This window comes from Rhinichthys klamathensis, unplaced genomic scaffold (genome assembly GCF_029890125.1).
Source record: "Rhinichthys klamathensis goyatoka isolate OS25496 unplaced genomic scaffold, OSU_Roscu_1.1 h1tg000396l_1, whole genome shotgun sequence".
In the NCBI taxonomy this organism is placed as follows: Eukaryota; Metazoa; Chordata; class Actinopteri; order Cypriniformes; family Leuciscidae; genus Rhinichthys; species Rhinichthys klamathensis.
This window is the reverse complement of record NW_026606898.1, coordinates 314,580-527,376: the sequence shown is the minus strand read 5'-3', so window position 1 is coordinate 527,376 and position 212,797 is coordinate 314,580. Positions and strand designations below refer to the sequence as shown.

At 39.4% G+C, this 212,797-nt stretch overlaps 6 protein-coding genes and 1 pseudogene across 6 annotated transcripts; 4 read left to right on the top strand and 3 right to left on the bottom strand.

Moving 5' to 3' along the window:
* The first annotated feature begins 2,952 nt into the window (after positions 1 to 2,952).
* Positions 2,953 to 51,492, top strand: htra1b (HtrA serine peptidase 1b). The gene is made up of 9 exons (XM_056234507.1): positions 2,953 to 3,554; positions 14,944 to 15,046; positions 16,741 to 16,945; positions 46,406 to 46,600; positions 48,200 to 48,232; positions 48,579 to 48,693; positions 48,814 to 48,871; positions 49,060 to 49,155; positions 50,890 to 51,492. Exons 1-9 carry the CDS (start codon positions 3,095 to 3,097, stop codon positions 51,056 to 51,058), a joined length of 1,434 nt encoding a protein of 477 aa, XP_056090482.1. The 5' UTR covers positions 2,953 to 3,094; the 3' UTR covers positions 51,059 to 51,492.
* Positions 28,472 to 28,588, top strand: LOC130070206 (5S ribosomal RNA; annotated as a pseudogene).
* Positions 51,493 to 64,216: 12,724 nt separating the features above from the next.
* Positions 64,217 to 75,401, bottom strand: cunh10orf88 (chromosome unknown C10orf88 homolog). Its single transcript, XM_056234508.1, has 6 exons — positions 75,230 to 75,401; positions 71,668 to 71,865; positions 69,816 to 69,888; positions 69,534 to 69,734; positions 67,475 to 67,782; positions 64,217 to 65,023 (listed from the first exon to the last, which is right to left on the bottom strand). The coding sequence occupies exons 1-6, from the start codon at positions 75,361 to 75,363 to the stop codon at positions 64,849 to 64,851; spliced, it is 1,089 nt and encodes a 362-aa protein (XP_056090483.1). The 5' UTR covers positions 75,364 to 75,401; the 3' UTR covers positions 64,217 to 64,848.
* A 1,222-nt stretch (positions 75,402 to 76,623) lies between these two features.
* On the top strand, positions 76,624 to 96,703 carry zgc:174164 (uncharacterized protein LOC570656 homolog). The gene is made up of 22 exons (XM_056234506.1): positions 76,624 to 76,767; positions 77,913 to 78,022; positions 78,107 to 78,183; positions 78,264 to 78,324; positions 78,549 to 78,625; positions 80,543 to 80,726; positions 80,814 to 80,876; positions 80,969 to 81,040; positions 81,192 to 81,361; positions 83,104 to 83,194; positions 84,076 to 84,203; positions 84,927 to 85,098; positions 88,996 to 89,085; positions 89,806 to 90,001; positions 90,168 to 90,264; positions 91,237 to 91,420; positions 91,694 to 91,780; positions 91,910 to 92,015; positions 92,116 to 92,257; positions 93,841 to 93,937; positions 94,246 to 94,292; positions 96,573 to 96,703. Exons 1-22 carry the CDS (start codon positions 76,713 to 76,715, stop codon positions 96,628 to 96,630), a joined length of 2,364 nt encoding a protein of 787 aa, XP_056090481.1. The 5' UTR covers positions 76,624 to 76,712; the 3' UTR covers positions 96,631 to 96,703.
* Positions 96,704 to 97,502: 799 nt separating this feature from the next.
* On the top strand, positions 97,503 to 112,020 carry get4 (guided entry of tail-anchored proteins factor 4). Its single transcript, XM_056234509.1, has 9 exons — positions 97,503 to 97,681; positions 101,493 to 101,571; positions 101,710 to 101,791; positions 102,675 to 102,824; positions 102,909 to 103,047; positions 107,652 to 107,792; positions 108,817 to 108,892; positions 109,201 to 109,273; positions 111,215 to 112,020. Exons 1-9 carry the CDS (start codon positions 97,542 to 97,544, stop codon positions 111,301 to 111,303), a joined length of 969 nt encoding a protein of 322 aa, XP_056090484.1. The 5' UTR covers positions 97,503 to 97,541; the 3' UTR covers positions 111,304 to 112,020.
* A 1,599-nt stretch (positions 112,021 to 113,619) lies between these two features.
* Positions 113,620 to 149,176, bottom strand: vps35l (VPS35 endosomal protein sorting factor like). Its single transcript, XM_056234497.1, has 30 exons — positions 149,094 to 149,176; positions 148,550 to 148,649; positions 147,949 to 148,125; positions 146,804 to 146,920; positions 146,704 to 146,728; positions 145,776 to 145,852; positions 145,562 to 145,690; positions 131,468 to 131,552; positions 130,224 to 130,280; positions 130,041 to 130,137; positions 129,038 to 129,085; positions 128,863 to 128,956; positions 127,460 to 127,660; positions 124,807 to 124,853; positions 124,175 to 124,286; positions 123,951 to 124,067; positions 123,751 to 123,804; positions 123,556 to 123,636; positions 123,411 to 123,473; positions 122,769 to 122,854; positions 122,552 to 122,632; positions 122,397 to 122,460; positions 121,145 to 121,243; positions 120,297 to 120,374; positions 119,451 to 119,565; positions 118,557 to 118,696; positions 118,306 to 118,471; positions 118,086 to 118,204; positions 114,001 to 114,147; positions 113,620 to 113,912 (listed from the first exon to the last, which is right to left on the bottom strand). The coding sequence occupies exons 1-30, from the start codon at positions 149,108 to 149,110 to the stop codon at positions 113,814 to 113,816; spliced, it is 2,892 nt and encodes a 963-aa protein (XP_056090472.1). The 5' UTR covers positions 149,111 to 149,176; the 3' UTR covers positions 113,620 to 113,813.
* A 4,761-nt stretch (positions 149,177 to 153,937) lies between these two features.
* On the bottom strand, positions 153,938 to 191,363 carry raraa (retinoic acid receptor, alpha a). Its single transcript, XM_056234494.1, has 8 exons — positions 190,648 to 191,363; positions 167,944 to 168,092; positions 165,851 to 165,992; positions 159,971 to 160,131; positions 158,721 to 158,897; positions 156,859 to 157,063; positions 155,019 to 155,177; positions 153,938 to 154,912 (listed from the first exon to the last, which is right to left on the bottom strand). Exons 1-8 carry the CDS (start codon positions 190,784 to 190,786, stop codon positions 154,710 to 154,712), a joined length of 1,335 nt encoding a protein of 444 aa, XP_056090469.1. The 5' UTR covers positions 190,787 to 191,363; the 3' UTR covers positions 153,938 to 154,709.
* Between the last annotated feature and the right edge of the window lie 21,434 nt (positions 191,364 to 212,797).

Below are 212,797 nucleotides of genomic sequence, written 5' to 3'. Positions count from 1 at the left end.
TTTTAAAATGTAATGGCATTCCTTTGTAAAGCATTATTGCTAATTAGATCTAGCCCTTAGTAGATGTAGCTGTGCTGTAATGTTCGGTGAAAAGAGTATTTCTGGAATCAATACAATCTGATGATATCATCATATCATTCCCACCCTTGATCTCCCCTTAAAATACACCCTTAGTGAGGTGACGCTGGTAACAGTAACTTCAACAAACACAGGCTTTCACAGGAAAGATGCCACCGAGGAGAATAATGGCCAAGAAAGATCATTAAAGTAAAGAGCCAAGATGTTTTTGCAAGTGGATTGTCTTGTATTACACTTCAGTATTAAAACTGCTGGGTTTCAAACCAAACGATCCACCTTATTTTTCAATGTGGAAGTAAGAAATTTCCTGTGAATGTGCAAGACTTTCGATGCATTAGCTGCTATAGGGAAATAACGAGAAGAATAACAAAGTACATAGTAAAATGTGACAAACCACCGTGCCTATATTGCAATCGTAAATAAAAATAATATGATAACAAATAATAATTGTCAAAACAGACAGCATAATTGTCTGTTTTTGTACAGCTATAATAACTGGAAGCGTCTGACATTGCATACCCTTACGTTAAAGTGGATATTTTGGCATTAGCATTTAGTTTGCGAAGAAAATGTGAGTGCTGCTTGTCCATGTAATCTCACCACCACAATTCTAGAATGTTGTAGTTATCCAGCAGTGTAAAAAATCCACAAAAATATAAAAAACATGCACCCAAAATTCAAGATGTGTGTGTAAGTTTATATTTATAACAAATTATATATATCAAAAAAAATTCCCCAAATATTAGCACAATTCCAAATGTGATATTGATTTTATACAACAGTTCAAAGAAGTTAATATTAAGTGACTTACATTCTAGAAACAATAATTGTCAAAAAAAAATTGCTCTGTTTTGCACACACACATCAGAACAATTGCAAGTCTCTGAACAACACACAGTGGTGTTTTGTTGAATGAAGAGGTTGAGTGAATAATTCAATGACCCATTCACAAAGATAGCCACTTGCTTAGTTCCTGAATGAATCCGCTGTTTTGAACAAGTCAGTTGAAAGAATGATTCAATGACTCAATCATTAAGACAGTGACTGGCAACTAACTACTGGTGGTTTTAGTTTCATGTTTAATATTATCATTTAATTGTTTCTATCATTTAATATTCCTATATTAAAAATAACCTGCAGAGTTCTATCAAAAACATGGTTTTTTGCGGGGGGGGGGGGGGGGGTTCTGGCGTAGTGAAAAATAGTGCAGCAAGAAGACATTTCTTCCTCATTCTTTTGTAGACACATAATTACAAATTGAGTTGACCTTGATCAAGAAAGTTACGGAGCTCAGTTCTAGAGAATATAGGCCTAATACAAAACTACAAATCACTAAGTATTAGCATAATAGCCATAGCAAATTCCTCTAACCAGACACATTTGATTTCTATTCATTTCGCATTTTGGCCCCATGAGGAAGTCATGGCTTCAAATTCCAGAATATTAAGGCACAAATATAACATGTTGCCCATAGGATCAGTAAGCAAAGCATATGAAGGATATCCACTCCTATAATGCTGGAGCAACTCCCTTCAGATAGCTGCATGCAGGACAGCTTGGACCTGCAACTCTGTGACAAACACATCTAAAAATTCATGCATCTGACCACAATGCCAAAAGTGCATGAGTTTGGATCAATGTTTAGCCTAGAATGAATATATTACGGTTTTATTAACCAGATCTGTGAAGTGAAGAGTATCCAGCAACTTGCACTAACTTTCATGAAAAGTACTCTGAGAATAAAGCTCAACCTTTCAGCTAAAATCCTTCATTATAAAACTCTAGGGATTCCAAACACTTTTGATCACGAGGACTCAAAAATCATGATGGCTTTGCAAAGGACCCCCTAACAGCAATTATTTTGCAATGATAAAGACACATACTGTGCAAGAAAAAAATATGTTAATAATGTTATATTAGGCTAAGTTATATTATGTTTACCATTCTTCCCTATTATTTACAAAAATGAGATGGGAGAGAAATTCTATTTTGATTGATATGTGTGTTCACTAGCAAAACCTTTGCATTCCCCCGAGAAGCATGCGTTCACTCAAAAACTATATTTCAAACTATATTCCTTTTAAAGGAACCTGGTGTTTTTATTTACTCTTTTATTAACAGTATAGCCTATTATTTACTGTTAAATATAATTGGCCTAGCCAAAGACTATTTTGGCCTATAGCCTATTTCTACAATATAGCCTTGTGTAATAATATATAGCCTATGAAATACAATACAATGTAATTTGCAAATATAAATAACATACACACGTTCCTGTTATTCTATTGAACTTTTTACTAAATGTAGACACTCTAACTGAAAAATTTCAATCCTTTGTAAGCCGGTTTCAGAATATAGATTTTGGGTGGGTTTTTATTCTTCTTCTTCTTGGTTAAATTAAAGGAATAGATCACTTCAAAATTAAAATTCTGTCATCATTTACTCACCCTCAAGTTGTTTTAAACCTTTCTTCTGCTGATCACAATGGAAGATGTTTTGAAGAATGTCGGTAACCAAACAGTTGATGGACCTCAAAGCCAATAGGGTCCATCAACTGTTTGGTTACCGACATTCTTCAAAATATCTTCCATTGTGTTCAGCAGAAAAAAGAAATTCATACAGGTTTAAAACAACTTGAGGGTGAGTAAATGATGACAGAATTTTCATTTTGAAGTGAACTGTTCCTTTAAGTTTCTTTGACATTGTATCTCTCAACAGGTGTGCATGGGATTTGTTACCACAATATTTAGACACATGCTTGAGGCGTGGCCTCTTTGTTTACCATTGCAGCTCGTCCCACCCACCTCGTTGACGTCATACACACCCAACCAATCGGCGTTGCTGTTTATACTCCTCAAGCTTTATAAAGTCTCTCATTTAAGCGCAAGATAACGGGCATTCGACAGCACAACAAACGCTGTCAAGTTTACGAGCATTATATTTGTATTCGTCCTGTGACGTATTCCATAACTTAGTCACTTGAAGAGATTTTACTTAGCCTAATATTAACATTAAAATGCGTCTGTTGGTTCTATGCGTGTCTGTTATTCTGGTGCCGTTGCTGTGCGATGCGCGTATCTCTAAGCGTTATGTGATCGGCTGTCCGGAGCGCTGCGATAAGAGTCTGTGTCCGCCCATACCGGCCGACTGTCTGGCCGGAGACATCCTGGACCAGTGCGACTGCTGCCCAGTGTGCGCGTCCGGCGAGGATGAGCTCTGCGGCGGGACAGGGAAACTGGGTGACCCGGAGTGTGGAGAGGGTTTGGAGTGCGCTGTGTCCGATGGGGTCGGAACAACGACCACAGTGAGGAGGAGAGGAAAGACCGGCGTGTGCGTGTGTAAGAGCCCTGATCCCGTATGCGGGAGTGATGGGGTGTCCTACAGGAACATCTGCGAACTCAAGAGAGTCAGTAACCGGGCGCAGAAACTCCAGCAGCCGCCCACCATCTTCATCCAGAGAGGAACCTGCGGGAAAGGTAAGACTGGCGTTCAAAACTACCTTGGAGTTTTAGGAGCCTTAAAATTGGAGAGAGTTTTGACGGCATTTCCATAACTAGAGCTACCTATACCTAAACAACATTTTTGAGTGTTACTATGTGAAAACATAGTGAGCTAAGCTTCCTAACTATTGTGAGTTCGCTAAGTGCACTATAAATCACATTGCATTGGTTTAATGATGCAGGGATTTAGTCTGCAGAAAAGTCAAAGCTATTGTATAGTGCACCAAATCCTATTTTTTTTCTAAATTTCATAATCATCTGTTAACAAACAAGTATTCATTACTTCAATGAGCTCATTGTTTCTGCATTAAATTATTACATTGTTTAAATTAATACCTTTTTCGCTAACTGTGATTTTGTATCTACATTTCTGAAATACATCATTTAGACAGTTACCTCTGATAACAGAACACTCTAAATTGTAATGTGGACTCATTCATTTTCTGTAAAGCTGCTTTGAAATGAAGTGTATTGTGAAAAGCGCTATACAAATAAATGTGAATTGAATAGTCAAAACACAAGAGCATTTCAGACAGAATATTAAATTCAATCCATTCCTTAAAGTCTAAGAAAAGTGTCTGACGTGCCCTAAAGCTTATATCTCGTTATCCTTACATACCCTCTCTTATAAAATGCTAATATTTTAATAATGTGACTTGTTGACATTTCGTCTACTAAATAATAATTTTTATTTTTTTTTAATTTATTTTCCGCTAATGAAAAAAATGTAAGTGCTGGCAGATTCTCAGGATCTGGTATTGCGTGATTTAAAATGGCTCCTTCTCAAGACGGTAAACACAGAAGCTTATTAGATCTCACCAGTTCGTTGGAAGACCCATTACCCGGGATTTATTCTTGGCACTGGAAACATACTGGAATAGAGTGCAAAAACACATCCACATAGTAGATAACCACACGAGGACGAGTTCTGGACCCTTCCCTGAAAGATGAGTCAGTTGTAGTTCATCCAGATTCTCCTGGAATTGCAGGAGGAAAAGTAAATTCAAAAAAAGAAGTTTCAGAACAGACAGTGTGGTCTCCATAAATAAATCCAGTGCTTCAAAGGGATCTGACCCATCATAACTCCACCAAACATTTCCCCCAAATTGTTATCCATAAATCAGAAATGCATTCAAAGCACATTTCTAAAGCTTTTACAGCGTTAAGAAACAGTCAAACGGTATTCAGTGACATTATGCTACCATCTAAGACCATTTTGGTGAGTTTCTAAGGATGACAGTACAGAAAGCTCTGATGGATAAGATCCAGTGAGAGTTTGAAATCAAGCAGGAATATGGAAAATTAGATCTCTGACAGCACACCTGGACCCTTTTATGTGGTCAAAGTTAGGCAACAGACAGCTCTAGGCTTTGCAATGGATCTGTAATGTACTAAACTTGTTTTGTTCTTCCGAACACACTGAACAAGCCTCTTCCAATGTGATTAATTAGGTGTTACCAGACCTTTTTGGACATAATGATTTCCAAATCAAGCCTGGCGCAGTCTGCTCAAATCCATGTAACCTGGCTTTCTGCGTCTTCCCTTTGGCTCTTTAAGTTATCACCTCACCTTTGTTCCGGTCAACGTTTGACTGGCCAAAGATAGCATTATACGTCAAGGGTGTTTGTGCACCCGAGTTCTGCTCAACAGTTCATCTAAGATCTACAGCCAAAACTCTGTTTCTACTCAGTCAAAAGCTATTACAGCAAGACATCTCCCATCACATGATGTAATCTACATCTGGAGTTCTTGAGGCTGGACATTATAGAAACCTATTCTCCGAAGATCCAGATCTAGGTCACATTTTACAGTCTTTGAGCTGTTTTTGCACATTTTCAGAAGACATGAATTTACAGGCTTATGCCGTCAGTGCTGAGTTGTTACTAGTTACATGTAATCTGGATTACGTGATCAGATTCCAAAGTAAGCACTTGAAATTATGTTTTATGATACTCGTAATCAGACTACAGATACTTTTTTATTGATTACATGATTAAATGTTATTCTCACAATGGCATTATTCATAATTCATTGATTCTCCTTACTACTTATTTTTTATCTTTTAAATGTTGCTTTCTAAAAAAGGCTACTGCTTACATACGCCAACACAGGAGAATACATCAATATGTTTCTAAATATGTGAAGTGATGTTCATCGCAATTTCAAAATTAAACCCTCGCTTTGAGTTTGCATGTGTTAATATCCACAGGTTCTTGTTCAAGAAATTACAGTGGCCTTGACATTGAAAATAAATGTTTTAATCCCCGCCCCATGCATTACATTCCTCATATTTCATCTAAAGCTCTTCACTGATACTATTGTGCACTATGGTAGAAAAGTACACTAACTTTTTTGGATAAGGATAACATGGATAACCACAATTAAAAATATACACAAAGGGCATTTGAAAAGTAGCCTGATAAATAAATGACGATTTGCCTGGTTAAAACCAGACCATTCTCAGTTGTAACTGAGTTATGGTCTGGCAAAGCGTCATAGACAAATCATTTCCAGAGGGGCGTCACCAACGGACGTCGCGGATAGACCTAAAACCAATCAGAGCGATGAAGGAGATGACGTATGCAGAGTGGCGGAAAAACATCTCCGAGTGTTGTTCTTTGCTCGGTTTTTAACAAAAAGGAAAAGTTAAAATCGCTTAAAACAGACGCGATAGCTGATTCGAACGAGTGATGTTCGACGGCGGCATCCATCTTTGTAATGTAGGCTACAAAATCTGCTTCAAAATCCCAGCGCTGTCGTCATTGTGTAAAGCCCGCCCCAACGTTTCTGATTGGTGCCGCGATTTCGGCGGATTGGAAATGGGCTTGAATGAGCTCTTTGCCAGACTAATTTTCAGAGCAAATCTAAATTTGCCGGAAGTTGTCTGGGTTTTCCATGGCATGGTAAGTTAAAAAACTTTATATAACAACAACTTATATAACCAACTCCTGGCACATAAAAGTGCCCATAGATGAAGAAACACCCTTAAATGATGTCAACGCCCCTGTGATGAGAGGACTAGGGGTCTTGCCCAAACACTTACATTGTTGTACGCCCAAATGATCCATGAAGGACATATGTGTGATATCATGTTTTTGAAATTCCCCGAACTGAAAAAATAAATAGTGCATTTGCCTTTAATTGCTGACAGACATCAAATTTTGAGTTAATGGCAAGATGATCAGTGGTGTGGATTTTCACTGACTAAATGGAGTTTTTACTGCAAAAAGAGTGTCTGTCTCAAACATAAGCCGAAGTAGAAGTAAGGGTGTTATGCTGCATTAAGCCAACTCTCTTTGGTTTGCCCCAAGTGCTGAGTTTGCATCAGAGGAGGAAATGCATTCCACAAGCCAATCTCAGATGGTGGCATGCAGAGTATAAGAACTGCAAGGAAAATCTTATACCTTCAGTGCAGTTCTGGGATCAGGCAAAATACCACTGATGTGGAAAAGGGCATATACGCTTTAGAAATGATGTACCCTCGGGATCATTTAACCAAGACTTTTAATCACTTTACAGTAAATGTAATGCTTCCAAGTATAAGACAAGCTAAGTCATGCATCACTATTACTATTGCTCATGTTTATGGTTAGTGATCGGAACAATAAGTACGTTTTAAACTCATCCCACAAGTCTATCATACAGACATTAATGATACCTCAAACCACTTGTTGGAGAGAGGTGTACCTTACTAATAGATTGGATGGTTTTAGCATAGTGGATGATAAAAGTGGTGAAAAAATATGCATAGACTTACACTGAATTTGCAACTAGTATTTGATTTTGACTGTAAATATCAAGTCTAAGTTTCTTATTCTTAAGAATAAAAAAAAACACATATATAATATATATTTAAAAAATCCTTTTGACTTTTGGTTTTTAATAAGAAAATAAAATGATTTACAGTATATTTGAGAGAAATTCGATTAATTGCTCTTATACAACAATAGGCTGCTTGATATTACATTAATGCATATACCATGCAATATAATTAATTGTCTTGAAAATGCCATAATCTTGCAAAACATTCCTTCAAGAATACATACATTTGCTCCTAAGCACTAACACAACTTAAAGCTGCAGAGCTGCAATTTGAAGCAGTCTTATGTACCCTTTATAGACAAACCTCATTCTTTACATGGCTGAGAGAACAAAAAGTAACATGGTCTTTATGTCCCCACTTAAATTTTTTCTTACATTTTTGCTTTTTGGCAAGTGCCTCTTTCCATTCATCATGTTCTTCTTTGCCTCATAGCGTTGTTAACGTCACTCACACTGTATTTCGAGTGAGTTCACTTTCACTTATCACTTTCTATAATTTACAGATTTAAATTTTATTCTACAACATTATTAGTGGTTCAATTTTTGTATACAGTATATGAGATAATTAATTTAAAGTGGTGATTTGGGGCTCCTCCTGGTTGGCCCATTTGCATGGCATCCACTGCACCAACCATAACATATAAGCTTCAAGAAATATTTCACTTATAATCATCATCTTTAACACTGTGCTCTTGAAAGATTAATGACATGTGGCTGCACGCATGCTACTGTTGGTAAGGAATCATCTCTCTGTTTAAGCCAATAGGATGTGATCTACTAATAGCACACAACAAACGACATTACATCACAACTGTCTCTAAGTCTATGTGCAATCCTTTATAGTTGGCAAAGGCAGCGACGATGACACAATTGAGTTTACATGAGGCTAATGACATCTGTTTGTTTGCATAGTGCATCTACGACAGTTCCCCCATTCATAAAAAGAACTGGCCCAAATTCCACCTGGAATTTCTGAATTCTGAATCTCCACATGATTTATAGCCTGCTAGCTGTAATCCGAATCATGTTCAAACACAGTAGTCTGGTGGCCATCAAAGATCTTTGATACTAGATCTTTGTTTCACAACAAAATAACACATGATAAGTTTGTGAGGGTTCTTATGTCATATCAGCACAATATAAACTGTCTGAAATGATTTTGCTTACACTGAAGAAGAAAAAAATTGGTGTAGAATATACGTACAATTTTCACTTAGAAAGTAAAGACTTGTTCACACCAAGAACGATAACTATAAATAGAACTGTAACTATATTAGCATCCGCAACAACGCACAATATTGTTCTGTTTATTCTAAGCACGCATGCTGCTGTTCAGCAGGATGGATTCTGATTGGCTGTCAATGTCTAATCATTCATCATCTGGAAAAAAATCGTATAATCATTATAGTTATCGTCCTTGTTGTGAACAGGCTTTAACACTGAATTAAACATGATTTTTTAAAGTAATAAAACTAAAATAGTATATTCTTTTTAAAAGTATTACAATAGTCTTATCGGCAGCTTCGAATAAATCATTTATGCATAACGCCCTTTGTCATTTTAATTGTTATAACACAGCTTTTGTGACCAGAGTTTTGATTAATCAATTATACTCTATCACTTTGCATATTGCTATCATCCAACATCAACATAAACAAAACAAAGCGTTTAATGGGTTAACCATTAAACATTCATTTTTGTACAAGCTATATTTGGAGTTTACAATGAAATAGTTGATGAGAGAATTTTGCCACTGGCAGGATTCTGTTTATGGCACTATTCTTTCATTTTCATGGTACAGTATTTGCAAAAAAATGATTGACTCGTAAAACTCATTAACCCAAGTGTACTCTCTTTACGTTCCCATGTTTTTTTTTTTATTTTTTTTTATTAGTATTATATTATCTGCAAGTACATTTAAAAAATATATACCTTTAAGATTTGAAATACACATTCAATACAATTAATTGCATTGCATTTCACAAGGGTTATGTATTATGTGCCCTTCATGTAGAGTCAGAAATATTATAATTACGAGTTCCAAGAATAAATGACAATTAGAAGTCATATTTACAAAGGGAAACTCCGAATTCTAGATAATACATGATTTGCAATGTTGGAATGGGCCTGTGGATTTGAAACATGGAACACTGATCTAATATAAATAATATAATTGGTAACACTTTATTTCGATAGTCCACTTTAGACATTCTACTAACCATAAGTAACTTTGCAGCTACATGTCAACTAACTGTCATTATTAGTAGACTGTCTGCTTAATATTTGGTAACACTAAGTAATAAATAAAGTCTTTATTTTGTTGGTCCCCCAACAGACATTCTACTGACTATAAGTAACTTCAGTCTGTCTACTAATACTCTAATGAGAGTTAGTTGACATTGAAAAGTTAGTAGAATGTCTAAAGTGAACTATCGAAATAAAGTGTAACCATATCATTTAATATTTCTACAATATTTATATATGAGATCAGTGAGTGGAAAGCAAATATGCAGTGAATGATGTAAAGTTAACATTTGAAACCTCCTCAGCCAGAGATAAATGCCTCCTGATCTCCCAATGTGATTTTTCCTTGAGGAAACCTCTCATCTTGCATAAGAAAGAATGCATATTTTCCGGACACAGAGCTGCTGAATTTCTGAAATGGAAATGACTGTGAGGATGTCTGAAGAGACTCCTCTCTCAGTACACTATTGATTTCGTTGAAAACATCTAGAAGTTTCAGTTACATCTGTGCGTCTAGATTTTCATATCATTTCAAAATGACACATAATTTAGCATAAAATGACACATAGCTTTAGTGTGAAGAAACGGTATCTGTTGCATGTATAAAGAGTAAAATTACTAGCAAAAAACAGAACAGAAATAAACCATATTATCAAGATATAAATGTATTTATCATACAATTCTTCATTCTTATAACTATTCTTAACACACTTAAAAAGTGCACTGTAATAATGTAAAATGTTTGAAAGTACATTTTAAGCGCTTTATGGAAGAGGGAATCTCCTCAACCACCACCAATGTGCAGCATCCACCATTTGCAATGCAATGCAAATGTTATCGAATATATGCTCATTACTTGGGCTTCTAGTATTATTGAGCATGCTGTACTAAGCGACATGCTGTGGTAATGAAAGCGTTGTTTTAGCCTTAGGTCTGTCATTCAACACTAACAACATCATAGCTTGATGATCCCATGAATGTGTGGAATCATGGGAGTCGTCATCTTCACCTCCACAACCAATGGAATTCAGTACGACGGGAGCAGAAATCATGTTCATGAATGAGGAAGCACACTGTACTTCATTGCTTAGCTGCGCACTGCCTCAAAGCTACAGGGTGTATGCTTTCCCGATCGAACTACACTAGTTTTAATACTAGTCCATGGTCAGGGGTGTAGTACCAAATTTTGGGGCCTGGGTACAAACCATCTTGCTGGGCCCCCCGCAACGGACTTTTGACTTGAGCTCGGCGACTTCTCCAACGGGGGGGGGGGGGGTTGTGTGAGACGGAGAGACGGAGACGGACTTCTGACTTGAGCGCGGCGACTTCTCCAACGGGGGGGGGGGTCGGTGGACGGACTTTTGACTTGAGCTCGGCGACTTCTCGGCGGCTCGGTACCCCTTTTCCCCCCGCTACCACACCCCTGTCCATGGTTATATAACATGCTTGTTGTATCAGTTTTGTTGCCACTAGTCTGAGCTACTGCTGTAGGGTTTATGCATCCCCTGCCAAACTTCACTAGTTTTAGCAGTAGTTCTGTCATTATACAACATGCTTGTTGTATCAGTTTTGTTGCCGCTAGTCTGAGCTACTTGCTGTAGGGTGAATTCATCCCCTGCCAAACTACACTAGTTTAGCAATAGTTCCGCGATTATACAACATGCTTGTTGTATTAGATTTTGCTGCTGCTAGGGGTGTAAGCTTCCTCCAATAGATCCTATACTCTGTTAAAGGTGCTCTATGTAGCTTTTCTTCTAAAATTAACTTATATACAGTCTATGCGACGGCACTTCAGCTAACGACATGGAGTCTGATAACACCCCAAAACGACCTGCCTCCAGCACAACACAGACTCCAACACAAACACCAGATAAATATAAAAAACAAAAAAAGTTTTATCTGCTGAAGCTCGTCAGGCCAAACGTGATTCTGATCGACTCAGGACGAAAACACGGATCAACATCGGCAGAGCTTTTGAATTATTAGTAAACTCTAATGAAATAGCAAGGTAAACTACATGAGACATGAAATTAATACAAAAGACTGTTCCAGGATAACAAAAAGTAGGTGCTTTAGGATGTAACTTATTTTATGTACTAGATCTACTGTCTGACGTTACTCATCCCACTACTATCATATTGTTTATAATAAACATTTCCAGACACATTCAGTACAGTAATGTTACTTCCTACTGTCTTACTGTTACACTGACATTGTTCAGTCTAGTTCACCGTTTTCGTTATGATATTATACATTCACCTATGTTGACATTGCTGATTGTGAAAGATACACGAATAGTTAGTGAAATGCCTTATGCTAACACCACATGCCGGCTAAATGCAGTCAATGTAACGTTATCATGGTACGAGCATGGAGCATTAGTTCAACGTCAAGCTGATAAAAGTAGCCTATTATTGTAACGTTGCAGTGGGCGTTTACATGAGTTTCCAGCATGTTGTGTGATGCTTTCGCCGTTGCATTGAAAGTCTCCGTGTGGCCGGTAGTGAATGCTCGCTCTTGAGATCGCACACGCACACGAGCCCTCTTGTTGCAATCTGAAACATCACCGCTAGAGGCCACTAAAAAATACATAGAGCACCTTTAAATTGGCTACAGCAACATGCTTGTTGCAATGTGTCCTCGCTTGCTCCAGCTTGGGGTGATTAGATTGATTAGATTCCCCCATTAGATTGGATCTATAGTGTCACTGACCTATGGATATAACACTAACATCAAGATGTATTAACCATTCTATCAGCATCAGTCGTGTTGGGGGTAGTGTGTAAAAGACATCCAGAATTTCGCTGTTCTGTTTACCCTAAGGGGAGTTATTGCTGCTCTTATCCATGCTAGACTGCATGGATGCACAGGGAGTTCTCGCCCAGAACAGAACCATACCGCCAATCCTAATTGTATGGTAATTGTCAATTGACGATAGTGGTCCTGACAAAAATACAGTGAACATAAACAGCATCACAAGGCAAATTGTTTTCACATTCTAAGATACATTGTTTTACTCTACCAGGTGCTCACTAGGTTTTTAGGAACAGCGCTAATTACGAATTTGTGAAATTAGTTAAAGAGTTGAAACTCACAATGTCTAACATCGGAGGGGTTTTTATGAAATGTTATGAAACCTGCGACATTTTCTTTTCAGTTTGTTAAAGTATCACTTGCAAAGAGCAGATGTCATGTGGCCATTTCCTGACCTTTCCCAGTGTCCCTGAAGCATATAGAATCATTATTTGTACTTTTCACATAAAACATGACTCGTATGTGGGTTGCATAAATGTGTTACATTTTGTGCCAGCTATGATATAACAAATGAAATGTTCTCTCGCTTTATACATGTTAACCCCTCTTCAAAATGGAGCCATATTATGAGGGAGGAAAAACAACTCCATTATCAAGATTCCAGAGTCATGATGGGATGTGCTGGAGGGAATGGCAATCAGTTATATAAGCCGACAAGTTTTTTTAGCAGCGTGTTTCTACAACAGTAAAATATAATTCCTATTTACAACCAATTTTCAACTTAGAAGACTTGGGTTTTCTCAGAGGTTGCCAAGTGTCATTAAGAAAAGACATGAGCTACCATCTGATATAATTCATAATAGCAGAAAGACAGCAGATATATGATTTTTTTAATTCCACACTAATGTTGTAGGCGGTGTTTGGTTTGACAAGCGTGCAATGTCGTTTTACCCATCTGTGTTGCATTATAGTTTTACTCTCTTTTATAACCCAAATAGTCAAGCATCTCCCATAAAAAAAAAAAAAAGGTCATAAACAATTTTTGTTTTGGGTCAAGGAGCAATTTATCACCGGGGATTTCAAACAGTGGATATATAAAGCTGTACACAGACCCTCAGGGAAGAAACCAATATCACACTACCTAACATGGGCAAGGGGGCAGTGCAGATGTGCGTGCCTGCAGATGTTGTGAAAGGAGGGTTATACAAGGTGAAAGATAGTGTTACATGTGCAAAGTTATAAAAGGGTTTGACTCAGACCCAAGTTTTATAAGCACTTTCTAACTTTATAACTTTATAACTTCCTGTGAATTTAAGGATGCATCATTGCCTAGACAAGTTGACCTTTCCCATAAAATCACAATTTTGCTTTTTTTATAAGCAGTATTAGGCCTGCTTGTGTTTTATGGAACAATTCTAGTTGAATAGCTCTCTCTGGTTCCTGTCTGAGAAATCATAGCATTCTGTCTGTGGTCAAATATTTTTGTATTTTTGTATTTTGTATTTTTGTAAGTGACTCTTTGTCTCCTGTGCTAGTTTTTCTAGCTATGTTTTTCGCAGCACACTAATCTCTCTTTCCTCTTATATAATGAAATAATTTAAATTCAAATCAATTATTTCGCTTCCATTTATTTCATTATTTTGTTAATACTATACACAGTAAAACATATCCCGTTAAATGTAAGGTGAAAAGATGGCAACTTTGGTTGCCAGAAATGCACTGTAAAAATACTGTGATGGTGTTTCTGGTATGATGGGATGCCTGTATGTTTTACAACGTATAACTGTATATTTCATTAAGTGAAAAATGTTAAAATACCTATCTACTTGAATTACTAAAATCAACTTTTTACCGTTGGCTGTCGCGCTGAAACGAAAAGTAAAAAGTAAAAATAAAATATTTTTATTCTGGTGTCACCATTGTCCACTCTGCATTGGATTACCAGCACCAAGCCTATTCATTTCCAATGAATTTCCATTCATTTCAATTTGTAATACCAAATTTAACATTTTAATAATTTTTTGTTAATCTTTTACCATATGCCGCAATAATATCGTATCGTGAGTTCAGTATTGTGATATGTATCGAATCATGGCATGAGGGAATCGTTACAACCCTACAAATTGGCCAAAAATGTAAGCGTGTGGTTTTGCTAGGCTGACATTATAGCTCTACAGTGTCGTCCTGGAGAAACTGGTGGTGCAACTAGTGCTTAAACCACGCTTAAAGATGCGGCGAACGGATAGAGGGGGACCCAATGCCCTACAGCCCCTCGAACGTGACGGCAATTGGAACGAGGGGAGGCCTGCTTCCCCTAACTCACACTGGGCCTTGCCCCAGGAACGGCCATTGAGCTGCATGCTCTGAGGACCTTGGTGTACAACTTCCTGACACCACTGGCGCAATCCATAATCAAGTCCTGGAATAAATAATGATTAGAATTAGAACTATCTTCAATTATGTTTAAAAATAATTGGGTTGAATTAAACACAATCTATTTGCTGTACCATATAATCTGACTCTTTGTTTGCCATGTGTTCTCCAGGCCAAGAGGACAATCCAGATAGTCTCCGGCACAGATATAACTTCATCGCTGATGTGGTGGAGAAGATCGCTCCAGCTGTGGTTCACATTGAGCTGTTCCGCAAGTATGTATCTTGAATCACACACTCCATCAATCAATGATCCCATGTCTCCAAGAAGACATCTTTATCAGGACTATTTTTGGGTGTGTTCACACTTGTAGTTCCATTATCTTGGTCTTTTTGGTCCAAACCGAAAAATAAAATGATACATTTAATCCTGGTTCGCTTAGCGTTCACACTGTCGTTTTTAACACTGAACCTAAAGATACAAAACAAACAAACAAAACGGCTTTTATTACGGATATTTTGTGACAGAACTTACTGAACATCCAACACAATGCTGTGTGCTGGGCTAAATGCGCTCGTTGTATGTGCGTACATATGATGTTTTTTTTACCAGCTGAGAACTCAGAAAGACATTCTAAAAATGTGTAAAACAGCGCCAGGAAAACCTCCATTGCACACAAACGAAGTTCTGCTTCAATTAGACGCTATATGTCCAACGCCTGTACTGAACTGTAATGGGCAACGTAGCTCCTATGTCAAGAAAAAACAGGTATGCTTGAGCATTCTATCATTTTTAGGGTCGCATCTTGTGACATCACGTCCTGTTTTTGCTTTGTTTATATGTCTTTGGTCTGTCTTGCATTTATATTTCAGTCAAACTACACCAGAGTTCATTTGGAAGCCCACGAAGGTTTGGATGGCAGCGTTCACACTTAGTCAAATGAACCACACTAACAGAGCAAAAGTACCAGAGTTCGTTTTAATCGAAACAAACCTGCCAAGTTTGAACACACCCTTTAACACAAAACTCTTAAAAATAAAGGTTCTTTATTGGCATCTATGGCTCCATGAAGATAATTTATTTATCCATGGAAAATGTATAGTGGAAAAAGATTCTGTAGATTATTAAAAGGTTCTTCATCCTAAGAAAAAAAATTCTTTTTATAACTTTCTTTGAAAGGTTCTTTGGGGGAAAATGGTTCCTGGAACCTTTATTTTTAACGCTGAACATGAGCAATTTCAATTTTGTGGATCATCTTAATTTTTCTCTGCCTTTATGAGTCAACACTGGGAAAAAATAGATACTGTACTTCCTCTTTATTTTTGTCTTTTTATAGCCCTCTATCATTAATATCAGATGACTTCTTCCAAGTGTGATTACATCCATATTGGTCCCAAAACAACATTCTTATCAACCAGTTATTTATCTCTTATTTTTTTTGTAGGTTGACCTAAGATTGATTGACAAGAATGTTGTTCCAGGAATATGTTACTCATGGCTAAATCATGTTGTGCGTGAAGTGTCAAGCCCTTCGATAAAATGTTTTATGGGTTGTCCCACATAGTTTTATCCTCAATATACAGAATAACATTATTATTCTATATATTATTGTAATAACAACTATCTGATTTGATTTTTTTTCCACTTCACTGTAGACATTAATTGATTGGATCTCTCTCTTAAACATCATGATATCTTCATCATTGCATAAGACTCAATTTGTGGAATGTAGAATACACCCGACCTCAATTTTAGGCTGTTGAAATCGTGCAGTGCGGTGAAAAATCTGGAGAACAACCATTATGTTTTAAATCATTTGTCAGAGGAAGTTCTTCCTTGCTCTCAAGTCTAGCTGGAAAATATAGTTAAATCAAAGATGTTGGGTGATGATAATTCTTTACTGTTGCTCAGTGGAAAGTAAGAGGGTTTCTCATCAATATATCTTTAATATATCAGTAATCTTTTTTAGAATGGTGTTCTCCAAGCGGGAAGTGGCGGTGGCCAGCGGCTCTGGTTTCGTGGTGTCTGAAGATGGTCTGATCGTAACCAATGCTCACGTGGTAGCCAACAAACATCGCGTGAAGGTCGAGCTAAAGACTGGTGCCACCTATGACGCCAAAATCATAGACGTGGATGAGAAAGCAGACATCGCCCTCATCAAGATAGACGTTCCAGTGAGTACCTGTCCTGCTCATATAGTATGTCACACTCAGGACTTTTGCATATCACATTTATATTAAGACTCTCAATCTGTTCCAAAAGCTACTGAGCTACCTTAGGTAGGATTTTAAGGCATTGCTTCCCATGCTAAGGAGGATCCTTAACGCAAGACAAGATACCTTTTTTTTGCCCAAATTCTAGGGCATTATTAGATGGAGAAACCAACTCCATAATGCATGGTAACAAGCTCAGTTGAAAAATCCACTGATGCATGACGCAAGAAAAATGTCAATTTAAATGAATTCAATACCGACAATATAGCTTAAAACAGTTCAATCTATTACAAACAATATATATTATATCGTAGTTGTGCAATACTACCGTATTTTGTACATGCAACTTAGTTATTATTGTAGTATTATTGCTAGTTTTATTGTAAATGAAAAAAACTAAATTTATTTCAACAAATTTACCGTCAATACAGATACGAATTACCGTCAATACAGATTACCGTCAATACAAATACGAACAATACAGGCATGGATAACATGCCTTGTCTTGTTTAATTAGCATCTGAGATTGTTTCCATGATGTCCTCAGCAATGAATTAAAAAATAACAAATAATGCCTGAAATAAGCTTTTCTTGGCATAGAGGATAATGACCCTGTCTTAAAGGAAGGCACTTCTGTATCAGGAAGAGACACAGACCCAGATAAGCTGTGTTGAATTGCTCCACTTAACAACCCTGACTCCACACCCAGGCAAGGTCAGGAAACGCATGAAGAGACCATTTTAACTTACAGCAATTACAACCGAGACACAAGGATTTGATTAGAGTTGCTTATATAACATTAAATGGGTAGGGGGCTGACATACTAAAGTGAAAAAAATGGGATTTTGCACATTTGTCATCAAAAGATAATAGGTTAAAATGTTACTAAAAGTTGTATAAGTAGACTGCAAAACAAGCCACATAAAGATGTACAGTATACATTTTTTTATACTTATAATCAGTTGTATGTTTTAGATTATAATATCTTATAATGCATTTTTATGGTTATGCCTTCAAAAAATATACTGCATTGCACCATGAACACCACCAATTTTGTGCTGTAATGCATTATACTATACTAGATATAAACTTGAATAGGTAAGTATGATAACAAATAAAAAATGTGTTGGAAATCCTTTATAAAAAATATAATTTATTTTACAGTTTATTTTACATCTCTTAAGATAATAGTGCAGTGGTAAAGTGTAGTTACATTTCAGATTTAACGTAAAATATACCAAGGACTGCAACACATTGAAAATGCCTAGGCAGCAGTGGCCCAGAAAGCTCATGACCGCAAGTGACACTTGACTTTCTTAACAATATGAGTGGTGATACTGTTTGATATGGTTTGGTAACAGTTACTGGCTGTTGTGCTGGCCGACAGCAGTGCCACGTCTCTATAATTCTTTCCTGGACTCTCATGCATAACTCCTTCCTCTCTGGCTCAGATTCTGCTTAGTCACTGCCGTACTGTGAATAATTTATATTGGGTAACTGTCTCATATTCTTTTCAGCTTGAGTTTCATGCCAGACTTTGGTCGATTGGTTCATGTCTCTGTCGCCATATGAGAATTCCATATCCAAATTTCTCTTCATATTTAAAATGATTTAATAGAACAGACATGAAAATCTTTCAAGCTGTTTTTAAATATGGTGCAGGGTTGTTACGGTGACCACCTTGTTTGTCTGGTTATTTTTGGACGGAAGTCATTTCCAAACTCATTACAGATTATTTGCAATTTCAAGAGGCTCTCAATGGATCCCTTCTCTGGAAAAACAAATCATGGCATAGTTTCTGCACTTGCACCTGTTCTTTCTTAGGGTTTCATTCTGTGTTTTCTCGATCTAATCTGATTCTTGTTTTTTTTTATTCCCAGCAAATAATTCCCACCCAACAATGTGTTCTTTTCTATGCGTTCATATCAACATGTTTCAGTATTCATTCAGGCTGCATCCATTAGTAGCATCACAGAAGCAGCATTATAGAGTTTAATTAGTTGAAATCAGCCGAAAATAAAGTGAAAATGCACCTAGAAATGTATGAACTCAGTCTTTGCTATACAGTATGTTTTTATGAAGCCACAAAAAATAATGGAGGGAATTACTCATCTTTTGTTTGAAAAAAAATCCTTCTGTTGAGCCAAATGCAAGTTTCAACTGCAGCGATAGGCATGCAAAACGCATTCTATTCAGCAAATCTGACTGAATCTTCTTCTTTTTTTTTGTTGCAGTTTATAGCTTCAACTTGAAGTTTGGGTTCATTTTAATGTAACTGTGATCCCACTGCTCAAGTACATATTGATCAAGTTTTTAATCGTTCTAAATGGTGCACACTTGATAGACATTTCATCATTATAAATCACAAAAATGTCTGGTAACCCAGAAATCGAATCGGTTACCTAACGTAACCTCGGTTCTCTCTAGAAGAGGGAACGAGTATTGCGTAAGCTAGCTTACGCTGCGGGAAAGATTCATCTTTGCTGAGATATTGAAGCCAAAAAATTATTTCATAATTTTGTATCCATACACAACGCAGTTCCTCTGCGGCAGACCTAGAGCGGGCTAGCTAGCAGCTCATTGGATCGCTCAGAGAGAACTGCTTAAGCCTATGGGAGAGCGGGGCTGAACCCGCTTCCAATGAGAGGCGCCCGCGCGCTCATTGCGTCATGACCCGCCAGAATGGGCGTGGCCATGGTGTATATAAGGAGCTCTCCCAGGCTTATATGTTGATTTATTTCAGCGTGAAGCGAAACGCTAGTAGCGCAAGCACGGCCGGGAACGCAATACTCGTTCCCTCTTCTAGAGAGAACCGAGGTTACGTTAGGTAACCGATTCGTTCTCTTACGAGAGGTTCTCTCGTATTGCGTAAGCTAGCTTACGCTGCGGGAACACCTGGCCAACGCCGTGCGCGCTACGAATCCACTCATGAAAAAACCCAGGGATATACCGGGGGAATTTTTTAACGTGGAGTGAATGTACAAAGAGGCCGCAGAGCGGGCTCATGAAGTGTACACATAAGCATGTATGGGGCCAGCAGAGCGGGCACATGAAGTGTATAAGCATTACAGGAGAGCACAAGGGGCGAACCGGTTGTGAGGGACCTCCAGAAATGCAGCTTCTTAGAGAGCTGTTCGTCAGACAGCTAGTAATTTTGCCTGCAAGGCGGGAACTTCCAAGTTATAAAACCTGACAAAAGTGGACGGGGAGGCCCATCCCGCGGCCACACAAATGTCATGAACGGAAATTCCACAGGACCATGCCCACGATGAGGCCATGCCTCTAGTGGAGTGCGCCCTGATGCCCAGAGGGCAGGGCAGGCATTTAGATGCGTAAGCAGAGGCGATAGCGTCCACTATCCATCTAGACAGTGTCTGTTTTGAGGCGGCCAGACCCTTGGTGCGCCCCCCAAACGACACGAAAAGCTGCTCAGCGCGTCTGAACGCGGCAGCGCGCGTAGTGTACAATCTCAGAGCCCGCACCGGACAAAGGAGATTGGCATCGCGCTCACTATCGGATGAAGGCAGAGCCGATAGGGAGATAATCTGAGCCCTGAACGGGGTACCAATCGCCTTCGGGACATAGCCATGCCTAGGTTTGAGAATGACAATCGAATCATTCGGTCCAAACTCAAGACACGCGGCGCTGGATGAGAGCGCGTGAAGATCCCCAACGCGTTTAACTGAGGACAGAGCCGTCAGGAAAACGGTTTTGAGCGAGAGGTATTTCAGATCCACAGACTCGAGCGGTTCGAACGGGGGTGCTTTCATAGCTTCAAGGACTATAGAAAGATCCCAAACCGGAACCGACGGGGGCCGCGGAGGGTTCATCCTCTTAGCTCCCCTGAGGAAGCGGATGACTAACTCGTCTTTGCCCAATGACTGAGCGCGTCGGGGTTCCGCGAACGCCGCGACGGCTGCCACATAAACCTTGAGAGTGGAGGGGGACCTGCCCTTGTCCAGCATCTCTTGAAGGAAAACAAGCAAAGACGGCACCTCGCACGACCGTGGGTCCAGCTGTTTGTCGGTGCACCATTTTGAGAACACAGACCATTTAGACGCATAGAGCCTTCTCGTGGAAGGTGCTCTAGCCTGTATGATAGTGTTTCTTACTCCCTCTGGCAAATCAACGAATAGTCGTTGATCACCCATGCATGTAGCGCCCAGCGCTGTGGATGGGGGTGCCAGATCGTGCCGCGAGCTTGAGAGAGGAGATCTGCTCTGACTGGGATGGGCCACGGGGCTGTCTGTGACAGCTGCGTGAGCTCCGGAACCCAATTCTGACTCTCCCAACGCGGGGCTATGAGGAGCACCGAGTGGCGTGTGTCCCTGATCCTCTGAATTACCTGTGGTAACAGAGCGATCGGAGGGAATGCATAGAGCGGGCGGCGAGGCCATTCCTGGGCTAGCGCGTCCTCGCTCTTCGAGAAATATATTGGGCAGTGAGCGTTCTCTTCTGACGCGAAGAGGTCTACTTCTGCTCTGCCGAATAGTCGCCACAGTAACTGGACCGTCTGTGAGTTCAGGGACCATTCTCCTGTGGAGATGAGGTTCCTGGACAGTATGTCTGGACCGTCGTTCAGATGGCCCGGCACGTGCGTCGCTCTGAGCGAGAGCAGGCGGCTCTGAGACCAAACTAGAATGCGGTGCGTCAGTAGACAGAGATTTCTGGATCTGACACCGCCCTGACGGTTGAGATAGGAGACCACGGCCATATTGTCCGAACGGATCAGGACGTGGTGTCCCTGGAAGCGCGGGAGAAAGTGCGAGAGCGCGTTCTCGACCGCCAGCATTTCCAGACAGTTTATGTGTAACGGGCTTTCCTGAATCGACCAGTGGCCGAAGGCCGGTGAGCCCTCGCAGACTGCACCCCAACCCGTGTTGGATGCATCTGTCGAGATGACTTTTCGGCAGGAAAAGGTCCCCATCGTGACGCCTAGACGAAACCATTCTGCTACTGTCCATGGCTGCAGCGCCGTGAGACACGTTTGCGTAACCCTGATCAGCTGGCGGCCCGTGTTCCACGCGCGGTGGGGTACACGGCTGTTCAACCAGAACTGAAGCGGGCGCATGTGCAGAAGGCCCAACTGAAGTACAGCGGAGGCTGAGGCCATGTAACCCAGCATCCTCTGAAAAGTTTTCAGAGGCCTGCGGGTGCCCATCTGGAACGAGGCGGCTAGACGCTGAACACTGCGCGCGCGCTGTGTAGACAGGCGAGCCGTCATCGTGACCGAGTCCAAATCTATTCCTAGGAAGGAAATCGATTGACTGGGATGAAGGGAGCTCTTTGTCCAGTTGACAGAGAGGCCCAGCGTTTCCAAATGGTCGAGGAGAACTGCGCGGTGCGACAGAAGCTCCGTCTGTGATTGGGCCAAAATCAGCCAGTCGTCCAGATAATTCAGAATGCGCAGCCCCTGGCTTCGCAGGGGGGCGAGCGCCGTATCCATGCACTTCGTGAATGTACGGGGCGCCAGAGATAAGCCGAACGGGAGAACGGCGTATTGATAAACAAGACCCTCGAAGGCGAAACGTAAGAATGGCCTGTGACGGGGATTTATCTGGATCTGAAAATAGGCGTCTTTCAGGTCTAGAGATATGAACCAGTCCCCCTGGCGCACCTGCGCGAGGAGTTTCCTGGTAGTGAGCATCTTGAACGGTCTCTTCATGAGCGCTTTGTTCAAAGACCTGAGATCTAAGATCGGTCTGAGGCCGCCGTCTTTCTTGGGAACCAGAAAATAACGGCCGTAAAACCCAGACTCGGTCATAGATGGCGGGACTCTCTCTATCGCGCCCTTTTGCAACAGCGTCGCAATTTCTGAGCGGAGCGTGCCGGCGGCCAGCGGGCTGACAGAAGATTCGAGCTGCGCGCGCGCACGAGGCGGGCGGCGGCGAAACTGTAGCAGGTAGCCGTTCTTTATAATGCTTAACACCCACGGGGAAATGCCTGGAATGGCTTCCCACGCTTTGGAGCATGCGGCTAGTGGCCGAATGGCTGTATTGCCCTGATTGCTGCACATAGCGGGCTGGACACAGTGTGTGGGCGCGCTTTGAATGTGTGTGGCAACGGGATTTGCACTCAGAGAGGAGTCTATGGGCCGTGACACAGAGCGAGCAGAGAGGGGACACGTGCACGAGCTCGTGGGCGTGTTTATGTTCTCTGATATTAGAGCGGGCTGTGCCCGTTTCATGTGATGGGGCTCTGATAGAGACACGGGATCTGTTATGCTTGTGTGTATGGGTGAACACATGATTGTGGGCACATTTTCTACACAACTGGCAAAATTTCTCTTTTTGAGATTTCTCTGGGTAGCCGTAAAAACGGCTTTTTGTCGCTCGCAAGCGGGCTGGGACACCGGCTTGTTTGTGGCGGTCAACACTACAGCAGTCGGCGAAATAACGGGGACTGGCAGAGGGCGAAGCTTTGACGGCCGTCCGGCCGCAGCGGGAGAGCACCGTCGTTTTCTTGACATTGTTAGGCAGACTTCTGATGATCAGGCTTCAGCGTGATCTTAGGTCGCGGGCCACGGGGGGGCGGCGGTCTGCGGCGGCTGTCAGAGCGAGAGCGAGGGCGAGGGCGGCCGCTCTGACTGCGCTGAGCTGTTTGAGTCTGCGGAGGGGGGCGCTGTGATGGGGCTCTGGCGGAGGGCTCGTGAGAGCGGCCCGCTGAAGAGCTAGCGCGGCGGGGTAGAAACAAGTTCATCGCCTGAGTAGCTTTCTGTACTTCAGAAAAGCGATCGACGATTCCCGTGACGGCAGATCCAAACAGGCCCGTCGGGGAGAGGGGCGCGTTGAGAAACGCGGCGCGCTCAGAATCTCCCATGTCGGCGAGCGTGAGCCATAAGTGTCTCTCAGCAACACAAAGGCTGGCCATGCATTTCCCCAGAGCTTGTGCGGCGGCTTTAGTGGCGCGAAGGGCGAGATCCGTAGCACTTCTCAAATCCGTGACGGCGGGGGGGGGTTTTCTACCGCCTTCGGCCCATTCACGGAGAATATCGCTCTGTAACACTTGGAGGACAGACATAGAGTGAAGCGCAGCGGCGGCCTGACCGGCGGCGGCGTAAGCGCGAGCATGAAAGCTCGAGGTCGCTCTGCAAGCTTTCGAAGGAAGCGTGGGTGAAGAACGCCATCTAGCGGAGGGCGGGCAGAGGTGCGTGGCGACCAAGTCCTCGACGGGCGGCATGGCTGCATAGCCTTTCTCGGCGGCTCCGTCCACCGAGCGCAGCGAGGCGGATATATCGGAGCGATTTCTAGCCGAGAGCGGTGCATTCCAGGATTTTGTCAGCTCTGCGTGAAGTTCAGGCAGGAATGGAGCGGCCCGGGTGCACGCGGGGGTCGAGCGCCGATGAAAAAAGCTACCGTCCATTCGGTTCGGGGCCTGCTCGGGTGGAGGAGACCACTCGAGACCGAGGCGTTCGACGGCCTGTGAGAGGAGGCGCATCAGCTCCTCTTCTATCCCGGCGCGGGTCCCCGTCGACTCTCTCGCGGATCCGAGAGATGACCAGTCTTCACTGTCAGAAGCGAGCAGTGAACAGGAGTCCTTCTCCTCCGCGGCGTCATCGGAAACAACAGAGCGGCCACTCGGCGGCAACTGAATGTCCGGCAGGGGCGGGGAGGGAGAGCGGGAAGCGGGAGGCGGCGGCGGCGGCCCGCATGTTTCCGCTGGGGGCTCCGGCGGCCTTTGAGAGCGGCGTTTCTTTTTACGCGGCGAGAGAATAGGCGGCGCGGGAGCGGTTTTCACTGCCAGAAGTCGTGCCCGCAGGGACGATAACGGCAGGCTTTCACAGAAGTCGCATCCTCCATCAGCGAGGGCGAGTTCTGCATGCTCGAGTCCCAAGCAGAGAGCGCAGATGACATGGCGGTCTCCGTCCTCGAGACGAGCGCGGCAAGAGCCGCAGGAAAAACGAGACATCTTTAAAAAGACGCTCGGCTCTTTTAGATATAGAGAAAAGGATACAATCGTCGGATGGCCTAGCTTGCAGGGCGGCTGAAGGTGGCGAAGACGGCCGGCTTCTTCAGGGTCCTTGAGCTCGCTAGAGGATGCCTTCTTCGACGGCGATGGCTTTTCTCAGGAACAGCAGAAGCGTGCAGCTTGCTGAAGATGAAATGAATCAACATATAAGCCTGGGAGAGCTCCTTATATACACCATGGCCACGCCCATTCTGGCGGGTCATGACGCAATGAGCGCGCGGGCGCCTCTCATTGGAAGCGGGTTCAGCCCCGCTCTCCCATAGGCTTAAGCAGTTCTCTCTGAGCGATCCAATGAGCTGCTAGCTAGCCCGCTCTAGGTCTGCCGCAGAGGAACTGCGTTGTGTATGGATACAAAATTATGAAATAATTTTTTGGCTTCAATATCTCAGCAAAGATGAATCTTTCCCGCAGCGTAAGCTAGCTTACGCAATACGAGAGAACCTCTCGTAAGAGAACCCTTTATTTTCTGTCCAGAACCACAGCTCTGTTACTCAGCAGAATCTGCTGTCCATCGTGTCTTCTGCTGAGAGATGCACAGTATCGGTATTCTTATTAGTATCAGCATTTTTTATCTGTCTGTATTAGTCTGAGAAGCACAATAATGCAAGTAGATATAAGTCCCAATTGTGGTAAACACGCACAAAGAAGAAGATTATAGTGGACAGTAGGACTGGGCGATATGTACATTTTAAACTAGACGGTCTTTATTATGACCCTTACAAAAATAAAGTTTATTCAAGTGTGCTACAATACTTTTAAAATAAGTACTTTCAGTCTGCCTTTTGCATTTCTCATAAATATACTTAAAATTACACTTAAGTACACTTGACATATACTGACAGAAAAGTCTAAGTATATTTGGCCTATACTTGTACTCAATCTTTTGATCGAGATTCATCGAGACTCGAGAGTATGATTAATTTTTCTAATGCCAGGATGGTATTCCCGACATAAAGGAACTAGGGACTTTTGGGTGGTACTCAGTGTGTTTCGATCCTGCTGGGAAGGTAGTTGTTTTTTAAAGTTCAGGAACTTTCGGGGTGGGATTTGGGCGCTGAACAAGCTGGGGTGCGTCTCCCAAAAGCATCGTTAGCCAACTTTGGTCGCAAGTTCCGTCGTTATCAGCATAGTTCAACGAGTCTGTGTTTCCTGAAAACATAGTTCTAACGAACATTCGCAAACAGCATCGCAAAGTTGTGTGGTTTGAACGGCAGCTCTTGACCTGTGGTTAGAAGCAGAGTTTCTTGTTTGCCTGACATGTACACTCAATAAATCCTTATCTTGAGCAAAATAAGCAAGCAGACATTCAGTACAATCTGTATCTTTTATTTAGAATACATATAAATGTCATTTACATCTTTTAGTTTGTCAAGAGATTTAAAGCTTCGTTTTTGAATTGTGCGCATGTGCGAACGTGCTCTAGTGCGTAAGAACGAGCCTATGATTGAATCTGGAAATAGAGCAAAATATCTGAGAAAAATTTGAAAAAGTCCTCAGATGACATGTCCGTAATATATAGCAAAACATCTAGCATTAATTCGATCTCAACAGATTAATTAAAAGTAGTAATTACTCCACCACCTGCGTGACATCATTAACCAACGTGGTTGAACGACCAATTTTTAGCGACAATATGGTTTCGTGAAACAGTTGTGACTAGCTAGTTGATTTCTTCAACGATGCATTGTACTATTAGTCTGGATGCCAGCCCGAACCCTGCCCACAACATTTTTTGGTCGGGAAGTTCGGTCTGGACTCGATCCATTGAGGAGTAATTATGATCGATTCAGAATTAGTCGGGCCAATCTGATTGCCAGGCCGGGCTTTATACGATGATGGACAGATGATCTGCAGTTACGTAATCATCACGTTATCAAAGAGCGCTTGGGTTGAACTGGTTTCCCTCAAAGATGACTGCAGCTGGAGAATTGAGATGTATAGATTCTGCTATCGCGTCTGTTGTAAAAGAAATCGACAGCGCATTCATTTTTAAAGACGAAGAGAGAACTGCAATCAAGGCATTTGTCGATCGGAAAGATGTGTTTGCCGTCCTTCCTACGGGATTCGGCAAAAGTTTATTTTATCAGCTGGCTCTGATGTTCGCTAAGAAGATGGGACGCAATGAAAGCCCTGTGGTCGTTGTGGTTACTCCTTTGGTCGCACTCATGGAGGACCAAGTAAAAGAAGCAACACTCGTTATTTTACTTTATCCAGCGTGCGTGTAGTTGAGTTCTGTTGACAACTTTGTAGCTCATAAAAAAAAAACACTTACTGCGTTGCTCTGATTAGTTGTAGGTCTATCCAATTGAGTGCAGAGGTTTTTCCCCCCCCTGGTTCGGTTAAGACACGCCTCATAACCAAAGCCCTATGGAGCAGTATCAGACTCACATTCTGACTAGAATATGAGAATGACGAAGTCAGGCTATCGTACTATGGTAGTTATGGTAGTTAAGCAGGGAGTTATGTCGTCGTACGGGAAACGCACCCCTGATCGGTTGGCCCCTGGTCATTTTGATTGTTTGACTCGACGCAGCATTTTTTTCAACCACTACTTTTAAAAGTCTGATGCGCTGTAGTAACCCCGGATTTCCACCAACTGCGGAATGGCTGCCAATCGGCTCCGCTGCGTGTCGGCTCCGTGCTCCGCCGTCCTTCAATACCTACCAGGCCCGGATTTGTTGCGGAACGGCTGCGGCCATGACTGACAGCTGAAGTCACGAGGACCCACGAGATCTCACGAATTCACGTGTGATCGCGCGATATAACAATCTGCCCTGTGCTGAATTGCTGTGGAGCTCTCCGGCATCCAGCAAAAATAGAAGCTCTGCGTATCTGCTCCGGAGGGCTGCGGATCGCCGGAGCTGGGACGCAGCCGTTCCGCAGCCAGTGAAAATACACACATTGACTTTAATGGACTGATCCGCAGCCGTTCCGCTCAAGACAACAGCAAAGGTGATCAGGCCTTTGCTGTTGCGAGCCCGACGCTTTGGAATAGTCTGCCTCTTGAACTAAGAAAGATCACTTCGTTAAATGTATTTAAAACCAGTGTTAACAATTATTTCTTGTCTTTAGCCTTTGAGAGGTTGGGCTAGTATCTGTATTTGTAAGTTGCATGTTGTTTTTATGTGTTGTTTGTTTTATGCTGCTGATTGTACAGCACTTTGGTCTGCAGGTGCAGTTGTAAAGTGCTTTATAAATAAAATTAAGTAAGTAAGTAGGCTAAGTAAGTAAGTTCCACAGTTGGTGGAAATTGCCAGTCAGAGTTGTTTGCTATTCGAATCAACACTGGAGTTAAAAAAAATACGACAGATGGACCGACGACGAGGTCAGGCTTTATTAAGCTTATATGCAGAGGACGAAATCCAGCGAGAACTGGAAAGTTGCGCGCAGTCCTACGTCACCCCTTTCCTAACTGATCATGCAACACAACTAGATCAGGCCTTTCCTAACTGATCATGCAACACAACTTCTCGTCCAGGCCCTGGTCATTTCTAGGCTTGATTACTGCAATGCTCAGCATTCAGCAGCCATATCACCCTGTAGCCCAAGACTGGTTGCCCACTGAAGCTAAGCAGGGCTGAGCCTGGTTAGTACCTGGATGGGAGACCTTCTGAGAAAACCAGGTTGCTGCTGGAAGAGGTGTTAGTGAGGCCAGCAGGGGGCGCTCACCCTGCGGTCTGTGTGGGTCCTAACGCCCCAGTATAGTGACGGGGACACTATACTGTCAAAGAGCACCGTCCTTCGGATGAGACGTTAAACCGAGGTCCTGACTCTCTGTGGTCATTAAAAATCCCAGGATGTCTTTCGAAAGAGTAGGGGTGTAACCCCGGCATCCTGGCCAAATTTGCCCAGTGGCCTCTGTCCATCATGGCCTCCTAATAATCCCCATATATACATATACTGATTGGCTTCATCACTCTGTCTCCTCTCCACCAGTAAGCTGGTGTGTGGTGAGCGTTCTGGCGCACTATGGCTGCCGTCGCATCATCCAAGTGGATGCTGCACATTGGTGGTGGTTGAGGAGATTCCCCCTTCCATGTGAAGCGCTTTGAGTGCCTAGAAAAGCGCTATATAAATGTAATGAATTATTATTATTATTATTAATGCTCTTCTGGCTGGACTTCCATCATGTGCAACTAAACCTCTACAAATGATCCTGAATGCTGCAGCTCGTCTTGTCTTCAACGAGCCCAAAAGGGCCCACGTCACTCCTCTGTTCATCTCTCTGCACTGGCTACCACTCGCTGCTCGCATCAAGTTCAAGGCTTTGACGCTTGCTTACAGATTGACCACAGGTTCAGCTCCCTCCTACTTCCACTCACTACTACAAGTCTACATCCCTACCAGAAGCCTACGATCGGTCAATGAGCGACGGCTCGTGGTACCATCACAGCGGGGCACAAAATCACTCTCCAGAACATTCTCATTCACGGTTCCATGCTGGTGAAATGATCTCCCCACCCTCATCCGGAATGCAGAATCCCTGACAGCATTCAAAAGACAACTGAAAACTCATCGCTTCCGGGAGCACTTAACATAATTTTTTTTTTTTTTTAAAAACAACCTTTCCTCTAAATCCTCGCTTGCCTGGCTTATGCTACTCTGAGCTATGTCTGAACTTTGTATTTTGAGCACTTCTTGCGTTGTTTTTGCCTCTTCACGATGACTCGTTTGGTTTAGTCCTCAGTTGTAAGTCGCTTTGGATAAAAGCGTCTGCTAAATGACTAAATGTAAATGTAAATGTAAATGTAAATGTCACCGGACTAATTGGCCTAATCTTCATGGTTCTTTAGATCACGCTGGAAACGCAGAAAGCAACAGGTCTGGGGAAAAAAAGTTGCTGGGACAAATTGTTCCGTATAATTTCTGTGGAAATGCAGCTTAAAGAGCATATTGCAGGTAAAAAAAAAATCTAAATTAATATATAACTTTGTATGAAAATACCATATGAAAAGTTAATGCAGGATTTAAAATGTTTTAAAACGACATAAGGGCACTAATTTAGTAGATAAAGTAAACGTTTCTTGGACTGCTCGTAAAAACGGCTTTTTTTTCAAAATCCCGTCATTTTACGTCACGCTAGGGAGCCGCCGCCCTCAGCTCAGTGCAGAGTAGACTGGCATTCAGTGAGAGCGGCCGTGAGTCAGTGTGTTTTCGGTAGTTTTTGTATTTTAATTTATCATCGTCATGGTAAATTATTGTTTGTGGAGGTTGCAAAAACTCCGGCCTGTCAGGAAATCGAGTCCACAGGTTTCCATAACAAGAAAAGGGACGGTGTTGTATATCTTTCGTGCCTCGTGCGGTTTGTGCAGGTGAAGAGACGGGATTTCTCTTCCGCATCGGCTTCGCGGTCGTGTGTAGCGTTCACTTCAGATCGGAGGATTATCATCCTGGCGATATGATGGAGTTCAACATGGGATGCCGAAGCAAGAATATTGATCGTCTAATACTGTACCAATGGCATGAAATAGTGTGAGATAGGTAGTCATGCACTAAATAGAGGCAACTTGTAATTGAAAAACAAAATTACTCAGGTTGTTTAAATATTCAAATCTTTAATTTTCTGTTTATGTTATAACCCAGGTGAAAAATATGTATTAAAAATGTACTTGGGTATGTTTTTAGTACAATAGAAATATACTCAAGTATAGTTTTTATACATTTAATAGTATATCCCTAAAAGTACTAATGTCTGCTGGCCTGATATACGATGGTAATCTGTACAATATTGTGAGCACAGTGTGTATAGTTAGCGAACGTGTATATCTATATAAGCACGTCTCTCACCAAGACACCTGTCCTGTTCTCCACTGGTTCTCACACCACAACTCATGGTGTCTCTGACCGTTCTGTCTGACATTAGTCCTGGCGTGTCCTGCTCTCTCGGCAGCATAGCAGGCTCATAGCAGGCTCATAATTGTATGGCTGTGGTCCGTCATACGAGTAAGTACTTCCTCAGCGTCCGAAATGTCATTGCGATCCATTGTTTTCCTGTTGTTTGAATCGACCGCTCTCCCGCCCGTTACGTCACGCCCGCCACGCCCATTTTCAGACGCGGAAGTAAAATTTTCTCACAGAAACGACTCCAGAAGCTTCTGTAGCGTATTTATAAGTATATTTTAAAGAAAATCTAGTTTCTACATTATTTTTCTATACATTGACTCGTTGGGTCCTTGTTTACTCTTTTCATTGAGTAGCCTATACTTTTTTCACATAGTTTTACATACTGTCTTATAAACTTACGTTTCCTAATTATATATGTATAATATGACAACAAAATGAAGCAAGATTTTTGAACCTGGTCTGACATCCAATGGTCAGATTTCTTAATTAGATAATACCTCATTTGCATATTTAAACATAAGATTTCAGAAAACTTTTATACAAAACAGTTATCTTAATGTACTGTGATTAATCTGGGGACAGTGTGATGATATCCATTAGTTCAATTTTTTACCTTTTACCCTGTAGTGTCTTGCCTTAAATACTGAAAATAAATTATGCCAAAAGTACTAGAAAAGTATAGTGTACATCGGTTATCAGCCATAGCATGAAAGTAATTATCGAATCAGCCACACATATAACATGTGCATCCCTAGTTATACTGTGGCACAGGGCCGTATAAGCGGGGCACAGAAAACCGCAGGTTCTGTGATGAAGGTTTTGTACCAGGCCGCAGAATTTCTACCCTGCTGCTGCTATAACCTGCTCCAGATTCTGTATGTTTGAAACAGGTCTAACCTTCTATGAGAAAAGCATACCCTGCAGAAATGCAGAGGAAAACAGATGCCAGTGGAGCATGTTAGAGCATGTTACTCTTTGAGTTCCAGTTTGTATCGCATAAAAACAGGACTCAACAGGCCACATCAGGGTGAGAGGGGTGAGGAGAAATTACTGGTAAGGATGACTAATACTGGATTGTCTACATTTAGATCTGGGTCATGGTACTTCTAAAAGATCAGTGTATGTCTGAATGTTGAATGGGTCACAACTCAAATATTGGCAGGAGGGTCGATGTGTCTGTACTGTATGTATTTCCACTCTAGGACTGAGTACACACGGCTGTCTTTATTCCACAGCTGTTCTTTTGTCTGCCAAACCCGTTGCTCGAAGATGAAATGGAGAGATCTGTAAGATGGTTGTTAGTGAAGTCATTCACATTCAGGAAGTTCTGGTTTATAGATTTCTATAATATCAGAGGTGCACAAGAATCATGACTATGTGCAAAACATGATACATTCTCATCCCATTTAACTATTTGTGCTGAGGACATGAATGCTACTTCATATCATGTGGCTTGTAAACCCTGTAAAGCCTGACATGAAATAAGTCATAAAAAAGATAATTTAAACTGGACAAAACAGCTACTTAACAACTTAAAATGCATATACATATTAGTGTCACGGTGTGGGTTTTGTGTCTTGTTCCTGTTCTTGTCTGTCATGTGATCCCCTGTTCTAGTCATGTGATCTTGCCTTGTGTTCCCTTGTCTGTTGTGTCATGTTGTCATTGGTTGATTGTTTAAATGTTTACAGGTGTCCCTTGTCTCGTCGTTAGTCCTGTATGTATTTAACTCTCATGTTTGCCCTGTGTCTTTGTCGAGTATTGTTTGTTCTATGTCCAGGCTCCAGTATCTTGTTCGCTAGTCTTGGTTTGTGTTCCTGTTTTAGTTTAGAGTTTTCCATGCCTTGTCATGCTTTTGTTGTGTTTATCTGGTTTTTGGAATAAATTGCGTTTGGGTTCTCACCTCAACTTGCTTCCAGTGGACTTGATCGTTACAGAATACTCGACCACAACATGGACCCAGCAATCCGTCTCTATCGCCTCAGCCAAGATGGTCGCCCGATCGAGAATTATGTGGAGGAGTTTTGCGGACTTTGTCATGGGGTTGATCTCCATGATGAGTTCTTGAAAGACATGTTTCACCATGGACTTGATGCATCCATTTATGATCTCATGCCTGCCAATACCCCTCAATGCACGCTGGTACAGTATATGGACTTTGCTCTTTTGTTAAGCGGCTCATCATTTACTGTGGGCTTTGCAGATGAGCCCCACAAACCCACCGTATCCGCTGAGCCTGGGAAGCTTCACGTCAGCCACGTCCAGCCAGAGCTTCACGTCAGCCACGTCCAGCCAGAGCTTCACGTCAGCCACGTCCAGCCAGAGCTTCACGTCAGCCACGTCCAGCCAGAGCTTCACGTCAGCCACGTCCAGCCAGAGCTTCACGTCAGCCACGTCCAGCCAGAGCTTCACGTCAGCCACGTCCAGCCAGAGCTTCACGTCAGCCACGTCCAGCCAGAGCTTCACGTCACTTCTGCCGATCCAGAGACTGAGCTTCACGTCACATCTGCCGATCCAGAGACTGAGCTTAACGTCACTTCTGCCCAGCCAGAGACTGTTCACGTCACGTCTGCCCAGCCAGAGACTGTTCACGTCACGTCTGCCCAGCCAGAGACTGTTCACGTCACATCTGCCCAGCCAGAGACTGTTCACGTCACGTCTGCCCAGCCAGAGACTGATCACGCCACGCATGCGCCGCCTGAGCCCTCAGTGACCGCAACACTGGCCATTATGGCCACAGCCATGTGGTGTGTGTGGGCTACGCACACCCTTGAGCCAGAGCCCGCTGATCCTGCGCCAGAGCCCGCTGATCCTGCGCCAGAGCCCGCTGATCCTGCGCCAGAGCCCGCTGATCCTGCGCCAGAGCCCGCTGATCCTGCGCCAGAGCCCGCTGATCCGGCGCCAGGGGCCGTTGATCCTGCACCAGAGCTCACTGATCCTGCGCCAGTCCTGTCCAGCGCAGAGTTTCCTTCGCCGCTGGTTCTGCTTAGCTCAGAGCCCTCTTCACGGCTGGTCCTGACCAGCCGAAAGCCCTCTTCACCGCCGTGGCCGCCCGAGGGGTCTTCACCGCCGTGGCCGCCCGAGGGGTCTTCACCGCCGTGGCCGCCCGAGGGGTCTTCACCGCCGTGGCCGCCCGAAGGGTCTTCACCGCCGTGGTCGCCCGAAGGGTCTTCACCGCCGTGGCCGCCCGAAGGGTCTTCACCGCCGTGGCCGCCCGAAGGGTCTTCACCGCCGTGGCCGCCCGAAGGGTCTTCACCGCCGTGGCCGCCCGAAGGGTCTTCACCGCCGTGGCCGCCCGAAGGGTCTTCACCGCCGTGGCCGCCCGAGGGGTCTTCACCGCCGTGGCCGCCCGAAGGGTCTTCACCGCCGTGGCCGCCCGAAGGGTCTTCACCGCCGTGGCCGCCCGAAGGGTCTTCACCGCCGTGGCCGCCCGAAGGGTCTTCACCGCCCTGGCCGCCCGAAGGGTCTTCACCGCCCTGGCCACCTGAACTGCCTGCTCCACCCTGGTCGCCTGCACAGCCTGGTCTGCCCACGCTCCATGGCCCAGGTCCACCATGTCCTGGTCCCGTTCCCCTGTGCGGGCCTGGCCCTCCATCCCTCCCCCAGACCGCCTCCGCTTCACCACCCTCCTGAACTATTGTTTTTTGTTTTTTATGGGCGTCGGGAGCCGCCCATAGGGGAGGGGCTATGTCACGGTGTGGGTTTTGTGTCTTGTTCCTGTTCTTGTCTGTCATGTGATCCCCTGTTCTAGTCATGTGATCTTGCCTTGTGTTCCCTTGTCTGTTGTGTCATGTTGTCATTGGTTGATTGTTTAAATGTTTACAGGTGTCCCTTGTCTCGTCGTTAGTCCTGTATGTATTTAACTCTCATGTTTGCCCTGTGTCTTTGTCGAGTATTGTTTGTTCTATGTCCAGGCTCCAGTATCTTGTTCGCTAGTCTTGGTTTGTGTTCCTGTTTTAGTTTAGAGTTTTCCATGCCTTGTCATGCTTTTGTTGTGTTTATCTGGTTTTTGGAATAAATTGCGTTTGGGTTCTCACCTCAACTTGCTTCCAGTGGACTTGATCGTTACAATTAGTTGTTACTCTATCTCCCAATAATATGTCTTAGTCAGATATTTAATTTTAGGATAAAAGCTTTGAAGTTTTTATTGTAGGGGCAAAAAATAAAGCAATGCAATATAATGATGATTGAGAGATATAAACGTTCCTCAAAAGCCTGATGTATTAATACTCAATTTTGAACATGATTTTTCAGAAAAAATTTCTGCAAGTTCAAATACCACTTACAGTTTTTTTCAGTAGAGTCAGAGATTGGTAAAAAGCCCACAATGTTTGAAATCCCAACATGGTGGGTCTGGTACAATAAGTTCTACCTCCAAATAAATTACCTAATGAAATGGACTTTGGTTGAGTGTAATTGGGATTCAAGGATGGATTATGGACAAAGCCAAAGAGGCCAATGCCACACATTCTCTGACTGCCAGGGAAACGGTATAAGGAAATGTAAAATCTAGATTGAAAAATTATTCAATTACAAAATTTTGTATGTATGTTTGAGTAAAACCCTGAGCTACAAGTCACTAAGTAATTTCTATGTATAGGTGACCACAGCAGAAGGCTATGTTCAATCTTGTCTCATCTGGGCCCTTTGTTTTTTCAGATTTTTGAGTTTGCGGGATATGTTCATTGATGTGGGATATGTTCGCTATTAGTAGTTTCATGTTATTAGAAGACTATAAACAGAAAAACAAGCCTGACAGTACTTTGTAATTTACTACCGTCTCAGCCCCTGTCATTAAGGAGTCCCAAAACGGCAGCTAAGATGTGTAGCCTTCTGCAGTTGTGTTTAACGCTGATGGGATGTTTGATGACAGCCTCAGCGTGCACATTTCTCTATTCATTTTATGCAACTTTCTTACATGTCTGCATTTATGTAATTTTCTATTTTAACTTTGTGTCATGGAGGCAAGCTAGTACAAGCTGTGCGAGTAAACCTCATTTCGCTGGCCTCAAGAGGCACACTAGCGACTGACACTAGTGACTGCGTCACTTTAGCGTCCTTTAGTGCCTTTAGCATCCTTGTTAGCATGCCCACCTCCCATGCCGCAGACGCCGATTCGAATCTCGCTAGGAGTGGGTTGAGTAGGACCGGTTACATTTGGTGCCGTGACCCGGATGTGAGTGAGGTTTAGGGGGGTGACTGTAATGGAAGCAAGCTAGTAATAGCTGTGCATGCAAACATCACTCCCCTTTCTTTAAGAGGCTCGCTAGGGACTGTGGTCTTTAGTGTCCTTGCTAGCGTGCCCGCCTTCCATGCTGGAGACGCCAGTTCGAATCCCACTCGGAGCGGGTTGAGGAGGACCGGTTACATCGGGTGTTGTGATCCGGACCGGATGGGAGTGAGGTTTAGGGGGGTGAATATAACGTAGCCAAGCTAAGAGCTGTGCAAGTAAACCTCACTCCACTCTCCTCAAGAGGCGTGCGAGACGCCGGTTCGAAACCCTTTTAGAGTGGGTCGAGTAGGACTGGTTACATTTGAGTTTGATGTGATTTTAATCATAATAACATACCTGCAGTGACACTTAAATATCTGAATATCATTGCACTAAGTACAAAATATATTTTTTGTAGATTTTAAACAAACATAACATAAGCTAATTTTTCAAGCAAAATATTTCATAAAACGTAGATTGAAGAACTGACTTCATACATCCAATAAAAATCACTGCCACAACTATTAAAAGTACTAATATAAATTGAAAAAAATTATGCAGAACACGGAAGTTAATTCGGAAGTTATAGCATTTGGTTTGCAGATGTCAGTCACTTGATATATTAGACAATGAAATGTGAGAATTTAATGTGTGGTACAAGTGTCCAAATACTTTTTTGAGGCCACTCATTTACATGCACAGACTAAAAAATGAGTCTGGGTTAGTTGGCTGGATCCAACTTAATTTGGGACCGATTGTTCTATCTGTCTGGAATTCCCCTTAAATGTAATTTGGGAAGCCCTGCTGGCAAAATTCCTGTCTCAATAACCAGGAATTCATGTGAATGCACTGAAACGATAATTTGAAGATGATCTTTGCTCAGTTGCAACGCCAACATGCTATCCTGGCACTGTCGTAACTTGCCTTGTGTTCTTCACAGTTTGCTCTAAACAGACCCCATTAGTGGAAATCTGACTTTGAGGTCACGTTTTCTAAAATCTGGGTCAGTTTTTAAGGTTGGTGTTGGTTAAGGCTCATGTAATGCAGAGGTCTTGCTCAGACACATCTTCCTGACTCATCAGAGCAAAGAAAGAGAGCCCTTCAATGTCTCACTGCTGACATTCAATTGCTCATACAAATGAGGGTAAACATTTCATGGGTAAACAGCAGCTGGATTTTTTCATTGAATTCTTTTTATGTACGTAGTTTTCCAGTGGTTAATGCATACCACAAAACTAGTCCGCAAACATTCACGTTGGCAGTTTTGTACTCAAAGCTGATCGATGCCAGTTCAAAGACATACAAGGAGTCTTGGCATCCCTCAGGGTATTAAGAGATGAAGTCTGGCAGTCATGCAGCCGTCACTCATCCTGGGTTATTTCAGCGCATATTTGAAAGGGTTTGGTCTTGTCTTCCAAGAAAGCACTCTTGCTGCCTTTTTCCATGATGGGGCAAGACACCAAAATTAGGTCAGACTCCTTGTTGCAAAGACAAATATTGTCATTCAAAAATTGTGATAAATGGATGATTTAGAGCCATGTTTTTGAAATGTCACAGTGAATTTATGTTTAAAGTAGAAATATATGGCAATATATTTTATTTGGAATCTTCAGGGAATTGTGTTCTGGCATTGACATCTACTGTATCAGAGTGATGGGAGCTGCCTGGCTTGAGATTTAAGTTGTAAAAAAGTGATGCTAAAAGCTAAGACTTGGCATAAACAGTCCCTGTCTGTCAATATACATGAAGCCAAAGTCAGAAACGTCTAACTGTCAGTTTGACCTATGGCAGGGTGACTGTGATTTTGGAAACACCAGCTCAATGGAATCTGATTTACGGTTGCTGCGGAACAGGAAGAACCAGTCGAAGATTCCTGCTCTTTCTGGCAGAACACAGGAGTTTTAGAGAGGATGTTTGGGGCTCAGCTGGGATTGATTTGCTCTAGATGGAGGTTTTGCGCACAATAAATATGTATTCATATCATGTGTCTTTTGACTCAACAGCCGTTTCAAAACAAGTGAATTATTTACAGAAGAGCTTTCTCATCCAATATGTCTATGGATGAAGTTTGGATTATCCATTGGGGTTTTTTTTTTTTTTTTTTTGCCATTTTAACCAATTAGCAATTGACGCCATGCTAAAATCTCATTGAGATGCTCAGATCACGCTAAGACAGGGAGAATGCCATTAGAATGTGAATGCTTTTCTCATCAACTTTATGGGTGGGCTGAGAGAACTTCTTTAGCATTACAAACAATTCCTGCAGTTTTACATGTTTTCAAATTTGTAGGCTATACATAACATCCCCAGGATGTGTCCAGACAGCATACACTGAAAGTTTAAGGTGAATAGCTTTAAGGACCACATGAAATCTAAAGTTTTGTGGCATTTAGTCTAGTGTAACCTCAAGGATTTGAACCGACGTAGAATGCATTTGCTGCTACTAAGGGGTTTGGTTAAGGTTAATCTTTTGAATTTCACAGAACGATGGTTAATAGCCATGACAGGTTTTGATGAGCTGTGAACATATTTACTTGTATCTAATGTTCAAATTTGTTTAGGTATATTAATTATCTTTGACCCACAATTTTTGACCCGCGAGTTGTCGGAAATACAGGTTAACCTAGGATGATTTGTGTGCATGCCTGCAAATTTAACAGATTAATTGCATGGTTAAAGGTAGGTGCACAGACCCAAAAGTAAAATATATTTAAATATATTTATATATAGTTATGTGAGTTTCTCAACTTCTCAACTGGGTCCAATTGACCCATAACATAATGACCGTACACAGAATTTTAACATAATACAAGAGTTCAAAGAAAACAGTCTTGGATTTAGCAATTCCCAGTAACCCCTTCCATGAAAGATGAGCATCTTGAGGCTATTGAACACTACAACAACAATCATAGGCTAAAATTTCAGCTACTCAAGAGACAAACAGTCAAAACATCAGTTCAGATTGGATCTACATCGAGTTTAAGCTGTCTGAAATCGGGCCAGTCGTTTTGCCCTGTGGAAGCAAAATCTGATTCATCAGTTGGGATAATTCATCTCTGTGGGTCTGGCAGTGGTAGTTTGTTTTCTCTTCTCAGAGAGCTTTCTAAATTCACATCAATGATCCACTTGTAAAGAGATTATAGGGATTTAATGAAACAGTCGTCAAATCCGCTTCCACTCTAACAGACGACACAAGCTGATTAAATCGCCCTGTAGAACGATCAATGAATATTATGTTTTGTTATCTGATTGATGGAAAATGAAGAACAGAAGAAACATCAAGATTAGATGGAAGTATGAGACAACCGTACATACTTGCCATACTTTGGCAACCTGCTCAAATCTGTTGATTCCAAAACATGCCCTGTTTATTTGTGTTCCCTTTGAGGTTCATCTAAAAGATAAAGGTTAGATAAACTATGGTTGTGTTTGGAATGGAAAGCTATGCTACAGTACTGCTTACTGCATACTGCACAGTAAAAAAAAATATATACGGCTATGTCTCAATAACATAGACAGGAATGTATGTCACATTGCTACTATCTTGACATAAAATGTAGTATTTGCATTTATAATATATATTTTGTATGTAAATGTAATGTGCTATCCCCATTGCTCGCAGCATGCTTTTTTAATTAAAAAATGAATACAGTACAATAAATGTATGAATAAATAAATAATAACAATAAACAACACTCCAAATCTTAGAATTTCACAAGGAGCTCTTGCTCATCATTTACTGTAACTTATTTAACTGTAACGCTCATGTTTGTACATAACCACCTGATCACCTTTCACCGGTTTGCACAGTTCAGCACTTCAGTTAGTACAATCAGCACTAAATGTCATTTCTCCAATGGTTTTTGCGTAATATTCAGCAAGAGTAAAGTATCAAATTTTAGGCAGATGCAGAAATTCAACATCTCTTTTTAGTCCTGACTGAGAGCAAAGAGCTGAAAAATCCTCATCATTAAAGACTTAGGGATGCCACCGATCAAGCTTTTTTGTGCCCCTGACCCGGTCCGAGTCATTGAATATTGTGTATCTGCTGATACTGAGTCCTAGCCTGGGGAAAACCCAGACAACTTCCGGCAAATTTAGATTTGCTCTGAAAGTTAGTCTGGCAAAGAGCTCATTCAAGCCCATTTCCAATCCGTTGAAATCGAGGCACCAATCAGAAACGTTGGGGCGGGCTTTACACGATGATGACTGCGCTGGGATTTTGAAGCAGATTGTGTAGCCTACATTACAAAGATGGATGCCGCCGTCGAACATCACTCGTTCGAATCAGCTATCGCGTCTGTTTTAAGCGATTTGAACGTTTCCTTTTTGTTAAAAACCGAGCAAAGAACAACACTCGGAGATGTTTCTCCACCGCTCTGCATACGTCATCTCCTTCATCGCTCTGATTGGTTTTAGGTCTATCCGCGACGTTCGTTGGTGACGCCCCTCTGGAAATGATTTGTCTATGACGCTTTGCCAGACCATAACTCAGTTACAACTGAGAATGGTCTGGTTTTAACCAGGCTAACCGAGTCCCAATCCGATACTTCAATCAACTAAAATCAATCCAATGTATATAGGGCTGTGTAGAGAGTTTCTCAGGGACAGGGGCTCAAATGTAAAAAGGGTCACTAGAGCAATTCCAATATAACAATTACTACAGTAATTATTTATAGGCCTATATTGGACTGCGTGATCACGATTATGAATATGGGACTGCTGATACGAACTTCTTGTATTTTATATGTACAACAAGAAGAATAATTGCAACAAAAAGAAAAAAAGTGGAGATAAGGTTAGAAAGCATGAAGCTTGCGACATCAAAACATAGATTATATACAGTATGCTAAACAAGGAGGTTTGAAAGTGCGGTGTGACGCACTGGAACAGATCTCTGCTGCGTCCCAATTCAGAGGCTGCATCCTTCGAAGGGCACATTCAAGGCCGATCGCGTCACCACTGAAAGGCTCCTTCAAATGCGGCCTCTAAATGCGTCCTTCGTTTTCTGTGAAATTAGGAGAAGGGGACAATTCCACTAATAGCCCACCGCCTATGTCTTTCTGTCTCTTGTGTTTAGCACCGGTGTCGGTACAAATAACGCATATTGTTTTAGCACAAAAGCACATATAATTTGAAGAGTAAATTTAGCAAAGCTAGATTTGCTGCAGGACGCAGCCTGCTGGCTTAAGAGCATGATTGTAGGTTGTCAGATGCAGTCAGAGGTTGTGGGAGTGAGTGAAGGAGTAGAACAGTAGCATGTTATCTTTAGCTAAGCATTGATTGTGCATCTGCAAACAAGACCGCCTGGAATGCTCAGCAGGCATTCTCCCATACTCCCTCCACTTCCAAAAATATGGGCTTGTTTTTTGTCCTCTTGTATCCTCTGTTAGAGTTTCAGTTAACCCTTTAGACCTTTTTTTGTGAAAGGTGAATGTATCCTTCCGGAGCTCCTTTGTGGTATTCGAGATTGGGATTCGAGATTGGCTATGTCACACAGGTGTCTCTCATTAGCTTTCGTTCCACCGGCCTCCCTCCGCACCCACGGCTTTCGGCCCCGAACCTGCTCCACCCCACAGTGAATTATAATTGGTCCGCACTTTCAGTCAGTTACCTGTACACTTCATTGGGGGTCGTCTTTACACAATTTGTTGTTAATTAAAATGTAATAAGAAATGTAACAAACCTCATGGTTTCTCATCCACCACACTAGGGGTTCCCAAACTTCTTTGTGAGCTGAACCCTTTAGGCGTAAAATATTTATTTTGAAATACCCCTGCGATTTAAAGTTAATATAGGGCCTATGATTGATGTCTTCAAATTTAAAATAAAATCCAAGACGTATTTTGGCTGGTACAACCATTTATGTTCTTTTTGTTAGGTGTTAGTGGACTTTAATTTCTTTATTTGGATAAAAATAAGTTAGTCATATTGTAGATGAGTGTATAACACAAACTATGAGACAGGTATATACTTTTAACCAACCTTGACAAAAAAATAGCAACATTTTTTCGATAGATTTTACACCTGTTGTTACATGAATGAAAAGACGTTTTTGGGGCTTAGCCCCTCATCCATGAATATCTAGTGACGTCCCTGATCAAACTTAAATCATGTCAATCTATTTCAGTTTTATTTTGATTACAGACATTTATTTATTTTAGTGTTACATTCGATTTAATTACTTATTCGTTTTTCATTGATTTACGAGCCCCTATTTGGGAAACCCTGCCGGGCCAAAATCATAAATTAGTCTTAGAAAGTACCTAGCACCTCATTTCTAAATAAGCCACATGGTTTGTGCTGTCATTCATGTCTGAATCATGGTGTGGGATGAGTTACATAAAGAGTTTTAGTACTTAAGGTTATGGCTTTGTTAAAAAACACTAAGCCTAAGTATAAGCAACAGTAACAGTGATGCTTGACTTAGCACACAGATAACATGTTTGCCAAATGTCATTCCAGCTTTTCTGAAATTCTCCCCTTAATAAGGATACCATCATTTCTATTCCAGCATCTGGAATTATCCTTAGGCTACAAGCTGACAGCTGTACATACCAAAACACATAAGTGCACACACAGACTCAGATATGGACATCCTGAAAAACAAAAAAAACAATCACATTTTATTTTAAATACAGGCAAACAATCATATTCTTCTTCTTTTTTCAGATTGCACAAAAACATGAGTTTGTAGTCGATTCTTTCAGCAGATATGTTTCCATCCAGGCACAGTTGATGATATGAGCAGCCTTTTCTCTTTCTCACCGAACTTTTATCTTCATTTCCTCCCTCTCTTCCTGTTGCCAGAAGGGGAATGGTGTTGGAATCTCAAGAGTGAAAAGGGAGGTTCTAATCTCTAATCAACCATACAGCTGTGGCCACCGCAGGCATTGATTGAACTTTCATTTATTTTGTATTTTTTCCTGACAACCAAAAGTCTAGTGCATATACACACAAGTCCACACATAAAACTAATAAGCTATTGTTCAGTTATTTGCTTATTTCTAATATTCATAAAAAAACTGATTTTGTTTTTGTCCGGTTCGTTTCAGCAGTAGTCGTGTGTTATTATAGTGCAGCTGTTATAATATAACAACATAACAGCTGAAAACTTAAGCTATAAAACTTTATCAAGGATGTGTCTGAAACTTAAAAATACAGACAGTATATATAGAAAAGCATTAATGCATCTGAATTACATGTTTTTGTACTATACAGTAAATGTATCCTTAGCTGCCTATATTGTCACATTCACGTTAGTTTGGACTCGTTATGTTTTGTCATCACCTGCCTACGTCACTCATTTGTTGTCATGGATACTAATCATGTTCAGCTGTGCACTTATCAGTCACCATCATTAACACCTATTATGTTCAGTTCTGTTTCAGTCCAGTGTCCGGTATGGGCTCTATGCACGGCAGTATTTCCGGTGAAGGTCTAAGGATGCTGGATTACTTCCGCCGATCTTAGAGTCCAATGCTATACCGAGAATTTATATTGGTTTTTATACTCTATTGCTATACTAAAGAAACGTTAGTCACAAAAACAGACAAAACAGACACCCCTCATTTTGTTTATGCTTCTTTGTTTATTATATTAAATAAACATAACTATATATAAAATTACATCTAAACGTATTAAAGTTTCGTTTCAAAGACGAGAGGACAGTAAATTTTGAAGACTCTGCCATAATCCCGTTTTCCTTGGTTTTCCTCCGCTTTAAATCTCCCCAACCGGAAACGCACGAGCATCCTTGCGTCAAACGCGGAAGTTATGCGTGCATATAGCCCATTGTCTATGTTCAGTGTGTGTTGCTATCCATTTGCCTTCCTGTTAGATCTTTAGAGAATAAACCTTTTGAATTGAATGGTATACGTCTTCCTCATCTGTCTGCCAGCAACCACCCGTGACACCTATGATATACTATCACAATCCTGTGCATGTTTTTTGGTGGATAGTGGAAAAATAAAAAATGGTATTTGATGGAATAGTTGAAGGAAGTAAATTCATTCATAAATGTCTGTTTTCTACCTACATTTCTGCAAAACTACTTACACATGTACTTACACACATATACAATTCACTGCAGTTTCCAGCTGAAATGAACACTAGATACAGTAAAACACCAACTTTTTTCCACACAAATTTTGATTACAAGGGCAGATTATCACACATATATTCATTTCATGTGGTTCCTTGCACACTTATATGCTATGACCTCAAGTAGGGTTTAGTGAAGGTGGTACATTATTTTCAAACGTGATGTATTAAAGTGTTGTCAACTCGATTCATTGCATATAACATAAAAGTTTGTAAAAAGTGTGTGTATGTGTTATATATATATATATATATATATATATATATATATATGGCTATATACTGTAAAAAATGCTGGGTTGTTTCAACCCAAATTTGGGACAAATATGGACAAACCCAGCCTGACTTTATTAATTACATTTTTTAACCCAATGGTTGGGTTTGTCCATATTTGACCCAAATTTGGGTTGAAAAAATCCAGACCTAAAACTGATTCAGGTGTATAAAAAGACATGCAAATAATTGGAACTTAAGTAGGGAGTAACATGGAGGACATCTTCATGTAAACATCAGAAAGCTGTGGTCCTCTTTAGTCTGAGCATCTGAGGTGTGTGGCTCTTTGAGGCCTTTCATTATCTGCAAGATCATCTGAACATTTCAAAGCACCACAGGGCAAGACATCCCATCAGATTCAGCACATGGAGATGAAGGTAGAGCTGTTTAGCCGCAATCTCAAGCTTTATGTTTGTTGTAAAACAACCACTGACCAGAAGAACCCCATACCAGCTGTGTATGGTGATGAAAGCATTATGGGTGTGTTTTACTGCCTTGCAGCTCAGCTGGCCATATCAGAGCACTCGAGGAAAATCAAGAGCATTCATCCACAAGCTGAACCATACAAAGAATGTGTTAACCCAAAACACACAAGCAATAAGTAGGTAAAACAAGAAGCAATGAAGAATCAAAGGAAATCCTATATATTAAAGTGCCGCTATTATGCTATTTTAAAGGTTCCTAATTTTGTTTTGGAGGTCTCCTAAAATAGATTTATATGCATTCAAGGTAAAAAAATTACTTTGCAGCATCAGGCTCAGCGTTTCTCAGTGTCTGAAACGGTTTGATAAAGGATTCGGGCTCTCCAAACCCCTTCTTTCCCAGAGCCTTCTCTGCTCTGATTGGTCAGATGGCCCAGACTGTTGTGATTGGTCTACCACTTATAGTGTGGGTCAGAAACGAAACGCCCATTACCATATCAGAATTTCAGCTCCGGAGTCTTCCTCAGCACTTGATGCAAACAGTAACAACGCTGTCGTTTTTACCTTACCAATTTGAGTCCTCATCCTTTGGAAGTGCATGTCGACATGCGAACCAAACTCTTCTAGGCCTCAGCTCCAGCTACAGTGTTTGAGGGCGGGTCAACGTAGACGTTGTTCGTGGGCAGCCAGTGAAGACCATGGGCTAGCATTATGCAAATTTGTTTCAAACCTACGCAGGTTTGTGCAGGAAGTAATTGATGGAATTATTGATGCCTTGTTTCAGGCAATTCAGAATTGGTTATTTCTTTTGGGAGACAATAACTCTGCAATAGTTTACAATAACTTTGCAGACATTATATATTTACAATCAGCTATATTACGCACTACATGAAAGGTAATATCTGGAAAAGCATTATAGTGACACAACAGAAATGTTGGCACTTGAAGTGGGTAGTACATTTCAGAAAGCCCCTGAATATCACACATTTATAGGAAGAATGGACTGAAACATTTGCATGACAATGCCAGAGAGTTACAAAATACAATTAAAAAAATGTTTCCTCCCAAAGGGAAATCACATTTAAATCTCCTTAATATCTCAGTTTCTCCTTCACAGCAATGAATTAAAAGGAGTATATTGCTTAGGTCTCCTGCTTCTCAGATGTTTCTCCTTAGAAAAAGACCTCAGTAATCTCACATGTGCCTTTTCTATAGTTCTCAACAATGAGCAGGTCTCAAACTGAGAATTAAATTAAGTCTCCTGAGCTGTAGAGAGCAAACTATGAGCAATAACATTTGCTTTTGTGAAGGAGGAAAAACAGCTTGAAGATTTAGGCCTACTTACTTCATTTCTGTTAATTAATGATTGCTAAAATATTTAATGATTATTTGATTTTTAATAATTGTATTTATTTGAGAGGAAATATAATTACCTTAATAATATATTCAAGAACTTATTTTAATGGGGCATACTTGCAATTTCAGAAAATATATATGCCTTATCATAATTCTGTCTTTAAAGTATAACTTGAATTCAATGATTGATTATGGCCCAGGACAATAGTGTCAAAGCCTCATGCTGTATTTTATTTCATATTGCAGATGAAACTTCCAGTGCTGTTGTTGGGCAGATCAGCTGATCTGAGACCAGGCGAGTTTGTGGTCGCTATCGGCAGTCCGTTCTCCCTTCAGAACACAGTGACCACAGGCATAGTCAGCACAACCCAGAGAGGCGGCAAAGAGCTGGGTCTGCGTAACTCTGACATGGACTACATTCAGACAGATGCCATCATCAATGTGAGCTCAAACACTACATTTGATCATATATTACATAAACAGTCTTTGTTTGCTAAGTAGATCAATGACATGATGCTCAGTTTTGTCTGTATCTGTTAATAAGAAAAATATTTTTTTATTAGACAATGGCTTGAGTGCTGCTGCATGCTGATAGCAGCGTGTCTTTGTATCTATTGGCAGTAGCAAGTCTATACTTGCTCTACAGCATGTGTAGCATGATCTAGTTGATCTAGTCCACCAAAACCAAATACATTAACATTGCCATAACCATTAGCATGCCAAAACTACTTTGTTATGATTGAAATATCTACTAGTTCAGCCAAGTAACTCTAGAGGGCGCAGATAATTCCTTTAAATGAAATCTGCAAGCAATCACTCCTTTGTGACATGGCACAAGATGATTGGCCTCTGCTTATTCTGCAGTCAATAAGATCGCTTGCTCAACATTTAAATGGTCTGGTTCAATGTACACTGTAGGCTAGTCCTGCAGCGAGCTATCAGAGTTCCTCTGAAACCCTCCACCTCCCCAGCTCCACCTGTCTAGATCTGCTATGCGATTTAGTATGTTGTCCTCTCCCCTTATTATCAGCGCCACCCCATCCGCGGTCACGACAGGAGTGGGTGTGAAAGAGAGGAGGGGCGCGGAAACAACCAGGACCGGTGGCTGTTAAATGCACAATGCGTCTCTTTCCCCGTGCATGCACACTGGTGTCCTCATGGGTCCAAAAGGGGAGCATGGAGGGTTTCCCGCACCGCCATATGGACTGAGTCACCGGACCCATAGTCTCGCGTAGCCAGACCTTCAGACTGACGGCAGAAGGTCTGGACTCCATAGCAGGGTTCATTGGCCAAGGACCTCCCAGAGGCTGTCTGACTGGCATGTAAAGCAAGTTCGTTTTGTTCCGCGTCATGTTTAGGGGCGTGGATGTCCCTAAAATAACAGGCGGTGTGTAAAACTCTTGGACACATTTTGAGTCTATGCCACAAACTATACATACTTCACATACATTTGAAAATCCAGTGTTTAGTTGTTCCTGATAAGCGCTTGTGAACACAATGGCGTTCTTCTTTATTGAGGGGGTTTGGCGCCACAGAAGTGTGCCATATGCATCAGAGGTTCAGCCAACGTTCTGTAGGCGCGACGTCTGAGGCTGAGACTACCAGACTCGTGGTCCATATGGAAAACACTTGTTTGCGCCGACTGGTTAGGATGCTGGTCCGCCATTCTCTCCATGTGCCGTGGCCTCAGGGAAGATGAGCTGTTGAGGAGAAGCACACACGCCAGACCCTTACCTGAATCCATCCTGACTGAACACTGCCCCTCCTTCTTGATTACCCGGCACGACAAAGACACCAGATCCTCTGTTCATTTGGACACTTTCCCCTTTTAAACGCTTTATTCCCTTTTTAGACATTTTTCTTATGTTTTATTTAAAGTAATACACAGTGTGTTTGTTTCTCTATTGGCAGTAGCAAGTACATACTTGTTGTTATGATTTAAATATATATACATGACCCATTAGTGGCAAAGAGGTTTTCACTAGAGAAAAAAAAAGAATCACACACATTTCATAAACCCAAACTCTTTCTGTGTTTCAGTATGGCAATTCAGGAGGGCCCCTGGTGAACCTGGTAAGATTTTTACTTTGTTATTATGTCCTCCCCATATGCAAATAATTAAAACAGCTTGAGTCTTACGTGATAGCGAATTAACTGGAGTGACAGAATGCAGCCAGGACCAAGTGTACACAGTCGATAATGTTTATGGCAAGTCTTTATGAGCCTGGAAACATATGTTGTTGGCAGAGAGACTGTGTGTTGAGTCAGCCGTGAACATAAACACATGCGTGCATTCATAATGATCAATGTCGGAAGCATCGCATTGTGACAGATAGACATCTGTGCATGCAGATGTGCGGTGCGTTTGTGTGAGTTCACATTTACATTTGTGTCTTCACTCTTGTGTCTGTTGCTGTAGGATGGTGAAGTGATAGGAATCAACACGCTGAAGGTGACAGCAGGAATATCCTTCGCCATTCCTTCTGACAAGATCCGGCAGTTCCTGGCTGAGTCTCATGACAGACAGGCTAAAGGTCAGGAGCAAAATGATGGACTGAAATGTGCTAAATCAAAAACATCTACTCTATTTAAACACACTAAAATGTGATTGAGATTTATAGTATCAATCAATGAATATCTCCTTATTTTTTCAGGAAAAACGGCCACAAAAAAGAAATATATTGGTGTGAGAATGATGACATTAACCCCAACGTGAGTCACAAATGCAGTGCATGCTTTCTGAATACTGATGTGTGTTTGTGATTGTGATTCTAGAGGAACATTTAAATAAAATGAATCAGCCATCTAAAATTAATCATTTCAAATTGTAGCAACACATAGAAAAAGCTGGATACCAGCAAACATGACATTTATATCTACTACCTATCTGTCACTCTTAGACTTGCTAGGGAGCTAAAGGAGAGACAGAATGATTTCCCAGATGTCACCTCTGGAGCATACGTCATTGAAGTTATCCCGAAAACACCAGCTGAAGTGTAAGTCCATCGCACCACATGAAACAATGAAAGTCAGGTGGTTGGAGGGATTTGATACATTTTACAATTGGTAAAAGTTAATGTGCACATTCAAACCTATGAAAGCTTATTTGAATAAAAAAGGTAATTGAGACATTTTATCTCACAATTCTGACTTTTCTTTTCTCAGAATTTTATATCTCAATTCTAAAGAAAAAAATGTCAGAATTGTGAGATTTAAACTCGCATTGTGATGAAAAATTCAGATATAGCCCAAACTCGCAATTCAGACTTTTTTTCTCAGAATGTGTTTATATCCCGCAATTCAGAATTTTATCTCAGAACTGTGAGTTTATATTCCGCAATTTTGACATTTTATCTCTGAATTTTTTATTCCATGGAGGAAACAAGCTTCCATACTAACTAGATCACAATAAGAAGTTAGTGGCCATAGTTTCATATTTGATGCTGTCTTTACCATAAAAATGCTCTATTTAAATACATATTTTACTGATTTAAATGAACAGTTTTTGGCTTTCTAAAACGTGTGCAAAATGTGTACCCAATTTCATAATCATGCTGAGGCAGCAGTTTTTTTCTTTTTTCTTTGCCTTAGGCAAAGGTTTTGTAACTAAAATGAACTTTTGGGATTTCATTGTGTGTGGGTGAACATTCACTAAAAAGTAGCCATATGATTCCACTCAATTTTAGCATAAATGAGATGATGTGAACAGTACATAAGTGGTCACTTCCTGTCATTGTGGGAAGCCCGTTTAGAGCTAAGTGAGTTGAATGCTGTAGTATTGGGGATTTTTCAATAAATGCACACAGTTACAATTTGTGGCTAGAGAATTTACAGAGAATTACTGTGAATTAGAGCATGATCAGTTAAATGTAACAGTATATCAAATATGACAGGAGCCATTTCAAACTGTGTAAATGGCCCATTCTCAGGAAATGGTGCATTTGGGGATAAAAAAAGGACTAAAACCTAAAAAAAATACAACTAAATTTGAGGTTGCTGCAGTACTTTCAAGATATATATAGCCTATATATACTTTCATATTTTCACAATGAGTACCAGGGCGATTACCACCACAGACATTTGCATACCCTTCAAAATTCAAATTAATACTCAATGTGCGTATAATACTGTAGATACAGTTGTTGAGTAAATCCAGGTAGAGTTATTGGTAATTAAATGAATTTATAACTCATGACATTTTCTCTTTTAAACATGTTAAGTCAAACCTGTTAACTTTAAAACATTTCAGTGTTGGATGTTACATGAATATAAATGTGAACATAAGGAAATACTGATATGAGAAACTTTTGTTTAATATCTTTCCATTAAATATGATGTCAGAAAGATCCAACTATCCATTTTTAGATGAGAAATGTCAAAACAGAAAATGTGGGGATGAAAGATTTTGAAAGCATGACGTATAAAAATAAAATTGAAAAAAAAGCATGATGTATTTTAGAAAAATAATCTACACAGTGAAAGCATGATATTTACGTAAAACCCTATCAGTAGTCAGCACAATTTCCTGAGAGTGAGCCAAATATATTCTGAAACAGAGGAAAAATGGGTTTCTCACTAAACAATCAAGCGAGTTAATGACATCACCTCCTTTAAACTATGTAGAAATCAAAAAACCTAATACTTTTTGGTAATGGGAATCCAATAATGTGAAGCCAAGCACAGTTAGAACAATTAAGAAAGTTTTAACTGCTTCCTGTTTGGTTTTCTAGTGGCGGTCTGAAGGAGAGTGATGTCATAATCAGCATCAACGGGCAGAGGATCACGTCAGCTAGTGACGTCAGCACATCCATCAAGAGAGACGAGAGTCTGAGAGCGGTGGTACGACGCGGCAATGAAGACGTCATCCTCACAATCATTCCAGAGGAGATTGACCCTTGACCTCCCTCATGCTCGCCCATGAGCTGGTTCTCAGACTTTTACTGAGTGTGTGTCCGGAGCCACACTCTTGCTAGAAATCTTAGTGAACACTTTCAAACCCAACCAATCATCCAATCTGAATATTGCTCTCAGCTTAGACCAGGAAATGTCCTTTCTCACTTTTTTCCCATATATGAAGTCATTTTCTGTTTGTTCATCGATATACCATGATAGAATGAGCCTTTTGTAAATAGAGAATTTAGCACTGGGTAGTTTAATGACAATCCGAAATGTATATAATTTCTCTGTTCCAAAACCTAGTAAGCTGACAGATTTTGTGATGAGCAGGATGATTCCATTCAAGTAAATGTCGATTATAAACAATCGTGTTTTATTCATTACTGAAAAGTATCTACTAAAATAATTCAGTGTAATTAAAAAGAACTGTTTTACCCTATATTTGCATGTGGAATGTATTTTTATGCTTACCCTGATGGCACACATATATTGTGGAGATGTGTTTTTGATGTGCGCATTTTCATCTGGTTTAATCTGCAATCCGTCGCTTCCTGTCAGATGTTAAAGGGATAGATCATCCAAAAATGAATATTCTGTCATCATTCACTCACCCTCGAAGAAGAAGATATTTTAAAGAATATGGGTAACCAAACAGTTGATGGGGCCCATTGACTTTCATAGTACAGAAAAAAATACATTCTTAAAAATATCTTCTTTTGTGTTCAGCAGAAGAGAGAAATCCATACAGGTTTGGAACAACTAGAGGGTGAGTGAATGATGACAGAATTTTTTAGTTTTTGGATGACCTATCCCTTAAAATTATAACGTAGGCCTACAGTATATCCAATTCAAATGGCTTCTCAAAAAGAAAAATGTAGGTTGGGAATCATAATCTCGTGGTTGCCCTGCACTCACGCCGTAAAACACGTCATCAGAGAACAGAAGAGATGTCCAAACTGATGGTGACTTTTAGATGTTTATGGTTTAGAATGTATGGAAACAGATGTTTTCCAGATGAAGCGCTCCATTAAAGACACCCTGGAGATGTGTGTGTGTGCTATCCGGGTAGAGTATTAATGCTGTTAGCTTAGCAATATGCTAACAGCTAACTACTGAAATCGGTTGTGTCTCCCTTGAGGTTACAGTTACTGGCTTAGTAAGCAGCTGCCTATAAGTAATGCCTTTATAGAAGCTCACTAGGTTTTGGAACAGACTGTGTATTTCGTACTTATGTATACATCAGCAAGGCATCATGAAATGTTGTTGTCTGTATTCAGCTTTCTTCATTTTTTTTATATTTACACTCAAATCTCAGACTTGACACTATTTGAAAAAGAATTGTGGGCATACCTTCTCTTCTTTAAATGTCTGTGTGTCTGTTTGTCTGCATTTTCAGAAACAAAATTAAAGAAGGTTAACTTTTTAAAATCGTTTTAGCATCGCAGTGTCACTTCACAACCATCATCAACTGATGTATTTTTAAGGTTGATGTGAGAGATGCTACTAGATTGAACTGGCCTCTTGGCAAGAAATAATCTAGCAGGGGATATGGAGGCAGTGAGTGCCCAGATTCGCTCTATTAAACATTCTCGATAGTTTAATAGAGATTTTAATAGAGGTCCGGGTCTGGTTCTCTTGAGGTCATATCCATTTTTTACCAATTTGTCATTCATGTACCAAAATAAATTTCAGTACGTATTATATTCTGTCATGATTGGACGTCATGCTTGATTACAAAGCCTTATAAGATAACATCTTTCCTTCAAAGCTAATAATCATGAATAAATTGCCCATTCTTCATAGTCTGCCTCTCCTGAAAAAGTGTGTGCAGTGAGGGACTCATAAAACTCTGTGAATTTTATTATTATTGCCCTTTAAGAACTTTTACTCAAAATCATGCCAAATCGCTGAGCTCATCGCCTAAATATGAGTCCCATGATCACAAATAACCTCAGAACTCACTTAACATGATTTTGCCCAGTAAGTCATCTTCCCAGATCAATTAATCAATCAGGTTTTGTGTTTATGGTTTAGGGCTGGAAATAGGAGCTTATTCAACATATTCACTGTCATTTTCTTTAGATTTTTGGGGTTATGGTATTGGGTTTGGCGCTATAAACTTCAGAGGGAGCTGAGCAAGTCTTTTGGAATATAAATAAATAAAAATGTCATGATACATTGCTGGCCATTTCTAACTTTTTATCCAATTTCTGGAACTTGTATAACCTAACCCATGCAGGGTTCTAACTTGTACCAACATACAGAACAACTACAGTAGTAACTTATTTGTCCTATAATGATTTGATTCATCCAAAAAATAAATAAATAAATGTATTTACAGATATATTTTAAAAACAGATATTCTAAAAATGGCAAAAAAATGTATTGGTTATTTAAAAATGTATTTAAACACATACAGTATATCTTTTTGATTTTTCACTATATTTCTTCTTAAAATATATCTATTTCAGTGTTTATTACCCTAAATGTTCCATATATATATATATATATACATATATATATATATATGCTCATCAATCCTGCATTTATTTGATAAAAAATACAGAAAAAAACAGTAATATTGTGAAAAATTATTACAAAATTATAGTTTTATTTTACTATATTTTAAAATATAATTTATTTCTGTGACGCAAAGCTGAATTTTCATCAGCCATTACTCCAGTCTTCAGTGTCACATGATCCTTCAGAAATCATTCTAAAATGCTGATTTATTGATGTTGGAAACAGATGTGCTGCTTAATTATTATTATTTTAATAACCTGTGATACTTTTCAAGGATTATTTGATGAATAAAAATAATAAAAAAGAAAAAACAGCATTTATTTCAAATATAAATCTTTTGTAAGAAAATTATATTTTTATTCAGCAAGGATGTGCTAAATTGATTAAAAAAAAGTGATAGTAAAGATTTATATTGTTAGAAAAGATTTAATGCTTGTACTTTCTAACTTTTTGTTCATCAATTAATCATGAAAAAAATTATCACAGGTTAAAAAAAAAGCAGCACAACTGTTACCAACATTGATAATAACGAAGTATCAAATCAGCATATTAGAATGATTTCTTAAGGATCATGTGACACTGAAGACTGTAATAGCTGATGAAAATTCAGTTTACATCACATAAATAAATTATAGTTAATAGCTATATTGTGTGTGTTTTTATTGTTCCATGACCTACAAAAGATGTAGATCCAAATACGTTCCACTTAACCATGCTTTGCCTTAAACTCTTTGAGTTTTACATGTTAAAAAAATATTGAATCTGGAAAACAACAACAAAAACAATCCATTAATATAATACATGGGATCAGTTGTGATATGCTGCCCTCATTAGTTGATTTACTGGAGGCACAATGTGATCTGTCCAGAGGCAGGAATACCATAGGCATTATGTAAAATGTACAAAAGTCTTACTCAATGTCATGATAATCAGCAAATTATAACATTGTACTCAATATGTCATTTGGCACACAAGTTACACAAGCACAAGCAGTGTCTAATTCACAGCATATGTGGTCAAATAAGGGATGTTTTTCCTTTGCACTTTGTAGGATGACTTCAGGCTCTGGACTCGAGTAACAGGGCGGGTTTGCATTCATTTCCTCTTTATCGTAGCTGTAGTTGATCTTGGTAGGACACTGACTGCTGGGGTCGATCTCAGGGCAGAGATGAAATAAAATGTCCAATATGAGATGCAGACAGAATTAGGTCATTTATTTAAAACTCCAAGTCATATTTTACTGGCATTCTGAAATGTCATTTACTGTGCATTTGTATGGGGGCTAATACTGCCAAATGTGTGACTGTTACATAATTCAAAAAAATATATATTACATCAATCATCCTCAAAACATTACAGTCTCTCTTTTAAAGACATGGAATGTCTGATTCATACTGTATTTCAAAGAAAGTTAAACACATTTTCTCTCTCAATTCTGTAATGTAAATAAAACACAAACAAATTAACAAACACACAAAAACCTAATACAACAATGAAAATCATTCTGTCCAAACAATCATACACAGAAACACATTTTTTTCACGTGTCCAACATCAAGATTGGTTCTCTTACGAGAGGTTCTCTCGTATTGCGTAAGCTAGCTTACGCTGCGGGAAAGATTCATATTTTCTGAGAAATTGAAGCCAAAAAATTATCCTATAATTTTGTATCCATTGTCAATGCAGTTCAGCTGCAGCAGACCATGAGCAGGCTAGCTAGCAGCTCATTGGTTCGCTCACAGGGAACTGCTTAAGCCTATGAGGAGACGCGAATGAACTCTCGGCCAATGAGAGTCTGACCTGCTCTCATTGCGTCAGAGCCCGCCGAAACGGGCGTGGCCAGAGAGTATAAATTCGCCTCTCAGGCTGCAAACTCTGATTTTCATCTCTTCAGCGAGGCTACACGCATCTGCTGATCCTGAGAGAAGCCGCCGTCGTTGAAAAGGCACCTTCTAGCGAGCATCTGGGAGACTGAGGAAGCCGGCCGTCTTCGCCACCTTCAGCCGTCCTGCAAGCTAGCGCCATCCGACGGATTTATATCCTTTTACCAAAAAGCTTCTTGTATTGTGTATTGTATCTAAAAGAGCCGAGCGTCTTTGTAAAGATGTCTCGTTTTTCCTCCTGCGGTTCTTGCCGCGCTCCCCTCGAGACTGGAGACCGCCACGTCATCTGCGCTCTCTGCCTCGGATTGGAGCACGCCGAGCTCGCCCTCGCCGATGGCGGCTGCGATCTCTGCGAGGAGATGCCGTTGTCGACCCTGCGGGCTCGACTTCAGGCCACTAAAGTTGCTTCCGCGCCGCCTCTGACTTCGCCGCGTAAGAAGAAACGCCGCTCTCAGAGGCCGCCGGAACCCCAGCCAGAAGCGTTCATCCCGCCGGAGCCTGTCGCCTCCCGCTCTCCTTCTCCGCCGCTTCCGGACATACAGTTGCCGCCGAGTGGCCGCTCTGTCGCCTCCGATGACGCCGCGGACATCAAGGAAACATGTTCGCTTCTTGCTTCAGACAGTGAGGAATGGTCCGGTTCTCACGCCTCTTCGGCCCGAGAATCCTCTGGGACCCGCGCTGGAATCGAGGAGGAATTAGTGCGCCTCCTCTCACAGGCCGTCGAACGCCTCGGGCTCGATTGGTCTCCTCCCCCCGAGCAGACCATCAACCGTATGGACGGCACCTACTTCCGCCAGCGCTCGACTCCCGTCACTAAACGGGCCGCGCCCTTCTTGCCCGAACTGCACGCGGAACTCACGAAGTCCTGGAATGCCCCGCTCTCTGCCAGAACTCGCTCCGACTCTTCCGCCCCGCTTCGCGTTGTGGACGGAGCCGCAGAAAAGGGCTATCTTTCCATTCCCCCTGTAGAGGACCTGGTCGCCGCACATTTATGCCCGCCCTCCACGAGATGGCGCTCATCACCTGTGCTTCCTTCTAAAGCCTGCAGAGCGACTTCGAGCTTCCACGCCCGCGCTTACTCAGCCGCCGGCCAAGCAGCCTCTGCACTTCACTCCATGACCGTCCTTCAGATTCTACAGGGTGATTTACTGCGTGAGTGGGACGAGAGCGGAAAAAATCCCCCCTCAGTCGCGGATTTGAGGAGCGCCACGGACATTGCCCTTCGCGCTACAAAATCTGCTGCTCAAGCCCTGGGGAAATGTATGGCCGCCATTTGCGTGTCTGAAAGACATTTGTGGCTCACACTCGCCGACATGGGAGATTCTGAGCGCGCCGCCTTTCTCAACGCCCCGCTCTCTCCATCCGGCCTCTTCGGATCTGCTGTCACGGGTATCGTTGACCGTTTCTCCGAAGTGCAGAAAGCCTCCCAGGCCATGAATCTTTTTCTGCCTCGTCGCGGTAGCTCCTCTGCAGGCCGCTCACGTGACCAGCCTCCTGCACGAGCCCCACCCCAGCGCCCAGCTCAGCACAGTCAGACTTCTCAGCGACGCCAGGGCGGCCGCCCTCGTTCTCGCTCTGACAGCCGCCACAGACCGCCGCCTCCCCGGGGGCCTCGGTCCAGGATCACGCTGAAACCTGATCACTCAAAGTCTGCCTAGCACAGCTGAGAAAAAGACGGCGCTCTCCCGCCGAGGCCGGACCGCCGTCAAAGTTTCGCCCGTTGTTAGTCCCCGCTCACGCGGCCTCTACAGCAGTGTACCCCGCCATTACCAAGCCGGTCCCCTTTCCCGCTTGCATGAGCACAAACGCCGTTTTCACGGCGACCCAGAGAAATCTCAAAAAGAGCATAAAAGCCTCACGTGTGGAAAATGTGCCCACAACACTGTGTTCACTCATACACAAAAGCATTTCAGTTCCCGTGTGTCTCACAGAGCCCACTCTCATAAAGCGGTTCCAACCCGCTCGAGTTTCAGAGTGCATAAGCGCGCCCACGAGCCCGTGTGCGCGTCCCACCTCTGCTCACTCTGTTACACGGCCCTTAAACTCCTCTCTGAGTGTAAGTCCCGCTGTCGTAAACACTATGAGCGCGCCCGCGCGGCCCGCTGTGTGCAGCAATGGGGACCATGTAGCCATTCACCCCTTAGCGTTACGCTTCAAAGCGTGGGAAGCTATTCCGGGAATTTCCCAGTGGGTGCTAAACACAATAAGGCTAGGCTATCGCTTACAGTTTCACCGCCGCCCTCCACGTTTCCGAGCGCGGCTAGAAACTATTGTGAACCCAGAAGCAGTGACTCTGCTCCGTTCAGAGATAGCAAAACTATTGTGCAAAAGGGCTATAGAGAGAGTTCCTCTATCTATGAGCGAGTCGGGGTTTTACGGCCGTTATTTTCTGGTTCCAAAGAAAGACGGCGGCCTCAGACCAATCTTAGACCTCAGATTTCTGAACAAAGTTCTCATGAAGAGACCGTTCAAAATGCTCACTATCAGAAAACTCCTCGCGCATGTGCGCCAGGGGGACTGGTTCATTTCACTAGATCTGAAAGATGCTTACTTTCAGATTCAGATAAATCCCCTTCACAGGCCATTCTTACGTTTCGCCTTCGAAGGCCAGGTTTATCAATACTCCGTCCTTCCGTTCGGCCTATCCCTAGCACCCCGCACGTTTACGAAGTGCATGGATGCGGCGCTCGCCCCCCTGCGGAGTCAGGGGCTGCGAATACTGAACTATTTAGACGACTGGCTGATTTTGGCACAATCACAGAGAGAGCTACTGTCTCATCGTACAGTTCTCCTCGACCATCTGAAAAGTTTGGGCCTCTCTGTCAACTGGACAAAGAGCGCACTTCAACCCAGTCAGACTATCTCCTTCTTGGGTATAGAGCTAGACTCGGTCTCGATGACGGCTCGTCTGTCTACACAGCGCGCGCGCCGTGTTCAGCGTCTCGCCGCATCTTTTCAGATGGACAGACTCACACCTCTGAAAACTTTTCAGAAGGCGCTGGGTTACATGGCCTCAGCCTCCGCAGTGCTCCAGCTGGGGTTACTGCGCATGCGCCCGCTTCAGTTCTGGTTGAAGAGCCGTGTGTCTCACCGCGCGTGGACCACGGGCCGCCAGCTGATAAAGGTAACCCAGACCTGTATCACAGCTCTGCAGCCATGGACCATGACAGAATGGTTTCAGCGGGGCGTTTCCATGGGGACCTTTTCTCGCCGAAAAGTCATTTCGACAGACGCATCCAACACGGGTTGGGGTGCGGTCTGCGAGGGCTCACCGGCCTTCGGCCCCTGGTCAGCTCTGGAGAGTCTCCTCCACATAAACTGTTTGGAGATGCTGGCGGTCGAGAACGCGCTCACGCGCTTTCTGCCGCGCATTCACGGTCACCACGTGCTGATCCGTTCGGACAATATGGCCGTGGTCTCCTATCTAAACCGTCAGGGCGGAGTCAGATCCAGAAATCTCTTCCGGCTGACAGAACGCATCCTAGTTTGGTCCCAGTGTCACCTACTCTCGCTCAGAGCGACGCACGTGCCGGGCCATCTGAACGACGGTCCAGACAGTCTGTCCAGGAACCCCATTCCCCCCGGGGAATGGTCCCTGCACACTCTTACAGTCCAAAAGCTGTGGCGAATATTCGGCAGAGCAGAGGTGGACCTCTTTGCCTCAGAAGAAAACACCCACTCAGGGCTATAGGCGAACTAGGCGGTTGCCTAGGGCGACAAATGTGTTGGGGGCGCGGGCGCCCTCTAGTGTCGCCCTTGGTCTACTTCTCCTTAATCACAGAATTAGAATGACAAGCGAAACAAAAACATGTTTATTAAACATCATCCTAAAAGGCGCCCCTCAGCCATACATTTATTTACTTGTCAACCTGATTATTAGATTGAATGGATGATTATTGTCGATCATTTCCTAAAGGGGCGGGGGTTAGTTGCGTTACGTTACGTTCTATGGTTACGTTAGGCAAGTGCTCGGCTGCTGCGCGCGCTGATCGAAAATGAAGCGGTCTAAACCCTCTGGTGCACAGGGACGAAAACGGAGAAAGCAACAAGATAAAAAGAAAGCCCAGTAGAGGTAAGTGTTCTCATCTCAGCCATTAAGGTGTCAAATGTTCTGGCCATCGGTACTACCGGGAGATTCCCGCGGGGCCGACGTGCTTTTTGGGGCGATACATCTCATACTTTTTTTTTTTTTTTATGTTTCTATTTTTGTCTTAACGGCCCATAAAACTCGTACATCGGTGGCCCATTCGTTTTGTTTTACTTAATTGACGGCGCTGGGTTACTTCCAAATATATAACTTACTTTCAAGTATAGAAATTTGTACAATAAGGCTACTTATGAAAGTGTCCTTTATTTTTCAGTGCATTTGTTTGACAATAAAGCCTATGGCTATTACTGTCATCATGGGATTAATATTATATATATTATTGTTGTAGTGTAATGTAGACAGACACTGTAATAAAAAGAGGTTTGAATTTTTCTTTGTTCAATTTGCACCTTGAATATGGGTTGGAGCTTTTAGTTTTGAACTCTCAAAGTGCACCAGATTGATGAATTTAACCCAAAATCCCCTTAACCTTGTAGCAGCCTAATAGATTAGTAATAATAGTATGCCTAGAGGTGCAGTTGTAATTTATCTACTACAAGTTATGGTCAGATAAAATATATTTGTACAATGCAACTATAAATACCCTTGAACGTTCTTTGTAGCATTTGTATGAACAATTTATTGTTGAAGTATTGTTGACTTTAAGAGCATTTTTGTTTAGTTTAAAAAATACTCTTTTTTTTGGGGGGGGGGGGGGGGGGGGTGCAAAACTCAATTTCGCCTAGGGCAACCAAAGGGTTAGAGCCGGCCCTGCACCCACTGCCCAATATTTTTCTCAAAAGGCGAGGACGCGCTAGCCCAGACCTGGCCCAGCCGCCCGCTTTATGCATTCCCTCCGGTTTCTCTGCTACCGCAGGTGCTTCAGAGAATCAGGGAAACACGCCACTCGGTGCTCCTCATAGCCCCGCGTTGGGAGGGTCAGACTTGGTTTCCGGAGCTCACTCAGCTGTCACAGACAGCCCCGTGGCCCATTCCAGTCAGAACAGATCTCCTCTCCCAAGCTCGCGGCACGATCTGGCATCACCACCCAGAGCGCTGGGCGCTTCATGCGTGGGTGATCAACGACTATCCGTTGCTTTGCCAGAAGGAGTTTTAAACACGATCATGCAGGCTAGAGCGGCTTCTACTAGAAGGCTCTATGCGTCTAAATGGTCTGTGTTCTCTAAGTGGTGCACCGACAGAAACTTGGACCCACGGTCATGCGAGGTTCCTTCCTTGCTAGTTTTTCTCCAAGAGATGCTGGACAAGGGCAGGTCCCCGCCCACTCTCAAGGTGTATGTGGCAGCCGTCGCGGCGTTCGCTGAACCCCGGCGCGGCCAGTCACTGGGCAAAGATGGCTTAGTCATCCGCTTCCTCAGGGGAGCTAGAAGGATGAACCACTCACGCCCCCCTTCGGTGCCGATTTGGGACCTTTCCATAGTTCTCGAAGCTTTGAAAGCCCCCCCATTCGAACCGCTAAACACCGTGGACCTCAAATACCTTTCGCTCAAAACCATTTTTCTGCTCGCGCTCGCGTCAGTGAAGCGTGTGGGAGACCTTCACGTGCTGTCCAGTAGCGCTTCCTGTCTGGAGTTTGGGCCCAATGACTCCTTAGTCGTTCTCAAACCTAGACATGGTTATGTCCCAAAAGCGATTGGTACCCCGTTCAGGGCTCAAGTTATTTCCCTATCGGCTCTGCCTGCATCCGATAGCGAATCTGACTCTAATCTCCTGTGTCCGGTCAGGGCCCTGAGATTATACTTTACTCGCACTGCTCCGGTCAGACGAGCTGAGCAGCTTTTTGTTTCGTTCGGTGGGCGCACCAAAGGGTTGGCCGCCTCGAATCAGACTCTGTCCAGATGGATAGTTGATGCCATTGCAGCCGCATACGCATCAAAAGACCTGCCATGCCCTCTGGGCATCAGGGCCCATTCCACTAGAGGCATGGCCTCATTGTGGGCGTGGTCCAGCGGAATTTCCATTCATGACATTTGTGTGGCAGCGGGATGGGCTTCCCCCTCCACCTTTGTCAGATTTTACAATCTGGAAGTTCCCGCCTTGCAGGCTAAACTACTAGCAGTCTAGTATGTTACAGCTCTTCTGGTTGAGCTGCACTATAGGGAGTTATTCACTCAGACCGTTTTCGCTCTGTCCCTCTCTATCATGTGCTTATGTACTTCACAATCCCCGGCCCGCTCTGCTGGCCTTTGTCACATGTACATATATTATTCCGGTGTGTGCTTTGCGCATATACCTGGACCGCACTCGGAGCTTCAGATGATCTGATCAGCTCTTCGGCTGTTTTAGAGGTCAGCAGAAGGGTCTCTAAAAAGAGATTGGCCCACTGGATTGTGGATGGCATTCTCCAGGTTTATCAGGCCCATGCCCACTGGAAGTGAGAGCTCACTCCGCCAGGGGTATTACTAGTTTCAACAGTCTACATTTCCTCCATCAGGGAACTTTAGGTTACACTAGTAACCGAGACAATTTTTACTTCTGCTTCAAACTTTATAAAAGTTTTAATTTGTGACTTTTACCGTAAAACTTCAAATAATAGCCGAGTCCCAAATAGACGCCTGTCTCTTTTACACGCCTGGTGTGGCTGCAGGTTTGGGTAAATAAAGGCCGGTCTCAAATAGAGGCCGGGTCTGTTTTTTAGTTTCGGGTTGAATTTAATCTTCTAAAACCGTCAGATCGTCCGCTTTTTGGCGGCCGCCAACGCAAATGTTTGTCCCGCCAAAGCCTTTTTTTTGATCGGTGAGTGATGTAGAATAGAATGACTGGTGCGCTTGACAGGGCGCATTACGAACAGAGAGAGCGCTCCGGACGCGCGCGCGCACTCTCACATCTTCAAACAACACGAGCGCTGTCTTGGTCTCTATCCCTCGCGCATATTAATCAAAATCAGTTGACGCGATAGTAAAAGGTCGGAAGTTTCACGTGGAGCATTTGGGGATTTTTAGAGATTAGAGACTCTAGGACACTCAATGAACAACATCTCAACACTAAATTATAAAGGCCTGTCTCATATAGACGCCTGTCTCAAATACAAGCCGGTGCAGTTCGACGATTTGGGAAAATAAAAGCCCGGGCTACTATTTTAACTTTTACGGTTACTTTTGTTGGTCAGAGCTTATTTTTTGCAATAATCCAAAAGCCAATGGAAATATCCAATTGGGTTTTTATTAACTTCAGGGTTGGCCTACAAAAATGTTATGGCTGCAGCATTCTATTTGATTGGAGAATGAAGAGAATAACCAATTCACCCTACTTTTGTTCTTTACTCCTTAAGATTCGAATGGTAAGGCTTAGATAGGTGTATATAGATGTAGATTTATGACATAGATTTAGAAAATAGATTGGGTGAATTTTCATTTCATGCCAGCTTTAAAGCTGTTTACTCGGTTTCAGTCCATGAGTGCTTGCATGAAGTGTGGCAGCAACACGACTTTGTTGGTTCAGTTGGGCCGGTTTAACTTTGGTCCTTAGGGATACTGGCGTGGGTGTTTGCACAAAAACAGCCGCTGTTCATCAGCGGTACCACCTCCACAGCTGACCCATTTCTCTGTGGTTACAAAAACCCCTTCTGAAGTGAATGTCTCACTCAGTCATAAGAAAACAACAGCTCACTGTTAGAACAATTCTGCCCATTGAACATCACTGTGGTTTAGAGAGGAGACACCCATGTCAATCTGGATAGAGTCTCACATGACAAGGCAAGGACCAACATGGTCACAGTGGAAAGTTACTCCAAGAGGTCAAAACTGCTAATTTGGAGTTCTTTTGGTTAATTTTCATTTCATGTGGCGTTTCCTTTAGTGTGGAGTTTGTTCGTTCAGCTGTGTTTTCTTTGCTGTTCCCAAGCACCACAGCTCTCCTTCACGGTAGATGGGTGACTGCCAAGAATAGCACAAGTTCATGTTCATAGGATGCATGAGAGGGTTGTGGAGAAGGTAGACATGGTTGTCCGCGATGCAGAATATGAGACAACTAAAAGTTCATGTACTACTGAGCAAAGACTAGGTGAATGAGAAATGCAAGATGAACATGAATAGGCGTTTTTGGGATTATAGGATTTTCCATTCAAGGAAAACTGGGTTCGTTTGTGTGACTTGCTTCCAATTACTACAACAAAGTTTGATTCATCACTCAATATGCAAAACTAGTTTCACGAGTTCACACTTACATACAATTAGAGGGAGTAAAGTTGAATGCGTATTTGGCGTGCTGTCAGGGGGGAGGGCTCCGACAACCCAGAGTACTGCAGTTAGTTAATGCAGAAATGTGAGAAGGGCTTTTTTGTCTTATTCAGTTTTGTATTATGTATTACCTTTTACACTTGTGCAAAGTAGCCTGTAAGTGCACAGAGTTTTGGTGCTATTTGTGTCTGAGTGAGAAATGAATACATGTAATTTGAAAGATGCAGTCATTGAATGCATTTTGTGCCAAAGCAATGATGAATACTCCACAGTTTAGCCCAGACCCTTCAAAAATGGGTCCTAGTTATTGTAAAAAAAAAAAAAAAAAAAAAAAAAAAAAAAACTGTAATAATGAACCCAGAATGTTCTTTTAAGCATTGCCATTATTATGGCATGAAAGTGTTATTTGATAAGAAAACAAGTTCACCAGTTCATCAGATATATAACAGTGCAACATTATTCTTTAGTATAAACAGCATTTTAATGTTGTTCTTTTTTGTCCTTAGTTCTCTAGTATGAACATTATAAACATATCAACATAATTTACACAAAGGCAATTTACAGTGAAAAATACTCTATACTTGACACTGTCAGTGCAACCGTTCTTCGTAAATAAACTGTTTGTTAACATTTGAACCAAATGAAAATATGCAGCTTATGGTGTAATAGTCAGAATATCAGAAAAAAGTTATTGTAGCAGCATGAGTATAGTATCTTTTGGATAAAATCATTTATACATAGTATCAACAGTGTTAAGAACAGTTCCTCAAGTATTTGTGATTTGAGAAAATCACCTGATACTGTTTGGGGACTCGAGTTAGTGAACCGACTCGACAAGTTGTTAATTACTGCACAAACCAATCAGTACAGTCTCTTCCGAGGGACTCTTGAAGACCAGCGATTGTTGTTTAAACTGTAAAAAATTTCCATGCAAAGCAGTAGAGACTGCTGGCAAAAGAAACATGTTAAACCATTTTTGTTATAAAGGGATAGTTGACATGAATTCTGCTTAAATATCCCTTTTTAGAATATTATGGGTGTCATTGAAGCAAAAGCTCAGGCTGAAGATCTTGCTATAAGTGTTCAGGTTATCTTGTGTTGTTTACTGGTGTTGTTTATGAGAGAGCGCCTGCTGAAGCGTGATCTCCAGTCTCTGCTGAAGAGCGTCTAGACGCAGGTCCAGATGTTCCTTTAATCTTCTCTCCATCTCATCCATTCTCTTCTCTACGACTGTCTCCAGAATCTTCTCAAAGCCTCCACAACACATATGACCCTCCCTGTAATTCAAGAAAAAGAAGAAGATATATACGGTGAGTGGACAAACTAAAGGAAACAATAAATACATCAGAATGAAGTGTCCCTATTATTCAGATATTACCTTTCATGCAGTGTGTTATGTAGCTGTTTGTGAATGTAAAATGTCTTAAAAGTTTAAAGATCAATATGCAAGATAAATAAAGTTATTGTTTCCCAAAAGAAAGAATCGATTCTGAACTGCCAAAAGAAGTCGTCAGTAATTCCAGTCTTACTTCTGAACAGCTGGGCCCAGGTTACACTTTTAAGTAATCTTGTGGATTTGCAAAGCAAGCATGTCATCCTTGACCTCATCACATAATTATGATGTAGCACACGCACGCACGCACACACAAAAACTGCCTTAATTCTTCATGGCATAAACACACAAGCACGAACGCACACATACACAACTGCCTTAATTCTTCATGGCATAAACACACACAAGCACGCACGCACACACACAACTGCCTTAATTCTTCATGGCATAGACTCAAAAAGGTGCTGGAAAAATTCCTCAGAGAGATTTTGGTCCATATTTATATGAGAGCATCATATAGTTGCTGCAGATTTGCAAATGCAAATCTCCCGTTCCACCACATCCCAAAGGTTCTCTAGTGGATTGAGATCTGGTGACTGTAGACAGGTAGATATTAGAGTAGTGAACTCATTATGTTCAAGAAACCAGTTTGAGATGATTTGAGCTTTGTGACATGGCGGATTATCCTGCCGGAAGTAGCCATCAGAATAGTAGTACAATGTGGTCATAAAGGGATGGACATGTTCGGCAAACAATACTCAGGTAGGCTGTGGCGATTAAACGACGCTCAATTGGTACTTAGGGCTCCAAAGTTTGCCAAGAAAATATCCTCCACATTATTACACCACCAGCAGCCTGACCCGTTGATACAAGGCAAATTCTGACCCTACCATCTGAATATCGCAGCAAAAATCGAGACTCATCAGACCGGGAAACGTTTTTCCAATCTTCTATTGTAGCCTCAGTTTCCTGTTCTTATCTGACAGGAGTGGCACCGGTGTGGTCTTCTGCTGCTGTAGTCCATCTGCTTCAAGGTTCAGCATGTTGTGCGTTCAGAGACGCTCTTCTGCATACCTCGGTTGTAACACCTTTCTATCAGCTCAAACCAGTCTACTATGACCTCTGGCATCAAAAAGGCATTTTCACCCACAGAACTACCACTATATATATATATATATATATATATTAGGGCTGTTTTCGACTAAGGATTTTCATAGTCGAATCTGATTCGTTAGATTTTGCCGTAGTCGACTGATAGTCGAACCTTTTTTTTTTTTTTTTTTTTAGATAACAGCTAGATTTTTTCCATTTTAAAAAAAAGAGCTAAAAAAAACTAAAAGAAAAACATGGTGTGTAACAAATACCTTTTATTAATTTAAAGCCAGATGAACAAACATATCACACATATGTCAAACATCAGAAAAGTTCACATAAAATAGGAACAAATTGGCTTCAAAAACAACAACGTGCTTTGTTTGAAATAAATCACACAGTAAACAAAACCTTAAAAGAAAAACTTTGCAATTTAGACGCGCAAACTGCGTGCCGGTGCGGTGAGACGTCACGTAGCCTACATGCTCGGGCAGATTCGGCTTGAAGTCGTTCATCCTCGGATGCGGGGTCGCGCGCGCTGTTACAAAAAAAAGCTGTGCACACAGGCAAGCGAAATGGGGTCTTGCCGGGCTTGCGCACCCAACGCGTCATTTTTTGCCGTGCGCACCTTCGCGCTCGTGCGGACGCGTCGAGTATAAACAAGGCTTTACTCCGTGTCAGCGCGCGCTCTGGTCGGTAAAGGGGCACAGACCTCTCCCGAATCATCTCCAGCACTCAGCCTCCGACCTCAGCCTCAGTTTCCCTCGTAAGATGAAATTAGTATTTAAACATTCTCTATGATAAAAAAGGTTTGTAAAAAATATTTTAATAGCACGGTTTTGGCGGTTATAGAGTTCTAATGACGGTGTTCAACTATAACCGTCGGTCTCACGGTTATATAATAACCGTCACACCCCTCATAACACCTGCCTACTATTCGACTATGAGGTTCATAGTCGAATCAGACCTCTCCGAATCGAATCCTCTACTATTAGAAGTCAGCCCTAATATATATATATATACTTCCTTTGTGTTAGAAATAAACTAATACATACAATAATACAATACAATAAACTAATTTCAAAAAGTCTTGAGGGACACATTCAATTTTCGGGTCACCTACAGCTTTATCCTAGTAATAAAAGTAATAAAAACCTCATGTGTTTATTGGTGCTATTATTCATATTAGTACTCACACTGTTATCACGATGAGCTGGTTACCACAACCAAACATTTGAGTGGCTTCAAAAACTGTGGTAGTTGAACCTCTGTTTATTGAAAACCACACATGACTCACACTTACCGTTCTCCATTCTTCTTCCTCTCTGGAGATGTGGCTTCCTCCAGACGGAGCTGCGTGACCTGACCGCATACGCTCTGCAGCATTGGAAGCAGGTCTGGGTTTATCGTGCCGGTTTCAGAGCTCAGGAGGGCAGACATGGCACCGGGCATCTGGTTGCTGGCAGACAGAAGCTGCTCGAGGCCAGACGGTGGATTTGGGCCTGACTCCGCCCCTGTGGCATCAGAAGCCCCACCTCCTCTTGACAAACAGCCCAAAGCTCCACCTCCCATGAGCAGAGGAATGAAACCATTCAGCATGTCTGACTTATTCTGGACAGACAAAGAGTGATTGTTCAGTTGTGATGAAGCTGTGTACTGGCTAGTTTTTTCTCTCAAATAAACTGTTCTCCAAAAAACTCATTTGTGACCCTGGACCACAAAACCAGTCACATGGGTAATTTTTTTTTAAAATTGAGATTTATACATAATCTGAAAGCTGAATAAATAAGCTTTCCATTGATGTATGGTTTGTTAGGATAGGACAATATTTGGTCAAGATACAACTATTTGAAGATCTGGAATCTGAGGGTGCAAAAGAAATCGAAACATTGAGAAAATCGCCTTTAAAATTGTTCATTTATGTTCGCGATTGTGCTGCATTCATTCACAAAAATAAATGTTTTATATATTTACGGTAGGAAATTTACAAAATATCTTCATGGAACATGATCTTTACTTAATAGCCTAATGATTTTCGACATAAAAGAAAAATCGATAATTTTGACCCATACAATGTATTGTTGGCTATTGCCACAAATATACCCGTGCTACTTATGACTGGTTTTGTGATCCAGGCAGGGTCACAAATTTGAGAATTAACATGTTTAAAAAAGGGAGGTCACAAAATATGCATTATGCTGATAAAATACCAAATATACAGAAGAGTATATGACAGGAAATATATATAAAAACAATACTTTATTTACTATTCTCTTATGCTCACCAAGGCTGCATTTATTTGATGAAAATACAGATATATAAAATATAAATAACAGTAATATTGTGAAATATTACTATTTAAAATAAATGTTTAGTATTTTAATAGGTTTTAACATTTTTGTGGAAACTGACTAGGTATCAGTAAGTAAGATAAAAAAATAGAAATTAACACTTTTATTCAGCAAGGACACATTCAATTGATCAAAAGCGACACTAAAGACATTTATAATTTTACAAAAGATTTCTATTTCGAATACATCTAGTTATTTATTTATCAACGAATCATGAATACAAAAATATTAAGCAGCAAAGACTATTGAGCACCAAATCAGCATATTAGAATGACTTCTGAAGGATCATGTGACACTGAAGACTGAGTAATGATGCTGAAAATTCAGCTTTGCATCACAGAAATAAATTCTATTTTACAATACATTTAAATAGAAAACAGTTATTTTAAATTGTAATATTTTACAGGAATATAGAAAGTAAACAAAATAAAGCCAAGATCATAACCACATACAAGACAGCCCTCTAAACACCAAATAGCTGAAGATTTTTTTATAAGAAGTGGGCAGAATGTCGATTTAATGATGTCAGACACTGACAGACTGTTACAAGAAACGCCTAGGATTTGTGCCAAAGGGGCCAAATTTGCTGAACAGCAGAATATACTGTACAAAAATGGGTGTGGGAACGGGACTTGCCCATGCAAACCTCATCACCACAATGCTTGGATACTGCTGATATGGTTTGCCAAGTTGTTATGGGTGATTTTTAGTGCATTTCTATGAGGTTTCTAAGTGCTAGGACTGGCTGCTTACAGACGCAAGATGTCTTATACAAACCACAATGTTTTATACAACCGAACCCATATAAAAACACTAACCATTTTAATCTATTAACTCATTTAAGAGGTAGTATAGGCTTGGTCCAGCTATCTTTATTATCGATCTATATTTCCAATTAACAGAAGTGAGATTCATTCCACAATGGATGTGTGCATAGTATGTAATATATCAAGCATGATAAAAAGAGCAGAGGTGTGGTGAATATGTTGTAATAAGAGGCTGGATCCAGACCTTTTGCTGGCACTGCACCAGCTCCATGAGGTTCTGTGCTCCTGGTGAAAGTGTGGTGCCCATCTCCTCCATCATAGTCTGCACACGCTGAAGGTCGATGCCTGGGTCTACACTCGGGCCACCTTGCCCGTCCTTGAGCGTCTCCAGTCCCACACCCACATGGGTGATAGCCACAGAAGAGCGGCCACCAAGAGAGAGCAGCTGTACGGAGACACCACACATGATGCTGAGACAACAGACATCAGTTAGTGTGTTTGTGATGTTATTTCCAGCTTTCCTTACCTTCACCTCACACGATGCAGCAGGGCTTTCCAGCACCAGATGATTCCTATAGAAATGCCCCTCATCTTCACAACTGACAGAGAACAGAATAATCAGCAACACTTTAGGTATAATATGGTATTCATAATGTGCATTTTAATGCATTATATGTTTTTTCATTAATAATTGTAGTCAAAGTTAAAATACATTATAATATTTTCAGATTCCTTGTGAATCCAATCTGAAATTGGTTGTTTGTCATGTGTTTTAATGAATTATACTTTCTAAACGTGTGTTCAATGAATAGATAAGTATTATAATGCATTATAACTGTGGTTATGATTCATGAGACCACAAAATGCATTATGTAAAGAATACTTTAATAATGCATTATACACAAAGGCTTTAAGTGTACCAAATATTCTATAATAAATATGACTAATTCACTAACTCCACAATATACTGAGCTGAATCTGTAAAGTTCAAAATGAGGTACAGCACAAAAATGGGTCAAAATCTGTATTTATTCAAAGATTTTCATTTTAAATTATTATTGCAATTATTATTAATAAGAAAAATAATAGTATTGACATTGGTATATTGCCTTTCCAACGCTAATTCATTCACAAACTAATTAAATATGCATATTACATAAAAAAGTAATATAGATCTCATACAGTATCAAAATGTTATTTTTTTGTTTGATTGGCATCAGCAAACATTAATTTTATTTCGAATAAGATTGAAAACATTTGTTTTTGTTTGAATATGTTCTACAACTCAGTTGTTATTTGTTATAAGTTATATTTGTTATGTCATTCAAGTTTGTCAAAGGTCATTCAACTATCTTTAATAATACATTTTATGCTTTTAACTGATCAAAAATGTCCATAAAAGACAAAAGGGGAAATAGAGTTGGTTATGGTTTATTTTAAGGTGAAGTTGTTACAATGTACTTACACAAACAAGTAATGAGTCATTAATTAACTACATGCACGATAGGGTTAGTTAGGCTTAGAGTGGGTTGCTTGTAATTATACATAATTTACTATTATTACTAAAGTAAGTACACCATAAAATAAAGTGTTAACGGGACTTTCAAATCCCTCAATAAAATCATATTGGCAGCAAATTGTTAATGAAATTAGGGATCTGTATATTATGACACATTAGATATTTATTACTATATACATTTAGTATATTAGCAAAAGGTCACAACAGCAGCATCGGAGAGACGTTAAACTGTGCCAATGTACAGTTGAAGATGAAATACAATTAAAAAAATATTTAATTTATTAAATATTATTTGGGTTTTTCTTTTAAAAAGTTAAAGTACTGTAAAGTAAATCATTGTAGAATTTAAAATTGTTAAATGCACACCATGTAACTTTATTTTTTTCAAAATTAAATTGTTTTTTTGTCTTACCCTGATTCACTACAGTAAGCCTACTAATACTCTAAGTGTTTATATTTTAGACCTAGCGGGATGGTTTTTGTGGGAAATTGCGTACATGACTGTCTCGTCATATCCAAATAAAGGAAAGCTGCTCCGGCTACTTTGATGCGTGTATGGTTTGGGAGTGCCATAGGTTAGTTGTCACAATGAGCGAGAAAGGTTGACATGGAGCAGCTACATCTCAAACCTCCGGGGAAACACCCGAACAGAGGAAAGTCTGCTCGCTTGTGATAAAACGAGAAGCAACATTGGCTTGGCTTTTCAGAGATAGCGAGAACCGAGGATCTGAAAGTGATACGGAGATGGGTTTAAAGATGGCACCTTTTTAATCCAACCAAGATATTTTTTCGCCTGTTGTACCTCTCTTAAAACGAGTATATATATTATTTAAAAAATAAAAATAAAAATAAAAAATACCCATCATTGTGTGATCTTTGAACTTCCTCCCCGCGGCAGGTGCCACAGTATTCTCCAGACAGTGAGTACACTTCAAAGGTGCGGGCTTCACTGACAAGCTGAAGACTGCTGATCACAGTTGAAGAGCTGTGTGAACACAGAAGTGTGACGACACATGGCGAGCCCTCCTCAGCTCTCTCCAGACAGACAGCTTTACACCTGGGAAAAATGCATGAGCAAATATATGAATATCAAGTCAGCTAATACTTTATAATCAGATTTTTGTAGCTTAAGATGACAAGACAATGCATTTATAACAATAAATAAAGATTATTTTATTGTCAAATCAATATCTTATTACTATTACAGTGAGGAAAATAAGTATTTGAACACCCTGCTATTTTGCAAGTTCTCCCACTTAGAAATCATGGAGGGGTCTGAAATTGTCATCGTAGGTGCATGTCCACTGTGAGAGACAATCTAAAAAATAAAATAAAATCCAGAAATCACAATATATGATTTATTTGTATGATACAGCTGCAAATAAGTATTTGAACACCTGTCTATCAGCTAGAATTCTGACCCTCAAAGACCTGTTAGTCTGCCTTTAAAATGTCCACCTCCACTCCATTTATTATCCGAAATTAGATCTAAGTAATATTAAGTATTATTAATCTAAACAGGTGGAGCTGGGGTAGGTGGAGGGTTTCTGAAAATACGCTGCAACTGCTACAGTAAATGCTGACCAAGTATTTTAAGAATGAGCAGTGAGCTCATTGGCTACTGATACAGCAGGAACCAATCAGCTGTGCCCTATAGAGCAGTGTTTCCCAACCCTGTTCCTGGAGGCACACCAACACTACACATTTTCCAACTCTTCCTAATCGATCACACCTGAATCAACTCATCAGCTCGTTAGTAGAGACTCCAAGACCAGAAATATATGGGTCAGAAAAGGGAGACATCCAAAATGTGCACTGTTGGTGTGCCTCAAGGAGCAGGGTTGGGAAACACTGCTATAGAGAATGATGTGATTGCAAGGAGATTGAGTTAAATGGGACATCAGATGCAAAATTCACTTTTATATGGTATTTGCATATAAATGTGTCTTTGCAGTATGTGAACACAACCACCATACAATGTAAAAAATCCATTTACTCCATTTTTTTTAATCCTCAAAAAGCCTAAACACTCTCAATAATCAAGCCGTTTGGATTTTCTGAGCAATGTGATGTCACATTGCTCATGCTCCTCCGACTACTGACGGACTGTCCCGTATTAGCATATTTCCCCCTCAGCCATTTGTATATTGTCTGCCAAGGCAGCACATGTTGGCCCTGTCCCAATATCCGCACTTGTGCCCCTCAATGCGCGTTCTCGCTAAGGGGTGCAAGACCGTAGGGTGTCCCGATCCTCTAATAGTGTTCTCCAGGGGTGATCATAAGGGCACTTAATGCACCCCTTTCGCAAGTGCGCATCAGACCTCACTTTGCTGTGGGATATTACCCAGAATCCTTGTAGTGTTGTGACGTTCCGAACAGCTAACCAATGGGGGAGAAACTCCGAAGATAAAGGAAGCCGGTATGGTGAAGTGTTTTTCAAGGCTGCGAAATTTAAAAATATTAGTGTTATTGTTTCACGAAATGTAGTTTTAAGAATTTTTCAGTCGAGAATATAGTTGTTTAAAGCTCAAATCTGTGGTTTGTTTATAAAGATAGCGCCTATTTAAAAATTTGATCGGACTTTTTCAGAGTTCCATGGATCAGCGGGCGCACAGCGCTCATATACCCCGCCTGGAACAGCCTTACCTCGGCTAGTCATTCTGACGTTTCCCGCGGGCTCTGTGTCTAGTGGTTAAACATGAGCTATAAATCGGCTTGTCTATATCTAACGGGCGATCTTTGGTCTCATTAATGTATGATTTGTTCCCTGGCAAATCATTTTGGCTGAGGGCAAAGTGAAGTTTCATAACTTTATATATTTATGCTATTTAACTGTAACGTTGTAACGTTAGCCTGGTGACTTATGTTTGACTGAATATTTTAACTTGCTTTATTTCTTGACTTATATAGATTCTTATACTTTTTAGGCTACTTATAATTTAATAATGGCTATTATTGATCAATAAAACTGAAATTTAACAAAAAGAGACAGTGTTGTGTCATTTTATTTCATTTAGCCTATGTAAAACGTTTAATATATAGCCTTAGCCTATATATAATATATCACCAACACGTCATGTATTTTTTCATGTATGGGATGGGAAGAATTTCATATAACAATTTCCATAATAACATAATTAAAATTGCATTTCGAATCGCTGTGAATACGGTAAGGCAGTATAAGCTCAGATAAAGCCCAATCACAATTTATCTTAGCCAAAAACTGTTTTAATATTAATAACATTAACAGAAAGGTTGGTAGCTGAGAGTAAAAAAAGATATTTTTTTCATTCAAAGGATTGTGTCATGTTACAGCTATTATAAGCAGCACACACATTAGCCAAATGAATGGTGTTTGCTCTCCTGATCACAAAAGAAGTGACGTGTGCAAAACTAAACTGTCCCAATTCTGCTCTTCACAGCTTCGGGCCCTTGCGCACTTACTCCGCTAAGTGCACTTTCAACAAGTGTCCACTTCCAGGAAGGCCTTAGGGCTCAAGTGAGAATTGGGACTGGGCCTATGTGTCTTGTGCCGACACGCCCCATGGAAGAGAGGGGTGGGGTGAGCAGTTGATCATTATCATTTAAAGAGACATGCACCGAAACGGTTGTTTTACAAAACCATAGAGGAATTGTAACCAAAGTATGTTACAAACTTTACATGAAGACCCTAAAGAATCATATCAACTTGTGGAAAATGGGCATCCGAAGACCCCTTTAAGGACCTGTGCCATTTGGAGTTTCATGACAGAACTTTGTATTTTTAGTTGGACCCTATAAAATCCATTCTATTTATTTCCAAATTCAATTTTATCATTTTAATATTTCGGGATTCCATTTTTTTCAGTTTTAATTTTCTGGACCTCGATTTAATGGTTAAATTAAATGTTAGCATTTATGAAACAAACAATTTAACAATAAACGTTTCAAAAAAATGTTTAGGGCCCTACGAAATGTTTTATGCTATCGCAAAATCCATTTTATTTTCCCAAAATTTTCCATTTGATGTTTTCTGAATTCCATTCCAATGGTTTAATATTTTTTTTAATAAGCAGAACATGTCACATGAAATCAGTTTGATTGGTAAAACTTTTACTTAATTTATTACTTTTAACAATAATAGGGCCCTTTAAAAAATTGTTATGTTGTTTTTGTTTTAATTTTTCTGATTTAACAATAATTTATCATCAAAAACAGTGGTAATCAAATGAAGGCATACAACATTAACAATTTATAAAATCTTTTAATCACACGAAAATTAAACCATTTATTTTTTGGCCAAAAAAAAAGAAAAGAAAAATTCTGCACAACAGAGGTTCACTGTTAAACTTAAAGAAGAAAATTGTAGTTTTAATACCTGTATTATAATCGCTTTGCGAGGTACAATCTACAAGCCACCACAGCCGATGAAAAGAACTCACCTGTCATGGTCAAACCTGCAGTCATCGTTGGGTCTGTTCTCTTGTGTTACGGTGAGAATATCCGACAGCTGGATCTGTGATGAGCACAGCCACGAGCTGCGTGCAGAGATCAGACTACCTGTACTCGAGCTCATCCTGATAAAATATCTTTATTTCCAGGTAAAACGCATCCACACACCGCTTAAACCGCTTGTTCCCACGCAAACAAGATCACTGTCATACTGTACACTAAAATCTTCATGTTTCAGTTACGTCGCTCCAAAGACTGGTGTGTGAGGGGTTAAAATACATATTTGCTAGTCAAGTTCGAAACAAAAACAGTCAATTATCGCAATACTTGTATTGTAAACCGTTTAATAAAATCAATAAAACAGTATATAGACAAACAACGTTGTCCATTCCATTCACATCAACAAATTCACATGCTCAACAAACAGCGACGGCTGCTGCTCCAGGACCCACAGAGACAACCATTCATACGCCTGAGTAAAATTCTGTCGCTCGTCTCATTTGACACTTTTAGAGAGAAACAAAAGTAGTCTTCAGGTAACATTAAATACTATGATCGTAGGAACACGTCTTATTGCCTCTGAAGCTATCACATAAATAGAATAAGTAGAACAACAGTTAAAATGATATTTATCTTATGGACAGGGCGATGCTTCTACTAAATTAATATAGAAGTGTACTATGACTAATATTGCATATTTACGTTTTTTTGTTGTTGTTGTTGTCCAGACCACCATAAAGGTGCCGAAAAAGATAATTGATGTAACAGATTTTTGTTAGTGAAGGTGAAAAACTGTCCGTGGATGTGGATCTATATTATGTTTTGGTTTTACCCTGTTGGAAATTCAATAATAAAGAAAGATCGGAAAGGTGGATTGAGATTTTACATTTGTACAGAACATTAAACAATATTTTTTTTTTTTTTTTTTTTTTTTAGGCATCTCTAAGAAAGTTTCGAAGTTTGGGCTTTATTAACATCACAGCGCCGCCTGGAGGAATAAACAGTGTCTACTCCTTTTTTACAGTCTACAGTTTGTTTGAAATTTGGGAGATGAATATTAGACCCACCCAACGTAAAAAAAACAATAGTACTCTTTCTCACTAGATTTAATTAGATCAAGGCCATTTTAATTCATTTGGTGTAAGGTCTTTGGGTATAATAATAGTTTTCAATCATAGATTGATTTACGCTTTTTGAGTAGCCGATCTACACCTTATTTATTTATTTATTTATTTATTTACTTACTTAGGCTGGCTACCTAATGAATTACATACAAGCTATGAAATAAATCAGTCAACACGTTTATCTATATCCCCATCTTTATATCTAAATCTAAAATCTATAAATAGCTGTGATACGGTCTGAAAGAGGTTGATAAGAGAATGTCGCTCCACCTGTCTGACTGCTCGTGCACGCCCCGGCTTCGGCTCGTTCGCGCTCACCTGAGACCAAGCGTCAGTCCAGAGAAACATCATGACGCGGCATATTTACTTCATTCTCATAATCACAAACTTCGCGATTTGCCCAGGTAAGACACAACCGATCATTTATGGGCTACTTGTTGTTTTCATACTGTTGACTACACACAATGGAGTAAAAAACTATATAAACAATCGTCGTGTTTCTCTGAAAACAAACTACACAACTAGTACAAAAGTCTGTACTGGAGTAGCCTATTAATCATAGGCCTATAGAGAAACATATTAATAGATAGTTTTTACTTTATTATTATTATTAATAGATAGTTTTTACTTAATTTATTACTAGGTTAAATTACATTAGTTGTGTTTGGTATTGTTTAAAAAATAGCTTTAGTAGCCTAGGCTATATATGGCGAGCACAATGTAGTATGTAGCCAATATGAAATCACTAAAACTGATTCTAAAAATAAACACTGCATATGGTGATGAGTTTGTAATATATTTTTTTTATGTTTTGAAAGAAGTATCTTATGCTCATAAAGGCTGCATTTAGGCAAAATAAATAGATTTCTAGTCAAATTGAATGTTTTCTATTCGAACTTAGTTTTAAATATAATGTATTCATGTGAAGCAAAGCTTATTTTTCAGCATAGTTACTCCAGTCTTCAGTGTCACATGATCCTTCAGAAATCATTCTAATATGCTGGTTTGGTGCTGAAACGTATTATTATGAATGTAGAATACATTTGTGCTGCTTAATATTTCTATGGTAACCATGCATAATAAACTACCATTTATAAGTTTAAGTATGATCTTTAATAAAAAAAGAAATGAACACTTAAGATTGATAACAATTAGAACCATTATTAATAATTGAGCACCAATAATAATTGAGCACCAAATCAGCATAATTTCGGAAATATCATGTGAAACTGAAAACTGAGGTAATGACTGCAGAAAATGCAGCTTTGCCATTATAGGAATAAATAACATTTATTAAAATAGAAAATGCTTATTTTAAAATGTCATAACATTTCACAATAGTACTGTTTGTAGCCTACTGTATTTTTCATCAAATAAATTCAGCATTGGTAAGTAGATGAGACTTTTTTTTAATAGACAATATAGTCTTAATTTGAAGAACTCACAAAACCCATTTCAGCACATGATCAAACTTGTTCCATATTTAGTTAGTTATTAAGATATTCTTCCTGTTGTGTTTATTTGCTTCTTTTATCATATGCCTTCATAGTCCAGACCACAGACCCAACATCATATGTGAAGAATTATGATGTGGTCAAACCTCAGCTGGTTCATGAGCGCTGGAGGAGAAACGCAGACCCCTCACACACACCTGCACAGGTATAAAGCACTATTGTCACATTAGCTGGAAGTAAGTTATGATGTTGTTCTCGACCTATTTTAAAATGATGTGTCTGATTTCAGGATAGACATGCTGATAGCATCACATACTCAGTCAGGATTGATGGCAGTGAACGTTTACTGCACCTGACAAAGAACACGTAAGAACTTTGAAAGTAGTTTGGCTGAAATGTCTTTATTTAATGATGAAAAATTGTAATTTGATCTCTTATTCCCACAGAGACTTTTTATCGAAGAACTTTGTCGTGTTTTCTCATGACTCACAGGAGAAAGGGAAAGTTGTGAGAATTGTTTTTCTGTTTTATTAGTTACACCACCTACTTTACATGTACATTAGCTTGGTTCAGAATGAGGAAATACATTATTGTCAATAGGCATTGGTCATCTGGCATTGGTCTTTTTATGTTAATAATCATTAACCAAAACATTAACAAACAAAGTAAATTGAGTTAAGTGACAAAGTATTTCAAAACAAGCTGTACTAATACTGGTGGTTGTGTTCTAGGAGCATTGTCACTATCAAGGGTATGTGGAGGGCTATGAAGACTCTCTCGTAGCTCTCAGCAACTGTGAAGGTCTCAGGTATGTATGCTACTTACTTTCACTTCATAAAAAAGCAGTCATACCAGTTTTTCTTCGCAAGGCAGCTCTGTATTAAAACTCCGCCTCTTCATATGCGTAATTTGCGGGAGAGAAGGGTGGGGCATGTTCCCAGTTCCCACCACTTTTTGCCAGCTTTGATATTGTTTCCAGCACTTTTTGAGTGCTCGTTGCCGCTGTAATGATCAGTGGCAGAAGGCAGCAGTGTTCTCAACACTGCGCAGTCTTCACACAGATGAGCTCTTCAATCTATCGCTCAAGGCTGTTGCAGCGAATCTCCATTCGTTCCGGTGAAATCACAAAATCAAACTGCACACAAACGGGCCCCTGCTCTTGATATACAATCACTGATCTTTAAATGAGAGGAAAAAAAATAGGATTAGAACCCAGAACATCTGGCACACTAATAACAAAAATTCTACCACCAGTCCATTAGGACACATAAATGTTTAATGTGGATCTATGTATTTACTCTCAAGTATTATATAAGATGTAAGGATGAAACTATCACATTAAACATAAGTTCTATGTCAATAAATTAAACTCAATGTACTAATGAAATTGATTTCTGGACACTGTAATTTTTTTGTGCATTTATTATTGTACATTTATACACACACACTCCTGTCCCACCCACTTTTTAAAACAGTTACACCACTGCTCTTCTTGTTTTTCTTCTACAAAATTTTCACAAAATAACTAAAAATGGCAAAACCATGCATTATTTTCAAACAGGTTTCCTGAACACAAGTCCCTCCTCAAACTCACACGATTGGTTATGATTCAAAAATTCAAAGCAATGTTATGAAAAGCAAATGCCTACATTTAGAAAGTATTTTTTAACATCCAAAAAATAATTCAGCTTTAACTTACAGGCTCCATTCAAACTTTATTTTGTAAATAATTGCAGTTTGTCTTCCTTATTTAATTTATTTGCATACTGAATGGTGATTGGTCTGATTTTTTTCTTATATACATCTAACAATCTAGCTACCTTTACAATGCAAAAATCATTGCATTTTGTGTTGATTTTTGAATCTAAAATGTAAACTTAAACATAGCACTAGTCACTGCTATTTATTTCTAGAAGTTAGACTAATGAAAGGTGTTTCATGTCTAAGTTAAGCTAAGATAGTGGCAGATGCTATTTGAACATCAGTTTATGTAGTACATTGTAAAACAGTATGCTATATTAACATCTTATTCAGTGTATATGGTTATATTTATTAAAATCCTAAATGAATCCTGTCTTATTGGACCTTGTCCCTGTACTTAAAGCACACCCCTACACCTACCCCCATTTTGAGCGTGGTAACAAATATGTGAGCTGCACGTGTTGCTGTGGTTGTTGTTCAGATATTACATTCATTTTAAATTATAGGCCTAATAAATATTTCCACTTTTTAAAAAATTTCTTAACTTAAAGTTTTATGGGCAAAAAACATTCATTGTGAAAAGCGTAGAGATTTATAAAGGACAACTCGCACAGAAGTCAGTTCCTAACCAAGCAGCTTTTGGTTGGTGAATGCAGTGAATTTACGTGACAAATTTGAACACTAACAAAAGCTGCATGGGGAACTTTTCCGCCCTCACACAAACACACGGATTCCTATTGAAAACACTGGCTTTCGGCCACAATTTCCCCGGGAAAATGGTAAATGTGATCGCATCATTATTCTGTACACCAGACTGGTTTCTTTTGTAATTTTGTCTGAATCAACCAGTCACTGGTGGGCGGAGCTAGTGTAAATAGCCTTATCCAACAAGCCTTATCCATATATCCGTTAAATATATGGTCACTTTTAATAAGAGTAAGAAAAGTCATATACAATTTTTTATGTTCAATGTTAGCTGTTCCTTTTCAAACATTAGGTTGTAACGTTATACGCTGTATTTCAGGGGGGTCATTCTCATCGGTAATGAAGGCTATGGGCTGGAACCCATCTTGCACTCCAAAGCCAATGAACACCTACTCTTCCTGTTGAAGGACAGTCAGTCAGAGCCATTTGTATGTGGACTGGCCAATGAAACGTCTCCCAGTGAGGACCACCCCCATTACGCTGACATGTCCATGTTTTTACGGGTTCGAAAATATGTCATATTGTCTTAAACATTTTGATGTTCTACAAACGCAACATTTGATATTTCATTGAATCTATTGAATCCACAGAAAAAGCGAAACTTACCTCAGACCAAATACGTGGAGTTGGTATTAGTGGTTGACAACCAAAGGGTGAGTTTTAGCCATTCAATGTGTTTTTGGAATAGTTTTTTTCATCATTATATAGTTGGCTGATTCTGAGAGGTGTGTTTATCTGTTCTCAGTATGCCTATAAGAAGCACAACAAAACTGCTGTGCGTGAAGAGATGGTCCAATTGGTTAACTTGCTAGATACGGTGAGAATTATAGCTACAGATAATGTTATTGTTAGGATAAGCCCAGCCCTAACCTCATTTAATAATGTGTTAAGACTGTTGTACTGTATTTCCGAGCCTTTCTCGTGATGATGTAATGAAATATTTGTGGCTCTTTCTGTGTGGACCCTAGTACTACAAACAGCTGAATATCCGGATATCATTGATTGGCTTGACGATCTTTGACAATGATAACCCCTTCATTGTGGATGGCAGTGCTGGGGATGTGTTGGGCAGGTTTGTGCAGTGGAGGAAATCAGATCTGTTACCTCAAATCAGGCATGACGTGGGGCAGCTCATTGTGTAAGTACTCCTATCACATCCTGTAGCAATAGTTTTTTCAATGAATTATTTCAATGAAATGTTTGTTCATTTTTGAGCTGCTAGAATGTGGCTTTGATTGTTTCCTGAAGACTCCCCCATCTAGCATTAGCAACCCAGGCTCATTGGAAAAATGTGCCTGTGGCGACAATTGTGCAAAATGATGTTATGTTGCTTCTTGCGTGTTTCGCAACACTTTTAAAGTGAAATGCCCACATTGTCCAGTGAGTCAGGGCTAGCGCAATTGCCAAGAGCAGAGGCTTTCTAGCATTACTACTACCAGCAAGTTCATTTTAGGTACTTTTGATAGATTTGATAGAATTTTTCCAACAAGTAGCGGTGTAGCGCTACAAAAACTACATTTCATTTTGCACTTTGACAAACTTGCAATGCATTGAAGCAGCGCAGCGTCGTCTTCTTATTAGATCGCAAACTAAAATTGCATTACCGTCATCTATTGCATCTTGCAGATTTAGAGTTTGTCTGATTATTATGTAAAGGGACTACAGGAGTGGGTTGATATTTCACAAGAATCGACTAGTAAAGGTTATACTTTTGTGTATAATTTATGCAAACCAAAGAATAAAACACTGTCTGCGTCGAAGACTTAAAGCACATACAGGTGATTACTAGCTTTTTAAAAAATTGATTATCCTGCTTTACTGCACTATATATATCAAGGGCCAGATTTATTAACAGCTTGCACCAGTGCAAACCCTTTTTTGGTATTAAAATTTTTTACTGAAGAATTTGCGCCATTGCGCTGTGATTTGTGCTATTGCTTTGGCAAAGCATATGTCAATCGAAGAGAAAACAAAATTGCGATATAGCTTAGTGCGCTTATCACATGGCAAAGGCTGTGACCATAGACCAGGGATGGGCAACATCGGTCCTGGAGGGCCACTGTCCTACAGAGTTTAGTTCCAACCCTGAAAAAATCACCTGCCTGTAACTTTCTAGAAATCCTGAAGACCTTGATTAGCTTGTTCAGGTGTGTTTGATTAGGGTTGAAGCTAAACTCTCTAGGACAATGGCCCTCCAAGACTGAAGTTGCCCATCCCTGCCATAGACTGTATAAAACAATGGACGTGACGTCACCCGTAGGTTTCTAAAGAGCATTTTTGAAGCCCAAAGTGGGCGGAGCCAGCCGTTGCCATTTTGCCATCTTATCACTCCCAGATAACTGAAAATGGTCAAAGAGGCGGGATTAGCTGAGGTGACGGCTAACAAACCGATAATAAACCAGCTCCATAGTGAATTCCATCAAGGACTTGTTCAATTTAAATCTTATTCCTGAGTTCCTCCAGTGGGTGTGCACTCGTAAGCAATGACGCACATCCGAGTGAACAAGACGGAGGGAAGTTTGCAAGTGAAGGGCATACAAATTTGGAGTGTAACGCAGCGAATGATCAGGGAATCACAAAGAGGAACAGGAACTAGACAGTACTACAAAGTAAAAGTCTAATTGACAAACAAAAGTGGAATCATTACAGCCAAAACAGATTCAAATTTAATTTAGTGCCACTATGGTGCAAGAAATGTTTTTGTAAATAATATAAAATGTATATCAACTTACTGCAATGTTCTAATTATTTACAGTTTGAGAATGTAGTCTTTACAATTTAATTGAATTTGTCTTGGTTCTCAGAAATGACACCAGATGTCATTGACATTAGACCTGTGTATGTTCTGAGTAACATGATCTCTGTCTCTGTTTCTTAAAGAGGCCGTTCAGGACCGTACACTGGAGGTGTGCTTGGCATGGCCTTTGTGGGGACTGTCTGCTCTGTGAATAGCGGCGGAGGAATCAATGTGGTTAGAGAATTTATACTGCATCAATCAATAGTTTTACTATAATAGTCAAAATGACTATTTTAGAATGCTTTTAAGTATTTTGAAGCCTTCAGGGGTGATAGTTTTCTGAAAGCAGTAATCTTAAACCTGCATGTTTTATTGATGGAAAGGTGTGTTTGCAGACTGGCTGCCAGAAGGAAGAGAAGCAATTAACCCTAAAAAGTCTATCACATTTGATAATTTGTACTTTTTATTTATTTTAGCAAGTAAAAGGCATTTTAGTATTTCACATCCTCCTTCAGGTCGTGGTACATGTGTTTTTTGCTTCGAAATCTTATAAAGTAAATGTCAGAATAACTTGTATAGTAATATTTCAAGATGAACACCTACTGGACTGAAGCAATATCGGTTTACTTGATTATTCATCCTTTTAGAAAAAAAAAAACATTTTTATCATGTTTACAATATATCAAATATGATACATCATGCTTTTGAGGAACTTTTATTCGTACATCTATGAATCAACTTTGTATTGCATTGCATAATATGTTTTGCCCCACAGCATAAAATCACAGAGCTCTGATAATAAAACTAATAATTTAAATATTGTCTAAAAGGGATACTCCACCCAAAAATGAAAATTCTGTCATCATTTACTCACCCTCAAGTTGTTGCAAACCTGTATGAGTTTCTTTCTTTTGCTGAACACAAAGGAAGATATTTTGAAGAACGATTTAAGATGTTAAAGATGTTAAAATGTGACCATATCAAGTCTATATTTATTTCATTTAATTGTTTTGATTGTCTATGCTGTCACATACCTGCCTCAGATACATTTAGATGTAAATAAATTGACTCTAATCTTATGTCTCCTTTTGTTTTTTACTGTTATATCATCACAGTTTAGTAACGATAATCTGCAGTCGTTCTCTACCGTTGTTGCTCATGAGCTGGGACATAACCTTGGCATGGGTCATGACATCGGTGGCTGTAACTGTGATGGGAGCTGCATCATGGCATCCGCTATCAGGTCAGGGAATATCAATCCTTCATTAGTGCAACTATTTGAGTGAATCTTCTTTTTTGTCTGTGGAACACAAAAAGAAAACATCATATAGGTTCGGAATGACATGATGACAGATTTTTACTTTACTTTATCTTCCCTTTTAAGTTTAAGTATGTTAAACAATACCGTTTAAGTCAAGTCATAAGAATTACTACAAAACCAACGGCCATCCTTTTTTTGATTAATAATAAGTAATAACAAACAATAAAAAAATGTAAAAGTAAAATAATAAAATAAAATTCTAACATGTAATCTAGATGTGTACATAAGATGCCCCCCCCCCCCCTTTTTTTGGTTGTTGAATATCCTGTTTGACTCAGAAATGCATCTGATTATGATAGTAAAATGGGTATTTCTTGTTGACTTTAATAAGAGAAAACAGGACATTTATTTGTAAAGCACTTTCACATTACACATCATTTCAAAGAAGCTTTACAGAAAATGCATGAGTCCACATTACATTTTAGAGTGATCTGTATTCAGAAATGTACATGTACAAAATCACAGTTGTGTATGAATGTATTAATTTAAACAATGTAATAATTTAATGCAGAAACAATGAGCTCATTGAAGTAATGAATACTTGTTTGTTAACAAATGATTATGACATTTAGAAAAATGTAGCAAACTTCTTGAATTTCCGGCTGTCCTTGATGTGTTTGACGTTGTGTTTGGGTGTGAATGCAGTGGATCGACTAAATTCAGTGACTGCAGTGCGAAAGATTTTGAGAGGTTGATTCTGCGTGGTGGTGGGGCGTGTTTGAGGAACCAGCCCTCTCAAGACAACATCATCACAGTGCCCAGCTGTGGGAACGGCATTATGGAGAGTGGAGAGGAGTGTGACTGTGGCACACCTAAGGTATTTTTTTAAAACTCAGAGGCTTAATGGAAAACATTGCTTGCTGTATCATACGGTATGCAATCAGGGCTTCAGTCTCAAGGTTTTTTTTATGTTTCCTTAGCAATATTCAGAGTTCATAATTAATTATATTTCCAATGTCTTCAGTTTCCAGGCACTATTATACCAAAAACTATAGACACAATTTATTAAGCTATCAGAAACCTGTCAGTTTCAGTTTTTTTCATTCTCATCCAAGTGTGCCGCACACATCCTGAAATGTGAAGCCAAAACATTTAGATCACCCCGTTGGTGGCTGGCTGCAGTTATAGGTCATAAACCCCGCCTTCTCAATGTAATCGAATGGGATGTGAGCCAAACAAAAAAAAATCGAATTACACTTCAAATACATTTTTCCCTAAGATGGTTTCTGTCATTTTAGGTAGTTGTTATCACTCTGATGTATCGGTGTATGTATGTTGTTCAAGTGTTCGTTTTTCGTTTGCAAGTTATTTGATCCCATAAAAATGGGGTGTAACGTCATTATTGACAGATGTGCTAGTGATTGCACATCTGCGGGACCTTGATACCTCCACCTCATGATCACTACTGCTCAGACTTTGGCTCCAAATGGCATCATCAATGTGAGATGTAAACAGATATTTAAATTTTTTTTTTTACATTGGAAGGAAGTGCAGACATGTCATCCATCTTTTTTTAAGTCTATGTTCTCATCACAACCATGCATACGACTATCACATGTATAATAAGCGTAGTCGTCACCAATGAATTGCTTTAGACAACAGTGTAACATGAAATCGAAATGTACTTTTTATTTAGTGCATTTTTATTTTTATTTTTTTTTTAACTTTTTTTTATAATATTTGATCAAAATGTAATAGTTTGCCACTTTGAACATGTTCCTTTTCTGCTGAAGTAACTATAGAAGTGTGAGCAGGAAAAATAATATTAAAGGTATTGTAGGTAGAAATTTTATAAAAAACTTTTTCCCAAATTTGTTTAAACTTTCTATATATATCAATGCATAATTAAAATGTAAGTACTCTGATGAAAAGAGTATAAAAATCGAGTGACTCTAGACCGTTTAATCTGCACTAAACACAGCTCATTATTTCCTTCCGGGACGAAACAAAGGATTGCCTTAGGCGACTGTCACTCTCTCGCAACCATGGCAACCACCCTTTTGCCACACAGGACCTGCCCACTTGCGCGTACCCGTTTGATTTGAGGAATTCAAGAGGCACGGAACCTAGGAATAGCAAAACAATGGCAGAGAAAGACCAATCAAAATTCACATATGCAGTTCGCGAAGGCAAACCAGACAAAAAAAGGAAGACAGTAACGTTACTAGAAAAGGTAATGAACAAAAAGTCTTTGGATAAACAACGATTTATCTGTCCTCGAGCTGACGATGCGGTACTTGTCTCTGGAGTGTAGTCCTCATCAGAGTCAACAATGCTTTCATCATGGAAACTCTTACATGCAGAACACCATATATGTTATGAATCTTACACGAAATTCATCTTCATCACAGTGTAAATGATGGCAATGGAAAAACGTGTATCATGCAACCTGTTTTTAGCTTTGCCTTATAGATAACTAGCTCGTTAGCGAATCAATAAATATATTGTAACGTGTTCAAAATGCTGTTCTGTTACAAATAAGGATGCATTTAATGTTAATGTTTTACTTTATTCGTTTTATGTGATTCGATTAATTCGTTGTCAAGTTGAATATGGAAAGAGGCTCCACCCCTTGTGAGAGTGATGGGGAAATCTGGGGAGGAGGAGGGGAGAAGAGCGCCTCGCTGGTTCAAGTGCGGTTCTCTTATAAGTCAGGTGTTTATGGCGTGGGCTGTGGCCGACAACAGCCTCTAATAAACACCCTTTGTTATCAAAACCGTCTCGTCCTTGCCTGAGAACGTTACAATATATTTAAAAACTTTACCGATATCAATATGCTAGTTTGATAGTGAGTACAAAAATACATCTTATTTGTTTATCTTCATAATGATAAAGTTAGATTTTTTTTATTACATGTGATTCTGACATGATGTCACTACATGCACTGCGCTCCTTCCTCTCCGCTGGTCTCAGGTAAATAATGCGTCTTCAGCTCAGCGGTCGGACTCGCGCGTTCATGTGTTTTTGGGGCGTGGCTTTGGAAGGAGCCCAGAAGGGAGGGGGTGGAGTGAATGGAAATAATGAGCTGTCTTTAAAACAGTCGTGAGAGGTCTACAGACATTTGATTTTTATACTCTTTTTATCAGAGTACTTACATTTTAATTATGCATTGATATATATAGAAAGTTTAAACAAATTTGGAAAAAAAGTTTTTTATAAAATTTCTACCTACAATACCTTTAACTAATACCATACTAGCTCGCAGGCCCGGCCCTAACCAATTTGGTGCCCTAGGCAAGATTTTAAGTGGCGCCCCCTTGCATCGCAGTACAGTACTTGCACTGTTAGTGTACATATACTCACAAGAAACTTAATAGCTTTGTTTTAGACATTCTTTTATTTAACTAAAACAATTGCACATTCAAAATACTAATTATAGTAATAATAATTATTGTAAAAAATACAATAAAATTAAATAATATAAATGAGAAACCTCATTTTAAATACATGATAAATAGACTATAGTGAAAGATAAATACATGATGTAGACTATAGTGTATAATATACCATGTATTTTTTCAGATACAAATTATATTAGTAATTCATATATTAGGAATAATTTAAATTTTATTGTCATTACAATGAAATTCTATCTAGCAGAATGCAAAAGAATCAGTAAACTGCAGTATAATATTGCATGTGGGAATGCTAAGTTATGCTCTAACATTAATGATGTGCACTTTAACACAGCCACAGGTGTAAATTTTAACATGATAAACACACTTTATAGACAATATGAGCTGTAACACAGTTAACAGCTGGCGTTACAACTATAATTATTATTATGATTATTAATGGTACTTTGATTGATTGTTACAAGCTGGGAAAACGTGAGATAATGATGTCAATGAAATTAACATTAATACACCTGCTGATTAGATCTAATATTTACACATTTGTCCGAGGAAGGTACTCATATTACTATTTTCCATAATAATAGCGCTAGGCTTATCTGTTAGAACCATTGACTGTTAATATTTTGGTTAGAACTAGCAGATAGAGCTGGTTATTTATAGATTAGCTAACCATGTATGCTAATGACTAATGGCATTATTGATCATCGTTCTGTAACATCAAAATAATATCATTATTTAACATAATCTTTACCTTTGTCTTTGTCACGTTTTTTCCTCCTCTTCTTTTCTTTTTTTCCTCCCCTGGGCACCTGATAATTTGGGACGCTTTGACAGATTAACTTTTTTTGACGCAATAAAAACGAAAACCGAATGGCGGGTAAAAGAAGTCTGATTGGTGGAGGTGGTTTCCCATCCTGATTTGTGGCGCCTCATGTTTTGTTCTGCACCGTGAACTAAGTGTATATGTGATCCCTTCAACTCCCCCATGGTCACGTTAAAGTAAGAATTTATTAGAAAAATTTGATCACAAAAAAACAACAACAAGAAAGTCAATGCCATGTAAATCCCATTATTGCTCCACTCGTTGCAGTGTTAATGAAGTACAATAAAAGCGGAAAGTTCCTTACGCGGCTCTGGCGCCCCCCCCCAATTATGATTGTCATTTAATGTTTTCTTTAGTGTGACCTAACTTTTTTCCCCATTTGTTCAACTGTTTAGTTTGTCCATTGATCATTTAAAACCTAAAGGAAAGACAAAGCCACTTTGTATCTTAAAAATGAAATTGATTTGCTGTATGACACACTACAGTCCTTTTCAGTCTGGCTGTACTGAATGCAGTCTTTACTGTTGTGTTGCAGGAGTGCAATAATAAGTGTTGTAATGCCGCTACATGCACCCTCACTAAGGGCTCGGCCTGTGCTGCAGGAAGTTGCTGTGAAAACTGTCAGGTCAGACCCCTCATCACACACAAACACCGTGATCTAGCTTCTTAAAAGTGAACATGCTAGATACTTCTACTAATTAATATAAAGCTAATTATAATGACTACAGACTATGCCAAACATTAAAGGTGAAGTGTGTACAATTTTTTTTTTATGTTAAAATATGTTCTCTTAACCCAGTTTATCGTTCATTGACTCCTATGCATTTATCTGTATTTGTGATGTTTAAATTGGTAAACTAAACTAAACTATACTGAAAACTAAACTAAAACAGAATACACACGTTACAGTGCCACTAGCGTCACAGAAACTATATACTTCACCTTTAACCCTGAAATAATCATTTATTCGGCTTGACTAAATGACTACAGACTATGCCAAACATTAAAGGTGAAGTGTGTACAATTTTTTTTTATGTTAAAATATGTTCTCTTAACCCAGTTTATCGTTCATTGACTCCTATGCATTTATCTGTATTTGTGATGTTTAAATTGGTAAACTAAACTATACTGAAAACTAAACTAAAACAGACTACACACGTTACAGTGCCACTAGCGTCACAGAAACTATATACTTCACCTTTAACCCTGAAATAATCATTTATTCGGCTTCTATTAATTTACTTGTACTGAAAAAAAAAAAGTAATTTATAAATATCTTGACAAGATAGAAATGAAATATTCTTAAAAGAAGTGAAATGAGAGAAAGACCTTTGAATGTGAGCAGATCAATGTAGGCGGCACGCCCTGCAGACCGTCCGTCAACACCTGCGATCTCCCGGAGTTCTGCGGTGGAGTGTCTCCATTCTGTCCATCCGATTTCTACACCATGGACGGCATCCCTTGTGCCAGTAACACAGCCTTCTGCTTTGAGGGCCGCTGCCAAACATTTGAATTCCAGTGCAAACAGCTTTTTGGCTCAGGTACTTCTCATTGTAGAGTTTTATTTCACACATACACATAGTGATCATGTGTCACTTTCTGTCTGACATTATGTGGCCAAGCATCAAATGACATGCTGCATTAGCAAAATGTTATACAAAGCTTGTTTGGTATGGTTGAATTCACGTGTGATGTTCTTCTCTGTAGCGGCAACTAAAGCAGATGATAAGTGCTTTAGTCATGCTAATACTAAAGGCAATGAGTTTGGAAACTGTGGATACTCTGGGAAACCTTGTTCCGTGGAGTGAGTACCTCATTTTATTTTCATCAGCCGAAACATGCCTGTTTTACATCATTAAAAAATGCCATCATGGTTGGTTGGTCATTAAAAATACCATCATGATTCTATGCTTATTGTTAGGGTTAGGGGTTAAACGGATCTGCAAGTATTGTCTTAAACACAGTCAGTTGTGTCTTAAGTGAACATAAACAGTTGAGAAAGAAATCGGATGTGTATTATATTGGATCCATGCATTCGGTCTTAGACAGCAGCAGGTATTTATAGGTTGCTGTCACTTTAAGTCTTAAGTTAATCAAACAACTAAATGCAGCTTTAACAAAGATTAATCTATATAATTTATACAGTGAACACTATAGTGTTATTTTACAATTAGTCCTAACTATTACATGTCTGTACCTGAATACACTACAGTTAGACATTAATTACAAACTTTGATAAATACAATATAACAAAGTTACAAATAATGTAGTGTATTTGATCTTATTTCTTTACTGACTGTTCACTTGCCTTTAATAATGTTTGAACTTTATTAGTTAGGCTAGTTGTAGTTTTTGCTGTGGTATCGAAGTACTTAAATTGTGCTATATATATATAGTATATACACACACAATATTTGAACCTTTTTAAATGTATGTAATCAGGGACAGAGTGCAAGCATATGTGTGTGTGTAACATAATTCAGTATTTTTAGTGTATTTTAATGAACAGTACTTTTTGTTAATTGTCAATACAAATAAAAGTAATCATTTAAAAAAAAAATCCATTTTAACTCTATTTTGGCGTTGTTCAAATTTTTGTGAGTATCGTATTGTGAGATCAATATTGTGTATGGAACCGAATTGTGACATGAGTGAGACATGATATTGTTAACCCTAAGTTACTATTGGTTCAACGGATCACAAAACTATGGTTTTTGATCCATGGATCAGAGAATTTTTTGGAAGAGCTGTGTGAATTTATTTTGTGTCTTTACAGAAACGCTATGTGTGGGAAAATCCAATGTGTATTCGACAGCAACAACCCACCGGGAGGAGCGACGGTCAGCGTAGAAAAAATAGAGGGGGGCACAATCTCCTGCATGAATGCTGACTTCGGCCTGGGCCCAGATGTGACTGATCCAGCCTATGTCAAAACTCGCTCGGTCTGCGCTCCTGGAAAGGTTAGAATGGAGAGGATTTAGAAGTCATTAGTTTTGTTGGCTTGGAACTGGAACATTTCAAACATAGTCTAATAATATAAAGAGACAATTAGCTTGAATGAAAGTAATACTAGCTCAGATTTATGATTATGAATGGACACTAGAACCAATTTTAAACTGTATCCTCCATAATATGTACTGTTGGAGTTGCTTTTAAATTTGATACTCTCATTTTATTATTATCTGCAACTTTTATACAAACAGTTGAGTCCTATATTTCTCTTTGACTCTCAGGTGTGTTTGGACTTTAAGTGTTTGAATTCTTCACTTCTGGATCAGAGTCAGAAATGTGACGCCCAGAGAAACTGCAGAAGTAATGGAGTAAGTTACGAACTACCAATTTTTTTTTTTTTTTTAAATATATCCATGTTCTTGGTGTTAATGTGAATCAGCGCAAGTTCCAATTCATCAAGTCTCACTTTTTTTTTATATTGTGTGGTTTTCGCACAGGTGTGTAATGATCAATTCCATTGTCATTGTAATAATGGCTGGGCTCCACCCAACTGTGACAAATCTGGCAGGGGAGGAAGTATCGACAGCGGCCCGGCACAGATCGGTAAGAACACACTCATACTGTCTCACTCTCTAAATAAACACAGCACACAGTGACACGGTTTAATGGTTACATCATCTCTTTAAAAACTCTTTCTTTTTAGATTACTCCCTGAGAGATGGACTCTTGATCTTCTTTCTTCTGGTGGTGCCAATTTTGGTGGTCTTAATAATCGCTTTGCTCTACGTGTTCAGAAGAGACAGTCTCAACTGCTGTATCAAGGGTTGTCCATCCAGACACAAAAGGTCCATCAATTACTTATGCCGGGAACACACTACACGATTTTCAATGTCATCGGATCTCTGTTCTTCTCACACTACACGACTGTCAGGGTCACCATTTAGTTGCTGTTGTGTGCACATTACACAATGGATCACCGTCAGGGGGTCACACATTACACAGAATTTCAATAGGAAGAATCGCCGACAACTGTCACATTTTTGCAAAAAGAGAGCAAAGAGTTTTTAAACATTTATGATACAAGCCCTCGTGTTTTGCTTGTATATAGAGCTGCCACTGTAATACTTATGAGCTCTGACACATCACTGTCCTTCACTGACTACCTTCCGCAACTGTCTAGATAATGTTGGGTATGTAAAATCTTTGAAGTGACTCCAATGAGCGCAGAGTTGTGACGAAGGTTGATCTATTCTACAGTGACGTAAAAGTCGCATTAATTCTGATATGACTGTTCAGGCTGAGGTCGTATTGCAAAATATCTGACCTGTACCAGATTTAGGACCACATATGGAAGTGGCACAAATCAATAAAGAAAAGATCAGATTCCATGTGGTTTGTGCTGTTCACACAGTCATGTGAAAAACAGATCTGAGTCACATATAAGCAAAAGGGACATAGTCCACAGACATGCACAGAGAGGTCCGGATATTTAGATATCTCACACGGTTTTCTCAGATCGCATCTTTGATAATACACATTATGCGATTGCCACTCAACTATTGAATGAGCAACGATTTACCTCCGTTTCGGGCATTTGTTGGCGTTTTCCTCAACTGTCGACGAGTGAACATCAGGGCTAAAATCGTGCAGTGTGTACCAGGCTTTATGCCGTTTATTTTTATGCCTCTTCAATCTTGAAACATATGTCTTTTGACTTGAATGTTGTAATATTCAATATTTTATTAGTAAACATTGACTACGAAGTTTAAAATGTTAAGACGGAGAGGGTAAATCACTAAGAATGAATTATGCATACTTGCTTTTTTCCCCCATCATTTTCATTGTTTTGGCTCACAAAAGAAATGAGAAAAATCTGGGAATGGCACAAACATGGCCACAAAATACTGCTGAAGCAATTGTAGCTTATGTACAGAAATGTGCCCACAATAGTTGAAAGACAAAATGTTCATACCAGCAACCCAAGGTTTAAAAGGTTTCCCCAAATAATCTGCTGCTGTGATGACTAGAAAACATACACATCCATTTTAAATAAAACCCACCGGTACTTTTACCATTGTTTTCTGTGGGAATGATAAATACGTAATGCTAATTGCGACAAATAACATTGATGTTTGTGAATTTGGCACATTCCATAATAAGCCTCATTTGAATAGAAAGGAGGCGTGTTTGAGCTGACTTCATTTGACTGACTGACTTAATTGAAATACACACATCATGTAGTTCCTGGTTGAGTTGAATTGTGAGTGGCTTTTAAAAAAAAAGATCCAGGTTTAAAATATTGCAATATAACTGATTAGTGAATTCACCCAGAGACAGAATATTCATGTCAACAAACACAAAATCAAAAATGTTTGCAAATTGTTGTGAAATCTTCTGACATTTGATATTTTGTTTATTTTTACAACAGGTCAACTAATGCAGCAAATGGTCCTTCGAATGCCCAGTCAAATGTGGGGGCAAACGGCAATAAAACACGAGTGTCTACTCCACAGTCAACGACAGAGGTTCAAACCGCAAACCACTCACACAGTTCTGCCATAATGATGAAAATGTGTTAACTCTAAACCTTAACAATAGAAACAGGGCTACAGATACACGGATACACATGAGCTCCTCTTAAAAACAGCCAGAAATTACTGATAAATTCATTATGCCATGCTTTCATTTCCACAATTCCACTATGACCTGAAAAAGCACAAAAGTTACATTAATGAACCCTCACTAAATAAAACTAAATTTGGCATTTTTTAAAAGGTTAATAGTAAGTCAACGTCTTTATAGTAACTTTGCTCTCTTCATTTGTTTCTTTCAGCCAACTAAACCAACAAATCTAGTGAATACCTCAGTATCTCAACCAAGGTAATGTCACTAGAAATATCTAACCCTTGTTAACTTGTCTAACTTGTTTTTTTTTTTGTACACTCCATTGATTTATTTGTGGTGTTTGCCAAGGCAAGTGACAGACCTGTAACATTAAAGTCCCCATGATATCAAAATGGAAGTTTTTGGGCTTTTAGTATGAATATTTTAACCTTAAAGGGTTAGTTCACCCAAAAATGAAAATTATGTCATTAATGACTCACCCTCATGTGGTTCCAAGCCCGTAAGACCTCCGTTCATCTTCGGAACACAGTTTAGGATATTTTAGATTTAGTTCCGAGAGCTTTCTGTCCCTCCATTGAAAATGTATGTACGGTATACTGTCCTTGTCCAGAAAGGAAATCATCAAAGTAGTCCATGTGACATCAGTGGGTTAGTTAGAATTTTTTGAAGCATCGAAAATACATTTTGGTCCAAAAATAACAAAAACTACGACTTTATTCAGCATTGTATTCTCTTCCGGTTCTGTTGTCAAGCCGCGTTCAGTGATGCTGATGACGTAAGACGCTGCTGACCTGTTATCTGGTGCGCCCGAGCTTCGTTTACAGTCTGAGGGAGACGCACGCTGTAAACAAAACAATCTTTGCTAACATGTCTAAGGATTTCGACACAGAGGAAGACTTGCATTTTTTTGCCCAGCCATATTTATTTGAACCTGAATACACGGACACACCAGATACACGTCAGCAGCGTCTTACGTCATCAGCGTCACTGCGGACTCGTGAACGCGGATTGACAACAGAACCGGAAGACAATACAATGCTGAATAAAGCGTAGTTTTTGTTATTTTTGGATCAAAATGTATTTTCGATGCTTCAAAAAATTCTAACTAACCCACTGATGTCACATGGACTACTTTGATGATGTCTTTATTTCCTTTCTGGACAAGGACAGTATACCGTACATACATTTTCAATGGAGGGACAGAAAGCTCTCGGACTAAATCTAAAATATCCTAAACTGTGTTCCGAAGATGAACGGAGGTCTTACGGGCTTGGGACGACATGAGGGTGAGTCATTAATGACATAATTTTCATTTTTGGGTGAACTAACCCTTTAAGGTTATCTATAGGCTAGTGTGCTCCAAAACAATGACAAAATTCGCATTTAGAAGATATAAGCATTTGGAACTTGCAGTGTCTTGGATCAATCATTTTGATGACATCATTCTGCAATTTAGCTTCTCATCAAATTTTTCTGTCCAATCAAATGCTCTCTAGAATTTGAAACATCCCGCCCCCTACACTAATAGATGCTGAAGCTGCGTCTGAAATCGGTCATTTGTTCACACAATTGCTATTTTCTATATGGTGAATGGCACATAGATTTACTTTTGGCATTAAAAAACTTTATTTTTGTGGCTGACCTTATTGCATATGCATTTGTAGGAGTTTCCCTTTCATACGCAAAATTTATGGGAAGAGAGTATTTAAATGAATCGCGCAAGGTTTGTGCTAGTCAATTTACTGATGTTTACGCCATTATTTACCAGCCAAAAAGCACATCTTAAACCAGACGCTACCTGGTAGTTTGCGTTGGTCCTTATGAAAATGATCTGTCTGTGTTCTTTTCTTTAATTTACGCGTCGTCAGTAGATCAAGAATTGTGCTCTCACGCCTATTTGCCCTGTTTAGTAAATCTGACCCATAGTGCACTAAATAGGGGATAGGGAATGATTCAGACAGTGTAAATATGCTTTCCATTGGGGCGAATGAAGTCTGGTTCCGCGTTAGTCACGCGAACCGCCGCAGCGCGTATAACGTCTAAATAAACGGTTCAATAAACTGTTACATTTCAAATGTCATGTTTTACAAGGTTAATACAACTGTGACTGTCACAAGCAGTCAAATGCAGATCTGTGAAAACAGTGTTTTCGAAGAAAAAAAAGTAGTGAAAGACTTAAGAGTGGGTCTAAAATTTTAAGGGCGAGACTGCATCTAGCTGTATCCAGAATATATCAAAGACTTGGGCCAGTAATCAACCAATCAAAATACCATAGAAACAAGCTTAAAAGCCTTCAGAATATCCAAGCAAATGCATAGCAACATACAACCAATTAGAAGACCTTAGCAACCACATAGTAACACCCTTGTTTTGCACTGACAATTTCTGTTCTGGCAAACACCATTTACTTGAAACAATGTGGAAAAAATCTACTGAAAACTTCCTTACTTTTTAATAAGCTGTCTCTCTTTTATTTAATTTGAGTACTACAATGTTTGAGATTATCATCACCTGACCTGATTCTCAACATTACAGACAAGGGCCAGGAGTCCCCAGACCAATCCCACCCAGACAGACCCAAGTACCAGTATGAAGGCATGATGTGTTAGACAGTTTTTGTAAGAAAGTTGTTTACTTGACCCACTTTTCCAATGAAGTTGTCAACAATTCAGAGCAATTGGAGGTTTACTGCTGTCACCTTTTCTATAATTTGAAACAGATGAAGGACCAAAACTGTCCTGAACGGGTCAGGAAAAAGTATATGCTGCTTATTGTAATTAAAAAAAATGTTTACAGAGATTTATCATTCTTTTCCTACATTGAGCGATGACAGTGTGAACTCTGAACACACCAGGCAGTTGTTAATACTGTATGTATTGTCTTTGGGCAGATTAAGCTGCACAGTTCAGGGATTTTGCCTATTTAGTAACATTCACTGCTTTTTTCCCCTTTTCTTTCTTGCATAAATAATGTAATGTTCTGTTAGCTATTTTAATACAATTATTTTGATAAAAATTGTCACATTTGTTATTTTAACCCCAATATATGTATTTTATATGTACCATAAATGTCAAAATGAGAATAAAGTATATTCTGTATTTAAACTGTTAACCTATGTGTTCTCAAGCTTTAATACATCAAGTATGTTATTATGGTGTTTTCTGAGAAGAAATTTCATTACAATTTCTTTGTATAGCTACCTGGTGGTACTTGTTTACTTTTTATTGATTGATTGACTGATTGATTGCAGTAGTAGTTCATGGATTTTTTTTAATAATGTACATTTCGGACATAATTGACCACCTTTTATCTTTTATTTTGTATGCGTGTCTCTCTATTGTGCCAAAAGTATGTTGTCTTTTCTTGTGATGATTCTAAAACGAGGAAAAAAAAAATATTAGAAATATCTATCCGTCAGTCTGTGGATGTCATATGCCATATTTGTCATTGTGAGTACGGCAAGTCTGAAGGCTCAGTGATCGCGTTTGGTTGTTCGGAGCAGTCATGTCGGAGCAGGAGTCTCTGAAGAGCTCCAGCGCGAGGAACCGCGGAGGAGTACAGCGAGTGGAGGGCAAACTGAGAGCCAGTGTGGAGAGAGGAGATTATTATGAGGCCCATCAGATGTACCGCACATTATTCTTCAGGTAAGCTTTATCGCTATTTGCAGGAGTAATAATGACTAGTCCGGGCCCAATCGCTTCCAGATCTTTCTTGTTGTCAACTGAGTACGTTCCTCGGTTACGCTGATTGGCCAGCTGCTCATCCTGTCTCGCCCTTTGGGTCATATCTAATTTCTGATTGGTTGTTTTCTACGTCATTCATGACAAAATATCAGCGTGAGCCTGTTTAGCTACATGCTAATCTAAAGAACAAGGTTGATTTACATTTGCACCAGCTGAATAATTTATCAATTAAACCATGATATAATAGTACTTCACCCAAATTAATGTTATCTAATACGCCAATCAGATTAATTCGGACATTTCTTTGAACTTAAGCGTTTTAACAATATAGCTTTTAAACCGGCAGAATTGTGTAATTTCAGTTTAAAGTCTCTGTCTAAAATAATCAGATTTATACCACAATGTAGACCAATGTGATAAAGACATTATTAAAAAGAAATGATTTATTAAAACATTATCTGTCATTCATTCTTCCTTCCTTTTTTGACCTGCTGTCCATAGATTGAGCTGCCTACCTTTTGGACATCATGGTCTCAACCTAGTGTGCTGCCTACAAAGATAGCCTGTTTATAGGCATTGAATTTGAAGCTCCCTCTATTTGGTGCCTAAATGTCGTCTACTCACTATTGAGAGACAATCAACATCAGTATGAAAGATTGCACAGATCAGATAATAAAGTAGAAATGTCAGGGTGATGCAACTGTACTGTACTGACATCATAATGAAGAAAAAAAAAAAGCCTCATAAAAAGTTTATTTAAGGCATTGAGTTTTATTACCATTTCTTAACTCATTAATATTTAATATAACGTTTCAACCTACAGGGGTTGGACAATGAAACACTGGCCAGTGGACAATGAAACACTGGCCAGTGGCCAATATAGGCTGCGTCCCAATTCAAAGGCTGCATCCTTCAAAGGCCACGAAGATCGGACCGTGAGTTGTTAAATGGGACGGTCTAACCTACAGAAGACTGTTCTTGTCGCTTAGCAACTGTGAAAGCTGCCATTGATGAGTGACAGTAACATTTGTACTAGACTTTTTTTTTGAAAGTTATATTAATGTCTGAAAACAAAAATGGGTTCACAAACTGTCTAAATATGTTCACCTTGGTCCATTTCTGTATATATAAAAACAACTAACTAGGTATAATCACATCTTAATACGATATGTCAACATTTGAACTGCTTTTACTTAATTTTTTTACATTTGTATCATTCGATATTTGATTAAGTTGAAACCCAATACGTGTGTTTAAAAGTGTAATTCGACAATTTTCCTCAAAAAAATCCTGTTGTCACTAATGCACAATGAATTCTGGGGTAGGATACATCTGTTGTATCCTTCATTTCACGGAAACGAAGGATGCATTTGGTGGTTGCATTTGAAGGAGCCTTCGAATTGGGACACCCTTCGTCGCAGCCGTGGTGATGCGATTGGCCTTCGAAGGATGCAGCCTCTGAATTGGACGCAGCAATCGTGTTGGAGGATTCATATATATAATCAGTAGTCAACATTTGAAGTGGATCAAAAACTTTTGAACTTTTTTGATCCACACATATAGGCTAGCCAATCTTTGCGTGGCCTAGTAGCCAATTTTTTTTATTTATTGTTCAACAGTCAGCTTCAGAGCACATCACCACATTATTCAGTAACCACCTTTGCAATTACACATTCAGCCACTAGTCACCATCAGTGGAATACAACCAAAACAAAAGCACATGGAAATTAAACAATTGTTAAGCAGTCCTATTCATTTACACAGCTTTTGTAATGCTTTTTTATATGCTGCCAAAATTTGATCCCATGTTTTTTCCCAAGTGTGAAGTTTGGTTTAGCAGAGCAATCGCAGAGCTGTACATAAAATATTGAAATCCACACAACATAATTGGAGACATATCAGAGTGAAAAAGAGAAAAAATGGTTGGTGTGCGTCTCGCTGGCTCATCGGTGACCAGGACAGCAAGTCTCTGTGGTGTATAGAAAGCTACGGTATCTAGGGTAATATTGGCATACCAGCATGTAGGACGAACCACATCCAACAGAAGTAACTGTCGACGCAAGAGGAAGCTGTCTGAAATGTATGTCCAGGTACTAACCCGCATTGTATTCAAAAAACATAAAACCACTACTGTGCTTGATGGACTGCCAAGGACTACTGAACCATTCTGGAGGACCATGTGCACCTAATGGTTCCAACATTGTACCCTGTTGGGGGTGCCGTGTATCAGAATGATAATGCAGCAAGACTTGTGACAGAATGGTTTGATGAAGATGAAAGTGAAGTTGAACGTCTCCCATGGCCTGCATAGTCACCAGATTTAAATATTTATATCTTCTGGCCACTGTGAAGGACTTGTATCAGTCATTCCCAAGACAGATTGATGCTGTATTGGCTGCAAAAGAAGGCCCTACACCATACTAATAAATGATTGTCTAAAACAAAGGGGGTATTCCAGAAAGCAAGATTATCTTACTGTCAAAGTTCAGCCAACCCGGAGTATGTTCACGGTTAACACACAAGACATTCTCAACAGAGCGATGAATTGACAAGGCTGTTTAAGTTTGTTTTATTTTTATAGCTATGTATAATCATTTGGCTTCCACATTGCTTGAAAGGAAAGGTAGCCTTTGATTTTTTTTTTAATTATAGAAATACATTATAGCATAGAAAACGTCCTTTTGCAAAAGTATAAAAAACAACAACTTGTTTTTATAATGCTTTATATGTCGATATAACATATATATATATATAATATTGTGCACAATCTGTCACGCCCACTGGAGTTTTATCAATTTTATCAATGCATGCGCCACTGAACACCTCTGAAGTGAACTAACCCTGGAACAGAACCTGTAGGTTATGTTCATGGAGGGAGTTGCTATGTCTTCTTACATACTCTGAAAATTACCTCCTTTTTTTGGAACCGGTATGTCACTTAACCTGCTTTCTGGAATACCCCCCAGGTGTTTCAGTTTCCTTGTCCAACCCCTGTAAATGGAGGACATTCAGAAAAAAATCAGGAAATGTAATTATAAAGAACTGTATGCGCTTTTATGATAAGACACGGTTAGTTCATGTTGTAAAATGTCTTATGGTGTGATTTGCCCCCAAAATGAATGGTATTAGTTATAAAAAACAAAAACACATGATCTTTATAAGGCCAAATGTAAATTTGAAAATGGGATAAATTGAAGCCAACATCAATACAAATAATATATTTCTAAGAACATGGCACATATATTTTGAAGTCAAAATGGGCAATTCTTATTTTTAATGGAATTTATGTATTATCTGTGCACATCATATACAGTATATATATATATATATATATATATATATATACATACAAACATATAGCCTATATATATATATACTGTATATATCAATTCATGTGCCCTCATAATCTTAATTCAAAATAACTTCCCCATCCCACTTGAAACACCATCTCCTCTCTGATGACGCATTTACTGGCGTGAGGGCGGGGCAACCTGTCACTCACATGAGATCGACCAATATCAAACAACAACGATCTCATGGACAAAATAAAGTCCAGCCCTACTTTTTTTTTTTTTTTATCTGAGGAGCCGTTTCACTTATACGTCACAATAGGGAAAAGACTATCGCAACTTCCATTTCATGCACACTTAAAAGTATTATTGTTAATTAATTATTGTTTAATTAATAATACAATTATGAATTATTGTTCTTTGTTCGATGACCCCTGTGTGACCACAGAAACATTAATAATAACATGTTGCTTTGGGTGCAGGTACATGTCACAAGCGAAGTATGCAGAAGCCAGAGAGTTGATGTACAATGGGGCTTTGCTCTTCTTTAGTTATAATCAGGTATGTGTTCCTCTGTCATCTGCTATGGCTCATTTAGAGGCTCTAATTTATCATGTCATTAAAGCTCTGAACAGGTCACTGGTTACTGAGACAGTTGGCTTTTAGTAGACTCTCCCCCCCTCTTTGTTTCCTGAGCAGCAAAACAGTGCTGCAGATCTGTCCATGCTGGTACTAGAGTCCCTGGAGAAATCTGGGGCCAAAATAGATGATGAGACACTAGGTGAGTTTATTGAAAATGTTGGTGATTGTTATTTTGGCAAACACTGTACAGTTCGAGGTGTGGTTATATTTTACTTTACATGTAGTTAGAGCTGAATTTTCTGAATATTTAGGATGTTTGTACATTTTTAGGCTAAAACAAATGTGTTAAATTATTGTCAACAATGAGTTAATTGTACTGCAGCACCACGCTGTTAAATGCAATCGTTTTGCATGATTCACTCTGTTATGTGTGGTACTCTTTGTAAACATATGACACTGGGAATATAGTTAAATAAGACATTACATATTATTTAAAAAAATATTCAGTATATATATATATTTGTCAGTATTTGGAACCATCATTTCAACCAACAGTCATTTTATTCAGATTCAAAATGTTTAGTGTAAGGTTTAAAATAATCAAGGCATGTTTTAATTTAAATGTTCTTTGTCATTAAATTAACCATAGAATATATTATTTTCATTTATATGCACCAATATATCAAAATTTTGATTTGAAATATTGAACTAATTCATTGAAATGCAGAAATATGAATTCAAATTGTTTTGTATAAATTAACTTAAACTTAACTGACAATTTGGCAAATGAAGACTACTTTGTCTTAATGCTCTTTCAGTCACGTGATGAGACAAGGCGCAGGTGCTAAACTCTTTTTATTAAAGTCTATGGCAATATTTGATAGCAAAATTTAAACCTGCAAAATATTGAGAATATTGGTTCATTTTATGTTGTAAACAAAGTAATACAGAATATGATAAATATCCAATATTGCTCAATCCTATGCAAAAGTATTGTTCAAATCTCCTTGGGTTCTTTTCATCTGCAGAAGTTACATGATGACTTTTTAATTGTGTAATTACATTCTTGGTGTGTGTTCTAGAGCATTTGACTAAACTCTTCAGCCGGATGGACCCAAATTCACCAGAGAGAGTAGCATTTGTCTCCAGAGCGATCAAGTGGTCATCAGGAGGGTCGGGGAAGTTGGGCCACCCCAAACTACACCAGCTGCTGGCACTCACATTGTGGAAAGGTAAAACAGACACATGACAATGATCATCCAATCAATGATCAACCAGCTGTTTTGAGAATGTGTAATTTATTTGTTTGCATCTAGAGCAAAACTACAGTGAATCCCGCTATCATTTCCTGCACTCGTCTGATGGAGAGGGCTGTGCACAGATGCTGGTGGAGTATTCATCAGCACGAGGATTTCATGGAGAGGTGGACATGTTTGTAGCACAAGCCGTCTTACAGTGAGTTCTGGAGTTTCAGTGTAAAATCAGCTCGTAAAAGGAATAGTTAATTCCTAAAACTGAATATTCTATTATCATTTATTCACCCCAATGCTTTTCCAGACCAGTTCCACTACAGAACGAGAAATGCAAGAAAAGAATGTGCAAGCCACTCTGCCATACAGTGTATGGAAGTTAATAGGGGCTGGGGCTCCAAAATATGCACCCATGCACAATATTCCGGGTCTTCTAAAGCTATACAATAGCTTTGAGTGAGGAATCCCAACTTTAAGTTTAAAAATCTTGGTTTCTGTTGTTCTCTTATGTTTCAGCTGTGTTGCCTTTTACATGTGATATTTCAAGTTTGATGTTGTGACATTAGTGCAATAAGGACCAATCATCATTAAGGTCAAACCTGATGCAGACCTGTCCAGCGCTATAATATTTGATTTGAGAGCTACTAAGCAGATATTGTGTCAGTAGTTAACGCATTTGGGAAACAACTTTCTCCAAAGATACTGAAGTCCTATTGAGTAATGGCGGTGTAAAACACTGGGCAATGGTGTCCAAGCACCAACTCCTCAGAATCTTTCGACTGAAGGCAATGAGGTGTAGCATGTCTCATATACTTGTATGGAATGACTTGTTCCCTCATCTCAAAGAACCGCGATTATGTAAGTAACAAGAGACGTTCCCTTTCGATTTTGGTTCACTCAACATTGTGTTAATAGCTGACTATTGAACCATGTTTAATTACACTGTGTTACAGTGAAGAACTTGCCCAGCTCAAGAGCGGAGCTGTTGAGAGGAAAGTCTCAACAAGTCACCTTGTTGCCTATTGTGTGAATGGCAACCCATCACATAATATCGTGGTGGTGACATAAATATCAACACCACCATCAGCAGTATCATACAGCCTCATTAAAAGCAGTGTCAAAGCCAGCAGTTCACCATTAAAGAGATGCTGATAACATTAATACTGGCATGTATCATTAATATTCAATGACTCTCTGCTGTCTTTCTAAGTTATGCTATGTGGCGAGTCCATCAGCACCTAAGCAAATACAATACAAGCAAAATAATGGTGCATACCATGAGCAAACATCTTAAAAATCCTTCTTGGTGGCCAATGCTGTTCAGCACCAAGCACAGAAGATACAGGTGAGGACATCCTGTCGCCATGCACATGCTTCGATGGACACAACATTTGCTAATGCCCAGGACGAAGAAGCCCTTCCTCTGGTAGAATGGGTTCTTACTCCAAAAGGGCAGTGCAGGCCCTGAGAGTTATAAGCCAAGTGTGATGAACTCGGTTTTGAAACTGGAAAGCTGTCAGTGCAATCCCATAACACAAAATGCTATTCAGAAAGCCTATACTGGCCAAAGCACTGAACAAAGATGTGCTGTTTTCCCAACTGAAAGGCCAGATACAGGGATATGTTTTGCTGCTATAGCTGCCACGTATTCTGCAGTGATATGGGCCACAGAGCTGCAGCAAGCAGTTCCACCATCACTGGGAACCACAGGCGACTGGGCCATTTCGGTGCTATCAGCATGACTCCCAGTGCCCCTTGATTTTTTTCAAATGACCAGATGCAAAATCTTCACCGGAAAGGTATTTTTGCGTGTCCTCTGGCATTTGCGCGGCAGTGCACCCACTCCCAGGCATGCAACACTGAACAGAAAATCGGTCAATGAATGTTCTCCACGGAGGCAAACAGATCCACCTCCACTCTCGCGAAAATGTTCCAAATCATCATTACGATCTCTGGACGTGGTCTCCTTACTCCTGGGACTTTTCCTTGTCACGACAGCTTGTCGACACCACAATTCAGTGTTGTCCATGCAAACAAAAACATGGTGGTTCTGTAACTCCAGATGAAACATTTTGAGCGGCAGATGCACTGGCTTCTAGGCAAATGATGTGTGACGCTTTCTTCGCATCTTTATAGATGCAGAAATCTGCCCTGCCACCACACAGTGGACCCGAACCAGTACTGGACGTGTCTGTCCTGATAGAAATCTGGCTCATCTCTATGCCTTTCAGATGAAAAATCCATGCTGCCACAGTACTGAGACAGCTGCGTATCAACATGATTAGCATTGGTTAGGAACTCCAGATCTGACAGGGAATGCAAGACGGACTCGTCCGCTGTACTTGACCATTCTTCCTCCTCAGAGGCAGCCATGCCGTCATTCCCATCGTCTGATTGGCCAAACATGATTAAACCGCAGGCTCCAGGGGAGGGGTGGAGGTCAGCTCTTGCAAACAGTATGGGCGAGGATGCAGGTTTAGGCGAGTTCAAAGGGGCTTTCGCACCGGAGGAACCTTTTCATAGAAAAGTAGAACTATTGGCAGAAGTACCCGTTTTTTGGCGTCTTCGCACCGCAGGAACTAGGAACTATTTTAGTTGTAGGAACTCCTTTTGGAGGAACTAATTTAGCTCCTACTTCAGAGTAGGGTCTAAACCAGTACAATAGGAACTATCAGTGACCTAAGTGTACGCTGATTGGCCGAACGCATGCGAAACACCAGCACCCGCCATTTAAAAAAAGCTGATTTTAGCCTATTTATTTACTTCAGAAACAAACTCTATGAACATGGAAAAACGTGATAGATGGGCCTCTTAACCTTTACGCTAAGGAGAAAATCCAACGCAACTTTGAGGGGACAAAGTCAAACATGATTGTGTTTCTGCTCAGCTAGCAACACTGGACATCAACCAAACGGCAAACGCTACTAACTTTTCATTCCTATCTACTTTCTATGAATAACAGTTCTATCTAATATATTGTGTTAGACAGGACTGTTAGACAGATCGTAAACTAATGAACATGGAGAATGCGAGCACTGTATGCTCGGGGTCTGGCTCAGCACTGTCAAAATAAAAGTCCGCCGCGCTGTCAAAATAAAAGTCACAACAACAGACGCGGCTTACGTCACTTCAGAATTCTTACTGGCGGTGCGAATGCAACCAGGAAAATTGGTTGTGAAGCAATCGTTACCTTGGCTTATTCACCATGGTAAAATTAATGATTTTAAGGTAACACTTTACAATAAGGTTCATTAGTTAACTACGTTAGTTAGCATGAACTAATAATGAATAGCTTTATTTTTTATTAACTAACATTAACAAAGATTAACAAATACAGTAGAAAATGTATTGCTCATGGTTAGTTCATGTTAGTTAATAATACTAACTAATGAACCTTATTGTAAAGTGTTACCAATTTTAATGAATGTTATGCATGTATGAATATATCCACACAAAACAAATGACCCTCAATAAATCTAAAATAAAACATAGTAGATTTTATAGAGTTAATCAACGTTAATATTGATTTAATAAATATAAAATAATTAATAATAATAATTAACATTTTACAGAAATAGTGTTTACAAAATAATGTTAAAGTGTTAAAATATTGGTAATTCTAACTTAATGCTCAGAGTTTTGATTAGAACACATCACATCCGGTCACATATGGTCTAGCCGCAGAAGTAAAAAAACATCAATGCATCAGAAGCTCAAATCAGAGCCGAAGTTACTGCATACGCATATGATCAGAGCTCCATGCAACTCCCTTACTGCTCTCCATTGGAAATGAATGACTTCCGGTCCAACGGCTGCAGTGGAAACTCGTGTTTTCGACGTGAGTGCAGTCTGTCTCACTGAGAGCTGCTTCAGTGTGGGTTCAGCCCAGTTTGAATACGCAACTCTTGTGCGGATGGCTGGATAAGTCCCTTAAAGGTTCTCTAAGCGATCCTGGGTGACGTCACTTCTTGTTGACGTTCGAACTATTGTCAAACAAAACGGAGGCTAGATAGACCCTCCCTCCTCCTCCTCTGCACACTAACCCCCCAAACCACACCCCCAAACCCTTCTTGTCGGTCATTGGCTGGAACAGTTTGTTATGTTTCGGGGAGCGGGTCGCTGCAGTTTGCTTTTGTTGCTGTTTGTGGAGCCTGGGCTGTCTGCAGAGACCGCGTTTCTTTACAGTGTGTTCAGGGGACAGGCAGCCAGCGGATAGTGAGGAGATGTTTGCTGTATGTGACAAAAAATGTTTTGGCCTAAAAAACGCGTGACATCGCTTAGAGCACCTTTAAACAAAAGGTCCATTTGAAGCAACAGATATTTGAGAGCAATCTTGGCATCCTCATCAGATGAAGCGCAGTCGATAGCTGAAGGAGAAAGATTCTGAAGAAATTGACATTCGGCACTGCTATGTATAGGCAAAAAGCCCACATCAATTAGGTGCCATTGGCCAATGTTTTATACTGGCGCTTCAGTTTTTTGGAGAAAGCTGTTTCCCATAGCGTCAGCTGCTTGCACAATGTTGAGTGAACCGAAAACAAAAGGGAACATCTTAAGTTTGGGTCTGTTTCTCACACAAAGCTATCATATGAATAGCATTTAGAATAATTGGAAAATATTTAGAATAATTGGAAAATAGTGCACGAGTATGATGTATGAACTACTTCTTGCCCGTCTAGTCAACTAAACGTGATGCGAACATTTTCGTGCTTGTCTCACAGTCAATATAATATTCAGTAAATATTTGTTGATTCCTGTTTAATTTTCATTATGATTGGTATACATCTCATCATCTTGTCTTGGTTGCAGGTTCCTTTGTCTAAAAAACAAGACTAGCGCGTTGGTGGTGTTCACCACATACACACAGAAGCACCCATCTATAGAGAAGGGTCCTCCGTTTGTCCAGCCTCTGCTCAATTTCCTGTGGTTCCTCCTGCTGGCTGTGGATGGGTGAGAGACTGTATTCATGCTTTTGATTTCAGCATCAGGCTCTTGTCATTATTTTTGAATGCTCTACATTGTAAAATTCTGTGGATGTCAGAGGGTGTTCTACAAACAATCACTTTGACTGTCTGGGTGGACGTTTTCTGTCATGCTCTATTTTTAAGTACCGGACGTTTGATATCAGTGTGACTGCTATACCAAGCTATTTTAGTCTTACCAAGAGCTGTGTAGCTGGTTCTTGGCTTTTTCTATTTATTCTTCTATCGTAATGTGTATTCTTATTATAAAAAAAAAAAAAAAAAAAAAAAAAACAGTGTGGTCTTGAGATCTGGTCACCCAATCTGGTTTCTCCTACCAACTTCTTACTTAAGCATCTTTTCCAGTCTATTTAAAACATGATGTTTCCTAACTTCTAATGCTTGTTAGCATCCTTTGCTGTGGGAATGAACAGTATGGGTAGTAGGGATACGCAATAGACCCAGGCTTTTCAACCCCAGTCCTGGAGGGCTAGTGTCCTGCTTTTAGAGGCCCTGTCCCACTTTTAGAGCCCCTTGTGTGCACTTGCGGTCTTGTGGACGTTCAATGGCTGCCTCGTGCATATGTCTGTTAAAGGGTTAGTTCACCCAAAAATAAAAATCCTGTCATTAATTATGCACACCATGTCGTTCCAAACCAGTAACACTTTCGTTCATCTTCGGAACAAAAATTAAGACATTTTTGATCCGAGAGCTTTCTGATCTCTCCATAGACTGCAATGTTATTGCAACTTTCAAGGCCCAGAAAGGTAGTAAAGACATTGTTAAAATAGTCCATGGGACTACAGTGGTTTAAATGTAATGTTATGAAGCGACGAGAATACCTTTTGTGTGCAAGTCTGAGGGACACTGGCCCTCCAAGGACTGGAGTTGAAGAGCCCTGCCACAGACCAAATAGCTTTAACTGATGGATCATTTAAAAAATAAGTGTTTTAACAAATAATGGATCAAAACGGTTAACACAACATCTGGATTATATGTGGTTTAATTTCCAGTGGGAAGTTGACCGTCTTTACAGTGTTATGTGAGCAGTATCAGCCATCACTGAAGAGAGACCCTATGTACAATGAGGTAAGTTACTGATAACGCTCTTTAACATCAAAAAACAAGCTTTTTTGGCAATTCTTTCTCAGTACTTAGAGATTCAATGGTAGACAGAATGACTGAAACGCTAGCTCTGGTCCTGACTAGTGAGCTGTCTACATCAGTGGTTCTCAGTCGGGGTCCTATGTAATTATATTGTTATTACAAAGTAAAATATGTTAGAAGTTGCAGGCATTATTCAGAGAGATTAAAATTTCATTTGGATTCTGTATGAGATAAGACTTCTGGACTTCTTAAATGTTTATTATAACACGTTGTTCTTCTCTTGACCCCAGTATCTGGATAGAATAGGACAGCTGTTCTTTGGAGTGCCACCTAAACAGTCGTCATCATATGGTGGTTTGCTAGGTAAGAAACATCCCTGCATCTGTTTGACTACAGAAACACCATTGCACCCAGATTATGAAGGAGTACACATGCATTCATTTTCCAAAAATAGTTCAAATATAGGCTATACTATGTTGAAATGGAATTTTTCTTAGAACTGTTGTACTTGTATGTTCGGTGTTTGCAGTCTTTTGGCCTGTTTTTAAATAAATATTTTGGGTTAAATACAGCTTGATGTCTATAGAGAGCATCTGTTGTATCCTGTTGATAAGAGGATAATTTTCACTTTTATCTCAGTTTGTAAAAATGAACAGAAAAACCCATATTTATTTAGTTATACATTTTTATTGGAGCCTGGCAGGCAATTGCTGTACGTTTAAAACATCCAACTATCACTATAATTAACTGTAATAATAACACTCACTGATGCTCTTATGTCTTGTTGAATGTTTAATTTCACAAGCATGCCAAATAGCATTAGTCCTTCCCTGTGGCACTCTCACTGTTTTGGGAAGACTTTCACCAGATTTTGGGACATTATTAATGCAGGGATTTGGTCGCAATTTCAGACCCAATTTATTCATTAAAAAATGATTACCCCGTCATTTACATGCATCACTTAACTGTGTCAATAATACACATCACCAAATTGTAATTAGGTTAGTCAGTCACTATACTACGGAAGCGTATTGCATTCACTTGAAGAAAAAAATCTACTCTGTTTTTCTGAATTAATGAGTTAATTATCTCAGAATTACAAGATCATTTTTCATGGAAAAAAGTTTTTTCTCTGTTTTTCTGAGTTTTTGAGATAATCAAGTCATTAATTCAGAAAAACAGAGCAAAAAAAAATTCCATGAAAAATGATCTTGTAATTCTGAGATAATTAACTCGTTAATTCAGAAAAACAGAGCAAAAACTTTTTTCCCATGAAAAATTATCTCGTAATTCTGAGATAATTAACTCATTAATTCAGAAAAACAGAGTAGACTTTTTTCTTCAAGTGAATGCAATACGCTTCCGTACTATACCAAATTGTTAAAAAACAAAACATTTCAAGTTTCATAATTCTCAATATAACCATAGCTCAAATTATACAGCTAAGATATTGGTATATCCAACAATACCTGGATGCATACAAATCTTAAAGGGATAGTTCACCCAAAAATGAAAATTCTGTCACTAAATACTCTCCCTCATGTTGTTCCAAACCCGTAAGACTTTCGTTCATCTTCGGAACACAAATTAAGATATTTTTGATTAAATCTGAGAGCTGGATCACTCCTCCATAGGCTTCTTAAGGGATTGAAACTGGCCGGCCCAAAAGTTATGAAAGACATTGTTAAAATAGTCCAAGTGACTACAGTGGCTCAACCATAAGTTTATCAAGCGACGAGAATACTTTTTGTGGGCAAAAAAACAAACAAAAATAACGACTTTATTCAACTATTCATTTCCTTCTCTGTTGGCCTCGAGATTTCACGTAGTGAAACTACGCAAAGCTTCTAGGTTGTACGTCACACGCATCACACACATGACCAGCGTCGGCCAATAGTGAGCCTACGTGTGACGTGCAGCACAGAAGCTTTGCGCAGTTTCACTACATGAAATCACACGGCCCACAGAGAAGGAAATGAATAGTTGAATAAAGTCGTTATTTTTGTTTGTTTTTTGCGTTATTTTATTTCATTGCAAAATGTAACTAGAGAGAGAGAGAGAGAGAGATAGATTGCTTGCTTGCTTGTACTGTTGTGAAATTTAAACAATTTTATTGCCTAGCTCCAATCTGCAACTATAAGGCGTGAGGATATTATCATATATAAAATATCAAAATTGTTTTCGGTAGTTGTATTTAACCTGCAGTATTTTTGTTCAGCATAATACACAGCACAGTTTAATCTAAGGGTATGTTGTGAAGACATTTAAAAATGACTATATTCTGGTTTGCTTTCTTTGTGTTAGGAAACCTATTGAATAGCCTAATGGGCTCAGGTGAGGAAGAGGAGGGTGAGGAAGCTCAGGAGGACAGCAGCCCCATTGAGCTGGACTGAAGCATCTGACAGGAGGCTCGCTTGTCCCCACATCATAAACCAGCCCCATACCAAACCATTCACTGAAGTGAACAATGACCAATCACGCATCCGTTTGGGCGCTCTTTTTCAATAACTAACTCTTTCCTGTTATTGTTGGACTTTGTTCTGTGTATAGTTTTTATAGAATGAAGGTGCAACAATATCAAACTTCCTGGACTGTTGAACAAAATTCATAAAAGAGCAGAAAGACGCACTTCAGATGTAATAATTGTGACGCCCTCCATTTGTAGTTCTACTGAGCTCTTGGTGTCAGGGACCCTCGTTTGTGAGAGGGACCCTGGTCCGATCCTGCCACAGAGGGTGGCGGCTGCTCAATGTATTAATAAAAGTCATTCAATTGCTCTTAACTTATAATCCATGCTAATACACTTTGATAAATTCTTCAGTATGATAGCTCAAATCCAAACAAGGCTTGGTTTCGTGTGTCCGCACAGCTAGATCTTACCGGGGATACTGCGGTATCCTTGATGGGACAATTCACCACTTCTGTTACATTGTATGCGCGAGGATGAGAAAAGCACACATCGTACACATTTGCGTGAGCGGGTAGGTGAATGCATGTTTGTGTTGATTGAAGTGTGAATGTGCTGTTATAAATGTATCGGTCGCCAGGAGGCCGCTCCATTCTCTGCTGAAGTGTGATTGAACGTAATAAAACGATAGAGGTGGATGTAACATTAATTGTGTCCTGTTTTTCTTCATTGCTGTAGATATTAAAGTAAATCTAAAGTTCAAATTGATGCTAATTAAATATTTCCTTTTTGAATGTCTGTTTCAAATATTTTTATTAGAGCACATCTACATCATACACAGGAGTATAATGTATAACCACATAGAAATGTGTGCAGTTTGGACATACAGTCCTCTTTTTGTTTTTAGAACATACAACAATGTCAAAAACAAATAAATTAAAAAAATTAAAAAAAAGAAGAAAAACCTAAATAATCCCTCTTTCCCACCCTACCCAGCCAAATCCTTCCGTCTAAATATTACTTTATTATAGTTAGAGGGAAACATTAATTTCCACTGCCAGGAGAGAGATCGTGAATGAGAGGTGACCACACTTTTTCAAAGTGTAGGAGTTTATCCATAAGAATATATTTTATTCTCTCTAAGTAGAGAGTGTTAGTAAGATCACTGAGCCATAACTTTGTGGTGGGTGTTTCTTTATTTTTCCAATGCATGAGAAGTAGCTTTTTTCGGTGATGAGACTATAGGACAGGAGGCATTGTTGATCGTTGTTTAACCTTTTAATATCCTCTGAAATTCCTAAAATAATGATGAGAGGATTAGGCTCCAATTGTATTTTAAGTATTCTAGAAATTAAACTGAAGATATTAAACCAAAAGATCTTAACCTTGGGACACAGAACGAAGCTGTGAAGCAACGTGTCTTCTGCAACAAGGCATCTGTCGCATAGAGGGGATATCTCAGGGTAAATTTTGTGTAATCTCTCTTTAGAAAAGTGAAGACGATGTAGAATCTTAAAGTGAGTTAGTGCCTAGCATTATTGGAACATCGATGAGTATGTTCCAAACTCTTTTCCCATAGAGGGTCTGGGATCACAATGCCCATTTCTTCCTCCCATTTTGTTTTTATTGAAGTGGAGATCACTGGACTGATAGACTGCAAAGTGTCATAAATATAAGATATCGATTTTTTTAAGCTTGACATGGGTCGGAGGCATCGATCAAGACAAGAGCCTGAGAAGATCTCAAAATTTTGCAAGTATTTTCTTACATAGTTTCTAATTTGCAAGTATCTAAAGAAACTACTACCCGGTATATTATATTTACTCTGTAATTGTGCAAAGGATGCAAAAATGCCATTAACCTTTTTGAATGTCAACTGGGTTGTGTAAACAATGTCAACCAATCCAGTAGCTACTTATTATTCCAACAAAAAAACCAAACACCTGTTATAGGTAATGGAGACTTTATAAAATCTTGCCATTAGTTAATACACCAATCCCAGACAGCAACATAATGTTGGCCCACATAAACGGCCCCGGTGAACGTTAACGCGTACCAGATGTGGGCCGACACTATGTTGCTGTCTGGGATGCAATGCCAGATGGGAGCAGATGGGGTGCTGCAGTGATGTATTTTTGTGGGCTAACTAGAAGTTGGTGTAACCCTTGAACCCAATTGGAGTTTTACATGATTTGGATTATTGCAGAAAACCAGTTCTGACAGAAACTCGTCCAGAGAAACAAAGAAGTTTTGAACCTGAAGTCTTCAAACCTGTCTGTTCTCGAACAAAATCAACAAGGCATTATGATTTAGACTCAGTATTTTATGACATAATTCCTATGTTGTGCACACAAACTGTACAAAAACAAGTGCAAACTGACATTATAGACAATAAGAAATATGAATAGGACATGACTAGATTTTTGATATAAGACATACTGTAGAAGATTGAACTACAGGTTCGTTTTAGTAATGGTTTCAGGGTTTCGTCACGCGTCAGGCTCGGGACTGCAGAGACAGACGTGCTGTGATGTCAGAGAGATGGCTCATGTCAGCCAGCTGTGCCTGATGTTTGATATACTCTAGAGTCCGAACCTGGAGAGGACGAGAGACAGAGGTCAACACATTATATTTGCTGCTGAACATCAACGGCTTTGCGTGTGTGTGTGTGCATACGGCTCACCGATGTGCGTGTCTCACAGAAGCCGTGTTTGTGACTGAGGTTCCACAGGTTGACAGCCAGCTGATTGAGTTTGTTGTTCCGTAGATCACCATGAGCCAACAGACAGCCGAACAGAGAGAAGGCCAGACCGCCCTGCCTGCGCACTCCCTTACACACACACACACATCAGTACAGATATAAGATATCAGACCTGCAGCCATGCAAAATCATACACATTAATAATATTACAGAGTTGGGGAAAGTTACTTTTAAAAGTAATTCATTACAACATTGTGTTACTCCCTAAATTTTTTTATAATTGTGTTACTTGGTAATGTAACAATCCTATCCATAAAAAGTAACTCTCCATTCTTTGCAGAAGAATAGGACACAGGAGAAGAATGTTTAATGACACAAATGTGAAGTCATTTTTGGGAAGCATTTTATTTTACAGTCATGTTCCACATGTACATACTATGTACTTACAGTTATTACAATATTTGTGTAATAACTAGGTACTAACCCTGAACCTACTCTTAAAGCTAATGTAACCCCTGTAGTTACCTTATATAACCCAGTACTTTCTTAGGTAAAAATACTGTAAATACACATAAGTGCATAAGTTTTTTAAACCTAAAAAAGGTTAACCCAATTTTGCTTATTAGTATGGTTAATAAAGTAAGATTAAATATTATATTTGTGTAATTTAACATATTTAATTATTGCAGGTTTGTGTGATATTCTGAGTTTAAAATAAAGATCTACTAAACATTGCTCATGTTTATAGCAATATCTCCTCTCAACCCCCAAAAATAAAAGCTCACTGGATCTTCACATATCAGAAGTGAATCTTTGGTGGTTTGTTTGTTTAAATCGGCGTATAAAGATGAAAGGTGAGATGTTACCATCACAGACCTTGATTTATTGTACCATCATGATAATGTGTACTGTACACATACTTTAGCATTTCGCTGTTTCCACCCACCTATTTTTATGTGCATTTTGGGATATTGCATAATTGCTAAAAATGTATGCGCTCAATTAAGGTGGATAATTATTGGTTACACTATTTCGATAGTCCACATTAGACATTCTACTAACTATAAGTAACTTAACTACATGTCAACTAACTCTCATTAGAGCAGTGGTTCTCAAACTTTTTCGGTCATTCCCCACTTTGAACAAGGGGGAATTTTCAAGCCCCACTGCCCCGACACAATGCTAATGAAATACGTAACAAGCTTAAAATGTTCCAATTTATTGAAGTAACAAGTAGTATCAGTATAGTAACAAGTTGTATCTAAATACAAACTAACTATCTACATCAAATAACAGCAAGTTCAAAAATAAAGAAAATGAAGTGCATCTGTGTCATAACTTGCATGAAATTCAAAAATAGAGAAAATAAAAGTGCCTCAAAAATAGAAAAGAAATAAAAGTGCCACTTTGCAATCTGTTAAAAAAAGAAAAGAAGAGAAATCAATTTGGCAAGACAGGTCTATTTATCCCTGCATTAGTGACTGCAATGAGCCTGTTTTGCATTGCACAATTTCTCAAAGCAGGGTTGCAGGCTTAATACTGCCACTCTCAAAACATGTTCAATGTTCAGCGAAATTTAATGTCTTGTCGTAAGCCACAACATAATGACGTCACTTATTTTCCAACCCAGCCCTCAGTCCCCACTTACGCATGAAACAGCTTCCAGCGCGCCTGGCTACCCATCGGCGCGAAACATAGGCTACATATCTATGGGCGCAAAAGTTTGTTCCGCTACAATTAATATCTCTACTCTAATATCTCTACTCTAATATCTCTACTCTAATATCTCTACTCTAATATCTCTACTCTAATATCTCTACTCTAATATCTCTACTCTAGTCACTCTCTACTCTAGTCACTCTCTACTCTAGTGCGCGGTCTTGCTCCAGATTCCGGGAGATAGGATCTCATTTGCGGGCGTCAAGGAGCCGCTATCAAAATGCGGGAGACTTCCGGAACTTCCGGGACATTTGGGATGTCTGGATAAAGATATAAAGGCATAAAAAGGAACATTTCCTCCCGTTTGGCGCGCCCCACCTGTCACGTCTCTATTCCCCACCAGTGGGGCGCGCCCCACACTTTGAGAACCGCTGCATTAGAGTAATAGTAGACTGTGAGTAGACTGTTAGGTTAGGGTTCGGGTTAGGAGAATAAGTTGACTTGTAGTTGCCAAGTTACTTATAGTCAGTAGAATGTCTGTTGGGGGAGCAACAAAATAAAGTGTTAGCAGATATTAAGCAGACTCTACTAATCCTCTAATGGCAGTTAGTTGACATGTAGTTGCAAAGTTACTTATAGTTAGTAGAATGTCTAAAGTGGACTATCGAAATAGAGTGTAACCAAATTATTTTTATCCAATAAGCCAAACATGCGCATGAACTATGATGGAAACACATTTACAGAATAAAACAAAGTCTTGACTTTGCCTCAACAGATCATGTGACCAGAAAAATGGCGAGAAGTAGGGCGAATTAAGGGTGATTGGGACTGTTTTTGAATTTCCGCCTTGTGCAAGGTTTCTTGCCAAAAATTAAAAACATCCACCTATCCGATGTTACCTATCCATTTGAACAGGAAAAAAGTTTATATTATAATGAAAGGATGTGTGACATACACTTTTATGTGAACTAAGCCAAAACCCCCTTTTTTGGTAATATTTGGGTGATTGGGACACACCGTTTGGATGATTGGGACAGCATGTCTTTTCAATCATTTAGGGTTGTGTAAGCATATTTACTGTATTGCACAAGTTAGTTCTTCATACTTTGATTTATTTTTATATGCGATATTTCTTTTTCTGTTAATTATTTAGAGTCATGTTTATTTGTGTTCAACTTTATTTCTCAATGTTTTATAAATCAATCCACAATTAATACAGTAAGACACATGTAATTGAGGTAAAGGCCAAAAGTCATTGAAAACATAAAAATCAGGACCAAAAACTCTTACAAACTGATTTAGAGCATACAGAGCATAAACAATGGTTCTCTATTGCAAGGTTAATCATTTTCTTAATTAGCAAAGCCTTTAAGCACTGTCCCAATCACCCAAAATCATGCTGTCCCATCCACACAAATTGTGTTTGGGTGGACGGGACAAAATAAAAACAACGCAATTCTGAAAATAGAAACACAATTTTTGTATCAGTAGTGCATCATATTCTTGTTTCCATCAAAAGTTTGTACAATATAATAGCTACGACAATTTTAGGACCTTATTATGAAAACTAGCAAAAGCTTATGTCATTTTCCTCAGTTCATGCATTTCAGGGTCCACTTCCTGTTTGATGCCTGCCCCGCCCACCTACAGGATGTCACACCAATAAGGGCATCTGAATTTGATTATGCGGTCTCACAGCTAGGGCTCAGCGAAAAAAAGTTTTTATTTTCACTCATTAGTTATAGTGTCCCATCCGACCTTATGTCCCAATCACCCTTAATTCACCCTGTGTTTGTATGGATGATGAGGTCTAAACATCATTTTTGAAAAAGAGCTGACTTCAATTCTTGATGGACAGATAAATACCGCAATAATAATAATACCGAATGCAAGATAACATGACAGTTTACTGCGTTTCATCTGCGCGCAAGCAATTTATGATGTACGAACAAAGAGCCACAGTGGCTTCCCCAATTGCATTAACTTCCATTTTTATTACAGATATTTTCCGTCAGCCTCCCAGGAAGTGACGATTTTGTTCTCTTGAACACATGGGACGGAAATGGTGCTTTATTCGCAAATGTTTCATGCAATATTCAAATTTTGCGAATAATTTAAATTCGCAACTTTGGATGGAAACAGCTATTTTTATCAGTTTTCTTCAGTGTCCGTCTCTGTGCAAAGCATCGTCCCGTTTCACAACAAACTGCATGTGGAGTCTGTGATTGGTGTTATTTCACCTCTAGGGGCGCTTTTATACTGTGAATGTGAAACCAAAGACTATAGAACCTCAAGCTCCAGATCACGGATAAATAAAACAACCCCACAAAACAAATGTTTGGCTACTATCAGCACTGATTTTTCCCGATTAGCGTTAGTTCCAAGAAGTAACTATCTATAATCCTCACCTCATCTCGGCCCAGAGTCTTTAAATGATCCAGAACCTGACCAATCAGAGTCTCACACAACTTGTTGATCTCTGCGATGAACTTGGGATCTCCTCCATAGAGGGTTTCATTGGAATCCACTGCAACAAGAGCACGAGTGATTCCGTTTCGAATTCGATGTCAGAAAGACTTTAAGATGATGTTTAATAGAGTAGCTTTCTGCATTGATTCAGTGCGGTACCTTTAGGAATGGTGTAGAGATAGTTTTCCTGGCTCATTGCTGCTAGCAACGGCAAAGCGCTGATGTAGACGCGGACCTTGGCATCACTGTTGTCCTCCCAGGTGTAGTCCTGCACCATATTCAAGAGCCCTCGCACCAGATACAGCACACCCTGCTCCGGATGGTCCTATGAGACATAGTGAACAGTGGCGCTCAGATATGGACTAGAGACATGCCTAGAACATTCCTGCAAATGTTTACGCATATATTACCGGCACTACGAGCAGTGTGGAGAGGAAGTTGTTAATGAATTCGAGAAAGAAGGGCTCTGATGATCGCTGTTTTCCCTCAATGCTGATGGTACGCGGGACTTCCGGCAAAATACTGACCGCTGCCTTTAGAAATGCGTCCGCTGAGAAATGGACACAGAAATTAATTTTTCTCAGTCCACATCAAATCCATAATATCACACCCAATCTTGGTCGATCAGGCTGCTCTCTGAAACCGATCTGAGGTCAGTTTTGTACACTTTTTTTGTACCATTCAAAAGTTGGGAATCTTCAAGATTTTATAATGTTTTTGAAAGAAGTCTCTTTTGCTCACCAAGGCTGCATTTATTTGATAAAAAAACGTACAGTACAAACAGTAATATGGAGAAGTTTTTTCTTTGAGTTTTCCGGCAGTTCTGTCGTCTGCCGCTTTAAATGCTCGAGCTCTTTAAAGCAGGATGGATTCTGATTGGCTGTCTTTTATCATTCATCATCTGAAAAAAAGAAATTGTTGTGAATGTGATTCCAATTGTATCGTTTCTCTGTGCCGTTACCGTTATAGTTGTGGTTTGGATTCTGCCATTCATTTACATTTAGATCAATTTTTAAAACTGCATCTTTATCGTTATCGTCTTTGGTGTGAAAGGGGCTTTATTAAGAGAATAAATGGCATTTTAAAATATGCTAAAATAGTAGTGTTATTTAAAATTCTAATAGTATTACACAATATTACCATTGTTACTGTATTTCCTTGGTGAGCAGAAGACAGTTCTTTCAAAAATCTTAAAGATTCCAAAGTTGTGAATGAAGGGTATTTTAAATCCTCACTCTCCATTAGAGGCAGGAACAAGGATGTACAAAAGGTATATGTTGTGTATGGGAGGCTCCAGCACTCACCCTGGGACAGACACTGGTTGGCCAGCGCTACCTGTCCAGAGAGCAGGTATAGGTTGAGACGACTAAAGATGCTCGTGAGAGATGGAATGGTGATGAAACTGTAGGCAGCACACGCCTGGAAATAGACAACACACAACAGGCAGCAAAAGCTCAGTCACTTATAGGATATTAAAAGGCAATACAGTAATATTTGACTGCACTGACAAGAACAAAACTTGAACGATGATGACACCACTGTTTTCTGCAGAGCTGCTTTATAGCTGATTCTACTTCGTGTCATAATTGATCAATTTAGCAACATCGACAGTTATTGAACTGAACTGAATGAACATTGAACCGAATTGATCTGAATAATGACACTATTGTCTTCTGTAAAGCTGCTGATAGCTGAATTGAACTCATTTCAGAATTGATGACCTTTACAGTTATTGAACTGAATTAACACTATTGTCTTCTGTAGAGCGGCTTTACAGCAGATTTTGAATCTTATATTTGATGAAGTTTGCATCATTAATCATTATTTTCTACTGTTTATTACTGTAAAGCTGCTTTGAAACAATCTGTATTGTATGAAGCGCTTTATAATTAAAGGTGACGACTTGGGTCCAACATTATTAGGTAGAATCTACCAAACCTGTCAAAAATATGTCCCCATTTCACTCCAATAAGAGGAAAAAATAGAATAATTTACATAAGGAAATTAAACCTACATTATATTGTTATTTTAAAAAGAATTAAGCACATTTACTCCAGTTGTCATTACTGTAATTGTTAAAAAATATATATATATTTTTTTTAATTCTCATGAGATTCACACATTAATATTTTGTAAAATAATAAACCAACCCTGACAAAAGCAGCCGTTTTACGCGAGTGATTGCCTTTCATCACACGTCTGGTCTCCATGGCTAACTGATTCACCGTCTGTAAGAGAGACATTCATTTCATCATAACATACAGTTCCTCAGCACTCCATTACACTAACAGATTAGACTTTACAGCATTTTCCAAATAGTTTTTAATTTGTTTACTAGTATAAAACACACAGGACATTAAAAATAAATGGTAAAAGATTTAATAACATTAATAATAAATAATGTTTTAATAAGCCCTGTATCATAAGCATCATAAGGCATGCTAATCAGTTAGCACCTGGGACTCTTTTATATTACTGATTACATTTTCGTTTAAAGTTCCTGTAAAATTATTATGGACAAAATTTGAAGGATTTGAACTGAATTGGTCCCAAAGGATGTTAAATTCGAATTTAAATTGGAATGACAATAAGAGGAATTTACTGAACTGCAATTCAAAGAAATGCAACAGACAAAAGAGGAATTCCATAAGACCAGCTCTAGTATTCTGAATATTCTGAATAATAACTATTATCATTAATTAGAATAATTTATTCCCTGGTATGTAGAATGCAAACCACAAGGATAATAATTAAATCGTAATAAAAACATACATTTAAAAAAAAAAAGTCTACATTTTATTTGTTTACCTGGATGTCATGTGACCAATATCAGATAAGTGTGAACATGCAGATGTGTTGTTAAATTATTAAAATATGAAATTAAAATCTCAGGAGGTGCTTCAAGTAAATATCTGACATTAAAGGGTTTTGACTGACAGAAAAGGTCGGGAACCCCTTATTTAATACATAACACTTGCTTAAGACAAAGGGTGCTCACATGTATCAGGTGAATGATGACGGGCTCTAGATTACAGAAGGTCGCTCGGGCTTCCACACAGAAACTCAACTGCTGTTCAAAGTCCCTCCCAAAAGACACCTAATGAAAAAAAGGACCAAAATACAAAAAAAAGTTAGTAAGACTATATAGGTCATATTGTAGATGCCGACTCTGACCATATCAGTTAAAGGGGTACTTTAGCACTGGCCAAATGAAGGTAGAAAAAAATTCAACACCCCATCCAAGGCCACTTCCAGTCTGCTCATATTGGATAGGCTTGATCAGAGTCAAATACCATCTTGCTTTAGTAGGAAATACTTCTTAGTAAACTTTCAGTCACAATGGTGTTGTTCTCTATTGTTACCGGGTGCAAGATTTCAAAGAGTAAACATTTAGCGGGAGTGAGTTTCTTTCGGTTTCCTGTGCAGACTCCAGCGCGTTGAGGGCAGTGGCTAAAGGATGCAAAGAATCCAACACATTCTCATCCTTTGGCGTCATATAGGTGACGCCATATGACATTTCGTCGGAATCTTACGCACATGGCATCCTTTAGCGTCAATATAACACGCACTGTTATGGGTAGGTTTAGGTCTGGGGTAGGGTACGGTTATGACGCCTTGGGATCTGCGTCTCATATTGACGCTAAACGATGCCATGTGCGTCGGATTTAGACGAGCGTCACCTGTATGACGCCTTGGGTTCTGCGTCTCATATTGACGCTAAAGGATGCCATGTGCGTAAGAGTTCGACGAAATGTCCAAAGCGTCACATGTATGACGCCTTGGGATGAGAACGGGCTGAAGAATCATACATTTGAAGAGAACGCCGATACAAAAATGCGGAAGTACAATCTAGCTTTCACGAAAGCCATAGAGCCCATTGTTCATTTACATATACTATCAACAGTGTAACAATACAAAGTGCGTTGAAAATCATTAAACTTACACTTTAACAATTTAATTATATATCACAATTTTTTTTTTTTTGCATTACAATAATAAGAATGAAAATATAATCTTTGTATATTTTTATTTTTTCTATTCTGAGATGAAATGGCACAGCTCTTGATGCATGTTTATAACCCAGATCATCTCATTGTTCAAGATGATGTATGTGGTTACTAGAAAATAACAGATTTAAACATTTTGGCTTGACATGACATTATGCCAGTTCATATTTTTGACAGCTCAAAATGAAGAACTAGCTTTTTTTTTTTAGAACTGATATAAAGCATTGTAGGACAGGGACTCACCATACGAATAAATCCGTTGATCAGAAGAGCCAGAGATCTTTTCTCATCATCTAGAGTTAGAGCACTACAACACAAAGACCACATGCAAACACGTCAATGTAACACTCTCTAATTCTGCATTAATAGTGAGACGCATTAATATATATCTCACTCACTTGACAGAGTCGTGCATGGTCTTACAGATGTGCAGCAGCGCATTGAGAATGACGGGGTCTCTCGTTGCTTCCTGCTGGTGTCTAAACAAAAGAGAGAAACCTTGTAACTAGAGCTAGAATAAACACTAACCATCCTCTTCCCAGTATTTGAACACTTGTTTGGCTACACAGAGGAAGTGTGAGAGTTTTAATACTGAATAGTGAGTGAAAAACATACTTGATGAAGACCTCCATGATTGATTTACACACCTCCACCCTCACACTGTCTTTCTGGAACATGTCCAGAAAGGGCAAAAACTTCTCCTGCAATCATTAAAACTCTATACATCAGCAAAAACAAATCATTTTTATGATCATATTAGTTCATTTTATATTACTCATGATATTTTCTTATAAAGTTCCTGTAAAATTGTTTATTTTGAGCAAAATTTGAAGAAATTTGACCTGAATTGGCCCAATAGGATGTTAAATTTGGATATGAATTGGAATGACAGTAAGAAGAATTTACTGAATTGCAATTCAAAGAAATGCGAAACACAACAAATTAATCAAATTAGTCCAATTCGTATTATGACACAACATAAAAAATGACTTTTCAAGTCTCAACTGAAACATAGTTCTGTAAACTAAGTTTAACATTGTCAAAATTAATTTTTTTACATTTTTTATTTTAATTTTAATTTAGCCATACAGCACCAAAAACTGTTTTCAAAGGTTAATTGTTCAAATGTAATTTCAGGTAACTTTATATAGCTTATTCTGCCATTTCACATACCATTTAAGGGGTAAACTAGAGCATTCTGTTCTTCCACCATGATCCATAAAATTAAAAATGTAAAAATGATTGCTGTGGTTATACCATAGAGAAGAGCACAGAGAAGTCATGGAAGTAGGGAAGGATCTTGTTTATCACTGACTGCAGCTGAGAACACAAAAGAAGGGCGATGAATCTTGCTGACATCGTCAACAACATATAACATCATGTGTATATGTTTTTTGCATACCTGTGGATATGCATCCTCGAAAGCTCTGTCTGGAGTCATGTGTTTGATAATGTCAGCAAGAACCGTGTTCACCTCCCGTTTCTATGAGGGAGAAATTTGAAAAGACATGTTAAAAAAAGGCAGATATTTAAAAATTCTGCTCAAATAATGATTTGCAACACCTGATGTTTCAGGCAAACAGAGCAGATAACTCACTGTGAAGTGGCGGCAGGTGAACTCCACCCAGATCTCAGCACAGTTGATGTAATCCTGAGTTATAGACATGATACAAGCAAAAAACAGTGAATGGATTAAGTCAAGTCATCATTTTATTCAAATCTGTATTTCATTTTTATTACAGATTCCCTTTTTTATACTGTGTGCTTCAAAACATTCACAGATTAACAGTTGTTTACCCTTGGGCCGCGCACTTTAGTGATGACCTTCCAGGCTTCATTGAGTATGGAGAGTCTTTCGCTCTCTGGAGGGTCAGCACAGGACAGACTGCGACCCAGAGACGCAAACAGCAAGTGCTGAAGAACAGAGAGGATCATGAGAATAAACTATGACATAGACACTGATATTCACCAAAGTGTTTTGGACCTGTGTGGAGTTTGGTATTCGTGTGTGTGTGTGTCACCTTGGGAAATCCAGCTTCATCACAGTCTTTGATCATGCCAATAAAGTCTGTTGCTCTTGTTGCAACAAATTCTGCCCGGAATGCCCACATGACAGAGTTCAGCAGGAGAGCACTGTAGGAAAAATGAATACTGCAATTTCAAACACCATCAATTCTGCAGTTGTAAAATCAAGATTTTTACATTGTCTAAAGATGCTTGCCCATGTAAAACTCATAACCACAATGCTAGGCTGTTCTGGGTGGCTGCTAGTTGGTCAAAAGAGCCCACCACCAAATATCTATGATATTCTGGTCTCTAGACCAGGTCTCGATGATTTTTTTTTTTTTTCATCCGTCTGCTAAGCAAAAACGTTAGTCACTCTCCTCAACAAGACAGATTTGAGGCATCATTTGTGCACATATCACAACCAATTCAGTAATTAATGACATGCCTAAGGAAACATCACTAATCAATCAAGAATGTCTGGCTCTATGGTCTATACTGCAGTAGTGCAAGATGAAGAAAACAAAATTCACACAAAGTCCAATGCAACTAAACAAGACATTATTCATAATGAGTCTCAAGCTTAATTTTCATCATTCTTGGTCATAGATATGAAGTTGTAAAATGTTCCTCAGTGAAGAGATCTTACTTGTTGCCCAACTTCTTGCATCTGTCCATCATCTCTGTTAGCAGAACCTTTAAAAGACAAACGGATCAAACACATGTGATCAAAATCACTTGGAAAGGGTCTCACAAATTTGTAAGATGTTTATTTGATCTAAAACCAACAACACACTTTAACCAACTTCAAAACTTTTTGACTAGAATGTTCACAGCAGAGTTATAAATTAATGTTTGCATTGAGGGGCAATATACAGTACTGTGCAAAAGTCTTAAGCCCCATTCACACCTCCAGGGACACGCAGTGACAAAGCGATATGATCCCATTCATTTTCAATGGGGAGCTGGCGACTACCAGCGACACGAGCGACAGTGACCGTTGGCGACAGAATGTAGGCGTGTCAAGCAACGGGAGTCATGCGACAAATGTTCAGAAATTTCAACTTTGTGCAAATGAGCAATTACTTTCGCGAGTGACAACCAATAGGAGTGAAGACTGAAGCTCACGTCACCGTCTCGAGTGCAGGCAAGACCAGTAGCACCTCATTGCAGTACACGAGATCCAGGGGGCGGAGTTGGATCTAGATCTAAGGGGTGGAGATGGGTAGGATTAGGGGTGGGGTTAGGGATCAGGGGGTGGAGATGGGTAGGATTAGGGGTGGGGTTAGGGATCAGGGGGTGGAGATGGGTAGGATTAGGGGTGGGATTAGGGATCAGGGGGCGGAGATGGGTAGGATTAGGGGTGGGATTAGGGATCAGGGGGTGGAGATGGGTAGGATTAGGGGTGGGGTTAGGGATCAGGGGGCGGGGATGGGTAGGTTTAGGTATATGTAAGATGGGAGGAGTTGGATCTGGATCCAACTCCTCCCCCTGGATTTCGTGTTCTGCAGTGAGGACCATCTCGGCAAGACAGGACAGAGTTCCGGAGCGATTTCACTGTTTTATATTATTTGACTGTAAACACATACATGGATATAATAAAATAATGCGTGGAAAAGAAACTGTCGGCAGTCTTGTGAGTTTGATTCATACATTGATAGTTCGTGTTGTTAATCATATGATGCAATGAACAGTTTAGCACTGCTGCGGTTCATTTTGCAGTTTCCCCTGCATTATGTTGATTATTATAGACAAGAAAATTGATTGCAATGACGTTTTAGTAATTTTGAACAGTATGAGTGAGTTTAATTTGTTGATTGATCGATCGTTAATTGAATGCACTGAGCACTGCTGTAGTTTATTTCACAGCAGAATGCTACTTTTAATTCTTTTATGTCTTATTCCTAGTCAAATTAGAATGAGATCTTAGTTTTATATATCACTTGTGATTGCATTTCCTAAAGGTATGGCCAGACGTGCAGTCTACCAATAGCATTAGAGCGACAGCACTAGGAACGCCCACAAGCGACTTCACAGTACAGACTACAGAGACTAGCGACATGCAGATGATCAACATCGACAAACGCAATCTACATTGCTGAGGTGGCACAACTAACCATTTGTCGACTAGAAGAGGCTTGGTCGACCAAGATTTTATTAGTTGCAGAAATTGTTTAAAATTGCTCGCTCTATAAAGATAAATGGCGCTATTATTAGGAAATTATTCAAGTGCTTGTGTGAAGAGCGCGCGCTTACTGCATGACATTCAGGTGCATTTAACTTAAAATACTCCTTCAATTTTGTTTATACAGATAAGAGTAATGCAAACTGTAAAGGGTCTACTTTTATTTTTGTAAACTCACAAAAACAAAACGTTGTGCTTTTGTAAAATAATGAAAACAAACATTTCTTCTTTCTGCGGTCTCAGTGAACTTGAGCACGTCATAAAAATTCACCAAAACGCAGCGTATAAGTTACTTGCCTCACAGACATGAGGAATATACTGTATCTATAAAAAGCTTGAAATGTCTACTTTTGAATGAATAAATTCAAATGGAAAAAAATCTTTTTCTCAGATTATGTAACCCTCATTCTCATTGTCAACAGCAGCCACTGTTTAAATATTTATACATTCACATCAAATTAGAGTAGAAACCTAATTATATTAATAAAAAGTTAATATAAAACTGACTTATATGCAATTGAAATGTTTATATACAAAACTTTTTTGTGTTGACTATTAAAAAAAAATATGATAAATGAATTGATTATTAAATAAACTATTTAAACTAACTATTTCTGCTAAATTAATACTTTGCTAAATTAATTTAGATTTTGGTAAAAAATTCATTTCTGTACATCACTAGTTAAAATTCATATTTTTGCTTTCTCATAAAATACTTTCTCATAAATATACCACTTTAAATGTTCTGAGATGCGGCAAATGAACATGGTGTCACATAAACATTGTTTCTACATTACATGATGATAAAATCATTAGCAAATGTTTGCAGAAACAGGTTGTCTTCTTTGTTTATTATTGTACACCTGCAAAACAAATGCGGGCACTGCACAATTTGCTAGAAGACATTTTTGTTGATAATCAATATCTGCAAAGCTAATGGTAGCGCTGTCATAAGGTTTTCTTATACATCATCTTCCAAGCATTTAAAGGAACTCTTTTATGGGTGGAAGTACGAGTTATCAGGTAGGAATATTCCACATCTGACTTTGAATGCAACGTAGGATTAATAAAAATTAAACAATCAGTCAGGGATTTCCTCAGTGGAGTGTGTATGTACCTCTGGTGCTCTGTATGCCACACACTGCAGGATCCAGTGAATGGCAGGAGAATAGAGGGTCAGATAGATGGGAATCTCCACCCGTTGCAGCCCTAGCTGATTCTGAACACTTTCACCATGAATTTGACGGAATGAGGCCAGAAGGTCAAAGAAATTCTTATTGAGACTGTCCTTCAGATGCGGCGCCACCTCCATCCCAACCTGAGAGAAAGATAGATAGCTAGAGTCTCTACAATATGGCTCGGGTCCCTACTTCAATTTCAATCTACAGGGTTTTTGCTTGTTTTATTATCATTATGTAAAAATTGAAAGTGCAGCCACTTTTCCACCATTGGCCCAAACCATTCTTATTGCTTAACCGTTCTATTCCGTGCCACGGTTTCATTTTCCACTGTGGGGCTGATAACGGAGCTCTATGGAATAACTCCAACACACATACCTGTAGTTTTCAAATAACCCTGAAGGACTTGGTTAGCTAGATCAGGCCTGTCTTATTAGGGTTGAAGCTAAAGTCTGCAGCTAAAGTCCGAAACTGCATTGTGAAGCTTCGAAATCTTTTGTTTCGAACCAGTGATTCGGAGTGCGTACCAAACTGTCACATAATTTCACGTGAAACAAAGCTTCATTACATCATAACTGTTTTGAAATTTCAATGGTTCGCCGCCAAAGTGTGATGATCTCTGTGAACCCATGACCTAGTGTCTATATGGTTTTTACCTTGGACATTTAATGACACATTTGTATCAATAAAAAATACGAGTTGTAGTTAATAGTCTATTATTGGCCTGATTAACCAAGCTCTCCAAAAATAAAACACACCCTACAACACTTTACAATAAGGTCCATTAACCTTCATTATAAATTTCAACATTTACTAATACATTAAACTAATATATTTACTAATATATATAATATATATTTACTAATAATATATTTACTAATATATTAAAATCAAAGGTTGTATTTGTTAACATTAGTTAATGCACTGTGAACTAATATGAACAGCTGTATTTTTATTAACTAACATTAACAAAGATTAATGAATGCTGTAACAAATGTATTACTCATTGTTAGTTAATAATACATCAACAAATGTTAACTAATGAACCTTATTGTAAAGTGTTACCAATAACATTATATAATGCATTTTAAAAACTTTACACATTCAGTACAACATTTCCAATTGGTCTGTAAAAGTAGTTTTTTATGCATGTTTGAATTATTGCTGCATTTACATCGTTCTGAGCAGCAGGCGTCACCAGCGTGTGGCGCTTCGAGTGCTTCTCGAGAAACAGTCAATCTTTTTGCACAGTAATTGGTTCAATTAGCTAAGAAAAGCTTCGTTTCTCCCATCGCTTGCAAAAATACAACAAAATACGATCCGAGAGCTTTATTCTTCTCACCCTGCATAGATACGCCCGTGCATATACAGCCACCAGCGGATCTCCTATTCCTCTGATCATCGCTGTCAGTCTCTGCAGCGTCTCCTGAATCCCACTGAAGGACAGAGAGAGGACATCAGACCTAGAAAGCTACCCGCCTGCATGAACAGAAGAGTAGCATTGCTCAGATACTTACGACTTTGTCAAGAAGAGGTTGCATTTCAGAAGAGCAGCTTCAACATATCTGCACTAAAGTCAAGGCTCACTATTACACTTTAAGGTTAAAATTCATATTTATGTTTTCTTTTTCAATCTTCCAAAACTTTCTCGCAAACCAGTTTAACCCAATAAAGCCTACTGTATCAAATTTGATGCGCAAAAGCTTTTAAATTAACAACATGATCAACTTTGGTGAAAAACCTGTTGCACACAACCTATTACATGTCTTCTGTCGTCTGATTGACAGTTTATCCTATTTTAGGAAGTGTAAAGGCTTTTTAATGTAATTGTAAAAATGTATCCACCTTCAGGTTGTGGTACACCTGTCTTTTTGCTAAATATAATAACTTTCATATTGTTAGTAATATTTCAATATGAACACTTACAGGACTAAAGCAACATAAGTTGGGGGGGGGGGGGGGGGTACATCAGGCTTTTGAGGAATGTTTATTTGTACATCTCTCAATCATTGCATTGGATTATATGTTTTGCCCCCAAAATAAAGACTAAAGCTTTGATCATAAAACTAAGCGTTTAAATATCATCTTACTAACATATATTATTCGCAGATATAGTGACAGCTGATATTTATATGCATTTAATTGAAGTAGTCATTAAGTATAAGCTTCATATTCTCCTTTAACATACAATATGAGCCATAAAAAGCCTGATGTATCAAATGTAACTCTCAACAAAAAATGTGCATGTGTTTAAAGATTTTGTCAAAAAGGTTCAATAAACTGTTCCATAAAAAAAAATAAAAAAAATCTATTATTTCACATGTCAGACTTTACAGGGTTAATAACTAAAACATGGTAAAAGGACTTTCTAAACAGTATAAATACTGGTGCTTTTAAAACATTGCTGTTTGTTTTAAGGCACTTATTTCATTTATCATTTTTAGCTTTAAAATGGATTTTTGGAATATTGACCAGGCTTAAATACTGGAATAAGAATCTGGAATCATGTTGAGAAGATACAATCGAGGGACAAGCTCTCTGATGGAGGCGATTTTAAAGAACCAGTTGAGACACGTCTCTTTGGCTGTGTCATTCACTTCATCAGCGGAGAACGATTCTGAGAACGACATTAATAGGAAAATCAATAGAAAATGTCATAGAGATGGTAAAAGAATATATGCTGAGCTGTGACGCATATTTTACCTGGTAAAGGATGAGGGTCAGCACACATGGCCAAGATCCTGTCATACACCAGACCACCTGCACACACATGACATCATCAGGGGACACGCACAGACATTTTCCTTCTTGTGGCTTTTAAACACATTTTGTATCTTGAACTAAAATCATTGCTGGGGTTGTTTATCAACACTGACAAATGTAAATGGTTAAGACTTTTGCTTATTTATGAAGAAACTGTTGCTGCAAAAAAAAGAGATATGTTTGTCAGTAAAATATGAAAAAACTAGTGTTGTCACGAATTTTTAACTTCGATAAATTAAAAAATATTGATATTCGATACCACGGGGAAAGCTTCCATACCGGCATACAGATAATTTGTTATTATCTCATACTTTTTTGTAATTTGGGTAATTTTGTTGTAATAGCTTACAAACAGCACAGGGAGGCTTCTTTTTTTTTTTTTTTATCGTTGAACCAGATTTACAAAAAAAGACTAGTAAACAGTCAATAAGAACAAAATAAGAACACAAACAAATTGCAAATGATAGCACAAATAAATTCAATTGAATAAAGAGACAAATGACATGAAAATGGCTTTAAGCTGGGTCTAACAGTACTATGTACTAGAAATACTACAGAAATGAAAGTAATCAAATGTAAAATAACACCGGATAGTTCTTATTGTAAAAAATAAATACATATTAATACGTACAATTAAAGTTACAAAAGTTATTCAGTCAAGAGCAACGAGTGATTTTCTCTTTGTCTTTTCTTTAATGAACATGATAGACAGCAGCAGGTTTATTAGGCTGCTGTCACTTTAAGAGCTAATGCACAGATCCAATATACTGTTACACAACATGGCAACTATTTTTACGTTCCAAAACTGACTGTATTTACCTGAAAACTCATCAAGACAGGCATTTTGACATAATTTTGTATGTATTTCGGCATTTAAGCGCAAAAAGCCAAGAAAAAGAAGTCAATTTGGTGTGAGCGTGAAACTGCGGGAATGAGTAAAATTATGCGCAATACAAGCACTATTCAACCGGAGCGAATGAGACGAGCGATTGAGAGGAGGAGGGTGTGTCACTTCGCCGTCTGATAGAAGAGAGAGCAAGAACACGCAGCTGGTATCGGTGTATCCATACTGCAGAAAAGCAGTATTAGAAACGTTTCAGATATTTCAGTATCGATACATATCGAAATATTGATATTTTTGACAACACTTGAACAAATAAATTATCATCACGAGCAACTCTTACCAAAGGTGTCCAGGATATCTGTGATGAGAACAAACTTGCTGGGGTAGAACTGAATTACTGATGTATCAGAGAGCAGCTTGGAGCACTGAAATAATACAAAAATTATGTGAGAAGGATAAGTTATTACATTTTGATGGAGATTATGATTTTTTTTTTCTTCTTTTGAATAACGTGCACTGATAATTTAATCCACAAGAAGACTAGAAATGTGTATATAATGAAAGTTAATAGACTCAATTTTAAATTCATGTTGACTTAAAAGGGCATGACATGGATTTTTTTATTATTATTTTAGTGTGTTCCTTGATGTTCACTTATAATGTTAAAAAAGGTTTCTTGCACAAAAAACAAAACAAAAACAAATATACACTACCGTTCAAAAGTTTGGGGTCAGTGAGAATTTTATTTTTATTTTTTGGAGGAAAGAAATCAATACTTTTATTTATCAAGGAATAATTAATTTGATCGAAAGTGACAGTAAAGACATTTATAATGTTACAAAAGTCTTTTGAACTTCCTATTCATCAAAGAATCCAAAAAAAAACAAAAAAAAAACTGTACAACTGACAGACCAACAACTGTTTCAACATTGATAATAATAATAAATGTTTCTTGAGCATCAAATCCTCATATTATACTGATTTGTGAAAGATCATTTGACACTGAAGACACTGACACTGGTGATGCTGAAAATTCAGCTTTGATCACAGGAATAAATTACACTTTACTATATATTCACACAGAAAACAGCTGATTTACACTGGAATAATATTTAATACTATAACTGATTTTTGTTGTATTTTTAATCAAATAAGCGCAGCCATGGTTAGCAGAAGAGAATTCTTTTAAAAGTATTTAACCCTCTGGGGACCAGAGTGTTTTTGGGGCCCTTTGGATGTTTTGACATGCTCTGACATTTGTGCTTTTTTCAGTTGCTTATAAACATATTAATGGCACAGGTGAAATTAAACTCTATTTAGCACAAACAGGTCTACCATAATGTGTGAGCAACATGTATGTACATGTTTGTATTTTTGAGAGAATATTGTTTATGCGTGGTTATTGAAAAAACTAAAAAATAAAGTTTTTGAAATAAGGACACAAAAAACATACTAAATATGAGTCCACAAGACTTTTGACTAATGTACGTTGTTGCCTAGAGTTTTTGCTTCAAAATGATCTGAAAATCATCCTTCCTAATCATTCACATAAAACAATAGATTGTTTTAAATTGTGAAAAACATTTTTTTGTTTGCCAAGGCAATATGCGGATGGGCGGAACGGCCCAACCCCTATCATGAATAATTAAGTGGTTCTCAGACAGTGACCCTGCATAATAATGAGCCTTTCATTCAGGGGTGTCACACAAGAAAGAATGTAAGGACAATATATATATATATATATATATATATATATATATATATATATATATATATATATATATATATATATTGTCATTGCATTCTTTCTTGTATATATATATATAGCCTACATGTATATATATATATATATATATATTTTGTCATTGCATTCTTTCTTGTATATATATATAACCTACATGTGTATATATATATATATATATATATATATATACACACACACACACACACACACAAACACACACATATATATATATATATATACAAACAATCAAAATATAAATGAAAGCCAAAAGCACATTTTTAGTCATACCTGGAAACAAATCCTGGTCAAATGCTATATGGGCCATTCTACAGAATTGGTTCAAAGTTACAGTTGGAAACATCTTGAAAAGAAAATAGTCTTTTCCCATAAATGTCTTATAAAGTATTATTTTTTAAAGTAGACCAATACAATAAAAATAAACCAGTCGCATTTCAAAGTCGCTCGCGAAATGACCGCCAGGTGGCGCAAAGGGACATTTATCAAAACGTAAGTGGGGCTAATGTCAATTAACAACAGTAAGGATGAAATTCTACAAGTTATGGTAATTTACAAATAAGCCTACAACAAACATTTATTTTTAAACAAATATTTTTAAATATGCAACATGCACGTTTAAACAACAAACAATACAATCTGAACCAGCGCTCCTGTATTGAGACATGCAGCGCGTTTCAGTTACGATCCTGGTTCCAGTGGCCTTAATACATTCACGGCTTTTTAAAATGTCACAAAGCGTTTTGAGATGGTTTTGAATGAAATATTGAAGTTTATAATTAGGGTATTTTGGCACACCACGCCGAGTGGCTATGCATTATTCTAAAATCTGGCTTTATTCTGGCATGTTGAATTAGAGTTTGACAAACGCGGCGGCGCGTTCATTTGGATTTATTTTTCTCATAACAGCTAAAAGAACTTACTGCGTAATTGTTGGTCATACAGATAAGATATCATCTTTTAAAACTGTAAAAGGTCTACTTTTATTCATGTAGGCTAAAGTAGGCCTACACTCACACAGGCTAACGACAAAACGTTTTCTCGCTCATGTGAGAAACAAACGTTTGGGCATTTCTCAGTGAGGAAATTAATAGCCGAGCGGTAGAACTTACGGTTCATCATCAAGATGACACGGGTTCAAATCCCGATCAAACATGGTCTACTGCAAATTTTATATTTATTAATGCAGAGAGATTTGTCTAGCTCTAAAACTCTGTTACGCCATACAGTTTTTTGGTTATATTTATAAAATAAAATTACCATGCATTTCCATTTTACACTAGGAACAATAGTATCGAACACAACGACGTTGCATCTGTACCAATCGTACGAGGCTACCAATCGTAATTTCAAAAGCAGTTCTGTAAAAAAAGTAATTTTACATATATAGCCTATATATATATATTTTTTTTTATTAGGCCTATTATTATCATTATTATTTTGATTCCCTACAACCTAGAGTTTTTAAAAACATGGTTTTAAGTAAAGTGTGATTTGCCAGGAGGGACGGGGATTTCCTTCTGGTCTAAACATCCCTGCTTCTGCTGAATTATTTGAATCCCCACACCCCTCCCTCCACAGTAATCAATGCTATAGGCTACTTCACCAATAGACCATATCAAATATAAAATAGAGATATGCAACAAGCACGTTTAAACAACGACAAACAATAAAATCAAAACCAGCGTTTCAGTTGTTCATTAGTTCAAGTGGCCTTAATGCATGCACGGCTTTTCAAAATTTTACAAAGCGTGTTGAGATTATTTTGAATGAAATATTGAAGTTTATAATTAAGTGTTTTGGCAGACCACGCCGAGTGGCCCTGTGCATTTTTCTAAAGTCGGGTTTTATTCGAACTTTTGCTAACGACAAAAACAGTTTATCTGTCGTCTCTGTCTCCGGGAACTGCGCGTCACAAAAATGAACCGAAAGCCACTTCAGCTCAGTCACTATAAGAAATCGGCTCTGTCTAAAGCCTTTAAATGTCTAAATATTCTGGCTAATAAATGTTATCTGATTATGTAATCCATATGAAAACGAGAGGTACAGAGGATGTACTCAAACATGTAGCCTGTAAGCGCTTCCCAATGAGAAAATGACAAGGGTGAAAATCTCGCTCTAATTAAATGTAGCAGGCTAAATCGCCCTGAATTAAAATGTAAAAACAGATCAAATAATGTATTTGTCGAAATGTTGCGATATTGTTTCATTTAAGTTCATAATTATTCAATACATGTTATTTAATTTAGCAGCATTACCACAAAGCACCGTGGTTCGATATTTATTTGAATAAAAAAATAAAAAATAAAAAACTTAATTCACAAATTGCATGCCTGGTTGAAAGGATCCAAAGATCCATGTAGACTTTGATATTGAGTTGAACATTTTGTTCATGAAAACAAATTAACATGCGTTTTTTTCAGATTATATTTAGTTTTGCTTGGAAAAAGCTGGCCCAAACCAGTTTTATTTCATCAATTACTGAAATAATGAAATATTTAGTAATAAACTTTTATGATAGAAATATCACTAGGCTACATGTAACTAAATCATTTAATTCCTTCATTATCAACACTGTCTAGAATAGCGATTTAAGTGTGAATTGCGACTTCTCTTTGTGTTAAGTCAGCCTCAGACTCCGATAGCCTGTGGGGGGTTGGAGGGACAGTTCAGTGCTGTATCGAGCGCGCAGGACAATAGGCATAGGTGTTAATGTTCCTCTTTCATATGGAGAGCGAGGGAGACTAAATAAACTTGTTAAAAAGAGATTCAGCGAGAGAGGCAAAGAAAAACGCATGTTTTAATTTAATTATGTTGCTTTGGACAATTTTCGTTTTGTAGGCCTACTGTTTTAATTGTTTAATATAGCTGTCATTTCTTTGGCAATACAAATTTAAAATGTCGCAAGAATAAGATTAGCCTAGTGTTTCTTATTTTGCATCGCAAAAGAAATAAACTCTAAACCCGATGCAACCCTGTTTTAAATTAAAAAAACTGTCCCGACACTTTATTTAAACCTTGAAATGTTCGAACTTGGTTTCAAACTTAAGTAATTTTAGTGTTCTTTTACATTACACAATAATTTAGCAGACTAAAGACGAGCTTCTTCATTTTCATTTTCTGATGCAATCGGCTGACAATCTTCCTTCATCAGTTTTTGTCCTTTGTGCAGCGGCTGCGGTTCTACAGGAATGTAGCAAATTTATGTTGTAATAATAATTAAACAAAACTCTTGACTTTAAATAAGTAAACAGTTATAAACAGTTAGCTATTTAAGCATCAAGAAGGTTAAATATAAACGCTGTTGGCCAACATCAGTTAACAACATGTATGCTACATTGAGATTCGATCTCGAGTCGATTGAAGCTCCTCGAAGCTCGTATTGTTGCGTTAACCACTGAGCTATCGTCTGTACGTCTGTAAATGTTTTTATTGCAATGTTTTACTTTTTCATTATTTATTCAATTTCATTTCAGTAGCCTAATTTCAGTATTGTGATTATGAATTATTTTAACTATACGTTTCACTTGTTGAATTCATCTGCTACCAGCTTTCAATCGCTCTGAATCAGTGCGGTGCGGCAGCAGATTACGCATTAGAGAGAATAAACAAACACTTTTCAGAGTCTATGATTGTAGCGCCTCTTGGCGGTAAAAGGCAGCAAATACACCACACATTTTACCGCCGCGGTGGAACGGCTGATGTGGGCATTGTCATGGCTTGCCTCAACATTTGCGTTTGAATAGCGCGCGTCCTCCGTGGGCGTGTCAGATTAACGCGTAATGAAGTGTAATGAGCTGGGGAAAAAAAATCTGACAGCACTCTCTTTTCGTACAGATTACATAAACTGAGAATATTTGTTTTTTATATAAATTACATCATTGAAAAGAAGAGAATTCAAGCTTCATAAAGAAAAATCTCTCGTGCCTGTATGACAAGTATTTGCAGAGTTAGAGTTAATTTTTCGGACGTGTTTCAGAATGGACTGCACTGACAGAGAGAAGGCAAAACTCGCATCATGTTTATTTTTCTTTATTTGACAAAAAGCACAAAACTTTGTTTTTATTGTGAGTATACAGAAAAATAATAGACAATTAACAAGATCGATTGATGTATAACACTTATATGTACGATCAAAATCAACAGAGTATTTTAAGTCTATTTTTCTGCTATGTGAAAAAAAAACGGCAAAACGCGCGGGCGCGTTTCTGGTCCCCAGAGGGTTAAAATCGTACCGACCCCAAACTTTTGAACGGTAGTGTATATGTAGAAAAACGTCTCGGTTACGGATGTAACCCTCGTTCCCTGAGTAGGGAACGGAGACGTTACGTCGGATGACGGAGAATGGGGGTTTCGCCAGAAAGCCAATCCTCTTCGAGTATTAAAAAACGAGCCAATGGTAAAGAAATGCCATGGGTCTGCGGAATTTGCATAATGTATCTCCGCCCCACCGCGTGGGTATTTAAGGAGAGACACCTGCAACAGCAGATCATGTCTTCGCTGAGGAGCCGAGACTGAACTCAGGCGTCGACCCAGCGGTACAGCGGAAGTGGCACGGAGACGTAACGTCTCCGTTCCCTACTCAGGGAACGAGGGTTACATCCGTAACCGAGACGTTCCCTTTCGTAGTCACTCCGAGTTACGTCGGATGACGGAGAATGGGGGTCCCCGTGTAATCACGCCACCTTCACAGCTGTCTTCCAGTGCCCTGCGAAGTCTGACCTCCCTGTCGTGATATAGGCACGGACGAAGGAGTCCTACTTAACACAGGAATACCAAGGTACACTGGGAAGCATATCTCAGGAGAGATATGCCGCAGCATGCCTGCCCGTAGGGAGGACTTAAGAATACACATATGGCCCGAGGGGGCTTCATATGGAGGAACACTGGAGTGACCAGCCCGTAGGGTGGCATCTACTTTCAACTCCAGGAGTGGCAATGTGGCTTGCCGAGGGAAAGACACATGCTCAAGGAGGCTTACAGTGGAAATACACATGTGGGGGTTGCTCGGAGGAGGAACCATGCACACGGAGGCACCTAGCCGACGCACAGGCAATAGACACTGGCGCCAGCGTCAACAGTGCTGGAGGAACTCAGGGCCTCAGAGGGGAAGGCTCACCTGAGGAAATATCGCACGTATCCAGTCCGTGGAGTGGAATGGCGAGCAAGCGAGACACTTAACAGCTCCCATGTTAGCTTGAAAAAGACAGTACATGGGCGGAGACTGGCTCCACTCGGAGATTGTAGAATCTGGCGAATGTGTTAGGTGTCGCCCAGCCTGCAGCTCTGCAGATGTCTGTTAGCGAGGCGCCACGCGCTAAAGCCCAAGAGGACGCCACACTCCGGGTGGAGTGGGCGGTCACACCAAGGGGGCATGGTCGACCTTGCTGCTGGTATGCCAAAGCAATGGCGTCCACTATCCAGTGAGACAACCTTTGTTTGGAGAGAGCCTTTCCCTTCAGCTTCCCACCATAACAGACAAAGAGCTGGTCTGAGGTCCTGAAACACTGCGTCCTGTCTACGTAAGCACGGAGTGCGCGTACTGGACAGAGCAGTGCCAAGGCTGGGTCTGCCTCCTCCCGGGGCAGCGCTTGCAGGTTCACCACCTGGTCCCGGAAGGGAGTGGTGGGAACCTTGGGCACATATCCGGGCCGGGGTCTCAGGATCACGTGAGAGAGGCCGGGCCCGAACTCCAGGCACGCTTCGTCAACGGAGAATGCGTGCAGGTCCCCTACCCTCTTGATGGAGGCCAACGCAACCAGGAGCGCTGTCTTCATTGACAGGATCTTAAGCTCAGCTGATTGCAGAGGCTCAAAGGGAGCCCTCTGCAGGGCACTTAAGACCACTGAGAGGTCCCAAGAGGGAACGAGAGGAGGGCGAGGAGGATTCAGTCTCCTCGCTCCTCTCAGGAACCTGAGGATCAGGTCGTGTTTTCCAAGAGACTTACCTTCAACTGCTTCGTGATATGCGGCGATAGCGGCCACATACACCTTCAGGGTGGAGGGAGACAGCCTTCGCTCCAACCCGTCTTGCAGGAAGGAAAGCACAACGCTGATCGAGCATCTCCTGGGGTCTTCTCGGCGAGAAGAGCACCAGTTAACGAAGAGGTTCCACTTCAACGCATAGACATGTCTCGTGGACGATGCTCTAGCGGAAGTGATGGTAGCCGCCACCACTGGTGGCAGGGTACTCAAACCTGCCTCGTCCCGTCCAGGAGCCACATGTGGAGTCTCCAAAGATCGGGACGAGGGTGCCATAGGGTGCCCCGTCTCTGAGAAAGGAGGTCCTTCCTCAAAGGAATTGGCCAAGGAGGTGCTGTCGCGAGGAGTACCAGTTCGGAGAACCAGGTCTTGGTGGGCCAGTATGGAGCGACCAATATGACCTGCTCCTCGTCCTCCTTGATCTTGCGTAGGCCCTGCGGCCAGCTGTGCGCCAGTGCATCCGTGCTGAGCGTGCCCTCGGTCAGGGAGTAATACAGGGCGCAATGGGATGAGTCGTGGGAGGCAAACAGATCTATCTGTGCGTCCCCGAACTGGTCCCATATCAGCTGGACTAACTGGGGATGGAGTCTCCATTCGCCAGAGGTTGGCCGGAGCCGTGACAGCTCGTCGGCTGCAAGGTTCCGCACTCCTGGAATGTAAATAGCACGAAGGGACCTCAGGTGCTTCTGACTCCATAAGAGGAGGTGGCGTGCGAGTTGCGACATACGGCGAGAGCGTAGACCACCCTGACGGTTGATGTACGCTACAGTCGCGGTATTGTCCGAGCGGACAAGTACGTGTTGACCCAGGAGCAACGCGTGGAAGCGGTGCAGGGCAAGGCGTACTGCCAGCAACTCGAGGCAATTGACATGCATGAGGCGCTGGGGTCCTGTCCAGGAGCCCGCGGCTGCATGTCCATTGCACATGGCGCCCCCCCCGGCGGACTCGTCTGCGGCTGCGGCTGCGGATGCCATATGCCCCAGGAGCCTCTGAAGAAGTTTCAGTGGGACCGCACTCTTGCCCTCGAACTGTCGAAGACAAGTCAGCAGTGAGTGTGCGCGCTCGCTCGTAAGCTGCGCGGACATGGCGACCGAGTCTATCTCCATACCGAGAAAAGAGATCCTCTGCACGGGGTAGGGCTGGGCGATAAAACGATAACGATATGTATCGCGATAGACACGTGATCGATATCAATAAAAAATGTGTTCGATAAAACGTTCGAAATTTTTTTTCTTCGTCGGAAGAAACCACAGGTTGCGAAGCTTGGTTGCATTATCAAGGCACTCGCTCTCTGGTCACCTAGCAACGTAGGGAGTGACACGCTCAGGCAATCATGTAACGTGTCAGTTTGGTTGCGCCATCGTTGTCTCGTGCTGCTGGGTTCCTCTTCAGTAACCGGCGATTGATAAGCAGAAAATGAGTGTCCTTCATCTGCATGCCATGCAGGCTAGAATTGCGAAACATTGGATAATTCGCTCTATTCGCGTTTGATGTGAACACAGCATAATGAACAGGCTGCGATGTCAAGATTGCAATGCTGGAGTGTGTGTGTGTGTGTGTGTGTGTGTGTGTGTGTGTGTGTGTGTGTGTGTGTGTGTGTGTGCGGCGCGCGCGCGCGAGAGAGAGAGAGAGTAGGCACGGGCGCGAGAGAGAGAGACACGCGGGCGCGATCGAACAGTGGAGACATAAAACATACTCCGTCATTTTGTTAATACAGGACATCATTCAGTCTGCAAAGTGTTTACTTATATTTGTGTAGGCCTATACTCGCAATAAAACACAACATTGTGCTTTTGTCACACTGTATTTCTTGTCAAACTGTAACCTACAACTGTCACACACCGTTTTAAAAGCAAAACATATTTATCCAACCCCTTTGTAAAACAGTCTGTGTGTTCCATCTTTTGGACATTCATCATATCGCATTGGTTTTCATTTCTTGTCCTCAAAACAGAGCACTATATGTTTATTTTTAAGTTACACATTGATTAAAAAAGAAAGTGAAATGTGTTGGTAGATTATTTTATACGGAAATCAATTATTTATAATTCTGATGAGAATAAAGTTAGGGTTAATTAAAATTAAGGAAAACAAATATATTGATCTGAAATATAGCAAATTAATTTTAAATTCATTCAGGTACAATTACCAAACATATCTCATATCTATCTTTTTATTAGTTTAATTAATAAACCAATTATATAAAACTATTATCAGTGCACTATAAATAAACTGGTTCTATGCCTTTATTAATAAAACTTATTTAAAAAATACAAGGCTTAAGACATTTATAAAAATGCCTTCTATATTTCTGTTTTGCTTTTCACTCCATTGTACCGAAATCGTACCGAACCGTGATGTCTCAAAAAAAAAAATCAAGCAGGGGGCACATACGATCACAAACCCCCACCACCCACGTCCCGCCGCGCCACTGTCACCTTTTTTACTCTGAGGAGTTTGCAGGTCTGATTGTGAATTTAGACTTATGTTTACATTTTAATTATTTGAGTTTTCCATGGTTGTGTTGACATTTCTGTCTTGGGATTGTAATCAGAGGAAGGTTAAGTTTAAAATAAAAATGTTTAAATGTAATATATTTTTTTCTCCTGGTCCTTATTTTAAATGGGTCATAAAAAAATCAATAATTATCGATATCGACCGATATGAAACACTGATATCATGATACAGTTTTCAGCCATATCGCCCAGCCCTAGCACGGGGCAAAGTTTGCTCTTCTCCCAGTTGACCCGAAGGCCCAGACGGGCTAGGTGCCGGAGCACAAGGTCTCTGTGTTCGCAAACCTGATCTCGAGAGTGAGCTAATATTAGCCAGTCGTCGAGATAATTCAGGATGCGAACCCCGTGTTCGCGTAGGGGAACAAGGGCTGCCTCGACGACCTTCGTAAAGACGCGAGGAGACAGAGCCAACCCGAATGGGAGAACCGCGTATGCCTGCCCCTCGAAAGCAAACCGAAGAAACGGTCTGTGTCGAGGTAAAATGGAGACATGAAAGTAGGCGTCCTTCAGGTCTATCGCTGCAAACCAATCCTGTGGCCGCACGCATTCGAAAATGCGTTTGGCCGTGAGCATCTTGAACGGCAGCCTGTGAAGGGAGCGGTTCAGGACGCGCAAGTCCAGGATTGGCCGTAACCCACCGGTTTTCTTGGGGACAATGAAGTAGGGGCTGTAGAACCCTGACCTCATCTCGGCTGGAGGGACAGCCTCGATTGCACCCTTCGCCAGCAGGGTAGCAACCTCCGCTCTCATGACCGGGGTATTGCCACCGACCATAGTAAAGCGGACTCCCCTGAATCGGGGAGGAGACTGTGCGAACTGAATCGCATAGCCGAGCCTGATAGTTCGGATGACCCAACGGGACAGATTGGGGAGCTCTAACCAAGCCCCCAAAAACTGATCCAGCGGAATCATCCGAGCCACAGGCGTCCCCCCGGAGGGGCAGCGAGGCGGAGTGACCGGCACAGGCAAGGGTGGCATAGCGGCCCTGAGCGTGTGCACAGCCAAGCTCCGCGCCCTGACAGAGGAGACCAGGGTAGGACCAGCGTTCCACAGGGGTCTGCTCTGCCAGGGGTCTGGCGATAGAGGGGGATGAGAGTGGTGTGGTCCGGGGACGGCACGCACTGTCATCCTCGCCCTCAGAGACAGAGGAGGACGAGAGTGGCGAGGCACGGGGGCGCGCACTGTCATCCGGCTCTGTGTGCTCAGTGATGGACATTTCGGTTCTTTCTTTAACCACATTAGGGTGCTGCCCACCCGTGGGTGAGCAGCGGGGAGTGGAGAACAAAAGATTCTCCCCCGGCCCTCCACCGGGGGAAGGAGGGGGCCTGCAACCGCCTCCTGGGCAAAAACCGACACCATCACTGAGCAGCCCGTCTCAGGAACGCCGCTTGGCCTGGCGTTTAGCGGGGCCTGAGGGGGCTGGGGCGCCTTCCTGCGGCTTCCTCCACGACGCGGCCCGGGTGAAGGCTGCTGCTGGGGCCGTGCGGGAGGGGCGGGAGCCACAGGAGGGCGCCCTCGGCGGCGAGCAGGCTGAGGCGTCTGTGCCGACGGCTGGGTGGAGGCAGCAGCTGGCCGTCGGGGCAGAATGTGTTTAATCGCCTCAGACTGCTTCTGTGCGGTTGAAAACTGCTGGGCGAAGTCTTCAACCGCTCCGCCGAAGAGGCCGGCCTGGGATATGGGGGCGTCGAGCAGACGAGTCCGCTCAACGTCCCGCATATCGGCCAGGTTCAGCAAAAGGTGACGCTCCTGGACCACATTAGTGGCCATCACCTGACCCAGGGAGCGTGAGGCCACTTTCGTCGCCCGGAGAGCGAGGTCAGTGGCGGCACGCAGTTCGTCAAACGTCCCTGGGTCAGTCCTGCCCTCGTGCATGTCTCTGAGCAGCTGGGCCTGGTAGCAGCCGCCTGTCCTGCAGCTCTGTGAGACCTCGCCACCATAGATGACGAGAATCTACAGGCCTTGGACGGGTGCTTAGGATTGCCACGAGAGGAGGCGCTCTGAGGACACAGTTGCATCGCAACAGAGCGCTCCACCGGGGGAATCCCAGTGTACCCATGGACAGCTGCGCCATCGAGGGGAGGAAAGGCGGAGAAAGCTGACGAGCGTTCACGGGAGGTCAAAGGAGCCTTCCATGATCTCGACAGCTCCTCATGCAGCTCCGGGAAGAAAGGAATTGGGGTTGGCTGAGGCCGTGAGGCGGCAGCCACACCCAAAAACCAATCGTCCAGCCGCGAGCGCTCGGGGCAGGGCGGAGGGTTCCACTCTAGCCCGATGCTCACGGCTGCCCGGGACAGCATGGCTGTCATCTCGGGATCCGACATGGGCAACGCTGGGACTCCCGAAGGAGGCAACGCAGCCGCATCCTCACTTCCCGAAGACTCGAGCCCACCTTGTGATGCCGCGATCGACATCGTGTCATCCTCTGGAGCGCCGAATGAAACACGCGGGGCTTCCGAAGAAGGACCCGCCTGAGTCACCGCGGCACTCGCGGGTTGCAACACAGCAGAGGGGGGCGTGGTCCGAGGACGCATCGTCGGATTGCTCCACACCGTCACCCTCAGATCACCCTGTCCCCCAGCCGAACTACCACCTCTCGTGGAGAAAGCAGAACGGGTGGTGGACGCGGGGACTCTCACTGAAAGATCATTGAGTCTTAATCTTAGTGTTGCGATGGCCATGTTCCCACAGAAGGAACATGAGTCATCCACGAGCGCTGCTTTAGCGTGTTCAAAGCCCAGACACACAAAGCAGCGCTCGTGCCCATCAGAAGATGACAAATATCGACCGCAACCAGAAGAACACGGGCGAGACATCTTTAAAAAGACGTGCCACGTGCAGCTCTTTTAGGAGAGGAAAAACTCTGCAATGCTGAGGCGACCAGGGAGAAAACACAAAGTCAGGCAGACCACTGCACAGATCGCAGGCAATGTGAAGACTCGCTGGGTACCGCCGTCACACCAACACTGGAGAGTTCGCTCGTCTCGAAGAGGTGAGTCACTTGTAAACTCAGGTCTTGTGGCTGTGGAGTGAAGAGGTTCTCTTGGCTCCGAAGCGAAAACATGATCTGCTGTTGCAGGTGTCTCTCCTTAAATACCCACGCGGTGGGGCGGAGATACATTATGCAAATTCCGCAGACCCATGGCATTTCTTTGCCATTGGCTCGTTTTTTAATACTCGAAGAGGATTGGCTTTCTGGCGAAACCCCCATTCTCCGTCATCCGACGTAACTCGGAGTGACTACGAAAGGGAACTATTATTTTCAACCTTCATTCTGACCCTCTGTCTGAAAAGATCTGTTTTTAAGGGGTGGTTCCTTTAAGGCTTGTCAGTAAATGGTCACTGTTATGATTGGCTAACATCACTGCATAGGAAACCTGAGTGAGTAAGTGTTCTAAAAACATTATCCATATAAAACCGTCATTTGCAGACAAAGCATTATGAAATCATTTACTAACGGTTTATGATGCAGCTGCTGTCAGATATAATACAGTTGGCTGCTTCATATTTTAACACAAGTTGATCTGCAAACTCTCCATTACACTGTACCTCATCTACAAAACAAAATGCTCCAAACAAACATATAATCCTCCAACGCGATCCGAGACGCCACTAAAATAAACTAGCAACTTGTTTCCTATGCTGGGATCCTTCTGAAGTCTGTACAGAGACGCAAACAAGCAGTTTAAATTGGAAACGCTCTTTCACTCTTCCATTTGTCCTTTTGTCGACAGACTCAAGCGTGTGGATACGTCAGAAAGTGAATCTGTATCCACTAGACAGCGTCAGTGATTATAATGGGTTCCATTTGTTTTTGACACACCATGACGCTCACATCCAGTGTAGGCAAATGTCAGCCGTTAAGCGACTGAATGACAGTGGGCGGGGCCTATGTTGTGATGATGTATAACTATTCGTCAATGTCTTGCTCTGGAGGCAGTCATATGGAAATGTATCCCGCAATATAAAAACGAGCCGTTTTTGATGCTTGATTTAAAAAAAAAAAAAACTTTGTTTATAATGAGGAGGACGTTTTAAGCTATCAAACTTGTAGGATGTTTTAATAGATCAAAGACATCTTATATGTCAAAAGATCAAGGCAAATTTGATTTCTCATGTCATGACCCCTTTAAAATGTCATTTGTGTGTGCACTGTTGGTTTGTGTTCACAGTCCTCAGACCTGGATGACGATTTTCAGGGCTTTGACTTTCTGGTCTGAACCCCAGGCTTCCTTCAGAGACTGGTTGAGCTCTTCAATGCGGTTCACATAGTCCTGCTGGGACAGGTTCAACAGCTCCCTCTGTGAGCCCTGAGCAGACACAATACACACAGCACATTCATAAACACGTCTAGCAAAGACATTAAAGCAAAAGGCTTCTCCGGATGAGACCCACCTCCTCTAGGTCATCCAGCTCCTCCAGACGAGTGCGCACCTTCTCTGACACGGCTGAGCTGGGGCTGGATGCTTTACCTTAACACAAGTCAAACTATTAAATGTGCAAAAAATATTGTACAGAATGTTGCTGATGCCACTGTCATGTGATATGTTAGTTTCTCAGCACTGGTCAGGATGGGTCAAAAAAGCCTAATCGATCTAGCCTATGTGAAGTGGTATACGCTGGTCAAAATCGGGCCGACTCCCCAAATTTTGTAGGCACGTTTAAACATTACTGCGAGCCACGACCATATGAGCATCAACGATTTCCACACGATTTCTCTCGAGTGGAAAAAATCTGCGAGCTCGTACGTCAGCAAAAATCGCACCGTGTACGACGGACTTAAGTGAGTACTGGATTTATATTTGTTAAGTATTTTATAGCGGTTGCAACAGTTGTTTATCTGTCAGGTACCATTTATTTGTTTAAAATGCAATAAACTAGATTATTCATTGATTATTCATTTGAAAATTAATGTCAATCCTAAATGATTTACAAAATAAATTATAATAATAATAATTAATAATTAAAACTAAATGAATAATAATAATTGATTGATTGATTTAGAAATGTACACATTTATATCAGGCCCTAATCCTCTATGTGTTATATAATATATATATATATATATATATATATATATATATGTATTTAGAAATGTAAAAAATAATGTCAGGTACCAATCCTCAATTATTTATTAAAAATGTAAAATAAAATAAAATAAAAAAGTAAAATTAAATTAAATTCACTGACTTAGACATTTGAAAATGAACAAAGGCTTAATGAGGATTTGACTTTGAGCTGTCAAGCCACCTGGAATAACAACAACTAGAACAGCTACAAACCAAGAACAAATAAAAAGAGTCTTCAAAACCGATGAACTCACTCTTGTCTGAGCCCATGAAGAGGTTCTGTAAGAGAAATAAAAGCTTCATTAATGTCTGTCAAAAGTGCAAAGTCACAGGATGAGTAAGAGCTGCACCTACTATAGACAGTTTCTCTGTGGTGGTGAATCTAGACAGGATCTCTCCACGTTTAGATGACCACGGCTCAAAGTCTAAGCCCACTTCCTCCTCTTTCTCCTGCCGTTTCCGCCCCAACTCCTAAAACAAAATAGTAAAAAGTGAATAAGACCATATTTAACAAACGTTTGATGTGTGTTCACAACCACAAAATTATTTAGTATATATATTTTTTATTTAGAATTGTGAAGTTATTTTAACAAAGACAAAAGCATAAAACAGTAACCAACGTAGGACAACCGAAGGCACAAAACAACAACATCTGGATTGCCTCAGTCAGCAAATATATACAAAATAATTATTGAAAATATAAACATAAATGACAATATTCACAGTTGTTTTATAGATCAGATAATTCACCACAGGAGAAGAAAATAGAAAAAAAAAATAGAAGGGGAACATCCACATAATTTTAACTATCAACAGATAATGGGACTATTTCCAGGTGCAGTAAGCGATTTCTGAGAAACACTGTTGATATTTGAAATCAACCCAAAAACCAACCCTTCATTGTTCTGCCCCCAAAATGCACAAACACAAATGCATGAGTGGATGTCTCTTTAAACTACAGGAGCTGCCGTGTGTGGAACAACCTGATGGGCTTCATGTCGCTGGAAACCTCACTCCTGATGTGAGCTCACTGGACTTCTCCTCCTGTATATTGAGGCACGGCATTAACAATGCCAAAGAACTGGCGTGCGGAGAGTGTCTGCTCAATGTGGACTCACGCAGAAAGGCCTTTAATTCGGAGACGGACAACTTCAAGCTCATGTACGGTCACCAGTACCAAGCCAGCTGCACTAACTTCTGGATTAACTGTGTGGAACCCAAACCGCTGGATCTCATCCTGCTCGACCAGCTCTAGAACCGAGCGCAGTGCTGAACTTATTAAAATTCAGTGATACTCAATAATACGATACCATGGGATTCTTTGAAGTACCTTTGAAACGTTTATATAGTAACCATTGAATTCCATGGCATGTATGTACTGTAAGTACTATGGTATTTCCATCCGATACTACCACTACACAAGTGTTTTTTTTTATAGGGGTACAAGTGCACATTATGATTTTAATAATACTTCTACTGGAGAGGTTTGTGAATTTTACCCCAGCAGAGATGCTGTGTGGGAGAGTTGGGGTCTCAGATGCCGCAGCGAAGAGAGACAGTGGGTCGGTCCCATCCAGCATAGAGCTGAGTGGATCCAGAGCCACAGAACTACAGGAAGAAGATGTAGAGGAGGTGCTGCCTTTCCGCCCCCCACGCCGAGATTTAGAATCTGTCACCTGAAAAGAAGACGGTTATTTAACAAACTTATGACTGAAATAACTTGTTCATGAAGTTACTTTTGTCCAATTGCATTTTACAATTCACTTATTACACATTCAGCCTTCTTGGAGCAACCAGAGGTTTGGTGTTTTGTTCAAGAATACACTGAAGCATTGATATTATTACACAGCAGCATTATTAGACATCAGTTAATTGCTTGTTTATGAACAGATAGACACTCAGACAGGTAACATAATAGAAATTGAAGGACTATATATGTGGAATTATTTACACAATATAAAAAGAGGTTCTAAAATATTAATGATCAACATACTCAAACCCTGTTTACTTGAGGAGGACAAAACCTGTAATAATACTGATCAGTATTATTTTAAATTAAATTAAACATTTAATGAATATTTATGAGAGCTGTGGATGTACCGTGATGGCTTTGAGTGGATGATAGTCACTGAAATCCACTGCTGAACCCTCCAAATGACACCCCTGCCATTCACTCTCATATTTACGGCCCCGAGAGTGCCTGTGCAAAACACACATAAAGCTGTCACATTGATAATCATATTAATGCTAGATATGACTAAAGTACAATAAATTGTGGAAAAGGTACATTGTGTTTCTGGACTTATCACCATAATAGCATTAATTTGATTGATGGATATGATGACCAAAACGTGGTATTATCATGGTGCAAATACAATACCACAATATTATTTGCAATAGCTTTAAGTACTCATTTATGTGTACTCACTCTCAGTATCATGATAGTATCAAAAATGGTATCAGAGTCTGATACCATCAACTGCTGTCATAACACTACACCTCCCTCTAGTCTACAACAATGTTTAATCGCTAGTACATATATATTACAGTGTACATATTCTTCATTATTCCTCTATTCATTAACATTACGTCTCGTTGGAGTTTAATAGCGTCAAAAAGGTTTTAAAATGTAAACATTTCTTACCACTGAACTGAAGCCATGTTCAATCAGTGTCATGTGATGCCGTAGTGTTCGAGATAAGAGTCTTCTGTCATAATAAAAGTCACCACGTACTCAAAGTTATTTATCTGTATGAAGCTTACATGTACATTTCAAAGATAATAATAATAATAATAATAATAAGATAATAAAGAATAATAATAATAACAAGAACATACAGCACACTGCACAGATACATCACGTCTACTTTGTGTGCAGATATTTTAGAACATTTTCTCATCTGCAAAATGTCTCTAAAATGTTTCCTGACAGATGTTAAATAAACGCTTAGGACATTTCTTTAAAATGTTCATTATAAGTAAATCTGCTTTCATTAAATCAAAATTGACAATTCTTGTATTGCCGTATTATTTATCCATGCACATCATAATTTTATAATTTATTAAAAGTGTCCTCATGTTTAATCAAAATAACTTTTCTGTTGACGTGTTTACTGGCATGAGGGCGGGACAACCTGTCACTCACTCATCACAGCAATAGCAAACCACAACAACCCAATGATCCAATTAATTCCTAATGAACAAAATCAAAGTCCCGCCCTACATTTCTCCTTCTTCGACACTTACACGTCACAATATTACAATAAAGGAAGAACCTCTGTTTCATGCAAACTTTAAAGAGGACTTTATGTGGAAAGCTTTTATTGTTTACAATCATCTTTTAACAGATATTTTGGAGATGTAAGTTACTTGTGCTCAGGTTTAAACCTCAAGCATCCTTCCTAAGAGATCTCATGCCTGAATGTCTATCTGCTTGTTAAGTCTTAAATAAAAAAATAAAATAAAATAAAAAATTCATTTAAGGCAGAAACAATGAGCTCATTGAAGTAATGAATACATGTTGTTAACAAATGTTTAGGATATATAGAAAATGTTGCATTGGTCCATATTGTTTTAGAGTTTGCTTCATTTGAAGTCCTTGCAGGAGTTGGAGTCCTCTTGAGGCATCTCTTCACAGGTGTTGGGGCATCTGAAGTCTGGAACAATGGAAGAATTTATTGAAAAGTACATTTCTATGTGGAACAACAGCAAATCCTCAGCCTGTCTAAGTGAAGCAAAGCTTTAAGATTTGTATCTTTTAGCTTTGAAGCGTACTGGTGATGTGCGCTTTCGAATCATGCTTAGTGAAGCTTTGAAACTTTTGCGAATGGTTTGCTTGGAACCGGTGATTCGGAGGCGAGCACGTATCAAAAGTCCCATGATTTCAGTAAACAAGGCTTCATTACGTCTTGAAGTCTTGAAACATTTCGAAATATATCAAAATTTCAAGGGTTAACTACTAGGGGCCCATCTCTGTGAACCAATGAACCAGTGTCTATATTTTTTTCTGATCTCGGATAAATTTGATAAAATATAACATATTATAAAGAGACTAGATATTTAATATTTAATTAGATAATTTGTTAATTTAATTTAATAGATTGCACCTTCAATAAAACATTTGCAATTGGTTTGTAAAAGGTGATTTTATGCATGTTTGAGCTGCATGTACACTGTTCTGACCAGCAGGCGTCAGCAGCGTGTGGATTTTCAAGCACTTTGAAGCACACTAGACGCTCCTGACACAACCTTAGGTGTAAGTAACAAAGGTTAGTTGTTGTGGGAAGGAGGCGGGAACTGGCGAACGTTCAACGGCGGTTTTATAAGACGGCATCCTTAGATCAAAAGATTCTAGTGGCTTAAATGAAGGTTCACACATAGCCTCCTAAACGACAATCAGGTCCCATGACGGCGCCACTGATTTTGTATCGGCCTAAGAAGCTGAGCCCCTTTAAGGAATCGAATGGCAAGAAGGTGTGCCCTCACAAGCCGAAATGGACACCAAATACACTTTCAACGTGGAATGGGAGCAACCTTCCTCCAACAATTCCTGCAAAAAAGTCAGTATCCCGGGAATTGGGCACTGATACGGGGATAAAGACCTTCGCCTGCACCAAGCTCCAAATATGCGCTACGCATAAAGCCCCCTTGTCGATGGTGCCCTATCACTCTGTATTCTTACACGCTATGTACACGCTGCTGTAAGATTCTCCCTCTCAGCGGGTAGGCCCGAAACCACAACTCCGGCTGAGGGACAGCAGGTCCCTGCATAGGGGAAGACACCATGGTGTCCCTGACTGCAATGTCATGATGTTTGCTGGTCAGCGAACACATGATACGCACATGAGGGCGGACCCTTCTTTCCCGACTCACTTATTGTTTAGGCAGTCTGTGTGTTGGCCCGGGTCCCCAAGCACTGGGCTTATGAATGTGGTGTTTATGGTTTTCTGGTAGCACGGCTTAGAGCTGAAGAATGAGGGAAACTGTGCATGCGACCATATTTGTGGGCAGGTAGGACCCCCCACGACAGCATGCGTCATTGGCCTTTCACCCGTGAATAAATGGCTGCATCCGAAAACCTAGCCAGGTGAATTGTTGCCTTGTCGGGCAATGACTTACCAGGCATTGTTTATGCATGAAGATACCTCACAAAACTGATTTCAGACAGACTTCTGAGGCAGCATAACGATTTAATGATCGATAACAAAACAGAGAGAGCTGTGACAACCAATTGAATATTTAATTACTACAATACTAACTTCTCGCTAGAAATGTCATCAAACGTGGGAAAAGTTGGTCAAAATGTACACTTTACACACAAACTCAACTGACCACCAACCTCAAATTTCAGACGCCATCTTTATTTTTTTTTAGCTCAACAGTCAGGAAATGGAACACACAGGATTGTGGGATATCAAAGGCAGCGAAGGATCCATCTATGCTTCCTTCAAAAATCGATCAGATGAAGGTATCTCAGGAGACAAGATGTGGCACGATCGTTGGATTTGGACGTGCCTTGTTACCTTCGTATCCTGCCTGCGGAGGCAGCATTTTTCAATTTTCAGACGCAGCCAGTTGTCTTCAGCAAATGCCGCGTTGTACCGAGTGAACTGACTGAATGGGATTGCCTTTTGGGGGGGACTAAATCAGCTCCTACTTAAAGGGATACTCCACTTTTTTTGGAAATAGGCTCATTTTACAACTCCCCCAGAGTTAAACTGTTGAGTTTTACCGTTTTTGAATCCATTCAGCTGATCTCCGGTTCTGGCGGTACCACTTTTAGCATAGCTTAGCATACATCATTGAAGTGGACAAGACCATTAGCATTTCTCATTAAAAAATGACCAAAGTGTTTCGATATTTTTCCTATTTATAACTTGACTCTTCTGTAGTTACATCGTGGACTAAGACCGACGGAAAATGTAAAGTTGCGATTTTCTAGGCTGATATGGCTAGGAACTATACTCTCATTCCTGCGTAATAATCAAGAAACTTTACTGCCATACCGTGAGAGCAGCAGGCGTAATGATATGACGCAGCGCCTGAAAATAGTTCCGTTGTGTTGACGGAAGGTGGCCTATTTTCAGGCGCTGCGTCATATCATTACCTGCTGCACTCATGGTACGGCAGTAAAGTTTCTGATTACAACGCAGGAATGAGAGTATAGTTCCTAGCCATATCAGCCTAGAAAATCGCAACTTTACATTTTCCGTCGGTCTTAGTGCACGATGTAACTACAGAAGAGTCAAGTTTTAAATAGGAAAAATATCAAAACACTTTGGTCATTTTTTAATGAGAAATGCTAATGGTCTTGTCCACTTCAATGATGTATGCTAAGCTATGCTAAAAGTGGTACCGTCAGAACGAGAGATCGGCTGAATGGATTCAAAAACGGTAAAACTCAACAGTTTAACTCTGGGGGAGTTGTAAAATGAGCCTATTTCCAAAAAAAGTGGAGTATCCCTTTAAGAGAAGGGTCGAACCCAGCACAATATTAGAAACTGCCAGTAATTTAAGAAGGCATTCACCATTTTTAAAATGCAGTGTAAACACACAGATTATAGTCTATATATTTACTCCATAAATGTTGCCTATATATTTACTCCAAGAACATGGAACGATAGATAGACTGAAGCAGAAGTCCAGGCACTTCTCAACCTTTACGCTAAAAAGGAAATCCAACATGTAACGTTATTTGAAGGAAACAAGTGAAACATGATTCTGTATTTCTGCTCAGCTAGCGACATTGGACATCAACCACACGGCAAATGCTGTAACACTTTTTCGTATACCGTTTAATTTCTTTGTATTAGAGTTCTAATAACGTAATAGATAGAAATGTTAAATAGATCATTTAAACTAATGAAGATGGAGAATGGGAAGTGTCGAGTGCTCAGGCTCTCGCATTCTCAGAGCCGTCAAAACAAAAGTCCACCGCGCCATCAAAATAAAAGTCCTGCACAACAACCAGAGCAGCAGGACGTACAGCACTTACGTCACTTCAGAGTTCCAACTGGCGGTGCAAATTCAACCAGGAAAATGCCCCTAGTGAAAAATGTATTTCTCAGGGGACTGCCCTGGTGGCTAGTTCCTATAACTGAGGTCCTATAACTAACCGGTGCAAAAGTCCGATGGTTGTGTACTTCTTTTTGTCCAATGAAATGCTCTCTAGAATGAAGGCCCCAAATATACTTCAAGCAAAGTTGAAAATTTAAAGAACGAACTGGCGTGGCATAATTTCAAACAAATTCTGGCCAAAAGTGTTTTTGTAGTCGGCGCAAACTTTTTGGAAACCTTTAATATTATATACATTTTTTGACATGGAAATCTTTTTAGGTTCATTTGTTTACTCAGTTCGACAAGCCCAGACACACACACAAAAAAAAAACAGTAGGCTATACTACTGCATAACTTTTTACGGTAGAACTCCTGTTTACCCCTGAGTGAAAAAACGAAGAACAACTTTGCAGAGAACTTTGAGAAATCTCATTGATGCAAGAACCTTTTCGGTAATTTATTTCTGAAATGTTAAGCAAAACACAGAGTAATAAAATATGGTCTGAAATGAATCCTTGAGGTATCTGCTAGTAGCTTAAAGACAAGAGCAAGAAGAACACATTACACAAATTGTTTGTTGCGACCATTTTTATATCTTCTGTGCACAATTTTGTGAGTGAAATTTAACAATCTTTTCAATGTTTTTTTTTCTCCATGAAAAACATCATCATCAGTTTGAAATAAAACCATTCACTCTTTGCCCTTTCATAGGCATAAAGAGGAAAAAGTGAGGAAATACATTTGCATCTTTACATCAAGTCCATGTTTCATTCAGTTCTCAATCACAATCATTCCATGTCTTCTCTCTATATATTTATATATATTTTTTTTTTAGTTTGTAGGAAATCAGTCTCTGGTCTCTGAAACAGAAGTCCCAGGCCATAAGAATAGGAAACAGAAGAAAAGGTCCTTTAATTCCTTCTATACGTTTGTCCATTCATTCTTGCACTTTTTTGTCTTCACTCTCCAGTGGTCTTCCTCCCTTCATCCAAAGGGAAATTGAGGAGGAATACAATCACAGTCTGATCTGAAGAAAGAAAACAACAAAATTCCGGCGACACACCTTTGATTCCCCCTTTAGTCTCTGAGGAACACGGGCAGAGGGGCGGCAATATGAGCGCGTGCTTTTGAACGTTTCTGCTGTCGTGTCGCGGAGGGCACACAGTAGTCGATAAGTGGCTGACGATGACGGCAATGATGGTTGTCATGGCGACTGCGTGGGTGGGCTGCTTTGAGCGGAGCTTGGAGAAAGGGAGGGGCTACAACTGCCTGGAGGGGCGCCGGCGGCCCGTGAACTGACCCCGCCTGAGGAACTCTCCAAACCCTCAGAGTTCTCCAACATCTCCTGAATGAGAGGAGGCATGGAGCCAGGAATCTCCATCTTCAGGGTGATCACACGCTCTGCCCCTGAGAGAGATGCAAAATGTATTTAGTTTTCAAGTAGTCACACATGTGTTTTTCTTATAGTCTAGGAAAACAAAAGAGTAGGATTATGCGAGTGGATTTGACTCACCCTTGGCACTGATGCTCCTCAGGTCGGTAATCTTCATCAGCATCTTAGGAAACATGTGAGGTTTGTGCGGCCTCCTGTTCCTCACGTAGTTCTTCAGTGCTTCCAGAAGCGGTTCCTGCAGAACATCCACCTTATCGGCTTCTTCCAGGTCCTGCCGATCTGCACAAACCATTCATATTCAGCTCACAGACTTGTGGTATGAGAGCTTATATCACAAATTCAGCAAATATTGGAGATGGTGAATCTCATGAAACCTGGGAAAAATGTTCAGGGCTGCGTTTCCCAAAAGCATCGAAATCCGAAGTAGGTCATAGAACAATTGATACCAATGGTTTCTAAGATCAACTTAGCTCACGAGGCTTTTGGGAAACGCAGCCCAGGTCACTTTCATCCCAATATCAAAAGAAAAAAAACTGCCTAATGCCGTTTGATTTTTTGCACTGTGACATTATCTATATAGCACTCAATAGCATTTTATCCAACAAACATTAATAAAAAATCAAAAAAATCAAAACAACAACAAAAAATCCTAGAAAATATTATTATGAAAGAATATACATTATATGATACCTTTATGCTTTTATTTTATTGGAATAGCGAAATATCTATAAAATCTTTTTAGTATGTATTTTACAGCCTATAATTATGATCATTTTAAGAGAAAAATATTTTTACTGTAAAAATAAATTGAAAAATTTTACAATTAATATTTTAAAATATTATGTAAAAATATATATTGTATACTACTGTTATATATTATTTAAAGTATTTATATACTCTTAGTGTTATTGTAAAGCCTTTAATGATGAATATTTTAGTGTAAAACATTCTTTACTTTAAATGAATACATTTAAATGGAACAAATTTTCTTAACGCAAAATACCATTTCGGTAACACTTTACTTAAAGCCTTTATGCGTAATGCATTAAAAATGTATTCATAATGTATTTTTTATAAACAATTGTAACCAAAGTTAAAATGCATTATATTTGCAGATTCCTTGATACATCTGAAATTGGATTAAACATGCATTATAAATGTATTTATAATTTATGTCATTATAAATGTATTTATTTGTTGTATTCATTATAAATGTATGTATTTATAAATTGGATTATCGTAATGCATTATAAATTTATTCATAATGTATTTTTCATAAACAATTGTAACCAAAGTTAAAATGCATTATATTTGCAGATTTCTTGTTACATCTGAAATTGTTTGTTTGTCATGTGTTTTAATGCATTAAACTTTCTAAAGGTGTGTTCAATGAATAGATTAGTATTATAATGTATAATAACTGTGGTAACAAATATCCATGAGACCATGCAATGCATTATAAGGTGCATTACAAGGCATAATTAATGCATTCAAAATACGTTTATAATGCCTTATATATAAAGTTTCTAGTTAAATATGACCCGGACATGTTTACATGAGATTCACCCTTTTAAACAACCTCATTTCTTTTTTCATACACAGTATTTCTCTGAACAACATGAGTGCAATACCACCATCACACACTGCGTTGCACTAGAGGTCCATGTATCAAAAGACATGAGACACTTGGTATGTTTGGAATAGCCAATGAATATATATATATATATATATATACAGTATATATAAATGATCAAAAAGACCTATTATATATTTGTCAAACTAGAACAACCATACTACTGTTTTAAATATGTATAATTGTAGGTCTACTGTTTAAAAAAAGGTATACAGTATTTAGTGTACCCTTATCTAAGATCACTGATATTAAAACACAATTATATGTAAAAATAACAGTCTATTTAACAGGTGTAAAACTGTAAGTCAGAATACAGTGTGTGTGTACCTCCACACAGCAGGCATATAGCACTGAGCAGTCCCGTCTCGGCGTCATCCATCTCCAGCGGTATCAGCTGACTGGCGAAGGCGAACACCAGGTCTGTTAGCGGACCGAAGCCAGCGTTGTGCATCTGCGTTCGGTTCAGCGTTAACCCGTCAGAGAAAGTCATGGTGTCTTGCTCAGGCGTGTAGCGGGTACAGATCCTCAAAATCTAAAAGCAGTGAAACAGAGAGGAGACGTGTTGGACTTAACTCTGCATATTAAACTGGGATGAGAGACATTCTACAGTGGTGGATAGTGGAGAAAATTCATGGATCAACCTTTGAGAAAAAAGTAGTGCACTTTAGCATACTTTTCAAAAGAGTACTTATTATGGAAATAAATCAGATACTTTAAACGAATATACTTATTTGTGAACTGAATGTAATGTTTTCAGACACTTAATTGCATGTTATTTACAATAAGCCACTACCAGAACAATAAACTATTATAGTTTTTAAATTTATATTAGGCCTACATGCAGTTAGTTGAACTCTAGAGTTCTTTTACAATAATATGAACTTTAAAGTAAAGCTTTTGATAGATTAAGTGTGTTAATAAGCAGTCACGTAAGCATACTCTTTTAAAGGGGTCATGAACTGGCTTTTTAAATTGTTTTATATTGTTGTCTGAGATCAACTTATGACGTTCGCTTGGTTTTTACATTCAAAAACATCAAAATGAATAAGTAATAGGCTATTTTCTACCCTAGTTTTGATCCTAGCTCAAAAACGCTCGGTTTTTATGGGCGTCTCGCATTGAAGACTTGGAAGTAAACGCCCACTGCTGTGAGTGGATAACAGTTTTGCATATTATAATGAGTTTCGTGTAATGCGCAAATCGGTGGGCGGGGCTAAACCGGCCGTGTTGAAGTAGGCGTTGATCTTCTTCTGCGGGGGTGGTGTTTTATCCTCTTTGTCGTCATAGTTCCCCACTTTGAAAAACGAGTCGTTTGCTGAGCCTGGTGTCAATACAAGCTTTTATTGGACTAACAAGGACGTTTTCAGTTCTGAAACTTACAGGATATTCTTATAATTTGATGACCTCTTAGATGTCAAAAGCTCAAGGAAAATTTGATTTCTCAGTTCATCACCCCGTACATTTTGATAATATTATATTATCTGCAAGCATTGTTTGTTACTCTAGTAAAAGTTACTCTAAAAAAGGCATTAATTCCATCTTCAACAGTGTAATTAGATTACTGTACTAGATACTCTCAGTAAAAAGTATTGCATTACTTACTAATTACTTCCCAAATCCCATATCAACCTCGACCAGTTGAACAATACAAGAATAGATATAAAACTGCAATTTTAATTATTTCAAATAAATAATATAAAAATGCCTTAATTATCCTTGAACTGACCAAAGTATTTAAAGGGAGAAGGTTACATCAAAATGTAATGTCTAATGTTAAAATGTATGTTTTTAATGTTAAATCCACTATTGTTTTATACAGAATTGTTCTATAGTCTAATACAGTATTGCAATGACATCAGAAGTAACAGAAAATGTAAGAATAATCCCTTACTTTTTTTTTTTTCCAAGGGAATTGCTGTAAATAATTACTTAGTTTTGCATTACAAGTACAGTATTTGAAAGATTTGAACATTTACAAATATATTCCAATTTAAAGTACACTACAAGTGTGCATTCAATACAACAAAGCACACTTCTTTTTCACAAGGAAATGCTTGTGGGCTTTGAACCTAAAACCTTCAATGACTCAAATGTGACCCTCAGTCTATATTCAGGCTTCAGCGGTGTCATGTAACCCGCAGTAACTCCCGCACCACTGCAGGCTTTGTGAGTTTGGGACTCGTTCTCACCAGTATGTCGAGGCAAGCAGCCTTCAGCAGTGTGATCTGGTCTGCGATGGTGAGGGTGGTGAATCCCGGCAGCTGTTTGGCGAACTCCACCGTCTTTATGATGCACTTTGTGGAGAGCTCGCTGAACTTATCCCACAGATCCACGTCCAGTGCCACGCGCCGCTCGGAGCTGTTACTCTATACACAGACGGGGACAAAATTCAGGTAGACTAGAATGCTATGATAAATGTTTAATAGCAGCATCAATAATGGCTGAAAGTCTGGCACGTGAAATCTGGCCATTAGCTTTGGTGAGGTCTGCTTGTAAACACAGGAGCAGAATCAGCACAGAGTTCTGGGAGTTATTGACAAACTCAGACACATATCTGTAGTTACAGCATTGATCCATCCGTCAGTGTCCGCTCATTAGTTAAAAAAAACCAACACAAAGTCAAAACAATGAGGTCATAGCCTCACCGATGAAGATTTTATCGGGTTGTTGTGAAGTAGTCAAACAGCCACGGTGCATGTAATCCAATGATTTTACTAGGGTTATATTTATCATGCTTTCAATGCATTTCTTAGGATATTGCTTATTTTTTAGGGCTGTCAAACGATTAATCGCGATTAATCGCATCCAAAATAAAAGTTTGTGTTTACATAATATATGTGTGTGTACTGTGTATAATTATTTTTAATACATAAATACCCACACATGCATGTGTATTTAAGAAATATTTGCATGTATATACTGTATATAGACTGAATGTAGCCTATATATAATGTATATTTTATATAAATATAAACATTTTATATATAAATAACATATTTTTTCTTAAATATATACATGTGTGCATTTATATACAAAATAATTATACACAGTACACACACATATATTATGTAAACACAAACTTTTATTTTGGATGCGATTAATCGTGATTAATCGTTTGACAGCCCTATTATTTATATTAATCAAAAGAACCATAATTTCAACTAGAGCTGCAAGATTGATCCTCAAAAGATCTCAATTTTGATGCAATCTTATTCCTAAACGACAATGATTCGCCTGTGTCTAACAAAACTTTGATAAGAATCTACAATCACAGCGAACATTCAAATCTGTGTTGGCACGGCCACTGAGCCAGACATGTATAGGTATGAAACGGCTTCACAGCCACACAGTATCATTATTTCTGTTACATTCATTCAAATGATCACAGACTTACTGGGATAAAAGTTAATATGTTCGGGCCTCACTCACACACTCTTACCGTGGTGTATTTGCCGAGTTGACACAGCGAGGGGAAGGTCTCTTTGTGGGCTTTCCTGACTCTGTCAATCATCTGCTCTGTGTCTGGGCTCAGCGTGTAGCTCTCTGTGCATTCTTGCTTTTTATCTTCTTTCTTCTTCTTATTCCTGTCGTTCCTTACCGCTGCACAGACAGAAAGACAACAAAGATCAGTGCTGCTGACGGTCCAGATTCCTGAATGGCTTGGCCAAGTGAAAATCCACCAAGCTGTTATAAAATGAATACAAGTTATAATTGTATGAGCTGCTTTTGAAGCTGTTGTAATATAGCTAGTATATGGACAGCTGTTACAATGCAATAGTTGAATTATGTAGTCAAGCAGCACATCTAAACAACCTACTGTTAGACTAATGAACTATAAAAGGGAATCAAAATTAATGCATGATTGTTCATATTGTGCATGATTCATCAGTGCACATTTTCGCCAAAATAAATAAAATAAATAAATAAAGGCTGTCCTCCTCCTCTTTCTACTTATTCTTATTCTTCATAGTAATAATAATATGCAGCATGCAATAATATTGTTATACAAAATGTTAATTTCTTACAAAATACAATTGTTTCAGAGTAGATGACATTCAAAGATGTAGATCATAATGTACTAATAAGAATTAGTAACCTAATATCTAAAATCTAAGAATAATAATTAAAAAAGTTAAATAGAATATTTAAATTAATATATTTTTAACTAAATAGAATATTTTTTTTATCAAATTATAATAACTTCTTAATGATAATAATAATACGTATTATTATTATTATTAATAAGTTATTAGCAGTTGATAGTATAATTAAAACAATAAAAATATCTTAATTATATTTGCATTATTCTTTACAACTTTTTAAAATTAAATCTCTCTTTGTTGTTGTTATTAATATTATTATATAATTATTTATTTAACATTGGTGCCTTTTATAATATTAAAAACATTCAATTCAATATGCATTATTATTATTATTCAAATATTAGCATTTCATGATTTTTTATTTTTATTTTTCTATTTAACTTTTTAAAAGGTATTATTATTATGATTGTATTATTATTTATTGAACATTGATATCTTTTACAATATTAAAAACATTCAATCCAATTTGAACAAATTCCATCATCAAGTTTGCTATCACAGTGAGATATGTGGCCGTGTCATTTCAGTATGTAATGAAGTGGGCAGAAGAGAAAAGTTCTCAAGAAGACAGATAGGAAAGAATGAGGGATGAAAAGGCCAAGAAAAAGAGAGAAAACTTGCATGAGTAGCAGAGAAAGGCCGTTTGAGATGCAGTGAGCAGCAGTAATGGAGTGAGATGAGACAGACAGATAGAGGAAATGTGTTAGAGCCAACACATCACATCTGTGAAGACAAACCATGAGGGGAGGAAAGGCGAGAAAAAAAGGTGTTATGCAGAAAAAATAGGACAAGAATCAGAAATGCCATCACACCCCCACCATCAGTACCATCTCAAACACTCTCTCTCTCTCTCTCTCTCTCTCTCTTGCTCTCTCTCTCTCTCTCTCTCTCTCTCTCTCTCTGCGGGGTGTGTGTTTGTAGTTTGATGAATAGAGCAGGTGGATGAAGTCGTACATAATGCTGATAGATCACCACAGGTTTCATTAGACCCAGAGCTAATCTAATCTCATTATATGACACACACACACACACACACACACACACACTGTAATGCCATGGCATTATTTTCTCTCCAATCTCTGCTAGCGCTCGGACCCTCGCTGCATCCCTCTCTCGGGCCTCTGGAGATGCGGAATTAATTCCTAAATAAAAGTGGGCTATCTTAACGTGCCTACATTAGCCCCAATGACAGATTGGCACAGCGATCATAAGCCGCAAAACACAATTTAATGAAGTCATTAAAGAACTATTAGCCTGCCTTTGCCATCACTCACGCACAAGCATTACTGAGAGATCTGCAGAGAGAGAGAGAGAGAGAGAGAGAGAGAGAGAGAGAGAGAGAGAGAGAGAGAGATCGGGAAACAGGTCTTTCTCCAGCAGTATGATGAGTATTTTGTGTGTGTCTGCAAAGGTGATTTTTACACACCGGAATATCTGACGATATGGCCAGAAATATGCTGACGAACAGAAACATGGCCAGACACGTGATCTAAGCAAGTACACAAACGCCAGCTGCACAGTTCTGTTATATATACTTAACACTCTGGCGGTAACAAACCCATGGGGCTAATAGAGTATGCATGGTTATTAAAACTGATGTAAGTAGCTTGAGTTGCACTATGAACAGTGCTTTGACACATTTCAGACTAAAACAATGTATGAAATTGAACTTGAGTGGCTACGGTCAAGCACTTGCATAGTCTTTAGGCCCTGTGTATTGTGATAAAATCGCCGCTGGAAAGAATACACGCACAAACATGGCTGATAGGGGTGGACATATCAGTTCTGAGAACTAATTAATTAGGATTCTTTGCTAAATGATACACTGTAAAAAATATCGTGATTTTAACGGTAAAAGACCGTAAGAATGTTAAAGTGAAAAACTGTTAATTGGTTAACAGAAGGTTTCAGTACTATATATGGTGAATAACTGTGATAGATCTAACCGTTCATTTAATGTAATTTTACAGTAAAATACCATTAAATTTACAGTATTTGAACAAGAACAAGTCATTGTAATTTACAGTGGAAAAATGTAAATTGACATTCCAACAATTCCCTGCATGACACTTCACATTTGATGTATTTTTGTTGAAATAACTGTTTCTTCATAGTTTTTCTTAGTTTTTTTCTAATCAGTTATGTACATTATGGTTTTATGTTACATTTAATGTTGTTATATTAATGTTTATTGCATTTTTAAAATGTCACGTGTGTTACCATGATGGTGTTTAATGTTAGTGTGAATGACACTGTGCAGCTTCTATATATATTACTATTAACTTTCTTGTGGAAGAGCTGCTTGTGATGTGCTTTGATTCATCATGTGACTCTTATCACCACTGTGATTGGTGGTTGTCAGTGTGTTACAGTGGTACAAAACAGATATTAGAATAAGTCGTAAAATTAACATGGTATCAGATAATGAAATACGTTTTTTTACTGTAAATTTAAGTTAAGTCTTAAGTAAAACCTAAAATGTTGCTACCGTATTTTTTTATGGTAGATTTCTGGCAACTACAGCTGCCGTTTTTTTTACCGTAAATTTAACAGATTTCTTTCTACAGTGTACAATTCGACATGAAATCATGATTCAAATCAAAATGTTTGGTACGATTCATTGTCATTTTCAAAATATGCCGATGATTTCAGCGATGCAGAAAATGCGGATAACGATATGGACTAGTGTCTGTGAATATTATACCGCAAAAAGACGAATTTTAAAATACGAAGTCTGGTTGTTCTGCGTGTCTGTGTGAATGAGCGGCACAGTTTCATCTACTACACATTCTAAAGCATGGTTGACGATTAAGCGTTCCTACTTAAAGCATTAAAACATAATTTTAGTGAAAAATGAAAAGAATGAAAATGCAAATTCACTCCCTGACAGTAGGTGGCGCTTACTGGTGTGATCCTGGTACACAAAGCAGAGGAAATAAAGGAAGCAGAGATGTATCAACATATTATTTTCAAATACCAGTTTAACCTAAATCCAATCCTATTCAGATTTTTGTATTCCAATTAGAGCTGAAACGTCTTGTTGATTATGATGATGAGCTGAAACTGATGATTATGATGACGTAAATATGATAATTTGCACTAGAGAATTATGCCACATCAAATATTATGAGAGCCACACTGAACCATATAAATCAATCGCAATAAATGCTAATCATAAGGGGTTTTCTTCTGATATCCATTGTTGTTGGTAACACTTTATAATAAGTATAGTTTAATAAAGTATTTACAAATTTGAAAATAGTTAATTAATTAATAAACTTAGGTAATACATTAATAGACTATATACACATAGTGGTTTCTTCATTCATTGTCACTGTAATTAACAGTGTTATTGTTTAATTAGCTCATATATGTAAAGAGTTAGATAATGCTTTGTTAAAAACATATTAACTGTAAATAGTTATAACTTTAGATTAGGTTACGGAAAATTACATTAAGTGCTTAAAACCAACCTTTATTAGATATGAATTATTAATGAATTATTATAAAGTGTTAACAAAATGTTTATGGCTTCACATTTTCATGACAAACATTTGTCTTGGTGTGAACAGGCCTTAATGCCCACATATGTCTGTTTCAGGGTGTGTGTGAGTGTGTTGCATGAGGTTCTTGACAGGAATAATTTGAGAGGAGAAAATTAAAGCGCTGGCAGATCGTCCATCACAAAGATGAAATTCAATGAAAGGATAAAAATGTCAATGTTTCCTCCCTCCGCTCCCGCTCTCTCCACTCCTCCTTTTTCACAATCTCTACTCCTCCTCAGCAGCAGCAGCAAATGAGTTGTGAGTCTAATGCATTTGGAGCAGAGCGAAGCCAGCATGCTGTGCTGAAAATCAATGAGTGTGTGTGTGTGTGTGTTTTATTACAGATGTTTTGTGCGTTCAAATGTATGCAGGAAGTGAAGTGTGAAAGTGCCGCTGTGCGTCATTTTCTAAATGTACTGTGAGTCAAGAGGTGTGAATTCATAAGAACCCACTTTAATGAAACAAGTGTGGGTTGTCATTGTGACTGATTTAATGGGTCATCTGCACCCTCGCCATGATGCCTGCTGGAGGCCCGTGTGCTGGATCTGTCAGACTGGCCCATGCCATTAACCTCGACATGCACATGATCACTGAAAGAATTACATCAAAACCTGTCAAGAACAAATATCAGTCGCTAACTCATGAAGTGCACGTGCATTAAGATGTTTTGCATGACTGTGATGTCTCAATACTGTAATGCACAAAAATTAAAATAATACAAAAATTGCCGCAATGTCTATTTGTGTACTATTGTTTTTTTTTGTTTTTTCTCAATTTACAATAGTATATATTTTACCTCTATTTTGCTCAAATGGGCCGCAAATCAGAAAATGTTCTCTCCTTTTAAAACACTATATAACCGGTGTCCTGGTGCTCTGTATGGTCAGTGCACCCGTTCTATGAATTTATATTAGCCAATGTTGCCTTTCCATTTCCTTAATTTTTTTCCTTAAAGTTTTCTTGATTTTGTGTTATATTCTGTGATTGCACAATCACAAAATCCTAGAGGGAATGATAGAAATGTAATGAGAATTTTGGGCAAAACTGTAAACAAAAAATAAAGTCATAAATGTATGTAATATATAATTTCAAGTGATGTAAAATTATTAAACTCTTGAATTGAATGAATTAAATATTTATAGCACAGTCAAATTTACTAATTGCAATATAATATATATATATATATATATATATTATATATATATACACACATTATATTAACAAACTTTTAATTTAATTTAATTTAATTTAATTTAATTTAATTTAATTTAATTTAATTTAATTCTTTATTTTGCTTTTGGGGTTAAATGAGAGCCAGATATGTCACCTGGATATACACACACCCAATGATCAGATCTGACATGGTATTGGATTGTTCCTCTCCCTCTATAAAAACACACCATTTGTGTCTCTTTCCGCAGTGGAGACTCACGTCCACTTGATGGTGAGAGTGTGTTGGATCTGTCCGGATGATTTCTGAACAAACACACTGACACATTCCCAACTTTTGCTGCAGACCTGTGAGAGTGTGTGTATTTTCACACCTCTCTCAATTAACTTCTCAATCCTGACAGTGCCTAGCAGAGACGTGTGCTCGTGTAGCCAGAGGGAGGCATGATTATGATTATGTGTGTGTGTGTGTTTTGGCAAGATGTGTGATGCATCACTCACATTCTTTGGACATCCCCACTTCCAGGCACTTCTGCAGCCGGCAGTATTGACAGCGGTTGCGGGTGACTTTGTTGATGATGCAGTTCTTCTCTCTGTGGCACGTGTAGACCATGTTCTTCTGAATACTTCGCCTGAAGAAACCCTAAACACAAACAACACAATGAGGACAGAGACAGACCTCAAGAGATGCAAGAAAACCCCAGTCATGTGACAAAACAAATAGATTTTTACTTCCACATGGTGCTTCCTAGTACAAATCCCAGGGACAATCAAGTAAGGTGTTGTTGGTGTGTGTAAGGACATTGAATGTGGTTGCTAAAGTGTTTTGAGGGGTGATTGATTGGTTTTTAGAATGTTGCTTGATGACTAAAATCAAAAGGTCAAAAAGCCAACCCTTATGTCTCCTTCAGTTGATTGGAATTGTTGCCCTTTTTTATCCGCTTTTAGGCCAATTGTACAGATTTGAAGATATTTTAATGAATTATGAGAGATTTCTGTAGCTCTGTTGAAAGTCCATTCCAACAAAACTGTTAAGTGTCAAAAAGAGATTGTACAAGTAATCCATATACTTTAAGCGGTAGTCTCCTGAAAAAACACGATCGCTTTATGTCCACAGGCTTTTATTCACATCTAAACGCATTGATCAACACAACAAACACAGTAAACGGAAGCTCAAACGTGCTTGCTTTGGTAAACTAACCCAGAGTATACTTCAGTTTTGACGATTAGCGTAAGCCACAACCGAACGCATAGGCCTCCAAAGTAGGATGGTTGGTGTGCGGGAACAAAGGTGCTCGACATGCACAGCATACCAGACACTTCCATCCATGTTCAGTGTCTGAACTATTTCTTTCCAACTATTTCTATTTCTTTCCTGTCACTTGAAACTTACAGTAGCTATCTAGTATCTTTACCACATAAAAAGTTGAAATTATGAGTATAGCTTGACCAAGAAGTAGTTAGCCACACATCAAGTTACTAACAAGTTAATGTAGAAGTTGCTACACTAAGTTTCGGTCCTACTTTATTTTGACTAAATAAAGTAGTCTTTGACTACTGGGTACTTGGGTCAAAAAATTTATTGGTACAATATATGTATTGTGTTCATGTTGTATTTCAAAACACTTTTGCTGCCATTGAGGTGGGATACAGGTAAGGTTAGTTAAAGTCCCCCTGTGGTGAAAATAAAGCTTTTAATGTTGTTTATATGTCTATGTGGTGTTTTTTTAATATGCTTTAAGATAAACCATGTGCAAATGCCTAAGTGAAAATCAACGAGTGAATCTCTGAGCTGGTGCGAGTGAGTGGAGGCGGGGCTCATTTGCATATTCATAGAACCATACAATGTGAAGTATTTACTCTGGCTCTTGTTTTAATTTATTATGCTTGTTGTCACTTGTTGTCATCTGTTGACGTTGTTCAAGCAAAGTGTGTGGCGGTTGGTCAGTGTTGTATTTGTCCCGCCCCTCCTCCACTGTGATTGGATGGCTGGGTAAAAGGTGACAGTGCATTTTACCCAAAGATGAAATGACAAATTCTTCAACTCTCGGCGACCGGGGGAAAAAGGCTGAGAGCTTAGCGTTCAGCGTGGAATAGAAGCTCAGTGCCTCGTGACGCTGATGGCGTTTTAAAAACACGGCACTCCCATTGAAAACAATTGGAAAAATACGCTAGCCTCTGGGAAAAACGCTTTGGTGGACACATGGCCTTAAAGTGAGATATCAAAACGAACCACATCTTTCATTGTTCTTTAAAGTGATCACCCATCTGATATACCATCTGATATATTACTATAATGAATAGGATATGAGAGAAAGACATTATGGAACAGTGCCTTTGATTATTATTACTCTATCTTGCTTGGTTGTATGAATGTGTGTGAATTACAATGTGTATAAAAAATAAATATTTGTGTATATATATAAAAAAATATATTCAACAACTGTACTTTTTTGGGGGGGGGGGGGGGGGGGGGGGCTTACCAGAAAACGATTCAGCTGTTTTATTTTAAAAAATAAAGCTAAATAAGTACTTGCTAACCTTGGATCCAGCACATGTTGTGTGGGTGAATGAGAGTTGGCCGAGTCTCTCACCTTGCAGCCCTCACAGGCACTGACGCCATAGTGATACCCTGAAGATTTGTCCTGACACACAAAGCAGGGCTTATAGATGCGAGGAGGAGGGGGCGGAGAGGGTGGGCTCGGGACGATCTCCTCTGAACTCGTACTCTGGGTCTCGATTGCTGTGAAAGAGAGAGAGAGTTTATGGGTCAATGACTTGACATTGATATATTCATACAGACTGTGACGTTAATACACTTTTTCTATGATGAGCATCATGTTCATTTTTCTGAATTAAAATGTATTTAAATAATTTTTGTCAAGCATAGAATCAACATAATAAAACTTGACTCTATAGATTTTCAAAACCATATAAAACCAGAAATTCAATTCAAAGCATGCTGAATAAAGCAAACTGTCCTATTTATCTAGGAGGAATCCCTAAGCCTGATCCACAGCGCTGCAGTGTGTGATTGGGAACATTACAAGCAAGATCAAAGACACAGACGTCCTGAACAGACTCCTCTAGAGCAGCCTTTCTCAAACTTTTTTCAGTCGGGGCACCTTTCAAAAGTGCATAAAATCTCAAGGCACCCCAGTGTAAAATATAAATTAAAAACACTGCATAACCCAAATGTAAATGCAAATGTCCTGTTTATTTAGACAGAACAGTAATGAACAGAGCATAATACGAACTGTAAATAACAATAACAATAACAATAATAATAACAACTTTACAGGGCTATCACTTTTGTGAAAAAATCCTGATCGATTTTTGAGACATAAACGTTCATTGAATCGATTGTAAAATCGATTTTCCATGTCTAAAGACGTTTCCATTTTCAGCGCCAAATATAGGCAAATCCACGGACAACTAACAGGCATTAGCACGAGCGTAAAGAGTGCGCTTGAGACGCGCACAAGTCAGCAATATTTCTGATGATTTATTGGCATGAAGTTTCGTGCACAATGACAAACAGGAGTGCAAGATTCTCGAAAAACAATAAGCAGAGTGGACTGCCATAACATCAATGAAAAACATTACTGCAGGCTTCAACATGGCTGTGTTTACGATTAGAAATGTCAAACAAATTTCACCTACGTAGGCGATTGTAGGCCGGATCTGTATCTGTATGCATGGGACTGTCTGAATACCGGCAGAATTCACATTTTTGTTGTAAAAAGAGACACGTTATGCAGAAGTATAGTATAGTTTGTATGTGTGTTTGTCAGAGCCTGCAGTTGCTGTGTGACGCGTGTTCGCGCGGTCAGTGTTGTTGCTATAACGCGGTGCTATGGGTTGCGTCACTTGCGTCAAGTTGTGTGTGTGTCTTGCTTCGGTCTTGTGAGACGGATTTTTATGGTTAATTTTATATATATATATTTATCTAAAATGAATGTACAATTTTATTAATACGTTCATATGTTTAAAAAGAAGAAGAATGTATTTATGTAAATTCAAATATATATATATATATATATATATATTTTTAGCCTACGTAATTTTTTGGCGGCACCCCTGACAAAGTCAGGGGGCACCCCAGTGTGCCGCGGCACCCACTTTGAGAAAGGCTGCTCTAGAGGATATGCGCTTCTGTCAGAGACACAGATGATCTGAGCGCACTGATGATTGAACGCATTCGTGCTGGTGATAATTAGCCAGCCATAACACATCAAAACAAGAGATAAACACTGTTAAACATTGTTCAAACCACTGATGGGAGGGTGAGCAGATTCTAGATGTGTTTCCTGCGGTGTCAGCAGTTTCAACCACAACCATATTTTGCATTTTTAGTAGTAATAATAATAATAATAATAATAATTATTATTATTATTATATTAATTAGTTTCTAATTGTTCTTTTATCTAACAACAATTATTTGTATATTAGAGCAACAATAATAAAATAATAATAGGCTATTGTATTATTATTTTTTCCTTTAAGAATTATTATTCTTATCATTATAATAATTACTTTATTATTAAATAATAATTATATTATATTAACAAATAATAAATTATTATTATCAATTTATTAATTCTATGTATTCAACATTATTATTATTAATTAGTAATAATAGTTTTATCTCATTTTTTATTTTATCTAACAATTATTGTTATTATTATTAATATATTATTTTCATTTTAGATTATTATTCATTTTAGATTATTATATTATTATACTAACATTTTTCTTATTATTATTACCATAAACAATTCAAATAATTGTATAAAATAATTGTGAGAATACCACAAGTAACTGCTACAGCAAAAATTCCCATAACAAATCTATGTCTGTCTCTGACACAAACGGAATACTGTATCTCACAAAAAAATGTGTCAGGAAGGAAGATTTACACGGCTGCTTCACAAATCGCATAATTATACAACACTAAAAATACGTATTTCACAATTGATGGTAATGTACCTACTTTTGAGTGTATGTTAAGACAGTATGCCATTACTGCAACATACTATAACATCATAAAGATGTGTCTTTATACCATCATTCATTATGTAAAAAATGGTCTCAAACTCCTCTGCGCAAGGTGTTGTTGGCAATATCAGCCCAAAAAAAAATGTAATTGAAATCTTGCATACTATTTACCATAGGTAGTATACGAATAAGGATCTGATCTCCTGGACAATAGACATGCCTTACACATTTTGTTAATGATATTATAGTGTTCTCAACAGGATACAACATGTGCATTTCTGTTTATAGAAAAGGTGGAGAGGGTATCTGAGGAGAAAGTATGTGGTTGCTTCTCTGGTTGGTTTGGCTACAATTTCCTTCCCATGTGTGTGTGTGTGTCCCAGCTGTAGCAGAGGGCAACTCAACTTGTGAGCGGAAGTTAAATTTAGAACTCTTATTTACACACCACTGCTGTCGGCCCCGCCGGGCACATCACACACACAGAATGACTGCAGACGCATATCTGAAACAGCATCCATACACACACAAACACAAGCACACACACACTCTCTGTCAGAGCGCATATTCCCGCCCGTCTCTCTGTGGGCAGGAAATACTCAGAGAGACGTCCTGGAACAGACTGACGGAATGAAAGGCTGACTCAGCCGCGGACACACAGAGAATAAGAACGAGAGCAGGAAGGAATTGGAGAGAATGGAGGAGAAAAATCAAACAACTGGAGTTCAAACATGTGGCTATGACAGCCAAGATAAGCACATACACAGAGCCACATCGTTGGGCAAAACATCCGGGATGAACGAAGAGCTAAAGGCATTCGGTTTGTTTTGAGTGGACAAATTGAGTGTATTAAACACCCATGCATGAAAAGAGAAGAGTCCACTCAAACAAGAGCTAAACCAAAAGTCTATAAATGCCTGACGACCAAACTCTTGTGCTTGAATTTGGCATAAAATGGAAGATGTGAAAGTCTTTTCTTTCCTTTTCTACTCCAGATGAAACTGCTTCTCGCACAAGAAAAAAATATAGGGCGGGAATTGATTGGATCATTAGATGGTTGAGGTTTGCTGTTTCTGTGATCTAATGTGATTGACAGTTTGACCCGCCCTTGTGGCGATGACATCATCAGAGAATTAATGTTGTTGCAAGAGGGAGGGGAAGTTATTTTGATTCAAGAATACGAGGGCACATGAATAAAAAAAAAAAAATGATGTGCATGAATAAATCATTTATAATAAATACTGCAATATTCCATAAAAAACAAGAATTGTCAATTTTGATTTCATGGTGACTTTAATTTCAAAGACATTAATCCTTTCCTTAAGGTTAGCGACACATTAGCGAAATTTCAGTGAAATTTTCAGGAAAAAAAGGTGCATTGTCCATTGTCAACCAAGCAGCTTTCTGTTAGGCTGTGCGGCAAATTCACGCGACCACCAACACGAACGTTACATAAGCGAAATCTGCTAAATCTTTTTTCGCCCTCACGCGAAACTCCCGGTCGTGCAGATTATGGCTGGATTTTGAAATTTCACTGAGCAATGGTCACTGTGACCGCACATTTAGGATGGGATTAGAGTGGGTGGACCAAAATAATGATAATCAACTAAATGCTTACATTTTCTGAAGAAATTGTGAAAAACTCGCATCCCCTTTTAAGTAGGGATGCATTCAGCTCCAATACTACCCTTCTTTAGCAGATCAGGTATCGGTCAGACCGATCAAAATCCAGTATGGTGCGTACTATTCTGTGTTATTGTTAAGCCCCACAAAAGGCCTAAAAACATTATAAATCACCTTCAAGTTTTTGTGCACTACATTCCAAGTCTTCTGAAGCCATTTAATAGCTTATTGTGACGTACAGATATAAGTTGTTAAATCAAAGTTGTTAAAGGCTGTCTGTCATTTTCCATTCACCATTCAAACAGCGCCTTGCGTTTGGTTACGACAGTCAGCACGGTTAAACGCTCTTCAAGATCATTCAATATTCCCATTATTATCCTTGATTTGTAGATGAAGGTCTGTGGTTTTGCATAAGAGGACTTTATCTTGCTGGAGTTTATTGCCGTTTCTAAATCATGTGACTTGCTACCGGACGTCTGTTAAATCATAAAACTGGTGTAGAGAGAACTATGAAATGTTTAAAATTGTTAAAAGAAAAGGCTCAGTAAACTGTTGCATAGATATAACACGCTACACATCAATATCTCTTCCCCGTAATGCGCACACATCTCTTCCCCACGCTCTTGAGTGTTCTTAAGTGCAATTTTTTTTTATTCTTAAGTTAAATTCTTAGGAATTCTTAAGTGATTCTCAAATATTTTCTTCAACATACCTTCTGATGTTCATTCATGTTTATTTCATGCTATAACTAGAATTAAAGTGAAAGAGATGACAGGATCGCTTGAACTGAAGTGGTTACAGCATTGTCGCACCACATTAAAGACTGTTAACACAACATTGTTCGATTATGTTATGAAATTGACTTTTTTTTTCTTAAGAAGAACATTTCAGGTTTGGGTGTTATCTGATTGTATGACGGTTCATGCTGAAGACGCGCTGATCAACGATTGCTCTGCCAGGAGATTACCGCAATACTATTAATATGCGAACACACTATTTTCATTCCGACTGGCTTGACAGGAGTTCAGCACTTTTTATGCTCTGTGTATTTTAAATAGATAGTTTGTGTGGAATGCTGGAGAAAATTATGTTATATTATAAAAATATCAACTGTAGTTGCTAATGAACTTTGTATTTAGTAAAAAGTCATATTGATGTCACTTTAGAATACTCATGCACAGTAATATCTATTACATGTACAGTACTGACAAATGTTTTCCTCAGCAAAAAGACCATTATTACACATAAGGTTTTTCTGTTTTTCAGTTAAACTGTGGCTAATGACTAATAACATAAGACAGCAGATATCAACTTTTCCCATGCCGTCACAACCTTCTACAGGTAGTCCCGCCCAAACTCATGCACTGGCCAAGTCAAATGTTGACATGTCGGTCACTCAAGCAAACAGAATAATGTTTTGATAGCATTACAGAGACAGTGTTTTCACTTTTCAGAGTGTCAAACCTAAGAATGGCCAGAAACATATTTCAGAACACGATAATGACTGGCATTCCTTTGTGGGGATGTTGAAAATGTAACATGTACTTGAATTATGAAGTGAATTCTGAACAATGTGTAAAAATTGGTAACACTTTATTATTTTGATGGTTCCTTTAACACATTCTGTTGACTATAAGTAACTTTGCAACTACATGTCAACTAACTCTCATTAGAGTATAAGTAGACTGTCTGCTTAATATCTGCCAACTCTTTATTGTGATGCTCCTCCAACAAACATTCTACAGACTATAAGTAACTTTGCAACTACATGTTAACTTATTCTAACCCTAACAGTCTACTGATACACTATGAGAGTTAGTAGACATGTACGTAGGTACAACGTTACTTGCTCCCCAAATTCACCAAATTTAGATTGTGAAGCAGGAAACCACTGGTGGATATGATATGATTTGGCATGAAAAAAAAAAAAAAAAAACACACAACAGGTATAGCTACATAGGACATGATTTTGGTGTCCCCCTTTGCGTTGTGTTGTATACCCCATTGGACACTACAAAGAGGACACCCACTACATCAGAGAGACAGGCAGAGAAAGACGAATGAGGTGAGACAGGGATAAATTGAATGAGAGAACTGTGTCTGTGTGTCTGTTGTAGTGTTTATGTCAGTCTGTTCTCTCATGTCTACTGAAGTACACAGAGAACACACCACATTAGTGCTCAATAACAACCCCTCTGCTGTCTCTCTCTGCATCTCTTTGTCTCTTGCTCCCTGTTTTTCTCCGTATGCAAGCTTCTGAATTTTTTTTTTGTGAAGCCCTTTTAATCATCTTGTTTTTCACGCTAACCTTTTATGCCTTGCAACTTACTAAGAAAATCATTCAGAGATGCAGTCTACTCCAGAAATAATTCTTGAGACTGCTGCCATAGTGTCATACTGCTTACGACCTTTCCATCCTGATGTCATAAACGCCAAATATATAGATATAACTAAAGCAGAGTATACAGGTATTTTACTGCATCTGCTGTGCTTGCAAACTCTTTTATTGAGAAACAATGCCAAGAACATCACAAACTTCCCAAAATCCAGTAATTACACCATATATTTTTTTTTCAAAAGTGCTCATTTTAACAGCTTGTTAACATAAACGCTATATTTTTCAAACTTTAAGTCTATGAAAATGTTCTGAATAACAAACTAACATAATATATACTTCTGGAGTATAAAGTATGTAATTGTGTCCCATAATGCACTATACTCAAATGTAGCTTTTACATAAAATTGGGTTTAAAATGCAAAATAACCCTTTTTATTAGTGATACACCGTTTTAGCCCCGCCCAAAAAATCCTGAACACAGCAACGGTGAAAAACTGTTTAACGGTCTCACTCCACAATTCAGTACTTCACAGTTCACAGTCTTTGTAATGTGTTTTAGCAATACATTTATTACAATGTGTTTTTTTTAGAATTGCCTTTACAGGGTTGTACTTTAAAGACTGTAAACACAACATTGTTCAATTGTGTTATGCAATTGACAGAATTTGAAAGCTCAGACTTTGTTTCATATCAAAAGTTGCAAAGCACAATGCTTATTGTGATTATTGAATGGCAGGCACAGTAAAATATTGTTTAGTGAAGTCTTGTTCACACATAAACTGAAAACAGCATCTTGGTTCATCAAAATAAAGCTTGATTCAAACAGAGAAAACCGGTATAACCCAGCCCTACAGCGTCCACACAGTTGGCATGTTTACCTGTTGTAGCTTATCCACGTTGTGTTCATGAAATAGACACTTTCGTAGTCAAATCCGCCATTCGGCAATTAAATGTCACCATTTTTGGTCAACGCTTTTGGCCCTCCAAAACCATTTAGGCCGAAACAGAAACCTAATTTTAAGCCGAATATTTTCAGTTGCATCTCTAGATTTTATTTCCCAAATAAAAACTAGAGACTCTTTCTCACTAGCTAAATATGATGCAAAGAAGTGTAATATATCTGGAGAAAGCTATCCGTTAACATTAGCATTCATCTTAATTGCTATAACTTGGCTTGAAGATGTAACATTTCAACATTTAAGAGTGTCATATTCCACCATTTAATTAAAAAATCCCATAAGCATCCCAAGAGGTCTGGGCTAAGCTCTGAATACACACTGACCCTATAACGGCCCGTCTCTCTCTCCGTCTATCTGTCTATCTCTAGGTTCAAGCTGAGGTTACATTCCTAATGTTCTGACAACCAACAAACACTGTAACTCAACCAGTCCTTCTCTCCTCCTAGGTCTCTCTGTTCATCTTTAGGAGCCTTTAACTCCTCTTTCCTGACAGACAATATGTCTCCCTTTCTCTCTGTGCCTGCTGTAATCACCCGTTTATTCATCTATGGGTTCAGGTCTGGGTCTGGGCTTGTTTAGCTCTCATTACGAGCGGCCCAAAGGGCGCTGGGAGAGGACGGGAGGGGGTATTAATCAGATTTGGGTTGGTTAAGCCCAGCTTAAGTGTGTTAGCGGGGTAGAGACAGGCCCTATGGGAGAGCAGTCACACACACACACACACACACGCACACACACACACACACACACACACACACACACACACACACACACACACACACACACACACACACACACTTATCTCACTATTAGATTATGCTCTGCCTTGCAGTGACAGAGTGTTTTGAATGTGAGGACCCAAGGCATTTCTTTTTTGAGCTGATCAAAATCTAACATCAACCGAGACAAACAGTTCCCAACTTGATACAAATGGTACGTCTGTTCCATTCTATTTATGACAAACCAAAACAAATTAACTGCCCTGAAAATCAATTGTCAAACATCACATGTAGAGAGACGCTACTTAAAATAGCAACCATGTTACTGGGTAGAAACCGTAACTAACACGACACCAGTCAATGACATATTTCACAATAGCTTTTATAGTTGGTTATTTTGTGAAGAAACTTGAGTAACAAGTGTTGCGTTGTTTGAAATAATCATTTAGAAAAATTCGTTGTCAGTTTAGCTTTGCTATACACTCACCGGCCACTTTATTAGGTACACCTGTCCAACTGCTCGTTAACACTTAATTTCTAAGCAGCCAATCACATGGCGGCAACTCAGTGCATTTAGGCATGTAGACATGGTCAAGACAATCTCCTGCAGTTCAAACCGAGCATCAGTATGGGGAAGAAAGGTGATTTGAGTGACTTTGAACGTGGCATGATTGTTGGTGCCAGAAGGGCTGGTCTGAGTATTTCAGAAACTGCTAATCTACTGGGATTTTCACGCACAACCATCTCTAGGGTTTACAGAGAATGGTCCGAAAAAGAAAAAACATCCAGTGAGCGGCAGTTCTGTGGGCGGAAATGCCTTGTTGATGCCAGAGGTCAGAGGAGAATGGCCAGACTGGTTCGAGCTGATAGAAGGGCAACAGTGACTGAAATAACCACTCGTTACAACCGAGGTATGCAGCAAAGCATTTGTGAAGCCACAACACGCACAACCTTGAGGCGGATGGGCTACAACAGCAGAAGACTCCACCGGGTACCACTCATCTCCACTACAAATAGGAAAAAGAGGCTACAATTTGCAAGAGCTCACCAAAATTGAACAGTTGAAGACTGGAAAAATGTTGCCTGGTCTGATGAGTCTCGATTTCTGTTGAGACATTCAGATGTTAGAGTCAGAATTTGGCGTAAACAGAATGAGAACATGGAACCATCATGCCTTGTTACCACTGTGCAGGCTGGTGGTGGTGGTGTAATGGTGTGGGGGATGTTTTCCTGGCACACTTTAGGCCCCTTAGTGCCAATTGGGCATCGTTTAAATGCCACGGCCTACCTGAGCATTGTTTCTGACCATGTCCATCCCTTTATGGCCACCATGTACCCATCCTCTGATGGCTACTTCCACCATGTCACAAAGCTCTAATCATTTCAAATTGGTTTCTTGAACATGACAATGAGTTCACTGTACTAAAATGGCCTCCACAGTCACCAGATATCAACCCAATAGAGCATCTTTGGGATGTGGTGGAACGGGAGATTCGCATCATGGATGTGCAGCCGACAAATCTGCGGCAACTGTGTGATGCCATCATGTCAATATGGACCAAACTCCCTGAGGAATGCTTCCAGCACCTTGTTGAATCTATGCCACGAAGAATTGAGGCAGTTCTGAAGGCAAAAGGGGGTCCAACCCGTTACTAGCATGGGGTACCTAATAAAGTGTCCGGTGAGTGTATATCAGATATTTCACAATACATACACAATGATTTTGCTGGTTAAGCTCTTTAGGAAACGTAAAGGCCAAATAAAATTCCTCCTTGTCTCGCTTGACAGAGATGTGTAACGATAAAAAGCTGAGGCTTCTAAGGTCAGGTGGAATCTGCAATCTCTGACCCAGTTTGTTTGCTGGATTCCATGGCTGCAATACGCTGTGTTTTACGCCAACTGGCATCCCGGGGTGTCGAAATACTATTGGGTAAATTATCAGTGGGCGGGACCACACAGACCAAAACAAAGCAGACATTCCAACACAGAACGCACATTTCATAGTAAAATAACTGGCTATAGCATTGTTTTTCAGAGAAACAAAAATGTGAACCCAGCATGTTTCATAATTAACTGCAAACATATTATGGTATTTTTATGCTTTACTACAGTCTACACTTTTAAAAAACCCAAGTCATCGTTTGTCCATGGTCTTGTGTTAATGTTTCATGCTGGTGTTTCCTGCTATTGTTCCATGTGTTTATTAAATGTGATTTCACAGTTTATCTGCGTCAAGCCTTTTGAATCTGGATTATCAAGTCAAGCCAGCGCATGACAAGTACTTAAGTATTTAAACTGATTTGAACTTTAGTAGCAAAAATGGCAATAGCTGGAAGCTCAATTCATTTCCATGGATCAGTTCAAATAGTCAGCTTCAATTAAATAAATGCTCTTGGTTTTAAACTCTTAGCACTTTTCATAATAAGATGTTTCAGTTAAAACATACGTAGGTAAATATTGCTGTTTATAACCATGTATTGATATAATTATAATTTATATAATTATATAATATCTATAATTATAATTTACGATATAAAAAAATAATTAAATATTATTCATCTTAGCCTCAAATATGTGAAAACACTTATTCTTTTGAACTTTACATTTAAGCCATTTCAGAAAAATACATAAATATGATATTTTTATTGTATTGTATTTTTATATTGTTTATTATCCAATCCTTGTTGTAATATCAGAGTTATTTCTCAGTATGTTTAGAGCATGTGTTCATGCTGAGCGGAGGAGATTAGGAGACTCCCTGCCTACACACACCTCCTGTTTATATCACACACACGTCGGGTTTCCATGTTTTATGGGCACATTCCATAGACATAATGATTTTTATACTTTACAAAATATATATTATATCCCCTAACCCTACTCCTAAACCTACCCATCACAGAAAACTTTCAGCATTTTTGCATTTTGAAAAAGCATAACTTAGCATGATTTCTCTCTCTCTCTCTCTCTCTCTCTCTCTCTCTCTCTCTCTCTCTCTCTCTCTCTCTCTCTCTCTCTCTCTCTCTCTCTCTCTCACACACACACACACACCTGTGTTTCTAGTGTGCATCCATATCTGTATCAAAACTAGACAACGGTCTCAAAGCAACCGACTGATATTTACTTAGTGTCTGGCAATTGCATAAACGGTAACGCTTTAGATTACATTTACATTTATTCATTTAGCTGACGCTTTTATCCAAAGCGACCTACAATTGCTATATATGTCAGAGGTCGCACACCTCTGGAGCAACTAGGGGTTAAGTGTCTTGCTCAGGGACACATTGGTGTCTCACAGTGGATTCGAACCCGGGTCTCTCACACCAAAGGCTTGTGTCTTATCCACTGCGCCATCACCACCAGCACAGAGAGTACTGTGTAATTAAGACACAGTACTTTCTGGGCTGTAATCTAAAGCGTTACAGCATAAACATGATCAATAACTGGACATCAAGTCAATCATGTACCTCAGCACACTTACAATCCCGCTATAGCAAAAGTAATTTTGTGTGCATGTGTAACTAACTAACTAACTTTTAAGAATGTAACTCACATGCCAAAAACAACTAACAAAAAAACATCTTGCACACTTTCACTGACCCCAAAATTCAATATATATGGGGGCAAAAATCAATGAGTGAGTTTTTTGTCTAATATTTCTATGTGATATAGTTTGATATAATTTCTATATGATATAGATACAATTTTACACAAGCAAGAGTGCTGTTTTCTCTGAATATCAACATGACCGAAATTGTGATATTGTTTTTATACAACAGTTCAATAAACAAAGGTAACATTGTGAGTTACATTTTATACACAACATTGTCAATATTGCACATTTTTGCTTTATTTCACCAACCAAAATTGTTCCAAAGAAAGTTGCGCGTCTCCGACCAACACACAGCTGTGTTTTGTTCCTGAATGAATCAGCATTTTAGAATGACAATATATTAAACAATCAATTCATAAAGATAGTCACTTAAATGAATCAGTTGGTTGAATGAATAACTCTAAGACTTTCTGCAACCTTGCAGTTTTAGTTTCGAATTTAAGTATCATTTAAATAAAAGTTTTGTGGAGTCAACTGTCAATGACAGGCCTAAACCAGTCAAGATATCAAAACAAAAACACACTTAACAAAATATTGACAAATTATCGTTATTGACTTTGTGATTGTTTTTGTCAAAATCACACACACCTCACCTACTAAATTGTATGTATACCGGCCATTGAAAAATGTCAAAATCGCTTTCATTTTAGAAAAAAACAAGAAAACACAGCAAGACATAAACTAGATTGTTCTGGGGGTTTTTTTTCTACTTGCTGTCGTCAATGATTCAGATGTTGCTGTAGAAGAAAGTAGGCCAATTATGTAGCCAAAGCAAAAAGCACTCAAACCAGCCCTTTCAAACACTTTACCTTTAATAATTCCCCATGAATTCTCCCAAAAATAGATGAGTCTATTTGCTCTTAGAGCATGTGAACAAATGAGGTCCGGGGTATAGCGTATGGATTTGATAGCATAAGAACCATGAGCATTAATTATTGCCATAGCGGACAGCTTTTCCATGAATAGTGCAGTAGAAAAGGCCAGCATCATTACTTAAACATATTCAAGTGTTTTTGTAAGCATATGCATATGACAATAAAATAAAAAGCATTTAACTTGTCTGTGTCAGTACTAGTGACAAAGCTTAGCTCTTTTACATTTTTTTTTTTTTTTATAATTACTAAAATATTGTTTTTTTTAGTAATATTGCCTACATAATTGGCCTATATTAACAAATGTCCTGTATTGCTCATTGTTAGTTAATCCATTAACTAGGGATATTATTGTAAAGTGTTACCCATTATTTTTTATAAAAAAGGTCTATTTTTTTTATTACCATAATGATTACCATAACATGGCCATGTGTTTTTAGTATTATCCTATATTTTCAATATAGATGGTTTTTAATTGTCATTATTGTCAATGATGTTCTCATTAAGATGTCTGTTCTCATGGTTCATTGAGGACATGTGACAAAAAAAGGAGGTTGAATGAAAACAGAAAGAGGCCCGTCACTCTCGTCCTCAATAATTAAAGGAAAATAAGACTGACCCCCTTCGCTCTGCTGTGTAGCGCACATCTGAAGTTTATATCCCATCATGCACCTGTCCCACGGGTAGAATGAATGAACATATGTAGACTATTTCAGAGGTCATGGGTTTGCTAGCAGAGTTCACCAGGGCTCATATTTTCATGTATATGTGTGTGCGCTCATGGGGATTTCTGAGGATCAGACGATCTCGTTTCCCTCTTCAGACACCAATTTCCTGTGTTTTCCGAGGTCTATGAACAGTTAAACACAGAGATCAGCTCTTCCTGTGCTGAGGGGCACCATTTCAACAGCAGCATATGGAATTCTCAACACACACGAGAGAAGGAACAAATCACTTCTGCTGTGATGTACTAGTATGGGGTCTCGCTCGTGCAATAATCATTGGAGAAATCAATGAAAACTTATGAAACGTGTGGATTTGGATAAACAGATAAAATCATTTGTTGACACAAGCTAATCGTTCTTAATTGACACAAGCTAATCTTCAATACTTCACAGAAACACACTACAGGCACATGAACGCTTTGTGTAATCCATTATGAACATAGATAGCACTATGATTCATATAATTATTTACTTTATTTTATCTGTATTAGGCTATACAATTATGTATATTTTATCTGTATTAGGCTATACAATTATGTATAATATTTATATATGTATATAAATGTAGGTCAATGACATGGCGTGCATATTTTTGTGTCAAGTGCATTATTTCCTATAAAATAATTTGTTAATTCATGACATATTTCAGTTTATTCTATAAAACCTCTTTAGTACATTTTTAGTACATATATATTATACATATTATTTTAGGCTTTGTTATCTTAAACACCTAAAATGTCAGGTGGTGCAACTGTCCGAACAAATGAAAAGACTAAGAAAACTATTTAAAATGGTGTCATAATAATAGAAAAAAATTAAATCCAAATATTATCATTTCAGGTTTGAAACCTTTCATATAAACACATTTTTAAACTTGTTTAAACACATTGTTCATGAAAAATATGCATTACATCAGTTTTGAAAAGATTTTTTTTAAAACACGGTTTATATTTTATTGTATATCATTTTGATGTCACTTGAAGCATATACTCATTTTTGCTTTTTAATTGAAAGTATAGATAAATAATACAGCCTTTTGTATTGCTTATCAGCCATAATAAAAATATGTAACTCGTGATAGAGGCCAAAGCCTTACTTCTGACTAGAGAGAGATTCGACCAATGAGCTGATAAATACACAGCTACATGCTACACCTCTCACCATAGGAAAAGTACTGGCAACTCACGGCACTGGGTAAACTGACCCCATAACCAAACCTAACTAGGCCTACCTATTACATTTCATAATAAAGTCAATAGGAGACGCCTGTGTAATTCATGATGCACTTTTCACGATTGCTTCTTTTGAATGTCTAGAGCTTGTATTTCTTGGGAAGGTCCACCTGGTAAGAAATTGACAGAGATCATATAGAAGTTTTGGTAACGCTTCCTTTTACAGTACAGTACTTACGTGTACTTACAGTGTACTTACCTAGAAAGTACTGGCTAAGGTAAGTACATGGGTTAGGGATAGGTTCAGGGTTAGTACCTAGTTATTACCCAGTAATTATAATTACTATAATAAGTACATAGTAAGTACATTGGTAACAGGACTGTAAAAGGAAGCGTTACCGAAGTTTTAAAGTGCCCCTATTATGCTTTTTCAAATATTACCCTTCATGTAATATAGCTGTTTATGAATACAATGTCTGCAAAGTTTTAAAGATCAAAGTGCATGAAAGTTATAGTCTCCTAAAAGAAAGAATCGATTCTGAACAGCTGAAATGAGTCGTAAGCAATTCCAATCTCACTTCCTGTACCTACGTAACAAAAAAAAACTAATTTGCATAATGCCAACCTCTGGTCTTCATTGGCTGCCCGCTAACAACGTCTACTTTGACCAGTCCTCAAACACTGTAGCTAAGGCCTGGAAGAGTTTGGATGTGTGTTGTCGACATGTCAAGTAGACGCCTAGGAACATTTTCCTGGTTGCATTCGCACCACCAATAGGAACTCTGAAGTGACTTAAGCAACGCCACGGTGGTTGTTGTGACTTTTATTTTGACGGCGCGGCGGACCTTTATTTTGAAGGTGCTGAACTTGAACCTTGAACTTGACGCACAACGTAATGACGAACGCAGTTGCCCAGCCCTGTTTGTTTGAACCGCGAGAGGCGTCCATTGCCGTCATTACGTTGTGCGTCAAGTTCAAGTGTTACTCTTTTGGCGTAAATCGATGCGTACGGCAGTCTGCCTGGAAGCTCGTTATTTTAGTCGATAAAGTTTTAAATATGGATAATTTTCTTACAGGAACGCATCACTTCACTTCAGAAGGCCTTTATTAACCCCCGGAGACGTGTGGAGCACTTTAATCATGAAGAGATGCGCTTTGATGGACTTCCAAAAACATACACCCATTCACTCTCATTATAAAGCTTGGAAGAGCCAGGACATTTTTTAATATAACTCCGATTATATTCGTCTGAAAGAAGAATGTCATATAGCCTACACCTAGGATGGCTTCAGGGTGAGTAAATCATGGGCTAGCCTAATTTTCATTTTTGGGTGAACTATCCCTTTAAGGTACAGCCTGTTTACTATGGTACAGAGAGTGGGTGGAAAATAGTCAGGAAAAAATAAATTGAGATTGTTTTTGGAGCAAGAAACCATGACTCACTTTTATGTATGTCAAGGGGGAAAAAATCAGATGAAAAATATGAAAATCATTAACCATTTTGTCACAAATTATTGTAATAGCATAATCAATTCTACGTGACTAAAACAGTTTTAAATGAACCAGTCACACAAAAATGTAAGGGTAAAAATAACATGAAAATTACAGACAGTAAGCCAAAATGAAAGAATAATTAAATCCATTTCACAGAATGTTCCCCCAAATTATCATACAATTCCAAAATGTCAACAGATTCTGTCTGCTTAACTGGCCAATATAAACAGAACATGTCAAAAGTATGTCACGTCAACCGTGCCCCTATATTAGCACAGATCTGGGGAATGTAACATTGAGAAATAAGATTCCTTGACATCCAGAAATAAAAACAAACAAGCAAATTAACATTCCTGGGACAATGAAAGGTGGCAGTCACTCTCACACATTCACAACTTCCCATTGTCTTCTTGAGTATTCAGAATCATATCGGTCATACAATTGAATTTCAACCATGTTTTAAGCCTTTGTTGCAATTCAAGATAGTTGGAGTTCAATTGGAGATATTACATAAACTCTGAGAACCCTGAAATGAACCTAGTGTCACCAGAAACTATAAGCCAGTTGGACTGTTTTTGCACAGTTTATGACAACACTGCCTGGAGATGCAAGCCTTCGTTCATTCACATAAACACTAGTCATCAACAAGGTTTCATGAAGACTAGTAATACAAAGTTAAAGTAGAGAAGTACTTAATGAGTGAATTATTGAGTCATTAATTCATTCATAAAACCGATTCATTCAAACAGCTGATTCAATTAGGAACAAAGCAAGCGAGTGTCTTTATGAATGGATCACTGATTTATTGATACATTTAAAAACTCTGATTAATTCAGTAAAAGAAACACCATATGTTACTCAAGGTTTTTTTTTTTTTTTTTTGGAGCTATGTTTTTTTTTGCGGAAATAGACAATCCTGACAATATAATGTCTAAAATGGAACTCACAATGTTAACTTCTTGTTGAAATGTTGTATCAATATCACATTTGTAATTGTGCTGATATTATGGAAAAACAACACACTTGCTCGTATGATATTGCTAACTATATCATATAGAAATTAGACAAAACTCATTTTTACCCAGTATATATATATATATATATATATATATATATATTGAATTTGGTCTCATTCTAACTGGATTCTACTATACTCACATCATAAACTTAAAGTGTGCACTGCACTTCAGTTCAATGCGTGTTTTTGTTTGCTTTTTGCAAAGAAGGTGACACTCAATGTCAGCTTTAACATCATTAAAACAACAATTATGATATTATCGTTGATGACAGACAATCACACACCCCTATGTACACTATAGGCATAGGCCACAAGAATAATAAACCAAACCTAAACCTTACCCTCCCACAATCCTGTTTTCAGTACATTTGTTGGAATAGCAAGTTACCGTATTCCTGAGCAACAATAAGAAGAGCTTCACATGCCTCCCCAGTCAGTTTTGGCAATGTTTCACTATATTTGTGAGGACCTTTTCAAAGAATAAGTACAGCCAAACATAGACAACCACGGTCTCCTTATTTCCATGAACACTTGTGTAAGTCTGCAAACATGCAGCGCATTTGGCACAAAAATACTTCCTGCTCTTAGGCCAATCATGCGTCAGAGTCTGTTAGCAGATGTCATTCAAGTTCAGAGGAAAGTATTCACTTTCAAGTGTTTTCTTTCCACCAGCTCACACACACGAAAACACACTTTTGTTTTTGTTTTCATGGTCAACTAGAATAGGTTTTCATGCTTGATTTAATATATATATATATATATATATATATATATATATATATATATATATTATTATTATTTTTTTTTCACAAATTTTACATTGCTGCAGCACCTCTCTTTCCAGTCTGTCAGTAACGCTCTGTTTAGTTCTCTATGCAGCCCCCACTGCTAAAAAGCACAATGTGCTCTGATTGGTTGGGTGGACCAGTGTGTTTTTTGATTAAAAATTTTGTTATAATATCTGGATTAAGTTGTCTGAGATTACCGTTCAACACGGCACAACAACAAAAAATAATGTAAAAATAAAAAAGTGGACCAGGCATATATATTACATATTTAAACCAGCCTGACTCTGTCACACTGCAGCTGCCATTACCTGAGATACGATCTTATACAAGAGCCTCTAAAGACATCCGGATGAAGAAGTAGTTACTCGTATCAAAACATGTGTCTCTTTTCTTTCCAAAAACTGATAGAATGAGCTCAGGTTGCATAAGAGTGGATACTTACTAAACATCTGGCGGACGATAAAAAAAAATCCCCCTACATTAAAAGAGGTATCTGAACCATATCTCAAACCAGAATATCATGGGATGGGCTCTTGTGACCTGGGTCAGAAAGCACCCTAGAAACATTAAAAAGCCATGACAACCAGCCACAATTCACATTGTGATTTTTCTTCAAATGCAATGCAAAGCACACACTTATTCGTACATTTAAAAAAAAAAATGTATATCGCCCGTTATCTGGCAACTTCCAAGTCAAACATCAAGGTAAAATTAATCTTTTGCTGCTTCTTCAATGAAACTGTACTGACATAAGACATCAGTCAATGACAACAGAGAGAGTCCCAGAGCACTCAATCCTAAAGTCCTTCTCAGAGAACTTATTAATATCGGACTGAATTCCTGCATGTCAGCTGAACATATTAAAGGCCTGTTTGCATAAAGAACCATAACGTTCCAACTCTAGTTAAATTAGGACATTTAAGTAGCTTTTATAAACATGCCTTGGAAAAAAAAAAAACATTACCGGTAGTGCATCTTGAGACAAAACAATGGCACTGACATGTTTTAAGATAAGTCAGTGCAAGTAGCTCTCAGTAAAGACAGCTCAAGCATGCATTTCAGTCTGGGACTAGACTTAAGCCTCGTCTGTGAAACCTTCGTTTAGTGATAATGACACAGAGGAACAATATCTTTGGGATCACTTTCAGAAAGTTTTTGTTTCTCAGGCTGATGAATGATCAAATCCTGCTGACTTTACAGACCATAACTGCAGTGCGCACCTGCAATGTTACAAACAGAATGTTATCTTCTATTGGGAAGGACACTCACATATAAATTATCGTTCTTGGTGTGAACAAGTCTTAAAGGGATAGACCACCAAAAAAATGAAAAATGTCTTTCATGACCCTCATATCATTCCAAAGCTAGCGTGGTCTCATGAGTACGAGTAAACTATTTTAAACTATTTTATGAACTTAATGAATTTGTACGAAAATGTACGAATTAAAAATAAATAAAAACGTAAGCATGAAGGTCCACCCCTTAAACTTAACCTTCAGTGAGGCATAAGCAGTTCGTACAAAAGCTTGCAAATGAGATTGCAAAAATTCATATGAATTAGCCAACAATTCGCCCAAACTTAAAATAATTATGAATTGAAATGAATGTGTTTTTGTAGCCTGTATGCACTTCTTATTCTGCAGAACACAAAAGAAGATATTTTGAAGAATGTTGGAAACCATAACACTGGTGAACATTACTCCGGAAAGATAAAAGGAGGAGTGACGACGATGAATGACGAGAGAAGGACGAGGCCTGGATTTCATGTTGTTGGATTTATTATGTTTATATGCGTCAGTCGTGCGTGAGGGGTCGTCGCTTTACTTTTGTTTTGTTGTTTGTTTATTTTATGATTAAAGTTTTGCCGCTTCCCGTCTCCTTCTTCCCTCATCCTTGAACATCATTCTTTTCAGTTCTACAGAAGAAAGCAAGTAATTCAGATTTGGAATGACATGAATTAAATGATGACAGAATGATCATTTTTGGGTGAATTATCTATCACGTACCAGCCTCCAAACCCTGTGAATGATTACGAAAATTTGGTGCATCAAGTGAAAAAAAAAAAAAAACAGCACAAATATATCTTGCTAATTCAGTATTGACTAAACAATTTACAATTTAAGGATGTTGAATAAAAAACGACACATATTGCTGCATATAAGACAGCAAGCTTGTGTAACAAAACATTTAACACACATCACTCTCTGTGGATAAAGTGCTAAAGTGTCAATACACATCCTGTTATTAATTTAGCTGCAACAGTGCTAAAAGCTTCCTGAGTATGTTTATTAATAGACAGAATTATGAAAATGCCCAACTCTGACCCAAAATGACACACACCACATCAGTACACATCATACTTTCAACACTTTCCAAATTCTTAGAACTTCTCACAAACACTTGAGGGCAATTATAGTTTCAATTCAGCCAGTCAGAAATGTGAAATGTTTGCGTATGAGCATTCATGCACATGGCTGATTAATTTAGCCATGTACACAATATACCGCCGGACACACACACACTTCAATAAGAGCTAAGAGAGACAACACAGCACATGGCACAACAATGCATGTGAATGTGCAAAGCCTAAAAATTTAAAAATAGAGAATGTTAGTAAGAACTGTACGCGTGTAAAGAGGAGTGTGTGCAAAGGTGTGTGAAGGGGAGAGATGTGTGTGAGTGACTGTCATGTGAATAAGAGGCAGCACATTCCTTCACGCTGAGGTGTTTAATCTCTCTGGAAACCCCTCCTCGGCGCTGAGAGAAGCCGACTATCAAAGATCAAGTTTGTTTGATCCAGACTGACCCCCCGTAAAGACCCTGAGCCGTCAGTCTGAAGAATGAGACCATACGAACACATCAACACCCTCATTTCTCGCTCTTATTCATGAGTTATCATGCAGGAGTATAAAAAAGAAACATATCCCTGCTCAATACATGTCAAATCAATGTACTCAACTACTAGCTGCACACATAATTATGATGCAGTTTTATGAGCTTATACAGTATCAGTTGAGATACGCCATTGAATATTTAATCAAAATCAGGTTGAAAAAGGAAAAGTTCCTTCCCACGTTATTTGTCAAAAACCTGCCGTCTTCCATTGTTCAGAAATGAAGTAAAAATTACGATTTTTAGGGACCATATATAAACCTTCCAAGACCGTTCTCCCAACATTATAACTGCTTATTTGTATAACTTTATATATTTTCAAACACTTTAAGCTTGGAATCAAATACTGTAATGCTGTGTTTCAACTCAGTCCTGGTTAGATTCATGGCACAAAAGTCAGAAAATACTTCCAAAACCAAGACTGGCAAAAAAGTGGACGATCCCTTTTGCGCTATATTAGATATGCCAGAAACCACAAATGGCATGGGAAATAATATGTTTTAACATCCGAAAAATATGTTGCAAAATTCAAACTGTACCAAGATTCTTTATGAATGTTGTACATTTGAAAGTTTCAAAGATTTCCAGAAATATGGGACTGGAGTGCTCTTGCAAGACAGAAAAGTGAAGGGCTGATCAAGCAAAATGGAATGTATCATAATTCTAATATGGTAAATGATGCATGTAAATGCACTGGCACATAAACAGCCTTTCCGTTATGTAATTGAGTGCTATCAGAGAAGGCCTGCACTTTAGCCAAAAGTGAGGGTCTCCTGACGACTCAAAGTACACTTATAAAGCATATCTTCTTATCCATACTCCTCCAACAAAACTTGCACTTTTGACCAAAATGTACTGATCTTTACTACAGGGATGCTATGGAAATGTTTTACCAGAAGAGATAGTAGAACTAATGCATGATTATGATCGGCAGCTTTGGTTTTAAAGGTATTTTCTTAAAAATGAGATGATTCCTGCGTGAGTGTGATTGATATTTGGTTCTATCTTTGTTTGATTTAGAATATGAGTGTGAAAAATGGATTGAATAAACAGATGTAAATGTCTTTGTTGGGCTGAACAATAACTGAATGAATCCAGGCCAAGTTGTTAACTGAGAAACTAGGTCAACACTACTCTGCATAATGTAATAATAATGTATGTTAATGTGACTAGATAATTTTTCATTTCCTGAGGATCCCTGGGTTCACTGTAAAAAAAGAATAAGCTGACTTACATTTTTAAGTGCAATCAACTTGGATGTGCAGTCATTTCAACTTAAATTCCATTAAACTGACTTAAAAAATGAGTTGAATCTTGTATAACTTAAAAATTTTTTTTTGATGAGTTAAAGCAATGCAAAAACATGTAATAACTTATTGATCATATAATTTTTTACAGTGTTGGCTCTGAGAGTTTGATGCACTTGATCTCAATTTTGTGAATATTTCAGACACTCTTTCAGTTTACGTCAATGTTTCTATGTCAAAGGTCATGTGTCCTGTGACCCTGCACACCCCAGGTCACCACCCAACAATGGCTCTAAAGCTACACCACATCAACACTTCTGTTCAAATTTGTAAAAGCAAAAATCGTGCAATTCCTTTCTCTCGTAATCACATTCATCTCTCAAATATAACACTATTTTCATCATTAAGCGCAACACAATTTCATAGTCACAAGTCTCTAGCCTTGCTTCGAATTTCATTCATATTCATGGTTCATTAATGCTCAGCATGTTAACGAGCTGTCAATGGTCATAAACAGCTCTCAAGAGACAACCTTGCATATATGAATGACTATTAGTATAGGCCTAACTGGCAGGTTGTTATCTTTACACACTGGTTGGTAAGAAATAAACGAACATGTTAAATCCAGAGGGGAAATCTGCATGCTCCTATATGCAGACAAGAGCAGCAGTGTGTGCGTGCGCCCGTGTTTGTGTATAAGTGGGTCAACCAGCTGGATTTAAATATCAGTAGGCTAGCTATATGAATGACTGACACAGCCTGAATCACATCAGCTGAACTAGAATGCCGTTTAGTTCAGGAGACTCTAGAAACATAAAGCGTTTTGCTGAATGAAAGTGCACGTACAGTGGTTGGATCCGCTCCAGTGCTGATGTCTGATGGATGAGCTGAAGGGATGTGGCATCTTGTCCGGGATCAGACATCCTCTGCTCTGATTATAGTAATCCATCATGAGGAAAGGGTTCACATCCACACTCTCATACATGATCAGATCGGACTCAATTCCTCAATGAAACATCCACGACTATACACTTCAACATAGAGCTTTAACAGAGAGATGGATCCATCCCAAAGATTCCCAGAGGAGATCAGGAACTACAGAAGCGAGTAAAACTAAAGCTGAAGTGCGTGTGCATGGTCAGAGATCCGGTTCGGTCCGATCAATGTCCGCTAAAATACTTTTTGCAAAAATATATTCATATAAATGATCAACAATGTCCTTGTTTCAAAATGCAATTTCTAAGAAGTCCATACTGTGTTCCTTCTTACTCCAAATCTTGATCGGTTAATTAATAGCCTACAATAAGAAAATACAGAATGGACGAGACATCAATAAATCCATGAAATGTTCAGTGTTGAAAGGTGAGTTTGGTCCAGTATTATTTGCGAAGCTCCGATTTGGGGATGTGATTATTTTGTCTCGCTTGTGTCCCCCTGATATCATCAAACTCGCGCTGAAATATTAAAGAGGTTCCTTTTAAATGTCTCGTGTCCTGGCGGTTAGAAACAGCACACAGACGCGCGTTTAATCAGCTTGTGTGAGCGTGTTCGTGCGCGCGGAGCTGCTGAGAGAGTGTGAGAAGATCTTGACGAGTGCGAGCAGCTGTCTATAAGCCCCGCCCATTGGCGGTGACGAAACGAGTGACTGCGTTCAGACTCCGCCCATATGCCATCAATCTCCGCCAGCCTTAACGTCTCTCTATCTCCAAAGTCCCGCACACATCACGTCGCTCTCACCTTTTAGTCAAGCAAAATAATTAATGAAGTTTTTTTTTTTTTTTTTTTTTTGGAATGGCAGGCCTAAAATGTCCCTACACAAAAATAAATAAATAAATAATAAGAAAAGAGCAAAAAACAGGACCACATGGTGTTGTTAGCAATGTGGTCATGGGTTCGATTTCCAGAGAATGCATGAACTGAGAAATTAAATGATTTCAATGCAATGTAAGTCTGTCAAATGCATAAATGTAAATGTAAAATGTCCCCAATTGAAATAGGTGAATATAAATGTTCATCTATCTATCTATCCATCCATCCATCATCCATCCATCCATCCATCCATCCGAGTGGAGCTTTATTCGGTGTTCTAAAACCAGCTGAGTCAGCAGTAAAGATTTGGACATTTAAATTCAGAAACAATACATTTCTGTTTATAACAGTTTTTCTCAGTTGCTTTGGTACATTTCTCGAATCATCCTCGACATTTGCAAAACAGTAAGTGCATTTCTCAAAACAATTCGTAAATAGCAAAACACCATGGATGTCATGCAGTCTCTTGCTCAAAATCCTTGGTTTATCTCTCAAAAGTAAATATGTGTGTGTGTCAATGAACATGTCAGTGCCATCAGAATGACAAGTCCTTGTGTCATTGTGTACGGATAAGACAGTCAAATTGCTTAGTCATGTTGTCAATATAACAGTGTACTCTATGGCTAAAGTTTTGATGGCAATTATTGTAAATTGTAGGTTACACCTTAGTGTATTTTGATTGCAATTTTGATTGGGAGTTTGATTGCAAGAGACTGGACAAGATTCACATGTACACTTTTACTGTTTGTACTGTTATTTGTTGACAGACCATGTCATTGCGATACAGAAAGGAAAAGACAGCACTGCATAGCACAAAGAAAAAAAAAGAAAAAACAAAAGTAAAAATGTGAACATAGGACAATCTCCTTAGGGAAAACTGTACATGCATATTATGACAACTTGTTCAACCATTTTGCATGTAAAGACTTATGCTATGGACTAATGCCTAAATGTTGTGGGGGTGAGACTATTCAACAGAGACCCATTATAATACATTTTGATCAACATGACATAAGTAATTGATAATGTAGGAAACAGCAGATAATTGTACATAATCATTTGCATGGATGTACCAAAGGATTTGCAACTTGTTCAAAGAAATGAGAAACTTCTTTTTTGTAACACAATGATGTGGAGATTGAACAGGAAGTTTTTTGAGAATTTCAATTCTGATCTGAGAAATGTATCAAAGCGACTGAGAAAAACTGTAAGTTAAAAAAGTTTTAATTTTTTACAATCACACACTATGCATCAAACATTATAATAAAACCCATTTGATAAGTTATTTATTCCAGGATATATAATAAATGTTGGAATTTAGATTAAACATAGTTTGATAGAAAACTTTTTTATTACTTTTTTTAATAGAATATTATTATTATTATTTGGTATTAGACAAGCACACATAACTGAAGAATAAACCTCATATATACTCCAGCTGTATATTTGTGGTAGCTCTTAATAATACATAATAATAATAAAACATTTAATAATACATTTTAAAAAGTTAAGGTTATTGTTGAAATCACTATATTTACGTACAGCAGAGATCCCGTGGGACCCCAATCAGAATGGAAGTCATTCTGCAGATCATAAAACACAGGTTAAGCTGTTTTTTAGTGTTATTGCAAGCAAAACAGGTTTAACCCATGGTCTAGTTCACAATTACAAAGATCAGTGCAAAAAAAAAAATGCATCAAGGATGAAGGACTAAACAGAAATAGCATCTCTAAATTGTCAAAACTTCACACTTTATGAATTTTATGACATGTCCTCTAAGTTTTCCTTTCTTAAACCAACTTTAGGAATTCCTCCTTCTCAAAGTTTGGCCTTTCAGTTCTCTCAAGTCTCATTTATCTCTCTCTCCATTGCGGTCTTACTAATTTGCCTAATGTTATGCAGCTGAACTTTTGCTGAACCCGTGGAAGCAGTCAGCCTCACCTCTCAATGACCCACTCCATGACACCGATTCGCTTCCATGGCTTTCTCATCTGACATCACACAAAGGCGTTCCACCTTGTTCACCAGCCTTGCACAACCACACGCAGCAAGAAGAGAGCTTTCCTTTGAATGACATGCGGAAAGTTTCCAGAGAAACAGCCTCAAATGAGTCAAAAAACAACAACACCTTCATGGAGCTTTTTGTGCATATCTCACTTTGTTTTCTCCACGGAATTTCGAAAGTATCAACTCAAAAGTTGATTCATAAAAGAGGAAACACCCTGAATACACAGTGCATGAGATGAAATTGAAAATGCACTCTGAAGTCCTGATCTGCAATGTGTAATGGGATGTCTGTAAACCCTGGTTTTGCAAAACATTGTTCAAAAGTCATAGAAAAGTGATTCAGCGGAAACACTTAACAATAACGTTCCATTTATTAACATTAGTGAACATTAACTAACAATGGAAAAAATATTTCTAAAGCATTTATCGTTGATGTCAATTTCTTTAACTAATGGAACCTTATTGTAAAGGGTTCTGTTATAAACTTTTGAAAGTCTGAAGGTGTTTTGACACAATGTCATTGCATTAATAAATGAAATATATAAAACCATTTTCATTTTAAAGAAAGAAAGCACAAACAAAGTTTTCAAACAAAAATAAAGAAGGTTGTTAGGTCCGAAATGATAAATCTATAGATATGCTGTATGCAAAATGAAGACGAGTATTGTGCCCCTTTGTGGATCATGGTCCCATTATCGGAACACAGTTAATGTGATGAACTACACCTGTGAATGTGATGAACTACACCTGTGAATGTGATGAACTACACCTGTGAATGTGATGAACTACACCTGTGAATGTAATGAACTACACCTGTGAATGTGATGAACTACACCTGTGAATGTGATGAACTACACCTGTGAATGTGATGAACTACACCTGTGAATGTGATGAACTGCACCTGTGGATACTCTGCTAGAACACCCGAGTAAACTTGAGGGGAACCGACTTCATGGCTGCGTCCGAAAGGTTAAAAATGCTGCCTTTGGAGGATGCATTCCAAAGTAGGAACTGATCAAGGCACGTCCGGATGCTATGTTAGCTTCACTTTCTGTCTCCTGAGATAAAGTCATCCAATTTTTGAAGGCAGCATAGATGTATCCTTCGCTTCCTTTGATATCCCAAAATCCTGTGCGTTTCATTCCGCAACAGTTGAGCCAAAAAACTAAAGATGGCGTCTGAATGTTGCGGTTGGTGGTCAGTTTGTTTGTAAATGTAAATTTGTGACCAACATTTTCCATTTTCCAGAGAAATTACTATTGTACTAATTAAATATTCGCTTAGTTATCACCAAAGCTCTCTTTTTTGCTGTAGATCATGAAACCGTTATCTGCCTCAGAAGTCTGCCCGAAATCAGTTTCGTAAGATACCAGTGACCACAAGTGATAGGCAGCAAGTCATTTGACTTAGTTTTTGGACACAGCCCATATATCTACAAAAAAAACCCTGCGTTCACGCCATGTCATAATTATTGTAAATATAGCTCTGTATGCTTTTTTTAATCGATCTCGCTGTACTTTAATGCCATACACCGATCAGTCTGCACACTTTAAGTCGAACACACTTTAAATCTGCAGTGGTCAGGTGATAAGTCATAGCTCTCAGAGTTTACACATTGTAATTACAAGTTCTACAAGCATGTGAAGGCTTTTTACAGTTCAGAATCGTTAAGGTAATTACGACATGGCGAGAACGCACCTAATCACGGCAACACTAGCTGATTAAAAGTCGCTGTAGGAAAAAAAAATCTGTGAATCTCTGTCATCTAGTTTGCAGATGCTACTAGCTTTGATATTTATTTTGACTAATGCAATGAAATATATAACATAATGTGAGCACCGTATGTCCACAGTATGTTGTGAATTTGGGTCAATGGATATCAAGTGTTGTGTACTCCTGAATCAAATGTCACAGGGATCCTAAGCAGAGGGTGAATATAAAACTGTGTGTGTTTTAATGCAGTACCTGCTGATAAGATAGTGAACTCAGCATTCCTCTATAGCACTCCAGTCTTTATCCGCTCTACAATCATTGCAGTTTAATTGTTGGCAATAGTTTTAGTTAACGATAATAACACAGCCACATACAAAGTACAAAGTTGCAAAAATAAAATATGAATTATATCACTTGATATAGTAATATTATTGAAGAGCCAAACGAACAGATAAAGGTCACTGACATTTAATCTTATCTATTTAATCTAAATTTAAATAGAGCAAGACAACTAAACTAGGTTTATTAAAACCAGGATCAAAACAATGTTTAAATGTAAACCTGATTATGTTGGAAGAAGTTTTACATTTTGGTGAAACTGATTCCCTGTCTATGGTCTGAGACGCTGACCCTAAAATGGATGGATGAATTATTAAATAAACCTTTGCCTTAATTGAATCTAGGTTTAAGATCAATGCTTATTGGTGCAACCCACCTAATCCCTCATATGGTATGTACAGGGAGTCTGAGAGTGAATATGTGTGTTTCATAAGTTTCATTTAGCATGAACTTTATCAGAAAGAGGAAATGGGTTGTAAAATTTTTGTGACTCACTGAGGATGATGGGTGAAAACCTAAACAGTTCAACACTGAGCGAAGTGCATTAATCCTAAAACAATTTCTTAATTTAAACCTCATTCACACATGGCAGATAACAAAAGAGACACACACAAAGGCTCTGATGAGTGTCCTCCCCCCCATGACAGGGCAGCCAGTGTTTGAGTGTGGTGATAAAGGGGGGATAAAGGGGTAAAGGTGGGTTTGTGAGCCAGACTAATGGCAGTAATTGTGGATAGTACCTTTGAGGGTGTTAAACTATTTTTATAACCCACACTAAAATATATCATTTCCTGGAAGTTAAGAAAGGTGCCCTAAAACCAGGACAATAGTATTTGGCCTTAAACGGGACACATAGGTTGTCGTCAGCCAAATGCAGCTTTTTCAAATGCATTAGTTTGGTCTTTTCAAGGTTGCTGTTCCTACCTGAATAAATTCTCAGAAGGTTTCTCCATGGAAAAGTGTAAAATTACAGAAATAAAAGCTTGCATTGATGTTGAACTCTGAGAGATCCCTGGAAGAGCACACGTTTATTTTTATGCCGAGTTCTAGGAGCCCAATCTTAAAAGCTCTAAACCTTTTGAAAATTAATTTGGGTAACATAAATTGGGGGCTCGTCCAGGATGTCGTCAAAATTCTCCTAAATCAGTCTAAATATGGAACCTGAAAATTAGGAATTAATTTGATTAAGGACATATATATATATATATATATATATATATATATATACATATATCAGCACTATTGAACTATCATAATGTTTAAATCTAATCTTTGAGTCAACTACTACAATAAAATCCTGATGATTTTGCAGAACAAGTATCTCTTGATTTGATCTTAATGTAAATGTGTTATTTAGGTTTCCCCAACAAAATGGTCTCATAATTTATATTTTATGTTTTGGTGCAGAAACAAAAAATCTTTTGAGGCATTTGTACTGTTTGAACGACAAATTGGAGTATTGCAACATCATTTGGGTCTGACTTCCTCCAACGCCCAAGCCTCTAAGCGCCACACAGTTTGTGTTGTTCTAATACCAATAAATCCCTCCTCAAACCAAACACAGCTTTTCATCTTTTAGTGCAATGCCAAAAGGAGGAAAGACTGAGGAAACTCTAGCTGTGAACTAAGACCACAGGGACGAGCTCTGAGCTAGTCTGCTCTTGGATCATTGAGCTTGTGCATTAGATTTTAAGACGTGGTTTAACTAGGCAGGATGAAATCAGGAATCTGGGATTGGTGAGAACATTTTTCAGCACATGAAGAACTGTGAAATAACTAACTTTTATTGTAACTACTAATATTTGAACAAGCATCAATGTTACTGAGGTCTAGGATATATGTAAAAATACTTCTAAAATAAACTTTTATTTCTTTCAAACTCTGTAAAAGAAGAATATTTCTGTCAGTTGATGGGCCCTAACTGACCTCCATAGTATTGTTTCCCATCAACTGGTTACCCACATTCTTCAAAATATCTCCTGTTCAACAGAAGAAAGAAATTCAACAACTTGGAGGGGAGGGAATGATGAAATAATTTTAATTTTTGGGTGAATTATCTCTTTAAGTGCATCAAAGCTGCAACAGCCATAATAAATCTAGACGCATAATAAAACTGACCTCTGGACACACAACAGACCTCCACACGGCCTTGCATTGTAGCTTTATTCTCTCTGACCCATAATTCCTCAAACACAGAGAGGCATGGCCCCTTTAATGTGCCCTATAGTGCATGCTTAGGCATTTATGGCACACGCTGCTGCTCTGGCAAGAGGTCTTTATGGCATGCAGCTGATGTACGGCAGCCATTACATGCTGTAATGACCAATATACACCTTTACCCAAACAGTCTTTTCATAGAGAAACCATACATCACTAACGTAGGCACCATTTACACCTGGAATGAAAGGCATAGTTAACCCAAAAATGTAAATTCTGTCATCATTTACGCTACCTTCATGTCGTTCCAAACCTATATTTCTTTCTTCTGCAGAACACAAAAACAGATATTTTGAAGAATGTTAATCAGCCAGTTTTGGTTCCCTTTGACTTTCATTGTTTTTTTGTCCATATAACGAAAGTCAATGAAAAAAAACGTTCTTCAAAATATCTTGAAAATCATACAGGTTTGGAACGCCATGAGGGTGAGTAAAATTGACAATTTAAATTTTTGGGTGGACTATCTTTTTAAAGAAGCAGTTTGTAACTATTTTACGTTTTGGCGACTTGGTGGCTAATTCACATGAATTTGTACGTTCTCATTTGCACGTTTTTGCACAATCTGCTTACGCCCCAGTGATGGTTACATTTAGGTGTGGACCTTCATGTCTGCTTTTTTTTTTTTTTTTTAAATGTATGTTTTTGTTTGAGTCACATCGCACAAATTCATACAAAATCAACCCCCCTCGCAAAACAGATCTGTAAAATAGTTACCGGATACCACGAGGCTGCAATTCTATAAAGAAAGCTGGCAAATGGTCTAGATTAGAGGTCAACCCTTATCCTAGAGAGCCATTGTCCTGTAGAGTTTAGCTCCAACCCTAATCAAACACACCTGAACAAGCTAATCAAGGTCTTCAGGATTGCTGGAAATTCACAGGAAGGAGTGTTGAAGCAGGTTGGAAATAAACTTTGCAGGGACAGTTTTAGTTACAAAACTTTTAGTTACAAAATAAATGGTTAGGTAAAAAAAAATGACGTACCACAATTACAGACGTTCCTATTTAGAAAGGGATTCGATTTCTTATAGGATGCCCAATTTAGCTGAAAAACAGGTATTTTTAACCAATTTTGTGTGAGAGAGACAGATTTGTTCAATTCCGATGATATTAAGATCACAAAGATCACCTGACCTTTGGAAAAAACAGTCCTGTCCAAATAGGGCTATAATCGGTGAGGGAGGAAGAGTAAGATCATGGTTTTACTTTATTTCACACTGATCTAATGTAGCAGATGCACAAGACGCTGCGGTTTCTGAGGCACTTGCACGCTCACTCTGTCCATTCATCCATCTATCTATGGCAAAGTAGCTGTAAAAGCCCATTCTCGTGATGTTGAGCTGGAGTAAGCCAACACGCTGTCAAGAGCAGCAAAAAAGAAACATTCTCGGCTTGAGAGCTGCTGGAGAGGATTAGACCATTGTGAGAGTTGGATGGGGGAGGGGGGGACACTTTGAATGGATTTCATGTGTGTGCTTGTGTCCTCTGCGTTATGACACTCCCCCAAACATGACATGCACTTGAGACCTACCCCAGGTCATCAAAACACATCTGATACACAGCATACAAACAGCAGTGTGCAAGATACACACAGTTAGCATTTTGTAGAGACAGAAACCCATTTCCAACAATGGGACCGGAACTAGATAGATAGATAGATAGATAGATAGATAGATAGATAGATAGATAGATAGATAGATAGATAGATAGATAGATAGATAGATAGATAGATAGATAGATAGATAGATAGATATTTATTATTCCTTACGGAAATTCATTTTGTGTCATACAGCCAACGTCAGATCAAAAACATAAACAGACCAACAACCAAACAACTGCTTTGCCAACACAAACATCCACCTTTAGTGCTATACAAATTGTGCTAAGGTGCAACTCCCCGGCCCCCCAAGATTCAACTCTGTTTTATTATGTCATCTCATCGCTTGTTAAGAAATCCAATACTAGTAGGCACAAATGACCTGCGGGCCCGGTTGGTTCGGAGAGATGGCACCCTGTACTGTCTGCCTGATGGTAACAGCACATACTCGCCAAATAGGGGATGTGATACATCTCTAGTAATTGCCTGCCCCTTCTTCACCAATTGGGACTCACAGGTCGTTGTCATGCTAGTTTGCTGTACCCCGGCAATCTTACTGGACAGATTAACTATCTTATGCAGTTTATTTTTATAATTCACTGACAATGTAAAATACCAGGCAATGGAACAAAAAGTTAGTATGCTTTCCACAAAGGAGCGATAGAAAAGAACCAATATATCTCTGTCCAATCTACAGCCGTCCCATGAGTTTCCACAGCAGAAAAGGAAGTTCTTCACACTCGCCCATTAAACCTGTCATGAACAAAGAACAGCTACAGTGTGTGTGAATTGAATTGTATTTGTTATTTATTAAAATTCTCACCATTGCTTGTAATTAACTTCCATTTACTTCCATTGCATTTTTTTTTTCCTGTGGAAGTCATCGGGATACATCAACTGTCTACGACATTCTTCAAAATATATTCCTTTGTGTTCAGCAGAAGAAAGAAATTCATAAATGTAAATGTAATGATGTAATGAGTAAATGATGACAGAATTTTCATTTTTAAGTGAACTATTCCTTTAAAAGTACTGGGAAATGAGCTCTGACTATGACAGTGATGATGGGGGGGGAAAAAACATCTGCTGAAATTGAACCCTTCAAAGTTCAAAAAGGTATCAAAATATGCTTTATTTTATTCTTTTGTAATTGTTACTAAAGTATCAGGAGAGTTTTATACTATTGCAGAAGTTAGAGATCCATCCATGTTAGACATAGTTCCGGGTCACTAAAGACCTGAATATGTAATAATGATTGATGATTTCAATGCATTTAAGGGTTAACATGTCAGCTTTACAGAGTTAAATGATGACACTCAATCACTTGACTATTGTTTTTAAAATATATGTTCTTAAAACCTGTAGGAGTAAACAAATATTGTGATGTGCTATGTTTGTCATGTTATTGTCATGGTGCAGCAGTGGAAATCTGTGGACGTTGGTCGTTTGCAGATTCCCCACTCTCAGAGACTAAAAGTCAATCCATTTTCATTTCATCATTTAAAGGAAAACAGAAACTCTCATAGCAGCTAAAAAGACACATGAAAAATATGGGACACCAACACTAGACAGAAACTAACCTTCACGCTTACAGAGGATACAATATTTCACACACACTGATAGGCGTGTGACATTAAGCTGATATTCACAGTAACATTGATGTCTCCATTTTGTGTGTGTGTTCTGGATAAGCCTGAGATGTAGAAATGAGCCTGTCCTTTCAAAGTCAGTTCAGATGCTAATAGCACATCAGAAATCCAGCAAACAAAGCCCCATCACTGCCCCATTACAAATACCCCAGAGGTGGGGTATTTGTGGGGGACAGGCTGGGGGTAATGAAATGGATAACTTCCAAACCTCTTCATTAAAGAGAAAAGAAGAAGATCAGCATATCAAAGAGGAGAAAAAAAGAGGAGGAGGAGTGTGTGTGTGTGTGTGTGTGTGTGTGTGTATTTGGCCTAGATAGTGAGAGTGTGTGTAGTAGAGATTTGTGTAGAGCAAACCCATCCTGGACCATTGAAATACTAAATATGCTCACTACATCTTGTTCTGTTGTAGTGGTAGTAGATTAATTTACTATAGACTAATTTTACATGACTCTCACTTGTGACAAGCACTTAACTACAGGACACTTTAGATAACGGCCCCCCTGAAGCCCATCAGGCATCATGTTGGGGGTCACTGTGGCCCTTGATTAGCATTTAAATGTCTTTGATAAGAGCTGAGAGGACACAGGCCGCTATATCAGCAGATTTGAGCCGCTCCAAACACACTCTAGTATTCATTAGCTCATCCCACTGACGGTGAAGCTGATCATTAGAGCAAATAAACCCATCACACACGGATTGAACCCTGGCTGATCACAGCCACTGATAGAACAGAGAGAATAAGAGATAAAGACGAGAGATGGAGCATATGTAAATTAAATGGGGAAGGAAGTCTCAATGGGACCGGGTTGTCAAGTACAGATACTGAGGGAAAGATACTTTTGGAAAATGTTACATTTGGAAAGACACAGATGCAAAAACATACATTACTAAATAACCAAGAAAGATTCTGACAGAATCAATCAGATTTGGAGACAAAAGTCCAAATAAACAGTATTGGATCTGTTGTAATTTTATCTGTTGGTTTAAAATATCTAGTTCCAAACTGTCAAAAATGATAACCTTTTTTGCGAATTCCAATGAAAATAATTTGTAATAGCTGTTAACTAACAAATGAACACAATAAAAACACACTGGAATACATTAGGACAAGAGTCAATATAATGAGTATAGATTTATTAGAACACAAGCTCATTGAAAAAAATGTGCCTGTGGCGTAATTTCTGTAAAACATTACGTTGCTCCTTGCTCGTGACACTTTCAAAGTAAAAATGTCCAGTGAGTGTCACTACGGGGCTGTTTATACACAGTTTTCAACTACAAACAGAAAACTTTTTATGTGTTTTGGCCACTCCTTTATAGGATAACTGTAGTGCTTTATAGTGTCGTCGACAACTGCATTTTAGGGGCCTGAAAACGCAAGTGCAAGTTTTTAAAAACGACACTGTTACCGCCTCAGTGTAAACTACAAAAACGCACATTTTTGCATGCGTATTATGTGTTTAGTGTTTAGTGGGCATGTAGTGTTTCTTTACACAGTATGCCAACTACTGGCCTGGCATGCATAATGCAGTGTTTTTAGTCGTTTTCACGGATCCGTGTGAACGGGGATCGGTCTGACAATATTGTCGTCTGTGCAAAAACGGAAAGGATCTTTAGTAGGCTACATAGCTGTGGTGTAAACGTTCCATAAAAGTGCATTAAGATTTATCCGAAACAGATGACATTTACATTTAATCTCTTTATCCAAAGCGACTTACAAATGAGGAGAATAGAATCAATCAGTCTTATTTCAGACAATCAGATGAGTGTGAATCTGGCAACATTTCATTAAGGTGGTTGGTTTGCCTGGTTAATTGTTGGTTGCATAGCGTGGCAGTTCGGAAATTAAATGAAATTTTGCTAAAATGTGGTTTGCGTTTCTTTACTTTTTTATCACGTTTAAAAATAACATATCACTTACACAAAACCCTACCCTGAAGCTAACTGATAGTGCCAAAAGAGCAAACATTCATAAAAATGCATTCTCTGAAGCAACTATCTCAATATAGTTCTTTGAGCTCTTTTATTGTGACTCGTATTTCACGGGACTCATACCCGAGCGCTTACTTTGCAAGGACAATGCTGTACCAGGTGAGATACTGAGCAAGTTTACTATGTCAGACAATCCATACATATGGAGCTTATAGAATATTTTATAGAAAGTCTTTATTAATAAGCTGCTTTCCTGTAGCTCAAACTGAAGAGCATTGGCGCGTGCAACGCCAAGGTCATGGGTTCGATTCCCAGAGAAAGCAAGAACTGATAAGAATGTAAATGTGTACCTTGAAATGCAATTTAAGTCGCTATGGATAAAAGCTTCTGCCAAATGCATAAATGTAATAGATAATCTGCCCCTTAAATCATAATTTGTGTGAAAAAGAATAAATGCTGTTGGTGTTTAATTACGAGTAGTGTTTATTTCAGCGGGAAATTTCAGTGAAGTTTTGCAAAAAATGTAGGTAGAGGCATGTTGTCCAATGCACCTATTTTTGAATGTATGCATTATGTATAATAATATAATGTTCCTCAGCAAATGATTTACAACACAGCTGTGCTAGTTTAACATTCTTGAATCCCTCAGTCGCTGCAGTCCGTAACTTTTTTGGGTTAAAAATGATCCAAAATAATTTTTTGAGCAAGTACATAACCAGCCAATGTTCAAAACTATCTGCTTGCCTTTGCTCGATTCAAAACGGTAAGCTTGTAATAATGTTTTTAATTCCAGTTGTACTGGTGAATTTCCGTGGGAAATTCAAGCATGTCTGTACACATAAAGAAGGAGTCTCGGCTAGTAGGCTATATTGCGTGTGAGGATGTTGGAGGTGGAGATTTATAGCCTTTTCTCACAGCACTTGATATAATTAAACTTATCAATTTGATGGCGGATCCAGAAAGGTTCAAACGACAATCACCAGTGCCAACTGGAGATTCACCCGTACAATGCAAAAGACTTCAGACTTAGGAGTGGCTACAGAAAAAAAGAGACCACAACCGGGCCCATGCGAAAACAAGGATAAATATCGGAAGGGCTTTTGAAAGGTAGGGTGAACTGAAGGGGTTAAAAACGGACGCAGAGACGGGTTTTTTTCTGCTGGACAGGTAAGACATTTCAATGGTTCAATTATGTAACAGTAGCGCACTTGTTAGCTTAATTCATACAGTTATGGAAAACTGAACTACAGGTAGCCCTAATACACATTAAATGTAGTCACGCAATGTAGTTAACATTAACAATTTGAGAACAACGTTTAATTTGCACGGTTTGCCGTGATATGATAAGCGATCTTTAGATTTAATCAGCGCGATTTACTGCAATGCTTTTTTTCCCCTTAGTTGGTCAGAACAAAAGTGGATGTTACTTATTTGTTCAGATGACATTTTCCAGTGAAAATTATTATGTTGGTCTTACTTCCAAAAAGTAGAATCTGTGATTCCGAATGACAGTATCCACATCGGCGCGGTGACTGACCGCCGCACATTCTCCTCAAAACATTGGATTCATCCGCGCTGTGCCGTGTCGAGGCACAACCCACGTAAAGTTGATAATTCCGCGAAAAACTGCAATTGCAGATTTCTAACAGAGATGGCAACAAAGAGGAAAAACTACGGACTGCAGCTTTAACTTTGATCAATATTTAATGTACCTTTATTTATTTGTGTGGTAAAAAATCATGTAGTAAGCAGGATAATACAGTAATCCAGGGGGTTATTTTGCATCAATGACAAGCTGATTAAACATTATCCCTAACATTATATATCAGTAAATTACATAATCTATCAGTAAATTGCATTGATCTCAGCTCTCTTTAACACATTTAACCATATCTAAATCCAGTCTGCAGAATTCTGTAGAATTTTCCTATAACCAGCACAGAAAGGCAGATCACTTTAACCGACACGCACACACACCCTTTCAATGTACATTCCTCTAGCCGTGACTATTGTCTCTCTCTCAATGCATCTCTCTGATATTTCAGACTTTTAGGAGTTACATTAGTGCAGCACGATGAGTAAGAGTTGCAGCATAAGCACATATTCAGACAGGGCTCACAAAGGTTTAGACAAAAAACCTTTCACAAAGCACACACACACTGCTGACCTCTCACCATTAGATGTGTGACACAAAAGCACATCATTTATCTACTCATCCTCATGAAAACACGCTCTGCGTTCCCACACACACACTCGCTCTGACAACATGATGAACACACTCTCTTTATAGTTTTCATCATGTTGTGTAATGTCTGGAGTGTGAGTGTGGAGGGAAAGATTTTAGAGCATAATATCCTGTCAAACTACCATGAACTAACGCTTCTCTTGTTGAAGTAAATAAAACCAAGGTTGAATCAGCAATAGGCTTTAGTTTTAAAGGAACAAACTGTAGTAACTTAAAGGCACACCGCGGAACTTTTGGCCACTAGTGGCGCTCGACCTGTAACTTTCACGTCTAGCGTCCCTAGAGGCCACAAGCTCCGCAGCACTGTCGCAAAAGTCAACAAACAGTCAATCGGTCAGCCCATAGACAGTGGGTCAGCCTCCCGTGTCTTTAGATTGTGTGTGCTTGCAGTGTTTGAGGCGGGCAGCCTTGCCGTGCTCGATTCCCTTATAGCAGTCTGCTGAGAGAGAGCGAGCGGGGCGAGCCCCGTGGGGCTTAGTGCTAACATGTCTGTGAGTGAATGTGGGCGCGGGACGGCGGGCACATTTACTGCACTAAAAACACCGTCGGCCTGAGCTGACTGTAACTTATGTGTGTTGGTTTCGTTTTACAGAAACCGTGGGACATGTTGTGTGTAGTGTTTGTGGGCACTGAGTCGTGGGCACGTTCACTACATTTAATGTACATTTGACATGAGTCGACTTTATTTGTGCGAGCCCTGCACTGTGGCGGGCTGTGTTTGTGTGTAGAAATGAACAATGGGCTGTGGGCATTTTATTACACTCATAACACCATCGGCTGTGGCCGGAATACCAGAAAATACTACACTACTTATACGATTTATCTGGGTCACCTTGGAAACGGCATTTGTGTGCAGGCAAGCGTCAGCATCGGTCGGGCACCCCTCCTCCTCCTGTAGCTCACGCCAGCGAGCGAACGATGGACCAATGGTGATCCTCATCCTGGCTTTTCATTTGTCACTATGCCTTTTTCTTTTTTTTAGTGTCCTCTGACAAAACCTTTGCCTTCTTCCTTGTAGCTGTTGGTTCGGCCATGACGAAAACATACAGACGGCAATCAAACGGGAGTTGAGCACTCAGTCACGTCAGAATCTGAGGAAGTTGTGGGTGGTGGGGGAAGTGACGTATGCCGTAAAGCGGTTGAATTTTGTAGTTCTTTTTGTGCTCGGGTTCCTACCCGAAACCCGAAGTTACATAGTGCTAGGAAAAGCGAGACAGACACCTTCAGGCTACGGCAGACGTGTCATTCCACCTATTGTAAGTCGATGTACCATCTCAATGGGTTTTGGTAATATATTATAAAGGTTGAAAAGTTCCACAGTGTGCCTTTAAGCTGTGTCAGATTCTATTGACTACCACAGAAATTAATTTCAACTCATTCCTCAGTACAAACAAACAAATATACACTTTAAAGTAAGAATGGAAATACTTTGGAGCATGTTGATGCAGATGGATTTCAGCAGTGGTGTGTAACGCAGTCAGTCCTAGACACTTTGGTGTGTTAAATTTCATATATAATATAATTTATAATATAATATATAAATACATTTTTCAATTGTACTCTTTTAAAAAGGCATCTGAAATAATAAACTATATGCAATGTAATGTTATCAAAAATATAGATTTTTTAACATATCAATATACTTACAGTATAATGATATGTATCTGTCTGAAACGCTTCCAATAATCTGAAACGCTTCCAATACTCATTTTCCGCAGAATAGATACGATTAGTGATGGGCGATACTGCAAATTTCTGTATCGATCCAATACCAAGTAAATACAGGGCCAGTATCGCCGATATCGATACCGATACCGATACTTTTTAATTTTAAAAGCATGCATTTGAACTTGTATGCACTTTCCTGTGCTAGAGCAGTGTGTCATGATTTATGAGGTGAATGCATCATAAATCATGAACACGTTCATGATTATGCTAAATCTGAACACGTTTTCATGACTATTAGGCCTAAATATTTTGTGATTTGTGCTCTCAACTCCCCTTTAATTAGTCAGTGACTTTTACAAAACTACCCTAATTATAGTACTAGCCTACTAGTACTAGCCTACTGTTCAAACGTTTGGGGTCTGTAAGATTTTTATTTCTCTTAGTAAAAACTGTAATATTACAATTTAACAATTTAACATAGGCTATCTGTTTTCTATGCCATAGTAAACTGTAATTTATTCATGTGATCAAAGCTGAATTTTCAGCATCATTACTCCAGTCATGATGATAATTCATTTTAATATGCTGATTTGCTGCTCAGGAAACATTTCTTATTATTATCAATGTTGAAAACAGTTTCATATTTTGTTGGAAACCATGATACATTTTATGCAGAATTATTTGATGAACAAAGTTGAAAGAACAGCATTTATATGAAGTAGATTTTTTTTTTTACAGTGTAAAACCCTTGACTGTCACTTTTGATCAATTTAATGCATCGATCCTTGTTGAATAAAAATATTAATTTCATAAAAAAAGATCTTACTGACGTCAACATTTTAAACCGTTGTGTAGAGTCTTGGTTTGTTTATTGCGAAATAACTCCCGATTGTTTCTCTGTCATCTAAGCAAGGCTTCGTTCCCAAACGCACTGGGCCTATGAGCTCAGCGAGGCACCAGCATCGAACGCTCTCTGTGATTGATTGGTTTTGTCTTGTATACAGACGACTAGGAGAAAAGGTTCTATCCTACACAATTACCCGCTAACATTCGCTTATTTTTCCACTTAGAAGCTTATTTTACGCACTGAATTGCGTGCTAAATTACTAAAAAATTACTGGTAAAAAAAATACACATTTGGATCGATATTTTTATGTGAGGATCGATCCTTTTCGATACCACGTCAGTATCGAAGTATCGATACTTCAGGATCGATCCGCCCATCACTAGATACGATGTCAGCTGCGCTTTCTCCATCAGCGAGTTAGACACACAAACCCGCCTCCCCTCACTCACTAGTTTCATTTGCTCTGAACGAATATGGTTGGTGTTACAGGGCTTTAATTTCGTTTTGGGATTGAGCATATTGGGCATAATTTTAGTCATTCCCGCAGATTCTGTGCTCACACCCAAAATGCGCGCACACAAAGCCGCCTCTCAGTTCTAAATTGAGTTCTTTTTCGCAGCTTATTGTTAAAGGGGTGGTATAATGCCCTTTTCACAAGATGTAAAATAAATCTCTGATGTCCCCAGATGCAAATGAGCTGCTGCTCCCGGCACAGTGGGCGGAGCTACAACAACTTGTATCCTTAGCAGCTTCGATTACCTCACACAGAAATGCACTGAAAATTTCAAAAACTTTTATGTTCAAACCGGAGTCAGAAAGATGGAGAGACTCTAGAAGAAGTGACAACATGTAGACATTTCTGAATGGTTAGTTGATGAATTTATAGCTTATGTGTAGTTATCTTCTAGTCATTGATTAGCATATTCTGTCTTGATAATCTATAAATCGTGTTCTGGGGGCGGGGTTTATGTCAATTTTAGGGTTAGTGATGTTATTATACGTCCTAACCCGGGAGGAAGCTCGTGTAGTCCCTACCAGCCGTTTGTTAGTTATTAAAAAGCAATTTCTTTAAAATAAAATATCTCCCTTCACTTTGAACTTTGAGCGTTGTAACTTTGCAGATGTTGTTTATGCTCAAACAGCAACATTACACACTAACTAAAGTTAGAAAAGTGAAATCACAATCAACCACCCCTTCAATAAAAGCAAATTAGATAAAAACACTTCTCTTACGAGAGGTTCTCTCGTATTGCGTACGTTTAGCTTACGCTACGGGAAAGATTAATCTTCTCGAGATATTGAAGCCAAACAATTATCCTTAATTTTGTATTCATTGTCAACGCAGTGCAGCAGCTAGCAGACCTAGAGCAGGCAGTCTTGCGTGCTCATTGGCTGCCCTGCGGGCATCTGCTGCAGCCTACCAGTGAGCCCCGCGTGACGTCACGCCCAATGAAGGGCGCCCACGCCTTCATAGCATCATAGCCCGCCAGAATGGGCGTGGCTTAGCGTATAAAAGAAGGGGCTGTAGGCTGAATTCCCTGATTTTCGTCTCTTCAGCGAAGCCCTTCGCATCACTGGATCTGAGAGAAGCCACCGCCGCCGTCGAACAGCCAGCTTAGGACAGCGCTGAGGAAGCCGGCCGGCCGTCTTTGCCACCCTCAGCCATCCGTGCGAGCTACGCTATCCGGCGACGTATCTTTTTTACATTGCTATTGTATTCTCTTACTCCTAAAAGAGCAGCGAGCGTCTTTTTCAAGATGCCTCGCACTTCCTGTGGCTCGTGCAGGGCCCCGCTCAGCGTCGGAGACCGCCACGTGATCTGCGCTCTCTGTCTGGGCCAGGAACACACGGAGCTCGCCCTCGCGTCCGGGGGCTGCGAGTTCTGTAAAGCGCTTCCGCTGTCGACCCTGCGGGCTCGACTCGAGGCCTTCAACCCGGAAGCAGTCACTCCGCCCTTTGTGGGACCGTGCAAAAAGAAGCGCCGTTCCCAGAGACAGCCGGAACCTGTGGCCACAGCGACGCGCTCGCCGGACGCGCTCGCCGGAGAACCTCCCTCGAGCCTCGCTCTCGCCTTCCCCGCCTCCCTTCACCGACGCGCAGCTGGCGCTCACGAGCCTCAGTGCCGTCACGTCTGAGGATGAGGCCGAAGGACACGCCACGAGAGACTGCTGCTCCATCCTGGCATCGGATAGCGAGGAATGGTCGCTAAACTCCGCCTCCTCGTCGATCCAGGAATCCGGCCGTACCCGCTCTGGAGCTGATGCGGAGCTGATGCGTCTGCTGACGCAGGCGGTTGACCGACTCGGGCTCGAGTGGTCGCTGCCGAAGGAACCCGCGCCGAACAGGCTCGACGGATGTTTCCTGCAAAGTTGCCGCCGTTCAGCCCCAGCAAGCAGGCCCGCTCCGTTCCTACCGGAGCTTCACACGGAGTTGACAAAGTCGTGGAACCCTTCTCTTCGAGGCTTCAGTCTCAGGCCTCCGCGTCGCTCTCCCAAGTGGACGGCGCCGCCGAGAGAGGATACACGGCTATTCCTCCTGTGGAAGAGACGGTCGCAGCGCACCTTTGTCCGCCCTCCGCGAGATGGCGGTCAAGGTCAGCCCTCCCGTCCAAAGCATGCAGAGCCACGTCCGCCTTGGTCGGCCGCGCATATGCCGCCTCCGGCCAGGCCGCGTCTGCTCTTCGCTCCATGGCTGTTTTACAAATCCTGCAAGCCGACCTCCTCCGTGAATGGGACGAGAAGGGCCAGGACCCAGCTGCGGTTACAGATCTGAGAAGCGCGACGGATCTCTCTCTCCGCGCCACCAAGACCGCAGCTCAAGCCATCGGACGAGCCATGGCCGCATTGATTGTGACAGAGAGGCACCTCTGGTTAACGCTCGCGGATATGAGGGAGGCTGAGCACGCCACCTTCCTGAACACGCCGCTCTCCCCTACTGGTCTCTTCGGCCCAGCGGTGAACGGGATCGTTGACCGTTTTTCTGAGGTACAGAAGACCACGCAGGCCATGAACCTCTTCCTGCCGCGACGCTCAAGCTCTGCCACAGGCCGCTCTCGCGAGAGACAGAGCCAGCCTCCGGCGCGAACCAGCACCCAGCGTCCAGCACAGCCTCAGCCTTCGCAGCGACGCCTGGGTGGCCGCCCTAGGTCGCGCTCAGACAGCCGTCACAGACCGCCGCCCCCCAGAGGGCCTCGGCAAAAGATCACGCTGAAGTCTGAGCACTCAAAGCTGTCCTAACCAAGAGAGAGAAAAGACGCGTGCGGACCGCCGTCAAAGGTTATTTCCCTGACAGTCCCCTTCAAACAGGCTACTGCAGTGGTTCATTTGGCAGCCAACGAGCCGGTTCATTTACCCTCTCGCCTGCACACAAACGCCGTTTTCATGGCGACCCAGAGAAATCTCAAAAATAGTATAATGTCTGGTCCGGCTCACGCCGTTGGTGTTTTAAGTGTAGCGAAAGTGCCCATGCCCCAGTGTTCACCCCTACACACAAGCACATCAAATCTCGTGTCACTCACAGACCACACTCTCATAAAGCGCAGAAAAGCCGCTCAAGTGTTGAATATAAGAAATGTGTCCACAGGTCTGTGCCCACTATCTGCCCGCTCTGTTACACGGTCAATAAAACAGGTTATGAATGTAAGTCTCGTGCCCAACGGAGAGCGTTCACGTTTAAATGTTATCACAAAACGCAGGGCATTGATAAGACGCTCCCCATCCGTTATGATCGGGGCGTCAAATACACTTGTAAGTCTCGTGCCCGCGCACACGCGCTCACGCTTACAGAAAGCTTTTCCGCCCAAAGCGCTGCTCGCGCGTCAAAAAGTGAGATTAAAATGCTCCCCATCCCTTATGATTGGGACACCTCACATAAATCCGACGGTCTCGGCTTTCAGCGAGCAGCCATTGCCCAGAACCGAGAGCGCGCGCGCCGCGCTTTCGGCTCCGGCTCAGCTTCACAAGCCCGCAAAAGGCGGCGATCTGAACCCGGAGGCCATTCGCCCCCTAGCGGCTCACATAGCTGCGTGGGAAACTATCCCAGGGATTTCAGAATGGGTTCTGTGCACAATAAAGCAGGGCTATACACTTCAATTCATTCGGCGTCCCCGCGCTTTCGAGCCCGGACCGCGACGATAGTGAATGCGAAAGTAGCACACCTACTTCACGCTGAAATAGCAAAACTGCTGTGCAAAGGGGCTATAGAAAAAGTACCGCCTTCTCTGAGCGAGTCAGGCTTTTACAGCCGATATTTTCTCGTACCCAAGAAGGACGGAGCTTTCAGACCTATCCTAGATCTGAGACATTTGAACAAGGCGCTTGCAAAAAGACCGTTCAAAATGCTTACGACCAGAAAAATCCTCGCGCACGTTCGCCCGAGGGACTGGTTTATTTCTCTAGATCTGAAGGATGCCTATTTTCATGCTGTATGGCTTCAGCGGCAGCGGTGCTCCAGAATGCGGTGCTCCAGCGGTGCTCCGCCATTTGAATGACGGCCCAGACAAACTGTCCAGGGACAACATTCCCCCAGGGGAATGGTCCCTGCACCCTCAAACAGTCCAGAAACTGTGGCGCCTATTCGGCAGAGCGGAAGTCGACCTATTTGCGTCAAAAGACAACACTCATTGCCCGATGTTCTTTTCGAAGAACGAGGACGCGCTGGCCCAGGTCTGGCCCAGCCTCCCACTGTATGCTTTCCCTCCGGTCTCCCTGTTACCACAGGTGATCAAGAGAATCAGGGAAACGCGCAACTCGGTGCTCCTCATAGCTCCGCACTGGGAGAATCAGAATTGGTTCCCGGAACTAGCACGGCTGTCACATGCAGCTCCGTGGCCTATTCCGGTGAGGGCAGATCTCCTCTCTCAGGCTCGCGGCTCGATCTGGCATCCCCATCCAGAGCGCTGGTCTCTGCACACATGGTTGATCAACGGGTACTTGTTGCCCTGCCAGAAAGAGTGTTGAACACGATCACGCAGTC

Coding starts and splice junctions, on each gene's coding strand:
- raraa (XM_056234494.1), bottom strand. CDS start 190,786: ATGTATGAGAGTGTGGATGTGAACCCTTTCCTCATGATGGATTACTAT. Junction 168,093..190,647: donor CTGGAGCGGATCCAACCACT/GTACGTGCACTT, acceptor TCTCTTTCACAG/CAATCGAGACCCAGAGTACG. Junction 155,178..156,858: donor TATATGCCTGCTGTGTGGAG/GTACACACACAC, acceptor TGGTTTGTGCAG/ATCGGCAGGACCTGGAAGAA.
- get4 (XM_056234509.1), top strand. CDS start 97,542: ATGTCGGAGCAGGAGTCTCTGAAGAGCTCCAGCGCGAGGAACCGCGGA. Junction 101,792..102,674: donor AATAGATGATGAGACACTAG/GTGAGTTTATTG, acceptor TGTGTGTTCTAG/AGCATTTGACTAAACTCTTC. Junction 107,793..108,816: donor CTCCTGCTGGCTGTGGATGG/GTGAGAGACTGT, acceptor TTTAATTTCCAG/TGGGAAGTTGACCGTCTTTA.
- htra1b (XM_056234507.1), top strand. CDS start 3,095: ATGCGTCTGTTGGTTCTATGCGTGTCTGTTATTCTGGTGCCGTTGCTG. Junction 46,601..48,199: donor AGACAGATGCCATCATCAAT/GTGAGCTCAAAC, acceptor TCTGTGTTTCAG/TATGGCAATTCAGGAGGGCC. Junction 48,694..48,813: donor TCATGACAGACAGGCTAAAG/GTCAGGAGCAAA, acceptor TTATTTTTTCAG/GAAAAACGGCCACAAAAAAG.
- zgc:174164 (XM_056234506.1), top strand. CDS start 76,713: ATGACGCGGCATATTTACTTCATTCTCATAATCACAAACTTCGCGATT. Junction 76,768..77,912: donor AAACTTCGCGATTTGCCCAG/GTAAGACACAAC, acceptor ATGCCTTCATAG/TCCAGACCACAGACCCAACA. Junction 94,293..96,572: donor ACCTCAGTATCTCAACCAAG/GTAATGTCACTA, acceptor TCAACATTACAG/ACAAGGGCCAGGAGTCCCCA.
- vps35l (XM_056234497.1), bottom strand. Junction 123,805..123,950: donor CTAAAGTGCGCGGCCCAAGG/GTAAACAACTGT, acceptor TCTATAACTCAG/GATTACATCAACTGTGCTGA. Junction 118,472..118,556: donor CCACACTGCTCGTAGTGCCG/GTAATATATGCG, acceptor TATGTCTCATAG/GACCATCCGGAGCAGGGTGT.
- cunh10orf88 (XM_056234508.1), bottom strand. CDS start 75,363: ATGAGCTCGAGTACAGGTAGTCTGATCTCTGCACGCAGCTCGTGGCTG. Junction 71,866..75,229: donor TGCAGGTTTGACCATGACAG/GTGAGTTCTTTT, acceptor CATTTTTCCCAG/GTGTAAAGCTGTCTGTCTGG. Junction 69,735..69,815: donor CTGCATCGTGTGAGGTGAAG/GTAAGGAAAGCT, acceptor GTCTCCGTACAG/CTGCTCTCTCTTGGTGGCCG.